General features: G+C 35.5%; 1 protein-coding gene across 1 annotated transcript; it reads left to right on the top strand.

The window, feature by feature from the left end:
• Positions 1-17,314: 17,314 nt before the first annotated feature.
• LOC148829336 (thyrotropin-releasing hormone-degrading ectoenzyme-like) lies at positions 17,315-237,231 on the top strand. Its single transcript, XM_088923246.1, has 19 exons — positions 17,315-18,508; positions 26,031-26,304; positions 30,878-31,004; positions 76,064-76,218; positions 93,160-93,273; positions 138,579-138,716; positions 141,410-141,475; positions 163,027-163,092; positions 170,663-170,850; positions 180,508-180,596; positions 183,394-183,527; positions 186,385-186,440; positions 203,322-203,469; positions 213,175-213,272; positions 213,420-213,527; positions 222,894-223,061; positions 229,007-229,147; positions 229,460-229,541; positions 235,583-237,231. The coding sequence occupies exons 1-19, from the start codon at positions 17,781-17,783 to the stop codon at positions 235,724-235,726; spliced, it is 3,024 nt and encodes a 1,007-aa protein (XP_088779372.1). The 5' UTR covers positions 17,315-17,780; the 3' UTR covers positions 235,727-237,231.
• The last annotated feature ends 8,438 nt before the right edge of the window (positions 237,232-245,669 follow it).

Genomic DNA, 245,669 nt, shown 5'->3' with positions numbered 1-245,669 from the left:
ATCTTTAGGTGATACATTATATTCTCACAATTGAAGTGAAATGAAAATCAGTCCAGGTTTTCCTATAAGGGAGATCATACCGCAGCATGTGTTTAACTTTACCTGTTAGTAATAAATCTTTTATACCGATATACAATACAATCTCTTTAGATGATAATGTGGCAATTAAGATCTCTTGTTAAAGTGTTTTTTTTTAAACATTTCTTATGTCTCAGTTAAACAGTGATATTCTGTACTCTATGATTGTTTGGGCATTTCCTTAAATGAGATTATTATATTTAATTGAGAAGGTGACTTAATGAATTAAAGTGACACAGGTTTAGGCTCCCTAATTGTTTTTTTTTGCCTGCATTATCAATAAAAAACTGAATTCAAGAAAGCAAAACATATTAGAACTATTGAGTTAACTGACTTCAAACATACCCTGAAAGTAAGATGTTGCCGTTACCATTAAGAAAGATCAGTATTGCCGTAGTATAATACCAATTAGGTAGAAATATCCCGTGGTGTCTAAATCCCAGATTCTTTCAGCAGTCACATGGGAGCTCGTTTTCAATTATTTCTACACGTTGAATGATGGATAAAGCATTCATTCTTCTATTCCTAACAAACACTATTTATTGCCTTACATACTGTAGCTCTGCCATGCTGCTAGACAAGATGCTTTTCCAGGCTGTCGTGATTACCTGAGCAGTAACATGAAATGGGTGAAAATTATCCTTTCATTTCTCAGGGAATCAATGAAACTGATCAGCTGTCATACAAAGGCAAAAAGATGAAAAGCAGCTACCTCTGTATCTTGTGCTTGTTCCCTTTCTTGTGGAGTTAACAATATCCTTGGTTATATTTATTATAAGATATGAAATCTTAACATGAAAGTAGTGAACAATCCGTACTCAAAGAACAATCACTAACAACACCATAAAATATTAACTGTTTTAATTACTTCAGAGATGTTCAGTAACAGGTTCTGTCCATGGTGCTGATATATTGGATTTCTGGATGCCTTAATACATTGCAATTAAATTAACCCAAAAATGCATTTAAAATGCACTGTAAACTGAGCATTATTGCAGTGATGCTGGACCGACCTGGTACTTACATTAATATTAACATGAAACACATTACTAGGACTTTATTTTATATCCATAGTATATATAATCTTCAGAAACAAATCAACACTTTTGTATAAGAGTTCCTTCATTAAAGAGTGTGAATCCTTCAAACATTTAGGGGTTTATTCATAAAATAGATTGAATGTCCGTTATCTACCATAATAACTTTCTTTTGCTCATTCCTAAATCCACTGTCAGGATAAATAATGCGATGTGCATGTAGTAGTGACAAGTTTAAAGTGATGGAAAATTACCGGGAAGTATCAAACAAGCAATAGAAGTCAGTATGCAAATCAAAGTGTCTACATCTAATGATGGAGTTGACTGTAAAAAGTGCTGTGGTAACATCTTGTGGAAATCAAATTAATGTGACAAAAAGGCAAAGAGAGCCAAAACGATCCACTCAAGAACTGATTATTTTGAGAGAGGAGCTTGTGGAAACGACAGATGAATTATCTGGAGCATGTGAAAAAGAGAGCGAGCACATTTGGCAATATCAATGCTGAGACAGTCACAGCTGGGCATCTTGACATGGCTTGCAAAATGTGAGGGAAATCTGAAGATATCAAAATCAAAGTATTATAATCCATAGCTATCTTCCATTTTTATGGCTTACACATGTAATGTGTGCAAATATTTAGCAGCACATTACAGTAATGCAGTAGCTCACTCTGATCATGATTGGGGAGTATTTTTCCCCAATAATACAGAAGAAAGGATCTTTTAAATTACACTCTTGTGTTACACAGCAAAAAATGCAGGGTTAGTCAAAATGTTGTCGAAAGTATAAATGGCAATTATTTTAGTAAAGTTTTGTTTTCTCCTCCACAGATAACAAAGGATTGTAAGGTAACTGTTAGAAACTTTGATATTTATGCTTTTGTTTGAAACCTTTTTTGTCACAGTAACCCATGTAATTAATTTGTAATAAACTGTCAAAGTTGTCGACAGCATTTTGACTAACCCTGTATTCCTGCTCAATATATTTTTAACCATAGTCTCAAATTGATGTTGTTTTATGAATATGACATTTCTCCAATGTCATGTCATGTATATACCAGATTTCTCCAACATTTATGTCATGACTTTTCTCCAATCTGATATTTTCAAAGCACAGAATAAACATTACAAACAAGAAGAGGTCATGTGGACCACCTGTTTTGTTTGATTGCTATTATGTAATCTGAGTATCTCATTCAGCCCTTTCTTGAAAGAAACCAGGATATAAACTTTAGTAACAGCTGGGAAGTTTTAAGCAGCCAGAAATAGTCAAAAGTTTGTTATAACAGATATACTGCACCCACACTTAATTTTAATTTCCTGAAAAATAATAATAAATGTTATGATTAATACAAACATAAGGCTGCCCTTTATCAAGAGGCCTTCCAACACCATAAATAGTGCCTCATCTGGAAACAAGAGACACTTTGTAAATTGGAATACCCTGCACTTGTCTGCATTTAATTGGCAGGTGTTTCAAGTACTGTACATCAGCTATTTCCCTTTCATCATTTAAATGTTTCCCTTCTTAATTCTGAGATACTTTACTGTTCTGTTATTGTTTTCCATCCATCAGTTTTCTAACCATTTAATCCTTTTCGGGATCAAAGGGGAACTGAAGCAACAGGCGCGGGCCAGGATACACCCTGGATGGGATGCCAGTGAATCACACATCACAAACAAAGGCCAGTTTTCCCTGAAGCCAGTGAACCTACATGTACTGTATGTTTTTGGACTGTGGAAGAAAACCCATGTGAACATACAGTAAGGAGAACATAAAAACCTCAAGTACTGTAGGTAGCACCCCTGGTCTGAATATTAAACCCAGGGCCCTACTGTTGCAAGGTAGCAATGCTAATCACTGCACCACCATGCTACTCATGTTACCATTTTAATGAAAAAAGTATTTTTTCTGCCTTCATTGCAATATTCTCTTTTGTCTCTATCTTGGCCTTTGTAATCTAATTGTTAACCCATACTTTCTGCTTATTATTCTCCTTTTTCTTAACTGGATCTTATTCTTTTGTGATTGTTTTGTACCGTATAATGCTTTCTTTCCCTACACAGTATATTCCCCTTAATTTATTGAACAGGTTGGGCCACTGTTTTCCTAACTTTAATTTACTTATTTGTGGGATAGATTGTTCTGTGCTTCAAACAGAATATCATGAAGTTGAAATCATCCATTTTCTCCTGGTTTCTAATCTGTCCCATTTTATATCTCTGTCTCATTCTTTTAGAATTTTCTGGCCAGAAAATGTAAACAGTTTTGAAGCATACCATGAAGTGATTGCGGTTTCCTCTTTTTTTACCCTATATTTATTGTTTAGAAAAGTCTAAGGCCCTAAGCCCAGTTGTCACCCTAAATCCTTCCTCCAAGTCTGTGACGTAGCGCAGTATGGACTTCAAGTGCGCGAATGTTCGAGGGGACACCCTCACGTGACGTCTCTTGCTCAGGGTCAAAATGCTTTCTGTTGTTGATATTGCTTTTTTGCTGGCTATGTGCATGTCGGCAGATAATTTAAAAAATAATCATTTTTCATTCTCCGCTGGCAGTTTGATGAAATTGTCATCCCGTTTATCCTTACACAAAAGTAGTGGCACATTGTGTTCATTCATGTTGAGCAGGCTTGACTCAGAACGGGCGAAGTAAACTTAAGGAAAACTTGGCAATACCAATGTTTATTCGAAGGTTAACAGACTTATGAAAACCGAGATTCTGACTCTCTGTGGACATATACTGTACAGTAAAATTCCAGGACGTTTCTCAAAAAGAGTTTGGGTGTTACCCTGGTGTCCCTGTTACATTTCCCATTGGCCTTTACCAATACCCATCTATGAATTGGCTTCATCACTCTGTTGTCCTCCCCAATGATAGCTGATGTGTGGTGAGCATACTGTCGCACTATGGCCACCATTACATCATCCAGGTGGATGCTGATAACCATGATAACCCCTTCTTTTTTTACACGTACTTCCCTCATTTCAGTATGTAAGACTGTATTCAATTTCATATCTGCTTTTGGTTGTCTGTAGCATACTCCTAACACTGTGGCCCTTGGATGTTTTTTTCTATGTTTGACCCATATAGAATCCAAGGTCCTTGACTTATCTAGGTTAAGTTCTTGTGTCACAATACTATTTTTAATGTATGGTGCTACTCCTACCCCTCTTTCATTTTTCCTGTCACTACAGAATAATGTATTCATCACCACAACTCTATGTGAGCTTTTTTCAGTGATTCCAATTATAATGTTTCATAATTGCATACTAATGCAGTAGCTTTTATTTCTGGCATTTTTCTCCTAACACACCTACCATTAAGGCATAAGTATTTAACTACATTGTCCTTTTACAATTTATTTTTCCTTTGGGTTCTCTTTTTGCATATATTTCCTATGGTATCTCAGTTTCAGATTTTCTTTAGATTCAACTCCCTTCCTTTCAACCTTAACTATTTCTTTGTGGATTTCCATCACCAGTCCATCATGTCGGTACAGATAGCCTTTCTACCTTTGAAGGGTTTCCAAATGCCTGAAACAGCTGAAGCTTTCTTCTGCACACTGCGTCCCCTGCATCTATTGCTTTTGCATGGTTCAGGCAGGATTGCTGAGGGGACCACCTAATCTTTAATTTGTGTATAAGAGCTTGGAATTTTTGAAGGCGAAGTGTGCTGTTTGTGCTGATGTAATTTATCCTACCATAAAACACAACAATTCGATCTTCACCTTTCTTTACCAAAAAGGTTGTGGGAGTGACAACAAATTACTCAGTCCTATTGTTAAAGCCGATACCCTGGTTTCTTTCAAGAAACAGCTGGATGTGATCCTTGGATCAATTAACTACTAAATATTAAACGGGCTAGATAGGCTGAATGGCCTATTGTTTGTAATCATTTTTATGTTCTCTACTAGCAGTCTTTCTGTTATTTGGATAATATATGCCACTTTAGCTGCAGGGAGACAGAATACTGTTATTTATGCAGGTGCACGGATGCATATTACAGTTGCACAGTTTCCCACAACCGCTACTATGAAAAACATAACATGAAAGTTATGAAAGGTAATGGAAGGTGCTATTCTCAAGTTATAGGCAATATTTCCAAACCTGTCAATAACATGGTAAAGGGGCAAACATAGCTAACTGAAAATTCATAATAGATTGATAGACTGTGGTGGAAAATCAGTGAAAGGAATGAAGACATACAGTAACATCTATTCAAACATTGAATGGAATAGGCTTATTCCATTCTTCAGTCATTACTCTGATGGTTCAGTAGGAAGGAAATATAGGGCAAATTTGCAAGTGCATGAACTACTACAACGTCTTTCCTCTTTGTTTCTCTGTTCAGGTCCTGACAAAGATTGTTTCATGTATTGAGCTGAAGCTTTTGTCTTGTGTCATGGTCAGAAACAGGAAAAAAAAAAGCAATCATCTTGTAGTTTGTAGCTAGGAATGACAGATCATATGGAGAGATGTGATAAATCTGTTTTCTCCCATCAACAACCTTAACTATTTTAGAAAACTTAATTTGTAAAATTGCTCACAGATTTCATTACAATACTTTGCTGACCATAAACCCCTATATACATTAAATCAGCAATGATGAAAATATTATGTCAAACACCAACACATCATTCATAGCAAAATGAAAAAAAAATAGAAGTCTATATTATTATCACCAGCATTTGAGTACATGGTATTTTCCATGCTCATAAAAGCCATTTACCATCATTAAATATTTTAATGAATCACTTTTGGTGTATGTGAATGAGGAAAAAAGGGAATTTTAATAGTATTACCTTTCCATTAATGTAATGCAACTATCATGACAGTAAACCCTATTAATGAATTGAAAAAGCAGAACAAGATGGTATCAGCTTTTACCAGCATGATAAAACAGATGGTAGATTTTATGAATAACGCTCTCTAGGTGCTTAAATCCCCATTGCTTCCTATGGTTATTTAAATGCCTAAGTATTTTAAATATAGGGTCCTACAGGACATTTCTAAATAAGAAATAACTCCACTATTCTCTGAGGGTTAGAAAAATTATTGAGAAGAGCCATGTCAGATATTATTAACATCATAATAGGAAGGACATCTGTTAGAATAACCTCAAAACAGGACCTGCTGTTGCTTGCAAGAGTAAATACCCAAATAACACGTGTTCCAATTAGCATACAGTTTACTGGGCCTTCTATTCAAATTAAATTCTAGTTTCTTACTGGACATTGCAGCGTTGTTGATGCTGTAGGTGAGTTCAGTGAGTTCAATTACTGTATGTGTTCATCTGCGGCATTAACAAAAAGTATGGGATGAAAGGTTAGGATATAATAGCATTTGTATTGATGAGTTTATTACACTTTGATTGTTGTAGTCACATGGCACAGATATAATGAATCTCATGGTTTAAATGTACCAAATACAATTCAGGATTTCAAATCTTATTAACCTTTTTGACCTTTCACTTGTCTTAAATTGCATTTCTATTTGCAATTTTAGGTACCCTTGAATAATGAAGATAAATCCTGAAATTCATATATTTAAAATTCCGGCATGTTGTGTGGCCATAATGCAATGAAAAATTAAAACAAAAAACAGGGCTGAACTGATACTTCATGTTTCTGAACAACTCAAGAAAATCCCTCTGAATTAAGTAAAAAATACAATCGGCTTATTCCCCAGCCTCATCACACAAATAAATTTGATACAGATTAACACATCATTAGACAGGAGATAAGATGGATGAGCTCAGGAACTGTTGCCTCATCTGTTATTCAAACAGAGCAGTAGTGCCTCTCGTGACTGTGGGTCTGTGATGTATCTGCTCTGTGTCAGTCCAGACTTCAAAAGAACAAGCAATGAAAGAAATCTGTCACACAAAATGGTGACAAAAAGCATGGTGTGTTTTCCTTATAACAAAGTTTAGGACTAGCTCCATGAATATTTAAAATTTCTTGACAGTAATTTCTACAGTAAACAAAAGGTAAAATAGAAAGTGTAAGGCTACAGTAAGTATAAAACATTTTCTTTAAAGCAAAGAGAGAGAGGGAGATTATGACTACTTCTGCCACATGGAAAGGTTTTGTGAATCACAGACATTTTTATGGACACGTTCACTAATTACTAATGAAAATTTAGGATAAAGTTGGTCCTGTACTTTGGAAGACAGAAAGGACGAAAAGTATAACAAGCATGACAAGATAGCCGCCTCAGAACGCATAGGCTGAAAAGGAACAGGTAAAGGTTTATTCCATGATGAAAGGAAAAGAAAAGAGATGCACCTGAAAAAGGCTAAAACGTTGAGTCTCTTTTGTTTTCTTTTCAGCATGGAATAAACCTTTACCTGTTCCTATTAACAAACATCAGCACTTCAGCCAATAAACATTTTTTGTTACTTTATACAGTATATAGCTAGAAGTGTATTCATTAACTCAAGGGATGGCGTGTTAACATTTTATAATGCACTAGTAACACAAGTGATTGATTATGAGTGAGGCTGCAAAGTGGCACAGCGGTTAGCATTGCTGCTTTGCAGAGCTTGGGCGCTGGTTTCAATTCTGTACCTGGGGTGCTCTCTGTGTGGAGTCTGCATGTTCTCCCCGTGTTTGCATGGGTTTCCTCCTGGTGCTCCGGGTGCTGCCATAGTCCAAAGAATGTGCAGGTAGGTTAACTGGTGTGTTGAGTGTGTGCATGTCTGTGTCTGCAAGGGACTGGTGACCTATCCAGGGTGTAACGCGTCTTGTGCCCACTGCTTGCTGGGAGGTTCCGGCTCTCCTGTGACTGTGTATTGGAGAAAGCAATTAGAAAATACTGTAGATGAGTGGATGGAAAAGTGACTAGATACGCTGCTGGTATCAGAAGAATATCCAACACTAACAGGCTAAAAGAACTGCGCCTTTTTAGTGTTGAATAGTAAAGACCACAAGGGGATGTATTTCAAGCGATGTGCATTTAGAATTGAGAACAGGAGGCACTTTTTTATACAAAGGGTTATGCGGCTTGGAAGAAGTTATCCTCTATTTTTCAAGCTAATATCCTGACTTTTTCGAGGAATTAGCTGGATGAGATCCTCAGATCAGTTAGCTACTTTAAACCAAAAGAGCTAGACAGGCCAAAAGGTCTCCTCTTGTGTGAAGGCTTTCTTATGCTTCCTAAATATTATTCATGTAGCTGTACTCCAATATATTGTAATTGTGGTTAAAAGGATTTTTCTCACTTTGAGGGACAGTGATTTTACTTAGACACAGCCCTGAGCAAATTTAAAATAGAGCTTCTGAAATGTTATTCTTGTTACTACAGTGTGATAGGTTACAGAGCTGGCTGCCTTTCACTAGCAAGGATTTAATCTCCCTAAGGCCTTTCCCATGTCAAAACATAATTCCACCAGTAAATCTGCAGCAAACTAATTACAACAACAATAACAAAAATCAATATTTTACCAGAAAACCAGCTGTCTGGTACCTGTGTAAGGGGCATAAGCATGGCAGTAAGAGGTTTTGCTGCGACAGTCGTCTAATTTTTGGGATGCTGCCAGCACAGTATGTGTATGACATTTTACTGCTGTTCACTTAAGATGAGAGATTAAACTTTTGCTTCTGATTTAAGGGGTTCTTTTCTCAGTGAGGTTTTATTTACTCTATGTTCTAGAGGTCCAAATCGGATAACATCTTTGTTTTGGTATGAATTGCATTAAAACTGATGTTGGCAAAGTGAAATGTACCATTATCTGTGAAATGTTTTCTACATAACAAATAGCAATTTGCAAAAATGTTTAAACATGAGATAATACTTTTCTTCCAATATTGTACTGTATGTGTTTAATATCAAAATGTGTGATGACGTCTTTTCCAGTTTTGCTCACATATGAATAAGAACTGTAAACAATTTAAAAATTAGCAACCCAATGATAGAAGGTTTTTTCTCTGCTTCATGTATGTGCTTTACAATTGGCTTAATTTGCACTATATGCACCTTTTTTTTTAAAAAATCATTACATTCAGACTAAATATTGCAAACTGAGATAAGAATCATCTTTATTACATTTGTTCACACATTCCCAGAAGCAGATTCAAGATACCTTTAATCAAATAATTCTTATTTTTAATTAAGCCTGCAAGTTGGAGCATTAAATAACACTATAAATTAAATTCATGTCTTTGCTGTAGCACACTTCATTCAACATGGTTCAATAACCAAGCAGGCAAAGAACTCTCTGAATGCTGGACCACACAGCACAAGAATACTTGAGAATATTCACTTCTACTTACATTTTTCTTCACATCATCTGTGGAGGTCCTATTACACATTCAGTAATTTATAAACAACTAAATCCCATGAACAGTCTGGAAAATGTATTGAAAATTTACCTCTGGCAATTACTCTTGCGTACATTTAAATTAGTCTCCTCCATCTCAGCCTCCTCCAGGCATTTTTGATAATGCTGATGGGGGAGTGACAGCAGACTGCACCCAGGTGTTGCTTCTAGTCAGGGAAGCTGAACATTAATGTGTTACTTATAGGACAGAGATATCGCAAATAAAAACGACAAAGACCAATACTGCATACTCTTATGTTTAATAAATATTCACAAGAGTTCTCCTGATTGAATTACTTTTCTTTGACATGGTTTTACGGCAAATGTTTCTTCCGTTAATATTAACTTAGGGCACAAATGTATTCAGGGTGTTCTCCAGTGTAGTTAACAGTAAAATAAATAATCCTTTTTTATGTGATTCAAAACTTAAAACTTCTCCAGTTTTTACCACGACCTGCAGCTCAGCACACTACTAATTCAATTAATTCAATTCTCTTCAGAAGTAATCTTTTATAGTAGCAATGTGACCTAATAAAGTCATGTCTTCACCCAATAAAATTTCTACTTGCTTTTTAACAGAAATCTTCTACTAGTTTATGAAATATTATAACACCATTTAATGACTATAATGCATTCCCTATTTCAATTCGATTGAATCATAAGGACAGTGAATCATTGATGACAGTTTTTCTAGCATATTTCTAGTTCTCTGCTGTAGAGCACAGCAGGGCTCAAGGATCAACAAAAGATGGTGAGTTTGGAAAGAACTGTAAGTCCTTAATTTTAGGTACATGTTTGGCCTCAGGTCTAATGTACTGGTTGACCAAATGCAAATGAATGAGGTCTTTTAACAGCACGATTACACCTTTATTCTGCACTAAGCTCCATGTCACGAGTACAGACTGCTTGTAAATGTTTCTAACTGGTAAGTGGTTCTTAAATCACTGACAGCAAGGTTGAAATAATCAAACATCCTTTTACTGACAGCATGGGGAAAAGGCAGACACTCCAAACATTAAAGTGGTTTCAGAGTGGTGAATTATAAGTCTAAATTATAAATTACTATAGGTCAGGATTCATTGTATTCCATTAACCGAGTAATCTCAATTGTAGAAGAACAAAGAACTTCAGTGAAGAAAAAGTTGTGTAAAATCACACCTCTGTCTGCAAAAACAGACTCTGCCAAATTGTTCCTAAATTTATCAAATTTCATAAATGAATTACACAACAAGTGAATAATCCCACTTTAGCCTATAGGACCCTACAGCATTGACACTGTATATAAACCAATTTAGAGTGGATTCTGCATACCTGTACTTACTGATGTTTAATAATTCTATGGTCTATGGAAAAAAAAGAATTCTTGTATACAAATTTATTTGGTCTTGTCTCAGATTATCAGTTAATTGTAATTTCCCTTAAAGACTTAACTCTTGTGTGTTTTTACATATATCCATGATTTTTGTATATATATTATTCTCCCTTCAGATGTATTCATGAAATGTTTATGTGATGTAGGCTGGCTGCTTCTCTTAGCTTCAGAACCAGTCGAATTTCTACCATTATACTGTACCTGCAATAACAGGTGTCAATCTCTTCCTAACAACAGGACCCTCCTGTTAATCCACCATTGCTTTTCATAACTGTTAATTTAAGAATTCCTTTATTAGTTCATTAAACATTTAACCAGTCATATTTTTGGTAAAAATGGGTCACTGCCTATGAAACCCCACTATGACAACATGACATTTTTAAATGTATGGAGATGGAGTTCACCAAAAACAGGCACTATGGTAAGTAGAAGCTGAACTGAATGCCTAACAAAATCATGCATATCACAGAATATTTAGTTTCTGTAATATGTACAGTAAATTGTTTTGTCCTTGGTCAAGGAAACAGTTAAGGTATTTCAGAGGGCAGAAGTGGAAACCATGAGGAAATTTTAGAACATAGAACAGAAATAACATCTTCACCCAAAGGGTTATGGGACTCTGGAACAAACTACCAAGCTACTACCAAGTTGTTAAATCTGATACCCTGGCTTCTTTCACGAAATGGCTGGATGGGATCCTTAGATCAATTAAGGGGCTAAATAGACAAAATGACCTCCTGTAACTTTTCTTTATGTTCTATGTCACGAACAACATACTGTTAATAAAATGTCATTCCTTTCAAAAGTGAGAACATGATTCTTGAACAGTGAGCAGAAATGCTGGGCTAACTCACCATTACAAACACTCTGGGTCCCCACTAACATCAGTAGACAGAAACTGTGGTGATTCCGCTGATGCTCGGCATGTTAACATTTTCTCTTTTAAAACCACTTTCACAAATGAAACAAGAAGGAAGCTGATGCTGTGCCCTAGGTAAAGTTCCTAAATGTAACATCATAAACTTCGTAACATGAGGTCAATTAGGTAATAATAATAATAATAATAATAATAATAATAAAAAGGTATCCTATGCCTATTGACTGCCGGGTCACAAACTGATTTAATAACTTCATCTTTTTGTGTGACATTAGAAAAATACAGGTATTAATGATTTTCCAAATGGTGAATAATATCAGGCTGTATTCATAAAATATACATCCATATTTTACTCATTTTTCAGAAACAGATCACTTTCTTTTCCTTTTCTCGAAAAATAAGTCTGGGATCAAGCCAAGTGGTTCTTTTTTACTTCTGTTCCAGAGTTCCTCTGTCTACCAATGCACCTCAGTGTCACATATTGTGATATTGAACTATGTTATTAAAAGTAATGAAATCCTGTAATACCAGAACTTTTGTATTTTTGAACAAAATCAATATCAACATTTCATTACAAAGCAATAAAAATTCAAGTTTAGCTAATTGCATATTGATTGATTTTTATATGTTCTTTAGCTTGTAGTAGCCTACCCACATTTGAAGTGGATATTTTACTATTCTCTATTAAAAATTATATTCTATTCTAACACAGAAAAAAAGAAATATATTTCTATATCTACCCACCCATTCATTCTGCTTCACTTTTCTAGGCAATGGTCACTGCTAGCAATGTATATAATTTAAAATATATATCTTTCAAGTAGCACCCCTAGGGTTCTGGTGGCTTTTTAAAAGCAAGCAGTCCCTATGAATCATGGGTATACATATTAATTAGCTCTTGTCGTGTCACAACCCTTGGGACATGGTTACCTCTCCCAAGTGTTGTGATACGACAAGAGCTAATTAATATTCATACCCATCATTAAAATAAGGCTCCAATATGAACATGTAATATATTTAGTCTTTCACAACAAAAGGTCTTCTGGCTGTTGCGTTAACCCAGCTCTCATGAAATAATCTATTTGCATCTACTGTAATCTTAAATGTTGCCAAAGGTTTGTCTTGGACATATATTACTAGGCAGTAATAGTTTTACAAAGTTTCAAGACTGGGCTAATGCCATTAGTCATATGAAATGACTATGCTATTCCTTAATCAATATTATCCTTGAAAATTAGAGTTAACCCTTAAACAGTTAACTGATGTTATGACGGAAACAAAACAAAGCTATAAAAAACAGTGTATGTTCTTCTTGGCTCCTACTATACCTCAACTGCTGTTATTAAATAAAACAATCTGGACGTAATTATAATACTCTTGCTTTTGAAAATAAACTTACAGTATTTATAGGTTGTGTGATGTTCATAGAAAAAACACAACAGGTTTCCAAAAATACTGTGAAAGGATTAAGGTTTTACTGGCGTTTTCATTCCAAAACAAGCCTCCTTAACCATTTCTCAGGGCACAGATTCATATTTAAATAAAATGCTCCTCTAACTTGATCAGGTCCAGATAATTACAGAATACTTTGCTATTTAAACCTGAAGCAAGACGAGGTCTGTAATGTTAACCAAGAAAATATTAACAAAATTCACAGACAACAAAGCATGGCATTTCTAAATATAATATTTAATACAATACAATGCACTGATACTATATTAACAGTTATTTAGCTCGGGAATAAGTGCTCATTTAAAGTGCATGTACTGTACTGTATGTACTGTATGTCAGGTTTGATGTGCTTAGTGATAGTTACTGTATGTCCCTTCTCCTTTATCCATATACTGTAACTGGTCAGCTTGTGATGTATAATGTAATGATGATGTGGGTTTAAGGTTTCAGGTGTGTATGCTATGTGCATGTCTGTTTTGTTTGTAATGGCTCATAGATTCTGGTATCACATATGCAATTTTCTTGATTCTCGTAAATGCTTAGAATTAATGAAATCTTCAGCTTCACTTAGAGAGCTTGTGTCTCAACAGAGGGACCATGACCCGATTACAATCAAGAGCTTCGTTGCTAAATTGTATGTGATAGCCTCCTAACATCTGGTCAATTAACTGTTCAATTTAAAATATGAAGAACAAAATTGACACTATTTTTAGTACAAACTATTGTGAGAATACAATGTTTATTTCCTATTGTGGAAAGTGATAGTTATGAAAAAGGTAGGAAGAAGCATACCATTTTTATTCTGGCATCAAGCAAAACAATAGGTTCATTTGTGTCTCATCTTATGCTTAAACCTTTATGTGATTTTATTTACACTTATCCCTAATATTTTATCAGAAGTACAATTATTACCTGTAAATTATTATTTTTTCATTATTGTTAAAAGGTGTATAGAAATTAATTTAAATCTTGTGTAATGTGCATAATATTTTTGGTATTAATCATGTATGATGATGATGGTATTTCATGCGATCTACAGACTGATTGCAGATATATGTTTTGCTTTACTCGGACTATACAATAAGTGAAAAGCAACTTTATTTAAAATATTTAAGATATTTAAAATGTAAAATTTAGTTTTTAGCAGGAACCTCAACTGCATGTAACAACCCCTCTGTTGCAAGCCAAAGATGATATAAAATTAAAATCACAGCGCAACATTCATAAAACATCACATCAGCTAATTATCTTGATAGTCTTTTACGAGGTGATGAGGTGTATCTTAAATAAAATGTGATGGAGCTGGCAGGTAAGAAACTAGTGTAATCCTACTATTTCTAAAGTAAGATACACAGATTGAAGCCAGTGGTAGAATCAATCGGTGGTAGAGTCATCATGAATATATTTCCTGGTCTATTAAACAATAAACTGAGCACATTGAGTTAACTTAGATTCTTGTACTTGTTATCATTATGCCAATATTAAATTTGCTTCTGTTAATACAAAATCACACATTATACAAAGGTCATCACTTCTAAACAACCACATTTCTAAAACAAATTCTTCAGCCCATCTGCCACTTTGCCAAATTGCCTGCATTAGATCTTTCTAACGACATAATTGTCTTTAGTTGTGTTTGTCAAAGTCAGGAAAAGCCCATCCTCTTGTCCAAAAATCTATAAAGTGGAAAAGCAACAAAGCAGAGCAATGCAGAAGATTACAGAGTCTAGAGCAGGGGTCTCATCTTGTAGAACTCCACTTGTAGAAGGCCTAACAGCTTCTGTTTTTAACATAATATTTTTAACCTATGCTTTTAGCTAATTAAATGATTGGACCTGATACGTAACTCATAGCTGGAGTGGTACTAAAACCAGAAAACACTAAGCCCTCTAGGAGTGAATGAGTCTGATATTCCTGATGTGAAGTTGTAGCCTGAACAAATTAGTTTGATTGGATAGAAGACAGGGGTATTTACACAGGGGTGACAGTGGGTATTTAGGTCCATCAGAGGTGGACAGGGCAGGAGAATTAGCAGTCACACGGGGGTTAAGAGCGTGTGGAAGACAGGCTTGGTTAGCTAGTGGAGAGGAGCTCAAAGGAACACATAAGAAATAGGAGGAGACTGGAGGCAGAAAGGATAACAGCAGTTACAGTAAATACAGACACATTTGTTTAATTAATACAGTAAAGGGTAAATCAAATTTATCTGAATGTTTATTGTTTTTTTGGAAAACGTTACCAATAAACATTTACTGTATATTGACATAGCACACAGGATATTCATTCATCCTTCCATCTGTTTTCTGACTGCTTCTTTTCAAACAGGGTCAAGGGGCAGCTGGAGCTCTATTCCAGCAAGGCAGGGCACACCCTGGACAGGACACCAGTCCACCAAAGGGCAGACAGACACAAACACAGCCATGCACACACTCACACCACGGCCAATTTTCCTAGAAGCAAATTAACCTACTGGTACAGTATGTTTTTGGACTGGGAGCAGAAACCCGAGCACACAGAGAACACCCACAGGAACACAGGGAGAACACACAAACAACACACAGATTAGCCTGTTCTTATCTTAATAATGGCTAACAGTAATTTCTTCAAAAGGAACAATGGCAACATAACCTATACCCAAGTTATTAACATGTCCAGTGCAGTGTGTAGCTTGTGTGTCCTAGTGTATCTTCTAGACAGTCAACAGTATCTTACTATGGATGATTTTTCAACTGCAACACAAAAGTGGAAATTACAGCAGCATGCTGTAGATATTTATGACCAGTGAAGTATATACTTTTTGTGCATCCGATCTTATGTGTTCCATTCTTTGACATTAATTAAATCATCCATTTAATTACTAATAATAATCTCAAAGTTAAATATTTCTGAATGTTCAGGAACTACATCTAACCAGATTATTAGAACAGATATGATTATATTTTTTTCAGATCCCACTTTCTGATTGACTTCTATGCTTTTTATTAAGGTTAACTGCTGTTTTTTAAAATTATTTTAAAGGTATTCATAAGAATTCAGCTTGAATATTTGGTAGTTCACCCTTTGAATTTTTAACGTATTCCTGGCTGAGAGTTAAACTCATGAAACTCAATCTCAATAATTCAATGCAAAACCGATATTCGAACAGCAGTGTTGAAACAAACTATCCAGCCATATTGTTAATCCTAATGGATTGGCCTTTTTACAGAAGTGAACCCTCAAATCAGTTAACACTAGCAAGCTGCCGAGCAAGACCAGACGAATATGGTATCTCAACAATTTTAGAATTGTTTCGTTAAAAATATCGCGCGTTATCTACAAATAGGCATGTCCTGATAATATTCCTTTTTGAAAATGCAAGATCAAGCCTCAGAAAAAATCCACAAGGTGGAGCAGTTGAAGAGGCTAACACTTTAGACAGCGATTTGTGCGTCTCAGATTAATGCACTCATTCTGACAGAAGATTTTAAATGTCTGTACACTTTATCAGTCGCAAAACATTGAAAGCACGATGTTCTACAAAATTCGGTATTCGCATTGAAATTTTTTGCTGTTATTAAAATCTAAATCTACTTTTAATCCTATCCTAAAGGGTTGGTTATGAAATACAGCCTTTTCCTGATTTTAGCATAAGTAATGTAGAAAGTGTCTGATGTCTCTGCAGGTTAAAACACTCAGGAGATTTTTCCATTTGAAAGGGATATACTGTTACTACTTTACACCGACGGATACATTAGATTCTCAACAAGTTTTCGAATTTTACATATATTGTAGTGAACGAAAGGGGGACTCTTTTATTAATCAAAGCGATCATTGGCTGTTGGCTCACAAATGTGTCTATCAATATACCAGCTCCAGCACACTCGGTGAGGCTTAAAACCAGAACCGCACCCGTTAGAGCATATTTTTTTACGTTCATCAGAAAGTGATATGTGCACGAAGGGAGTAAGAATTGAACCACAGAGTATAAAAAAGAAGGTCTTGAGGGATATGGCACTTTTTACCTCATCTCATAAGGTAAAGTAGCATTTCTGGTGGAGGTGGGTTAATTTAGTCTGGATCACCCGATCACGCTCCAATTGATTTTTTTTTTCACCAGATGCAGAGACGCAAGAGGGGTAGAGGAGGAGGTGGGGGCTGTTTCTTTGGTGATTCACACTTCTGCTTATTCCACTGCCTGAGAGCTGTCGTGAGCCCTTTGGAGTAGGCTGGGATTTGCAGACCGAGGTCTAGTTGCACAGCTCAGGCTGTGCGAGTGAGGTCCTCTAAACATGAGAGCAGAGCGCAAAGAGAGCGAAGAACAGTCAGCAGCATCAGCCTCGGGAATGGCTTGCTTTCTGTGCAGCGCCTTCTCTTTTCCGAGGACTGGACCGTAAAGAGCAAAGGAAAACAAATATGATATTGGATAATTCGAACAATCTTTGCGCGTGTTGTGACTGACAGCATCATAAGAAGTGAGCATCCCGCTGCTGCTCTATTAAGGAGGTTCAATATCTCTATGAATTTGTGAAGTCATATTACCAATGAAGTATACGAGTGTCATAATGACTGCTAAGAAGTGTTTTAATACCGGAGCTGAGTTACTCCGGTAACAAATTTACTTTTTTTGCCTGTTGCCTTCAAACTAAACGTCATATTCCAAGGAGTATGGCTTTGGACGACAAACGTGGCAAAAGCTTATCGTTCACACCAATGGGAATAGAAGACGACTCAATGAGGAACGGTAGAGGCCTTTCCGATCAATGGGCCGACACTGTTGTGGTCCGACCCAGGACAACCGAACGGCACATCACTGTTCACAAGAGACTGGTCCTGGGTTTTGCCATCTCTATACTTACACTCATCATTGTGACCATCATCGCTGTATTGCTCAGTGTGAGGTTTGAGGAATGCACGGGGGACAGCAGCTCACGAGCTGCCAATGGGACTGTCACCAAGTTGAACCATTCTAGAGATATTCTTTTCAATCATAAAGAAGATGATGTGGCGATCCAGCCTTGGCGACAGCTGAGGTTACCGACCTCCTTGAGACCACTACATTATGAATTGAAGATTGCTGTGTTTCTCGATAACTTTACTTTCTCCGGTGAAGTTACCATTGAAGTGGAGTGCATGAACTCCACAAAGTACATCGTACTTCACGCTGACAGACTGGAGGTTCGGAAGGCAGTGGTTTATTCGGACAGCAAAAAGCCGGGAGTCCTTAAAATTCACCGTCAGTTCAAATATCCGGAAAACCAAGTTTTTATTATCGCTTTGCACAGGGAGTTAAAGCCTCAGAGAACCTATAAAGTAAACATAACTTTTGAAGCTCAGATAGAAAATGAGCTACTCGGATTTTTCCGCAGTTCCTATATATTGCGCGGAGAGAGAAGGTAATTCACAAATCCTAATATGATTCTGAACCACTGAGTTGCTGGACATTAGTCATATACGTATACAGGTATCTTCATAAGGATAGTTTCTATGTCAGGATGCACTGTAGGGTCGCTTTTTGCAACTGTTAGCATTTTTTCATCTGGGGGACAAACCTTAGAACTTTTGCAATGCATGCAAACGTATAAATCATTAAATAAGAATTGTATCGAATTGTACTTTCAGTTTTCACGGTATTAATCTATCAACCCTTTTGTACGAAATGAACTAAATAGAATTTATTGCTTAGCTCAAAATAATGCAGACCCCTCTAAGCTTCAGTAGAAGAGTGGATACCTGTCGAGGCACTGCTTGCACCAGCAATGTTATGCAGTTTACTAATATTTGCTGCCGTGGGCATTAGGCCAGCATGACACGAATAAAACCGAGCTATAAAACTAATTTGCTGATTATCAAGATCCACTGCGTAACAATAATTATTATTTTTAAATAGGTTCATTCCGTTCCACCGTTAATTTTACTTCCTTTTCTCTACAACTATGACCCTATCTTTTGTTATTTTGCTATAAATAAGGTGTCAGGCTTATGTAGAAAGTTTTATGTGCTGACGCCTTCATTCAGAGCACAGTAACGATTGGGCGTCTGTGTCATAAAATATTACGCACTCGAGTCTGCTAACGAGCTTAAGTGCAGCGACACCGGGACTCAATCAGTAATAGAGAAAAAAAGATGCTCTGGAAACGTTTTCTCTAGATACTCTCAACTGCCTCGCCTCCCCCCTTCCACGCGTCCCTCGGCGCTAATACACCTCTACTCACTCTAATCGTACTAGTAGTACCTTAACATAGTTCGCACATTTCCACACATCAAATCTAAACGTTTACTAGAATTATTGCACAGATTTGTACCAATTTTTTTTTCTTTGGATACTGCATCTGGGTCTAAAAGTGAGATTGTCTTTTTACTGACATACTACAGTATACTAAAGTCATAAAGTCAAAATAAAAGTCAAACTACATTATTCATACGCAGGAGCAGTTAAAAGGAATTGGCAATATTTATTTTTATTAACAAATACACTTACAGTATGGGCTAAATGAATGTGAAATATCTTACCTTCTTAATTTGTGATATACGTATTTGAATTCTGTCTATTGAGGAAAAGAACGTTGCTACAAGTTAAATTTATACATATATTTGCAATATTCCAATTCAATGACAGTTCCACTTCTCCCTTTTTTATTTGGATACAGTCCAGTAATTAGATTATTCGTAATGCTCTTAAATCGTGTACAGTTTTCACACATCTGTGTTTGTTTATGAGGTGAAAATAGCGTCTACTCACAAAACTCATTAAGGGTTTTGAAGGAAAGATCAGTTAAAATATCAGGTCACATACTGTACTGTACATATCTGTTCCTGCTTTAATGGTTACAACAGAAAAGTTAAAAGTTAAGTAGATTTAGTGCTGAATTTGATTAATGTTTGTAAATTACAGTTACAGTTACATTACAGTTATAGGTATGTAGAATTTGCCAGGTGTTAATGCAGTGATACTTTAGTTTTATAAAGTATTAATTAACTTAAATGACTGGAGAATGAATTCTGTGCCTTGGATTTGATAACATATTCAAACCTAAGAGATTTGATTTGATATCAGCAATATACCAAATTATAAAGTGAGTTTTTGGAAAAGATGTAGCATTTGAAATGAGCTATTTTATTTAGGAGTTCAAAGAGAAGGTTTGACAACATCCTAAAATCAATCAGCCTTTCAGCCTATGTGGTGCAACTGTTCCCTCTGCCCTAAGCTGTCTCTAGTGTTCTCCTTACAAAGCACTGTTGGAGGCTGCCAGATCTTACTTCAGATACTTCAGCTATAGAGCCTTCTGCCTTAACGCTTCTTGGTTAAGAGCACCCCTTCTGAAAGCAATGAAAATGCAGACATAGTGCATTCTTTTTGCTGTGTGACAAAACTTGAATGCTTAATGTGTGTTTCATTCTGAGCAGAACTGTGTAATATCTAAACATTTTTGCTTCTGTAAAAAAACGATGCAGTCCTGTTTTGAATACCTATTGTTTTTTAAATATTATGAGCAACAGTCCCTTTTAAAAACTTATCACAACACTACTGATAATTCTGGACATAAACGATCCCTCGCTGATTATTTCAGTTCAATGGGAGTTTACTGGCTAAACAATTACTAAATGGGAGTATATTATTTTAGAAAATGTAATGTTATATTCATACTGTAATTTCAGAAAATTGTTAGTTTTTGTAAAGTGCAACAAAGTTTGTCAAAGAAGCATTTAGAAACTTATAATGAATTTTTGGATTCCCCACAGTTCTAGAACTTTTGAAGCCTGTCATGCATTTTATATGCACTTAGTACAAAATGAGGCAGGAACGTTTTTTATTTTTGTCAGTTTAGGTGTGCTGTATGCTGGTAGCTTTGCCTTCAGACTTAGTTCCTTAGTAAATGTGCTGTCACAGGTTGGTTTTCTGTTCTAGTATTTCTCACTGTACCAATCGATCCATACTTTCCTTGCTCACCTCCATGATAATCCTATGACTATCTTTCTGATCTATGATATCCCTTTTTGTAAGCTGTCATTCCACTGGCTTGATTTTTTTTTCTTGCGATTCCTAACCTAAGAGCTTTAGTAGACTCGTGTACAGTAGCCTCAAGCTTCTCTGTCTGACATAATCTCTGTCAGAGATTTGCTATATCCTCTGGAATATGAACTACTGTAGGTAACTAGCACTGTGATGCTTTTTGTACAAAGAGGGAAACAAGAATGCACACCCAGAGTTAACGAGGTACTGTCCACTGAGAATCAAAAACAAAAAATGCAGAATACTGTTAACTCCATACTGTAATAATTTATTTAAACACTGTGACAAAAAATGCCTAAATCAGGAGGTACCTTTAGCTGACCCAAATTAATTAACTCTTTTGAAACACAGGAGCTGGTTTTCTGTTAAAAATGTGTTTTTTTTAATAGTTATATTGTTCATTGTTTACAGCCGTTACAGGTGTTCTTTGATCTACTTTTCCTAAATTTATATTACAGCTGTTGTGAAATTCTAACATTATGGTGAAAGTAGAAGCTTTGGTGTGTACTCAGGATGAATTAGCCTACCATAGCTGATAGTAAAAGATGACATGAAGGTTATCTTTTGGTGGAAACGGATGCTAATCCCTCTGCAGCCCCAGTACTTCAGTGTCTCAGTCCCTGACAGCTACCATATCAAACTTCTAATCCAGAAAAAAATAAATCGCTTATTAATTCTTTGGTCAGAAAACTCATAAGTCTAAATATTTAAGAAGTGCTTTCTTGAATCAGTTACAATGTATGCTTATTTTAATGGCAACATTTAATATTTAAAGCACAGTGATGGTAATATTTACTTTGATGGACAAAATATGAAGCATTTTATAGATCTCTGAGAAAAATATAGGAGATAATTTAATAAATATTAGTGGTTTGCATAGGTTGGTTAATGATGGATGTGGGTCAGTTCACATCCTCTAAAAACTATTTAGTAGATCTGTTTCTGTGCTTGGCTCTTATAAACCCCTCTTGATGTATTTAGAGCAGTTCTCAAGTTCATAGTACAGCACTCTTAAACATGCCATTGAACAGCACAATAGCACAATATGCACAGTAAAATCAAACTCATAAGTATTAAATTGAAAATTATTAGAGACTATAACAGGCAGCATGGTGGTGCAGTGGTTAGCATTGCTGCCTCATAGCACTATGGCTCTGGGTTCAATTCTAAACTGAGGGTGGTGTGTGTGTGTGTGTGTGTGTTTTCCCTGTGTTCGCATGGGTTTCTTCCCACTGTTCACTGGCTTCTGGAACTCCAGTGTGAGTGTGTGTGCCCTGCAATAGACTAGCATGCTGACCAGGGTGTGTTCCACCTTGTGCCTGTTGCTTGTCAGGATAGGCTCTGGCTTCCCCATGACCCTGAATTGGATGAAGTGGTTAAAAAATGAATTGATAAATTTAATACATATATATATATTGAGCTTGTGCTGCATCTGTAGGGACAGAGTCTGAGAGATTATATTGTTGATGGGAGCATAGCAGCTAAAATCCCTTGCCAAGTTATTTATGGTAAAACCTGAGTCAACAGTTATCATTTTGCAACATATAGAAACAAAGTTATGTTTTTTTATAAAGTTAGTTGGCTTATTATTACAGAAGTGTATTATGAATAAATGTGCGACCTGGACAAAACAATTAAGGGGCACTTACACTTTGGTGGTGCACTTTGACCACTGGAAGGCTGATATCATGAACCATTACAGCATACACAAGAGAACACTAACAGCACAGGTGTCCACCAAAGTCTGTGCATTCCTTTAACGTAAGAGTGACAACATGCATTTCAAATGTTTTCCTTTACTATGTAGTGTCGTTATCAATTGTAATGTGTTCCGTATGGTCCCCACGTTAGGCATGCATGACAAATATTACTGAATGTTTATCACAATATAGCTAGTTGAATAGGTCAGCTAACTTTATAGACACTTTTTGTATCTATAATCACACATATATTTTGCCTATAAATGAAAAGGCTAAAGAGTAAAATTAAAAGATACAGTATTCAAAAGATCGAATTTTTCAATTCCTGGCAAAAGTTCAACAGACAAAATAATATAGAGAATGTATTTATTTTTCATGTTCTTATTAGGATGATTTGTGGAAAATATACAAATTCTACAGTGCAGTAAGTACAAAGCTGTGAATTACTGTACAGTATGTAATTATTGCTGGAGTGTTTACTTTCAGTTATTTTAATGACCGACATATTTCCATTCAAAGATTGGTACGTTCTGCATGGTTAGGTTCTGATTTGTCTATGTATTTTGTCTACTGACCTATTTTAATTCAAATCAAGTTAAATTGTCAAACAAACAATTATCAGGTGTGTTTCACCCTGATCTGATTTCACCAAAAGCTTTGAAATCCTCTTACAAATACTGCAAATAGGTTACAAAAGCTGTCCTGGGGAGGGACTCATAACTAATTAAATCTTTTTTGATGTTGCTGCTCAACATGGTCATATTTACTGTAGTTTCTCTTACAATACGAAAAATGAAACATGAACATACAGTATACCACACAGGGTTTTGAATGTTGTAATACCAATAAGAAAGGCAGCAGGCTTTTCTAATACTGTATCTACAGGGTCTAGGATGATTAGAAGTTAAATGGGGCAAATCTGTCTGCTTCTGCCATTAAGGTGTAAATTCATTAGGCTGCTCTTCTTTACAAATAAAATACAAATAAGTTGTCACGGCAACAGAATGTTATCTCAGTTTTCCTACTGAATAGATTTTTTTAAATGCCTCTGAAAGTATAGTATTGTTATTTATCCATTTAGGATTTGTTATTTTGTTTGTGTGTGTTTTGTGTAAATGTATGGTAACTGCAGGGCTGAAAACCAGTATTTTGTACTTGCAATATTCTATATCCATTTGGGTATTCACATCTAAGGAACGTAAACACTTACCATAGTTTTACAACACAGAAATTGTTTGGAAGTCAAGTCAGCAAGAAATAGGAAGACATTTTTTTCAAGTTATATGAAGAGTTGTACGTATTAAATATAAGTTTTGGAATTGTTTCAGCTATCATCCTTTTTGAAAGTCTGTTTATTATATATTTTAGAAGAAAATGCAAGTAAAAGCTTACAAACTTGTTTCAAATACATTCAGATTAAATACTTTCACTGAAAAATAAACTATGTTGCCCATGACGTCTATAAAGTAATAGGGATGCAGGAGACCTGTATCTACTGTATATGAAAAAAATAACATGAGTCAGTAAATATGTGTCCTTTCTGTACTTTATGAGCTATAGTTAAGTGGACCTTGATCCCTTAAAAAAGTATTTTGGTGTTTTTTTTTGCTTCACTGCAGATATCCTCCACTTAGTTAACACCATCTGTATTTTTATTTCATGTCTTACTTATTAAAGTGCTTTTTTCTGTTACTTTATGATTATGAAAGTCTTTAAGGGAAAAGTATACAGTAAGTAGTGCTAAACACTGCAGTGTATCACTTAAAAGCTACCCAGGGCCCCTCAGTTGACCTTAACAAATGGATACAGTGGATGTTCAGTGTATAACAGCTATCATGGTAATTATGCAAAAGTCAGATGGCATAGAACATCCTACAGCTAAAGGGACATGCTATGACAGAGAAATTAAACAATGACATCAAAGTAAAAAATGATAAGACATGGTCATTTTAAAGTAAAGATAAAAGGTAAGGCTTTAAATTGCCATTAGCAGTCTGGACCATGGTGGTCATGAAGAAGACCTTATAGTGCAAGAGCACTTGATTATGCTTGGGAATATTGATATAAGTGGTGTTCTGGAAAAACTATCAATTCCATTTAGCACTGCTAATTCCACTTCTGACATATAAAAACTCTGAAGTAGTGAAACACTACTGTGTTTTTCACACAAATAAAATACCTTTCACAGTTGCCCTAACATGCACAATAAATTGCAGGGAAAGCAGTAAAACCAAACATCATTAAGAGACTCAGGGGAACACTTGACCAGGTGTTTTTCTTTGACTCATACACCAGAAATATTCAAAAGGCCGTATCATATAGATTCTTGGTTATTAGACTGCCCTTAGCACCTATTGCTTCTCTTGCATATTCATATTATGTACATTGAACAAATGTACTTTCAAAAGTCTCTCTTTACTTACACTTCAGTGGACATTGCCCTTTGTTTTTCAAATCAGAATTTGATTTCCTCATCAATATTGTTATTAACCTTTTATCACTCCCATAGGGGAACAATCAAGAGCTGTTTGATGTCTGAATACCTGTCTCTGCATAAATAGCTGGAATGCTCAATCAAAAGTCATGATGAAATGTGTAAGACTATTCTGATATGCTGAATAGGCATCTTCATGTCAGTGCTGTTGGACACTGGAATGTAATGTTCATGGTAAACAAGCTGAGCCTAGCAGCATAAATGCCCTGAGTCATAAGTGTTGTGATTGAAGGTTGTTAGAGGGGAAATAAGCTTGTTCATAAAACTTGTCAAAGTTCACCTGACTTCTTTTTACTGTTTAACTCCATGTTGGCCTTTTAATTCATTTTTTTCTAAAATCACAGATGATATTCAAAGAACAGGCTAACTACTGTATACAGATGTGCCTCATTGAGCACAAGCACCAGTTAAACAACATCCTTGCTGGCTTGCTCTTACCCCATGAGAAAAAAAAATGGACAAATGCAAACATCAAGTCTTTCAAGGATCATTTAGTGTACTGTGCAGTAATGCATTTCTTATCCTAAGTCAAATGTTATTTACAAAATTGTGTTGTAACATTAAAAACTAAGATTTTCGTCTGTATTGTTTTAGATATGCAGTATTTAGTAACTAATTATAATTATATATTTCACAAAGACTTCTTCCTGAAAATAAAACGTTTGCTTTTATTGTTTCAGCTCCTATATTGTTTTTCTTTTTTATTCCAGGTATCTAGCAGTTACACAGTTCTCTCCAACTCATGCCAGAAAGGCTTTCCCCTGTTTTGATGAGCCCATCTATAAAGCAACATTCAAAATCAGCCTGAAGCATGAAAGCACATATTTGTCTCTCTCCAATATGCCAGTAGAGGGATCTATCCTGGAAGAAGATGGATGGGTGACCAACCGTTTTTCTAGGACGCCTCGGATGTCTACCTACTATCTTGCTTGGGCAGTGTGTAATTTCACATTCAAGGAAACCTTTACTGATAGTGGTGTCAGAGTAAGTAGATTATTTGCTTTATTTAAAATATATTGATTGGGCTGCAGTCAGGCTGATAACATGCCAAGCAGAGCAGTATTGAAGTCTAATCCCCTTGCACCACAGAAGACTTAAAGTATTTTTAATTGTAACTTTAAAGAATAGAAATGCATTAAATTAAATTTGAAAAGAACTTCAAACGTCTTTTACCATAAGACTGCCCCCCCTGTAGTAAGATTTACTACAATTGACTCATTATAAAATTATAAACAATGAGTCTGCTACAACGGTATTAATAAATAATGAACAGGTATAATAAATTTGGACAATGTTCATGTATTGTCTTTTGAGTTTGTTTAGAGTACTTCCTTTTTCTAAATTATGAGCAAGCAACACATTTTTAATTGAAGGAATACAAATCCCATTTGGAAATGACCAAGTGTTGAACTTAATAATATCTCGGCAATAAAGCTCAACTGGGAGTAGTTTTGTTCTTAGTCAATTGGGAGTACAGTTTTTGTTCTTAATGTGTACATGTACAATATTCAGCAGAATCATTTGGGTATATGTTTTGACCAGTGATCCATATTTATCGGATAAGGATTCATCTAGTGAGAGTCATTTAAACACAACAATTGCAGAACCATTGGTTCAAATACTTATTTGTTGTATTTTCAATGCCTCTCAGTATAGTTTCCCTTTGTTACTCTAGCCCCGATCACCAAACAGCACATTTAAAAAGAAACATTCATACATATTATTATTTTTAAATGACTAAAAACTGTCTTTTTATATCTGCATTTATTTAACAACACTTCCCATATGCTAGGAAAAAAACGTTCTTATCGGTATTCTTCTCCTTTATATGTGAATATACAGTATGACATATAGTATACAAGTACAGTAAGTATGTGGTTCTTGTAATGCAATGTGGCAAACTCAAAACCTACCTTGAGTTTTTTGAGCTACTGTATAACATTACATGTCACAGTATGTTTTGAAGTAGGTCAATTTGATTGGAAAGTTAAATGTGTATGATAGATACAGTATGAATGCCAGTTGCCTTACAGAATCCACTTTGTACTTTGTGATATCCACTGCTCTAACATTCAATCATTTCTTATGAGGTAACTGGTTGCATTCTGCTCTTTGAAGTAATATTTAAACTTGAAGTCCAAGTCATTTGCATGAATTTACTCTAAATTTGTGAGAGTTTTATAAAGGTTAAACTTGCTTAGATAAGTACACCCTGGCAAAAATATTAAATGTACAGTATATTGTTTTATTACACAAATATTTATGCATGTTTTCTGAAGCGTAATGTACATTGGGGGTACACAATACAGTATGATTAAGGTATTTGGAAATCCTAAATCACCCAGGCAGGGTTTAATGTCTTATTGATTAACACAAATTAATGGCTAGAGCAATGTTCTCTCAGAGCCATGTGCTCTTATTCTGATGATACTCATCTGGGCCCTAGGCTTGCAGCTTGATTGTCTCCCTATCACGCAAATGCCTTCCTCTCTACTTGCTGAATTCACGGCTGTCACAGTACTTTCAAGAATTTACATCCTGTGGAACGTACAGTGCATTCCACAGTCATAGAAGAGATGAACACTTGCGTACAACAGGAAGCCTAATTTGAATTCCTCAGCCCATATTCTCAGTAAGATATTTATAGTCAGTGAAGAAATATCAATGATTGAATTCCAGATCATTTACATGATGTTATTCTAGAAATGTGAGAAATGAATTTTAATAATAATAGAAATAGATGAAAATCAGAATTTCAATGGTGAAAAGGATATATAAAGCCTTTAATAAGAGTATAAAAGCGCTCCTCTGACTACATTAAACTTTCTCTGATAGAAATATTACATTTCACTACGTTTTCTTACATTCATTGTGTCTTGTTCAAAATAGTATTAACAAACAACAGTATGAATTCTGGTATATACCAGGGTAATAAATGTGTTGATAATTAATTTAGAGAAGAATGTCATACATATTCTGTACATCTCTGCGAAAAATATAGGCATTTTAGAATCCAAATGTTATGCATGTAATAGTCATCAAGAGTTTACTCAGTGTTTTCTACTGTTATAATAACTTTATTTATAGAGCTTTCTTTGGTTAAGAAGAAACCAAGCTGGCTATTTCTAAATCTTTCATCCATATTGACCCATGTCATAAAAAACATTACCACAACCAATCAGGATAAACCATATCTGAGCAGCCAATATGAAGTGCTCTCATTCTCAAGTGTTTCTCATCATTAAAATAATTTGTTTCTCTCTACATATCCTATGACACTAAATAACATGTTTTTTATATGACAAAATACAGTATCTATTAGTATCAACCATATGGTGAAAGCAGAATTTCAGTAGAGTAACAACATTGTGTTTCTTTGTAAAGGGGGAAATAATAAGTGAAAAGAGTTGAACAGTGTCTAAAACTTTTCTATAGTAGTATATATTCATTTCTGTTATAGATTTAAACATGATATGTTTTTGCATTGTTTTACCGAGAGACTTTCAAAACTTTCCTTGGAAAAAATCAGATACAAAACAGACCTAAACCCCTACAAACTGCATGTTCAGAGGTAAATGAAAATAGTGAAGTCAAGGTGAGAAGTGCCTCATGAAAAAAGTGTGGGAGCAATGCAAAAGTATTTGGGAGTACAGTATTTGCAAAAATACAGTACAGTATATACAGTTGCATTACAACTGAGCATGAAGTCTTAAAACTAGAAAATATACAGTCTGCTGTGCCTAAGCACTAAGTTATTTATTTTTACAAAAGAGTACTATTACATGTATTGAATTTTCTGCATACTTTATAAAATTAAACTGTCAAATGAATCACTTTCACCATAACTTGTGTCTTTGCACTACTTTGTATCTTTTAGTCAGGTTAAAGCCCACAGTGAGAAATCTGGAGTTTACACTGACTGTAGCTGGACTGGAATTTTAATGCTTACCATCATGTTGTTGTAGTCTGACACAGCATGTTTGAAAAGAACTGAAATGTCATGGTATATAGTGCTGTTAACAGTTTTACCACACTGCCAGAACGCGTCACATTATTTACAGATCTGACATGATTGTTGTACTTCATCTCCATATTAGGAGAACATAAGGATTTTTATTTAAAAGCTAGTACAGAAAAGCAGACTGGAGACCTCATGTCATCCCTCACTGGTGCCATCCTGAATGCCTGTTTAAAATGAAAAACGTTGTCTAGGTCAATTGGCGTCTCTAAATTGTCTGCCGTATGTGTGTGCCTGAAATGGACTGGCATTCTGTCCAGGGTGAATCCTGTTTTGTGCTAGCTGTCTGCTCCAGTTCACATTGACCCTGTACTGGACTAAGTGCTTGTTGATAATGGATGACTAATTAATATTCCTTGCTATTAGATTCTGGGAACTACATGTATTCTGTACATGGCCAGTACAGTATGTCCTCCTTGGCCTTTTTTTCTTACCCAGGATTCCAGAGGAGATTTACAGTAGGGTCAGCGTTGGTTTAAGTAATTAGTTGATAATACAATGAACATATTTTAATGAATATATTAATTAAATTCTCTTTTCACTAATAAATAAATGGTTATAATACTATATGGTCCTGTGCTCTGAAATAATATAAACAGGTACATGTCCGGTACATTCTTTTAGGATATGATATTGGTATAATTATTATGTAAACAAGTGTGCAACATGAACATGCAAATTTTGTTGCTATAAATCAATGAACTTTACTGAAGAGCTGTGATGTTTGATGTGATGTTTGCAAACAAACGTGTTGAAATGTCTTACAACATTTTAACAAAGATTCAAAGTAATCCAATAAAACTGTTTGAAATGAATCTCTAACGTACTGTATACAGGAGTTTTACATGAGGTTAAGGCTATTCTCCAAAACAGATTAAGCATCATTTGCTTGTACTTGTACCTTCAAGTTTATTGAGGCATTTCACAGTTTATTGAATAAAATGGAGAGAGATAAATGGGAGAGCAGTATCCGTCCTGTTAAATTAATATCTTTAAACAAAATGACACACTGTAAAGAGGTATATAAAACAAATCCCATTTATGTAAAATATCAGCTTATTAATTTACATTTTATTTCAAGATAATTCCGAGAATTATTATCCGTAATTCCAGGAAGATCCACTGTAACTCAACACTTAAAATGAGTAACTGAAAAAATAAAATCAAAATGAACACATTGTTCAAGTGAAAGACATGAATACTTTACTTTAATACTTTCTTTAGCTTTTTTTATTGGAGCCTGTTATTATGATGAACATTTTGAAATTTTAGTGGCTTATTTCAGTAAAATGTATTTTTTAACTTAATTCTTGAAACACTTGTCTCACTTTTTAGAACAAAGCAGTGGAACACAAAGATGCAGGGGAGGAAAAGAAGAATGTAGAGACAAAGCGTTACATTTTTTTCAAGCAACAAAGCTATAAATAGAAAAGCTTAATAAAACAGCAAGCCCTGCAGAAAATATAAAAATAAATAAAGCATGATAACACTTCTTTGTTGTTCAGTTCTTCCCTGCTCTTCTTTTTTTCATTTCTAAAGATACGACTGTACGCCAGACCCAATGCTATCCAGAGAGGTTCTGGAGACTACGCTTTGCATATCACAAAGAGGCTCCTCCAGTTTTATGAAGATTACTTCAAAGTGAAATACTCCCTCCCCAAATTAGGTGAGTACAGTGGGAATATTGAACTCCACTGTTTATTTTTCAAGGTTTGAATTAATTGCATGTAGATTTTATATCTGTGCAGATGCGTACTGTACATCTTAATAGAAGATATGTTCTTTAACCTGTCTGCCAAGCCATTTTCTGTTTTTTTTTGCCTACCATTATTTACTGTCAAGATTATCAAGATTAAGATTATGTAATGTGTACTACATAGTTACTTAGATTTATTTGATGGGATTAAGTGATTCTTGCCAGAATTTTTTCTTTTGCTTGTTTTTTGCAAGAGGTGCTACAGTGTAGGTATATGTGTGGACTACACTTTGTTGTCCTTTATTATGAAGGAACTCTTTCTTTTGTCCATCATTCAGTGTTTGTATGGAACAGCTGTTGGAAAATGTTTCTGTAAGAGTTTTAACAGGCATCAAATAAGATGAACACGCTGTATCTCCCCTAGTCTCATCCTGCTTTATTGACTTCCTGTCACTGTACGTATTCATTTTAATATTTTATTGATCTCCTCTGAAGCCCTTCAATACTGTAGCTTGCTCTGTAATTTCAGAAATAACATTCTGAAGTTCTCTGGCCTTTAGATATTTGGTGTTGACAGCAAAGTGGGATACTATGGACTATCACTTGAGCTCATTTTAATCACACTCTGAAATTCTTTGTATAAAGACAGGCGAAACTTGTAAAACTGTTCTGAAAAACATTGTGATTGTGTAGTGTTGAGAAAATCCCTTTACATGTTTTTACTGGACCCTTTTAAGCCAGGGATGCACAACTCCTTTACTGAAGAACCAAAAGGTTTTTGGTTTTATAACAGCCATTATTCACCTAACTGAAGTACTGACTTAATTGGACAAATTGATACCTTCTCTTGTTCTTAAGAAGCTGTAGATTTAATGAGATATTTAAACCTTGCTGGACAGCAGCCCTTGAGGATTGGAATTGGGGACCCCGGATTAAAGCTTTTCAGGTGTTTATAAAAATGGCAAACAAACTTGCAGTTGGATCATATGTGGATTAATTCGATGTAGCTCTAGAGATAATCCTTAAGCAAATAGCTTTTTGTTCCATATTCATTTTAACTGCACTATTTAAACAAGAGTCTATAAGGTTGCACACCTTTCATCTTCTAACTTAAGATCCTCTATGGTTTTACCAAACTCTTTGTTTTCCCCAAAGCATCTCTTACTTTCAAAACATTTTCCTGTATTGCTAAAAGTCTCTAGCCTAATATTTTTTGGTTAAGCATGCAAGTTGTCCATGTCCTATGTTTTCACATTGTTTCACTGAGAATGAAACAAAGTACAGAAAGATGGGAATTATGGGAATTCATCTTTTTAATTACCTCACTATTTCATTATCACTTTATTTCTTGATATCTAAACACACTGTAACCCTGAATGTTGTTCCCAGATGCATATTCATTCTAAGTATGGATATTAGTGAGATCTTTGTCCAATCACAATGCTACAGTACAGGAGATGTCTTACGACTTCTCATTCCTCCGGTTTGCACATACTGTATAAAGTCGTGTAAGTCCATTCTCTTGGAGAATTGTGATTGGACAAAGAGCTAATTAATATTCACACATAATTCAAGACTTTGTTGACTCTGCAAGTGTACTGTATGTGCTGGAAACTACAATAATTCTATTTTTCTGAAAATCGTCAAAGAACTGGTTTGAATATTAATATTTCTGATTATATAAAGGTGCCATCTGGGTAGAGAGTGCAAGCAGCAGTTGCTTGCCCTGAGGAATGTTAAGGGCTGCACTTCTGTCACTGTAATAATCTAAAGATGTGCTGCCGATAGCATACAACAGTGTCTTCATAACATGGCTTAGTCCTTGAAACCGAAAAGGTTAATGTTCCCATTCCATCACTGAAAAAAATAGTTTACATCACACTTGACCTTTTATGGCTTATCAAGTGTGCTATTGTGTTAGGTTTAGATTTATAGGACTGCAAACAGGCAGTTTAAAGAAACCAGCTAATTTACATATACAGTAGTAGAGGGTCCTGTTTGTTTTACAAAATGCAATTTACACTGTATAATTTATAGTTTATGATACTCTATACAGTATATCTGATATGAGTGTCCGATATCGATGAAACAACTACTGTACATATGAGTAAAGCAGATATTTACTGTATCAAGTAGAAGTATTCAATAATAACACTGACTTTGTCACAGATTATTATATATATTTAAACAGCAATGAATGTATTTACAAACTAAAATAACTGTTTCTTTGTTTTGCTTCTTTTTTGACATTGTTTCACAAGCTGAATAGTGATCTTTATGCTTAAAAATTGTAACATTTTGTAAAGTTTCTCATAGTAATGGTTTCAAATACTAAAATACCAATTCTTTATTGTCTTGTATGTTCTCAGGTTAGTTTGTCTTAACCACAGGCTGTAAGGAATCTATCATGTTATTTAAAGTTATCTATCAGTTACTGTACAATTTTATTTTAGACAAGTGCTCAGCTATAATGCTCTGTAGTCTTTTTTTAATTCAATTTAAACTGTTTAAAAACTGTATTTGTTTCCATTACACATTTGTTCATCTGGTCGACAAGACTGGAGGAACATAGTGCCCTTTTTCTCACACTTGAACCTTAGCTTTCAACGTAACACCTCTTTGTTCTTTTCCCAATTTACTCTGCTTAGAAGACACGTGCCGATACAGAGTTTCTGGATTTATTCTTTTTATGGGAGTGACTCACAATCAATTGTGCAAAAAAAAGTGTTGAAAAAATATTTTTTTGTGCTTGGTCTCTTGTCTATTTTTAGATGTTTTGAGCAACTGGTTCAATTTTTGTTGAGCAATTACTGTACTCCTTCATTTAGCACCTTGACCGCGTGCCTTCCATGAGGCTCAACACGGCTGTGATTTCTTTCATTGTAGCAGTAATCAATGGATGAAAAATAAGCCAACCCTTAGCATACTAAAGGAAATTAAGATAGCTTTCTCACACTTGGCTAAGTGTTGGGACGTCACAGCCTTTTTGTGGATTACTTTTAAGTATCGTGGCTGCAACAAAGAACTCCAGGAACTTATTCATTATTTACCACAATTTTCAGTGATTACTTTTCAGAAAGAACATCAAACATTTGTCAATATCAAAGTAAAACAACTATGGCTTACGGGATCAAGAGGTAATTCTTTTAGGGTATCAAATAAGCAGTTTTGCTCTGATAGAGAACAGGCCTGTACATACATATATAGATACATATATAGATAAGATATAAGAATAAGAAAGCTTATGATAAAATGTACTGTAGAACGTTTTTGTCTTATAAAAAGAGGAGGATATTTAGTTAAGAATAGGTAAGAAAGAATTGCTCATTTGGAAGACTGACATTGTATCCTCACACTTTTAAGAAACCTTTATTTATCAACAAGACCGTTTCTTGTTTATATATAAACTATTTTATTTTAGAAAGTGTTGGCTTTCTGAGATATACAGTACAGTATGTGGAATAATAGCCCCACATCTTTTATTATTCATATCATCATTACTGCTCTTTTGTGTGTGCTTTACAAATGTTCTTATCCTGAGTGACTTACAGTGTTTACTCATTTTCACACTTAGTGTAGGTTCAAAAAGGAAACAAATAGGATTATCACCAAGAACAATAAAATTGTTTAAATAAGATTACAATAAAAACAAGCTGGGCAAGACGTGTTACAGAAGTCACAAAAATGAAACAAACAGAAAGTATAATGAAGTATTGCTTTAAACAAGAGCAGGCATATACAGTATAGGCAACAGAGACAGAAGGTAGTAATTGAATGTTAGTACATGTATGTGTGACCGTCGCAGTTCCGCACGGGCTCGTGCCCTCCACCACCTGTTTCATCCCGCAACACCTGGGCCGCGAACCCGGGTCTCCAGCGTAACACAACAGGGAACCAGCCGCATGAGCTAAAGGAGACCTCCCTCAACCCAGGCAGCTGAGGTCCCTGCTACGCGCAGGGAGGGCGATGACGTCACCGTATCCGAAATAGCTCCACTACATACAGTATGTCTCCAGTGAATAAGTGAATTTCATTACTAAAATGAAAATTAAAAATGGTTAGTGTAATACACTGTAGGACTTACTAAAAGAAATAGTTAAGAACTGAGTGATCACAGGTACTTTATAAAAAAGACTTTCTTTGAAGAAGCACAGAGGGCTTTTCAGGAACTGAACAGTCCATTGTTGTAAGAATTCCTTTTTTCACTGTTAAAAGTTCATATTTTTATATGCTTTTGCTCTGCTGTATCATAGAGATACTTGCAATATGTGAATAGCTGGCAGTTGAACTCTATGTGCATTGCTAAATACAGGCCTACACTCAGGGATCCGAATACTTACATTTAATTCACAATCCGACCTTGTCAATCCACTAAATATTTTTCCACAAAACCCAGTCTCTGGATATTCGGACCCAGCCTGCTCCTGCAAACATAATTTAATTTTGATGTCCTAAAGGGGATCTTCATCAGGTCTTCACCATTTATACGTGCACAACATTCACTCTAATTTTCATCTTCACTCTTGCAGTGGTATTTCATGAATTCTTCCATTCTTCCTTTATCCTCTTTTCACCTTAGTCCTGACAACCTCTTTGCATGTTCTCTTACACTTTAGGGGTAAAACGGATAACTAGCCTTATGGCTTGGAGCTGGTGCTTCCCCATTAATATAATGTGTCTGAGACAGTGACAGACAAGTGCAGATAGCGTGTCACGTGAAAATAAGCAAATGAGGATTGAGTAAAAAAGAGTAAAGGGAAAAAAATGCAGATGAAGGGCAAGATGTAGACCTTGGTAAAAAGGAAAGTTTTAAGTTTGGATTTGAAGAGAGTCAAAGAAATTGTCTATCGCAGACTCACAGGAAGGTCATTTCATAACACTGGAGCAGCAACAGAAAAGGCAGTCACCAAAAGTCTGTGATTTAGCCCTGGGTGTAGTGAGCACAGGACCAGCCTCAGGTGAATGGTGCCTATGGGCAGGGACATGGAGCAGTTCAGAGATGTACTGTACAGTATGATGTTGAACCAGGTGGTTTAGAGTCTTGAAAGTCAGTAACAAGATCTTATATTGAATATGTGTCTTTATAGACAACCCATGTTGAGAAAAGTGTAGGAGTGAAATGCTGCCAGGTTCTGGTGTGAGTTACTGGCCTACTGTAGCTGCAGAGTTTTTAAATATTCCAACTTGTTAAGAAGAGATTCAGGAGCCCATAGAGTAAAGAGTTGGAGAAATTAAGCCTTAATGTTATAAATGGATGAATCAGGCACTCAGTACATTAATAGAAGTTGCCTAATGCAGGCAAAAAAGATCTCTTAATCAACATTTTCAAATAAGGCTAAAAAGACAGGAGAGGATCAAGTGTGACTCCCAGATTCCTTATTATGGCTGACCAGTGAGTTTTTCCAGCAGAGATTTGCTGCCCACCATTATAATTTCTGTTTGGTCATGATTTAGCTTCAGGGAATTTGATGTCAACCAGAGTTTTATGTCACGCAAACAAGAGATAAGTGTAGAGGGGGGAGACCACAGGGGGAAGAAGTTTTAACATAAATCTGAGTATTATCTGCATAACAGTGAAACTGAAGACCATGTTTGTGTATAATTTGACTGAGAGGTAGCATATAAATAATAAAAAGCAAAAGACCCAAGATTGAACCTTGCGGCACACTGTGATTGACTGGGGCCATGAAGGATTTATGGGGATTGAGGGAGACAAACTGCTGCCTGTCAGACAGATAGGAGCAGAACCAGTACCAAGACAGTATGATTGATAGAGAAAAAAAGTTTACAAGTGGTTTAGCAACATAGTATGATTTGCTGTATCAAAAGCACCACTAAGATCAAGGAGCATAAGGATTTTTATAGCCCCTGAGTCAGATGCAATGAGTAAATCATTTACAGCCCTGACAGGGGCAGTCTTAGTGCTATGATTGGAGCAAAAGCCAGACTGAAATAGCTCAAAAAAGTCATTAGCTATCATATGAGCCTGCAATTGATCTTCCACCACACATTCTAAAAGCTTAGATAGAAATGGTGAATTAGAAATTGGTCTGAAGTTCATCAGACCAATGATTCTTCAGTATATGTTTGATGCAGTAGGGACCACATCCATGGAAAGATAACTGTTGATGATGTTGACAATTAACAGGCAGATGTGTGGCAAGCAAGCTTTCGACAGAGTTAGAAATTAGATTTAGGCAACAAGAAGTTTCTTTGTAGCTCTTAATAGTTTTTGTAAGTTGATCTGAATGAACTAGGCTAAATTCAATACTCTGGTACAGAAAGAATGTCATTGGAAAAGTTCTCAAATACTTGTCTGAATCAGGAATGATATTAAGGTTTGATTCAGACAATTGTAAATTTATAGCATCAATCTTGGATTCAAAGAATTGCAAAAATGTAAGACAATGGTCAGGGGTGGAAGAAAGAGTAGAGTTGTCAGGGGGGTTTAAGTGAGCTTGTTAATATCAGACAAGAGCAATTAAAAGTAATTGCTTTTTGGTAATTGACCAGGTTTAGATCACGGAATTAAGTTGGATCTAAACCAACAAGGCTACAAATTTTCAACACATTATATGTCAAATAATATAGAATTAGTCAGAAAAGCCACCTATTTGCCATTGACATGGGCAGGGGAGTCATGCAAATCCTTTCATGTCGAAGTCTGTGACAATTTATATTTTTGGCTGTATGTGGATTGGATTTAGATAGCTAGAATCAGGCTGTACTTAAAATCCTGTAACTGAAAAAAATACAAGTACAAGTGATGAGATGTTTGTTTTCAGCATATGTTTTTCAGAAGAGTTAGCTTCGCATTATTGAATTCAATTTACAGAAGACTTTATAGAATTATTTAAGGCTAAAAGCTTTCCAGAAAACAAGCCAACAAGGCTACATATTTTCTTTTTGTGTACCACACAATTTCACACAACAGCAAATGGCAAATGGATCATAAATTATTCTTTTGAGGAACACAATGTACTCTTTTTAAATGCTCAGATACAAATCCAAGAAAAGCTGATATATTTCTGTAAAGAAACTGCCCACTTTGTTAAAATCTGAGCAAAGGTTACTTGTTAGAGTTCGCAGAGTGAGAGCAGATGAATTCCAGACGTTTACAAGGGTCAATTATGTGTTAAGTGAGGGTGAAAGACAGAGTAATTGAAATCCATCTGGATTCATTGCCACCGTTGGGACTTGACAGACAGGAGAACAAAAGAAAATAAACTGATCCCATGAGAATTTGGCATCCATATTAACAAGGTGTGGGTTTTTTGAGGATCTATGCACATGAACTCCCTGTTATGGGGTACCTGCACCCTATTTGTTATAACCTGAACTATAAACCAAGGGAACTGTGAAACCGAGGAGGAGGCTGGACCAACTCTGGTGTAATTCCTTCTTACCCTCACTTGGTCCATAACCTGCGTTGCCCTATCGGATTCCTACAGTATACAGTATAAACCTAGTTTTGAAGTAAGGAGAAGCTGTGTAGTTCTTCTGCATTCTAACCTAAATCTTCATGGAAGTCTAACCACTTTCATCTTTAAAACACCACAGGGAAAACCTAACCTGATTTTCACATCAATGTTATCAATGCACCAATAACCTTTTTCCCTGTCCTAACCATTAGCCCAAATCTACAGGTAGTTTAAATCCAGGAATGGTCAACTAGATGCATAGACACTGTGTCCTGTGAACACAATGCCTGACCTTTTTCAGTCAGTGGTTTCTTAGCCACTCACCTGCAGTGTAAACTGTCACAGTCAGCTGAGAGACAAAGCTGCTTCATTACACTAGGATGGGTTCTGCTTTAAAGCTCAGGAAGCCTTGTCTGAGGTATAGTCTCCAGGCCAGAAGCCCGAGTAATTAGAGTATGATAACTTCCTGAAATGGGTGACATGGTGGCTCTGTAATAAATAAGAATGATTTAGGTCTGAAATCTAGGGGAAGCTGGATTTCCTGGAGAGAAGTTTGTATGGAGACGTTCAGTATGTAGGAGAGCATACACACTGTAATTGTTTATCATTAATCTAAAATTAATAAATAAAGTAACAGCATGTAAGCTTTTTTGTACCTTGTATGTACAGTACCTTTATATTTAGCACAACAGTTGCCAAAAAAGTGCCATTCATGATGAAATATAAGCTTCTTGTTGAGCTCAAGATGGATTGTGAGAGCAGAGGAATTTCAGAAGAATATTCAGAACAGAGAATAATAAAACAGAGAATTTTACAACATTAAACAACTCCTGACAACATTAAAACAACATTAAAAAAACATCCGACTGGCCTGATCTAGTCACATCTCACAAGCTAAGAAAGGCTGGGCCTGGTTATTATTACAATAATAATAAAAAAGGCAACTCTAAATCAAGCAAGGCTGCTGCAGGAAGTGCTCTTGGTGAAATATACAATATGTCCCAGTACGGTGATAGGGGTCGCAGTACTATAGGAGGTGCTATCCTACAGATGAAACTTTGTCTTTCAGATCTTGACTACTCGGTCATTAAAAATTCCAGTGTCATGGCTAAATTCCACTTTTGACTTGCACTTTCTGGAGTACCTAGAGACCTCCTTTAGTGATTTTTCTCCTCATCATCTGTGCAGTATGATTTGCTGTATATTGGGGTAAAATGAAGCATAATGGTTACTGCAAGCTACCCAGGTGATGCTATATCTCATATATGGATGAGGGGGATCCCGTTTTTAAATAAAGCACTTTGGGATGAAAAATTCTACATACTCTGAGTACAATGATGATGATAATTATTATAATGGCTTGTACATGTAATTCTGGACTCGAGAGGAGTCATCAGATTTGAATATAATTGAGCACTTTTCTTAGAATTGTGATGATAATTGATATTATAAGGAATTAAACAAGTAATAGGTTTATTCCATGCTGAAAAGAGAAGAAAGAAAACAGAACATTTCGGCCATGGAACCTTCTTGAGCCTTCTTCACACCTGAAAAAGGCTCCACGGCCGAAACGCTGTGTTTTCTTTCTTCTCTTTTCAGCATTGAATAAACCTATTACTGTTCCTTTGCAGCCTATGCATACTGATGCAGCTACCCACCTGAACTACTTATAAGTAATTAGTTGATTGTAACACTACTAGACATTACTATCATACCTTTTTGACCTATTTGACAAGACAGTGAGTCTGGAAATACAAACTAATACATTTCTATAAAGAATCCTTAACTGAAATTGAAAAGGAAACTTATTTAGATCTTGATTCATAATTAGAATAAAGCAGGAATTTAAAATGACAAAATCGCCAGTGTTGCTCGGCACTTTGGCAAAGTGAATCTTCACAACATTGTTCTTGCTTAAATTAATTCCCTGCAAATATTAATCAGTGTGAAGCTGAATTAAATTAGATTAGGGCTACAAAAAAGGTAATTATCTTTCTAATTTGTATGAACATGTTTAAAGAAGCCCACTGCTGTCTTGCTGAGGCTCAAAGTGTAGTGCTTACAGCATGGAGTTAATTAGTGATTATTTTTTTAAACATTTCTACTGTATTTTTCAACCAACAGCTTTATTTAGAAAACAAAGCCATCAGTAAGGCTTACAGTGATAATAAACGAGCTTTTCTTCTAATTGTGGTATAGCACACTGTGTAGGGCTTACACAGGCTTTATCCTGATTGTCTCCTCTTTTCTTTGTGTTTTTGCCTTTTATGCAAGGGTTTCAGCCAAGAATGCTAAGACAAAACAGAGCTAGCAGAGGATTTTCTTCCTAATGAATAAATATTATATGACATTGATGAACAGAAAGTCAGGCTTTCTCTAATGTAATCATAGACAGAATTTGGTTTACACGCATCCCCATAAATATTTACCACTGACTTTTACATTATGACTTAATTAGTCAGCTTATTCATATTGCCAATACATTTGTGTGTATTACATGTATTAGTCTTTGACATCTTTCTTTAACATTTTTTTAAAGGATGGATATCTTTTTCTGTTTTCCATTTTATTATCTGTAATTATACTTTGCTTTCCACAAAAATATGATTAAATGTTTAAAAATGTAGTTATTCCATTGTTGTGGATCATAAATTGCAAGGAATAGCAGGAATTTTAACTTGCAATACGACGTAATATTTGGAAAATTAGCATTCCTAAAAAAGATCAACACGATCTGGTAAGACAACTGCTCTATTGAGTCAATTGAGAAACAAATCTGAGAAATCAGAAAAACTAAAATTGAGAATTGTGAGACAAGTGATTCAGCAAGAGATCATCAATCCAAAAGCAGGTGTTCAAGATCTCCAACAGATCCTCAGAATATAAACTGCCACTCAGTCTCATCTGCATATTTGTTGCATTCAACACTGAGAGTGTTTGAGAGTAAACCACAAACAGGGGTGGCTGCAATTTGCCTAGAATTATGTCTTATAGACAGTCAACAGTCAATGTAAAAATAATAATAATCCTTACACTTATATAGCACTTTTCTGGACTCTCCACTCAAAGTGCTTTACGGATGCTCCCCACCACCACCAATGTTAAGCCCCAACCTGGATGATACGATGGCAGCCATAGTGCACCAGTACTCTCACCACAGCTATCAGCTATCAGTGGGGAGGAGAACAGAGTGATGAAAGCCAATTCATAGATGGGGATTATTAGGAGACCATGATTGGTAAAGGTCAATGGAAATTTGGCCAGGATGCTGGGGTAACACCCCTACTCTTTTAAAGATACACCCTGGGATTTTTAATTACCACAGAGAATCAGGACTTTGGTTAAATGTCTCATCTGAAGGACAGAGCCTTCTTATAGAATAGTGCCCCCGCCACTATACTAGGACATTAGGACCCACACAAACTGCAGGGTGAGCGCCCCCTACTGGTCCCACTAATGGCTCTTCCAGAAGCAACTTTAGCTTTCCCAGGAGGTCTCCCATCCAGGTACAGGCCAGACTCATACCTGCTGACCTTCAGTGGGTTGACAGTTGTATGTTGCAGGGTGATGTAGCTGCTGGCAAATTTATCCAGCACTTAAAACTATAGAGTAATTTGAGCCATGTTTTAGGAAAAGAATGACACTATGGGGGAGGGGAAAATCCCTCTTTTATTCATATTTGTATTCCACAATGTCTAACAAATCAGTAAGCCACTTACTCCTGGTAAGGTGTGCAACCACCAGAGCAGGTGCACTCCATGGTGCTGGAGAGCACCAGGCCAGCAGGTTTTATAGCTACACTTTAAATTATTAATTTCTAAAGGACATGGGACTGCTTATCATTTCTAAGGGTTGTTTGTTCATTTAAGTAATTTAGTGAACATTTGGAACAGAAATCAGAATATCCTTAACCTTCAAAGCCTAGTATTCCTAGATTGAGGTAATGGGTTGCTTAACCAGTTGTTCCTAATCTTCAAATAGATTTAAATGTATCTGCTGTATATAATATAGTTATACAGATATAGGTTATATATATATGTGTATATTTTATGATGACCTATAAGAACAACAAGATTGGGTGTTTCCAGGACCAGTGTTGCAGACCACAGACCAAACCTATCTTGTAATTATAGGGCACAACGTGTCTGCTAATGAGACAGTCCATTGAAAATACTGCAGAATGTAAAGCTCTCCCACAGTTGTCAAAACTTTACAATAAAGCACAAACAAAACTGAATGGGACCAGCCAATGAGTTACTGTATTTTCTTCACTTCCTCTGTTTATGACAGTTGCCAACCTAGGACCTTCTGTAGCTGCAGCTAGAAATATTCTAGAAATGCTATCCTAGACACTTACCAGACTTGAATTTTTCATATTTCAAATATCCTCTTTATTCACATGTACTGTACAGTCAAGAGATGCACGTTGTACATTGTATACATTGTCAAGGATATAGTATATAACACTTAGCACTGTTCTTCCTGAAAGACCTTTATCACATAGCTCAGGTTCTGATACATGCTAAAGGCATTTATAGTGTACTGTAGGTATCAGAGAAGTCAGTTGTCTCCCTGAGATCCAGAGTTGAGGTCATTATTCCCAGTATTTATTGAGTGCAGCATCAATAATCTCTTAACTAGCTCATAGAACTACTGTACAATACCACTATGCATGGCGCTGTTCTTACTTCCTTTTGTTATCTATAATTTTAACACTGTTTTTTTACTGGTATTACAAGTTATTGTATAGAACCTTTTGGGAATGCATGGTATAATATTCCACCTTTTAAAAGATTTTTACAAAGCAATTGAAAGGCTTTGCTGTTCAAGAAAATCATATTCTAGATGACTCTTTAAGGACCCCTGAGGAATTATGTTATTGTTACTGTACATGGTGCTAAAGAATAGATTAGATTGATTAGTTAAATCCTTAATGACATATATACTGTAATATATGCATTGCACATTCATGCCATTCTTCTGACTCTTATTCCTTCTTAATTATTTATTGTAGTTTTGTGTACATTCGATATTTATCTGAGGTATCTGTTCAAAAAGCCGGAAATAGTAGACAAGGTGTTGTATCTTTTATAATGAAGTTTCTGAGTACTTTTCCACACTGTCGATCACAAAACATATTCTGGTCTACAATAGTTTAACTGCAAGTTTAACAAATGAATCTTTTTCATGTGAACATAAGGATTCAAGTTGGGAATCTAGCCATTATTGTTATGTTTTTTTAGCCAATGGATGTTTTGTATTTTGATCTACTTTTGCCTTCAAGAGAAAAAAAATGGCATTGAGATTTTTACCTGAAGTCAAATATTTCCCCAAGGAATGCCAGCGTCTGCAGGAAATTGTGATCAAAGTTTAGTAAGCATCATTTCTAGCTCTTAAAGCTAAACCATTGCTTCTTCTCAAAGGCAAGGAGTTGTTTCTGAGTTAATCAGCTCCAGGACAAAATAATTTAAATACTGTATTGAGTAGATTTGTAGGTGTCTTTCAAAATCTTTTTGCATAGACAAGAGTTCTTTAACATTTTTCTAACATTCTAGTTCACTAATTTGGAAGAGTTTGGAACGCTCTGAGGAAGATAAATGATTCAAATCCCATGTTACAGACTTTTTTGGGAATATTATTGCAAGGACTGTTGAATTTAAAGACATTAACAACTTGTTTTAGATATGGGCTTCTTATTGTTAGGAGTTTTTATGTTTCTCCTGTCTTTGGCCTGTCCTTTAGCTGATAAAGAAAGTCATTCCATCCATCCATTTTCTAACCACTTTATACAATACAGGGTCCCGCTGGACTTTGGAAACTCATTTAATATTATTATATACAGTATTATTGTACAGTACAGTATTATTATTATGTACTGTATTATTTTCATATACCATATTGCCTTTGCAAAGCATGTTTGAGGAATAATGATAAGTGATGTGTGAATATATAGATGTATAATATTTCTAAATGTATAATATATAAATGTCTTGAGAATTATTGTAATCATAATTGCTACTGTGAGATTTCCGTCATTGTTTGCATTTCTTCAGTAAGTAGAGCTTAACAGATAATATGAGGTATAGGGGCTTGCTTTCTAACTGTCAGGTCTATGAACAATTACCCAATCTACTAGTAATGTTATTTCCAAATGTCTTTTGCTTAGCTGGTTGTCACTTCTTTTTCATACAAAGAGAATTATATTAATTTTCAGACAGGTTGATCCAGGATTTGGTAGTTCATTCTGTACTGTGATGTGATCCTTTCTTGTACAGATTTGAAAATCAAGCAGGAAGAAAAGCAGTAGAGTTAAATAACGATCTTAAGTTTGTATTTATAACTGGTTTCATTTCAACAGAAGAATATGGAAGCATCGACTGCCTCTTGAAACCTTACTGCCTTATTCTTTTCATATCTCATCGTGGTTTAACTTCTTGACTTAATTTACACAATGAGAAAGATTAATTTGATGTTTATCTAAAAGATGAATTGATCAATTTGTTTTATGTAAAGCAAATCAGCACAGTGAATATCAGATTGTAAGATTGTCTTTTTTTCTTCTTCAAATGAACTTAATCTTGGCTACTGCAATTCAAGTAGTTTAGAATTAATTGTATTTGCTCTGTACCCTGGAAGGAAACAAAGCATGCTTCAGAGAGTGTGAATAATGAATATGTGTTGCAAAAATACTAGCAATTCTCAAATCTGCTGTTGTTTTGGATTGAGAACTCCTTTGTTATCTTTGGGATTTCAGTGGTGAATGGATGTCTTTTCAAGGCATAAGTAATCACAATTATTTAATGTGCTCTGTCACAGAGTTTGTAAACGCTAATTGGGGATAAGAATGAACATTTTGCACTGAATACCAACGACTAATTTACCTACTGATTTTGTCTTAAACCATTGCTATTTTTCTTTAAGTCTAATGCTGTTGGGTTACTTTGTCAGACTGGTTCTAGAGCCAAATATATCACTTAGAAGACTTGCAGGAGGTACAGCAAATTGGAGCTCAGTTCACAGGGAGCACCTTAAGCAGTGAAACAAAGGAGCTTGATTCTGGATTGAAATGTATACCTTTCAGTAACAATTGTCAGAAAAAACTTATTTTTGAAACATAGACTGCATATTTGCCCACCTTTCTATTCTTTTTGGCAGGTTGTATTCAATGTGTGATAATCAAGTTTACTCAGCTGAAAACTAGAATAGAAAAATTCTCACTGTGTCTTTGCCATGTTGGGAGGGTTTGTCTTTAATTGCTTTGGAAGCTGAACTCTGGAGACCCACTGATACATGCACAGTGATAGGGATTTAGTACTAAAATGGTATTACAGTTTAAGTAAACACTGTAGGATGTGAAGAGCGGGCTACAGTTAGTTTAATTTACAGGGGATTTATAATAGGGATTTAATCTGAACAAAATGGACTCCTGAGAATCCATAATGTAATCCTGTAATTGGATTGATTATCACCAAAGAAGAAAGCAGTGTTAAAATGCAGAGTGAACCAATAAGATTATAATATAAAATTCGACTCCACTACATGACTGATCATTGTCAAAATTACAAATATTCTTTTCTTTTCCATCTACCAAAGATACACTTGGGCGGGTGGGTACAACCTAGCAACATTTCCATCATTTGTGTAGGAGACTGAGATGAAATATTTATTTTATTTCTGTATAGTCACTGGCACCATGGTAACTTGCTTTAGCAGAGCCTAAAACATTCTCCTATGGGAATTTTACTGCCAAGTTCATAGGGCAGTTATGACACATATTTAAAAAATCACAGCTGTTCCTGCAAATGCTGTCCTAGGCAGAATTTCTGTCCTTCTACTGCCATTCAGTACAGACTGACTTTTGTTTTCCTGCTGAGATTTGCAACAGCCTTTTATTTGTTTTTGGTCAGTATAGAGTGCTTTCCAATTACTAAGCTGGTTTGTTGGTATAGGAACATTCACAATCAATAAGCTACTAACACCAGAAAAATCTTAATGGAGTAGACTTCCTTCTTTTGTTCTTTACTTTATTTTTTCATTCATTCTTAATTGGAATTACTTTAATGCTGTGAAAAAAAAAAAAGATTTCCAATGCTTTTCAGACGTCCTTCAGTAGCAAGTGAAAAGTAATGATTATTAAGCATTTTTCTTCTGTGTACTTTAGAATTAAGGGATATTTTAAACATTCTCCTTAAGTGGGAGGATGAACTATACTTAGTCTTCCAGAACAAGACGTCATTAGTGTCAGGTGCTGATTCAGAGCTGTGCTCAACTCATGTGCATATCAAATTGTTATTGCAAGTGCAATCTCTGAATTAAATGGGAAGCTCTCATAAAATTACAATATAATTATATACACCGCTGCAGTAAAAATAGGGTATAAATAGAAATAACACATTTAAAGTGCCTTGTTCTGTAAAATCTGTAAAATAAAATCAGAGACCTTAGAAAACAACTGGAAACTGTTTCAATCCAAAATACTAGTTAATTCTGAACAGATGGAATCAAAAGATGAAACCATTTTTTTTTCAAATGGACAAACATGAACATAGTCCCCATCTAAGATTTTCTGTTAAGACTTCTGCCTCACAATTCCTTGCAAAGTAATGATCAGGTAGCCTTTGTCCATTGAGAAAACTAATTTAACTTTGAAGACTTGTTCTGCTAAGATCTGCTTACTGCGTCACAATTTTACCCTGCAGTTTCTTTCTCTGAATTATTACTAGTCTTGCCTTATGTATAATATCCACTTACTTTTCATTGGTTTCCACAGAAACAGACAAATCAGTCACTTCAATTTATTGTCCAAGTCCAATGTCTTTTATTTTTAGTACCAAGAGTAGTTTGAATTTCAAACATAATTCTGCAATTAGAGTTTGAGAAAGATCTGCTTCAACATCTTACATTCAGTAAGCCATAGAAAATGGTTAGAGTTAAATTTCATACCTTATACTTTTTTGCAGATGTTATGTGGAATGCTGCACAACTTTTATCAACCTGGTCCTCAAAGCCTGATCAGACAAAAATGTTTTATGACTTTGATACTGCATATGTGTGTCTAGGTTTAAGAAGCATTATTAAATAGATGCAAAGCTTAAAGAAACTGAAAAGCATTCTGACGAATGGGACCATGAATCGGATACGTGGTTATTAAATGTGATGTAATGTGATGTAATCGTGAATTTGGTCACTGATGAGATCAACTTAAATAGTGCCATCCACAGTTTCACATTTTATTAAACTGACCTCATATTATTGGTTCATTGGCATATAAAATGATACAAAACCACCAATGACTGGCATGTACAGTATGATACAGGAGCTACTTCACCTTTACCTTCACCTGTGAAAATCATTCAATCAAATTCGGCTCATATATTCATTTTCATCACCTTTTACCTTAGAAACAAATGTATAGCCATAACCTAACATACTACCATGACTTATCATCTGTCATGACTTAGTACTACTCAAATCTGTGTTTGAGGAACATTTAACCTGCTCAAACTATTTTTATCAACAGAATATCTGTCCCGATTTGTTGTGCGAAGTCTCATGATGCACAGCTGTTGTTACTGTATATGGTGTATAATTACAGTATTTGACAGATGGTACCACACCTGATAATTTTTAGATTACCTTAAAACAGATGACTTTAAAACCAACATATGAATTTTATCACAGCAACAAAGAATTTATAATGTTAAGAGTGTTTTACCCATAGGCTTGTGGGTGTATAGAACAATTGTTGGAGTTGAAACCCTGATTTTGTTCAATAAATGGCTGGATAAGTTCTTTGGATCTATTAGCTGCTTACACTTACACCAAACAGGATAGATGGGCTGAACGGCCTCCTCTTTTTGTAGCCTTTGTGCTGTAGACGGAGGACGAGTCAGCAGTAATTCAGAGGAGTATGTCTGAACTTGGAGTACAAGTACAATTGATTCCTTTTTTCCCATCTTGTCACCACTGGTTCCTTTGTGAATAAAGGATAATACGTGATAATACATTTTACAAATACTGTACCAAATCTCACCATTTATTTTAACAGCTCGTACTGTAGATACAAAGATATACTCTTCTGGTTGCTTTAAACACTGTGAGGCCATATACCTGCCATACTACCTAGAATGTACAGACAGCAGAGCTCTGTTTGTATCATAAGGTTAACTTAATTTACTGCCTTATATTATCCCTGCTTCATAGTTAATTAACCAGTTCATATGCACAAGTGGGCTTTAATAGCCCTTGCTATGGGCAGAATCTTTATTTGCATAATTTCTTTCTTTTCTCTGACACTAATCAATTTGTACAGTATATGAATGTTCAGCAGATTGCATGAGCTTATGTTGACCCTTGTCCTCTTGCTTCCACTTCCTTAAACCCAGAGAGAGTGGTAGCCAATTGGAGTAAAGCTTTTTTGCAAAAAGGTTAAATAAAATTTCCCCAAAACACTTGGTAACTTTGGGAAAACAATCTATTGATAAAAACCTGGGAAACAACTAACAAACTTTTAAGTGTCTTAAAAGTTTGTTTTAGCTTATACAGTACCTTCTCTGTTTTTAGAAATGTTGACACTGAACATGTTTTGGAAGAGAATTATAGTACATGGCTAAAAGTATAAATATATATTTTCTTTCATTTTCTGTCAAAATAATCACATCTGTTTATAACTTTAGATTCAAGGGAAGGAAAGCAGTCAGGAAATTAGGTTTGAAGTATCTAACTCAATGAAATTCTGTGGGAGACAAGTTGATAAACAACACATAATCTATTTTGGAAGCATAACTGAGGAAGTGATGTGGAAATATGTATAACCAATCACCCATGCACTAGTAAATGTAGTGCTAGAATTGTAGGTGAAATGTATTACTAAACTGTAAGCACCATGTACAGTATGTTTAATTTTGCAGCATTTTACCATCATGATGTTTCTACTCTCTATTTTGAGGATGGCACCTTTTCTTTCTGGATGCTGTAATATTATACAGTACATCTAAAAATAATCTCTAAAGTCATTTTCCCCAGCTTTAATTCCTGAACATAACTGGAGCTTGCCATGTTCTGTTTTGTCCTTTAAAGTAAACACTGTTAGTGGCCCTCTCCATAGTGCTGGAAAAATAGAAGTGGTCAAACGTCTAGGGTTAAACTAAAGAAGCATGTTTAGAAAAGCAATTCACTCTGGTGCTTCATTTTCTAACAGGGCACTCTGTCAGAGGCCAGAACAGGGTCACAAACAGGCTGTCACAGCCATCAGCCTTTAACAGCTACCAGTGCATTAATATTGTCTTCCACTAATGGTAGTGCTGTTTGGAGCTTTTTGTGCTAGCTAGCAGAGCCGAGTTTTGTGTGTTTTATTGGTCCTTCTCTTTGTACAGTTTCCTTTCAAAGATCCCATTTACAAAAAATGATATATGTGTTTTCTGCACATAATTTTGTTTCCTTTCTAGTGTTTCAAGTGGTTTCCAGCAAATCCTTAGAAATAATGAAAAAGGTCAAACTTGCCCTCTGTGTGTCCTGGTTTGTAAAGACCACACAACCACCTTATATTGAGACGTTGAATAGCACGGGCCATTACTATTCACAGGATTTTTTTCATTTTATTGTTATTGTTCTTTGTCCTTTTCAATGAATACAAAAAGCTTTAGTCTCAGATGGTCTTTACGGCACATTCTGAACTATCTAAATAATATCAGTTCAGGCGAATATATTTTCACTGACAGATATTGACTTAATAGCTGTCATTGAAATTAAACATGACAAGCACCCTTTTGTTAACAGGGTGGCATAAGCAGGAAAATAAAAAATAATTCATGTTCAAATACAGATATAACAATTATCCTATATAAACCACCTTTGTGAAAAAATGTGTACTACTGTACCATAATTAAACTTTGCATCATAATTGACATTAATATAATTTAATAAACTGATATATAATTATAGGACATTTCTATTTCTGACTTTTTGTTTTATTGCTCCTGTTGGTTTTGTTTGTTGTTTCTGCTTTGGCTATTATTAACAATATTGATTTTTTTTTTATTTTTTAACACAGGTTATGGAAAGATTGGTTAGAAACAGAAATCAAATCCACATTACAAGCCTATATTCTGCTTAACACTTACATGCTTCCTTAGAGCATTTTTGATTTTTCAGTTCATTCCAAAACTGTTGTTTGGTTTGAATTGGTAATCAGAAGCAAGAGCAGATAATCATGTACGATACACAGTGGTAAATAAAGCAGGTATGAAATTAAAATGTACTCTTCTCTTTCAACAGCATAATGTTATATTCATGCCATTTTTATTTTCACTTGTTTAAACCTTGCAGCATCTTAAAGCACTGGTAATAAACCCCTTAAAATTAAGAATGAGGAAACATATGGGTATGGATCTGATTATTTTGTTATGATATGGTAGTCAGTGTTTTAGACTAGTGAAAGTATTTTCATTGAAACCTTCCAGAAAATTTGTAGTTGTAGATGGATTAAACAGTATGCAAGGTAAAGTAACTTTGTTTTTTCATGCCAAAATTATAGATCAGTCCTCACTTTAATGTTTTTTATTAGCCCTATACAATTTCTTGCATTAGGAATTCATCTTTTCGCATACCCCAGCTTTTTTCTCCATGAGACACAGACAGGGAGAGAAGCTTGGGGTCAGAGCACAGGGTCAGCCATTGTACAGCACCCCTGGAGCAGTTGGGGTTAAGGGCCTTACTCAGGGGCCCAACAGAGTAGGATTCCCCTGCCAGCCATGGGATTTGAACCAGCAACCTTCCAGTCACAGGCACAGATCCTTAGCCACAGAGCCACCGCTCCATGGTCATTTGTATCACACAGTGATACAAATAATGATATACTTTTCTTTATCTTTACGGCTGTACAGCTCCTGGCAGAAAGCTGCTGGTGAGCAGGATTTCCACAGATCTACTCTGTTTCATATATCCTCCTGCACTCTAAACATTTTGTCAGTGTGTGGTCATAACATTGTAAACACTCTGTTTCCCAAGGTCTCTATATAGCTTCAGTTTAATGACATTTCATCTCTGGAAACAGCTCAGGTGGCTGGTGACATAATAATCCAGTTGACAGTTCTTGCCCAACCAGCATCAAGTGAATTTAATGGAATTTTGGATGAGCATTGCAGAGCTCATGAAATTCATAAAACATGAAATCTATCCTACTCCAGTTTCTCCTTTTTGAGTGTGACTTTTAAGGACCCATTACCTTGTTATTATATTTTGTAGAAGAGTACATAAGATATCTCTATTTTATTTGTCTTCAATTTACATTATGTCATTATTGTTTTGCTTTTAAAAAGTAATTTAGTTTTACTTTTCAGCATTTGTTGAGCGATTTAATCATAGCACATCTAATATTGGCATCTTGCAACATCAAGAGGAAACTGTTACAGCTGTAGTGGAAATGTGTACAGTACGGTCAGTGCCATGTAATGTGTCCTATTACTGTCCCAGTGCTGGCAAATTTTGAAAAGAGCCTCCATTTTCTTACTTTTTTGATATATTTTCCCTTTTTCTAAGATTCCACTGTGTACATATAAAGGATGACTCCAAGCAGAAGCAGCAAGGTCTCATAAATTAGCTTCCCACAGCATAGAAATGAAACAGAAATCCATTTTGGAATGTGTTAAATGTGTTACTCAGGGTTCTTTTTCAGACAAACTGTATAGTAATGGTCTTGCTTTTTTCTTCTGCATCTTATACTTACTTATCCCAGCTTCGCTTTCAAATGGAAGCTTTCCGGAGCATACGGTGACAGGAGAGCAGAAAGTATAAAGAACAAAAACATCAACAACATAAATAACTGCTAGAAATACAAAAAATATAATGGTTTTGGGAATAGCTATTTAGTCAGAATGCCGTTTAGTGCTCTTAAAAGCAGTCATTAGCAGAATGTGTTGTCACATGTCAAATAAGAATAAAATACATTTAGCTGACACATGTAAATGTTTGTGAAACAGGGGGTTGAATGATGCCGCCAATAAGTACAGTCATTTGGCCTCCATCTAAAAGCCAAGCTTATTCTGTAATTATCTGTGCACACTGGGTTTAACACACTGGAGAATTGAAGTCCAGCTTGCAAGTGCCATTCTCTACCTCCATTAGTCCCTTGATTGTTGAATTTGCAGGTAAGCCACCAAGCTCAGTTACTGTTTCTCCTAGGGATTTGCATCTAGTTTACATCATTTGTCTTTAATATGGTTGAACCATGAATAGAATACACTTGCAGTACAGAGAAAACCTTTCTTTCATGGCATACAGATAACGCAAGCTCTACCTGTCATAATCAGCTCCTTGGCTGTGTTACAGTATTGCAATCTTCTATTTACTACTGTTTTTCTCAATCAGCTAATCACTTTTTATTGAATGAGAGATTATTTGCAGTGAATGCCAAGTCAAAGCACTTTCATTTGTGCAATCAGATCCCTACCTCTGTAGTAAGATTGTTTTATATGAGGTGTATACAACATATGCATAAATAATATATCCAGCATTGATAAAGATATCAAAACGTAAATAACAGATATTTCTGCGCTGCGATACGCAATAGTGGAAGATCTGAGTTGTAAATCTAGATCACTCTCTGCTCTCAAGTATGCTGCCAAGCCTTCAAGAAACAGCTGAGTCAATACTCAGCTAGTAAGTATATATGTTTGATAGCTTGAATAGTCTCTTCTCATTTGCAATCTTCTTGTTCTAACAAACTATGGTTAGGGATGCTATTTTGCAGATATTTGGTCACTTTGTTTCTGGGCATCCCACGGATTCCCATTATCTTGAGCCACAGGTGACAAATTGTTTAGATTGATTGTGATGTCTTTGGTTTTTTATGACCTATTTATACCTCTGGGAGGAAACATTTTAAGAGCCAATCCTTAGACATTTTTGTTGACACGTGCATTAATGGTAACAGTTAATGTGTGTACAGTATGCCAGTCTGCAACCATTGCTACTCTTACAGTACAGTATATCCCTTCATGATGTAAAAAAGTCTGATTCACCTGGCATTTCCAGCTTGCAAGAACATGTTTGAAATGTGGGATGTTATTGTAATGGTGGTGTGATGCTACTGTAAGTCTCTTTAGAATATAAAAAGGATGAAGATGAGAGGTGGCCTTTTAGTCCATCTTGCTGGTTTGGCTGCAAGTAAATGAAAGACTCAAGAATTTAGTCGAGATGTTTTCTAAAAGATGCCATACTGTCAGCTTGAACAAGAAGAGTGACAAGTTTATATACTGCCATGACTCTATCTCAATGTAAAGAAGTGCCTTTTGTTTCCTTAACAGAATACCCCTAAACATAATATTACCATTTCCCATGTTTTTGTACGTTGTATCATTGTTAATCTTGATGAGGGCCTTTGGGATTGACTTGGCCAGTTTCTTTCTGGATGTGAATGCTTGATCCAAATCACCATGTAGCCTTTTCTGTTACAGGTTAGAAAGATTCCTTTACTCTGTCTGACTATGACATTTCTGCGTTCTAAGAGTTTTCTCGTTGCTGTCCTTCATACTGCTTATGAAGCACCATTATCCTTCTTGTAGCACCATGACCAAAGGTGAATAAGTAACAATCTATACAGCACTCTGTTGAGTATTACATGTTTAACTTTTACCATATTGTGATTCAGTGTTGGCATGTAACCTCTGAACAAGTTACTCAAGCAAAAAAGCGGTCTTCACTAATCATACTGATGGACTATCTTGAAAGCCAGTGTTTACTAAGACATTAAAAGTCAAGCTTACATTTGATGACCTTTAACACTGAACTTTTTAACTACAAACCAAATGATACAAGTGGAATCTAATGCGAAGTGCATTTAAACCTGAGAACAGCAAGAACTGCTGTACACAAAAAGGTTTTGGGAATATCGAACAAGCTGCCCAGCCATGTTGTTGATATTTATACCCTGGCATTTTTCAATAAATAGTTGAATGAGATCCCTGAATTATATACAGTAGGTACAGAAAACCCCTTTTTTTGTAGTCATTTTCATGATTTCCTTTCAAATAGCCAAGCAGTAATGTTACATTCAAAGAACAAAAGCAAGTTTAACAAAATAAATAGGAAAGCTTCTAAATGGTGCTCCCCAGGAAAACTTTTAAAGACATTATTATAGAATCTTTTTGTTTTCTCAAAATTAAAGGTCAGCCAAAATAATTTAATAGGATCTCTTCATTGTATCGAGCCACAAAATAAAAAAAAACTGCAAACAGGCAAAACAGAAGGATATTGATCAGCATTTTTTTTTTCTTTCAATGGAAACCAATTGCTTAACAAGCAGGAAAAAGGTACAATTAACCTAGGACCTTGCCAATAGTTTCCATATTTACTTCTGCATACAAAGTCCCAAAGCTTATTTTTCTTTTTTCAAAAGATTTGAGACTGCTCAAGTGACTAAATTATTTGAAAACATTGTCTGAGCGCAATACAAGCAGGTTGGAGAAATGAATTTCTTAGAAAAAACTCATACAGATATTTTGTTGATGCTGTAAAGCTGAATGTGAAAATATTATTCTATTTTGCTCATGGCTTCATTCAACATGATTTACAGTCAAGACAACTGATGATCAATAAACTTAACAGTGCAAAAATGCAATGCAGAACAGTATAAACAAAACCAGTAACTGCAATGGAATATCACATAACACATCAACACATAACCAGATAAGACACAAAACGTTCAGTAGTTTAGGATGGTCTGATCTGACAAATCTTGAGATGGGTCCACTGTGATGCTTCTAGATATCTTGCTGCAGCTCAGGTGTGCAAGAGTAAAGAAGAGAGAGAAGAGACAAAGCAACTACAGTATGCAATCAGGAAAGGATGAGCAGAGAGGAAGATTGGGGATATTACAAAAGATAAGGAAGGGGAGGTAGGAGGAAGATAAATTATGAAGGGAGCAGCGATAAAGGACAGGTAGCTTAAATCTGATGAGAGTGTCTAGAGGTAGCCATTGAAAAGAGTGCAGGAGAGATTGCACAGAAGGCATGCGAAGGAAGAATACTATGTGAGCTGCAGAGATTTGGAAAAGTTGAATATGGTACATTTCTGATGAAGGAAGGCTGCAACAGTTAATTTTAAAGAGCGCGAAAGCTTGAATCACAAGCTTAGTGGAGCAGGATATTAAGGATATTAAGAAAGGACAGATCCTATACAAGTGTAGAAAAAAGGATAACAGGCGCTTGCCAGTGAAGAAATATGCTGAGAGAGAGAAATGGAGGGGTGAATATTAGGAAACAACCTGATTTGTTTAAGTATTATGAAACACTATAGAACCTACAGTTTCTGGCAATCTCTGATGCAAGAAAAACATTAAACTGATTAAAGTTATATAAGTTAGAAGTTCTATATCGTAAATACATTTATAGATTGTTAAAAATCAGGTGTGATATTTGCAATGCAGTGTATTTAGGTAAAACAAAGTGATCAATACCTGGTATAAAAAGTGACTGAGATTGCCACAGATGTTGGACATAGACAACGCAGATGTTGACACCTGCTGGCAGGCCAGTGGTGAATCGGTTCTACAGTTGTCTGTTGGAAGCATTGCTGAAGTCTAGTGAGTGTGGTTGAATGAATTGTGATCACCAACAATTCAGAGCATTGTTGCTATTTACCTCTTTCCTTCACTGATTTGTGGTATCAATGCAGTGTCATTAAAACGGTGAACCTGTGTGTATTTCTGTGCATAAAAACATTAGTTTTCAATGTGCAAAGTCACAACAAGCATTTACTTTCTTTTGTACACATTACCACATTATTTTTATTTAATGCTCAGAAAGTACTAAGGGAACCTAGAAGAGAACAAAGGTTTTTGACAAAATGTAAAATGGTCTGTACACCTTGCACCTTGCACCTTGCACCTTGTCAACTTGAGAAAATTGCAGTCGAGAAAAAAGTTAATTGTAATGAAACTTTTCTTTCATGCTGTCTCCCTACAGGAAGTCAGCCAGACAGGTTGCCATCAGAACAGAATAAAAGGAAAAGATTATCTTCCTCCTCCTTTCAGCTTTCCAACCTGCAAGGGTTGGGAGATCCCAAAATAACAGTCTCTTATAATGGAACAAAAAGAAACACACAGGTTCTCTCATTTTGTGGCCACAGCATGTGATCTTGTAAACCACTGGAGAGAAAGGATACAGCTTATATATGGCAGTGTGAAGCTCTGATAGTCCGGGCAGATGAACTCTTTAATGTGATTAAAGGCACAGTCATACTGTACATTACCATACTGACACCTTGTTTCTTCTCCAAACAGGGAAAGTTTGCATGCCCCTGACACAGAGTAACATTTCTTTTATGTATATCACCACATTTGATAATATTAAAGATGATCAGTATATTCAATTAATGTTGCATTATTTATGATTTGGAAAAAGAAACCAGCATTCAAGTGTTTCAATATATTTATAATGACAATTAAGGAAATTCCTTTTCTTCTTGGGCAAAAGCAATTACATAGGTATTGTCCCACAAGTTGCTGCAAGTGTTACTGTCATTGGTTAACATCCAAAGAGAAAATTATTTTAGGCTGTCATGTCAAATTGCATAACAGAAGGGCCGTGTGGTCTCTGTTGTACTAATAATAGGCTTTGAAAAAAGATTGCAGTCTGAGGGAGGCAAATTTAATTTTTTTTTTACTTTGAAAAGATCACCAGGATGTTAACTGTAAAAAGAAAAAAAAACCAAGTATGTCCCTTAAAGCAACCAGCAAAATTCATTAGGACCAAGGTATGGATCCTGCTTACTTTGTTTTTAATGTTGACAGCACTACGATTCATCACAGCTTTGAATAAAAGACAATGGAACAATATACAGTACTGTACCATAAGTTACTACAAAAAAATAAACATCCGACTGAAAGAATATATTTTTCTTCCAGTCCTGGAACCATAGATAACACTGACAAAATATAAGGGGAACGTATACACCAGCTCCCTCTCTCTGTTGTCACTTTTTTGACCTTTCACAGAGCAGGGAATTGCTTATATATGAGATACAATCAGCAGTTCAAGACTGTGAAATTAGAGCCCATTCTGAGTATGTAATGCATATTAGGTGGTTAAATCATCCTGTTACATCCTATGCTGGCCGTGTATTGTTGAAATTTGAATTGGTAAGTTAGTTATAAATAGTATGTTAGTTATTAAATGTAAAGTGTGTGTTGCAAGAATACATTAGCCTAAGTGTTAGTTTTAAAAATCAGACATTGCTAAATGTTTTCCATGGCTGAAAAAGCAGTTTGCCAATTGCTTCACAAACCATGTTCAAAATGTGCCAGAAAGCTTCCTGTAAAATGAATGCACCGAATAAAGGAAAAAAAAAGGTTTTTTTTTGCTTTCCCTTTCCTGTAGCAGTATTAAACTGAGTGCCAGCAAAACCTTTCTGCCTGCAAGGCCATTCTGTATCCCCGAGAGTGCAAATACTGCCAAAGCTTAAGCCTCAGATGGTCGAGATGTTAGTTTGATCAAAACAAGAGATAAGACAATTGCATCATCAGTCGCTGACCTATTTATTCTTTACCAATTCTAGCAATAGTCTAATGTTTCAATGCTGCCCTGAGAAGGAACAAAAGGGAGGTACCTCCCAATTAGAAATCAGGTTGTAGGCACACATGAAAAATGGAGATCATCATCTCAGAGGGGGAGGATATTGAACATTTGCATGTCTTATTTCTGTGGAATGAAAATGTGGCCTTCTGTAAGGCGGGGGTCTCTTTATTTTCATTATGTCCTCATTAGACTCAGTGCTTAACTTTTGAGCAGCTACTACAGGGGTACAAGGGTTTGGTATGAAAATGAAAAAAAAATCAACTTGCAGTTTAACAAAATATAGAAATAGCTCTGAATAACCTTAAGGAACAAACTCTGATCTGCTTTAACTTATGGCTTGATACAATGCATTAAAAACATAATTAGAATTGAAGGTTATAAAGTGGACATATTGTTTTCCCCAGGAATTAGGATAGAGCAAAAATTGTTGCTTTAGGATGATGAGTGATATGGCATTTTTAGATCAAAAACAAAATAGCTGTAAGAATGAAGAAACTGAACCGGTACAGCCTTTCCAGTTCACAGTGAATATATGAGGCTAAATTCAAGACTGAAACTGATCTCTGGAATGAGCAATACTATTAAAACACAGAATACATATTAGAATGTGCATTAGAATACAGTATTAATTCCCCTTCCTTCATCTACTGTATAATATTGCATTTTAAAGAAAGAGGTTTAAACAGGAACTAAAAACCTATAATGGAATGAGTTACAGATTGTACGTAATATCTTGCTTAAAACAGTTCTGACAAATGCTGTACTATAATTGTACTGTCATTGCAAAGAGTAAACTCGTATTCGTCATAAATGATTTAATTAAAGAAAACACAGCGATCTCATTTATTCACTCCTCTAAGTATTTCCTTAAACAAAAAGAAATGTACAATAACATTCTAGTTCTGGAAGTGCAATAGAAGCCTCCAGAACTGTATAGGGGTTTCCAGGTTTATAAAGGTTTCATGTTCCCTGCAATATAAAAGGAGGTAATATGCAGAAGATATTACTGAAATAACAGTACACTAGTCATCATGGTTAAAGTCCGGGAGCTCTCCCAAAGCACTGTAAGTGAATCGACATTGACTTCTATGGTTATAAAAGAATCCACAAAAAATGAATCCACTGTGTATTACTATAATGTTCATTATTAAGAAATTCAAGGCTTCGCATATGTGGCAAACAGTCAGACTAGTGATTCAGTAGGTGATCATCAATCCAAAAGCAACTGTTTGAGATCTCCAACACTAACTAGTGTCTTCAGAATATAAACTGCCATCTGCATATACTGTATGTTGCATTCAACACTGAGTTGGACATAAGAAGCTTCTTTTCAGAGTAAACCAAAACAGGGGTGTCTCCAATTTGCCTAGAATCATGTATTATAGCCAATCAATGGTCAATGTAATAATAATTAATTATTCCTTACAGTTATATAGCGCTTTTCTGGACACTTCACTCAAAACGCTTTACAGGAAATGGGGACTCCCCTCTACTACTACCACCTGGATGATGCGACATCAGCCAAACTGCGCCAGAACGCTCACCACACATCAGCTTTCAGTGGGGAGGAGAACAGATTAATGAAGCCAATTCATAGATGGGGATTATTAGGAGGCTATGATTGGTAAAGGCCAATGGGAAATTTGGCCAGGACACTGGGGTGAAACCCCTATTCTTTTCGAGAAACGCCCTGGGATTTTTAATGACCGCTGAGAATCAGGACCTTGGTTTTACATCTCATCTGAAAGAAAGTGCCTTATTTCAGTATAATGTCCCCGTCACTATACTGGGGCATTAGAACCCACACAGACCGCAGTGTGGGGGTGAGCGCCCCCTGCTGGCCCCACTAACATCTCTTCCAGCAGCAACCTTAGTTTTTCCCAGGAAAACATCCAAGTACTAACCAGGCTCACACCTGCTTAGATTCAGTGGGTTGCCAGTTGTGAGGTGCAGGGTGATATGACTGCTGGCTATGTAAATCAAACTTTTGGGATGTGCTCAGAATTGTTTTTGGCATAACAAAGTAAAGCTCCTGTTGAAAAAACACTTATACCACTGTAAAATATGGTAGGGGTCTAATATAATATTAATATATTCAGCTATGTGCATCTTCAGGTCTTGGACACCTTGTAAAGATAGGAGGAACCATGAACTCCAGTAAATAACAGGATACCAAACACCTGGTTCATTCTGCCAGTGAACGTACATTTCGCAGAATATGAATTTTCTAGTGTGACTATGATTCAAAGCATGTATCCAGATTGCATGTATAGCGCCATGGTTAACTGCACACAAATAAATGTTTGTGAATGACCAAATCAATCAACGGACCTCAATGTAATTGAACATTTTTTATTCAAACTCAGAGAGGCAGTTCACACAGAAAAGGGTCTGAAAGAACTAACAATAGCCATTGTGCCTGGAGTAAATGCGCCAAATCCCCCCTCGGAAGAGGCACAGGAAGATTATACTTATTGGTATAATCCATGCCAAAGGAGGATTAAATGAATACTGCTATAAAGATAACAGTGTGACATTTTTAAAATTTCTTCTCCAGAAATGTTATCCCAACCATAAATCTTTGTTTTATGACGTTTGTTTGTTCCCATTTCATTGGCAGCATCTGTGCATCTGAAGAGCACCGCATGTACTGTACTGTATAAAGCAGTAATAGAAGGTCATCTAAATATGATGATTATCAAACTACTCTAGACTAACTGCATTTCAGTAGCTAATCCTAACCTTGATCATTACCTGATCCAAGCCTCTTACCCTGGGATATTTAACAAATTTAAGTGTTCAACATCATTAATAAAACTGTTATAGAATACTTAAAGTGTTACTGTTTTGTTCTGGTGTGAACAGAAGGTTTTCAATATAGATTAGAGACGATTTGGTCTCATTATACTACTATCTTGAAATGGACTTAATTTCTTTGTAAAAAAAGAGATGGTATTGACTTAACAGTATTTCAGACTATTAAGAGGGTTAATAATGTCTTGCTTATTCAGTTAATTAATGGTGCTCTGTAATTTGTGCACTTGGAAAGTTATAAGCCTCAAGTGTCTTGTCGTTGGAGATAAGCATATCAGAGTATGACATACCATATTGCCATATTGATTTGTCTTATTATTGCCAAGATCATAGTTCCCATTCTGCACAAATCATAACATTTCCTATGACCTCCACAAGAAAGAAGAGTAACAGAATCTAAACGAATTCATTCTGTTCTCGAATGTTCATGAGGGTGATTAAGAGAACTGTCATTATTAATTATTGTATTACAGTTCTCAGGAGGCCGGATTTAAGGATGTGACTTCTCATACTACCAGCAAACTAGAATACTTTTGGATAAACATTCTCAAATGCTTATTTTAATTTGATACAGTGAATGTGACACATTTACTGGCCACATACGGCCATGCTGTTTTTTTACCTAAATATTTCATATTTATAAGCATTTCCAGTTGTCTGCTTTGATATTTTACCATAGGAAAGGCTTGTGAAACTGGGAAATGAAGAGAGTTTCCCTATTTATATGTCTTATTTTAAATGATAAAAGGAAATACACATGGACTGAATAACTTTCATATTATTACATTTCAATTACACTTCTATTAGATAATTGATAATATTAACTATTATTAGCACTTTTAGTTTTTCGTTTTGAGATTTGTAATTGTTAAAGTCAAATCAGAAAAATAAGTTGGCAGGATGTTTTTGTTGTTGTTGTTTTTTATTGTATAGGCCAGTAAATTGCTTTTGCTATTTTTAGGAAGCACTCCTCATACCTCTTAGGATTAATTAACCACACGTAGTTATTACTTTCATCATGTGTTCACGTTATTTTCTTGATTCATATGACAATTTTCTTGATTTAAAGAAAATAATTTAAAACAAAAAATAACGTTTAATTTGCCAACTCCAGACAGGTTATTTATTGTGCTTCTTATGCAGTTTCAGAGAACCTTCATCTTCTTGAATTCGAAGCTGCATCTTTTGAGGGGAGATTGTTCATAAGGCTGTGCTGGTGGTAGTTGAATCTACTACACTGTATCTTCACTGAAGACAACAGCAAGAAACAGATGTGTTTTCATTTACCTGGGATCATTTATTTTAATTAGGGACAGGGAATGCACAATTTAAAACTATCCAAGTAACACATGACTTTCATGTGACTTTGCTAGAGGAGAATTTATAGGAATATTAAACTGCAACTCGGTGGAGAAAATTCAATTTAAGTTCCACAGTCCAGCAGAAAAGCATTTTCCTGAAACTTAACCGTGTCCAAGGGTGATAGATTTATAGCTAAAAATATATGCTTTTATGATTTATCTAAAAACAGGTAACAGAAAACAAAAATTCAAAACAGAAAACAAACAGCTCTGAAAAATGTACTTCAAAATCGAAGGGTTGGGATCAGTGATGCTCCACACGCAATGCATACAGTATATCCTATGTAAAATTCCTTCTTTTTCTCCTTTAAGATGTTATTAAATACTGTTTGCTCTATTTACAGTACTTAAAGTACTTACAGTACAGTACAGTACTACCATTTAAAAATACAGCCCTCAGGTGAAGTGGTGTTTGACTTTGACCATGCAGGTGAACACATAATATGGGTAATATGGAAGAACTGTTTCATGGAACACGAGGAAAGACACCAAATTGAATTTATTAAAGGAAAAAAATGTGAGAAGAAAACTTAGAAGTAGCTCTTTCAGCACTGTATCAGAACAGTAGGTTGAATATTGTCAAGTCAATGTCCTAAGGAATTTCTTTTGAATGAGGAAGCAGTTGTACCAAGACAGTGATGGAACTTTTTTGTGTGCTCTGAAGGAGCAGTACAGATGTTTTTTGACACAAAAGGTTACGAGGTTTCTTCTTATATCTTTTTTTTTAATTGACCATTTATATACTTTATGTAGTATTATGTATTCACAAACTTGGTACAGTATATTGAATTTTTGTTTTAAGACCAAAATGTGATTTTGAATTTTTAAGGTACAGTATAACGTGTCTAAATAAGAAGTGTGCATGTGGTAGTGATCACACAGAGCTTAACCCAAGGGATGTGACCTGGTGTCCATCTTTTCTATTAGTCTGTACCCTCACTGGCTGCGCTTGCCTTGAATCTCCTAGTCCTCGCGTTTCAGAATACCCCATCATGAGTTAACATTTGTAATAGCTCATACACATGTTGTGAAAAAATACATCTTTCATTTTGAGTTAATGGGCATCTCTGTGTTAATAGAGGCTTAATATTAAACCTTAATATTTTATGGTTTAATATATTAAGACATGTTTGACTTTCTCCCACAAAGTCCTAATGGTAGATAAAACTTACCTCATTTGAGAAAGAACACATAGAAATTCTACTTTGTCATTATTTGATTTAAAAGCATTCAATATCTTTGTATATAAAAGTAAGTGGACCTTTACTAAACTACCATCTTAATTAAGAGGGTATGTAGAATCAGGTGCACTAAAATATTATTTGATCATATACAGGAAGTGGTTCCACCTGTACATAAAATCAGAAACTTTGTCAGTTTGGTCTTAAGGATTAATGTTTGTGGCAAGACATCATGACCAGATCAAATTAAATCTGTGACATTTTTAGAGAAATAATTTTTGCTGCTGACTAGGTGAAAGTCAAATACGTCTAAATATTTTAAATCATAAGACCTTAAGGGGGTGTCCTTACATTTTCACCACACTTCATGTAATTAAACATTGTACTGTCATTGATTTTTAGATGCCATTTAACATGTCAATATGCAAATTTTCTTTCAGTACAGTGATCTAAAGAGGATGGTTATTTGTTTACATTTTATTAAGCATTTTTAGCCAGCATTGTTATACAGTAAGTCTACAAAAGAACAGAGCAAGCTAAAATATTGTATATAGTTAGACCTTTTTCTTCCAAACCCTTTTTATATGTTTTCCTTCATTTAGTTCAGTTTGCAGTGGGAACAAACTAGGACACTGGAAACATTTTTAATGAAATCATCTTAATGTCTTTTCCAAAAAGGATATGACATCCTACAGCATAATGTGCCCTGACAGGTTTGTGTGGCAGCCGTGCCTTTTTAATTCAGAAGCATCTCTGCTTCCTATTGAACTGCTCACAAAATCACATACAGAGGCGGATATTCCTGGGATTTCCCCCACACAGTTCCTGTTCAAACTTAACCACGGTTAGTTCCTGGCACCTTGTAAGATCAGGAATTAAACGGCCATTGTTTTGGTTTAATTGCAAGATGCGTCGATAACACCTCAATTGATTCAACTTTATCAAAGGACGTTCTTCAGTCTCCCGTGCTGAGTATCAAAAAATTGCTTCCATTAAAAAAAAATAGATTGTCCAAACAATATTCTTGAAATATTGAATACTCCAATCGTCACAGTGACAAGCGTACGTCCCCAAACCTCTGCAGCACAATATTTCCTGGATATTTAAACATATGGGATTTGGAGGGTTTGAGTAAGAGTACTTCTATTATGCTTTCCCAGCATCTCCAGGCAGATGGAAACCAGTGAGATGGAAAGGGGAAGCCAGTTGGGAAAAGCACAGCAGACAGTCCAGGGCTCCTGTGTGACATGAGGGAGAGTGGCATCACAGAACATGTACTGCTACACTGCCCCGGGCACAACACAGACGGACAGGGTGCCAATGCACCAAGACAACTGGAGTGATGTGGGAGGCGACTGCACAGGTTTCTGAGTGGGAATTATTGAGAAAAACGTGTACACGAGTGAAAGAAAGACATGGAGCGTTATGTCCATAGAAAGGAAAAAAAATCTTTTAATACATCTTAAATACTGTATAAATACTGTAATAATAAATACTGTAAATAAAAGCATAGTTTAGGCTGATCCAAAAATCGATGCACTTTGTCATAAAGAGCAGACCCAGACCCAGAAATAAAAGTGCCAGTTGAAAGCTTCAGCCTTTTCTGGATAATTTCCTTTCCCACAAGTACAGTAAGTAGAGTATCTTGTCACAGTTGATGTGAAAGTAACTTGGATATAAAGGGAGTGCGATCTGCATTTTCTTTTGTGTTCTGTAAAATGACAGACATCCTGTGCTCATTATAGCAAAATCTAAGCGTTTGAGCAGAGAAAAAAAGCACAAAGTCATAAAACCAGAACCCGCGTGAACTGGAAACCCTGAGCATTGTTGTTCCAATTGTTATTTTTATTTGCTGCATTGCACATTGGGAAGGTGGTTAGCCTGGCAGTCTTGCAACTCTATTACATTCTAGACTGGAGCACTTTCTGTGTTTTTCCTGTGTCCATATTGTGTACTTACTTTCTAGGTTAATTGCCATCTTTTAATTGCCAACCCTATTGTACAGTATGTGTGTATGAGCAAATGCATGCACATGTACAGTACTGTATGTTCTGGGTTTGAAAGGTGAACTGTCCAGGGTGCTGTTCCACCTTTCCACTTTTACTGCTCCTGCTGGCGATGAAAATGAATGGACGGATTTATTTATCAGCTTAGCAGATGCCCTTGTCCATGTCTTACAATATATAAAGTTTACATCAAAAATCATGCCGGTACAATAAGTTATAGAAATCAAATAAACAGTTATTAATATAATGACAAGGCTAACACAAACTGGAAAGCCACGCAGTTGCTGTGCAAACAAAATTAAATAGCACTTAAACAAACAGAGTGAGTAAAAAAGCAGCAACAGCAGCAGGGTCTGTAGTTGGGACTTGAAAACACAAGCCACCAGTCATGGTTCCAGTGACTTTACCCACTCTGCATGCTGCCATCAAAAGCTGTAAGTAGGAATATATTCTCAGCATGTTTGGCTTTTAGTTTATCTCCTTTAGATACTACCCACATGGTGGTGACATACTTGTACAGTGACAAATCATGACCAGGGAAGCAACATACAGTAGCTGCCCTGTCAGCCAGAATTAAGGATTAGTTGTACAATACGTCTAAAGAGGCAAACTTGGGATGCAACTTCTGGATGAAATGTTTGCTGATCTTTAAAAGATAATACACATAAGATAAGAAAGCACATAACCAGATTAAAATAAATTACTTAATTAAAAAAACCCATTAGGTTCTGAAACCGATGTACTGGCCTCACCAATCTTTTAACCTTTAAAAGGTTCTAACTAAAATGTTAGAAACCAGCTTGGTAGGCTAGTGAAGCACAAATAAAAATGCAACCAGATGAAATATTCTGTGGGTGATAATGAGGACTGGATTCACAAATAAACAAAAGCATATATAAATATCAATGATAGTAGATGGCTAAAATAAATTCATTGTTTCTATGGTCGACATTTTTAAAAATGAAGATTATTTTACTTGTCATTATGTATAACATATTATATGCATACCATGAAACTATTTCTCTTACTATATTTAAACATATTCTGTACACTACTTTTTTAAACATTTGTTTTTCTGTTATTGACACTTGAAACTTGTTCATAGTAACATTCTTCATTAGCAGTCATTTTTAAGGATGGCATTGTGTTTAACGTAACTTGTAATCATAACTGCCTATAAATAAGATTTTCAAATTACTAAATGTAAAAAAATGAAAGTGCAATTGGCATTCATTCAAAACAACAAACATACTGTATTTGCTGATTTGGTCACCAATACATCATTTATGATATTGCCAAAGACACTGACACATTCTGACACATTCGAAAATGGTCAAAAGCCACTTTCCCGAAAGTTAATAGAGCATGAGATACAGGGAATATTATAACAAAACATATCGCTCAAGTGTATGCATAGCAAGAAATCATTTGGTTTCTTTTCTGAAAGTTATACATATTCAGATTACAAGCCTGCATGCAATATCATATTACTCTTAGTAACTTGAGAAAAGCAAACATTGAGGGTGTTTGTACTAGAAACACTTCACTCTTTTCCCTATTACAGATAAAAATGAAAATTAAATGAGAACCTTGTTAGAATGATTTCTTGCTATGCATACACTTGAGCGATATGTTTTGTTATAATATTCCCTGTATCTCATGCTCTATTAACTTTCGGGAAAGTGGCTTTTGACCATTTTCGAATGTGTCAGACTACAAAGAAAAAACACTGGGAAGGATGTTTTTCAGATCTATTGCTCTTGAAGGTTTGGTGCTTCTTAAAGGAAACAATTTTTAACTAAAAAAAGTATTGTCCTGCTGCAGTAGCAATACCTCATTAAACAAACAGACCAAGTGCAGAAATTGTTGCTGGCATAGCTAGTTTTAAGAATGCATTGTTAGGTTAACTTAATGAATTCAACGTTGGGTATGTGTGCACAATCTAACAAGAGTGCTGCAGAGAATAAATGCATTAAAATTGGTCTTGAAAGAAGGCTTAATATAAAATACAAAATGTTACAGTATGCAACATAAAAACAGTATGTAAATATAAGCTCACCTTAAAATGAATGGACATGCAGATTGTAACAGAAGGTATAATAATAACTATTTTTATCATTAGTCAGGGTCATTTTAGCAGTTGTGTTTCGTACAGTAGCACTGCACTGAATATATTATACAATGAATGTCCATTGCTCCATGACTAGAATCAATAAAAGAATAAACTGTTCTCCATCTTCATTAGTCATATTTTGTTGTTTATTACCGTTACTGATCTTACTCAGTCCTAGAGGTGTGTAAGGCTGTACTGACTCTGAACACTGAAAAGCCTCGATGCAATGATGTGAAAAATAAAATACTGGTCTGCGATGTTGTGCTCCTACCAGATATGAATCTTCTACTGTTTTTGTAAAGTTTTTTTTATTGTAAACATGATTCTACTATTCCGTTTTACCAAAGTAAGTGACTTGTCAAGTGTTCTATTGACCGGAGCATGTTCACATCCTCCTTCACTGTGAGTTCGTCACATGACAAAGAGGGCAGAGGAGCATTGGATTACTACAAGGTCACTGTATCTTTTTCTACTGATCAAATTGAGCAACACAGCTGTATTTTCGCTGTGTATTTTTGTAGGATATGTTTTTTCTCAATATGTGCGTGTAAGCTGTTTATTGTCTGTCGTCAAGTGTAATGACTTCTGTGTTCTGAAGAATGATTTTGACCACAATCTTATTATTATTATAATCCTGAAACCGTTAGGAGAATTTCAAAAGCAAGTGTTTCTTAATCTGATTTTTTTTTGTTAGACATTCAATCATGCAGTGTCTTCATTGTAATACTGCCTAACATAGTATTATCACAAGGAGTGAAGTGTGAAAAATCAAAGTTGGAGGCAGAAGTTCAGTAAAATATGTGTTATTTTATTCAACAATAAGTACAAAATGCTTCTGTTTCTTTACAGTTAAAACACAAGCGACCTCATGTTCCATTTACTATTAAACATGCTATGTGAATGACAGTTATCTCAGTGTCTTCTCCACTGTTTTGCAGTTTTGTTCAAATGCTTTTCCTACACTGTACATGAATACAAATTACAGTAAGTACACTGAACATTTGGAAAGCCTACAAACGAGGAGTTCATTTAGCCCATGGAGCCCCTTTCGTAGTTAGTAGCTAATTGCTCCACGGATCTCATCCAGCTCTTTCTTGAAATAAGCCAGGGTATCAACTTCAACAGCCTGGCTGGATAGCTTGCTCCATTCTCCTTCCATCTCTTTGTGTAAAGAAGCGATGTTCTTTGTTTTTAAATACACTTCCATGTAGTTTCCACTTCTGTCCCCTGGTTTGTGTTTCACTGGTTCTTCTCATTTCTGTTTCTGTCCTTTTTTTATCCAATATTCTCTATTGAAAGGAGAACAATCCTTTCCAGTGGGCACCCTCTCTGCCTTAAGTGACAAAATAACATAAGAGAACAGCTACTCTCTTAAAGCTGCCCATTGCTTTACCTTGGGATGCTTTCAGTGGGAGTTTTACATTTTTGAACACGTCCAAGATAGCAACATTGTTTATTTATTAATGCATTCATTTTCTTGGTAATTGAAGGATGTCGATGACTCAGCAGCTTCATCATGACAAAACTGTTTAGCAAGACCTGTTTAATTTGACACCAGCAAAATTATGCGTTTTCATTAGCATCTGTTCAGTTCAGAGTGGAGTGTCTGACATTCGTATGGATGGATCTTAATTGGTGATTCTCAGATTTTGTTACTGTTACACCTGTGCTGTTACCTCATTGTTGTTTAGGCATACAGTACACCTAATCAAGTGATCCTGGAATCAGGAGCATTTGAAATTACTTTTTTAATCTGAGTGAATCAGAAAATATTTCCTTTGAAGTCTGTGACCAAGTGATCTATCCACCCCTTTATTTGCATTTTGTTGTTCTTGAAAGTGAAATCTACTTTTAAGAGACTGTTCTGATGCTTTACAAGAGCTGTTTTTTTTTTCGCCCCTGAAAAATATCTGACTGGTGGTGGAAAATGTGTGAGACACATTGCCCTGTTGTACTGTGGAACTGGCACATGAGCTTCGTTCATTTTTACACGATTAGCCGAAGGTTCTGTGAATTTACTAAAGATGTGACAGGCAGGTTCAGTTCAATTACTAAACACATACATAACCATACACACAATTAGATAAAATTAATAAAACAGAAAATCAATAAAAGAGACAGTGACGCTGTTCTAGCGTTGCCAGCAATGTCACTTGTATTTAATTAATAGACATAATAGATGATGGAAGGCCTATGACACTGAAAAGCTAATTTTTCTTTTCCTGGGGGTCATGCACAGTGGATATGAATTTGATGTAATTACCAACTTCTCGTAATAACGTCAGACTTGTGCTTGGCTTTATTAAGCTTTTATTAATGAATATGGCATTTCCCATAACCACACCAAATTTAAATTTAACGTCACAGAGATTTAAGAAATAACCATCATCTTTTACTTACAGCAAGTGTAAGCAGAACTGTCTTATTGAATACATTGATGATTGGTACATTCCCCTCATGCATCTAGAGTCAATCTTGTGCAGTTTGCGATACTAGGATATTTAAAGTTTAATTGCCCGGTTGTTAATCATCTGTATTTGAATTGCCTTCTGTATTGTTCCAGAATAAATAATTTAATGTTATAGGGATTTTAATATCCAAAATAATAGATCAATAAAATATACAACTTAAGGGAGCTCTAGTCTCCCTCTTCTGGCCACTGTCAGCAAATATTTTTACTTTTCTTTTTTAAATAAGTAGCACAGCTGAAGATAGGGACTTTTAAGTTATACACACATGCAATAGAAATGTATGATTCTTTTTCATGTAATATATTAATAAGCTTGCTGTAATACATTGTAAATTAATCATGACATGTATGCATTTAACTAACACTGGCACAATTAAATGTTTTTGACAATATTTACCTTGTGTTCTCAAACCATTAGTGAGGACTCTGATGGGAGTTTAACATGCAGAGACCTACAGTACCTGCAAAAGGCAAAGCATACCTAATGATGAGAGTGATGTAGAATATTGACTGATTTCCCCACTTAATGTGGGACATGCAAAGCTGCTTTTTACTGTATATTAGACTTTTCCAGCCATACTTTATGTAATATTAAAAGTGCACATTCTCTTCAACAAAAAGCAATACATTTCTATGAATATTGACTGTGTGTTGGTGAATAACTCTCATTTCATTAGGGTTCCAGGGATTTTACATATTTTTTACAAGGCTTTTTGAAATTTTAAAAAACTAATGGATGTAAAGTACTTTTTTATTTCTTTGCTCCTGAAAACTGGATGATCAAATAAGAGCTTCCTATTTGCTCTTATGATATTTAACATATTCTGTGCACTATTTTTTCAACATTTTATTCTGTTGTTGAGGACTGTGACAACTCACCAAAACATTCTTCACTAACAGTCATTTATAAGTAGTTTAAACGTAATCATTAATTTAGTATGAGATTTGCTGGTGTTCTATGATACATTTGGGAGAACAATTTGACATTTAATCTCTATGGAAATCAAATTATGATCTTTTTAAAATGTTTCTATATATCATGGCCAGTGAAAGCAAATTGTTCATCATATGATATTACATAACTCAATGGGTTAGTTTTTTTATTATAAATTGACAACATTATTGAAAGGATCATCTGCATTCATACCATAGGGACTCACAGCACATTGAGCTCTGAGGCTCTCTGTGGTTTATGATAGCAGTGCAAATAATGTGCAGTGACTATTGATTTGACAATGTACCAGTAAACAAATCTGCAAAGCAAAAGAATTTTGTTTTGCAGAAGCAAACTTTAAAAACAATCCATTTGATCTTCAGATATAACACTGTATTGGTCTGAATTGAAATGTTCATAGTAATCTGCTTTAGTTTCTTCACATCTGGGCAATCCTATATTTTCCTATAGAAAGTAATGTTTCAGGGCCAAGGTTACACAGAAGACTTGTTTGTGCATCTGAGGGTTGTGCTAAACCTCTGTTCAGAAGGTTGCCACCCCCACTTACCCTACAGATAGTTGTAAAGAGAATGGCCTGTTTTGAGAACTTAAAAATTACCTCTCATTTTCTGTTGCAATAGCTTCAATGCTGGATGCCAGCCTAGGTAACAGCAGGAGAAGTAGATAAAATTAATTCTGTTTCTTTCAAAAAAATTGCACAACATATTTTGCATAAGTACATAGAATTCCCAGTTATTTTAGGATCTTTTTTTGTCATCTCACTACGGGAGCACAGATATGCAGGGTGGTTTAAACCTCTTTTCATCCAGGAAATGTTATCTTTGACATCTGAATCACAGGGTTTATCTCCATCTTGGAAATGGGTAGGAGGAGTAGCCATTGGTTTAAACTAAATAATGAACATAACCAGATTTTGTTCCATTTTGCGATTAAGATGGCTTTTTTTCCAAAATCATTTGATCCATCTCCTCTCAAAAAGTAGAAAACCAAGCCATTGTTACAAATTTACATATAATTGCAATCAGGGAATACAGTTTTTGAGACAGGATATTTTAATAGAACCCTTTTTCTAAATATATTATATATGATATAACCATACGATATATGTTTATTATATTTGATATGAGTAGGAAACCCACGGTTGAGGGAATTTAAATTATTTTAAATTAAAATCATTAACACTGCTACTGACCATCTGTGGGTATGCGATGTAATTTTAATCTGCACTGATATGCCAAGAGCACTATTACTCTGTGTACCAGTCAATGAACTTTAGTATTTTAGCTTCAAACTGCCTGATCCAAATATGTATTCACCTCATGATGCACATTAGGAATACTACAAATTCTGCTTTTGGACTGGAATTGAGAAATCCTACTAAAGAACAATTTTAGGATTTTTAGTTCTTTCCTCTATAAATTGTTCTTCTGTGATCTTTGAAGTCGAAGACTGAGGTGCCCGCTTTTTCATCTGCTCCATAATGTGCATATGCACAGCAAAATTCTCTCCACTTCAGTTGTACAGGTTATTTTCAAAAGTGTGGTCACTACTGTGAACACTGAGTTGACATTTTCTAATTTTCTGTTTCTCCTAGTAGTATGCTTTTTCCATGAAGTATTGACCTTGTTTCAACTCTATTCTACACTTAAATGTTAGGTATTCTTAAAAGTGCACTTATTTACCCAGATATTTAGACCCTCCCACCCTTCCCAAATCATGCTTGCAAGTAGCCATAGCACTTTTAGCAGTAGGTATCATATTCTACCAGGTTCTGAAATATTTTCAATCTAGTCCCATTCCATTCTTCTAGCATAATTTCAGTATGTTCTGTGGAAGTTGTGTTGATGGTAATGCTGTGTGGGATAGAATTATGAGTTCCTTCAGTGACTTTTGCTTTGAGAAATGAAGAAATGAAGACTGTTCTGATCAGGAAAATTAATGGAAGTTTGTAATCCTTAAACCAAGCATGCATTACAGCACCTGCTGCTGACAGAAGCTATTCAGTATACTAAGGGTTGCTAATATTTTATCAGCAAGAATATAACAGTTAATAAGCATAAAGGATGGAATTACTATTTTCTCAATGATAGGCAAAACAGGTGAAGTATCTAAACAAATCAATGCTGATGGTTAATTACCAACGGATATCTCAGCCCACAAAGAACTCATGCAAGGATAATGTTTTCTCCTTCAGAGCAAATTCAATTTTTAATTTTTAAAGACTATATAGACTCACCAAGAAAAAGATAAATGAAAAATGTCAAAAACTTTACAACCATTTACATAAAATGGTCTGCACACACATTCCAAAAAACATAAAGATACATCCAAAACTATATATATTTAAATGTGTTAAAAGTTGACACTTGTTCTTATCAATAGATACTGTTTCATTTTTTTTTCTTTTATCACAAATATGCTTGCAAACGCTCTTCCACTCTCTGTTTTCCACAGCTGTTCTGCTTTCTCTCAAACAGAAATAATTCTTCTATAATGGACACAGCCAAACTTCCCATCTGAAACCTGACCCCCCCACATCCTGTCAAAAACATCTGTAGGAAATTCAACAGGAGAAATGCCAAACATAATAAATCTGGGGGTCAATATAAAGTTAGGTGCAAAGGCTTGTAATCAATCATTGTACAGTGCCCAGAAGGCATTGGTGAAATGACAAAACTTCAAAAGAAGTGAAGTCTCCTTCTCAAAACATCCTGTTCTAACACAGCAAGGGCTGGAAGTTAATCCCTAACTACAATTAAGTTATTATTGTCAGATACTGGTGTATTTGTGATTTTTTTGGCAAAAACACAGAGGATGTGTATTTCCAGGCCTTTATGGTTTTACTTCTGTTAAGTAAGTCACCAGCAGGGGCTAACCTATCTGGAGTCATGACAAACGTTTCTAGTTATAAAATTAATAATTAGAAATTATTCTAATTTCTAGTTATTGATAATTTCTATTTATTTGTAAAATATTACAAATTATATTACTCACACAGTATGGTGAATTCTTAATTCATCTCTTTAAGCACCATAAAAATTACAATGGAACATCCAGATTGGGTCTGATGTCCCACACCATGAACAGCTCCCTCCCTACCAGGCAAAACTGGTCTATAATACTGTATATTTTGGTCTATACTGTCTATACTGTCAAAATAGGCTTTGCAAACTAGGAATTGCTGCACAACCCCTCAGTGCAGAAGAAAAGGAACATGCACAGTAATTTGTTGCCAGTATATACAGTATGTCTGGAACAGACTTCCCACAAAGGGCAGTGATCTATACATTATATCCCTCCTCAGTTTTTTCTACTTCTTCTTGTTACAGGGAAATGGAAACATTAATTTTCTAAAAATCATCGCACAATGATTTAGAATTAGGAAAGTGTGGAAAGCAGAAAATTCAGTGTTGACAAAAGCTGTACTTTAATATCTGGCACATCCCCATCATTCCTTTGCATAAGTCTCTTAGTGATAGCTAGCAAATGTTTTATCCCAATTTGCTACAACTATCCCTTTCTCAAAGTATAGCTCTGAGATCTTAAAATATCTTGCTGTATAAAACTGTACTTGCTGTATAATTACGTCTCCCTCTAATTTTGATAAAATTGTTCATCTTCAAACTACTAATTTTTCCATAAAACACTTTCTGTGCAGCCCCAGAAGAACAGAGCAGTCAAAACAGAACATGCATAGACAGCACATTCATAGGAAAGGCAAGTGAGTCAGGGTGGCAAACAAGGAAAGATTTCAGACAGGCAGATGCTTCATGGGCAAACAAAAAGGACATAAGTAGGGCACCTAAAATGAAATATAAGACAATGTAGCAAGACAAAAAAACTATCTAGTGCTAGATAAAACCTTTCCAAACAGTGCCCATCATACTGTACCTCAGTTTGTATAGCCCCAGTAATCTTAGTAACCAAAAAGTCTTCGGCAACTGAGTCAGCAGCATCTAGAGCTCCACAATTTCTTAATTGATTACCTTAAAGGGCCATAAAAATCTATAGTACAAAATATTGACTAAATAATAAATAAATTCCCAGGAATTTTACTTTACTTTAAGCTGCTAATTATTGACTAATTGATTGCTTAAGCAAGGAAAGTCCTTCAGTAGGTGACATACTCAGTGAAGTGGGTGAAGATGTAAAGATAATATATCGGAAAGTATACACGATGCCAAAAGGTGCACAGATCTGATTTATGAGTTAATTGAGAAATATCTGTAGTATGATGAGAGCTGTTTTCAATGCAGGGACCATGTAGGGAAATGAATAAAGAGGCCTATAAACTTCATTGAACACACTGTCAGCATAGTGACTTTGAGGTTTGATTGAAGCATGTTTTTAGAGCATGATGGTTTGATTTTTATTTCAGAGTGAAACTCATTTCGAGATGGTAATTAAATGAAAGCCTGGTTAGGTTTTTTATTAACATGACTTTTTAAAGGTTTCTTATAAAGTGAAATCCTTTTCTTTTCACTTAGCGAAGAAGCAAAAATGAATGTGACAGTGCTTAAATCTGTTTAACCATGAACATTTTTTATAATCAAGGCTTTCTGTCATCTTAAGAGCAAGCCAGATACCGTTTAAATCTGGCTGACAAATTCCGAAATGTTTTTCCCTCCCATGTCACGGATGGTATAATTTTGAGGCTGATAGCAAAATATCCTGTTGTCTATGACTTGGAATATAATATCTGAACCACCAAATTAAAAAAAAAATACCTCAAGTTGCAAATAAGAGCCCTGTAGAATATATAAAAATAATTAAACCTAAAAATCACCCTACATGATTTTTACAGTTGAATCTTTCTTTCAGAAGAGAAAAAACAAAAGAGTATTCTGTAATTTTACAGTTATAAAACCTTTGCAAAGTATCTAAACCATACATTGGAAAATTAATTCTAAGATGCTGACAGATTTAATAAGCTCTAAACCTAACAAAGTGATTTTATGCTTTTAAAATGTATTTATTCTATGTATTTTTATTGTTTTCAAATGCTGATTGATTAAATACAAAAATGGTCGATTGAATGTATGGACTTTGATACTGTGACAATCTTTCCTGTGAATTTTAGATAGGGATTAAGTTTTTTATCAATTTAACTTTTTTATTTTTTTCATTTTTACAGATCTTCTAGCTGTGCCTAAACACCCTTATGCTGCAATGGAGAACTGGGGGCTTAGTGTCTTTGTGGAACAGAAACTCCTTTTGGATCCTGAAGTGTCGTCAATCTCCTATTTGATGGAACTCACAATGGTTGTTGTACATGAAATATGCCATCAGGTAAGAATGAAAAATTCTACGTTCATTTTCTAAGGCACTGAAGTAAGGACTCCTGCTGTTTCTCAATAACTGATGAGTAAAAATGTCTTATCTAACCTATTTTTAAAACATAATTACCTAATCTAACTAAAGACCATCAATCACTTAACCAATAAATAATACTATTAGTACAGTACGTGCTTTGCATTTAACAGAAAGTTTCATTCATACACTTCAATCCAGATTGGTCGCTAATTTCTTGTGTTTTACCCCAGCTATAGACAGATAATATATGCATGTTGCTCCTTGCATGAACCTCATTTACACAAAAAAAAATGATCCAGCAGAATCAAGGTTTTCTGTTTTTAAAAGGCAGCTGCTACCCAATTAAAAGAAATATTCAACAGTGCTCAACGGGCGTCTCCCTACTTGTCAGCTTTGATATATGTTTATTTGTCCTCCTTAATTACTTTTTTGCAACTTTTGTCTTTTGAATGAGAATATTGTACGTTCTGTAATTGGGAAAACTTTAGCAGAGAACTGAAGAACAGCATTATTAAAGATAACTTTAATAAAATGCAAAGGAGTGACTTCATTTTCCCATGCCATGTACAGTACAAAGAGTTATATCTATAGTTATCAGTCACCTTTTTGTTGTTTTAAAATGAAAAGATTTAAATGCCATTTCCCACAGAAGTGCTGCAGATTCCACTTTAGTACAAAGCCCTTGAAATATTTATTGCTTAACCTTGCTGTGATAGACGACTAGGAGAGAGGAAACAGATTATCACTGCTATAAATTGCTTATTTTATTCCCTCCATTCCTTTGTTTATTGTAGAAGCTAAATCCTTTACACACAGAATTAGCACTCCTCCTTAAAGGAAAAAAAAACCTAATGTATCCATGTATCCAAGATACAGGCACTGTGTACTATTCATAAAAGATGTACTGTAAAACATGAGTCTTTGACAGTTTAAGCTGACAGATGTATATTCTGCTAGCAGTTGCTTCATAAATGAGTGGGTTTGATCTCTTGTATTGAGTGTAGGAAACAGGAAGAAAGTTGAGTAGAAAATACAGTAAAAAAACTCAGTCTTGCTTTAGGAGTAATTGGACATCTAGTGATGCCTGAAATTCCTTCACCAGAACAGGATTAAAATGTGCACCCCTGTAGCTGGCAGATACTTCAATGGAACACAGATGATTGGAAGATGCAAAGCTTAACCGCTATTTGATGTTTCTGTTGTTTGAGTTAATCTTCATGCTGATATTTTTCACCACTTAAATAAAAATCTGCAATTGGCATGTGGTTTTCATAAAAATAATAGAAATAGCAAAACAAGCAAATTTCTTTTTAATTGTATTACTTTTATGGACATGCACACACACAAGCTTGTAAATATGTAATGCATAACATAATGCAATATTATTCCCAATGTCTGCAGTTCCGCCTGCCTTGTTATGTTATTTTTACTACAAAGTGTCTCTCTAGCACACTGTGTGGAACTTGCATATACTGTACATTGCTAAATATTTAGCTAGGATAACAAAACATTGTCAAGTTAATTAATATATTAAAATACTGTGAGGCTTTTGATTTTTGCGTTCATAGATAACTGAAGAAAAGATATTTATCTTTCTTTGCACAACCATGTTAATGCTCAAAATGATCAGACTGACATGGCTGAAAATGTAGAATTTTCTTTGATTTTTAGCATTTTCTTATAGGCTCAATAAGAAAAATGTAATACTTTTATACTAATTAGGCAAATAAAATTACATCTGTTTTAGCGGATTCCAATGTCTTCCCAATACTTTAGATGTTAAATTCCAGATAGAACTGGTGTTGGATTTATGCGTTACTACAATAGAAGGATACTCAGCATGAGGCCCCCAGGGCTGGTAATTACAGCCCCTCAGAGACTGCTCATAATCTAAACCATTAAACGTACTTAATTCCCTATCCTTTTTGCGAGTGATTGGTATAGCAATGATGTGAAGTAATCTACAGTATTGGAACTAATTATAGAAACAAAGGGAAAAGTGGCTTTATAATAATTAATTATACACTATGGATTAATAGATTTTTTGTAAAAATGAAATGTTGTCTATCACCATATTATAATACCATTGATTGTCTGGCAGCCCATCAGAAATTACCACACTACTTCAAAGCCTACGTAAGCAGAGCCAGGAATACCACTGCATAGAGATTTGAATATGGGGTAAACCACTGCAAGAGGCAAGATGACCGACAGGTGAACAGAGGCTTAGAGTCAATGAAGTTAACAAAAATTCACTATTTTCTATTTCAAGGGGTTAATCTTTGGATTTGTGTCTTTCTTGTGGGAAGGTTAACAGTCTTTGAAAAGGTACGAAATGAAAAGGACATTTAGTTTAACATGAAGTGATTGTATCTGAAGATTCTAAGATTCCCAACAAAAAAGAACAAAACCTTTCAAAATGTAACAAAAGAGGTAAAAGTCTTGAGAAACACAAGATATCTCAGGGACGCTGCAGTTATGTATTTTGCCTTTCTGCCTCTGTTAGCCACCAGTAAAAGTATAACTAAAGGCATTATGTCAAAAATCAAACACAATTAAATATATATCCACACAACTGTGTCTAGTTACTCAAATCAGCTTTCACCTCTCAAAATTATGCTAGCCAAAATCTCCAAACAATGTAATAAATATCTTTAGTACTCATAATGTTAAGCAAATAAAGAAGGTTCATAAGTAATATTTAAAACATACATCAAAATTTATACTGTAATACAAAAAATGTATACTATAAAAAGCAGAACAGTTTCATGGGTAAATATGCTCCAAGACTAATATGTACTGTAAGTACATATGAATAGGAATATTTCATAAATTTAAAACAGCAACAGAAAAAATAGAAAATATTTCATATAAAGTGGTGTAGTATTTAATTGAAACTGAGAATCGAAATTGTGTTTCTTGCAACATTCAACTCCTGATGAACAAAAGCCAGAGGCTGAGTTGGCCAACAATGCAAGAGCCAGAAGGCTTACCTTGGATGATAGACCTCTTTGAAAAAGACTTGTTACTTTCATATTGCAAAGTTATCACTGGCTCAATTCTGTCACCTGAATTCCATGAAATCAAATAAGCTGCTGGTTTTTGAATGTAATGTTCCCAGCGGCTCAGGAATTAATACCAGCTAGAATTGATCAACTGTCTCGTGCCACAGTAATCTCTTGTGAGCTGACACTGTATGACCAGTCAGGGACTGGCCTGAAGGCTCAGTTGCTTGGAAACACCCAGAGATTAATTTCATCAAGTCAAATGGGATGAGAGGACATTGATTGATCTTCAGTACTGTTCCCATTCATTTAGCTTGCAGCAGTAAGGTGACATTTGAGCAGGACATTCTACATGAAGAGGAACAGAGTATTTAAAACTATAATCAGATTGTGAAAAACTGGAGGCAAAACACCTTTAATTTGGTGATGACCAATATATTGTCAACCCACCATTTGTTAAAAAAGATAAATGTGAAACAGGTTAAAACAAGTCACCGTGTGTTTTACATAAGAACATCAGAAAGATGTTCAAAAACAAGAGGACCTGCCTATCCTGTTGGTTTATGAGTAACTAAAAGCCTCATCCAGCCATTTCTTTAAAGAAACTAGGGTTTTAACCTCAACATCTTGTGTGGTTTACCTGTTTCTTAGTCCCACAACCCCTTGTGTTGCTAGAAGATAATTGATCCAAGGATCACATTCTTGAAAGAAGCCAGGGTATCAGCTTTCACAACGTGGTAGGGTAGCTTGTTCCGGATGCCCAGAAAACTTTTGAGTAATAAAGTGCCTCCTACTATCAGCTTTAAGTGCACCTCCTTATAATTTCCATTTGTCTGAATAAGTTCAGTGCCTTTGTCAATTCATTTGAAGATTTTAATACTTGAATTAGCCCCCCTTTTATTCTTCTGTGTTCAGCACTAAAAAGGTTTTGTTATTTTAATGTAGGCAATTTCTTTGTATCTGGATATTTCCTGAAAGAAATATTCATTTATAACATCAGCCATTTTCCTTTCATTGTCTAGGAGTTTGCAATTATTATCCTGGGTTATTGTGCTTCACTCCTTACTAAAAAAATATACATTTCCATAATTATTTAAATTACACTTGCAAAACGAGACTGATTCAATGCAGCAAAGGATATATTAATGAAAGCTGAAAAACGTGAACCTTGCAATGACAGTTTGAATTATGAATAAAGTAGAATAAAGTAAAAAAGTTAAGGTAAGGTTCCAGGGAGTTTGTGCAGCAATGTTCTTTTAGTGGGTACAATCTGAACAAGCTAGATATGTTTGCTATCTGCTTTAAATAGAAAACTTTCTTTGGTTATGATTACTGTTTAATGTTCAATATTGATGTATTAGTTCTGTATAATTAGTAAGGTATCAGTACTGAAAAACAACTTATTCATGGTAGCTTGTGAGTTTGTAAAATAGTCTTCTTAACTATATACAGTCAAGGCATTTATTACTGACAAAAAGAAATAAAGTGCCTTTGCTTTATATGCTCAGTAATGCACTGAATTGATATTTTTTTTTAGTGTGTGCTGAGATTGATGCCATTTATATGTAGCTATTTGAATCTGAAAGCCAGAATAAAAGTGAATGTAAATGCCAGAGCAATGTATTAAGATAAAAAAAATATCTTACTAGCTCATTTATTTCCATTCATATTGAGGATCATTTCAGATTTAAAAAAATATGTGGATATTGGTAGAAACTAAATGCTTTTTTAAAATGATTCAAATATAATTATATTACACCAGTACAAAACACAGAATTATTTCACCATTGCTGGTGCATTGGCATTGAACTATAGTTTAGTAATAAAGTGAAAGTAAGGAGTAATAAACTATTTAGTAATTTAGTAATATGATTTTTTTCAAAATGAAATCTATTTAGTCTGAAGCTCTTACTGTTGTCACTGATGTACATTACAGTGCTGTGATTGTGCACTGATGGTTGTGTTCAGTCAAATTTTCACTCTTAGTTAAATTGATAGCCAATACACTGATAGCTCTCCAGATGTTCCAGGGCATTGATGAAGTTTCACACAGATGCCTCCATAATTAATTGTTTTGACTGCCTTTGCCAGACACAAATATTGATAAAATGCCTTTTGATAGATGCATTTTGTGAAAGGAAAACCATTGCTTCTAGATGTATTTAAAAACATAAAACATAAATTTCCTGTGTTACTGTATGTCTTACAAAGTTAGAATTGTATAAAGGACCTGTGTCCCTCTCTACTCAAATACACTAAAACATACAAAAAGGTATTCAAGAAAACTATATATGTATAACATAAGACTAGTTGCCAGAGGTCTAAATCTTTTTATGAAACAGTGACACAGTTGAATATGCAGTGACATTTTCTTATCAACTTGTGAAAAGCTGTGCAATACTGTGTGCTTCGAGTCTATTAGACGATTCCAACTTTAATTTGAATTTTTTTTCTGGAACAAATTTTGAAAGGAACTGCTGTTAGTCTGTACAAATGTCATATAATCACATTGAATTCCAATAGATCTAGAAAATGGTTTTAATTGGATTTGTCACACGGTTCACTTCTGAGATCTCTATGAATTAAAATTCAATTATAGATGAATAACAGCTTCAGTTTCATAAGGATTTAGCTAAATGAATCATTATGTTGGCTGGAAAACCACTTGGTAAAATTAATATTTCCATTTTTCAAAATGCAGACACCATCCAGTATTAATATCCACCATTTATGTGCTAATTTTCGAACAGAAAGCAAGGGGTTTGAATGATTTAATTGATTTAATTGTCTTTTTTAAGTATTTGAAAGATTCCAGTGAAACACTGTCATGCAAATTGTTCCTAGGTTCTTTAATTACACAAACTGCACAAAACAAAATATTTGCTTGAGTGTGTGAGTGAAGAAGTAATGTGAGCACTAATACTGTGACAGTATTACATGTTAGCGACCTGAAATTTAACCGTAAGTCCAGGGCAACAAGCAGGTGTGATAACATACAGTAAAAACATAGAAAAGGCTACAAATGAGAAGAATTCATTTTGTCCACCTAGTTTGTTTGGTTGTCAGAAGTAAAGTGATCTTAGGATCTCATTCTTGGAAAAAGAAAGGCATCACCTTTGACAACATGGCTGGACAGCTTGTTTCAGTCTCCCATAACCCTTTGAATAAAAAAGTACTTCCTATATTCAGCTTTAAATACAGTTCCTTATGGTTTCCATTTATGTCTTCTAGTTTGCTTTTCAGTATTGTTTCTGAAGTAGTCCAATGCCTGTGTCAATGGCTTTGAGAATTTTGAGAACTTGCATCTGGTGCCCTCATAGTCTGTCCAAAAACATTTTTTACATCCATTTCAATATTCTTTTCCATATGTCTCTTGGTGTTTCTACTAAGGACAAATTATAATAATGATAACTTGAGCTGACCAATATAAAGGGATAGCATACCTAATATTTGAATGTTACGTCACCTGGCTGAGGAAATAACAGAGCTGGCCAAAGATCAGCACTGTCACAAACTTTCTTACTTGTAAGCACTGAACAGGGATATTGCTGCAATGGTGAAGTTCGGCTGAAGGGAATGGTGTTAGAAAAGATGTGCTCAGAGCTGTGGGTAGGCAGGGAATATTTATAGGTAGGGGAGCACAAGTGGGGCATTTGACCTTTGACCTCCTCCACAACCTCTGTTAAATACAGTAGGTTTGTGCTTGCAATTTATTGTGCTCCTTTATCTGGATCCTGTTGTTTTTTTTAGTCATTTTATGAAATGCTTTCTTTACCCTTATATGTTTTACAAATACATTTGTTAAATCATTTGGGATATTTATTTTTAGGTTTTAAAGTTCTCACTCTTGCAATAAATCTGTGTCGTGCAGAATTATTTCAAACTGTTGCCATTCCTAGTTCTATTTCATCCCATTCTGCTTCTCTTAAGACCTTCTCATTCATTCAGATTCTGTTTTACTGAAATTGTAAGCATCTGATTTTGAAGTCAACCTGCAAAGTTTCAAATTATACTATAAATCACACTATGGTATGATCACAATTCCCTAATAGTTCTCTCATCTATGCTTTGGCCAGCAGATGTCTTGATTGTCTGAAAAGGTGAGATAAGTACTAGCATTTGCTCTTTTAGTAACACCAATGAATAAGAAAACAACTGTTAACCATGCATACCATTTTGTCTGAGAAAAATCCATGAGAAAACTGTTGTTTGGTTGCTTTTTTCATTTTATTTTAAAGATCTCTATATTTATTGTGTTTGGGAATTGCATTTCTTTTGTCACAACATGCACAACAACAACAACAACAACAACAACAACTGGGTCTTCATCTGCCTTTGCTAGGAGCATGTCTACACTTTGGGAAATGTTGACTCCCTCAGTTCTAATGAGACAAAATACTGTTGTTGACACATAGATCTCACTTAGCAGTGTTGTTGAGAACAGAATTTCCAAAAAATAACCCTTCTCTCTTTCTTATGGTTTGGCGTCACAGAACTGATTGAAGATGCTGTGACTGTTATCTGGACTTCTGTATCTGTAAATATGGTGTTCCTCCAGTTTCTGGAGAAAGACAAACCTCTTTGGTGATGTGGAGTTGTCAGGGTAGTATTTTACTTATTTTGACAAGTTGGAACCAGGTTCTCCAGGTTGTTACTTTTACGTTTTGGGCTACATATCTTCATTACTGAAGGATTTGCCTGTTTCTCCATCTCATAGTGCTCCACCTCCAGTGTGTCAAGGAATAATTGGGTTTTTTATGGCAGTTTTCACAGAAGAAAGCTTGGCTGTTGGGATTGTTCCAGGAAGCTCCACATGTTACACAACCTACACAACACAGGCTTAGTAAGTATTTTTAAGGTGGATCCAGATAAGTCAGTTTTTTGGAGATGAGAAACAGTGCAGCTCCTTCTCTCCAGTTGTTTAAATGGTGTCAGTCTATAACTGGCACCTTATCGGTCACTGATCTTTCTATCCCTTTATTATGATCTTGGATTACTTTGTGGGATGTGTAACAGAAGTGGAATGAACACTTGTTCCCTTGGAACTGGTTTATGTATTATATATTGTTTATATATATATTGTTTATATGTTTTTACATACTTTTTACATGTTGCAGCTGAAGTCTTTATAAAAAGTTGTAAGTTTACTCATATTGTATGGTGATGGCTAACCCATGTTCCACAAAATGTGGCTCTGGGTCAGTGTATCACCTCTTATGCATTTGAGTGTGGTCTGTCATCGTGTTTTGTGGATGGAACCCCTCTGGGCTCCAAGAGGAACCAGTGATCTGCTTTCAGAGAAGCCTACACACTCCACTGTTCAGTTGCTCATCCTTCAGAGCTTTCAAGCTTTACAGTCACATTAATTCTTCTTCCACTCTTTAGATCAACTCTTATTCTTCAGTCAGTCTTTGGAAAGTCAAAATGGGCAAATGTCTCTCCATTACATAAAACACAAACTTGTCCCTTTTTCTACTCAAAGACACACTGGTGTACTCAACCCTTTACGCCAAGTTATCTATCTTTAATCAGTACTAATCACCTTCCATAATGAGATACTGGAGCCTAACCAAAATACTGGGATTGTTGTCCCAAATGAATGAGCTACAAATCACCCTGGATCTTTCTTTTAATAATGATCTTGAACCCTTAATCTCAATCCTTGCAAGTGCAAGTTCTTCATTCACTCTCTCACTTCTATTAGACCCTCTCTGACACAGAGACTGCAAGCCTGGCTGCTGCTGCTGGTAATGCATAGGAGCCAAAAGACCACATCTGTGCTACCTAGACTTGCAACATTAATTTCTGTCTCTGTATTGTATTCTCTTCCACTCTGGCAGGAGCCTAGATGTAGCCCCTTAACCCTTGTCCTCTTGGCTACTAATATACAGTACACCAGGAGTGGCCCATTATCCACAAAGCCAAACATGCATGCTCCTTTTCACCTATGCCAATTAATCTGTTAAACCAGGTATGTCTAATTTTTAATCCAATAGGTGGCTTTAAATAAAACCCTCTACATTCACACCATCAAATATTGCTAATATAAATATCTAAAAAATATATTAACTAGGTATATTCCAGGAGAAAGGTTCTCTTATACAAATGAGACTGGCTGGCCAGGTTAGTGTGCAGGCAGCTGTTGCTAACTTCACTGAAGCCAGTTATGAAATATGGAGCTCATAACAGAAGTTTAGGAGGAAAATTGGATCCTAACCTCTCACACATCCACTCACCTATGTATAAAAGTCGCACCCTGGAGTTCCCTTCTTCTATCTCTCTTGCATCCCCCAGCCACCCCATCTACACCCTTGCAGTCACTCCCTGCTCACTTCTTGCAATAGTGAGGGAGATTAGGGCAGCTAATCCTCACAGATAGTTTGCAATTCCCTCAGATTGGCGAGTCACACTAGATACTCTGTACTTACCTGTATTTCATCCCTCTATTGCATTCATTAGGGTATAACTGAACTATTGAATTACAATTTAACACAAAAGAAAAAAAAAGATTAAGAATTATAGAGTCAATGCAAAGCAATGTAATGAAATATTAAACATCTACAAACCTATTATCAGAAAACCCCTTATTCATTATGGAAGGTCACATCAACCCGTAGCCTATACCAGAAGCATAGGACAGGACTGAACCTCTGGATGGGACATCAGTCCCCTGCTGTGTAGAAAAACAAAAACTGATTTTGAAATAGTGATTTACAAGGCTCATTATACTCATTTCATAAGCCGTTCTAGCTACTTTGGCTGCTTCTTTATTTAAAATTCTGTTAGAGTAAAAACAGTTATATTATGTTTTCCCCTCATCTCAGATACACCAGATTTAATGAAGACTGTTGAGCTGCCTAGTTCTTTAATTATCTTCTCAGGCATTGTAGATCTGGGGGCGGATAATGGGGTATCAGCTGCATCCAAGATCACTGTATGAAGATCAGTGACTTCAAAGGTACTCTCACAGTCACCTTTAATGTACGTTTGCAGAGTGCTTGAGGAGTAATTAAGTCAGAGCATTCACAGGGAACTATATAACTGGTGTTTGAAGAGTTACTTTACACCCATTTCAAAAATAGCAGAGGAATTGAATCTGACCTGGTGTTCAAACTATTTATCAGTGTTAACCTCTCTTTCTTGGTTCCTCTGTAGCATGTAGGCAGTTTAATTGCAGGACTGTAGGGTTTATTTTAATTATTTAAATACTTTGCCCCATAAACTTGCAAATCCACTGTGAGAGTTTGGTCTCACGCTGCATTTTTCTTGCATTTAGCGCAGTTTACAAATGGCAGCTAATTCTATATGGACTACTAAAACTCAAACCTTTTGTGGCTCTAATTTGCTTCACATGCACACTTCCTCTAAATGAGCTTACTGTGGTCCTTTCTTAATGTTATTGTAGAAAAACTAGGCAATTAATTAGATAGCATGAGCAACACCTATCAAGGGAAAAACAGCTCCATAGAATTGTGTACAGCACTACTAAATAATATGAAAAAGTATTAAATCTAACTCCATAGAAATGCAAATTTCATAAGATACCTCTAGTTTCTTGTTTGATTGAAAAAAGGGTAGAGTTCCTTTATTAGAAAATAATATTCCTGTATTAGAAAATATATGTAGGTCAGACCTCTATAGTTTCAGTGTAATAGTGTTTTGAGGTCTTGATGTATTTTGAAGGATTTTTCTTTGGAAGTCATAGCCTAGAAACAGAGTAAGAAACACAAAATACACAATGCATATGGTAAGCACATGTATACAGTATATACATATGAAATCCAACTGCTTCAAAAGTAAAAAATGAAAGAGGTAAAAAATGATCTCTTGTAAACAATACTTATATTAACGTAGACCACACTTGAACAGTAATGCAGATAAACATTACAATTTTAGGTAACAATAAATATTATTACACATATATGGTTTGCAATATTATTTGTATTAATTAGAGATTTGTATTAATCTAATTTTATTTCATGTTACATCCCAAGCAATCCTGTAAGAAAATGTTGTGTAAAAGCAGTTTTGCTTTTCATGTTTTATCATTTAAAAGCACACCCTGACTGACATTATTACTATTTAGTACAGCTACTGTATGGAATACCCCTTTACTAGTACTGCTGCTGGAGAGATGGCATAAAAATAGAACTACTGTACATCATGTTTACTGGCATAAATCTATAAATATTAAAGAGTTTCTAAATCTGGAATGAGATCAACAGGAAATGGTAATAAGAGACTGATCAAAGGTTTACAGTCTCTGTTGAGTCTTATTCAAAATGACCTGATTGCTGACTGCATGGCAACCTGAAAGACTGTAAACATCAACGTCAGGCGCCTCAATATCCAGTTTCTATTTACTAATAGATGGAATTTAGTCCAGATGCACCGTGTCCACATCTAAAGATGAATGTGTTTTCTATTCATGCCTAAATCCGATTAAATTTTATACTCACTCTTCAGGTTGAACATAGGAGAGCAGCTGAAATTGAACATAGGAGAGCAGCTGAAATGACTTTGAAAAATAAAAAAGGCCAAAGGAATGAGTGATTTGGCTTTCTAGGTAACTGTGACAGTTTCCCATTGGAGGAAGACATGTCTACTTAGCAGCACATCTCCCGGTTTGTGTGAAAGAAAATACAAAAGGAAGTAATGATTTTTATTTGTGATCACTAGAAAGAAAACACAATTGCAGTAGAGGTTACAGCAGAAAATCTATCTATGTTCTAACTGCTTTATCCAATACAGGGCCATGGGGGAGAGGAATACACCCTGGACAGGAAGACAGTCTATCTCAGGGCATACACAGACACACACACTCACACCTGAGCCAATTTTCCCAGAAGCCATTTATCTTGCCACTATATGTATGGACTGTGGAAGGAAACTGGAGCACCCAGAGGAAAATGAGGAAGACATACAAACACCACACAGATCGGACTCAAGAAATTGATCCCAGGGTCCCCGTGCATACACATATTGTCACCCCCACACTCTCCCTCGCAAACGGCATTGCATTCCCAGAACTACTGTTTCACATTCTCATTCCTGATTGAACCCATCACATTCTCACATGCACTAGATTCCACAAATTCTCACTCCCTAACCAATTATCCAACCACATCCCTTTCCTTTCAGTATTTAAACTCCCCTCACACACCTTCCCATGCTCACTATTGAGAAGCCTCTTGTAGTATTCTCCTGTGTGCGTTTCTTAGCCTTTTGACTGATCTCCCGTTACTAATCTTTGCTCCCGCCTTTTGACCTTGCCTTCTGGATTTTGTCTTTTGGATTGTTTTTGGATATCTCTCGTTACTGGACCCTTTGCCTCCCTAATCGACCAAGCCTTTGGATTTCGTCTTTTGGATTGTCCCTTTGCTACTCTGCGCTCTGTAGGATTTACGGTCACGCATAAGGATCCTCCAATTCTACCAATAGGTTTCCTGACACATATTGTAGCATATTGGCATTCATTATGCATAAAAATATTGAATTAAAAATGTGAAACCTAAATCTACATCTGTCTAAAAGTTCTGTTCAAAAATATTTCTTGTGTGGAATAACCTGGGATGAAAGATGCCTGAAGTCTTAACAGCCTTCATGAAAAACAGTATATCTAGAAAAAGGGAAACAGACACATGGTACACAGATGGAGGAAATGCCAGTGGTAAATTCAGCAGTGATCTGTGAAAGCTCTTAATAATACTGAAATAGCTTCTTCAACAAATTTGATCATGTAATTAGGACAGATCAAGGTAACCTATTTCGAAAGCATAGTGCTAAAGACTGAATGGTGGCATTTTGGATATCAATGTTAATGTCCACTCACTAACTTTACATTAAGTTGGGTCTTTAAACTTTAAAACTATATTTGCATAATACAATACATGGTGTAGTACAAGGCTTGCTAAAAAGGTTTGAAGGATTGAGCACTATGAGGGATCTTAATTGTGCCACTCTATGTTATCTAATGGAACCAATCACTTCTGGTGTTCACATTCCAGTTCTAAACTCATGTAAACCATACAATATAAAATAAGTTACATGCTTATTCTGTACATTATTTGGACTTAATCATACACGTTGAACCCCTTTTAAAATACTGTAAGAGATGTGACTCTTATTGCACATAAACTTTTCACCATAGCAAATTGATTTGTTTTTCAAACAGAAGTATCTAACTGGGACAGTAGTTCTCTGCCTGTCATGACATCATTACACCTAACCCAAACTAGTATTGTCCAATGACCTTTTTGTGGTTTAAAGTGGCCTGACCTGTGACCATAGGCTGACCTCCTCTGGCAGTTCATCAAGATTGCGGGGAACACTTTTAGAGGAAATCTGAGTGGATCCCTTCCTTCTTCAGATTTTCTTTTTTCTCTTGCAGCTCTTCCACTGTCTCTATAGATACTGTATCTTATTCCCAAGAAATATCTGATATTAGGAACGGAGTATTCATGATGATTTACTCTGTGATGCCTAGACTCAAGTCTGTCTGTCTCACAATATACCTCAGTTCTATCTGCAGCTATTGTAGCATGGAGTATTCTTCATAGCTTCTTCTGAGATACATGTTGAGCAGATACATTGATAGCTGCCATCCAGCTCCTGTTTCTCACCAATGCACATCTTCACTCTGGACATAAAAAACAAACTACTGTGCAAACCCCCTATCCAGTCCGTGTGGTATCCCTCAAAAGGCATCCTTCACTTTGTCTTCTCTAGTCCAGTCCTGCTCTGGAATTCCAGCTCCTCTGTACTCAGCCTTTACTCTCCTTCAAGTGGATTCAGTTTGGTCAAGGACACTCTTCTAAACAATCCTTAGTATCACTGAAACAGCAGCATCACACAACTTGCCTTGCCGTGTAGGCACAGATTCTTTCGTGAGACTTACTGTAATTAGTACAGTAGGCAATTACAGTACGTTGTCAAGACTAATGTGGCATCGCAAAGAATCATCTGCAGAAAGAGGATATATTGTAGTGAAAATGCAAATATTAATTCTAAATGTAATAAAAAACATTTAGTCATACGTTGTTAGAGTATAAATATTTTTAGGTGGTAATAGTAGATACAGAATACAAAAGTGTTAATCATATATATATATGGAGTGAATTGAACTGTAGGTACTTTACCTTCTTGTTTATCAAAGTTATTAAAAAGAGAGGGAACTCTTACTCAACAAATGTTGATTTTTTGAGAAGCTACAAAAGCATGATATATGTTTGGCTTTTAATCTGTGTACTTGGATTCACAGACAGGCTTTGGCATGAGTTATTAAACCTTCAAATGAATGTTGTACGAGTTCAGAATGCCTGAAGATGTCTTAACAGCAATAAAAGAATGCAATAATTTTTTTAGATCATGTAAAAAGTGGACTACCACAGAACTACTGTAAGTAAAGCATGACGGTTTCTAGTGCACTTTTAGACAAATTCAGTAATACCATTAATTTGATTGGAATCTATTCTATAATTCTTAATTTGATTATTTGATCATTTTTAAGTTAACTATACTTATTTCCAGTATATGAACTCTTTGCATTCAATGAAGTGTAGTACTCACCTGGGTGATGTGCAGTTGCCATTACAGTAGGAAGCAATAGCAAATCTGGTGGAAAAGTGAGAAATTATTCCTTCATTTGGAATAAATAGGATGTTTATGTAGATCAGATTGTGTAAGCCAAAAGTGGAATCTAGTCAGGACCCCAGGGTTAACACCCATATTCTTACAATGGTGTTGTGGGATCTTAAATGACCAAAATGTCAGGACGTTGGTTTCACATCTGATCTGAAGGACAACACATTCTATAGTAGCGTCCCCTGTCACCATACTGGTGGTAAGTTTAGAATGTCTGGTCCAGAGGAAATAGTTCTACTTATTGGTCCATGCACACCACAATCAATTATATATCTTTTTGAAGTACAAGCCTGAGGTGTTTTATGGCTGTAAAAATAATTTTATAAAGGATATCATTCACAAATATATAGTTCAATAAATGGGATTTATTCAAATAAATGCAATGGCAAACACCTTTATATCAACAGAAAGCTGCCTTTGTTGAATTCTATTAATGTAATTGTCATAAAAACATAGATCTGTGTATACTGTAAATAGCGAGTCTAGCCTTTGGTAATAAGAGACATGCCATTCATAATGCAATTTTTATTTTAAGTTTCAAAATATTGCAGATTATCTGGAAATTTAGGTAGATATTTTTCTATATAGCCACCATACACTTAGAGCACAATGCGGAAAAAAGATTTTGGTGATGCAATGGACTTATTGTAGTCAGCATTTAGGCGAGACAAAGAAGCAACAAGAAGTGTGAATAGGAGAAAATTATTTAAAACGCAACTGCCTGTCCCCTAAATCAGGATAGCTCTTGATTTTTACATACATTTCTGTTCTATTATAAAAAGATAAAGATGCCATGGTAAAAGTTTACAGTCATTTGAAGTTTCCAAAAAAAACTTTAAAAGTTTAAAGTTTCAAATTTAAAATAGTTAAAAACCATCAGCCTCTAAACATCCACTGCAGCTACTGTATATACAATACTGTACATATCAGTGCCTCTTCCCACAATAATGTAACTGTTATTGGTAATCTAGGTTCATGGTCTCATGTGTACTGTATGTCCTATATCCATACACTCACATATTTCTAAATTCTGCCTCTTAATAACATCTGTTCTGCTACAGTATGTGCATTCACTTGCCTTTTTAGAAACTTTTATTTTTATTTGGCTCTATTCCAAGAATATACAACTAATTTTAAAGGAGTGTCAAAACTAATATTCTTTTCATAGCCAATGTCATTACCACTGTGGTTTGTAAAAAAACCTTCATTTGTTCCGAGCTCTTCTAAGGTCACTCATCCTAGCTGGTTGAAGGTGCATCTGGCATACATTGGAACAAAAGAGACAGAAGAAACAACACGTTCTGAAGAAGAAACAGTCAGAACATCTGTTTTCCTTCTCATATTCGTAACTCTTGTTTTTCAATTTCTGAATCATCTCTGCTTCTTTCTCTGAGGTGAATTTAAGTTTTGGTAGCAGATTTCTGTAGCTTTCTAACCAGTGCCTTTGAAACTTCAACACACGTAACTAAATCTGATTTTCTTACAGGTACACTGCACATGTTTTGTCATTGATCTATAACATTTTCCAGACCATAAATTAATCTAGATGTCCTTCTTTTGTCTTCTAAAATTCCACATTTTCTCGGTGAAAGGTTACAAACTGATTGCAGCATTCCAGATATGCTCTTGCTGGGAAATTGAATAACTGACTTAAGATTTCCTTGTGAATGCTTGGCTCATTGCTAGCCAAAGGTTTAAAAAAATGCCACTGGTTTAATATGTGAGGAAGTGATCCAGGTGCAGTTGGACACTTTCACTGTACTACAAAAGAAAGATCTGCAGCACTCTAGAGAAGGAAAGCTTATTGAACAGAAGCTAAAACTGTTTTGCTGAGGCAGATAAAAAACATTTCAGCATTTTATCAGGGTTAGAAAATTCCTGTTTTGATCTTTAGAATGGTTTTGTGGTTAAATTCTGAAATGGTAGGCAATTAGGCAATATGCCGATGTAATCATCTAAGATTCAATGTTTACCTGCTTTTTAATCATTTCACACTTGAAAACCTGACTTTTCAGTTGCAATCAGCATCTGATAATCTTATTTCAAATTTTGAAAAGTGTATGACACATCAAATGTTTATAATCTCTTCTCGCAAAAGATCACAGGAAATTACATTGCGTTTGGCACCTTCACCTTCATACCCTTATAACAAAAAGCTGCGGTGACATGATACTGTACACAGTACATTTTTTTGTGAGCAACAGTAAAATTTACAGTACGTGTTCTTTTAAACAGATGATGAATTGTAAACCTTACCTTACTTTTCTAGTGGTTTGGTGATCTGGTGACTCCAGTGTGGTGGGAGGATGTGTGGCTGAAGGAGGGATTTGCTCATTTTTTTGAATATGTGGGAGCAGACTTCCTCTTTCCAAAGTGGAACATGGTAAGTCATTTTAAGGCTTTTCTTGTATGTCCTTAAATCCCAAAATACTTACAAATGGCTGCTGGTTTACCCCTTTGTTGAAACATTTTGTCAATGACATTTTGAATGCTTGAATCACATCTACTCCTGCTCCTCTCTGTTTAAGACTAAAAACAATTAGTTTTTTTTTTTAGCTTGAAAGTACAACATTCCTTTCACCTGGGAATGGAATGTATCTGGTTGCTTTTTTCAGTACTGTTTCCAGAGCAACAACAAGGCATTTTTGTATCTTGTTGTCATGGACCACAACTGTACTGTATATAGGTTTAGACATACTTATTAGTAGTGCTTTGTACAAAACTAACTAATCAGAAATGGCTGATGGGTAACCCTTCTGTTTAGCTCTTGTTTGCGTTTTATATCTGCAGTTGCCAAAAAGTACCAGCTGGTGAGATTGTAATCTTCGGATGCTCAGCAAACCATAATTGTAGAATGAGTTTAAAAATATACTGCCAAAAAGTACAGAAAGATATGCCAAATAAGCAATTTTCCATTTTGTTTCTATTCTTGTTACATATCTTCAGAAACAAAACAACTTCATACAGGTTCAAATCTAAATTATTTTAAGTATTCCAAAAGTTAAAAATGCAGTATCCAGAACAGTTTGCACTAATGGTATTCTGTTTTCGTTTGTCTTTTATTTTTACAAGCTGTATTAGACATACTTATTTGTCTACCAGTGTTCAGTGAAAGTCATTAACACGGCATTTGTCACTAAATTAATTTGGGCTGCTTCCAAGCTTATGACAGAGATTTATTTAAGCTGATGTTGAAATTCAGAACTTGATTCCTTCCATATTCTTTTATCAGTGGTGAACACGCAGCAGTTAAATGGTGACAAAAATAATAAATCTTAAACGTTCTGTTACAACATTTTCTGCTGAGTACATGTGGAACCATAGCATTAGAATGATTAAAGATGCAAAGCTGTCGTATTGAAAAACAAAACCTATGCTTTTCCAAGTAAATTTAACTAAATGTACTGAGAGGTGCTAAAAATGCATCAGTTGAGAGCAGGAACCAATAACATTTGTTGTGTTTTTAATACCTATCAGTAAATATGGACTTGCCCTTCTCAGTGGGTAAAATCATTTTTATTTCAATTGACAGCTTTCAATAATTTTGGTTTAGATTCCACAAGGCACACAAGACATTTCTGACGGATTTGTATGGTTTTGTGAGCAGTATACTTATTCTATTCAGATAGGAGGTTAGCCAAGCATCGGGTTGTATGTGTTGTTCCAGTCAACCAAATAATCAGGTGTGTAAAACTCCAGCCATTCACTGTTTTCTAGTTGTCATTACACCTCAAGCTCCCTTCATTGAACTAATTGCTTGGTAAACTGAATGTGTTCAATATTTTTTAATGTTCATTTAAGCTGATAATTGAATAGATGCACTTTATACAACATAGATTACATTTAAAGTCCTATTATAGACATTAGTCTATAAATAATGTTAAGCTATTCAGATTTACCACATACGACTAAAAGGATTGAGCTCTTTTAATATGACAATCCTTTAACACTGGGAAAACACATGGTCGTTCGGCTCTGGACTGCAATACCTTTTTGTGTTACAGCCACAGTTGTACACAATATTCTAAATGTTTTTTCTTGCTATTGTATTGAACATATAGTGCATAGTACATGTTGACATAACATTCCTTGATTCCACATATATATACTAAGTATGTCTTAACATTCTGTTTTGCCTGTTCTGTTTTTATTACTTCCCTAAATTGGCTAGAGGTGGAAAATTACAGTATACATGTAAGTTATCATCTAACACTGTCACATGTTAAATGTTAACTTACAGGAGCAGCCACTCAGAACACATGTCAATTTCTAGTAACTCATTGGCTGTACAGTAGAGCGGTTAGTTGTGTGATTCACTGTCCTTATTGTAAAAAAAGTTGTAGTACTTTTTAAAATCAACTTAATAGGAAATAATAATATGGAATTGTGTAACTAAAGAATATTGGTTGAAAATAAAAATAGTTTCTGAATGATATTAATTTATAATTTCTAAATATGCCTAAATATATTTATGTAGATGGTCATGTGGTTATATTGGAAACATTTTGACTTTCATTTTAACTATGTTTTGCTGTCGTTGCTGTTGCAATTTACGATGAAATGCTCACAGAGCACTGCACTGAAGCATCATGTTTCTGATAATTTTATATATCACAGTATATCAAATATTAAAATAAGATTAATAATGAAGTAATATTATGAATGAACCTCCAGACCAGCCATCTCCATAATATTTCGCAAGACAAGGACATTTAAAGATGCGCTTAAACATGCCTTTTTTACGTGTATACAACATTTATTTTTAAATACAAATTTGAATGATGCTAAGTATATTGTTACAGCTAGGGGTGACTAGGAAGTATCGCTAAGAGTTTAGATAAAGTGTGTGACACTTGGCAGTGTAAAAGCTTCCAGCTTCAAAGCAGAGGGGATGTTTGCTGAGATGTTGGGGCCTGATCAAGAATTATTATAAAGTTCATCTTGGTTTATCCACTTTAAATAAATGAATATCAATGAACAGGACAGAAATACACCATATAAGATCACATTAAGACCCCAGAGAAGGAAAAAGAGCAGGAAAGGAGTAGAAGCACAGGAAAAAGAGACGAGAGAGGCCAAGAAGAAAAGTAGAGAGAAAGAGGAAAGAAAGAAGGTCAGATCACAAGAGAGGAGTCAGGAGGATTGGGAACCTGAAGCTTGTGCCAGGCGAGAGCCCCTACTTCATAACCATCCAAGCAAAACCTGATTGGATCTAATATTTGAACCTTGATAGATAGAGCTTGTCATTCTGTGTTTTTAGGGAACCTGGGTTAAAGATACCTCAGTTAGAGATGTATTTCCCGATTTTGGGTGCATTTTTAGAATAGGGAGACAGGCTCCCATTTATTTTGTGGCATCCAGGTTTGCAGAGAGAGAGATTTAACTGCAGGTTGTATTGCATTTATTAAGAAGACAGCTTATCTCTATTATTGTGGCCTCTGTGGGCATTTTTAAGTGTCCAATACTTAGTAGCAGTCTAAGGTTTTCCTGATTAGGATGTTAGGCCTCTGAAACCCTTGTCTGTAAATACTGTACACATAGAGTAACTTGTGTGTATGTTTTGTTGTCTGCAGAATAGTGTTTATCTTGTCATTGTTAAAATAAACATTTGTTTAACTATGTGTGCCTGGATTATTACTCTTTTCATTAAATCTGTGCCAGACAATAAAGAATTAATGTGGCTCTAATAATACCAACCACTTAGGCATAGTTGGGAGTTATGAATAATTATTTTACTTATTGAGTAAACTGCTTGGTCAATTCCTGATTTTCACCAATTTCATAATGTCACGGATGTCGGAAGGGACAAACTGTGGAGAGGCAGGAGAGCAGAAAAAGACCCATATGCGTAGCGGTGGAACGGAGGATTAGCCTGGGTTCGGCAGTTCAGGAGTCGAATAGAAACCAGTGCCCTCAGGCAGCGGACGTGGGGTGACCTGGTGCTAGGCGGGTCTCAGGACATCCGAATGTAAATGCTGAGCAAAGGTGAATCAGTGACCCAGAAATATATAGCCCCAGAGAGAGAGACACCGGAAGGACAGCAAAGCACAGGAAACTAGGGACAGGACAGAGTAGGAGTGCCCTCTGTCTGCAGAGGGTGTGACACATAACCCCCCAGTTGTACCAATATTTTTAAATGATAAAATTTAAAACCTAAATTATGATTTGTTTAGACATGTTTTTATGCTGTCCTACTAATTATATCATATTAGTCGTTTTTAAAATTATTTGGCTTCATCAGAATTGTTAGAAAAAGTTGTTGGAAATCTGAGAGAACAAAGTTGCACTTGTTGTGCATAGGTAGCACTGAAAGGAGTGTTTCATGCCTAGCCAGTGCTAGTGCATTCTATCCTCGAAGAAGGTGGGAGGGAAACTGTGTGGGCTTTTATTTTCACCCTCCGTCAATACACATTCTCAGTAGTCACTGATGCAGCTTTTTTTAGGAACTCCAATTCCCATGAACCCCACAGGATTACTTCCTTGCAGCGTTTTTTTGTCTCCTGGTTACTTATGCGCCTTAACACAAGGCAAACTTTACTTTACATTCATGATCTCTTAAGCCTATAACAGTACTGGGAACATACTGTATCACCCCCAACCTCCAGACAGTCTGAGACAGGTGTTATGTTCAGTCAAAAGGGTGCAGTGTTGTGGAGTTCAGCAACAACATTTGATAGTTAATGAGAGGCTATGTAGCAGCCACAAGTCTTGCTCCTGTGTCGATGTTAGTTTTTTTAATAAATTGAATTCCAGTGAGATTGCCTACAGAACATTTTTTTCTGTTTCAGCTAATTGAGAAATAGAAAGTCAAATCAGTCAGGATCTCGTTTAATAAGCATGCACATGGGTCTAAAACATTTGCATAATAAGACAGTCAAAGAAACAGACCTTAGTTTTAGATTGGATGTCACAGTAGGTGTCAGAACTGTTGAGTTTTTATAATTTTCTTGAGAAGAGGGTCAAACAAAAGTAGTAAACACAGACTTACTGTATGTGTTAACACAAACTCATCTGCTGACACATTTGCCTGAAAGAGCAAGGTAACTTTCTGCTCAATGAAATAAGTTACAATCTGGTTAGGCACAGATTTTAAATTCTTCAGACAAAATTAGCTGTTTACGTTTGTCAAAATCAGTTACTTTGCAGGCAGTACAGGACATCTCTTGCAAACTCAACAAAGGTTTGATTTTTTTATAATTCCAAAACCTACGACGGTATGCCTCAGGGACTAATTCATAATATATTCAAAACAAAACACCCACTGGACACATCATGATCTCACATGCAGGGAAATATATACTGTAGTCCCAAACAAAGACAAACCGGAAGGACAAGCAAAGCACAGGGAAACAAGGAACGGGACAGAGTAGGAGCACCCTCTGGCTGTAGAGGGCGTGACAGTATGCCTGACATTTAGCAAAAAATAACTAAGTTTCCAGATTTGGAGTAGGTGCAATAGGAACCAGGGTGTTGAGGAGCCTGACAGCCTGTGGAAAAAAAGCGGTTGCGGAGTCTGGTGGAGCTGGCCCGTATACTGCGATACCTTTTATCAGATGGTAGGAGGGCAAAGAGGTTGCAGGAGGGGTGGGAGGGATCGTCTACAGTACTGGAGGCTTTGTGTGTGCAGCGTTTGTGGTATATGTCCTGAATGGACGGAAGGGAGGCTCCAATGATGTTTCCTGAAAAAATTGTGCATGTGCTGTGTTGTTGTTAAGTTTTACAATAAATCAAATTGCACTTTTATTTGATCGTGGAAAGTTGGGGTAGTTTGTCTTAAATACTTAGTCACACCTGTAGAATATATATTGCACTGAGGAAAAAAAAGTCATACACAGGACTTTTTTCTCCCTGTCAGGATTTTTTAAGTCGGTAAAGTGCTTTCTCACAACTCACAGTTGAGGTGTAATGTAGCAGCTTGTAATGTAGTTTTAACACGTCTTCCACATGAATCGAATACAAGAACAAAGACTACAATTCCCGAAGTGACACACATGCTAATCACATGAAATCATATCCACAGATATACTGAAACAGTAGCATGCACATCAATGAACCATGAATTTATGGTGATTGGTATACCATAAAATATACTGTATATACAGCATGATACTGTATAGTTTCATAGCCACTACTGTACAGTATATATGGAATATATTTTTATAATCAAAATTTTTTTTTCCTGATTACTTATTGCTGAAATTTGCATTAAGAAAAAATATAGATTATTTTAATGCTGATGTAAACCTGAAAGAAGCACATCATGTTCACAGCAAGCTGTAATAATAAACCATTTTTACATATACAACTGAGTAATTTTGCTTTTGAAAAAAGTCCTACTTAAAAAAATGTATTTAACTTACTAAATACTTAACATATAAAAAGTATTAAATTAATAAAAGTCTAAATATAAAATCTTAAATTTTATAATTGGAAAAGTTTGTCTCTACAGGGCTCAGCATTGAACAGGATTCAATCCCTGTCATTTTTGGGTGATAGCCCAAATGCTTCCAAACACCATGTTTTGCCCAAAAGCATTCCCTTCACCACATGGGAATTTTTAGTAGTAGTGCAATCCTGCAACAGAATATTTTTAAAAAAGCATGGTGCGGTGTGCTATGTACACCACATTCTTCTGCATTATTCACTGAGCATTCTGAATGGCTGGATCTATACAAGTATACCGGAATTTAGTGTTAACATCTAACACTAACAGTGTTTTTCATAAATAGTTTCTTTAATGAAGTCATTCAAATGCAAATGCAAACACAGAAAGTGATTGGTCTTAAACAAACTAAAAACTCAGATTTCAGACACAGTACAGTATATAATACAATTTGTAGGATGTGTCAGTTATATATATTTCAGACCATCTGTGTTACCAGAGAAAATAAGATATGAGAAGTAAAAGAATTAGAAGAAACAAGTTTTATAAAAAACATTTTTAGATCTAAAAACATTTTAAATATTAAAAATATTTAATATACCCCAAGATTCAAACTACTTTTGTGCTTTCAGAAGAAAGTCCTGGACTAATGCTTCTCTCTGTTCTGAGTATGAGTTTATGAGTATGATATCTGGACTCTGATTGCAAGAATGAATCAGAAATCATCAGCAAGAAAATGTTTATGTTGACAATAATGAAGTATGACAGAAAAAATAAATTAAGTATTAGAGTTTACAACATGATTTTAAAGAGTGCCAAAACTAAAATGGCAAGTACAGTCGTCCTGAACTGAATGTCTCAGAAGACCAGAGAAGTTAAGGAATTTGTGGTTGAACCATGGGAATTCCTCTTCTACTACTATTATTGCTACTACTACAAATAATTAATTAATAATACAGTATACAGTAGCTCTTATGATCCCAAAGGATAATCAACAATATATTCTATAATAAAAATAAAAAAATAAAAAGGAAAAGCAACACATTTAACAAAGACTAAGAGCATTTAGGATGCTTCTTGCTTCAACTGTTGAGGCTAACAAGCTTGTCTTAACCTGACTCATCCGCTCTCACAACCAAGAGACAGCTGTAAACCACCAAACTAGGATCTCTAAGAAGAGATTGAAGTTACTGGGATTTTTCCTCTCTGTCAGTCACTACTTCTCTCTACAGATGCATCTGTCTCTCTCTTTTTAAAGAGACTGGTAATCAAGTTCAAGTTCAAGTTCAAGTTTATTGTCATTACACTCATATACATGGTATATGGTATAACGAAATGCTATTTAGCTAGCTCTCGGACATAAGTAGTACAAAGAGAAAAAAACAACAACAACAACAATACAATTGTGTAGCAAAAGAAAGACAGAGACAACAGGCAATGTGCAAAAAACAACAACAGGCAATGTGCAAAACAACAAAAAGGTAATAGGTTATGTGCAAAAATATGCATCAACAGAATAAAATAAAGGGATAGAAATTATGGGGAGTGAGCTTTTGACATGTATGGTAGAGGTAGATTTTCAATGTGTGTTTGGGTTTTTGGTAAGAAAGAAAGAAAGAAAGAAGGCACTGTGAGGTTCATATCATAGGTGAGAGGTGAGGTGAGAGTGAGAGTGAGAGTGAGAGAGGCTGGGAATTTAACAGTTTGATAGTGCGGGGGTAAAAACTGTCTCTGAGTCTGGTAGTCCAGGCCCGAATGCTCCGGTACCGTTTTCCAGATGGTAGCAGATCATAAAGTCTGTAGTTGGGGTGTGTGGGGTCTTTGATTATGCTTAGAGCTTTCCTCAAGCACCGTCTGTCATAAATGTCCTGTATAGATGGGAGGGTAACCCCAGTGATGGACTGGGCAGTTTTCACCACCTGCTGTAGGGCTTTGCGGTCAGCACCACTGCAGTTGCCATACCACACTGTGATGCAGCCTGTCAGTGTGCTTTCTGTAGTGCATCTGTAAAAGTTAGTGAGGATCTGGGGACATATCTTAGCCTTCTTCAACCGTCTTAGGAAGTACAGGCGCTGTTGCGCTTTCTTGATCAGACAGGTGGTGTTGAGAGACCATGTGAGGTCCTCGGTGATATGGACACCAAGGAATTTAAAGTTACTGACCCTTTCCACTTCAGTCCCGTTGATGTGGATAGGGGCATGTCCGGTTTGCAGTTTCCTGAAATCAACGATCAGCTCCTTGGTTTTGCTGACGTTGAGGGTGAGGTTGTTGTCATCACACCATGTTGTAAGGAGATTGACCTCCTCCCTGTAGGCCCTCTCATCATTGTCTGTGATCAGACCTACAACTGTGGTGTCATCGGCAAACTTGATGATGGAGTTGGTGTTGTGTTTGGCCTTACAGTCGTGGGTATAGAGGGAGTAGAGCAATGGACTAAGCACACACCCCTGGAGGACCCCAGTGTTCAGAGTTAGTGTGCCGGAGGTGTGGTTTCCAAGCCTGACAGCCTGAGGTCTGCCTGTCAGAAAGTCCCGAATCCAGTTGCAGAGGGTGGTGTTGAGACCCAGTGCACTGAGTTTCTTGACTAGTTTCTCTGGGATGATAGTGTTAAAAGCTGAGCTGAAGTCAATGAATAGTAGTCTTGTGTATGTGTTCTTTTTGTCCAGATGGGATAGGGCCGTGTGTGTGGCAATGGAGATTGCGTCATCTGTGGATCTGTTGGACCGGTAGGCAAACTGGTACGGGTCCACTGTGTTTGAGATGGTGTCCTTAATGTGCTTCATGACCAGCCTCTCGAAGCACTTCATGATGACAGGTGTTAGTGCCACTGGTCGGTAGTCATTAAGACATGTCACTGTGGTTTTCTTTGGTATTGGGATGATCGTGGTTGTCTTGAAGCAGGTGGGGACTACGGCTTGGGCCAGAGACATGTTGAAAATGTCTGTGAATACACCCGCCAGTTGATTGGCGCAGGCTCTGAGGACGCGACTGGGTATGCCGTCGGGTCCTGCAGCCTTGCGTGTGTTCACTTTTAGCAGAGATCTCCTCACCTCGTCTGCAGACAGTGAGAGCAGCTGGTCAGCTGCGGAGGGTGCAGTTCTGATGACTGGTTCTGTGTTGTTGGCTTCAAACCGAGCATAGAAGGTGTTGAGCTCGTTAGGCATGGAGGCATCATGGGCAGGTGCACAGATGTTCTTCCTCTTGTAGTCTGTGAGGGCCTGTATACCTTGCCACATGCGCCTTGGGTCATTAGTGGTGAAGTGTTCCTCTAATTCCTGTTTGAGCGTGTTTTTTGCATGTTTAATACCATTGTTAAGATTGATCCTGGCTGACCTTAGTTCTGATTTATTGCCCGATTTGAATGCTGCATCCCTTGCTTTGATTAGGGTGCGAACCTCACTGTTCATCCATGGTTTCTGGTTAGGAAAGGTTCTTATTTCTTTTGTGAGTGTGACATCGTCAGCACATTTCCTGATGTAGCTAGTGACTGATGATGCATATTCCTGTATGTCGGTGTATGATCCCTGTGTGGCTGCCTCTTTAAACACATTCCAGTCAGTGCATTCAAAACAGTCCTGCAGGTGTAAACATGGTCCAGAGTGTTTTCTCCTCTCGTTGGGAAGGAGACATGCTGATGGTATTTTGGGAGAACGGATTTGAGATTTGTTTGATTGAAGTCACCCGCGATGATAAAGGTTGCGTTGGGATGTGCAGATTCCTGTTTGTTTATTGCAGTGTGCAGTACCTCTAGCGCTTCTTTGCCATTAGCGTCAGGGGGGATGTAGACGGCGGTGATAATAACAGTTGTAAATTCCCTCGGCAGATAGAAGGGGCGGCACTTGATCATTAAAAATTCCAGAGCAGGTGAGCAGTGTTTCGTGATGGTAGATACATTGTTGCACCACGCGTTGTTAATAAAAATGCACACTCCCCCACCCCTGGTTTTACCGGATTCTGTAGTTCTGTCCACGCGGAAGGCAGAAAATCCATCTAGGTGTATTGCCGAGTCCGTAATACTGTCTGTTAGCCATGTTTCAGTAAAAATAAAAAGCGCAGCATTCTTTAATTTTTCGTTGTGTGGAGAGTCTCAGTCTGAGATCATCGAGTTTGTTGTCGAGGGATCGGACATTGGCGAGTAAAATGGTTGGTAAACGATGTTTGTTCTGTTCGGTCTTTAGTCTTGTTTGTAGCCCAGCTCGCTTACCGCGTTTCCGTTTTCGTTCACATCGTTTGCGACGCTTCCTGGCTTGGTTACCTTGTTCAGGTGATATCGTGGTTTCCAGGCCTTGTTGGAGAAGTCCGTGCGAGCTGATGCAGTCCAGATCTTCCAGACTAAGTGATAGTCCTGTGGATCTTGTTCCGATGTCTAAAAGTGTTTGTCAACAGCTGAAGCAGAGAGCTCTGATGCTTTCACATGCAGATGTGTTTTACTTAGTCCATGTTCTCATTTGCACTGTCTCTTTAACACAATCATTTGGACTGTATATACTATATAATATAATACTGTTCATCTGATGCTCCAACTAGCCATACTTCCCCACAGCGCTGGCTGACCAGTTACACTGACCTTATACACTTGAGTGATTTTGACTGTTACATCAAAATACTAAGTGTAAATGCTGAATCACCTAAATAGTAAGAGAGTCGCTCTAACACAGAGCATGAGGTCACTTAAATTGTTAAATGTCAAGAAAATAATACTGAAAGGAACCGATCTGCTTCATTTATCAAGTCAAAAACACCCTGTTTGAGGCCAGACTAAGTGAACTGCACCGTCACTCCCATCCCGAAGTCTGGGTTGTTGCTATGTTGTTATGTATTCTAATTTGCCATGATGTTAACAAATAATAGTGCCATGATAGTCTCCCGTATGGAACACTTCTAGTCATGATGGATAAGTCATCTACCTATAGTATCTAATAGATGAAGAAATCTGCATGTGATATTTTTGGCAGGAGTCTCGACTGAATTCTACTTATAATGATTGATGGCAGAATGACTATAGAGTTCTACATTGATCAGGTCCTGAGACCTCACATGCTGTGGGCTCATGCTATTATGACAACTTTCATGCATCCTCATGCTCCTCATTTACAGTAAGTGGCTTTCTTGTGAGATCACATTGTGACAGTTGTGCCTTGGAGACCTTATTCACCAGACTTGAGTTCCATGTAACATTTGTGGATGAGCAGGCTCTATGAGTGAAAACAATAAAATCCCACAAGACTGCATACTGCCTGTATGTACAACAGGTGTACAGTTTATATTGCTTCTAATGATGGATATAAAAACTACTAGCCTGCGACTCTGTGAATGTGTTACACTTATGACCTTCTTTTAAAGCTCAGTATACTGTACATTGAGAATAGCTGTATCTATTTAGTTGACTTTGAAAACACCATGAAGATCAAAAGAGTTGACACTGACCAGACTACTTTTGCATCTTATAAATGAAGAGAGCCTGACAATCAAATGCTCTAAGTGAACAAAAAAATATTCTCTATATTCTGAAGAAGTAGAGACAAACTATAAAATCAGATTTCCAACAAAATAAAATGGATATTGCAAAAATGTTAATAGGTAGCTTTAGTATTTGATACACTGCAAAAGTCTAGCTTAAAGTGGTTTTAAACATTCATTTTCATTTTCTTTTGTTTACTGAAACAATGCTTAATTTAATATTAATCTATTTTCAAGTACACAAGGAAACAAAGAATTAATAAACAATGGCAGAAACTTAAGTCCCTTTGGAGAATGGAAAAGAAATAATGTATACTTGCTGCGAGGTAGAATGGTGAAAAAAATTCTGATTTTCTGTTGGTATTGTGAAGGTTACTGACTTTTTGATACTAGCTCCTGTCTTTCTGTTTATTTTTTTATTATTTGATCAATGGTAAACAATTTCCAATTTCCAATTTTTTATGAAACTGGGTTGATTTTTCTTGTCTTTTATCACATATGTGACAGATATTTTAAGAATATTTTTGTGTAATCCATATGATAAACTGTTGGAATTAAGCAATGAATATCATGTTTTAGAAGTGGCTAGCCTGAGGTTCTGTATTTACAGTATATGAGTGGACCCAATGCTATGATTGACAGTTGTCAATTAGAAATCTTGTTGCCCAAATAATTACATAGTTTAATAATTGCATGATTTTCACAGCCTTTCTGAAAATCAGAAAGGAACAGAATGGTGCTGCAAACATGTCTGAAATGTATGCACTAATGCACGTTATCAAGGGTATAATGTAGACAAGCTCTTGCAGATGCTCTGTATTGCAAAGTAATCAGTCATATACTGTACCACAAAGATCTTAAATCAGAGAGTTTTTAAATATGCTTGTTATGCTGCTTGGTATAAAGCAACAGGATCTCTATCTTCATATTTCAGCAAATCGGAAGAAATTATCTCACAACTTATGAGAAGAAACAAAGGTTAACACCAAGCTGAATATTTACCACTTATAGTATAGTTTATTGAGATAAAATATGTAAAACAACCACTTCAACAAGTGCCATGAAAATAATCAAAAACAACTTTGCAATATTTAAATAAATTATTGCAGTTTTAAATTATTATTGCAGCTGCATTGCAATCTACACTTCCCCTTTTTGACTAATTTCTTTTATATAATTAATTGGCTTGTGTCTTTGTAATTGTTCATTTAAAACATATTATTCACATTTAGTATGCTCTTAAGAATTTAGGATGTGACTCACATTTTTCTCAGTTCTCCAAAAAATAAAGTACAGTAATCATTTCTCTCATTGTGCTGTGTTTTCTTCAGCCAGTGGTCCCAGCAAAATCCACAGATGGTTGGTTATTAAAATGTTTATAGAACTGCTTAAATAGCAGTCTCTGACCTCCAGAAATGCCTTGCTTTTCATTTATGGTGGTGCTCCAAAGTAATAAAAGCTATTTTAAAATTACGTGAAGAACAGTGTAAAGTCAACTCTGTGCATATCACATTTATCATCTTTCATTCAGATGAGCTTTAAAATTGTGTTGGTTTGGACATGCACTATTATCATTGCTCTTTATTTCTAATTTGTGTAATATTTTATTAATACAGGGAGGGATTAGAACTGGAAATGCCAAATGTTCAATTTCCTATGTTTATGTGTCATAAGGATTAATGGCACACAGAATTACACACCTGCTGGTGCTTGCACCTCTCCCACACAGCTGTGGAAGTTTTTTCTTACTACATATATAATATATCATTCCTTTTCAATGGTACATGATAAATAGCACTGTAAAATAGTTTTATTCTTTGTTTTTTACATTGTTGCTAAAGGCTTATCAATATCTTCACTGCTTTTACATTGTGGGGTAATGCCCTACTTTGGCTGAGATAAAATACTGTAAGGTCATTTATTGGCCTGTCTTTATGATACATATCCAACATCAATGAATATTCTACCGAAAGCCTTTGCAAGTGTTTTTGTGTTTGTTTCTTTGTTGTGACGTTGTCTCCAATAATATGGTTATATATTATTTCAATCTGTCAATGAAGGTTGGTGGATTAATATCCTGTTTTGTAATCAGATCTAAAGAACTTGTATCTTTGCCACACTTTGCCAAAACAAACTTTAAAATACGTGATTATATTTAATAGTTGTTAATACTTTCAAACTGTAAAAACAACCATTAAGGCTTTTTATTTTGTGTCACATATACAGTAACTTGCAAAGATATTCAGACCCTTCTTATGGTCAAAAGACCCTTTTTGTGATGCATTTACATTTTTTTTCAAAGCCTGAATGCTCAAACTAAAGACTTCTAAGGGTAACAATAAATGTCAGTGATAACTGTAATGAAAAAAAAAGAAATATGGTAAGTGCATTGATATTCAGACCCATGAACTCAGTATTTGTTGGAAGCACCTTTGGCAACAGTTATAGTCACAGATCTTTTTTTTTTGCCCATTCTTCATGGCATTTTTACTCAAGCTCTCTCAAATTGCTTTGGAATCACTCATGGACAGCAATTTTCATGTTTTTCAGCAGGTTCTACAGTATATACAGTAGGATTCAAGTCAGGACTTTGACTGGACTACTCAAGGACATTCACTTTCTTATTCTTAAGCCACAGCATTATAGCTTTGATCTTGTACTTCACAGCTGTGAAGAGTTTAAAATTAAATTAGAAATTATAAAACAAATATTAATTTGTGCCTTGTATGTTGCAAAGATTTGAAAATACTACTAATTTAATGCCAATCCACTTTAAAGAGGGACAAAATTGGAAAGCAATTATAATTTAAATATTTAAGTAGAACTGATGAACATCTAAGGAAAAATACACAACGTAGTACTAAAGTAAAAGGAAAATACAGTATACTGCTTACTATATCTGTAGTCTGTAATGTAACTGCATGTTTGTGGCATTTGGTTTTCAAGGCAGTGACTATAAAGTAATTCACAAACTGTTTTATCTATTATAGATTCTTTAAATTGACATGCTCTGCTACAACAATCAGCAAACTACTCCAGAGAATTCAGATTAAACCAACTCTGTGAGTGTCAAACTATATACTGGATGGTAGAGGGTCACCAAACCAGCTTAAAACTGTTACATCCATGTGCAGAATGGCATGGGAAATTCCAGAAAGAAATAACATGGACATCAGCAGAATGACTGGAGGTTTCTTCTGTATGAACATGATCTGCATGCTTGGAGACTGTTCAGGGGTAACGTTGACAGTTAAGAAAGAAAAAAAGCCACATTCTGTGGACTAGTAAATACCTAAGCTGGTGGCAGAAAGAATGGAGAAGTATTTTATTCATCTAGAAATGCCACCTGTCCTTGAAAAACCTGACAAAAGTTAAGGTATGTGAAGATTTTGTTGAAAAAAAAATGAGCCCCTTTGTATTCTTCCTTTGACATGATAATGTGTTTGAACATTGCTATTTCATAAATACACTAGCATTTAACATTATATACAGTCCATTATTTCTGCCTTAAAATTGGTATTTTGTTCTCTCTGGATATTTGAAAAAATTCATTCAGCCTAAAAGTTGCATTTCTTTTGTGCATCAGTATGTACTCATTTTTAAATAATGGAATGATTAAGAATAAATTAATCATGTATTTATTTAAATAAACCAGAAAGCATCATGGGGAACATTCTGTTTTCTCTCCCATTCTTTAAGATTGCAAAGAGAAATGCCAGACACCTTTACAAATAAACAGCAAAATGAATAATAAATTCAACGAGTATATAAGCTACAATTAAAACAAATTAATATATGGATGAGTGTTCTAATTTTTTATATTGATTGCCAAATGTTTAAGAAGGCACTATTTTTATCAATGATAAAGAGATCTTAAGAAAAATGACATTTCTCACATCCCCTTAATGAAGCAGAGTTTCATATTAAATCAGGATCACATATTAACATATTAAGATGAACTTGTCAGAATTCTTAATTTATATATGTAAAATGTAATATGAATGTCCCAAATGGATTGTTAGACTACATCAAATATAATGGTAAAGGAAAGATATCAAAGTACATTCCTGTTTTCTGTAGCATGAAGTAACAATTTTGATTAAAAACTAAATTCCTCCCTATGTAATGCATTTTTCATAATGCTGTCAGCTGCAGTATAATGTATTTGTAATCTTTGACTGGTGGAATTAGAGATTTGCCCATCTAAAGATGTCACTTTGAATTTATGCAGTTTTACATGCAGATCACTCCAAGCTCTAGCCATTTATATGGATTAAAATCATCTGACAACACTACTGTGATGTAATATTATCATTTTACACAATCCAAAGAACAAGCTCATATTATTTCAAACGTTAGCTATGTTTTTCATCTTACACCATAAACCTGAGAGTGATATTCTCTATTACTGCTTTCTCTGGTTGTTCCCTTATCATACTTTGTAGGACAGCATATCTGTGCAAGATCATTGATCCTCCTTTATCGTGTTCTGGCACTTGCGTTTACAAACATCTCAAATCTTTACTTTAAAGTGACATTGAAAGCTGCTGCTCAAGACATAGTCCTGTGCATTTTCCTGAGTTTTAAAAATCTCATGACAGCAAAGTGATATTACATTTGTTTACTTGTATGGTTAAAGAGTATGAGGCTGTCCTTTATAAATTTTGCAAGACAAGCGATCATTGTCAAACTTTTTTAATATACTGTAATGCAGATACATAAGAAGAGCTTAGAACTAATAGCTATCATTTTAGTCAGTTTATCTTGCATTTACAGTCATTTCAATCTCATAAGACTTTACAGCTACTGATGAGTTTAAGAAGACTAAACTGAGACTAGGATGGATCTGGCATTTATGCATAACAGTAGATATACAAAATCTTCATTGCAGAACAAATGTCTCCATTTAAATTTAATATTTGCTTTGTTTGTCTAATGTACAATATATTCCAGTACAGTAGATTTTATATATCTTACCTATTTAAAGAGATAATAAATAATGTTTTCCAGTATGAAGTCAGGATCTAGAGTAAAGAGTTAAAGCAGTGCTAGGAATCTATTGAAGATTAACCTTTTTCTGGTTGGTTACTTTAGCTTTCTTCTGAGAACAGGACTAGACTATTGTCACAACAGGTGGTCAAATGGGAGTAGCTGCTATTGCTCATGAAATGAATGTATAATCAATTTTATTTTTGATAAAAACTCAGCATGTCCAGGGCCAGTTCTCACAGGGTTCCAGGAATGCTGACACATGCTTAGAATGAAAATATAAAATGAAAAACTGTGAGCGTCTGTCAACAAGATGGATTTTTTTCCCTCAAGGATGTTTACTGGTGATTGAACTCTACAAAAACAGCAGTATATGTTGGAGAAACATGGGTGGTCTCAAAGGCCAAACACCATGGTGTTCAGGTATCATTTCAGAATGTTATGTTGGAACAATGTAGGCATTCTGCTTTTGGAATATGTGCCACAAGAAGCACTCATCACTGGAGGAAATGACAGAGTCCTTAATATTTTTATGCAGTTCAAATAAAGACAAACTATTGCAAAATAACTACAGCATGTGCCCTGCATGTCAACATAGCCATAGTATTTATAATCTGGCATGAAGAAAGGCAAAAAACGATTATTTTCATTTTTAAATTGATGTTTAAGAGACAAAAAAATATCAGAATAATGCCTTTTTTCAACTTTCAAAATTACAAAGGAGCCTTACTTAAAAATTGTATTTTCTTCCGTGCATTGATATATTAACATTGTTAAAGCACTTGTCTAGATTTTATAATGAATTGAATTTATCTCAGATTGGAGATTTATCTCACATATTGTACAGTATACTAGATAAAGATGTCAAGAAAATACTCAGTTTATTTCCTCCTATGAGCTGTCACAGCTAATGAAGGTGAATTAAAGATCTTGTAAAAACTTTATTAATAGACATCCTTACATATCTTCATCTATCAATTTTCTAACTGCTTTATCAATTACAGGATTGCAGGGGAGCTAGAGCTTATCCTGGTAAGCAAAGGGCACAAGACAGGATACACCCTGGGTGGGACGCCAGTCTATTGTAGGGCACACATAAACACAAACACATATTCTAACACCAGGGCTAGTTTTTGCTAGAAGTCAATTTGCCAGTGTGTCTTTTGACTGTGGGAGGAAACCCATGTCAACACGCAAGGCAGCAATGGTGACCACTGTGCAACCGTGCCACCCCATTAGTAGACAGATGCTAGATATAGTGGTATTCAAATTATAGTCGTTTTGAGCTACAAATTAAGTATTTGAAGAGGTTTTGAAGAGTCTTCACCTACTGAGTCACAAAAATGGTTAAATCTTAAACCCAATAATAATATGTAAGAAGGTGTAAGTAAAAATTCTGTGCTTTCTGCGAACTTACTACAAACACTAGTTAATTGTAGACCTAATGTTTTCCAATGTATATTCATAACTTGCCTTCTGTTGAGGCATTTTGGTATTTTGAGCCAAAGTTTCAAGCCAAATTTTCAAGCTGTGTCATTTATTGAATAGATGGCAGTGTTTATTCACAACTCTGTAAAATATTCATGAAAAATATTTTGTGCAATTTCTGAAACCAATAGAATGTGTGCCATGTTGTTGACACATGATGTCCAGGAACATCTGCTGATCCTGAAAATCCCTTGGATATATTCAGATTTTTTAAACTCCCTGTATTGCTGTTAGCCTCAGAACAGGAAGCTAGTAACATATGCTGTACGTGTGATGAGTGCAATTCTCCCTGCCTCCTGTGATTCAATCCTAAGTGCTCACAGCATGCACAACGCCACTTTCTAGACAGCAGATAACTTTGTCACACCAAAATACCAGATCCTCAGCTGTGGCAGAGTTTTACATTGTCTTTCAGAGAGGGCCGGCGTCACTTCAATAATTAGTGCAGTACATGAGCCCTGTTACACGATTAGGGTATTTAGAGGGAGTAATGTCATGGGTTAGCCATACTAAGAAGCATATGTGGAACAGAGAATCAGCAGTGGCAGATATTCCCAGAGACTTGTAAAAATGGGGAAATGCCATACCCCTGGACACCTAAATTGTACAGTATGTCTGCCAGAAGACAAAACGACTGACAACACATATTTTATCCCACAAGTGGTACACAGAATGTATTGTTTTGTGGAACAAGGCCCATTTTCGGGAGAGTACATTTTTGGGGTCCCAAAAAATAAAGATTCAGCCATATAGAATGATAGAAAGATATCTGTAGGTGTTCTACAGTAAGCACAGCATTGTACAGAGGTGATGTGCGGCACCTCGTTCTTATTTTTCCCATTTAGTTTTTCAAATGCAGGACTGCTTTACTTTGTAACACTGCCTGGTGGTGCAGTGAAGACTTTCCAGCTGTTCGTAGAGGTCAAGTGTCTGTGTAAAAAGACTTGAAAAATTAAAAATTATTTGTCCTGTCAGCAACATGGAAGTAAGGAGAAGCAAGAGATCCCTAAACTCAAAGAAATCACCTGAGCAAAAGGAGAAATGGAGACAAATAATGGCTTCTGAAAACTCAAGTGAAAACTGTCAAGTACAGTGATAGCAGTTTTCTAAACTGAAAAGTGTAAATAGCAGTATTTAGTGTAAGATTAAAAAAATATTATTTTAACATATAAAAAATAAAAAATAACCGATAATGTAAGAAACCTTTTCTTCTCACATACATTACACATTATTACTGTGGTGCATCACTCTGATTGGATGGCTGAATGGGTGAGACAGTGGGAAATGTAGTTTCTTAGTTCATGTATTTACTGCGATGAGCTAAATGAAAAACTACAAGCTGTGCTTAGTGACGGGTTCAAGTCATAGGAAGTTTCATTTTTGAATAAACAGCAAAAACAATTATAATATATAAGCATTATACATAAACAACAAATAATTATGATTAAAAATGTTATAATTGCTTGCAGAGGACGTGAAACCAAAAGTAAAAGGACTATGCAACTGGCACACAGTGGCAGTGACTTGTATTACAGCATGGCTCTTTTTAGTGATAATTCATTATAAAAGCACACAACATAAAAAAATGAAACTATAGTGAAGATGTTTTACTCTAGGTTGATGTATGCCATAATAATGGTAGTTTGTGGACTTAAATCAAGGCAATACAGTGCCCAAATATTATGAAGTGCAGACACCTGTGGGACATACAGTATGATGAATGCCATTATCACGTACATTAAAATAATGATTAGCACATTCAGAGGGAATTAATTCAAAATGTATAGATGTTGCCAGACAAGAAGAATGAGTGATTGATTACTAGGTGTTTACTAGTATGTAATGCCAACAGCCATGTCACCCTTCAACTCACAACTGGCAAGCCACTGAAGCTAAACTGTGTGAATCTGGTCAGTACCTGGATGGGAGACCTCCTGGGAAAAACTAAGGTTGCTGCTGGAAGAGGTAATAATAATAATAATAATAACATCACTTTATTAACCCTTTACAATTTCTTGCATTAGGAATTATCTTTTCGCATAACCCAGCTTGCTCTCCATGAGACACAAAGACAGGGAGAGAGCCTGGGGTCAGACCGCAGGGTCTGCCATTGTACGGCACCCCTGGAGCAGTTGGGGTTAAGGGCCTTGCTCAGGAGCCCAACGGAGTAGGATTCCTCTGCCGACTGCGGGATTTGAACCAGTGCAGGCAGGAGGGCACTCACCCTGTGGTCTGTGTGGGTCCTAATGCCCCAGTATAGTGACAGGGACACTATACTGTAAAAAGGCGCCGTCCATCGGATGAGATGTAAAACCAAGGTCCTGACTCTCTGTAGTCATTAAAAATCCCAGGGCATTTTTTCGAAAAAAGAGGAGGGGTGTAACCCCGGCATCCTGGCAAAACTTCCCTTTGAGTTTACCAATGATCCCCATTTATAAATTGGCTTCATCACTCTGTTCTCCTCCCCATTAATAGCTGATGTGTGGTGAGCGTTCTGGTCTATGGCTGCCGTCGCATCATCCAGGTGGTGCTGAGCATTGGTGGTGTTGGCGGGGAGTCCCCATTGCCTGTAAAGGGCTTTGAGTGGAGTGTCCAGAAAAGCGCTATATAAGTGTGACGAATTATCTTATATTATTCTTATTCTTATAAGAATATGTAATATAATAAATATACACTTATTACGAATATACTGTATTTATATATTCTGATAAGAATTCTTATTCTTATGTACACAGTAAACAAGCAGGCAGGCATGAGTTAACCTGTTTATACTACCTCTTTTAGTGTATACTTCTCTGTATCTCTAGACTCATCTTCAACTGACTCGTTAGGAAACATTTAATACCAAACTGTGATGTAACATTACTAACTTAGGAGCAATGTACAAATGCTATTAATAGTAAATTTGGAATTTGCTAACACAGGTGTCCACAAACCAGGGGGCCGATGAGAAGTGTTTCAAAAATAAAATAAGATGAATAATAAATACTCAATGAAATCTTTCACTAATTTACAGAGAAACACACCAAAAACAGTATATTAAAAATAAAAATGGGCCGTTGGAATATTCATCCGTTTGCTGACCAGTCTGTCAGCTGTTCTCTTAAGAAGTGTCCTGTCCTTACTCCATCAGGAGCCCCCTTGCCAACACTCAAAAATTTTCCTGCAGTCACCTTTCTTAAGGGATCCAGAAATATGATTTTATTTTACTTAAAATTCATTTAACTTAAAAAGTTATTTTTTTGTTTTGGTAATATGGTTATGGATTGCAAAATAAAACATGAAATAAAAATCTGCTGTTGAGCAGCAAACTAAGCACGTCTAGAGCTACATGTATAATCAACACTCAGTACTTACATTCGCCATATGATGTTCCTGAAAAGGCTGAAAAAGTAGGATCAGCAAACAGGAGTTATCCTAACTTATTTATCTGCTTGATTGCTGTTTTCATCCATTTCAGTAGATACTGAATAAAATTACTGTATGTGTGTCCTGGGCCTGTACTGGATAAGCTTTTCCTGATCTTGCATGTAAATAATCAGCTGTATAGAAAATGAAACTGAACACATATGCACTTTTTCATGTAAAATATTCTGTTCAAGAAAATGTAAAATGTAAACTGCACCCATTCTATGCATTACTAAAACATATTCTAGCAGATGTAAGTCCATTGCCATTTTTATTATAGGAAAATTTGAGTAATAATACTTGCAAAAGAGCAATTATCCTAGCATAGCAATATGCAATTATGTTAAAAAGTTTTTTTCTTAAAAAAATACTTGTCATAAAACAAAATATACATTTTTGTCAGATGTAGGGAATTATTCTGATGTCACTTAGCTATATACTGTAATATACAACTACTGTATAATATGTATACAGTATGTATGTAACTATAAAGAATGAGCAATGCAATTATACAGTACATATACTGTACAGTCGACTCATAACTTACGCTAGGATGAGGGAGTTCTAGTAGTGCGTAAAGTCAATTTACCCTATAACTTTTATTTTAAAAATCCTACTAACCTCTTACAGTAATTGAAGATATTAAATATAAGTATAAAAACAGAAAATAAAAGCAAATAAGATGACGGCATAGACTCACTAACGTAACTCTCATAGAATAAAGCATTTTTGTCAGTATTTTCCGGATAATACTGTATAAAACTGCGACTGTAAGTTACGAGTTCATTGTATTCACTTTCCCTTGATCATATGGTGATTACAGCTGTGTCCAATACATTCGATCCAGGGACACAGCTGTGTTGCTTTTATACTCTTGGTCTCTATTGCTTTCCTATATGCTGCTAAGTTCTTACATTTAAATAAGTGTACATTTAAAAAAAAAGCAAAACACCGTGCATTTCACCATTTATTATTAACTAATTATAACTGGAGAATTTGTTCATTAATGTAGCTAATAATAAAAGTTTGGAAGAGATGAGAACAGCAAAACTTCAGTAATTACTGTAGATATCAGTAATTTGCGATCATTTCATGACATAATTTCCTCACATAAAAAATTATACATACTATATATTGTCGCAAATGGGGTTTAACGAAAATGGTGAAAATTACTGTAGGAAAAGTGGTTTAATATAAAGCCTTTTCAATATACTTAGTTCTTGGGTGTTGTTATCTCTAGTGAATTAAAGGTTATACTATGCCTGTAGAAAATATTAGAACTGAAATCTACAAGTCATAAAGTATCCATGTCCAAACAGTAGGCCTGGATGCTGACAAAATGGTCTAAAAACCTGAGACAGAAAACAGATTTTTAGGTGTAGACTAAAACAGACCAACAAACAGTAGACATATTTAGTGAGAAAAAATATACCAAGGTAGAAGAGTGCTCGATCTCCCCAGAATCCTTAAAAAGCCTTCTTTGAACTTGATCCATTCAAATAAGCAGAAACATCTGCTCCTCTTGATTTCCAAAAATGAAGTGATTCTTACAGGCGTCATGCCAACGTTTTAAATTGTAAGCTTCTACCCTGCCTTGGATATCAATGAATTCACAAAAATTACAAAATACATATGTTTAGTACAGCACAAAACAAATACATTAACATTACCAAACAGAAACCACTGGTTGACTGGTTAACAACAAATGTATGTTCACAATATACATTTACATGTTGTTTAAACATATATTACTTGAGGACCTCTTTCTTTAAAATATTGTTTTGAGCTCATGGGTGCTTAGAAGGGAGACCAGTTTACTTAAGTAAAATGGAAGGTTGCAGATCCAGCAGCAATCTAGGAGAACTGCTCCATTGTCATGGTGTGAGAGCTGTGAAACTAGGTCTACAATATAATCTTTTAAATTGCTGACAATGGATTAAGGGTAATCTAGTTTTTGTAGAGTTTGAAGAGTCAGTGTTTTAATCTACACAAGAAACATAAGCAAGATGTCAGCTATGCAGCATATTCGAAGACAACGTAAAACATATAGCTGTAGTACAATAAATCTCTACCACTCCAGCATTCCTTCATACAATGGCATAACAAAAATTATATGGTCTGGAATACCACCAGTGCCAACTTGAGTTGTGTACTTTGATGTAACAAAAATATCTCCATCCATATTTCAAACCCTTTATCCAATAGAGTCGAGGGGAAACATGAGCCTATCCTAGCAAGCAATGAGTGCAAGGCAACACTGGATGGGACGTCAGTCCATCACAGGACACACAGACACAAACACACACCCTCACACCAGGGTCAATTTTCCCAAAAGCCAGTATGGGAATCTACAGGTACCAGTATATCTTTGGACTGTGGAAGAAAATGGGAGAAAACACAAGGAGAACATACAAACTCCACATAGTACCCCAGGTCTGGAATTGAACCCTGGGCCAAGCACTTTGAAGCAGCAATGCTAACCACTGTGCCACCATGTCAAAAATGTAATGGAATTGAAATACAATTTAATTAATTACAGTAAGTGGTGTAATCTGTATACTGTAGGTACTGTTATTGAATAAACTGTAGTATCATATCATTTTGTCAGTATCTATGCTATAGTCTTAACAACAAAGAAATGACAAAGAAGCTGAGGATCTCATATCTGTGACAAATGCTGGTTCACATGTTACCACAAACCTGACATTGCCAGAATGTCACCTTGGTTTCTCATGTTTTAAATGATCTTTTGAGGTCTTTTGGACCCACTCTGAGATCATTGCTCTTTTGCTTTGTTCCCCTTTCAAGGAACACTGCATGATCTTTTTCCTTCTAGTTTCCTCTTCACTTGGCTGTACTTGCAACTCGCTAGATTTTCTACCTAGATCTTCTCATGGGTCTATATTAATCATCAGGTATGGGAGCAGTCAACTAGGTGTTGCCCCATTCTCAAGCATCACTTCACTAATGCGTTGAACACAACCAGCCACTGGAATATTTAATTTGATCACCTTACTTCACTTCACTTCACTTCTCTCTCACTCTTCAATACAGGGTCATGTGGGATCCAGAGCTTATCCAGGCAAGCAGTTGGCACAAGTAAAAATACACCCTCAATGGGATGCCAGTACATCACAGAGCAAACAAACGCCAAAACACACACACCCACACCAATCCCAATTAGCCAATTAGCCTACCAGTATGTATTTGGACTGTGGAAAGAAACTGGAGCACCTGAAGTAAACCCACACGAACACAGGGCAAACATACAAACTCCATACAGATAGAAACCCAGGCATTGAACCCAAGTCCCAGCACTTCAAGGCAGCGATGCTAACCATTGCACAGCTGTGCCGTCCGCCAAGTGTGTTTGTGCAAAGGATATGTTAACAAACCTAAAAGGCATACAGGTTCGCCTATTTTAGTCACAGTGAAGCTATGCCAAGGCTCTGTCAAGTGATAAGAGAGAACAGGCCATGGAAATGTTTCTTACAAACTGAAATCCGTAGGGGATCTAGGGTCAACCTATATGCCATTAATATGCTCTTGTGATGCTAATCAAATGACAATAAGCACTTGTGGCAGACTCAGACCTGAGCTGAACAATAGCAATGTCTGTGCATCAACATGAATGTACTACACCCACTGAGTTTTGTCAAACTGTACTGTTTTATGTGGGGCTTTTACTGTAAGTCTTATTTGTTGATGACAGTGCATGTGTCTACATGAGAAACAACTAAGTTTCCACCTACAGGTACCTGTAGATCTATGTAGGGGAATAAGATGGAGGGTCAATAAAGCCAGCTTTAGGAGATACAGTAACTTGTTTTAATCTGTAGACGTTATCTGCAGAAGATAAGCAGACACACAATATATTCATTTTTCAGGTGACCCATTGTACACTTGAAATTTAAACTGCCCACTAAAAGTTTTTCAAATACTAAAATTATGTCACAGGAAAAATGTAAAAACTTCAAATCCACTTTTACTGTTTCACAATGTTTATTCACCATCAAATGAACCTTGTCACTTTACACTAACTGCATTTAGTTACAGTAACCCTCTGATAATGGATGATTGGGGGGAATGGGTGTCCATTATTGCTGATTGTCCATTAAATCACAATTGATTATCCTTTTTTATCATAAATACACAAGCTCTTCATTTCATGTGGTATAAACACACCGTATAAAATTCATTAGAGTATATAAAACACAAACAGTGCCCATCATAAGTAACTGGCCTACTATAGGGCCCCTTTAATGCACCGTTGATATTCCTGAATTTTAAAACTATGTAATATTTATTTTTACTTTGTAAAAAGACTAAATTTCCCTTTTAGCACATTTTGTCTGTTTAAGCAATGTGTGTTAAACCGAGGGTTAATTTATTAACAGAAAATGACAAATGTTTATTGCAGCAGGAACAATTACATTCTATTGAACCAACATATCATACAGTAGGTTAATTCTGCCAGTTAACATTTGTCACAAGCAGTGTTGCTCACCAGTGTGTCTGCTGTAAAAGTCAAAGGTTATTATTGTGCATGGTCATTGCTGAAATCACTACAAGCTGTGACACATGCTTTTAACCAGTTTGCTGATGCTGTTTTGTGGGATTCTGTCCCATTCCTCTCATAGAGCCTGGGCAAGCATTTCCCTGTTCATTGGTCTCTAGATGCCACATGTCATTCTGATGGTACAGAGATGTTTTGCTATTGATAAGCAGAAAATCCTGTGGTTTACTTACTTGATTTACACCATAATTGACATTAAAAAGGTTAAATAACTTCATCACCCAGTCTCAGTGCCCAGTCCGCTCCATCACTAATGATGTGATTTAATGTTTATGCAGCAGTCACTTGAGTGTATGATGATCAGTCTTGAATGATCAATAGATGAAAATTAAAGAAAAATAATCAATATTCAAAAGGTTTATATTGAGTTTATATTTTTGTTCGAAAACCATACAATACATGCATGAATAGATTAAGCTTTTTGGAGCTCAATACAATATTATTTTAGCCTTTTCCAATACGAGACTTTGTGAAAGAAACAAGTATTGATCATAAGATCACCATGGACTGCTCATGGATGATTCACTACCTTAGTTCAGAAATCTCCAGCAGGGCATCCATGAATAATACATGCCATAGACATAAACATAAAATAGAAATGCCAACATTAACCTGAGTAATCTCTTTACAAAATATTCAAGAAATGTCCAGGAATACTGAGCAAGTCAAGATACTTTGTGACTACATATGCGTGACTTTCCCAAGAATATTTCACAGTATGCTGAAAATCCAAGAAAAGAGAACATGTAACATACTGTATACACTGAACCTGTAAAGCACTTTTATCTTAACATATAAAATGTGTTAAGTGTTTGTATAAATGTTTTAATCACTTTTATAGCTTGCATCATATCTTTTCTAGTTTTCTTTAGACAAACTTGTTGCAGATAAAAATGCACTTTCTTTCTGTGGATGTATCAAGCATATAAATTAAACTATAGATTAATCTGATGTAAACTGTTTAGGTGCTTGTTTTATTTCTTCAAATATATTAAAATTTCATAGTTGCAAAACAAATATTTGTGTGAACCTTTTTATTTTTATATTCCTCTTCCTGGCAAAGATCACACAAAGTTATTTTTATTTTATTTTAACAATAAGTACAGTGTTTGATAGAACTCCTCTAACATTGTTTCCTATTTTATCAGTCATACAAGACTCCTGCTGTTGTGGATTTAAAACAGTTTGATTCACTCTAATTTGTGTGCTTGATAATGTAGACCACTCCCATATGTATTTGCTAAATTAACCTGGGACGGTGCAAGATGCTATTTTTCCTGTCTATACATTATTAACAATAAGAACAGACCAAAAGACGGTTTTAATGTAAAATGCATGTTGTAAGCTTGGATGAAGAAGGAAAATGCTTCACTGCAATTAAATGAAATATATTTCTAAACAAAAAGTAAAGCCTAATGTGCATTTACATATAGCAGTTTTACCAGACAAAGCTGCAAAACATTTTTTTAATAATGCAGCAGCAAAGAGCAATAGTAAATCCGACATTCAGTGAGGTATGAACCCTGAATCATCAGTGAAACATTACAGTGAAACTGAGAGAAGCTAATAAAATCCAACATTTTATCCTAACAGCCCCATATACAGATGCAGCCATTCAAAGTGCGCGGTACAGACACGTACCGGAGGTAATTGGCTACGGTGTTGCGCATTGTGACGCACGATGACGCGCGGTACCGCGGTACGTGATTGGTTGACCGACAGGGGCACTCGTGGTCCGTTGGTCTGTCGTAGAAAGATTTACAGTAAACGTCTTTACTGTGCCCGTTGTAGTATTGAATATTTATATGGAATTTTACCACTGAAGGGAAGTCTTAGTAGCTGAGCATAAAAAGAATAGGAGCATACTGTAACGCGTGTGAAGGCCATAAACGATTTTTAATTTTGGAACATAAACATACAGTATATGGCTGGTCTCGGTACTTTAAAGAAAAAATACACACCAGTATTCCATTTCTCCCTAAACATTTTAAACATCGAAGTCTTTAACTAACGAGATACCGGAGTCAACAAGCATACTTTTAGAATTTGATTAAAAGGGAATATAATATGGAATCGCGTATCTAAAGAAATTAATAACAATATAATTATATTCATGTACCGCAACACAAGAATAGTACACGCTGTACATTGTACTTTTTTTTTAACAAACATTTCTTTGAAAAAATGAAACGTTTCCCTTGGTCAGAGATTAAATAAAACCTCACTCGCACCAAACAAATTTATATTTCTGAGTATCACAACATGATCGGATTTAAGTCATTTTAATAACAATGAATAGTCACCTAGGCGTTACAATATAAACATTTATATTGATTTCAATTGCGTTTTGATTTAAATCGCAAACGCGTGTTTAAATATATGTGTTTTTTGATTCACAATCAGACAAATGCAACATAAATTGATATCTTTGTCTTCTAAGTATCTTAATAAACTTTCAGCATAGCTTTCTCCCCGTTTAGATTTATTTTTCTTGGGATCTTGGGATCAAACGTGGAAAGATTAGATTGTAATTGTTTTTATTTTTTAAATACATTGCGGAGTTAAAGCAAGTTAAAGCCTTGATTTTATATATCACCTTTAAAAGTGGAATCTCAAAGCAAAGTAAATACCCAACACCGATTGTACCCATCTGTCATGCTAATAAAGCACCTTGAATTGAATTGAATTGAGGGAGAGAGGGGGAGAGGGCGAGCGAGAGAGCCAGGACAGACAGGCAAATAAGATACACTCCACAGACATTCACAACAGCGACATATCATAAAACGTTTGCACATATAGTTAAGTTATTACTTGGTTTTCAAAGTGCAATGAAATACAATATTGTTGTTGTTGCTGTTATTGTTGTTTTTATCCTGTAAAGCGTTTTGAGAAGCCACCTTTAAAGGCGATATATAAAAGCGCTGAATCTTATGGAATGTGTTCCGCCGGGGATTCAAAAAATTTATTTTTTTTAATCACGTATCTAAGGAAATAGCAGTATAACTTTGTTCATGCACAAACAGTGGCATGTTACATTATTAATTTGGGTGTCTCCTCTTGCCAGAAAGCTCTAAATTGCATTTTGAGTGCGGTTTTTGACTTTTTCTAAATTGCAACCCATAAATAAAGCTGAAACAGTTTAGACTTATTTTAAACTGTATTACAGCAGCACAATGGACAATGCAACGTAAATTGCAAAAATGCACTTGGAATCTGTCCAAGCCCTACTTTGTCAGGCATTTTCTTTTACTGCAACGGACATAAAAACTCCCTTGCTTTTAACAGAGCGTTTCATAATTTCTAACTACGAAAATTATTTAAACTGCGACACTTATCATTCATTCCATTCCATTCCATTATCAGTCTTCCATTTCTCCCTAAACATTTTAAGCATGAAAGTTTTATGAAATGGTACCCAAATATGCGATTGCTGTATGGAATGAATTTTAATTTTAAAAAATTATTTAACACGAAAATTAAGCTGTTTACATCTTCCGCCTGAGAACAGTCACCCGTTGCTACCCAACGCAGAAACACAGCCACTAACTAGCAAAGAGAGGACATTAGCTAGCCAATATGATAAAGAAATAAATTATTATTTTATTTCTTTTGAACATTTATTTGAACATTTCCATCGATTGTACAAGCACTTGGAAACTGTCCAATCCCTAGTTCATCAGGCATTTTCTTTTACGCTGCGGGCATTCTCCTTGTCTGGCGCCGATCTGTGTCTTCTAGGATATAATGCCAGCGAACTCTTGTTTTTATGTCCACTATAACAGACAATCTCCTTTCCTTTTAACCGAGCGTCTAACCCTCTGATTGGAGAAAAAAGACGTGCTGGTTTGCAATACATACAGTACTGTACCAGGAAGATGATTTCTTTCTATTCGAAACGTGTATTTTAAAAGTTTAAGAAGTAAAAACCTTACAGCGTACACAGATTTCTAAACTGATAAGGATCGTTATCTTTGTCTTATCCATAATAATGTTCACCGCTCTGTCCAGCAAATTAATAATAAACTTTATTTTATATAGCGTTTTAAACGAATAAGTAATTAGATTGCTCATAAACCTAATCGCTTTTTCTACATAAACACAGCGTGATTGCTCTCTGAAAATGCTTTTTCTTTTTATTTAGGCTCAGATTTCAACTATAGATCGTATTATTATAAACTTTCTTGGAAAAATGTCTTTTATGTAAACCATGTTTGCTATTAATTCATTTAGGGCTAGAATATGTTCATTGTCTTCCAATCGAATCGAGTTGAGATTAGAAGCTTGCCACGCCCGGACTGTTACACCAACGCATTAGCATGTTAAAGCGATTTCATTGAGGAGCCTAGCTTTCTTAACTAGTAAGTACTGAACTTCCTTGGCTTTGGAGGGGGAGGTGTCTTTCACTGGAAATCTCGCCCCCTTCTACTTTGAAAATACCTGTGAAACCGGTTTAATTCGTCACAGCCAGCACTCCCGCAGAGACGGGGGTTGTACTCGTTAATGTCTTAGCCGGAACGCATCATTATATCTCATTTTGTATTTCTATAAAAAAATCGTTTGCCCAGCTTAACACTATTGCTGTTGTTTTTATCCTGTAAAGCGCTTTGAGGAGCACAGCTTTCTCACCACTTAGATTACTTTTTGATACCATCCTTACACAAAGCAGAAACTTCTTGTATTTTCCGATGACATACAAGTGGAAAGATTACAGATTTTAATTGTTTTTTTCTGAACCAGGGAATATCTGATCATGTTTCTCTATAACAATAATAAAAAACTTTATTTTACATATCACCTTTAAAAGTGGCATCTCAAAGCAATACAGTAGATGTAAACCACAGATTACAAAGTAAATACCCAGACAAATGCAAACACGTTTTTAATAAAATGTTTTTATTCATTCAGCAGAGAGAGAGCGTAAAACCTGGGCGTAACAGCTGTTCCTTTTTCTGATCACTTGCTCTCTGGATAAACGTCTCACCTGTCCTGTTCTTTGTTTTCCTAATTTGCTGATTATGCCTTCTGCGATCCACTCCTGCCCTCACACCTAAAGAAGACTATTTTAAATTTCTTTGCGCGGTCCATTGTGCAATTAACCCTTGTATGTGCTGTCCTTAAGGTGATATCACATAAAGGTGATATGTAAAATAATGTTTTTATTATTGTTATAGAGAAACATGATCAGATTTTCCCTGGTTCAGAAAAAAATATCTAAAGTATACTAGTTTGTCACTAGTATACTTTTAATACAGTCTTTGCTGTGCTCTAGAGGATCCTTATGATATTTCAAGCTCTGGTTGAATGATAAGTGTCGCAGTTTAAATAAATTTCGTAGTTGGAAATTATGAAACGCTCTGTTAAAAGCAAGGGAGTTTTTATGTCTGTTGCAGTTTTTTTGAAACTGAATCAGCACTGAACTTGTTTGAATTGACTAAGCTCCGTTCTGTACCACACAATGATCCCCCCAGAGTCTCTGCCCCGGGTGATTTGGGTTTTTTTGTCAGAGGGTAAAAAACTCTCCCTCTCGCTTGCCCTCCCCCCCGTGTATTGTCTGTTTTTTTTGTGCTGTTCTTTGACAAAACAAGGCTCACCAGATAATGTGAATCGAAACCTGTTTTTCTAGCTTTTAAAGTCGTGCGATGTGTAAGCGGGAACACATCATTATATCTTACATATGAAAAATACATAATATAGCTCCCAAACAAACGCAAACGTGTTTTTAATAAGATGCTTTTATTCATTCATAATCCGACAATTTCAGGAAGACTAATGGAGGTCTGGCTTTTTTTCTGGAAAACCATTACTCTGGTCTTGTCCAGATTGACTGTCAGCGCTCAGGTCTGACAGTGCTGCTCCAGCAGTGCCAGGTTCTGCTGCAGCCTCTGTTCTGTGGGCGACAGCAGGACCAGGTCGTCTGCAAAGAGCAGGAACTCGATTTCTGTAATTAATGCAGATCAGTAAATCAAGGGACAAAACAGTTATTGCGCCCGGCTCCTCAATGGGCTTTGACGTGCTAATGCGTTGGTTTAACAGTCCGGGTGTGGCAATGTTTTTTATTATTGTTATAGAGAAACATGATCAGATTTTCCCCGGTTCAGAAAAAAAGATCTAAAGTACTGTATACTAGTTTGTCACTCTTCTCATCCCCTCTTTGCTAAATGGCTTTTGAATAGAGTCACATGAAGAGAGAGGTGAAACAGCCCTACACAGCCCTGTCGCAGTACACAAATATAATTATATCTTATTAATTTCTTTAGATACGCGATTCTTTTAATACAGTCTTTGCTGTGCTCTAGAGGATCCTTGTGATATTTCGAGCTCTGGTTGAATGATAAGTGTCGCAGTTTAAATAATTTTCGTAGTTAGAAATTATGGAACGCTCTGTTAAAAGCAAGGGAGTTTTTATGTCCGTTGCAGTTTTTTGCAACATGAATATAATTATATCGTTATTAATTTCTTTAGATACGCGATTCCATATTATATTCCCTTTTAATCAAATTCTAAAAGTATGCTTGTTGACTCCGGTATCACATTAGTTAAAGACTTCGATGCTTAAAATGTTTAGGGAGAAATGGAATACTCTAGTGTATGTTTTCTTTAAAGTACCGAGACCAGCCATATACTGTATGTTTAAGTTCCAAAATTAATATCGTTTATGGCCTTCACACGCGTTACAGTATGCTCCTATTCTTTTTATGCTCAGCTACTAAGATTTCCCTTCAGTGGTAAAATTCCATATAAATATTCAATACTTAAACGGGCACAGTTAAGACATTAAATATACATATACATACTGTATACAGTACAGTTTGCATACGGTAATATGTTTATGTTCCTAAATCAATCTCTTTTATGAGCATGTGAAAGGCATGGTGAATCACTGTACTTTGCATGATTGGAAACAAATGCGTGATTGCGAAATGCTGTGGTGTTACTTTTACAAAGACGGTCAATGAAAAAAAGAATGTGGACCAGGGCAATACTTTGAGTTTACAGCTTGTTCAAGGTCATTCATTATTAATACTATTAGTAATATCTTCGTTAAAGACTTTGATGGCGACAGCTCAAACATGAGAGGTTGAGCTTTATTAGCTCCACCTTGCGGAAATTCCGGATACTATTATTTTGCTTGCGGTATTATAGGAGAATTTACGGTAACTAGCGGTATTTACCGGTAACTCACGGTAGACTGCGTAAAGCGCACCGGAAAATAATGCGGTATCGCCCGCGCATTTTGAATGGCTGCATCTGTAGCATCACTTCCACAAGCTAAATCTGAGCCAATTCAGGACATGGAAACATAATCAAAGCATTGAGGCTTAAGGCAGGAGCTCCCAGGATTACATTATTATAGATCTTGAGATGCAAACACTAGTCTCCATTTCAGATAGTAGCAGTGTTGCCAAAAATGAAGAAAAAAAAGTTGTGGTTGTTGGATTTAACTGCATCTAAGTTCACTGTAACTAGGATATGTGTCAAGCATATGTGTCATCAACAATACCTGTATGTTTTCTCCCTGAAGTTCAGGGGACAGGTATTGTTCAAAGAGCCTTTGACAGGTCCTTAACAAAGGCAGATGACAACCAGGTTGTTGTTCACTTTGGTGGGACAAATGACTGTAACATAAACAGCACACTTTCTGTCTAGAACAAATTCACACACCTTAGAAACAAACTAAAGAACAAAGATCTTTTCAAGAATCCTACCTGCACCATGTAAAGGCCAAACACTGCAGTATGAGTCTGTCAGCACAACAGAAAATAAGGCTTTGGCCATTGGAAACAAGACAGAAGACATCTAAATGAAGAGGGCATCAGTTTTCTTGTCAAAAGAGAATATCCACAGACAAAGTCAAAACCATTTAATGGGTAAAGAATCCAAAGGTAATCTATATGATATATAAGATATAGAGTGAGTATTCAAAAAGAGAACCTAAAGAAAAAAAACTTTAAGGTCATAAGTGACATAAGTGCTAACATGCATGGAAAGAAGCTACTGTCACAGAGTGAAAAGAATGGGTGTGAGAGCATCACGTATCAAGAGCTGTATTGATGTTAAGTTGCACTGATGAGCCAGTGTCACTCTAGTGTTGATGTAGTTTCGTGCATTATTCTCTGTGCTTCCTGCCCTGATCAAAGACACGTTTAGCACTGGTAATTACTACACCATTTACATGTGATGTGTGGTTGCAAAACAAGTTTGACTGTGACTGTGATTGAGAGGTGTACCTTAAGAAAAGGGTACGAATGAGCAATGCATCATTACACCTGGCCATTTGTACTGTATACAGCCATTTTCTGAACGAACCCTGGGCAGTTAGCTCTTTCCATGCCCAATACATGACACTTTCACCCCCTAGGGAAACTTCCACCAATTAGGGAGTGAGTCAGGAGCCCTTGTTAAAAGCGCTTCAGAAACCCCCAATCAGCACAAAACAGAGGACTTTTGGAAAAGGAAAGACTGGGTGAGATTACAGCAGTTGGACACAGAAGAGGACTCAACTCAAGAGACCAGGGAAAGTGAAGGACGAAAGCCACAGCAATGTCTTTCTCTCCCCTCTAGCAAAACTGGACTAGGAGACAAACAGTGTTAAGGGGGGGACACCAGGGGCAGATTGTTCAGGATGGTGGGAATTGAGTGGAATGCCTGGTACTTCAGTGTTTCTTTGCTGTGGAGGAAAACAGCAGGTTAGGAGGCATAGCAGGTTACCATCTGGGGCTGATTCAGGAGAATGGGAATGCCGTACTGTTCATGTGGGACATTTGCTGGTAACTAGGGTTCTTGGACTGCTCTATGATTAAGTTGTTTCATGTGTTCTCTGCATTTGGTGAGCAGTCATATAAATGATGTATTGTGGAGATACCTTTATGTGAAGGGAATACTGAATACACTAAAAAAATACATGAAAAAAATGGGATATAATGTATAATAACTATATGGATGCACTGGTAGTTCATGGTTCTAGGAGATGAAAAGAGCCTGTGGTGGGAAGGGGGGGTGTAGTCCTAGCACCCTTCATAATTACTATGTGGTATAATCATGCACAAAACAAAAATTATCGCTGCTTGTAGGGGTCACCCAACTGTGACACTACTATATTAGAATATGATTATGATGTAATTGACATTGTCATTTTCAATTGACAGAAGCATAACTAATGAAGAATGAGGGTTCATTCATGGAACATGGGACATGGAACAATGGGAGGTGTACTTCTTTGGTGTATACGCCAAATTCAGTTGTTGATGAATTGATGAATTTACATCATTTTAAAGCACCAGTAGTGAGCAGTGTACTGTAAACTTTCATTTCTTTGTTCCAGAAATAAAAATATTGTGAAGAGCAGAATCCAACATAAAAAAAATTATTGTAGAGAATGCTGGTCCACACTAAATTATGAACCGTTATACTACAATGTGAAAGTTGAGTTCTTACTATCACACAATACATCACTGATCCAACCAGTGGATCAAGGTGTTTTGCTAACTTAAAATGCGCAATAAAAACCTTCTGAAGCAGAGAATGACTTTTTGTGAATGACAATTTAAAAGAGTTGGTCACAGTATTTCTGCTTGTTGTTTTTTATAGGTTATACTGTAGGTACATTCAATTTATATACCTGTGTCTGAACTGATTGTTGGGAATGTGTCTCAAGCTAATTGCATTATTTCTTATGGACATCAATTACTCTTAGTTATTTATCTTTAAGTTGGATTATTTAGGGTTGTTACCTAGACTTTTATTGGGACACTTTGCTACTTTAGCTGCAAGTGACACACACACTCTGACTAATTTATGGTCCCTAGCCTGACTCTGTTCCTTTAAATCTTATGGAAAAAGCCTCCTGCTTTAAGTCACATGGGCAAAGTTTACACTCTTATGGTCCTAAACTGTGCGCAGTTACATTGTTCTTATTGAGAAAAAAAATATTTTGATGATTTTCTGGTCTCGAGCCCTGAAAAATATTAGGGGCATCCTGTATAAGAAAATTGTGTGTAGAAATAGTTCAGGTGGGTAGCTGCGTCAGCATGCGTAGGCTGCAAAGGAACAAGTAATTGGTTTATTCCATGCTGAAAAGAGAAGAAAGAAAACAGAACATTTCAGCTGTGGAGCCTTCACACCCGAAGAAGGCTCCATATCTGAAACGTTGTGTTTTCTTTGTGTAGAAATATGTGTAAAGGATGAAGTTATATTTATGGGAGATTTCAACTTTCCTCATATAGACTGAGAAAAACCAATAGTACAGTCAGCAACAGAAAAGGTATTCATTATAACAACTGCTTCCTTACTCAGAGTTTACTCAGTGTAAGATCACCTATTAAAGGGAATTTAGGTATTGATCTATGGTAGTGTATTTTAAACTGCCAACATAGTTGAGCGAACCATTAAGAAACTGTGTTTGAAGAAATGAAACAAAAAAAATTGAAGAATTGAACAAATCAGTATGGAATTAGTACAGAATGGATTGAAGCAGTTTAAAGATATTCTGCTTGAAGCGCAAAATAGATTTATCTCATGTTAATAAATCAAAGCCTATAAAGCAATGGAACAAATGCTTTAATAAATCAATTAGAAAAATATAAAGAGAAGAAAAGCACATTGTGATGATTAAGAAACTAATGGAATCGGGTGTCACACATCAACTCCTCCATCACAGAGTCCCTGGACCCCTTGCAGTTCGCCTACCAGAACAACAGATCAGTGGATGATGCTGTTTCCCTGGCTCTGCATACAGCCTTGGAACACCTGGACACTAAGAACTCGTATGTGAGAATGCTGTTTGTGGACTACAGTTCAGCATTCAATTCCATCATACCCAGTCAACTGGTGACAAAGCTCAGGGGATTAGGTCTGTGCAACTCTGTCTGCAACTGGCTGCTGGACTTTCTTATCGAGAGACCACAGGTGGTGCGGATAGGCAATAAAACATCAACACCACTCACCCTGAGCACTGGAACCCCACAAGGCTGGTGTCTGAGTCCAAGGTTGTACTCCCTGTTCACTCACGACTGCACAGCAAGACACAGCAAAAACCGCATCATTAAGTTTGCAGATGACACCAGTATAATAGGACTGATCAGTGATGATGACGAGTCCACTTACAGGGATGGTCGTACAGCTGCTTAGGTGGTGTCATAGCAATAACCTGGACTTGAACGTAAAGAAAACGAAAGAGCTAATAGTGGACTTTCGGAGACACAGGTCACACACTCACAGCCCACTCAGTATTGATGGAACGGAAGTGGAAACAGTCACCAGCTTTAGGTTTTTGGGAATTCACATCTCTAAAGATCTAACCTGGACTGTGAACACTAACTCTATCATGAAGAAGGCTCAGCAGCGCCTTTATTTCTTGAAGTGCCTCAAGCGATGGGGGATGCCAATACATGTGTTGGTGAACTTCTACCGCTGCACCATCGAGAGCATCCTCACCAACGGGATCACTGTGTGGTATGGCAACACCTCTTCGCGAGAAAGAAAGGCACTGCAGAGAATGGTCAATATGGCCCAGAAGATCATCGGCTGCGGTCTCACCGAGATTAAACAGCTCTATGAGGACCGCTGCCGTGGTAGAATTCTGGCCGTCACAGAGGACAGTCACCACCCCGGGCATGAGCTCTTCACCCCACTGCCCTCAGGCAAGAGATATTAGAGCATATGGACACTTACCACTAGATTCTTCAATAGCTTCTATCCACAAGCAGTGAGATTGGCAAACACATTTAGCCATCCCCCTCGAACCACACCTACACCATCACCATCTACCTCATTATGATTTCTTATTTATTGCACATCTCCAGTCATTGTTTAAACGTCTGTATTGTTTACATTCAAACTGTCTACATGTTTACTTGTGCATTGTCTACTGTTTGTATATTGTCTTGATGCACTGTTTGCACTTTGTTTTGTTTTTTACACTTGTTTTACAATCGAGAGACTTTCTGTAAGTAAGAATTCCATTGTACCAGTACCGGTTACATATGGCAATAAAGTTCAAGTTCAAGTGAAGGAATATAATGAACTGCAAGAATAGGGAAAAAGGGTATTAGAAATGCAAAGAGATGTAGAAATATAGAATAAATAAAGAAATCCTAAAATTATTTTTATCAGTATTACAACTGCAAAAAAAACATTAAAAGATAAAGTGAAATGTATCCAGGATAATACAGGTTGAACGTCTCTAGTCTGGCTTTTGTCTGGCTTTTGCTGAGCCAGAGAATTTGTGGAACTATAGTAGGTCAATATTGTAAATGACGGTTATCTTTTTATTATTATTTTGCTGAGGAGAATAAACAGAACAATGCTTGCAACACTGCTTAATAATAATATATGACTATACCCATACACACTACTTAAGTATGCTTAACCAGCACTTCCCCGTTCTATTCATAACAAAGTGTTGGTGTTACATTGTTTTAGGAAGTGTTACACTATTTTATTATTACTCAAAGAAATTAGTAGAATTTATTTTGTCATTATCATCTCACCTCAAATACCAACACCTCTGACAAGATTTGTGTCATTGTGTAAGTGCAGTAAAACCAAATCTCTTTTTCCCTCTATCAATGTCTTACCAACATGAATACTTTTGTAGATATTTCTTTTGATAAAACAGAACAACTAAAGGATCTGATTCTATTGCTTATCCAAGTCATTCATTGTGGATGACATTGTAAGCCTGACACAAGACACATACTAATGTGTCCTTTTTTTCTGCAAAAATTCCACCTTTGCAATATTGACACATGCTTATTCTTAACCGATTACCAACACTTCCACTGCTTGATGGTTTTGTTAAAATGTAAGATAATAGGACGGGTTACTTTGTTTGACCACAAGAAACCTGGCACCAACCATAATAAGCATACATCCAGTTAACTAAAATCATATTATATGATAAATGCTGCTTTCAGTGCCAGACTAGATATACTCAACCACCAGGAAATGTCTTAATGATTGAAGGGAAGATGGTTAATGTATTAAATGAATATTTCATTTAGCTGTCTATTGAAGAAGAAATTAATAACATAACAATAATTAAGAATGGTTTAAGTATAGAACTGACAAAGAGCTACAAGTACTAAAGATATGTACTGTAATATAATGAAATTTCCAGGGGTTTCACCAATTTGTCTTGTAGAGCAATGGAAACACAGTCCACGATCATATATGTGTTATACTTGGTAAATTTCAATTTTCAGAAGGCTTTTTATAAATGTCCTCATAAAGGATTAATTCTCATATTGCAAGCAATAGTCATTCAAGGTAATGCATGTACAGTAATTGGACTGAGAAGTGTTTAGTGTACAGAAAACTGTATAAATAACAAGTGAATGTTTCAACTGGTATGGTGTAATTAGTGGAGAACCACAGGGTTCTGTATTATGACCACTGGTCTTCCTAGGTTATGTTAATCATTTAAGTTTCAGTATAGGTAGTACACTAGTGAAGTGTGCAAATTAAACTAAAATAGGAGGTTTCACAAATACTGTAGATGCTGCAAACTAGGTTTCAAACTATTTAAAATTTACCTTAAGACTTAGCCAATGATTATGTTTCAATCATTGGCTGGTGATGTTTCAATGATGTTTCAACAGAATGCTTTTATGAGTGAAAGAAGTTAAACATCTAGAACTGGAATGAGAAGTATTAACTCCCTCCTCTACGGCAAATCTAAATTAGTTCAGATATACAAAATTAATAATTATCACACAATTAGTTGAATGGGCTATGTGTGCAATAACAATGTTCCACGTTTTCAGTATAAATGCACCTGTGTCTGTAAGGTTGCTCAGTTAGGTAGCAAATTTGAAACAAAAATTCAACTTAATTCAACATTATTGGAAGATAATGAATCCTTTTACAAGGCAATTAAAATAAAAGGAGAAAAAATAAATTACAGTATTACTGAAAAGAATGGCATTCATAGAATGGCATTCATTCACAGAAGAGAAGTACAAAGAATTATAAGCACAGATCAAACATATATTCGAAAGGCCAAGAAAGATAGATAACATAGGTGGTCAGAATAAATAAGTTTTTTTTTCATTAGTACAACAACAAGAAATGAGTAAAGTATGAAACAGTGTCTCAACCATAATCATAGGAAACTCTAAGAATATAAAGAGGGAATTACTTATGTATGAAATTAATATTTCATTCAGGTGTTTACTGAGGTAGAAAGCAACAACAACAAATTTACCCTGAATTGAAGAAAGATAAGAACCTCTGTTAAATAATATTACCATAGAAGTGTAACAGTTACTAGGAGTACTTAAGATACATCTCCTTGGTCTTATGGTATTCTATCAATTTAACTAAAGGGCATGAGAGATTCTATTTGTAAGTCATTAAAATTCAAGTAATTATAAGCTACTAGGTCTCATATCTATTACATGTAAAGTTAAGGAAAAGAGAATTAGATTTATACTAGAGGGTCATCTATATGAAAATTGAATACTAGGCAATCTTCTACATGGATTTAGAAAAGTTAGGTCTGGTTTACTAATGTCGTTGATGATCTCTGAGTAATCAACAGCTGTAATGGATATAAACACCAATTTGTGTTTTTAGATTTTCAAAACACTCAAGAAATTTCTCCATTAAAGGTTAAATATTAATTTGCAAGGTTAAGCCATCCAAGATAATGCATGCATAATTAGTGGAGTGTCAAAGGTATCTGTATTAGGATCAGTGCTTCCTTGTTTTTATCAATGAACTAGATTTTAATATAGTCAGTAAATTTGACAATTTGACGAAATTCACAGATGATACCAAAAAAAAGAGCATTAGCAAAAACAGTACAAGTACAGTAGGAAAGAAAATGGAAAAAGACTAAAGCAGTAAACAAGAAAGGTGAAACATCTGACTGCTGATGTTTATTGTAGACAATTGCTAAATGTTACATGCAAGTAACTGCGGTGACATGCAGAAAAAAAATATAATTTATAAAAACTGAAATATAATACAGGAAAAACAGAAGTTGAAGAATATGAAAAATACTTAGTTGTTTATGCTGACACATAATTTTCCTCTTTTAAACAATGGTTATAAGCAATAAAAAGACAAATATAATGTTAGGATATACTCTATAGCTGAATGTGTAGAATACTAGCACTATCTCATTTTGAATATTTTGGTCAATATTATTGTAAAAATTATATCACTGTATTGGGATTTGCTTCTCTGGGATTCAGCCCAAGGAAGAGTTAACTGGTGCATTCCCAGGCTTAAAATAAGGACTTGTATAACTGAAACCTATAAGTCTCGAAGAGACTCATTTAATCAAACCAAGGGTCTGCTTCAGAATCAACAGTAAAACCTGAGCCAGAGGACACAGGTAGATACTACAGGGCTACCTGTGTCAAAACTAATTCAGCACTAAAGGCTGTGGGCATCAAGAAAAACCTACCCATTTACCCAGTGACCAAAAACAATATCCTGACTTCTTCTTAGAAATGGATGGTCCTTGAGTCAATTAACTATTTGTAACCAAACAACATAGGTGGGTCTTAACGGCCACTTCTTGTTTTTTAACCTTTTTATAGTTTTATGTTGAAATAACTAAAAATGAGCAGCGCAGTGGTGTATTGAACTGCACTGCTGCTCTCTGTGTGGAGTGTGTGGGTTTTTGCTGGGGATGTTCTCCCACAGTCCAAACACATAGTGGTAGGTTAATTGGCCCTCTCTGTCTGTATGTGGCTTGTGATGGACTGGTGTACTGTCCTGGTTGTATTATGCCTTGTGCCTGTTGGTTGATAGGCTGTAGCTCTCCAGTAACCCTGTACTGGGTAAGAAAATGGATGGATAACTAAAGATGATGTGCACTTTCACCATCCATTATGTTTTAAAATATCATATGAGACAAATCTGTCATTCAAAAAAGACCAAACCGCTTTAATATACAATAGCAAGAGAACATAATATACAACTTAAAATTATTTTACACTTAAAGCAATGTTATTAAATCCTTATTTGTCTGATTTACAATAACGTAATACATGAAAACAAGATGTAGACATCCTTTATGTGACATGTTAACTTAGAGAAATATATTAGCAATAATTGATTCTGCCACCGACACTCCAGATTTTCTGCAAAGTACATTACATAGGTACATCACACTTTATTTTTGTTTTGATTCTAAATTGCTTTGATGTCATACACAATAAGTATACCAAATGGAAATTTGTTTTAATTTTTTAAATGGAAATTTTAAACAAAGCTCATTAAAATCATTGTTGGGACTTCTTTATCCTGATTATTGAAGTTAAGCAGGTGTTTCAGTCTTCTGGGACAGGCACTGGCAAAACGTGTTCAAAGCTCTGTCTAGAAAACAACCACGTTAATAATTCTTTGTGATTTACATTGCAGAATTCCAGTAGCCCTAAAAATATAATACTGTACATGGGCTACGAAAAGTAAGCAGTCATGCTGTAATTCTTAACCTAGTTCATCAAAACTAAAAAAAAAGAGGCTAATCTTTTTAAACATCAAAGTGAAGGCTCCTATATGGGTAGTTTATCATTCTTGGATGGAGTGACATGAAGGAGATTCGGTTAAAGCCATTCTGTGTTTGTTGTGCTGTTGAAATCTGGCATACAGGGTCTCTGTGGAAAGAAGTTTCACGCTTCCACTAACATTGAGAACTCGAAATCAAGCCACATTATGCACACATTGTGGCTGTCTTTACTTTCCTAATTTTCCCCAGAAGGTACAAAATGGGAGTTGTTTTATTTTTGACACGTTTGAAAAATCAATTTTCACAACAAATGGGCTGTTAATAAAGAGCCCTTAAGGATGAATCAGCTGACTTTCACTCTAGTCTGACTTAAGCAGTGCAGAGAGGCAAGTTGAGACTAAAGGGTGTTTTGTCTCAGTGAAGCCAGCTTTTATTTTTAACTCTTCCCTCTGAGTGAGTGCAATTTAAAACAAAAATGCAAATGTTTAAAGCACTTAAGACTACTGAGTCAAAAATATTCTTTGGTTCTGGTTATTATCTCTCACCAAAGTTGGTAAATGTGTGATACAGAGTCAAATAAATGTCTTTGCTGCCATTTGGCTTCAGGTTTTGTTGCGTCCAGGGTGTGTCCTGACTTGAGCCCTTTGATTACTGAATAGGCTCTGTCATACTCAAACACCCTAAATTGGATGAAGGGGTTTGAAAATGGATGGATGCCATATCTTTATTTGATATTGTTTTAGCCTATATTTCAAAATTACATTAATTTTGTATACCTATTTATGCCTTATTCTCATTTCTTATTTTCATTTCCCAGAGGAACCGGTAAATTTTAAAATCCCCATTGTTGTCATGCATCTTAGTTCTGGAATGGACAGCCATTAATTCAACTATTTTTCAACAATTCAACTAAAGTCAACCGTTTTGCAACATTTGCCCATGCCTCATGACAGTAATTGGTGAATACCCAGACAGAGGTGACCAAAAAATAATTAAATTGTGAATAAAAGTGGATGAACTGGAACTATGTTGGCTGGTTTACTGCAACAGCAAATCTTGCTGTGCCCTACCATCGTTACTTCTGCATGCAGGATGATTTTGTCAGTATTCAGACTACATAAATAAAGGTTATTAATTCACTACCATAATTAATAAGACCTAATTAATTAAATCTACCATGGATTCTATAAGTCCCCATCCCAGTGCATACTAGTGTTACTCAAAGCAACTGAGTCAATTCACTAGAAGATAAATGAACATGGGACTGATTTAGAGGAAGGTGTACTGTATAGTGGAAGCACCTCTGGCAGCATTATAGTCTTTTTGGGTTAATCTGTTGCAACTTTGCATACCAGCTTGGTGCAATTTTTGGCCATTCAACACTGTTGTACAGGACTCACAATTTTTCTGTTGTAATGATAGTAATGTCATGGTTGTGAACAGATTATGTGTGTGCAGTTGTAACACTCTAAATATGTCAGTAAATGTGAAGAGCCTTTAACAAAATATAATTTAAGCTACATAAGCATTTTATATCAGGCACTTTATTCCTCTTATCTCCATGACAATTTCTCACGAAATCAAAATGACCAAACCAAAGCTGCTCAGTGGGGTGGGGCGATTTGCTTAAGCTCTCTCAAGTTGCTTGGCGTTTGCATATGGAGAAGAGTTTTCAAGTCTTCTACAGATTCTCAATAGGATTTAATTGAAGACATTGATTGAGCCATTCAAGGATATTCACTTTCTTATTCCTAAACCAATCCAGTATAATATAACTTTGGCCTTGTCCTTTGAATTATTGTCCTGTTGAAAGGTGATTTTCACTCCATTTTAAGTATTTAGATTTCAGAAGTTTTCTTCCAGGATTTGCCTGTGATTTTGCACCTTTGATTTTTCCTTCAGCCCTAACAATCTTCCCACTCCCTATTGAAGAGAAGCATCCCCATACATTCATGTTGCCACCATTGTGCTTGACTGAGGATGATTTTGTCTTGTATGACCACAGAACCTTTTGCCACATGTTTGCATTATCACTTAAATGCTTTGTTGCAGAGTAGACATTGGATTTTTCACTCTGTCATACAAGCAAGCTTTGGTGTAGAGATCCGGATATTATTAACTGGCAGATATTTTCTCATCTCAGCTATTTATCTCGGAAACTATTTCAAAGTTGTTTTTGGCTTCACAGTGACATTCCTCACAAGATTACTCCTTGCCCATCTGCTCAAAGGGAAATCGTGATCTAGGCAGTGTCTAGGTACTGTAGCATGATGCACTTTTCATTTGATGGTAATTAAGTAGAAATAAAGTACTCACAGGGATATTCAGAGACTTTGAGACGTATTTTGGTACTCTTCTCCTGATCTGAGCTTTTAAACAACATTATCCCTGATTTGCTTTCAAAGCTCCTCAGTCTTAATAGAGTCTATGCTGGAAATTCACCACAAGACCCAAGAACCTCACAGAGACAGGTGTTTTTATTCTGAAATCATTAGAGCCACAATTATTCCTCTCAAACAAGAGCCACTCAGCATTAATGTGTGGCTTGTTAAGGTAATTCTGTACACCTAAATTAATTTAGGATTACCATGGCAAAGGGTTTGAATACTTTTGCAGTCATGACTTCCATTTGTCTTTCCTATTAATTGTTTAAAATTCTGTTTTTTCTTTGATTGTATGCTAACAATATATTGTATATAAACTGTGCAAGGGGCATTCTTATTCAAACAAAACACATGATAAACTCCTTAAATAAAAGCAATAGCTCTTACTTTTCAGTGTAAAAAGGTGTACTCAGCCTAGGCAGAGATGAAATTATTAACTTGCTTTGTTCATACATGTATCAACTTGATCCAGATGATGTTTATTTGCCTGTGAGATTTACAAAGTTTGAAGTCATATTTTTTCCTGTGACTTTTCCAGGAGAAGCAAAGGTTCCTGACAGATGTTCTGCATGAGGTAATGCTCCTTGATGGCCTAGCCAGCTCGCATCCTATTTCGCAAGAGGTGCGCCAGGCAACAGACATTGACAGAGTATTTGATTGGATTGCTTATAAAAAGGTAAGGCTTGTGAGAGTTATGCAAACACTTTTTAAGTGTGCTTTAAAAGATGCAGATGTTTTTTACTTTAGATGGAAGAGTTGCATAAACCTTCAAGTAATTTGCAGCACATAACAGAATATTAATCAAAAATAATTCTGTGTCTTTACAGGTATATGAAAGGTTTAGTTGTACTCTTTAGAGTCAGCAGGGTGCAGTCACGTAACAAGTATCAGGTCTGAATTCTTTATTACTGTGTCAGATTTTTTAAAACAAATTCACTGGTGTTAACCTCATTTCAAATGATATATTTAATTAATTTTAAAGTTCAACTTTGTCCATGTTCATTAATGAATAAAATATTATGTTCAGTCTTTTAAATGAAAGTTTATGAAGTTATGTTAAAAAACAGATCTGTCTGTAACAGGGAAATAGTATTCATGGTGACAGAGCACTTTTGAGACAAATTCTTCATTGAATTTTATAACATACTTCAATTAAACAAGAAAAATTCAAAAAAAGATAACTACTGATACATCTTCAAGCAGATGTATATTTCTTCTCTGGAATACATTATATCATTGTAAAATAATCAATTTCTAAGATTTTGTTTTCATACCATTTTAATTTTAAGAGGAGATTATTATGGATCAGAAGATCCTGAGAGTTATAATGGATGAATGACAAAAGAATATTTAAATATAATTCAGCAATAGTAATTATATACTATTTTAAAAAATCCATAATGGGATTTATATGCATACCCTACTTTAATATTTTTATTTTAATTAGCTATCTAGTCGTCCAAATACTGGACTTTTATCTGAGTACCAGGATTTCCTGCTTTGCTTTAATAGAGCTGCATTTTAAATTACATTTTTCATATGTTAATTATGGTTTTAGATATTAACATATCAAAAACACTAACTTCTACATCCCTACAATATGTAGTGGCAGCACTGTAAACACATAACTGGCAGGGTGTGGGTTCAGATGCTAAGTTCAGCAATGCTTTTGTGCTCTTGAACAAGATACTGTGCCTAGTTTCTGCAACACCCGGCTGTAAAAATGGGTACAAGTGTGTTTCCTTGGCTAAATGTGTCAGCCAAATAAATAAGTAAAAAATGACTAAAAATGAAGTATGAAAATATTTCAAATTCAGAATTCCTACTACTATTAACTTAATATGGAAGTCAGTAAACCTAAAGATCTATCCTCTGAGACATTCTGCCAGGCTGATCACTCCTTTTCTTTTGATCACAGTGCATCTTCTAAATGAGACATATCGGCTTCCTCACTATAGTACATGAGCGACACAGCTTGGAGGTGAACTTGAGATCCATAGGCTGAAATGATTATTCCCTCAGCCAAGTAGAGGATTTTAATAGATGAGCTGTTTTGTCAAAATACACGTCCTGCCATTTTGGTTAGTTACTAGTGTCATACCCAATGTTTATTTAAATGAATTACTATTACAGAATGTCAGAATGTGGTACAACACATTATGTGGGATAATTGCTGCAAAATAAAACAATTGCTGTGATGTGCTGCTGTAGTGTGCTCTGTATATTGTGAGTGGGCTTGACTGGACTTTGCAACTCCTCCAACTTTTATTCACTTTTGCTGTCTTAAAACAAGAAAGTTCATTTCACCCACCATTGAATCATAAACACAGACAACTGACATCAGGGACAATGAAGTACAAGACAAGCACCATGAAATGCCAGTGAAGTCTCCCAAAGTCAATGTGTGAAGTGATTCCACAGCATCATTCTGAATTGATATACCCTTCCTTGAAGTGTTACTTGCAGTGTCACCTGTAAACAATATCATAAGTGTCTATTTATCCCAAAAAGCATATTATTCTTTGTGACATCAAGATAATCACCATAATGGTGGCACTGCTGCACCTTCCCTGATTGCCACTTCAGTGAAATGTTCATACCCTTTTGTCACAGAGCACATGGTCATTTGTGGATTTCGCACTTAGTAACTTGAAAGCTTACTGTACCTGACCTCACCCCAGCAGACTTCTGTACACAGGGATAAAGGTAGGATCAGGTGTGTGTCAACTGAGTGGAATCTCTGCCCACATTCAGAAATGCTTTTTAAACAGCTCTCATTTCCAGGGATGTGTTTATGCTGGCAGTGTGCAACATCATAATGCATCTTGGCTCTGTTCTTGATCAGGGCACATATTGAATAGCTACAGTAATTTCACGCCTCTTGCTGGCAAATGTTTTTTCCACTGCCGTTCCGTGCCCATGACCCCATATGTGTACCCTGTGATTTCAAGTAAATTGGATGTGCAGTTTTAGAGGTATTCTTCTCAGAGGTGATTGCGTGACTTTATAAGCCCCTGCATATTAGAAACTGTCAAAATGTGAATTTATGCTTTGACTCTGACACACTGAGTAGCCGTGGCCCTGTCAGTGATATGAAAAGTTAACAACCTTATGGATCCTGTCCTGCAGAAAGCTTTTGAAATATGATCTTAATGTGGAAATACTCTGTTTTAAACAAAATTAAGTGCTAAAAAAGACCAACGTGAACTGCCCATCATGAACCATTAACGTCATATTTTTTTCATTTACAGTAATTTATTTAAAATGAAATGTTTGGGATATTTATTCTGATAAAAATAATATATCATTCTATTCATAATTTCCCTTAACAGCATTTTTGCTTATATGTAATGTATTTTTTTCTCATAGGGCGCCGCTTTGATCCGAATGCTTGCAAATGTCATGGGGCAGCCAGTGTTCCAGATGGGCTTGAACGTAGGTGGAGTCCTTTACAATTTCTAAACTCTTGTTATGCCACTCTTGTAAAATAATATATTGTTTGTCACAATCCCCAGGTTGTTTTTGTTTGCTTACAGCCACATGATGTGCAGAGCTCAGCACTGAAAGGCTCAAGTGCTCTTTTCAATCTATGGGCAGGTGTGCATATTAAGTCTCTGTAGGATTATCCAGCTGCTATTTCCCATCTCTCTCCGGTAGGAGACCTACGTTCTGATTGACTAGCTAAGGTCCTCATGGGATTGTTTATAATCCTTGTTGAAATTTTGCATCTCTCGGTACAATGTAGCTCTGAATACATTAAAGTATTCTATGGTGTCTTCAGATGCAAAATTATTCACGCAGAAGCAGCAGTGAAGCTGTAAATCATTTATTTACAGACTTATTTACTGGAATGGCACTCTTAATGCTGCCTGTGGGTGTGTGTGTGTGCTGTAGTCAGTGTAGTCCTGATGCCTCAGGCCTGTACTTTTTATACATCATGCTAGTTCTTTAACACACTTCACTATATCTGCTAACTCTCTGATGCCTTTTGCTTCCACTGACTTGGAAATTATTGTCTGATTTGTCCAAAGCTTTACATGATATGTAACAGCTTAACTATTACGCTGATATACAGTATAACCTCCTCACCCATCTTGTCACGTTTACAAACACAGCTTAGATCTTTGTTGTGTTGTGCAGATGCTTGAAATGCTACAGATTTTATAAGCTAGATCTATGTGGGTAATTTATTAAGCTCACCAGTAGGGTGTTTCAGAACACACACACACAAATTCAAAATTGAAAGAGTCATTAGAATATAAAAACATAAGAAAGGTTACACACAAGAGGTCATTTCACACATCTAACCTGTATGGCAGATATTAGTTGATTGATCCAACGCTCTCATCCAGCTGTTTCATGAATGAAGCCAAGTACTGGCTTTAATCAAACTGCTAGGTAGCTGGTTCCATACTCCTACAACCCTTTGAGTAAAGACGTACATCCTATTCTTGCTTTTAAATTAAGTTTGACATTGTCCACTTTTGACCTCTGGTTTATATTTCACTGTTCACTTTGAACAAGTCCCCTTCGGTGACTTTGTTGGCGACTTTCATTCTTGTGAAAGTGGAAAGTGTGGAGAGGCCACGTATTGTGCTCATTGCATACTAATGCCCCTCATCCTCTACTTCAATGTAACTTCTCATTGCCATGAGAGAAATTCTAGAATCACCCACTTTGTTCCCTACAATGTGGCATGGGACAATGCTGTGCTTGAGAGTTTGAGTGATTGTTAAAGAATTAACTGAACAAGCAAGAATATGTATTGAACAAGTTGTATTGGACAAGCAAGAATATGCAAGCAATGCAATTCCTCAAAATGGCCACCTGTAACTTAATATATAAAGTCTTTACATATTTACTTACACATTTACATATTTGACTGACAATGCCTTTCTATGGTTCTCAAAAATGATTTCTTCAAATTGCACACTCATTCCTGAAAAACAGTAATTCCCAAGTCTGGTCTTTACAAACCACTATATTTGCTGTTTTTTACACCATCTGAGCTGAAAATCAACAATGCTAATTGAGGCCCTTAATTGATATGCTTGCTTGTTTAGACTTTTGGTTTACTTGTTTCTGCACTCAGTTATGAGTTTTAAAAAAACACCATGCTTCAAGCATATTGTTTAAAAAAATGTCAGCATACAAAACCTAAATAAGTCTCCCCTCATACTTATTTGTGATTGAATTGCTTTTATGGGGATTAATTTAGATGATAAACAGATACAGTGACACTACATCGGGTACAGTGATTCATGACAATGTATCAAATCTTTCCGTTTTCCTTCAGCAGAGATCAAGTTAGTTACACTTCAGGCAATATGTAGCACTTGATTGAGGGGAGTTCTGAAACTCAGAAATTGGTATACACTGTAGATATTGATATTGTACAAATATATTATATTATTGATATTCTTTACACATCTGTTTGATGTTTTAAGGATTAAAGCAAGTTTTAAAATGTGCCCCATAACAGAGAATGTAGAATCAATTAACCTGCAAATGAACTTGTTAAGAGGCAAGAAACTCAAAACATTCTATTCAGGAACAGAGCAGTTAACCATTACTTTAAATACATGTACTGTATAATGTCATTTACCTTGAAAAAGCCAAATATATTGAAAATGTACATATAAAAAGTTGCAATAGGTAAGATTTGATGTCAAGTGATTTCACTGTGCTCGCCAGGTTAAGTTCATGACCCTGTACTGGTTTAAAATGAGTATAGAAAAAGGGTGTATGGATGTATGGATTATTTGTCTGCACACAAATTGAAGTTCACGTTTATTTGTCATTCCAGCTATGTACAAGTATACAGTGGAATGAAATATCGTTCCTCCTGGTCCACAGAGCAAATACAGACAGGACAGACAGGACACTGACATAGACATCGTAGACAGGATACACATAGTGCAAAGTGCAGATAGTGCAAATTACAAGGCAAATACATAATACAATATACACAACACACTGAGGGGATTTAAACCCTGTTTCTGGAATTGAAGTGGGTGCAAGTAGATTCCAGGGTGTTGAGGAGCCTGACAGCCTGTGGGAAGAAGCTGTTACAGGCTGGTGGAGCTGGCCCGTATACTGCGATATCTTCTCCCAGATGGTAGGATGGCAAAGAGTTTATGGGAGGGGTCATCTACTACAGTATACTGGAGGCCCAGTATAAGCAGAGTTTGTGATAGGTGACAGAAATGGAAGGGAGGGAGGCTCCAATGATCTTTTCAGCAGTTTCCACAATTCGTTGCAGGGTCTTGCGGTCTGAAACGTTGCAATTCCCAAACCAAACAGTGATCCAGCTGGTCAGGGTGCTCTCAATGGTGCTTCTGTAGAAAGTGGTAAGAATGAGCGGGGGAAGGTTTGCCCTCCTCAGTTGCCGCAGGAAATAGAGACACTGCTGTGCTTACTTTGCTAGGGAGGTGGTATTCAGGGCCATGAGTAATGTGTACACCAAGACACATGGTGCTTCTAATTGTCTCCACAGGGGAGCCGTTGATGTACAGTGGAGAATGATCAGCGTGGGCCTTCCTGAAGTCAATGATTATCTCTTTTGTTTTGTTTACATTAAAAGATAGGTTGTTGTTTGGCACCAGTTCACTAGCTGCTCCACCTCCTCTCAGTATGGTGACTCATCGTTGTTGCTAATGAGGCCCACCACTGTCGTGTCATCAGCAAACTTGAGGATGCAGTTTGAACTGTGTACTTGGCAGTATAGTCATGAGTCATCAGTGTGAAGAGCAATGGGCTGAGCACACAGTCCTGGGGGATTCTGGTGCTCATTGTGATGGTGCTGGAGATGTTATTACCAATCAGGACTTTCTGAGGTCTCTCGGTCAGAAAGTCCAGAATCCAGTTACAGAGGGAAGTGTTAAAGTTCGGCAAGATCAATTATTCTGTCAGCTTCTGGGGGATTATTGTATTAAATGCTGAGCTGAAGTCAATGAAAAGCATGCTTACATAATTGTCTTTCTTATCCAAGTGGGACAGGGCCAGGTGAAAGGCAAGAGATACAGTATCATCAGTAGACCGGTTGAGGTAGTATGCAAATTGAAGGGGGTCCAGAAGGGTATGGAGTCTGGACTTTATGTGGCTCATGGCTAGCCTCTCGAAGCACTTCATGATAATTGGTATGAGTGCCACAGGGCGATAGTCATTGAGGCAGGACACGGCTGACTTCTTCGGCACTGGTATAATAGTGGTGGATTTGAAGCATACAGTATAGGATGACCACCTGGCACAAGGAAATATTAAAAATATCTGTGTAGAGTATAATAGAGTAAATAGAGTAAAGGAATGAACCCAAAGTTATGCATGAAAGAATGTTTGAAAAATACAGTTTGATTCTTTCATACTAGAAGATCATCAAGTAAATGTTAAGTAAGTTTCTATTTCTTATTCATTGAACAGGTTTCAATGCATGCACTTGGATTTTTGCTTGGATTCCTATAGCTTTTAGAGTGAGAATTTATATTTTATGAGGGATTTCATGAAAATCTAAATATACATTAAAATCTTTTCATGCGATAGAGATGTCAACTGTCCTTATTGCTTGTACAAAGTAAGGTAAAACATCTTGTTTTTCTTAAATTATGTTGGTGGTCCCTTAAAATATTCTTCTAATTTAGCACTCTCATTTACATGGTTTTATAAATAACACTAGTAAAACTGATTGGTCTTTTTTCTCATTTAATGTTGACTCCTTTTTATGAATTGGTGTAAATTTGCAATTATCCATTATGTATGAAAAGCTAAAGGTCCCTAAACAACATCCCTCATTTCCTTAAGCACAAATTGGAAAATGCCTCAGTGATTTAATCATTTTAACCCATCCTAGAGCCTGTAAAACTTAAGTATTAGTTGGTCTAAGGTGTACTAAGCTGTTATCACTGCAAAATTGATTTCCATCTCTTACTGGGGACTTTTATTATATTTTTTGTATTTGTCCCTGTGATTGCTTTTGATTTTTGAGCATTTTAATGCAATTTTAGATTATTCTCTTCCTTCTAAATGTTTTCTTAATTTCTCCTTTAAACCATAAGGGCATGTTTTCCTACTCTTGGATTTACTGGTTTTAAGGATGAATTTTTTTGGAACATTCCCATTATGTTTTTGTAGAATAAGTGTCCTTTCCTTTATTGACTCTGTAATCTGTATTCCCAATTCACCCCTTCATTTTCCTGTTTCATTCATTCATAGTCTGCTTTTCTAAAATTGTAAACTCTCATTTTAAACTGAACCTTTGGAGATATAAAATATACATTATAAGATGTTCGTTTACAGTATGTTCACAATTCCATTGTGGTCTATCACATCTAATCATTTTATTCTGTCCTGGTTATTTGAAAATAAGAGCATTGTCCCTTGTCAGTACCTTTACAAACTTCACCAAATAAAAATCAGTTATTACTTTTTCAGCTATGTTTGTATGTTTGCTTTGTTTTTGTATATATAGTATGTATACAGAAATTTCTATATGCTGTACATTTTTATGTGTTCATAGTTGGAATCCCTGATTAATACTATACCACCTTTGCTACAGTATGTACAGTACCTTCCTGATCTCTTTATACAGAAAGCTGTTTGCTACCATTGCTGAATTAAGTGGTTTACACCTTATACACATGAAAAAGATTATACTTGACCTGCAAGACAACTATGAAAAGTTGTTCTAGTTTTGATCAAAAGTGAGGGAAATATAGAGATTAAGTGCCATTTGGGCCATGTTTATGACATTCAGTGAACTGCATTTGAAAGCATAAGTAATGATGTACGTATGTATGAAATCCAAAGCCAGTTTATAATGGTAAATGTGATGAAAGCAAAGGTCTAAACTCTCTATATAATGAGTTATAGTTATGTCAAAGGAGCATTTTTCCACTTAATACATGGTTCTTGTAGGGAAGCAAGGAGTGCAGTTTAGTGAAGTTTTGAAATGAGTTTTGATTTGTGATGAAAAAGGCCATTTCCAGAGAATATATGGTACTTGATTACATTATTTTGCATAATGCCTAGATAGTACACATATTTAATCACCTAATCAATTCTACCATTGTTTTCCCCCTTTGTGTGTTTTTTTCATTTTTAAACACTCTGGGCTCACTTACAGATCTGAGCGTATACAATTAAACACTAGTATCCACCCATCTCTTGGAGTCTGGCTGTAATATATTTTCAATACATATGCCTCTGTCCAGTATGTAGGTCTTATAACACCTTATTATTTTTCTCCTAAAACTGTCACAAGTTCTATGACTTGATTTCAGCTTGCCCTTTCAGTTTTCCTCCATTCTGCCGCACGATTGAATTCATTCTATGTCTTTTTCCATGGCTTTATAATTTTTCTCTTACAAATACAGTATGTTGTTATTTACTGGTATTTCTGATTTTATTTATGCTTTAATATTTAACATTTTTCTTTTGCATGTGCCTTTTCATATGGTACTGTATTTCAATAGTATATTATATTAGTTCATTATTATGACTATTTTTCTGTTTGTTTTTAAATAAGTCTTACCCTATATCCTTTTAATAATAAAGTTTTTTTCATACTTCATACAATATGATTTACTATATGATAGTACTGTGTCCTCAGCCTTCCATTTCCATACCAGAAAGGTATTATGCAGTTTTCCTTTCTTTCGGGGGACTTTTTCACTCCAGTGCCACAACTCTTTCAAGGCTGTTTTTCAACGGACAGACTTTTACTTCTTCAAGCTTTATTTGTCCCACCTTCTTACCGAAGGCTCTTTTTATTGTTATGCTGCCTCCTTTCCAAGGATGATCTTACAATATACTGCCTCTTTTTCTAAAAAAAGAGGCAGCAGACTGTTCTTTTACGAAGGATGGTCTTATAGCTCTTAAAGCCTATTGCTGCCACAGTACACCTCTTCTAAAGATGGTCTTACCACCTCATTTCTCCTCAACGAAATATGCTGTAACGTAATCCCTGTAGTTTTTATATACTCCATACCAGTTCCAAGAATTAATTCCCACCTCCATTAGGCCTATGAGAGGGTAGTATTTTACCTTTGACAAAAATGTCTACTCATCCTCCATTGGAGATAGGAATCAAGACAAAAGAACAGCATCAGATGGATGTACCCTGCTTGCCACAATAAAATATAGGGATGCAAGGAGTCACAGTGCAGTTTTGTGAAGGTTTGAGCTGAGTTTATTTGTGATAAAAAAAACCATTTCCGTAGAACACTGGGAGAAAACATACACAAGGTGCATACCCCACAGTGTCCCAAATTAAACAGAGTTTTATATTCTGGGACATCCATGGTCACTCTATGTTATTACTGTGAATGGGTGTTAATGAGTGACCATCACCTACGTATTGGAATCTTAGAAAAAACGTATGGCACAGTGGTTATTACTGATAATGCTATCCCATTCAGTTATTTCTGAGATGTCACCTACAACAATAATTTCTGACATGTCTCATACAGCAAGTCTTTCTTCATAAGGCACCCCATGGCCAGAATCATATTTCTACACTTCTGACAGCAAAAGAAAAATAGTTGCTGTCCTATACAGTAGTTAGTGATACTGAAGAACAACTGGCTCACTGTAGCCAAATTACATAAATAGCACTGGGATCCTTTGTTGCATATGGAATGTCTATATTTTTATGTGTTGTTTAAAGAGGCAGGTTCTCAGGAAATTCACATTTTCTTTTCGTATTAGTCTGGTAGAGTAAATATGTACCTGGACAATTTGTCAAACTTCTTAAAGTCTTGCAAAGGAGACATCATATACTGCTTGTGGACTGTCTCCATACATCAGTAGATACTGTAGCAACATAAATGAGTGAAATACAGTAAATAAAGTTATGCTTTAATATATATGTAAAGTACAGAAGCTTTGAGATTAATTGAAAACTGAAAATATTACAGATTATTAAAGCTTTCTAAATATTCTCAAAGATTACTCATTTTCATGAAGAAAATGTATGGCAACAGCACATAATTCATAGAGCAAGTGAAGAAAATACATTTTCCCTGAATTTCACGTTTAAAGACTAACATGTCTCAAGAGACACAGTGTTATGGCCGTCAAAAACTAACAACAACAATGAAGAAAGCTTGGTAACTCCGTTTTCTCACTTGCTTAGATGTTCTGAGCATAAGAATTGACTGTGAAGTGATGACTGAGAAAAAACATATCAAACCCTCATGTGACTGTGACTTACTGTAAACATTTTGATGTATGTAAGGTGTTAATTTATTTTTACAGTATGTACATTAAAAAAACTCATTCCCCAGTTATTTGTATGCTTTATGTAGTTCATTTAGGCCTTTCTTGCTCATTTGGTCTCACAGCAAAACAAAATTCCATCATAAAGTAGATTTGCCACAATTCATTTTGAATTTTGTTATGGATGCTTATAAAAATTGCACAAATTATATGCCACATATTGAATAGACCAGTAAATGAAATCAGAAAAAAGAGCAACAGTGAATGCTTTGGACATTACCATCAAATTTTAGATTACAATATATCAGAGACTGGAGCAATATCATCTGTCACAGATATGAACGCCATTACCAGAACTCCTCATTAAAATATTTTGATTTGTAAGATACCATTACTGTAGTGCTCTTTCTTCTCAGAAAAAGTAACTTACACATAATAATTTGTTCCATTGTGTCCCTTTGATAGTATCATATTGAAAATTACATTGTGATTGCTTATGTGCTAGAAATATTTGATTAACCCTGAGCTAGAGTGCAATATCATACAATGAAGTCCGATGTATTTGCAGCAAATTAGACCAAGGCAGAGTGTAAATGTTATTGACCCAACTCCAACCTTGAGTTAATAACTCTTGAAGAAGGATCTTTGTTTGCTAAGATTTTCTTTACCCAATGGAATCTATCAAATTGTGGGTTTATAATTTGCAGTTGGTCCAAAATGCAATCTGCAGTGTCTAAGGGGAATACTAGGTTAAATTAAATTTTGAATTCGACAAAGAGAGACCAGACATTCCTTATGTGGATACCAGGATTTACTGTAGGAGCATCAGGATTTTACCAAAGTAGAATGAAACTGAAAGTTCGGCAACTTAGGACACCTGCAGATCTTTCAGGCTTAATGTGAAATCATAGACCTACTGTAAGAATACAGTGTTTGGGCAAGGAAGCAAAATAATTTTTATTATGGAGACACACGCTGGAATAAAAGTAGTTTTGTCCAGCTCTTCACATTTGCATCTACAGTACATATTTAAAATAAGTAAAAGACATCTAAGGATATTTAACCAGGGGCACCAGAGAAGGCAAGTTGGTTTATCCATTGGAAAATTTAAATACAGTAATTTTGACTTGAATTGATTCATTACCTAGAATTAAATATAGTTAATAGATGAAGTAGAAATTGGGAGACTGTCTATTTAGAGTAAGAGACTGTCAGCATAGAGAACTATGTAATGTTGACAGCTGTTAACAAAAATAGGGGTAGAAACAATTGAACTAATGAGGATGTGCATCTCAGGCACGTATACACACAGATTGGAAAAACTGGATAAAATCATTGCTGAAGGATTTTAACCTTGTGTGACGGATACCCCTTATTTGGTAGCGTAGCAGGGCAACCTGCACATAAAACCATCCCCTACTGAAGGAGTTTGATTGCAAATAGACCAGCCCAATGTCATGCCTTCTGAACCTGATGTTAGTTCAAATGAAGTCATGCATTGTTCCCCCTTTAATCAGGTAGTAACAGTGGAAATCTGTTCATGCAATCGAATCAATTTGGCTAGTTCACCAAATACCGTCTACTTTTAAACCGGCGGCTGACACGGCTATGATTGACGATGCTACTCAGAATAAGTAGAGGTCATTTTTTTAACCTATAACTTTTAAATCCTTTCCACAGTGTTGAAACTGATTTCTGTCAGTAAGACTTGTGGGGGTCTCAGCAGACCCCTTCTGCTCTGGCTGTCTTTTGTAGTAAGTGGTGTCCACAGGTGCAGCCAATTCCATATTTAACTCATGAGAATGCTGGATTTGAAATGTGTCATCGCTGCCCTCTGGTGGCTCCACCCTCTTTTCACATACCAAATTTGGCTGCCCTATTACATCATTTTTAAAGAAACTTGATCCAAAATCCATATTATCTAGAACCAGACATAGACATTGTTTCTCAAGTTGGTCAAGAGCCTTCTCAGCATTCAATGAAAGTACAGAGTGATGTAACGTCTGTAGCTGCATGTATTGTGATAAGGAGGTGACTCTCTAAAGAGTAGATATCTAACATGTGCATTTTTCCTCTTGCCTCTGTTATCTTGAATCTTCAAGGATTTCAGTAGCACTTTGAAAACCAGTTGTTAGTTTTTACACTTAAGTTCATAAAAAGTTGTGGTGAGATCCATTTAGCAGGGAGACTACATCAAAGGAAAAACTTTAAAGGAAAATTACAACTTTTTTATTAAAAGCTCATTAAACACAAAACAATAGCCAAATTGTGTCTTTGAATCAAAAGATCCCTACTGATTCCTAGTTGTTATGCTGTGCAATCCCATCCTGGTTGTGCGGTCATACTCATACACAAAGTCCACTTCTCTTAGTTATAGATAGTGAACCCACAAATATGCTTTAAAAAGGTAAAAAAAAAATGGTAGGAGTTGTCTCAGCCTATCATCTCAATAACAGACCCAGAGTAGTAGCTGTTAGAAAGGTTACCCCTATTAGCATGCATGCACTGCTACAGATGCAGCCATTTAAAGTTTGCGGTACAAATCCATACCACACGCATCTACCCACAAACCACCGCGGCGTACCGCGTACATGATAGACTGACCAAAATGACCGACAGGGGCACTCGTGGTGCATTGGTTGGTAGTGAAAAGATTTAATCATTTAATCTCTTTACTGTGCACATTTTAATCCGCTTAGTATTGAATATTTATATGGAATTTTACCACTAAAGGGAAATTTTAGTAGCTGAGCATAAAAAGAATAGGAGCATAACGCATCTGAAGGTCATAAATGATATTAATTTAGGATATCGTTATACCTTTATTAATTTATTTAGATACGCGAATCCATATTATATTTCCTATTAATCAAATTCTAAAAGTATGCTTTTGTTTACTCCGATAACGAGCATATTCGCAGAAAAGGTTAAAACGATCACTTTTCACAAAGTATATAAACATACAATAATATGGTCAGAAGGAGCACGTAAAAACGTTTCCGAAATAACCACATGTAAGACTTTGATGCTTAAAATGTTTAGGGAGAAATGGAATACTGGTGTGTATGTTTTCTTTAAACTACCAAGACCAGCCATGTACAGTACAGTTTACATACAATAATATGTTTATGTTCCTAAATCAATATCTTTTATGAGCATGTGAAAGGCATGGTGAATCGGAGATTCTCAAGACTTACTTTGTATGATTGGAAACGAATGTGTGATCGGATCAACAAAATGATGTGGTGTTACTTTTTGTCAATGAAAAGGTTACAAAGAATGTGGACCAGGGTAATACTTTGAGTTTACAGCTTGTCCAAGGTCATTTATTATTAATACTATTAGTAATATCTTCGGTAAAGACTTTGATGCATAAAATATTTCTGCATAATTAAAATATTTATGATAAAGGTAGTAGGTTGTGTACTTATATCCAACTGAGCAATCTTGCTTTCATAAAATATACCATCTTTTTAATGTATAATGATTAACATGCTGTAATATACAGTTTAAATTTAAAAGTCTAAAGAGTATACATCTTAAATTCTTAATTGATTAAAGATTGTCCCTTAGCAGTGATCGGGATTCGAAATTGAGTGTTTTCTGGTGACAGCTCAAATGCTGTACATGAGAGGTTAAACCTTATTAGCTCCACCTGGCAGTTTTACAAGGTGATTCTGGATACTATTAACATAATCTAATTTGCATACGGTACAGCGCGGTATGACGCGTTTCATTGTGACACGCCCACCGTGTTGTACTGCAGCATACCCTGCTCGTTTTGAATGGCTGCATCTGTATGTGTTTTACTTCCTACCTGTTCTTAAAGTTAACAGTACTGGTATGATTCATCAAGGAGTCAACTGCATCAGATCCCTCTGTTACACCTGCTTGCAAATACTTGTATTTTTTAGCACTGATTTGTTCTTAAACCACTTTCCAATGCCTTAAACTGAAAAGGACTGCTCAGACAGACAGCTACTCCATTATACACACTAAAGCCTGACCGGGGCTTCTCCAACCTGGTTAGGGTCTGTTGGTGTACTGGAGCCATTCAGTCTACCTGAGCTGTGGCTTGGAACTGTGCTCTCATCAATTGACCTAAGTTACCTAAACAGGACAATTTGTTCAGCTGTTAAATCATAATTCACATCGCTATAACTAGAATATTGATAAAAATAAAATGTTAAGTCTTTCTCACAAGTCTATTACAAGAACATTCCAGGAACAATTATTACAAATGCTATATACAGTTACTGTAACATTAAAACATTAAATTCAATAATTGTTTTTTTAAATACATTTTTACTTGGTTATGCTTTAAAAGGCATTCTACCTTATGTTTGTAATCTACACTGCAAAGGAAGAGCTTAACGTTTTGTTCTAAAAAAATTAATGAAAGAACATTAGGTTTGTTTAACTTTGCATTTAATCATAATAGTGCACATCTGTTAAAAATAAACTAACTTGAAAGTAACAAATGTGCACAACCAGCTGCATAAAGAAGAGGGAATAAAGAAACAAAAAGGTCAATTACGTCTTAGGAACCCAGCTGCTAGGAACAAATAATACATCAGCTGTGATTACTGTACCACATTTCTTCTGAACTATTTAACACAACCAGGACCTTAAAAAACATTCAGTTTCTTAATATTGCTAATTAATAGGAGTGGTCTTTTGCAAAGACCAGAAGAAATACCTCAGCAAAAGAAGTTCAAGCAAATGGAACAATAACAAGAATAGGCTGATTTTATGTCCTCATTATTTTTCTGTGGAATGATATTTGTGATGAATCAGTATCATACATGAAATTATCAAATTACAGAAGTTAAAATCACTCTCTTTACCTAAGGCCTATTTCAGAGACAAGATCTCATTATGTAGGTGGATTTAAATTAAGCTTAAATGCTTAATTCAGGTTAGGCTACAATGTAGTAGAAGAATAAATGACCTGGCAATGACTTCTTATTACCTTCACTTAGCTTTATGGATGTGTCAAAGGAAAAGTATTGTAAGACTGAGAAATGTTGATACACTTAAAAATGCTACATTGACATTGGTATTGACTGCAGTTATACGGATGAAGTTTTGAAGTAAAACATGATCTAAGACACCGAAAATATTGTTCTCTGCAATTATGAAGACCAATGGCTAATACTTTAAAAGCACTTTTCTACACTTTTGTTTTTCTCCTGCTAATGTTTGTCAAGTTGGTCTGCCAAAAGAATATGTATTTCAATGGTGATTATTGTACAAAAGAATATTGCCAGTGGTGTGCACTTAACTTAATGCCGCTCATCCAGAGAGATTTATGGTCAAATGAAATTGTAATTCCTTGTGTTCGACATTCATTCTGCACCACGGTTTTGATGTCTACAATGTGTAGCAGTGAACTGTATAAATTCTTTTTTACTGGCCTTTTTTAACTAAAAGTAAGTAAGACAGACCCCTGACAATCTGTTTCTCTTCCTAGTAAATGGCATTCGTGAACAGTTTTTGCAGGATAAAGTTTAGATTATTCTGTTTACATCAGTTTGGAGTGTGCTGTGTTATGATGAACGGTGGAGAATTATGAATTATTTATGTAGCATTCTGGCATTCAGAAAAAGTTCCCTGAAGTAAATTGATGTTCACCTACAGTACAATTACACCAAGAGAGAAGAGAGCAATCAATCTTATCAGTTCTTAGTGAACAATTTGAATAAGCTGTGTCTGGGGATCAGGTCAAATCCTGGTGTAATAACTCTGACTAATCAAAATGCATTTAAAAAGCCCTTAAAACTCTTACTAATAAAATAAGAAACTCCATTCAGATAACACTATGATAGCTGGGAAATTAAACCATATGTGGATATCTTATTTCAATTTCAAAATATTTCCCCTCCAAAGATAATATCTTAGTTTTGTTTGATTCTGAAGCTAAATCTGTTAAATGATTCTGATCTTTGTAAATCCATACAAAGTACAAGATATAATACAACCCTGAGTAGCATCCAGAATCCAGAATTCTGTCTTACTCCAAATTGATTCCATGCACTCAAGTCAAAGTCTGTTCTTAATCCGCTCTTAAAGTATAGTATAAATAGGTCATGTTTTCTGTAATCCTTACGGAATGAAACGGGTTGAAGTAAATCCTTCATTGAATTGGGGATATTTAATGTTTCTCTTTTCAGTCTTTGAATAACAGAATTTTATTTTTTTCCTAAAATGGGGCAAATGTACATAATTGCACTGTTGCCCACAACAAATCCGAAAAAATCATTGAAGATTATAATATATTACATTCTTGCTTTCAAACTTCCTAATGTATATAAATTGTTTTAAACTAAAACCATTAGCAATATATAAGAAGAAAAAAAGAAGAAACAGAAAGAAATAGGTTGAATATTACAAGGGACTTTAAGGATAGAATGTTATTGTATTTGATGTTATATGCAGCACAAATCGCAGTACCCGTCACAATGACATATTTTTCTCCTATTTTAACTGTGTGCTATCTTTAGGGCAATTGAGTGTTATAATATCTGATAACAAAGCCTTTCTCAAAGTCGTGTTTCAGCTGGGAATAAGGTCTGTGGTGTTCACTATCCCATGAGATGGTACACTTTTTATAGTCACTGCGAATCAGAAAGAAGCAAGTGACCATAAAATATATAGATAATTATTTTTTGAGGTGACTAAAAATGACTCTTCCAAGGTTACATAACTGTAGAAGTTCCCTTACTAAACTTTCAACCTCTCCTACACTGCTGCTAAAATTCTTTATGGTTGTGTCACTATCATTTTGAGAAGAAGAAGTACTTATTATCAATTCAAGGCAGATCCCAGATAAATATTACAGAGAAAAAGAAAAACAAATGTATCAACAACATAGGCAAGGTATTTTTAGGTTTTCCTTGAATTTGTCAGTTCTCAAGGAGATTCTGAACTCCTAAAAGTTCCCTTTAATTCAACTGGCAATGAAGTTCCTCAATCCCCACCACGTTTTGCTGTGTTGTGGGGATGTTGACTCATAATGGTTGCCACATGAGTCAAAAGTGGGCCAGAATTTTTCCTCACAATCCGAAAGATTGATCAAATCTTCAAGGGAAACATTTAATTGAAGTTATTGCTGCTAAAGTTACTGAATCAAGGCGTGTACTTACTTTTTACATAATGGTATTGAATGCTGGTTGCCTTTTTAAAGTTAGTTTGATCTTCTGTTAGGACTTGATAAGAGTACTACAGTAGCTGACGGTCACAAATGTTAAAATATGTTAAACCATGAAACCATAAAGGGGTATACTTACTTTTTCAACACATGATAAATTGTGAAACAAATTCAATTAGTTACATTAATTAGAGTATAATAAAATTAAGAAAATGGATAGCTTTTCTAGGAGAGATCTGAAAACTCTGTATGATAGCTAAGGGTAACTGGTGAAGTATTCAAAATGCAAAGAGAACAAGGGCATTTGGCTCCATTCAAATGTCTGGCTGGGGTTATAGCCAGAACTCCTTTCATGACTTCACTGATATACAAAATAAAGTACACAAGCATCACTTCTGGCTTAAAACCCTGGGGTCCTAGAGCTGTAATAGGCTGATACTCCTCCTTAAGAGCAGATGCCACAAGACCTCATACTGAAATCTCAATATCTCCATAATGGCTGAAGGATTTTGATTAAATACATCTAACATTTGAGTAGCCTGATACAATAATACAAACCAAGAAATAGATTTTATGAATGATTTTCTATAAGAAAATGTCATGCTATATCTCGCATAGTTAAACAGTGCATAAACTGACTTATTTTGTAATACATGGGTTTTATTCATCCCACTTAATAATGTTTCCAGTACTAAGTTCTTGGCACAATAGGCGGTATAAAGTGGTTCATGGGTATCTGAATATTAAAAGGGAATGAGAGAATTAAATGATTTGGATATTATCTCAAACTGCATTACCTCTGTAAGTAGTGCTGTTCCAATATCATTACATATCTAGCAATCAGCTACTGATTTGCACTACAGCTTTGAGATTTTACAGTTCATTTCACCTTTCCTAAATAAAACTGTTGCAAGGAATTGAAAGGTAAGTGTAAAAGCATCATTCCTATAATTTCATACCAATCCCACTTTTTGAAATTGAGCTTCACTTTATCAGGGTACTAAAATACCCGAAAATAACTACTTGTTTCTTGAAAGCAGAATGACTTGAAAAGATTACATTCAGTTTTTTGAAAATATAACTTATTATTTAAGACTAACGGGCAAGAGAAATTAGAACAGATTGCTACATTTCTTAATTATTGAAATGTACGTATTACCGTATGGTTTATATCATCATCTATGATTTAAAGTAACAATTTCTGTTTTCTGGAGGATTAAAATCATTTTTTTCTGACTAAGAAGCTCTTAATATATTATCAATTCATGATGATCAGACATGTGAAAAGCACTCTATGTCAGACAACTTCCATAGTGAGTGTTTTTTCCTTCTGCTTAAGTCCAATTGGTTATTTTCAGCTTGCACACCTGAGTAATGACTGTCCTGGAATTCACCAGTTAGCATGGGGTTCATAGAAAATCTAAATCTCATTAAGCTTTTTAACTTCTGGCAACAGCATTTAGTAACATGACATTATGCGCACCAGATTAACGGAGTTTAGGGGCAAGTAATCTCATTATTAATTGTGTTGTAACTAAAATTTGTTAAAAATTAAGAACTTTTGCTGATCCACCAATGTATAGAACTGGTAATACACACAATTTTAACATTTAAATCTGTTTTATATTAACCTTGTATTAAACTCTTCAACTGTCTGAGTCAACTGCCCGTGGTAATTATTGATTTTTGTCCCTGCAGTGCTGTGGATATTATTGACACTTGTCAATATAATTATTAAAACAACATTTAATAAAAATATCAAAATATTTTACAATTAATTAGAATGTATTTAGGAGGCACGCTGATGTGTAGGTAAGTTTGATGTCCTCATAGTTCGTGGGTGCTGATGTTTTTTTGGAATTGGAATGTTTTTGTATTTATGTTGGTTTTATCCTGGTCCCCCAGCTTAGTTTCCCTTCACCTACCAAAACAATATACCTAAATTGTCTCTAATTTGTCACTTGGATCTTGTGTAGGAGCAGCCTGTGATAGTCTGGCCTGCATATAGTCTTGTTATGCCCACTGTGTTTCTGGAATAGGCCCTGGATTGACGCTGCTCTTATCATGAAGAAGTGGAAGAATCCATTCAGTGTGGAGATCATAAAAACATTACTGTAGGACTGTAAGTGTATTGTAAATGTTAATGAGGAAGACAGCATCTTGGTTTGAATGTGTAATTGGTACACATAAAGAAAAGGACCTTAAAGTAGCTGATAGGTTCTGTGTGGAATTAGCCACTTTTCGGGGTTAATTAAGAAGCTAATAAGAACAGCTAGGAGGAAAGGGGGTTTCTGTGTTCATCTAGATTCCAGCCTGGAAGGAGGGAAAGTGAGAGATCTAGAGGGGAGTTCTCATTAGTATTGGATTGGACTGATTTACAGGCTTGAAAAACCCTGTGGCAAAACTGTAAATATATTTAAGAAAGTGTTGAAAGCATGTGCTTATTCTGCTAAGACAAATCTGCCTGGTTGGATGAAGAGATGAATAGAGTACAAGGGAGGTGCATGAGATCAAAAAGGGTCATGAGTTGGTGGAGAAGCTGTGCTTTTTTACAAGTTTCCACTGACATAACCATGTGGATATGAGCAAGGATTTCCTGCAGTTGGGAGAACTGAAACTCAAAATAGAAACTGTGTATAAGCAAACTCTGCCATTGACATAGTCGCAGATGGAGATGGAATCCTGCATTTAAATGCGGTCACGGAGGTCTGGCTCACATCGGTTGGTGACCTACCAGTAGGTCTGCTGAAGACCATCGATGATTCTCCTTGCCCTTCAATGCCCTAAGGGCTTCACATTGATAATTTCCTTTCAGCAACATTCTCAGAGTACAGTATGTTCCCTTTCTCTGGCACTGTGCCTTGAATCAATGCAGTTTTATTAAAGCCTTGTGTAACATTCCTGCATACATCACCATTGCACATGTTAACACACAGGTGTACCTTTTTTATCATTTCTCTGTCATGATCATTTTTGTCAATTTACAGACAGTAGGTGACAAAGTGTAAAAAAAGGGGATGTGAACAATTACTTCGTAATGGTTAAATGGTTCATTTTAACTAATTAAAAATAAAATACACATTCTTAAGTATTTCAGTATATTTTGCTATACCTACTGCAGCTAGTGAGAAGTTTTGTTTTGTTGTGTTAAACAATATAATTTTCATTACAATGTGTAATTGTGTGTAAATGTAAATGTGTAAATGTGTAATTGTCATGACCAAAGGTACTAACCGTGGAGAGCAGGAGAGTGGAATAAGACCCATATGCGTGGCTGCAGAACGGGAAAAAGGCCCGGGCTCAGCAGTTCAGGAGTCAGGTAGAAACCAATGCCCTCAGGCAGCGAACGTGAGGCGACCTGGGTGGTTAGGCGGGTTTCAGGACTTCCGAACGTCAATGCTGAGCGAGGGCAGAGTGCAATACCCGGAAATATATAGCCCAAGGGAAAGAGAGAGACTGTAAGGACAGCCAGGCAGGAAACTAGGGACAGGACAGAGTAGGAGTGCCCTCTGGCTGCAGAGGGCGTGACAGTAATAATGTGTACATCTAGCTTTTCAAATTTATTAAAAGGACTAGAAATATTTTTATGTTTTTAAAACTTTACTTTGGTCAGTGCAGCATATTCCAAGCAATCTTAAAGCCAAATGTTAGAGAAGTCAATTGCAATCAAATAAATTTTGTTTAACAGTTTGTAATCGCTCTGCTTATGCAAGAAATGACATTTATTTTTTAAAGTTTTTTTATTGACACTGAGATACTATGATCACATGGGAAATAAATTAAATGCTACCTTTTGATATTAGGAAAAAACACGACAAAATTCAATTTCTTTAAAATATTTTCTGTATTTAGTGTATATTCCCCAAACCGGAATAAATGATCCTTTTCAAATGAATGTCTAATCCAATATCACTGTTTTCTCTGGATGAAAGGAAAACAAGGTACAGTATATGCTCACCCAAGACATTGCCTTTAATGCCAGCCATAAGACATATGTGTATGTGTTCATATTGACAATGCTCGGGTCTCATTGTTTTTGACTGGTGAGGACATAAACTAAGGATCTCACAAATAATTATAATCCACTTCAGCACTGCAACTAATAGTCAGCTACACAGAGGAACACAGAAAGACTGTACTACAGTAGGTTGCAGTTGCCATAACCTGTATGCAAATCAGTAGTCCCCAGGTTATAAGGTTCAACATACTCTTATCTGATTAGTGCTTTGATAGCCACCAAGCCTCAGCTTCAGTGAGCTTCTTATAACCCCACAGCAAGTCTTTGTTTACCTTTAAAATGAATCAGTATTCTTCTCACAAATCTTACCTGCACTATTCAAAGGTGAACAACAGCATATGTTAATGTTGATAGAACATATCACTGAGCACATTGTGTGCAGCAGAATACTTCTTAGTCAATGAGAGCCATTCTATGGCAAAGACCATCTGTACTGATGTCATGGATTACATTTAAATGAAAGGAGTAGGACATGAACATAAGAAAATGAGACAGTTATGGCACATTTAGCTTGTTTGGTAGTTAATTTTCAGTATTTAAGTATCTAATTGAACTGTTTCTTCAAAGAATGGGTAATAGCCAGGGTATAGACTTTGGCAACATACGTGGATACCTTGTTTACTCCCAAGACTTTTAACGTAGTGAAGTGTCTCCTGTTCTTGGTCTTAAATTCACCTTGACATACCTTCCACTTGATCAGAGCCCCTCACAGTCTTCACTGTTTAAGACTGAAATGGTTCAAAAGGTGTAGGACATTCCTTTAAGCCTGAGAATGTATCTGGTTGCTCTTTTGTGGATTGATTTCAGAACAGTAATACCTTTCTTGAGGCGTGGTTACCAAAAGTGACAATATTCGAAAAGATTTTTAATAGCGCAGTGAACAATTTTAACAAAATATTCCTTGATTTAAATGTTGTACTTTAAACTATATACTGTATATTAACATTGTTTGTCTTTTTTTATTGTGGTCATCTCAAAATGTGGTTTTGTTCTGTACCCCTATACAAATCCTTTATTAAAGTGATGAATGAACCTGTTCCTTGGAGCATAAGTACTGTACATGAAGCTGGAAGAGATAGGTGGGAGTAAGCAAGCTGTTTTCAGAACACAGATGGGGATGATAATTTGATATCATCAGTGAGTAATGAAAATCCACTTTCACAAAGGTACCTTTTAGTTCAAACAGCATTTGTATCCAAATCTCTGAGTTTTTGTGAAATTACGTTTTCAGGACACTGTTAGTTGCTGTGTCAATGAGGTTCTCTTTCTTCACTTATTAGATCATGGCAAAAGCAGAAAAAATGTAGTGCATCCATCTGTTTTGTCCATGTGGGAAAAATAATTATAATTGTTGTGCCAAGTCTTTCAGACTTTATGTTGTCCTGCAATTGAATCCTGGAAAAAGTTTTTTTCTCAATACAAGCAGCTCAGAAACCCAGCTTTTAAATCATGGCCTCAGTGATTATTCCTGCACATTGAGAATTCTTGCACTCAACCTTTGTATCCCAAAAAGAGAAATGTCAGACATTTAACCCAAATACAGTATAAGAGCCAGGACTCGTCAAGCAGACATTCAGAGAATGGGAAGGAGTGATCATCGAAGGGCAGCTTGAATACAGAATGCAGTTAAAAAAACCTGGTCATGGCTTTGCTTGAACCGTGCCAACAAACATCTCTGTGGAGCAGTAGATTTACATGCCCGCTTCCCATTTTGTTTCACAGCTCAGAAAAGAAGCAGTAATTTAGGGGACATGTGTGACAGGCCTACCAGATGGCTTGTGTCAGAATGGGAAAACCACAATGGCAACAAAATACTGTGCAATATTTTATTATACCAAAATTCTTCAAGCTAAATAACAAAAAACCTACAGCAATCTACCCAAACCAACAAGAAATATCACCATAAATCCCTTTTACAGTATACAGTATACTGTACCAAAGCTAATCTAAATTAAAACCGTGTGAAAATGTGACTCTCAGCTCCTCACCAATGATCTAATTAACTATCTAATTAATTTATCACATATAAAACTATTAACATGGAAAAGAGGCCTGAATGACCTCTAGTAGTGGTCCACTATGTCCCTTAAGTTGGTAGGCAGGTTTCTTATTATGAATGCTTCCCTGTGTATGCTACAGTGCACTCACATGAGATTTGGAGCACTGGCTCCATGCTCGATTTAATAGAACATTCAATACAATCCACCATTACGGAGTTGCATTGCATGTTGACAGTTCACATATTCCTGGTTACCAAAGTTTTCATAAGTCAACTTTTCAACTTTAGTACTTTTTCTATCTCTAATTTATGGATCTCCTAAATTAAGACTCGTAGCTGGAGGAATGATTTACACAAAGGGTTGTGATCATTTGGAACCAAAGAAACTAATACCTTGGCTTCTTTCAAGAAATGGCTGGATGGGACCAAATGGGCCAGATGGGCTGAATTGCTTCTGTATGTGCAATCTTTCTTATTTTATTTTTTAATAATTTTCCTAATATTTCATACAATTTTTCTCATAATGTTTTCTCCATTTTTTACCTTCTCAAAATGTACTGCTTGATAGCAATTTTCAAATGAAAATGAACTTTTTTTTTTTGCTGTAGGATTACTTGATAACGCACATGTATGGCAATGCAGCAAGAGATGACTTGTGGAACAAGTTTTCAGAGGTAAGTTGTTTTTCTTCTAATTCCTTTACAGTTGAATGATATAAGCAACACCACCTATAGAAAGTCCACAGCCTTTTCCTAGATAACACATTTTGTGGCCTAACAGCCTGAAAATAAGATGCATTAAATCAGAATTCATTTTACCTTTCTTTACAAATTGCGAAAAACAAATGCTCAAACATTCTGAAAAGTAATTACAAATGAAAACCAAGAAAAATGTGTTGGATAGGTATACTTTAGAAAGCGTGTGTAGTCTGTAGTCACAGTAGGTGTTCTTGAATGTACACAAGGTCAAGTTTAAAAATATCTACTGTGTTGCTGAACAACTTTTGTATTGAGACACTACAGTACATTAGGTAATGAGGGGTGGAATGAAAATCAGACTGGCAATCTGAATGTTTTTAAAGGTTATTAGCTCAAGGGTTTCTCTGCTATTATCTGGGATGAATAAAGAAGGCCTATAGTTTGTTATAAGCTGATTGATTGGCTGGCAGGGATAGCACACATGGCGTTTCCAGGACTGATTTAATTTAAATTGGAGTTTGGCTTCCGAACAAGATTGATGAGTAGGTGATCAAATAGGTACTCTAAGGAAGAACAGCATAGACTGGATACTCTGCAAGAGTAGAACAATACTGTATGGAGAAAAGGAAAACATAGAAAATTGTTGAAAATGTAATATATTTCCTGTCTTTCTTTTGAAAATCAGTTTGTTTCTCATCATTAGAAGAACTTTGACAAAACCACAAGTTTTTTACCACAAGTAAATTACAATCTGCATGTTTATATTAAAATGAAAATAAAAATGTAATTGTCTAATGAAAGTCCTTTTCCTCCTGCTTTCTTGGTTTACATTACATTACACACTGCCAGTATGTCATCTTTTGATGTCTATGTGTCAGCCTTTGCTCTACTATTGTGTTTGGACCATGGTTTCTTATGTTGGTCCCCTTCCTGGCATAAATGGCTCCTTCCACTTTCATATCTTTCCTGGTCTCTTCTCACATACAGTATCAAGCTTCTGCATCACCACGACTATACACTAGCCAAGTTTTCCTTCCGACTCACTCCACAGCAACCAGCTCCCTTTCTCTTTGCTATCCATTAGCATTTTCAGATTACCCTTTGGTGCACAGATCTATTTCTGTCCTGTTTGTCACAAGGAGTAGACTTACTCTGTTGTGTCCAGTTCCCTCTCACTTCACTAACCACCTCTTTTTTAATCTCCCCTCTCACTCCTAACCTTTTCCAATTTGTTTTTCTACTTCTAACTTTCCCCTACTCTTTTTCATGCTGATCATGTTTTACAAGTACAAGCCCTGTTGTCCCTGACACCACAGCAGCCAGTCTCACTCCTCAGCTCTTATGACACAATGTATACGTGTGACATACAGTGTATGTTGTCTTGATTCCTACTCTTTTGTCTGTTGGGGAAGATAAGTTGCTACCTTGCCAGGCAATGCACCACTCCTCCAGGTGCTAATGTCCGCTGTCAATCCTTGTGCAACAAGCCAACCCCATAACCCTGGCAAATGGACTATCACGCATTCATCCTGTCCAGGACATGTGACACACCCTCAGTATAGGAGATTCAATACATTTCCGTATCTTCTTCAAGCCAACTCAGGCTAATGAGTCACAAAGACCTGGTGACCAGCCCATTCCATTTCTGAGATGAACACCAATGGAACCTTCATTTTTTCTTTCTCCTTCTCTGCTCAATCCCAGCCTGACTGGACTGACTGAATCTCTTTCTTCCGAACTAGTTTTTAACACTCCTGAATGTTCAGAGGTGTGGCTAAATCTTGAGTTTCTTATCTTGATAGCTCTTCCCCTCCCATGGCAAAATTCTTCTTGATCTTATTTGCAGTGACTGTGACAGAATAAATGCATATCTCAGGTCATAAAAACCTTATTAATTAAGTTTATTTATGATACTTTACATTATAATGTTGTGAAGTCTAAACATTTCTACAAAAACACATGAATACCTTTACCACTGTATTGGCTATGTTGTGAGTTAAACCTTAATAGTTCAGCATAATGTCATGTCATTTGTCAAACCGCTTTATACCATACGGTGTCGGGGGAAAACGGAGCCTACCCGACAAGCAACGAGTGGAAGGCAGGGTACAGTATAGTGTCCCCGTCACCATACTAGTGCATTACGACCCACATAGACTGAAGGGTGAGACCCTGCTGGCCCCACTAACACCTCTTCCAGCAGCAACCTTAGTTTTTCCTAGGAATTGTCATTGTGGTCCTGTATGGATGACAATGTTTTAGAAGGGGGAAAAGTTTCTGTTTTGTATTTATATTTATAATTAGAATTTCCCAGTGATAAATCCAGCAACATCAGTCATCCATCGCAACAGATCCTTTTGTGAATACTAAATATTCAAGGCATTCATTAGCTATTCATGAAATCCAATTTACTGGGACAATCTGTAAGCACTTTTTCATTAATATAGCTCTTTATCATACTTCAAAATTCTTCTTTATTCTGGCATACACTTTCTGTAATGATTTAAGGAAGATTAAGAATACTTTGGTTAAACCCAAACTATTATCTCTCTGTAATGATTTATTAGATAACCCGGATCGAATGGTAATTTATCAAAGAGCAGTGTGTTGTTTGCATCCCGTCTAACAAAAGTGTTAAACACAAATATAACTGGCATTTTGGGATTTCTTTTAAAACACCATGACAGCATTTTTGTATGAGGTACTGTACAGTATAAAACTTCCATCAGGATAAATAGGGTGTTTTGCAGGCTTGTTTTTTTAGATGGCAACCAACCGGCACATTTGCAAAGACAATTGATACTGATAACATCTTCTATGTAAACTAAATTCTGTTATTCTTAAAACATCAGCAATTTATTCAGTGACAATATTGATTACATACAGTAAATTAAACCATTCAGAAAGAAATTAGCTTAGAAACTTAGTAAACTTAAATAAGACATAGTAGCTAATGGCAGAAACCTTCAGAAAAAGCACATTGAAGAAACAGAGTAAAAATAGGCTGCAATAATGTCATAAATGGGTTTTATTTTGTAAAGAAAAGTATTATCCCTATAGAAGCCTTGGCATTGATGTTAGCTTTTGTACTTCTGTTATTCTTTAGTCTGGGTAAGACAGTTCCAACTGAGAGACATACTGGGAAAGCAGACAGGAAACATCTGCTATATAATGCATCTTTTTTATCATTTATAGAGGACTTGAAATGTTTAGAGAGTCAAGTATTGCATAGGTCAGCATGAAGGCATGGTGATGAGTGCTCATACCTCACTACTCAACGGTCTTGGATTCGTTTCAGGTATTACTGTCCATCCATGTGGAATTTCCATGATCGACAAACGTTTGTGTGGGTGTTTCTGTAATTATTTCAGGAAGATTAAGATAACTTTTATCCCTCTAATGTTCACTGAGTACTCCAGTTTCCTTTACCAAGACCTGGATTTAACAATTATTCACAGATACATAAGGCTCCATATACATGCTTGCTATGTTTATTTTATTGTTCTAATTTGTATCTTTGTCTGTGACTCTGCATTAGACGAGATTTCCATCCAGGGGTGAACCAGTCATATACAAAAAGCTCTTTGGAAATGATTAAAATGAACCCTGATGAAGTGAAATTTGTACTTGACATTTATAAATATTGAAATGCCATTTACTGTAGGTTTTTCTAAAAACATTTGTAATATTGTAGATTATGCAAAGATCAGATGATAATTGATCAATTAATGTGTATATATCTATTTTTCTCTGTTTTTTTTGCAGGTAGATTGCATTTTTGTGTCTACAGGTTTTCAGTTCAGCTGGGCTCTAACCAACCTACTGTAAATCAGATCATCTCATTATTAACTTTAGTGCAGAAATTTAACAAAACTTATGTTACTGGTGCTTTAAAGAGAACTAGGACATGTATAGACATGCTAGCCATCCAGGACAGGAATTGACATTTGAATTTAACAGCCATTGTGAAAAATGTTTTATAAAATATCCAGTTTTGATGTGCATCCATCCATCATTCAACTCATCTACTTTCTAACTCCTTTATCCAACACAGAATTGCAGGTGAAGTGGGGCCTAGTTTTGATGTTATGAAGAATATAAATAAGTAAAATATAAAGAATATATAAAAGTAAAAATCTTACTTCACATGTAAATTTGTCTTCACAAGATATTTTGACATTTCCTGTTAAGTGTTTCCACAACAGTTCATTCATTTCCACATAAAGTAGACAAACATTTATGCTAATTGAGGTATTTTTAATAGGGAGGTGTGTGCATTTTTTAGGATGCAATAGGCTCCATGATAGAAGATTTTTAGTTTTTCTGAAAAGCTAAAATTATGATAGCTTAGTCCCTATAATGTTAAAAAAAAGTTAGTTTCCTGAATCAACATTAAAAAGTCCTAGAAAGTAAAAACCTCTCCCACCACAGAAAACCAGACAACATGTTTTATAAATGATGTACAGTATTTCTCCTAAGTACAGTAAGCAATACAGCTTATGTTTACTGATACACTCTTAACAAAATTTTACCACAAGCAGTTTTACTAATTTTATTTGTTATAGAAGATAGTTGAAGAAACGTTGAAGAGACAGCTTTCAACCGAAGTTAAATCATCTTCAGTTTACAATTTTCCAAACACACTGGTTCGATATTTGTGCTTGAGTGGATGCTTCTTATGCACAGTACTGAGGCTCTTGAAGTTTCCTAGCTCTGATTCAGATTAGCTTATATACTATATATACTGTATAGTTCTAATAAAAATATAATACAGATACTGCCATCTAGAACACACATCAAAGTTTCAGTTGAAAGCGCACGTGTTATACTATAGTCCTGTCCAGCATACTGCTTTCAGCCATTCACAGCTCAACAGCTGTTACTGAAAAGGTAGCTTCATTTGATCTGTTTTTTTTCCCTAAGTCTAATAATAGTATTTCTCGAATATACAACATATTTTATATGCTATATAAACATATAAAGTATGTAGTCTATCTAGCATTTTAAAATGTAATGTGGCTTTAGAGTATTTTTCTGTAATTCTCAATTTTTTTTATGTGCCTGGTTTCATGGAATTTCTAAGAACACAAGAAATTTCATGGAGTGACCACAAACTAATCAAAACAACTGATTTTTTATATTGCAATTTGCTGTCATATTTTATATTTTAATATGATTAGAATGATTGCTTGCAAAACAGTGGTGTAAATAAGCTTCTTGAGTCATGCAACGTTAGGCAGGGATATGTTATTGTTTGTTATTTTGAATTTTGAAAGTTGTGCTTAATAAGTGTTTCATTTGCATGTTAATTAGTTTCTATTTAAGGGCATTTTACTCTATATGAACAATCTGGAGGTTTGTTGGTTTTGCGGTCTTTCAGCACCCACCTCCAGTACCCCATACTAAGAGGAAACAATGCAATAACTCCAGTGTTACATCTGAAAAGTTATACTGAAAGGTGCTGCATGACTTAAAAAGATAAAGAAAACTGTTTAAAATAGTTTAAGAACTTTTTATGCATGAAAAAGGGGTGCTTTTTCTTCCTCATGATGATCTGTGGTGATCTGTGACATTTCCCCTAACCACTAAGGCACACAAGCGTTTTCTCACATGGGTTTATTTTTCTTTCTTTCTGTCTCTCTCTCTCTTTGTAGCTGTGGTTCAAACATTCTGAAAGGTACAAAACTGTACAACTCAGATTTTTGTCCCACCTACTATAAAGCGCTTTGAGATATTACTTTTAAAGATGGTATACATAATATTATATATCAAATAAACCTTATCTAAAAGGTTATTTTTCCAAAGAAGTAGAAATTCTGGGAGGGTTTTCAGAACTTTTCACATGATGGCACAGGACAGAAGTACTGCAGCTGGTAGCAGAGAACTGACAGTCAGACGGCACAAGGACAGCTACTCCTGAGTCCTGGGCCACCACCGCATCACCTGGTTACATCAATACATAAACATGGAAGAGTACCAGGAATTTGGATTATAAGTTTTGTTTGGGGCACTATTTACTAAGTTATCTTTTATAGCACCTTTAAATGTAGCATCCCAGAGCACTTTACAGCAGGTGTAAAGAAATTCAAACAAAAGAAAACATTGAAAATGCTACTGTATCACAAATACCAACTTCAGTAACATTTGAAAAGATTTTTAGTGGTTAACTAAACACATTTTGAATATCTTTCAGATTGTATTTGAATTGGAATGTCTCACATTTCATACAGACATCTTAATCTGCCTCACAATCATTATGTCCTGCAGGTCCTGTCCAGGCATTATTTTATGTTTTGATTACTACAGTAGCTCTGACATGTGGGGACAAAGACAAAAGACAAATATTTATAATACTTTTGGATTTTGTGAGCGGCATTTAATAATTTTACATTTCTAAAATATTACTTTTTAAAGGGACCATTTAAAATGAAACAGGAAGTGTCTCCATTACCAAGTACTGCATGAACTCTAGTTTTAATTCGGCGTGTGAGCTGAATACATGGACAAAAATAAATTTCCCAATGTCCCACACAAGTTAAAGAATTCAGTGAATATCCCCAGATATCCATATCAACTACAACTATCAACTATAGTATTACTGTCATTCTTGTTCACTGCCTTCTATTGCACATACAATTATTTACACCACTTTTCTGAAAGCGACAATTAAAATATTCCTTTTTTTTGAGCAGTGCATACATCAACAATAGAACTGTAAATTGGAATTTTAACAAATTTAAATATACTGTATTGATCAAAGTATAGTGCAGACTTGTATCAGCAACAATGCAATTTAAAGTCCTCGTCAAAGTCATCACATCACTACTCAAAACGTCTTTTTTTAGTCTGGCGTCTTTTTTGTTTTTTATGCTGTATGTTTATTTGCTTTCAAATACAATATGTTTTTAAAGACTCTAATAAAAATATAAAATTATATTTTATAACTAGAATCTTAAAATAGTCTGTTTTCTAATTTCTACTTATACTGTACACAATTAATTAAAAAAGGATAGTTCTATTAGTATTATACAGTATTGTGACATATCTCATTTGGAGTTGTGGTAGCCATGTAGTAACAAAATCTTGCATTAACAATGTAATCATTGTATTTAATTAAATTTTTAGTCACTAGTATGCATATAGTATGATTTGTGCAGGAAAGGACTAATGGATTCAAAAACATTTAATACTGTACTGATTAGTCTGACAACTGCAAGCAACGGCAGTACTTTAAGGATTCACAGCATCACCTGGCAGTTTTACAAAGTAGTGCAGTCTTGCATCAGATTATTTGTGAAAAAAAAACAAAAACTAATGACAAGCTGCACTCTGCAGTGTACATACTGACACCTGTTGCATTCTATATGGCTGCATCTGTACTGCATAATCAATTATGATAAATGAGTTTAACTAGTAGTCAAAGGTTACATAAAGTTCTGTTAAAATGGTCTCCATTAACACATACTGCATGAAGAAACATATCATGCTGGTTATAATATCATCTGAGTGTTCATTAACCGCTCTGTTTGGTTGAATGTCCCACCAGGCCATGCGGAAGGAAGGGAAGGATATAAACATAAAAGAGGTGATGGATCGCTGGACTCTGCAGATGGGCTATCCAGTAGTTACTATCATTAAAAATGACAGCATGGACAACAGTATAACAATCACCCAAGAGCACTTCATCTATGACATTGATGCAAAAAACAAGGATCCTGAACAACTCAACATAAGGTATTGTATTTTATTTTTTTTGGTGCTATTTTTTCCTCTGGTCAGTACATTTAGAACACTGAAATATAATATGTCACAGATGAAAGGAGGGCCTTCAGCCCATGAAGCAACTGCTTTTCCAGTTGCTAAATTGACTAGAGCATTTCATCAAGCTACATTTCTTGTAGGATCTTTCAGTGGCTGTCTCTTTGACTAAAACTAAATGGAAGTAATGTAAGGGAGATGGAGTGAACCAACTCACCACTTAAAGTAGAATATAATCCAGATATAGGTACCAAACTCATATAAGGAAACATAAACAATTAGACTTGAAATAAATACTTTCCTTAAGTTGTGGAGTATTAAAGCACCTTGACAGTTTGAATTGATTGGAAAGCTGCATGCAGTTAGTAAAACAAAAAAAAAATTGTACTGTTACCATGCCTACTGTAGCATTTCCTGCATATTGCCTCGTGTTAGGTCATCCTTAACCAGTACTGTGACTCTGGAAAACATACAGTACATACACTTTGACTCCTTGATAAACAGTAGTTTTCTACACCCTATTTTACTATAACCTGACCTACAAACTGTGGATAGTAAACTTTGGAAAATGCAAAGGAGGGTTTAGGCCAGACTAGCCCTTGGCTAATAACCATGCTACCTACAGTAACCTCTGTATCTAATGTGGATTCCACTTTTGTCTAAACCTTAATGATGGGGGATGAAACCGTACTTTTATCTACACCCTTAACAGCATGAGAGAGTGAACCATGCTCACCACCAGTTTAACCTACAGTACACAAGTGTAAACTGTGCTTCACCCCCTCTTTAACCTATGGGAAATGCCCTCTTCCCCACTATTTGCCCTGAGACTGTTTTCAACATGACTCATGCTTTGATGGCTTTTCCTTTGTTTGTCACTTACTGTAAATAAAGTGAAGTCTAGTTAATAGCATCCACAGCATATTTTGCTCTGGAGACCTTGTTGCAAATACCTGCTCTTATTTTTTATCAGTTGTCTCTAAGCTTCATATCTGCAGCTCAAGATACAACCTCCTATTCTTTGTGCAGAGTTATTGCATGCATATCACTATGAAGCAGTGGAAGGAAGCTTAGGGATTTTGTAGAGTCTTCTAGTCTGTCTCATGCTTCATAGAGTCAAACAGATTTGTGATGTCAAAAATGCTAAATAGAGGTTGATGTTGCTTCTGACATTTTTCCGATAATTGTCTAGTTTAGAAAATCACGTTGGCCATGCCTCTTGAGGGTCTGAACCCACACAGGAATTGTTGTAAAAGTTTTTTGGAAAGAGGAATAACTTGGTTGAGGAAAATTCTTTTGAGCTTCTTGAATAGCACTCATAAATAAAATTAGTGTATTATTGTATGGTAACAGCAAAGAAGGAGTCATCAGGGTTTTTCTGAGTGAGGGTACTGTACCAGGCTGACAGATAATAATGGAATAATGGAAAGATAATGGAAATACTGTACAATATGGTAAGAACAGTATATAGTGGAAAAATATCCACTAACAGTGAGCACGGTTTTGAAAAGATAGATTAATTTATGCTCTACTGTCACAGAGCCCACTATTTTCAGACTGATATATGAGGAGGTGTGGATATCTATAGACAAGATAGCCGCCATTATAGGTGTGCCTGATGGTACAGTAATCCACACAAGTCTGCAATTTTCTGTGTTTGTTCTAGTGATAACTCAACAAACTGCTGCTTGTACAGAAAACTTGCTCTGTATTCTTCATAGAATAAGATCCACTAATGCTGTCAAACCAAAGTACCTTCATATCTGGCTTTCATTTCCATGCTGTTAGGAACATAATTGGTCACACGTATGGACCCCTTTGAAATCTGTGATTTATCTTGATTAGTTTGTACTTAATCCTAGTTGAATTGAAACATTCCCAAAAATGTGCTACTGTATGCAATAATGAGGAACATCTGGTAAAGCTTACTGGTAAATAACGGTCTTCTGTGATCCAAGCAGAGACTGGAAAGATTTTGGAATCTTTTAGACATTTCCCATTTAATTTTATATATAGTTCATACACCCTTAAGCAGAATGGAAATAACTATTAATTCTTTTATTATTTGCATGCACATCCTGTGTGTTTTCTTAATAATTTACACCATATATATATATAAAACAACTTTATTTGCACAAAATATATTTTATTTTTTTGTATGAAATATATTTTTTGGAAAAAGAAGATAATGAAAGCATACAAATAATTATAAAGACACACTTTCAAATAGCCAACAAACCACATTTTAACACAATCCCTGGCAATGTGTCAGGATAGGCAAGGATTACATTTATCCCAAGGATATACAGTATCTTATCCCTGGATGGGAACAGACAATGCTTTTTGCATCCTGCCAAAGACAACAGAGAACTGACAATGTCCAATGTGTGATAGAAAGGTCAGTTGAGTTTTATTTTTAAATTCTAGAATGAACCAATTGATGTATTGATTGAATACAGATTGTGCAATTGTGCAACCGACTTTATACATTTTCATTTTAACACAAAGCTTTTCCTATTCATATTTTATAACTAAAAGTAACTCAAAAACATTTAAAAACTTACTCTTTTTGAATATTCTTGTCTCGTTTCTATATTTACTCACTTTTTACATGCTTATTTTACACATAGTTTCTCCAAATGGGAAAGAAATTCCATTCCGTGAGCAAAGTCTGACAGTAAACCATAAAATATTTTATTTCCCATTCTGTACAAACTTATAATAATTAATAATAATTGCTTACACTTATATAGCGCTTTTCTGGACACTCCACTCAAAGCGCTTTACAGGTAATGGGGACTCCCCTCCACCAGCACCAATGTGCAGCATCCACCTGGATGATGCGACGGCAGCCATAGTGCGCCAGAACGCTCACCACACATCAGCTATCAGTGGGGAGGAGAGCAGAGTAATGTAGCCAATTCATAGAAGGTGATTATTAGGAGGCCATGATTGGTAAGGGCCAATGGGAAATTTGCCAGGACACCGGGGTTACACCCCTACTCTTTTCGAGAAACGCACTGGGATTTTTAATGACCACAGAAAGTCAGGACCTCGGTTTTACGTCTCATTCGAAGGACGGCGCCTGTTTACAGTAAAGTGTCAATTGAGTTTTGACAAGTGTCAATATGATTTTTTAATTTAATTGTTTACATTTCTCCAAGTTCTCAGGCATGTGATAGCCAATGTGTTCTTCATTGTGCTTGTCCTGTACATACTGTACATCTTTTGTTTTAATAAACACAAAACAAAAAACACTGCAATACACAAAGATTGCCTTGACAAACTTATTTACTGTACATCTTGCACGTGGATATAAAAAAATCAACATGCAAGAGATTTATTTTATTCCTGATTTATATTATCTAATATTTAATTATGAAATTAGTTGATTTCCACTTTACATGTATTTTAGCAACTACCATTGGACCTGTGTGAATCATGAGAAAAATGTATTTGTTTAGCAAATCATTACTTACTTCTGTTTTCTCAGGCGTATTCAAGCAAGTAAAAATACAGATACTAGACACTATATTTTAGAGACATGTAACATTAGCAACGTACTTCAAAGCAAATCAAATTGTAATAAAAAATAACTCCTTAGCTTTGTGTTCATGCTTTTAATTAAAGAAGGAAAAGAGAGATAACAGCATAAAAAGAGACATTTAGAAGAATTGTGAAGTAGTAGTCATGGCTCCATACCCTGGACTGGAGGGTCAGGGGTTCAGATTCTAGGCAGGATCCTGTTGTAACCTTGAGCATGGTCCTTTATCCACAGTGCTCCACTAAATGCTTTGTTGTATACATGGATTTCTAGGTTGTTGCTGTACAGTTAATGCAAAGTTGTACTTTGTTGATTTACCTTGTAAAATAAAGGGAAAAAAGATGCAGTTTTGTTCTGAGTTTTGATTCAAATAACGTAATTGTTAAAGCATAGAGCAAACTTGGACTGTACCCAATATATGCAGATAACGAATCCAATGCACCATAATTATTACATAATCCTCCTTTTCATGTGATAAGAAAACTGACAAATAGCAATAACCTTATTATGCTGCCAATCAAATCAAATTGTTCAATTGTTTGAACATTTTTTTACATTTGGTTTGAAATACAGTATGCTTATGGATCAGATATTTTTGGATAAACTTCTTTGCATCAGTATAAAAAGTTCATTATTATATTTTATTATATTTTGGCTTTCACAGTGGTAGTGGCCTTAATAGAATCTGTAGCTTTTAAAATACAGTGTCTGAACATGTCACATTGTGTTGGCAATACTGTCACTATACCAGCAAACTAGTCTCTTTGTGTGTTCCAAATGACAACCAGATAAATGCTGTGTAGACAGCTCACCCACATCTGTAATGTCCTGAAGCTGAATCCTGCCACCCACTCGGTTTTTTGTGTATTTTAAGCAGAGATGTAGCCACAGGTGGTTTATATCTTGATGTCACTTCTTAGAAGGCTGGGATTTATTTTAATATTCTCAGCAGGATTTTGGCAACATTCAAATATCTAAACTATAGAAAATTTTCTTTTTTGTGTGTATGTGGGGGGGGGGGGGGGGGGTGGGGATAGAATCAGATTTTAACTACATAAAAATTCAGTGTTTCTTATTAGACTATACAGTATCATATATTTGAATTATTTTCAGCAAAATATATACATTTCTGCATAGCATAAACAGGTAAGATGAACATGTCAGTGTGGGCAAAGGTAAATAGTTGCACCTGAAAACTGTTATATTATATTACTAATTATTAAAATATAACTATATATTATATTACGTATATATAAGTTAATACTTTGTAAGTCTGTTGTTGGCTTCATTGTGGGTCTAACCCTTCAAAACGCTTAAGTAAGACAGGTGGCATTGTTTCTAAATGTAAAAGTATCTTGAGGCCATTCATCTGCCTTACATCTCCCAGACATCGCATTTTATTATACACACCTTAGCAGTAAACCATGAGGAAATTACTCAGAGAGACCACCTTACGGGCCTTAACTGGAGCTACTGAATCAATGGTTCCATTTAGGAAGCTATGATAGGAATCAACTGGCCTGTCCAGTGGTAAAGATTGAACATTGATCTGAGGGGAAAGAACTTGGTTGGAAATAAAGATTTCAGTGTTGGGAATTTACAGGCACACATTAGTTTCCTTACTTGCAGTGGATGATCAATCTCAATTACAAAGTGCTTGGTGATGTGAGATTGTGAAGTTCAACATAGAAAGATAGAGACTTGGTGTCTTGTGAATACAAGCAATTCTAAATTTCTTTTTCATTTTTAATGGAAAATTATTCAGTGGAGCCTTTGAAACATACTTGTTTCACACCTGAAGAAGGCTCCACGGCCGAAACGTTGTGTTCTCTTTCTTCTTTTTTTCAGCATGGAATAAACCTATTACTTGTTCCTTTGCAGCCTACGCATGCTGACGCAGCTACCCACCTGAACTACTTGTATATGCATTTGTTAGTTATTTTTAAGTATCTTGAAACTGCAATTGTTTCTAAAAAACAATATGGTTTTCTGTACATGGGGTTTGCAGACTTTTTAATGGGGGCAATTAAACGAAAAAAACATCAATTTGTGTATAATCTTACAATTACAGTTGACTAATGTGCAACTAATGCAATAGATGCAATAGATTTTACATTTTGTACTGTATAATAGTGTAACCTTAATGGTGAAAATGGCATTTTGTCATATAAAAAATTTAAGCCTGATGTATCTTTCTGAAGTTCTCTTTTGCTGTTCAACCTGCTGTTCAAAATCTGTAGTGCATTATATCTCTAGAGACATTTATCCAAACATATACTGGTGTTTGTTAATATATACAATATTATCATCTTACATTGGACATTAAAGCTGCAAACTGATTGATTTTGTTCCATTCAGCATTGGTTTCTTTCATTTTTCATGAGGACAGAAATGCACAAAACATCCTGGATAATCCTGGATGATCTTTTGAGGGTACTTTCAAAGAGTCAATACAATATTCAATGTGTGGTTATTTATCTACACTCATTTTTTTCAGCATGCAAAACCTAAAATATGGTCATATATTATTTGTAATTACACAATATGCACTGTGCACTGTATATGAGTGTATTTTTTATACTGTATATAGTTTTGCAAATAAATATAGAAACAGTAAAGTATGAGTGTGTAAAGAAACATACAGTAAGCATGACAGATTACTAGCTTTTCTGTGAAAATTTAAGGAGGCCTAATACATTGTTATAGACTGTCAGGCAACTCATCAGAAACAGGAAATACACATGCAGCCATCTAGAATGTGTAGCAGAAAACATATTGCAGTATACGACAGTCCTGTCTAGCATACCATTTTCAGCCTTTCACAGCTCAAAATAGATTGGCACCTGACACTTGTGATGTGTTAGAACTAAATGGTAGTGTCATTTAATCTGTTTTTCCCTTAGTCTGATAATCATATTTCCTGAGAAATATGATATTTTACATAGCCTAAGTACTGTTTGGTAGCATTACTCTATAGTATTTGTTTTGAGAAAATGAGATTACATGCCATAAACAGAGCATGGATTGGACCTCAAATTTTTAATGTAGCTGGTTTCACAGAAACAAGGAAACAAGAACTAAGCAAAACAACTGAAATTGCTTATATTGCAATTTGCCATCATATTATTGAGGTATGCTCTGCTCAAAACATTTGAATATCATTGTAATTAATGCTTGCAACACAGTGGTGTAAATAATTGCTTCTAGATGAAGGCAGTGTACATGAACGGCGGTAATACTATACAGTAGCTGATGAACAGAACAGATATCTGTGGATATTAATATAATTTTTTAACTTGTGTGGGTTGTTGGGAAACGTAGTTTTATTATTTGTTTTCTAGTCTTTCACATGCAGCATGTTTCACCATAATATTTCTGATGTAACAGGGAATGTCTTGCACCTTGATGGCTGCATTGTCTCCTTGTAGTAGGGATATTGGGGGTTGATAATTAGAAAATTATAATTTTAAAAAGTGTTATACAGTATTGTAATATATCTGGGCTTATGGTAGCAATGTAGTAACAACATCCTGACTCAACAATGTAATTATTGTATTTAATGAAACTGTTTGTCACTAGTATGTCTACAATATGATTAGTGCAGGAAATCATTAATGGGTTAATAAACATTTAATACCATAATCATTTGACAACCACCCACAGCTGAGGTACTTTGAGGATTCACTGTACCACCTGGCAGTTTTACATAGTGCAGACCTGCATCAGATTATTCAAAAAATAAAAAAGTGATGAAGTGCTACACTCTGTGATAACGTGGTGCCTACCGTAGTATTCCTACTGACACCTTGCACATTTTAGATGGCTGCATGTTTACCTCTCAATGTCTTGGAATTCAAAATATGGAATGAACACTATTAGTACTGGGAATTAAATCACATGGCAATGGTAATGAAACCATTGTTTGACCTTTTAAAGCTTAAAGCCTAACTCTATCAAGAGGGTGCAGTCTAGCTTGTCTTTTTACCTAGTGCTGTACAGAATGTAAGACTATGAGAAAGTGGGGTTGTTCATCTGGTGCTGTGAATTTTAGAAGTAATTGAAGCAATAAACCTGAACTATTAAAAATGGAAATTTCTCACAGTAAATTCTCTGTGTAATATATCATGATCAAGTAGAAATCCTGTTGCAAGGACAGGTACATGGATGTATATCTCCTTAGAAACCTGTGCTGGTAATAGAAAACAAAAAAGATGGAAAAAAGGTTTCAAAACACCTGCAGACTCATTAAGAACATAAAACATAAAATGTTTAGTAAAAGAAACATTTATCCCCATAAAAGAAACATTTATCCCCCACAGTCTTACATGCAGCACTGGGTGAAGTGTGAAGTGAAGTTGCCACTTTTTGAAAGATGTACTGTAACCTTCATTAGAAATAATACAGTAGGGTCTAGAAATCTGCAAATTTAACATTAGCAAATTTGCGTATGTGCTATTTGGACTGGCTGATGGTGTCTTGGATGAAAGAAGAGCAGATCAGTATGAAACCGAACTTCAGGCTGTTAGCTGCAATTTTCAAATTAGCAGTGCAACAAACCAGGATCACAAGATAAATCTAAGTAGTGAGTGAGCATCTTCCTGCCCCCTGCCCAAGTACCCACTACCCGGCATCAGCATCTCAACTTGGTCTTGTTTTATATTGTAACAAACATTCCAAGTACTGTGTCGGCAGTGTACTGAACGACAAGCTAGAGACAATTTTACAGGCTCACTGACTGTTTTAATTGCCCATTTCTTTACATTGTGGCATAATAATTATGGAGCCAGAGAGAGAAAGTGCAGGCTGGGTACAGAGGAGGGTTTCATGTTTATTTCAGTGGATTACTGTACGTTTGTCTTTTATGTTGTTTCTATTATTTGATCAATGTTAATTAAGTTAGCCAATACATTAGTACATTAATTATCATATAAGGGAAGGTTACTTACTGTATGTGTTTTAACCTTACATATTATTGACTGTAGTACATCATGTGGTGGTATAGGGGTAGACTTAGTTATTTGCAAATCTGGCCATTTGTGATGGTTCTCTGAACTATTCTTTGCAAAGGTCAAGACCCAACTGTACTTTGATTTCTGTGTACTTTTCATATAGTGTGTCCTGTACAGTAGCATCTGTATTTACAGCATATTTAAAACAGTGGTTTGACACTTTCTAATTGGTAGTCTGACAACCACTGAGATTTTGACATGTCAATACAATGATATATTGTGCAAAATTGTATTTTCACACAAAAGCACAAATGCCATTAATCTGTAATGTCTAATTTGCATGACAAACTCACTTTTTCTTGTTTCTATTTTTGTACTACTGTATATGGTACATCACAGACCACCATATGTCTATATATACACCTGTATAACTGTATACATGCAGCTGTTTTTTTAAATACAATGTAGTACCTGAACTACTCTGGGTGTTGACCTTGTTTTTTTAGATAGCACTCAGGCATTGAATAAACAGAGATGAACACACAAAAGAAAAACATACTCTAGTTTGTCAGTGTGCCTCAGTTTTCACTTCAAATAGCATTTCCTTCCCTTAATTTGAGTGTACGGAGAACCTTTTCAGAGAATACCTATAAGGAAATAAAATCAGCACCTCAGGTAGGCAATGACAGTTCTGAACAAGTAGATATTCCTCAAGTTAAGTAGCAGTCTATCACAAATTCTATTCTAGGTAACCATTATTTGGCAGGCACTGAGTCTTTTTTTGTTTGTGAATCCTAGAACAATATTCACATCCATCTGAAGAAGTACATGGCTGGGCTCCTGTTGATTATTCTATACTTGACTAAGATATGTGTCAATATTTTTAAGATTTTTCAAAGGTATTGGAAAATTAAAAACATTTCCAACAAATGCCCCAAGGACACATTGAAGGACAAGGTTTTATATTGCATTTAAGTTTAGTCTGTACTGTTCCTCCATTTGCCTGTTTCTGAAACCACTCAGATGCTCCTGATTTCTTAATTGTAAACGTTTCAGATTTGTTGCTCGTTCTACTTATCCCCAGTCTTATCTGTCTGGGTCCTGATTTGTTTTCTTTCTTTTTTCTTTTTTTTCTTGCAGCTTCCAGTGGCAAATTCCATTAACAATTTCTGTTGGAAATTCAAGTCACATATCCTCAGAATCAATCATTTGGGTTTCTAATAGAACAGGTACATGTATGTGTACTCAGAAAATATATCTGCTTTGCTTTTTTTGCTTCCTTTAAATCACATAAAAATGCGTTTTGACTTTTAAGTGTTCTTCAAGGAGAAAGTGACTCTTGTGAGAATGCCGTTATTTACTGTTTATTTTTCCAAAGTGTCTAGAGGCAGCATTGAATGGATAATGACCAGGCTTTTGAGCTGCTCATGCACCATGATAAGTGAAATCAATTCCTCTTGTCTCCCTTTGATTTTCTTCTAACTTGGCCTGAGAATTTACACTTACCTCCAAAGTATAAATCTGGGGCTCAAATGCAATTCAATTAGATATTAAACTCATGTCAAAGAAAAGCCTGTGTTTTAAATTTAGTGACAATGATACATTTCTTCAGTACAGATACAACGTCAAGCATTTTTGATTATACGTTTTGATTACAATGTAATCTTCAATTAAATGCTAGAAAACCAATTGATTACTTTTAGATTTACTGCTTCTTGTTTTTTTGTGATAATGTAATTCTAAGCCAATTCTAGGATTCCATTTAGAAAGGATTTAGGAAAATAATTGAATATATTTGACTTCTCACAAGAGAACTATCTGGATATTTTCTCAGATTGTCATAACATTTTTCATTGCTGCTTTGTTGTATCCCATTTTTCATTACAACCATTTCATCGCTTCTTGATATATTTTATATTCATTGTATTCCTACTAGCAGGCTTTAGGAGTTGATATACAAAATGAATTATTGGAATTGGAACAAAGAAAACATGTAAGAGAACAATATAAACCAAACAATCAGTGAAGAATATTAAATTACAGTAATTCCGACTCTTTTGTATGTATACTGGTATATTGGTTTTGTGGTTTTAAAGACAATTTTAAAATGAGAGCTGTGCTATTAGTCTTGACTACAAATAGAACTGCACATGAACTATGAAAAAATAACCTCACAACTGACGTACTTCAGCAAAGGTCCTAGCAAAATAATGTTTGTCTGCAAAGCTCTAAGGACAGCTTATGATGCTCTTTGTTGCATTGCCTACTTAGAACTGCCATTTTCCAGCAACTCCTACCTACTCCTACCACATTTCTATGAACTAGATTTCCATATAGTGCCAGCATGAGATAGAAATGCATACAGTAGTGATAGAAGTGTGCCAGTATATCCCCATGGATAACAGAAAGAGTGGTGCTGGGATGCAGTGGTTAGCATTGCTGCCACACAGCGCTAGGGCCCTTGGTTCAATTCCTGACCTGAAGTGCCATCTGCATGGAGTTTGGATGTTTTCTCCGTGTTTGTATAGGTTTCATCCGGGTGTTCTAGTTTCCTCCCAAAGGCATACTGGTAGGTTAATTGGCTTCTGGGAAAACTGGCCCTGGTACAAGAGTGTGCGTCCGTGTTTCTGTGTGCCTTGTGATGCTGACATTCTGCTGAGGATGTGTCCTGCCTTGTGCCCGTTGCGTGCTCCCTGTATTGGATAAAGCAGTTATAAAATGGATAAATAACAGAAATATCACAATACTTTTTTGCTGTAATCAGTAAACAATATCATGACAAAAACGGCAAGATGAGGATGGACATTACCCATTTTATTATTTCTTTATTTTACCAGGCAAGCAAATTGAAAACAAATTCTCAGTAACAATAACAGCCTGGAGACCCATTTCTACAAAAGGGTTTTTTTCTGGAGTAATTTCAGCAGAGGACCTTGCTCAAGGGAGCAACAACATAATCCCCTTTTTGGGAGTTCGAGCCCACAGCCATCTAGTCCAGAATCTCTTAACTCTACTCCTTTCAGCTCTTGCATTAGTTTATTTCTTAGCAATAATTTTCAGTTTCATTTCACGGACAAAATGTGCAGAAACTACAGAGACAACAGAAACCCCACACCAGAAAGTGTGTCTTTTGTCTATCTTTTTAAACTGCAGTAGAAGGTGTTTTTGTTTTATTCTCTAATTCCCAATATTCTAATATCTGAGATAGGTGCTGATATTTTTGAGTTCCTAAACGTAGAGAGTGTATAGTCTGTTAAACATAATTTATCCCTGTTAAAACACTGTTAATAAACATTTATTTCATGGTATGCTGATAAGCTCATTTATAGTACCATTGAGGGCAACATTGCAATGAAATAAAATAAAAAAATAATTTGATTTTTTTAGTTTAATTAGTCTAGGGCAGGAATTTCTGGGTGGAGTTTTCATGTTCTTGTGGTTTTTACATGGTTTTGCTCCAGGTATTCCAATTTCCTCTCATCTTCCACAGACATGCTAGCTTGGTTAATTGATTTCACTAATTTGTGCCCTGTGATGGACTAGCATCTTGTCCCAGGCATGTGCTCTGTGCTTCCAGGACAGGTTCTGGGATGCTATGACTCTTACAAGGAAGAAGCACCTTTTTTATTCTTATTGTTTCTTAGTAAAAAATTTAAAAAAAATGGAAAAAGACTACAGTATTTAAAAAAGCTTCTGAATTGATCAATATTTTATTTAAAGAATAATTTGGCTGATTTTTTTAAATGGAATATCACCATAATATCACCATCCTGAATAAATGGTTATTGGGATTTATTAAGAATATTACGCATGAGAGTTTAATTAAACCAATGTCATTAAGTATTCTGTATCTCAAGTAATGGAACATTTTATTGTAGTATACATTTTTTAGCCAAAGACTGGTCTCATTTGTGTTTTTTGTGACTTGCTTTTGCATGAAAGATATGCAGTTAAAGATATATGAAATTATGAATTACAAAAAATCTTTCTGTGGTCTTACTGCATTTAATCTCCTTTTATTTTTAGAATCCCATAAAATCAGTTTAATGGATGAAGGAACTTGGTTGCTTGGAAACATAAATCAGACTGGCTACTTCAGAGTAAACTATGATCTCCAAAACTGGAGACTATTAATTGAACAGCTGATGAGGAACCCTGAGGTAAAAGACTTTCATCTTGAGTTTGGTACTGTATATGAATATTCCATCACTAATACCAAACACTATAAATGGGGAGGGGGGTACAGATTCTATTTTTAATAAATATAACAAATAATTAATTTTAATTAAACATACTCTACACCGAGTGGTGATTCCAGATGTGGTCACTTACTTTATTTTATTTCATGGGGCCTAGTAAACAGGAGACAAACCTAGAAGATTTTAGTGTTAGGTTTATTTACAATAATTAAAAACCAAACACAAAATACAAGACACATAAATATTAATATTATTTTTTAAGTGTGCAAGATTCTGAGTTCAGGCCTTCCAAAACTAACCTCAGTTATGTCTCCAGCATGGGTCACCCTTAGTGCAAATTAATGGAGACATGTACTGTATGTTTATGGTTATGGTTGTTTCTGTATCTCTTTGAGGAAGATTACCTTGGAGTCTGATAGAAGGATTTAGAATTCTGATGAATATTAAAAGAAACCTAAAGTCACATCTTATCTCTTTAGTTCTCCAAAATACATACTAAGTTTCAATCCTTAAAGGAACTGCGGTCCCAATTTCTCAAACCGGTTATTGAATCAATTCATTGATGGTATGGCAAAATTTGACTAATTCTGAATTAAGCCAAAAACAGTGAACTATGAGAAAGTACTGGATAGTTGCCATGTTGTTGGAAACCCCAGGTCTCGCCCCTGGCGAGTGAGAGATAGGAAGAACTGCAATGTGAAGTGGCTCCTCATGCTCACTAGTCACTGTAATGACTGATGTATTGCGATGTACAGGTAAGAGCGAATAAGTACAGGTTGTGCAGCACTTAATTTACCGAAGAAATGTTCCAGTGTGATCTGCATGCATAGATATCAAGTAAGTAGTATTTGTCGGCAAAAACTCGGCAAAGTTGGGAGTGGTATTTCTATTGGATTAAAAGAGATGTGTTCGCTATCCTGTTTGGTTACAGTGTCACATATGGTGCTGCGCATACAGTACCTGGAAATTTAATCTATTTTGTGATGCAAATTGTAGGGTTTACACAGTACTGTGTACATTTTACTTTCATTGTGTTTTGAAATGCACTCATCAATGTCAATTCTCTCTAGCTTAGAAATATAAAAATAGCATTGCAGTTCCAAAAATAGTAGAACTTGGATCTGTGGGAAGGTGCAGCTATTTTACTGAACTCTTACTTTTTAAGTTCTATTGATATTGGAGTTGTTACCTGTTTGTATCTCTCGCCCAAAGGGAAAAAGTTCAGTATAGGTGACTAAACTGGGCTATCAATTGTTTTCCAAGGACTTATTTCTAATTGAAATGAGTGATGAATACAATTTCCACTGACTATGCAAATCATACTATAACTAGTATACACCTAACACCTATACTGTACACCTATACTGTTTAGATGTGTGGTGTCTCCGGGGGAAAAGTTTACATAAATGAGATAAAATCACTCACACCACACTTTTCTTTATCTTCACGGATAAAGAAGTTTCTTCTGTCCGAATATCTTCTCTCTCTCTCTCTTCCGAATCACATTCACCTTATCGGCTTCCGAACCGGTTCACTGCTTCCGGGGCATTTATATTTTGGTTCCTGATGAGGCTCAGCTGTGTCTTGTCGTTTCTCTGAATAGACCCTTTCCATATATGGACCAGCTGGTTCTTCTTGCCAGCCATTTTGCTCATGTCAAGTATATTAAGTAGGTCATTCCGAAAATACCGGTTATGGATGACTCTTCCCATGGACTTCTTACAGATGGTAGTTTGCTAGTATTATGAAATGCATAGAGCAAATTAAAATTAATTTTCCTATAATTCATAGCAATAGCTTGCCCTTAAAACATACTTTAACCCTGAGAAGTGTTACTTGTAGCATACTGTACATACGAACACTTCTTTCACTAGTCAAGGATAGCTATGTGGAGCTTATGAGTCCTAACAAGGATGAACACACCTAATTAATTCTTGTTAGCTTTGACTATATGCTAGTGAAATTTGAACTTGGTTCTGCTTTTTCAAATATTTTACATTCCTTTAAAGGCACCAGTGACAGGTCTCAATAAATAAGTAAGGTGGCTCATGAGGCCTGATCACATTTAAACCCATGATGGCTGGAAGACATGAGGATAAAAAGTCTTTAATGGTGACCGCACTCAAAGTGCTTCTCGTGAAAAACCCAGCCACCAACTACCACTGTGAAGCCCTTTATATACCTAAAAATAATAAACCCCAAGGGAAAATGTGTAATCACTACCCTTATTTCCATAACTATACCACCTATTACCTACAGTAATTCACTATGTACAGTACAAGTATTAAGAATAGAGTGAATGTCCTTGATTGGCCTAGTCAAAATGTTGACTTTATTCCAACTGCAAATTTCTTGCCAGGCTTGATAACTGCAGTCCATCAACGAACTTGTCAGAACTGGAGCGATTTTCACAGAATGAATAGATAAAATTACACAATCCCACTGTGCAAAGCTGGTAGAGATCTAGCCAAAAAGCAGAAAGCAGTCACTGCTGCCAGTTTCTTCCAGCAACTGCTGATTTATGAGGCTGAACACTTACGCAATCAGGAAATTTCTCTTTGTTTATCTTATTTGTAGATTTTGCTGAGATCCAACCTCCTTCACATATGTTCAGGGTTCAGTTTGTTCATAATGGTTTTGAATAAATGTCATTTGCAATTCTTCTTGAAATTCATGCAATTCATCAAAATGTGTTACCATTGGCAAGGGTGAATACTTCTGCAAGACAATATATATATATACTGTATACAGGTACATTACTTTTCAGAACACTGGTGTTCTTTGTTTACACTAAAATGGTTCTTATTGATTCCTCCAGGTCATTTCTGTAGGCAACCGAGCAGGCCTCATTGACGACGTTTTCAATCTTGCCAGGTAGGGTCTGGTCTCGTTACATTCTTGTTTCTTGGTGACTTAATGGTTGTTGTGTAAAACCTTCTCAGGAAGCTTCATTTATAAAAATGACATAGTTTAATGTTTCATGTACTGTACCATCCATTCATTTCTAAAGCAATTAGCGTAAGTTTCAAAGTTTTATTACACAACTGCACTACAACTCTTGTCTTAATGTTTAAAACACTTCAGCTGTGTTTTATCCGCTTGTAAGTGAAATGTTATGTTTCATAAAATATAAATAATGTAATGTATTTACAAAAGGTATGAGTTGTGTATTGAGGTATGGAAAGACAACAACTAACTTTAAGAATGTTTAATAAGTAACAGTACAGACTTAAAACCACAATCTATGCCGTACACACTACAGCACTTTTCCATACTGTTTTTCTGCACAGCAGTAATACTTGTAACGCTGTCCAGTGACACAGAATAACAATGCTGCAATATGACATACTAAGCTGAGTGTCAGGTTTCTGAATATAAAACTGCAAACCATATTAATGAATATATTACAGAAATTATGGTGAAACTGGAGTACCTTTACTTGATATTATGCTTTTTATTATATTTTTAGATTTACAGTATATATAATATAATATTCATTATGATCACTATAAAAGGCTTTTGCAAGGCAGCAGTAAAAAAGACAAAATGTAAAAAAATTGAGAGAATACATCAATCAAATTAATATATATATATCTTTCATAATGCACTATTAACACATATTACTTGATGATATAATGATGTCAAATTATAATAAAATGTAAAGAATAATGTCTGATCTGAACAGTATATGATGTAGACAGATTAAAGGAATTACATCTGTTTAGACTTGTACAAAGAGGGTTAACTTGGAGTTTGATTGAAAAATTCAGAATTCTGTAAGATACTGACAAAGTTAACAAAGAAAAGTACTTGAACAAAACTACTACTAGAGTAAAATATGGGCCACGTGCATACTGAAATATTCATGTTATTATATAGGATCATTAAAAAATGCATAGTGCAGCATATAAAATATAGAATGAAGTGATTGAGATCTTATTGATGAACTTTGAGATTCATCGTTGCAATAAAATATGGTACATAAGCAAATGTATCAAAATATGAGTAGCTATAATCTGTAAAAATTATTAATTTGAAAACAGTTTAAACTGTCAAAAACTGCACATTAAGTTTTTTAAGTTGCTTTCATAGAACTAAATAAGCACAAAAGATAAGCACATAAAGAGTCTATTGTATGCAGTTCACCAAAGGAGGAGCTGCTTTCAAGTACTGCTGCCAGATGAACAAGATTAACAAGGTGTAACAGAAACTGCAGAAGATATTCCCCAGATGAATGCTAGGTTATAGTTGTAATCTTCTAAAGAAAGGTTAGGAAAGACAGGGCATCCAGTTGTGTCAGAACAACTGTTTTAATAGGTTGTGACAGGTTTGTTACAGTTTATTTACCAAAGTGATACACCAAATTTAACATTTCTATTTCAGATAGCAGACTAAATATTGTAAAAGATGGCGCACACATAATATACTGTACTTAGAATTCTGGATTAATTTTCAAGGGGAATATTTCTTTAATATCTGAGTGTACTGTACATTGTTTAACATTTTCAAGGACAACAAAAAATGCTTTGTTGACATACTGTACGCTGTCTACAGTGACACAAATTTGCCAAGAATTAAATTGAAAACACTTTTGATCATCTTAATGATTGTTATTGTCTCCACCACTCTACTTTGAAAGCATGGACAGCATTCAGGATAAAATAATAATCATAATATTAGTTGATTGTAACTCACAAAAGTGGGGCAGTGATGTACAGTATGTGACCATTTTATGAGCAAGTTACAGTTGAAAAACTGCATATCCATTTTTCACTTCATAGAGCTGAGTTGCATAAACAGGATATATAGAATGTATATAGAATATACAGGTAGCTACTGAATGCATTTTTTGGATGTTATATGTTCATGCTATGTTAATTTTAAAGATCCAAATAAGATATTCTAATTATTTAATTTAACAATTTAATTAGTAAAATATAGTCAATTTAATTAGTCACAAATATATTAATTGTAATATAATTACATGACATTGGAAAATCCAGCCACATAAACTGGGGAGTTATCTTCATGACTTTTATTTCTTCCTTTACTCTGTAAGGTTTTTAATCGAAGAAAGAGAGATATTTTTTCAACAATGCATAGGTCTTCTGAGGGAGGAAATTCCAAAGTATTTGTGATTCTTAATGTGGTAGTCATGAGACCATACCACATTTCAAGAAGAAATAAATTGTTATTGGATTTTTTAAAAGAAATAGATAACACTTACATAATAAATAGAAACACATAAATAGTAAATAACGTATAAACATTTTAACCTTGCAAATGGCTTAACCCTTTCAAATAGCTTTTCAAATGATCCATGTATCATGGAGAGTTCTTTTCCTCAAATTTTTAAAATTGTTTAGATGCTGTACAAGTTCTGTGCTGGCAGTCTTTTCTAACCTTTTAATTATTTCAAGACTCACTGAACATATCAATTTGGTTGATAACCTAAAAATGGGGCATAACCTATTATGCTACCATATTATTTTTCATCTAAATTAATTGCATCATCATTATATATTTTGAAATAAATGTGAGTCAAGATGTATAATCGTATCCTCTTCTTAGATACAAATTGCCAGAGCAGTGTGCTCACAAAAAGAGCAATATCTATATGTAATTATAGAAATCTGAGTAAAGGGATCTCATACATAAGCAATGATAATGATTACATTTTGAAAATCCAATTACAAGTATTGCAATTTACTGTGCTGTGGAATTTGGGTATGATTGTTTTATTGACTGCTAAATATTCACCATTAACATTCATGTTCTCAAGTGAAATATTTTAAATGCAAGTTTCCAGTACTTAGAGTATATCTTACTTTTATTGTCCCAAATGGAAAATTAAAATACATTACACAAATACACAATACATTTAACACAATATGAACCTATTAACAAATAATAGACATACACATATGATGAGAGAGAAAGGAAATAAACATATAATTACAGTAAAATACACAATCAACTGTCCAAATTAATCAGGTTAATAACAGTGGAAATAAAACATAATTTAGCTCTATTACATTTGAATCTAAGTAATTTACATAGACATCTACTGTAGATGGATGGAGTTCAGATTCACCATGCAGGGGTTGGTCATGACAGTCAGTGATTATACTGGCTTTCCACACTATTTATGTGATGGAGATGTCTGAAAGCTGTAACTGGTCTGCACCAATAATTTAGCTGGCTGCCTTGACAATCCTCCTCAGTCTGTTCTTATTGTGTATATTTAAGTTACCAAACCAGGCTACCACAGTGAATGTTAGACAGATTCAATGAATGTTCTATAGATTAAAGTCATTTTCTTAGTATACATGTTAAAAGAGCAGAGTTTTCTTAGGACGAACAATTGCTGTTGTCTCTTGTCACATATGGCATCAGTGTTTGTAACCAACAGAAGTGCCAAGATATTTTTGACAATTTCAATTTCCTGTTCCTCAGTGAGTGTTGGTTACAAAGCTGGTGGTTTTGTTTAATCAGTGTCTATGTCTTGGAGAAGACTGACAATGACAGAGTCATCAGAAAACTGTATCACAAAAGTATGATGTGTCTGTCCTCACAAGGACCATTACATCTAATGTATAATGTCTAAGCTTTAGATTTAACTTAAAAGCAATGCAAATCATATCAATCTCTGACAAAGGTATACTGTATACAGATCCTGCCATTCAAAATTAGTGAGGTATGCTGCATTAAAACACGGTGGACATACCACAATATACCACGTGTTTTTTTAAAATAGGATAATAGTATCCAGAAGTACCTTGTAAAACTGCCAGGTGGAGCTAACAAAGCTTAACGTCTCATGTGCAGCATTTGAGCTGTCGCCAGAAAACGCGCGGATTCAAATCCCGGTCACTGCTGAGGGACAATCTTTTTCCAATTAAGAATTTAAGTTGCATTACTTGTTGCATACTGTTTAGACTTTTAATAATTTTGAACTGTGTACTACAGTTTGTCAAACATTAAACATTAAAAAATTGGTGTGTTTTATAAAAGCAAGATTGCTCAGTTGGACAAAAGTACACAACCTTCCACCTTCTTCATAAATAATTTAATTATGCATAAATATTTTATGCATCAAAGTCTTTAACTTACAGTAACAGTAACACAGTAACTTAAAGTGAGTTCTGGTTTTAACGTGCTTATTCTAACATTATTAAGTTTATATACTGTACTTCATAAAAAGTCATAACATTTTATCCTTTTCTAAGAAAACCACTTTCTGTTATTGTAAAAAGATAAATGTTGTAGTGATGTAACACTACTTGATAGTTATATTAATATGGAATCGTGTAACTAAGCAGCTAAAGTATAACAAGTGGTTGTTTTGGAAACATTTTGACATTTGTTTCTTTAAAAAAAAAACTTCTATTGTCCTTGTAGTGGTAATGAGCGCTGTAATGTAGCGAGTTGCACCCAGGCGGTTCAAAGCACAATTACAGCATTACTTTTGGTTTGTTTCTCATATAGCCGAACACATAAACATAGTCTACTATTATAGCTAATTGTGAACATGATGTGTCTCTTTCATGCTTATATCTGAAATGAGAAAATCTATATTTTGTCTTAATCCAAATGTCAGCAGCCAGTAATCAGCCAACAATTTAACTTGGAATTAAAAAAAAAAGTTTAAACTGTACTATATAGTACACCGCCTGGAATTAAACCTGGTCCGTTAACGTCATTAAACAGGGAACCAGCTGGATGATGGTTTTGTGTTTAAGGATTTATTCATGGAAATCTTTAAATTAAACGAGGGAGGGGGGAGGGTTAATTTTTACAATTGCCAGTAATCGGAGAACAGTTTATCAACACGATAGGCAAAATATTTCTTCTCTTCCTGTTGTGTAGGACAGATCAGCAGGTCTTTTTTTCCCAATCAGAGGCTGTGAAAATAGCGCACTGGGGAGGTGGCACCGAGAGAGGGAGCATGAGCTTCCTGTAGCGCGGAGTGTAAATGGCACCAATCGCGTCTGCATTTATCACTTCGTTTTTAAAATTAAACAACGTAAATGGTTATCTTTGTCTTCTAAGTCCCTTAATTAACTTTAAGCATAGCGTTCCCACCATTTAGATTTATTTTTCATACCATCGTTAAACAAAGCTGGAACTTATTGTAGTTCCTAATGGCATCAGACATGGGAAGATTAGATTGTAATCGTTTTTATTATTCTGTAAGATATGTTGTGTGTCGCCTCTTACACTTGTAAAAACTTTCATATTTTAATGCAATATGGAAGATATTATTAATAATAAATTACCTTGAAGATCAAGATGAAGATTTATAGAGGAGACACGTTGAGTCTTTTCTTTTCAGCTTGGAATTAACTTTTACCTACTACAGTATATTCCATTGCAGCCACTTTATGTAACACAGCTCCATACTTCTCACAAAGGCTAGGAGTGTAACAACCCACTGTGTTTATGTAGAATACACAATTTTGCTTGGGGGATGGGAGTGAATTTTCAGTAGCATGCCCTCTGTTGTCATTGTTTGTTGCTCTTTAACATAAGGCAATCAGCAATCAAAAGTCCTGTTTTTTCTTAACACTAATTTTTCCTCACTGTAGTTTAAAAACTTGAACAAAGACATGCTACATGCATACAGTGCGATGTTGTATACTGTAGATACCGTCACACTCTACAGCAGCAAAAGTTACCTGCTCGAAAATGAATGTGTTCCCAAAAGCATATACAGTACTGTACAATTATTGCCACATTTGCAAACATTCCCGATACATAACCACGTTATGTACTCTACATTGTTCTATTTTGTACAGTGACAGGAGAATACACACTGTATTTATTATTGTTGTCTCTGCTGCACTCAATAAAAAGGTCAATATAGAACATGTTATTTATTACTGTGTGGTTATTTGGGGGCTTTATATGTATGTTTATAATGGAGAGTCCCCATTACCCCCAGGGGGCAAGAAGGTGAGAAGACATTTTCAGACTATTTTTATTTATTTTTTATTAAAATGGAAAACATATGTTTAATTAAATGCTTTTATTGATTCACAATCTGACAGTACAAGACAGAACCAAAGCATTTGTGAAATCACATTCCCTCACTGCGTTCAATAATCTTAGGAAGAACACGAAACAGCCTGTTAATAAAATTGTTGCAAGTTTGTTCTGTCAGCTCTTCCTCCCAGAACCTGTTAATCGCTCTGATGAGTTCTTGGCTTGTGCTAGTTAAATCCACCTGTTTATCTACTGTATTTTCTAACCGCTTTATCCAGGACAGTTTCACCTACAATATTTGGTTACATTTTTTACGATTTTGACAGACTTCAGAATGCTTCGACTGAGGCTTAAAATGTAACATAATGCGTACTGTGATAAAAGAGCTATTGAGCACAGAACATCGTTTTGCCTTTAAAAAGATTGGCAAATGTAGTTTATTCTTATCTATGTGAAAACAGGAAATACAGAGGGTGTTTCAGAAATTAAACAGAGGTCTGGAACACGCTGTCTCAAAAATAGACGTTTAATAAATTGAAGGTTGTGAAATCAGTGACAAATCACCCCGAACAAAGTACAATTTTAAAATACAAGCAGTTTAAAATTATTAGTTGTTATTAATAAATCACTTAACTTTGAACATGTTGTGATATTTACCAAAAATATCAGATATACCAGTGTAGCATCTTCTCACGAGGCACCAGTAAATGTAGGGGTTTTGTGCTTAACTGGGACAATTATTAATTGTAGCAGTAAGTCACAAAACGATTCTTTTGATGGTATTAGAATCCAACCTTGCGGGATAATTCAAACAAATCACACACACACACACACACACACAGGTACTAATACACGAAAATACATTTATTAATACATAAAATGTGAATATAAACATAACAGATCTTATCGTGAGTGTTAGCAGAATACAACAGGTATATATTCAATCACGAAGAGTTACAAATACCAAGAGGGACATACATTCAGTATATCATTCATTTAGACCGTTTCGTAAATGAACTTGGTTACAACTTCTACACTAGATACTCAAAACAAGTACATCACTCATAGGAATTAAATTGATATCAACTGGTTGAGATAACAATTGAATTCTCAAGCTGCAGTGCAGAAAGTTGAATACTCATCCAATCTGTGGGGAGTCAGATCTCCTGCAGGCACAAAGAAGCAGTGGCAGGCTTGTTGCTGTGTCTAATCAGCGCTCTCTGGCTCTGTACCAGGCAGTGCTCGGTTCGGCTTTAGAGAAATTCCTGTGATGCCCTGCTGATGCTCTCTGAAGACCAGCTAGTTAGTGTTGGCTGAAACTAGCAAGAGTTTGTGCACAGGAGAAAAGTGACTGCGGTTCCCAGCAGGTCAAGAAGAAGACCGGTTTGTTCCTGATGAAGCGCTAGTCCTGAATCCTTAGATTAAGATTGGGTTCACGAGGCTTGCTTCTGGCTAACCTTGGGTGGATCCTTTGGTTACGCGCTGGCAACCTCCGTTCTCGACTCTTAGAACAAAGGAAAGTTCTGGCACTTGGACACACTGGCCGTTACGTGGTGGTCCGGGCTGAGTCGGAGGATGCTCAGGAGGTGCTCTCAAGCTGAGAATGTCCTGCCCTTGGGAATTGTTCTGCCCTTGGGAACTGTGTTGCTTGTTTTTCCTGGAGGACATGCAGGTCGTTCATTGGTTGAAAGTTTCATGGGCATCAGAGACCCACGTGGGGTTAACCTGCCCCACCAGTTCCTGATTGGCTGATGATGAGTAACCATGCACTCTGACCTTAGGGTTGTAAACCAACTTTGAATAACACTTTCCCTTGGAATCTCCCAGACTTTGAGGCGCCAGAGACCATTTGTTAGGGTGGTTGATGTCTCAGCTTTTGGAGAGTTGTTCCTTATTAGGACACTCTATCAGCTAGAAAAACACCTTAGATGTGAGCTAAATGGAATGGCCTCTCTGTATCAAGCACCACTGAGATGAAGGAGAGAGGGACTGGCAAGGGAGCAGAAAACTTAATTCCTGTACTTTAATAAGCCTTGACCCTACACCAGAAATACCAAAAAATCAATATAGTGTCCATAATATTTACTATTTTCGTTTTTCAAAGAAATGTTTATTTGTTAAAGGAAAACTCATACCATGAGCTGGATTCGAACCCCGACCTCCAGCATGGGTGCCACATGCCAAAGCCATTATACCAATGCACCTTTCGCAGCTTAGGCTATAGTTGATAAGGCAAGCAAAATGTTTCCAAGTAATCATGGGTTAAGCTTTAGGATAAAATGTACTAATTTTGTCTCCACCAAATGTATACTCTATATACTGTATAAATAGTATGTAATGTATAACTATAAAAGTGTTTTTATACTGTGCTGAGAAAACATCTCTGAACCCCAAAGTGTGGTTCATTTTCTCATTTGTATTATATCTCAAAAGTATCTATATCTCCATGAAAATAACAAATGAAGAATACCTGATTAAACCTGTGAGACAAAAGACATAATTAGAATATTTAAATTTAAAAAAATTATCCAACAATAAATATTCTCAAACAATGTACAGTACTGTACATAAACGCTCAGATTTAGAACTGGTGGCACATCCTTGAACAGCAATGTTTTCAACTTGTCATTTCCTTGCAGATCTGCTTCACTTTAGTGATATTTGGGGGATTCTTTGCATGAACAGCTTGCTTCAGGTCCTACCATACCATTTCATTGGAGTTTAGGCCTGGACTTTGACTTGGCCAAAATGCAAAACGTCTTCTTCAGCTGTTCCATTGCAGGTCTGTTGTATGTTTAGAATCATTGTCTTGCTGCAGGACCCACTTTCAGTTGCAGCTCATGAAAGGATGTACTCATATTCTCCTCCAGAATGTTTGACACAGTTTAACACATCTGTCCAGAGTACATTCTTCCAGTAATCTTGTGGATCCTCTGGTTGGTGAACTTGAGATGGGCGGCGATATTCTTTTCAGAAAGCAGTAGTTTCTTCCCGGTTATCCTCCTGTTCAGTTTTTTTGGTTGTTGAGGCATGAACGTTGCTTTAAGCTCAGAGAAAGAGGACTACAGATACTTAAATGTTATTCTGAGACTCTTTGCAACTTCCTGGATCATACTTAGAGTGGTAGAGTCACCACAGTCTTGAATATTTTCTCTATTGATTGTATGACAGCAGATGGATCAATCAAATGCTCAGAAATCTTTTTAGAACCCTGTTATGTCCCAGTGTGTGGTCTATGTGTTTTTGTTGTTATGTTCCACACTTCTGACTTTGATTGTTCTCCCTTCCCCTTTGGCCCATTATTTCACTATTGTTTTTGTGTGACATCATCTTTAATTAGCTTCTCGACCAATCACAACTCATCTTATTCAGTATAAAACATGGAGGCTTTCAGAAGGAAGAGGCCTTTCGTTTGACTTCGGTCCCGCTCGGCTTTGGTTTTCACTTCGCTTTTGGTTTTGCTTTGGCTTTGTTGGTTTGCTGTTTTGCTTTGTGTGTATGTGTTTTCGTATAGATTCGGCTTTGTTGTTTTGTTGGTTTCTGTTTGTCTCTTTGTACTTTCGTTTGTTTGTGTTATCCTTATTTTGCCATTACCTTGCCCAAACTTGTTATTGTGTCAACCTCTGTGTTCTTTTGTACCCCGTTACTTGTCTACTCTCGTTTGTATTCATAGTTCTCTTGTGTATTTATGCGAACTTTTGTGTATAGAGTTAGTTCAGGTTGTTGGGTATATTTTGCACACACGTAGTTGATTCTTGTATTAGTCACACTAGTTTAGTACGGGTGAGTGCCGTTTGTCTTGTATGGTTTTGGGCAGTCAGTGGAGGTTAGCTAGGTTGTTGAAGACGCTGAAGACTGTGTGTTTCGGGTTTTCTTTTGTAGTCAGGTTAGCTTTCTCTCACTTTCTTAGCCAGCTCCATTTTGTTTGTTATTTTCTTTTCTTTGGCACCACTCTAGTTCACTTACCCTGTGTGTTATTGTGTCCAATTACAAACCAGTCACTTATTCAACTTAAAATCATCACTTTTGCACCGACCCTTGATATCACACTTCCTAGTCCCTCACCAGAACCCACCTGCTTCCAAAAACTATCCTAAATGTTCAAATTAAATTGAAATTAAATTAAATTTTAAATTAAATTAAATATAAAAATATGAAATCAGTTAAATGCCAATGTAGAAATGCAATAAGTCACAGTGAAATTCAGTGAAGTTATGAAATGAGTTAACAGACAGAGTCCCTTCCTGGACAGCAAAAAAAAAGAAAAAAGTGATGCATTATTTTATCTTCTACTGCTATTCTCTGAATGACATTTGCAAGCATTTCCACACAGTTTTTATACTTCAGAACATCCTTCTGAGTTACCATAAATGTCTCATTCAGGAGAGAATCACTTCTGCATATAGGCCTAACATAATGATTACCATACATAGAACAACAGTATTTTTTGATGCAGTGTATCTTCCAAAATACTGAAATGTCACATACTCTCTCTGCTAACATTCCACACAAAAAATGTCTTTCTCTTTTTTTTGCATGCATAGGCCTTAAACAAATTTAGAATGAACCCTTTCAGGTGCATAGATCAAACTCTTCACCATAAAATTCAACAGAGCTCATGCACTGGAGCATTTTTTAACATGGCAGCAGCTCAAGAAAATGATTGGTGGAGGAACAAAGTCTAATGGGCCCAGAACACTCACTGGTGATTGTAAAGCAAACAGATCTGAGATATGTATTGATCTGTTAAATTGCTTTTAAAATTACAGTAATTTTTAGGCCTGCATGGTGATGGGTGATGGCACTTAGATCTATCTCTTTTGAACTGGAAAGCACATGTCAAACTATGGAAGCTTCCAAAATCACCACTGACAAAAGTTTAAAATCTAAACATTATATGGAAAAGCAATGATGACAGTCCTTTAGATTTTATGTAAACTAAGCTGTAAAAAAAATCTATACTCTCATAGCTCTGAAATGAAACATATTTTGTACAGGAAGATCATGGTAGAAAACAGGCTTAATATCATGACCCTAGAATTAAAAGTAGTTTCAAGCTGCTGGTTCTTTAATTGCTGAATCAATCTCTGACATGCATGGATTTATCAGATGAACTCTTCAGTGTTGCAGGAGTGATAACAGTTGTTTGCTGTTGTTGTTCATAATACATTCTGGCTCAAATATATTATTTCAAAGTTAATTAATCCCATAGGTTGTATAATAGAAACCGGTGTGATTTTCATCTTTGCTGATTCTCAGTTAGATTGATCATCCCAAGGGGATTTATAAGCATGAGAGTAGTCTTGCAGTCTTAAATGTATGTTTGTATTTTTTACACATGGTACATTAATTTAATGGACAAACGTAAATTAAACTTCACAAACCATCATATGCACAGCATGCCTGCAGTATATTCTTGAACATATTGCGCTATATGTCCATTCTGACAGCTTTTCAGGTCCCTGTGTGGAGCAGATTTAGAATCTGACAGATGCTGTCTCTTAACTATGTCATGTGAAACACTGCTCTGTCAATGCTCAGTGGTAGTGCTCCATTTTGGAATTCTAGAAAGTGTAAGGGCTTATTGCAATTGTGATATGCTTTTGCTCATGTAATGAGCAAATGAAAAAGAATTCAAGCATTCAGACTGTTAATCTATTTTCTGGAGTCTTTTAAGACCACATTAGGCAGGTTAATGTCTTCTAGCAGACCTTCAGAAACAAGTGAAATGAAAAGCCACAGCGTACCTAACCTATTAAAATAAATCATTATATAAATTCTTTATTATGCTGTTATGTAAACAAATAATTAAAGTGAATACTTTCACTCCATATTTTTGTTGAACCTAAAAATATTTTATAAAGAAATTTTACTGACAAAAAACTTTAATGCGTTTCAACAGCACATCAGCTGCATCAGCATCAGCAACTGTTTTTTTCATGATTGCCCAATAACTTCAAATTTACAGTTTTCATGAAAATTAAAACTGCTCCTGTATAGCACAACAGTTATAGAACTGGGATGGTATATGGAGTGCATTATAAGGGACCATTGTAAAGTACATTCCTTTACATGAAACAAAAGGAATTGTCCATATATCCATCTGTTTTGGAAATGCTTCTTCTGATTTAGGATCACGGGGGAGCTGGAGCCTATTCTGGCAAGCGACAGGCACAAGGCGGGGTACACCCTGGACAAGACAACAGTCCATCACAAGGCAGACAGACACGAACACAGACAGGCATACATACTGTACACACCTAGCGCTAATTTTCCGTGAGACAATTAACATACCAGCATGTCATTAGACTGTGGGGGGAAATCAGAGCACCCAGACGAAACCCAGCAAACAGGGGAAGAACATATAAACTCCACAGAGCTAGTACTCCAGATGTGGAATTGATCACATGGCCCTGGAGCTTTGAGACATTAATGCTAACCACTGAAACAGAATTGTCTCAAATTAAAAAAAAAAGAACTATGAACCAAAGAAAATAATGTGATACTTTTCACATTTTGGCATTATTTAGCAAAAACAAAAAAGAAAAATGTTTCACTGCTGTTTTTGTACATTCTATAATATGTATTGGTAGTGACATTCAACTGAAAGAGTACATGCCATGAGTACAAAAAGTATTAACTTACAATAACTACTTAAAATGAATAAGTGATAAGGGCCAAATTCCATTAACATTGACACTACTAAGTAGTCTACATGAGACATGAAATACACTATTTAATACTAATTAATCACTACTAATTAAATAATACTCTGATGTTCTATCAAGTACAGTAAGACATCCCCAAGTACATACTGTATATTGTAAGCTAACTATCTTATGAAAAAAGATGAGAATTCTGGTACTGTTAAATGGGGCATATATATATGTTAAAAAAGTGCATATATTATTTTAAAAGTGTATTAGATTTACCACTTGCAGTTTAAAGAGAGGCAATCATAGACTAAGGTTAGCAAAACAGTACTAAAATTAATTTAGATGATCATATTCATATTAAATTTAAAAATATTCACTGAATATTCCCCCACTGATTGTCACAATTGTAATCCTTCCTCTTAAGGGCGCTCTTTCACATTTTAGTTGATCATTTTAGCCACAACAAGGACCCCGATGGTAGTCCGGAAGTACAGGAGTCCATTCATTTTTTTTCCCTTAGACTTTTTTGTTTAGGGCTTCGGAGCCACCCTGGAAAGAAGGGGGGGTACTGTCACGATTGTAATCCCTCCTCTTAAGGGTGCTCCGGCTCTTTCACATTTTACTTGATCATGTGCACCTGCTGACAATTCTGCCCCTCCTTATTTAAGGCAGGCGCTCTCACTACTCCTGCATTGGAAGATGAACGCCCAGAGGCCCGCCTGCCACCAAGTCGCCCTACATCTGTGGCTTGAGAGCATAGGCCTCCTATTGGTGTCCTGACCCAGCTGAGTCCAGTGCTCAGAGTGCCTGGCCTCATCATACCATTTTTATTCCCTCTCCCTACACCGGATCCTGTTCCGGTTTTTATCCTTGTGTAGTTTTTGTTTCGGATGGATCTCCCGGCTATGGACTTGTGGACTGCTTCCTGGTTTCCTCTTCTGGATAGTTTTAGAGTTGTTCACCTGTGCCATGCCCCAAAAGCACCGGAACACTGCTGTCACGCCCCCCTTTCAGTCATTCCATCCTGATCCTGTCGTGTTTACCTGTTGCCCTTCTCCAGTCTTTTCCAGATTTTACCGTCTGCATAGGGTCCTGACCTACGCATTGTTACACAGATTTATTGTAAATACAATTTGATTTATAGAAATGTGACTAAATGTTTTAAAATGTGCTTTAGATATATAGTAATTTCACATACTGTACGTTGTTTGGTCTATATGAAAAACACAGTCTTAAAAATCGCACAACTGAGAATACAATTACCTCTAGGACACGTGATATGTTTTTTTTCCTTGGGTATGTATTTTACAGAAATTTATACGGTAAAAGGTGTAACTTTTGGATTGTGTTGTATTTCCTTCAGTGTAGCATGTCTTCACATAAGTTACAAAGTCTCACAGTCTTAATGAACTCATTCAGTGCCAGTGAACACTTTAATGACCATGAAACCAATATGGTAATTTTTTTCTTTCAGTGATCTCTTCCTCATCAAAAGCTGAATAATTTAAAGAGAAAATGTCAGGAAAGGGAGAAAAAACACCATCTAGTACAAATGCTTCAGGCACAGTAAATGCAAAAAATACTATTGGTAGAATGCTGAAAATGCATTGAACACTTGCCAGGTTTAAGAATGCAGCTGCAGCATTAAAGACATCTGGTTTAAAAAATCTTTAGCTTTAACTCTGTGCTCAGCTGGGTAGTTGAGATGCTTTACACATATGCTCCATTTTAGAGGATTTCTAATTATTATTATTGTAATTAATTGGGGATGTTAAATATTACAAAATAATAAGAATCAAATATCAGGTCCTGACCCTAAATTGCTATGCAAGAAAATTTAGGAAAATTAACGATTATACACCCCTTATCGTCAAAACTAAGCATAACATGGCACATGTTTGTTTTTCCAGTACATCTTGGTAACAAAATAATAACAAGGAAGCAAACATTAAAGGTACAAATATTTATTTTCAGATGTTTACTTATATCTATAGTGATAGAAAACTGATATCTATTTACAGTTAGAGACACACACAACATTTACAGCTAAATTATGTACAGTACAGATATTTACAGACCTGTGAGTTCCAAAGTCCTGTCTGGCAGGCACAGAAAACACAGAAGACTCCCTGCGAGTGAATGACATGTAGGGAAAAAACAGGGAAGGAATCTATGTCCTATCAAAACGATCCTACTTGGGACCTTGAAATATTTGACAAACGAATAGGAACTTATTTCTCTGATCAAAACAAAGAATCCATATACAGTGAGGGATTTAATTTAGCCTTAAGGCTAACATAAAATAGGAAATCAGTAATTCCTCAAATTATAATTTTATCAGATAAGTTATAGAAATCAAGTTCCATTCTTAAATGCTGGAGTCCAGTCTCGTAAGTGCTCAAAGTAATTGTTCAGATTCTGGTCTTACTTGTTTCCTGTTGTCCCAGAAGGAAAAATCTTCTTTGCCAGGCAGGTAAAAAGACATACACAATACATAATACATTTAACCCAACATGAATCCATTAACAAATAAAAACATACATGCATAAAATTTGAAAAAAGAAACAAGTCAGTAGATCCTCCATGTTTACACTCACTGTACCAGAAACGAAATTCTGGACTTTTGGTGACTGTGCCTTTTTTATAGCTGATCTAGTGTCATGGAATGACCCTCCTCAGATTCTACAAGAGACAAATTATTGACACTCTTCAGATCCAAACTAAAAACCAGGGTCTGTGTTTGGTTGCCTTACATTCTATCTGTATAAACCTGTCTGCTCTGTTTATTTTTTTATTTTGCTTCTTTGAACTTCTTTGTCCTTTTTATCACTATGTGTGGCATCTGTGGGTTTGAAAAGGTGCTTTATAAATAAAATATATTATTAGTATCAGTGTTAGTATTAGACTTAAATAATCCTAAGAGTCCTAAAAAATGGGTCATCAGTGAGTGAGATAGACTTCTAAGATACAGTACATACATGATGAAAATAGCATTTAATTGATTACTTGTGCAAAAAGAGAAGGTTAATAAAAGTTTACACAGATATTCTCCAAAGTTGCATTTTTATCTTTAGAAATGGGGTGCTTTTGACAGGAAATTTAAATATTTGAATACCCCTGAGTCGTATAACATTATGATCATCATCATCATAGTTTTAGTAATCTATAACATATTGAATATGACCAAATGACACATACAGCTTTTGTGTTCCTCAGCCATCTACCTCTGTAAGTGAAAGTTTATGGGTTAATGATAAGGTAATTTCTCATTACTACTCATGTTTTTGGGTGATGTGAAGCTAAAAGGTGAAAATACTAGTAAATGAGAAGTTCCTTAAGGCACAGTATCAACAAGATATGGCTACATGTAAATATATATCTATTATATTCTGGTGGGTAGCTGCGTCAACATGCGTAGGCTGCAAAGGAACAAGTAATAGGTTCATTCCATGCTGAAAAGAGAAGAAAGATGCAACATTTCGGCTGTGGAGCCTTCTTCGGGTGTAAGAAAGGGCAGTCAGCCCACTGGCTTGAATTATGACTGTTTTCACCAAAGATGTCCCAGAGAACAAAAAATTAATATGCCTCTAATCATATCATCTGCTCAAGTATATTCTTGTCAAAATCTTTTACAAGTTGGGGGTTATGATTATGTATTTTACTAATTGATTTATCTGCTTGGTCAGTTCTTCATTTTCTCCATTTTTTTAACCACCCAAACAATATACAGTATATCATTTACTTATACAAAGTGTTTTGCATTTTTTTATCCAATCAATGCTTATTTTCAATCCCAGTTTTGAATTAAGTAAAAATAGCAATTCACCCACTAAACTACTTTGAAAGTATACAATAGTAATGTCCGTTTAAAAAGCGTTTGGGTCTTAACATATATGAAATATGTGGTGTGAAAAAGAAGTCATAAAAGCCCTTTAAAATCCTTTAAGAAACGATGTTCCTTTTCAGGCCTCACATTTTGAAACAGCTCTTGGCTGTAAAGGTTTATCTGGTATTACTGTATATGCAAGCCAGCATTTTGTGTTCTGGGAGAGAATATTTTTTTGCATTGTTTTAGTAATGTGTTGAATAATCTTGTTCTTATGTGTCCTTTCAGAGCTGGTTACCTACCCCAGAACATCCCTCTTGAGATTATATGCTACCTTCCTCAAGAGAAAGAGTTTCTACCTTGGCACGCTGCCAGCCGTTCACTCTATCATCTAGACAAATTGTTGGACCGCACAGAGGAATACAGCATCTTTAGTGTAGGTGAATTACACACAGTTAATACTGAAAGGATATACTGTATCTGGATATTACAAGAATGACTGTTTGCAAGTATCAGAGATCTTAATCTTTTCCGCTAATGTTTAGTCTTTCTTTCAAGGCATAGTTTAGTCTTTCTTTCAAGTTTTTAATGTTATTCCTCGAACTTGCATTTCAATCACTCTTTCAGAGAATTAACTAAGATATTGTCAGATAGTGATTATGAAGAAATGATAATTTATCTTAGAAGAAGCAAACACAGATGTGTTTCATTGAGAAAGGTGATTGCTAGGGTGACAAATCATTTAATTGGAGGTGGCTATATTAAAGCATAATTCTTTACTCTCATCAGGACAAACAATTTTTCTTTAATTTGTTACCCTATTCATAGATTAAACAATAATCAATGTCTGTCACTGAGGTACAATAAGATATCCCTTGGATCTATGTTTATTTAGTTTTAGCTTCAAAAAGAAAATCAACACATCTGAAGACCTCTTCAGGGATATCCATTTCAATAAAAATGAAAACATAAATATGTGGTTAATGTTTACAACAGTGCTGCACATTTCCCAGTTATTACAGTGCATCTGTCTCCTTGTCTTATTCATAACATACACATGATGTTTGCTGAGATTCTGTTACTGACCAGAACATCAGGCAGCCTATTCTTACTTGTGAATGCATGGCAATAAATAACTTTTAATTGTAACAGCTTACAAGTGCTGCTAAACAACTTACCAATTTTGGAACAGCTAATCTCAAATGCATATCCAGTCCCCTTGTGATATTCCTGAGATATTTAACCTGTAGTAATACAAGATTATTATATTTGTAGTTTTTAATAACCTGGTCCTGTAATGAATGTAGTGATCTACCTGCCTGTCAGGTACACAGGACTATTGCTGTTGTCAACACAGGTTCAGTATATTAGAACATGAAATCAGTGATTGCTTGGGAATAGCTATTCCCTTCATATGAGGTTTATGTGATAGTTTACCCTGGACATCATGTCATATTCTGTAGCTGTAGTAATATACCACAGAGAGAACTGCAGTGCCTTCAGGAAATATTCTCTCCTCCTGAAGACTGTAAATATTGTTGTGTTATTACCAGAAATTCCAATACCCTTGCTTCATACAACATATGCAACAATTTAAAGGAGAAAATATTAATAATATGTAAAAAATTAGGAAAAACGAAAAAAAAAAATCTTGTTTACAAAGTCACCCCCCTACGTCAATACTTTGTAAAAACACCTTTTGTGACAGTTACAGTGGTTGTTTTCTTAGATACTGTTTGTACAGTTTGTATCAGCTCTGCACATCTGGATTTGGAGATTCTCCCATTTTTCCTTGCAGATTTGCTCAAGCTTTGTTAAGTTGGAAGTGGAGCATCAATGAATCTCATCTTTGTGTCGCTTTGGCTGTATGCTTGGGACATTGTCCTTTTGGAATGTGAATCTTTTGGCCACAGTCTAAGGTTTTTTGCTCTCTTCAAAGATCCACCTCTGTTTGGCTCGGTCCTGAAAAGTGTCACAGCCCCTCCCCTATAAGATGATGCTGCTAACGTCATGCTTTTTGGTAGGGATGATGTTAAACAGTTTATGAGCTGTGTTCAGTTTGTGTAGGTATAGATCTTTGCATTCAGACCAGAGAGCTCCATTTTTGTTTCATCAGAACAGGTAATCTTTTGCCACATGGTCTCATGGTCAGCCAGAAGTCTTTTTCCAAACTCCAGTCCACCCTCCTACAGAGGCTAAATCTGTGTAGTGTTGCAGAGAATGTTGTCCTCTAGACCAGTTCTCCTATCTCAGCCATGCAACTCTGTAATATTGTGGGGTGGCCACTGGATTCTTGGTCTCTTCGCTGACCAGTATTCTTCTTGTTCTAATGCTTGGTTTGGGCAGATTGTCTATTTATGGTTCTGTATTCTTCCCACTTCCTAATGACTGAAGCTAAATGTTTCCTGTAACCACTGAGGAATTTTAGCCCATTCCTCCTTATAGAACTCCTTCAGTTCTGTGACATTTAAGAAATGCCTAGCATGGACAGCTCTCTTTGGGTCCTGCCACTTCATTTAGATGGGATTTAGGTCTAGACCTTCACTAGGTCATTGTAAAATGCGCAATTTCTTCTTTTGTAGATATTCTTTGTTAGATCTGCCTGTCTGGTTAGGATCACTGTCTTACTGCAAGACTCACTTTCAGTTTAGCTTCAGGCCACAGTCAGATGGCATGCCAATCTCCTTTACAATCTTCTGATATAATGTGAAATTCATGGTTGTGTCAATGATGGCCAGCCATGCAGGTCCTGGGGATGCAAAGCAGCCCGTAACCATCACACTTCCACCACCATACCTGAGGGATGGGATGAGGTTCATTGTTTGAAAGGAAAGCATGTTTTTTGCCACAAAAACATTTCTCACCAAGTCCAAAGAATCCTGCCTTTGACTCGCCTGCACAGTGAACATTTTTCCACAAGCCTTGTGGATACCCTTTGTGCTCTTTGGAGAATTCATATGGGCAGAAATAGCAGCAATATTCTTTTTGTAGAGCCGCGGCTTTCTGCAGGGTGGCACAGTGGTTTGCACTGTTGCCTTGCAGTGCTGGGGCCCTTGGTCCAGTTCCGGAACCTGGGGAGCTACGTATATACCTGGGGTTTGTACAGTATGTTCTCCCCATGTTTACATGAGTTTCTGCTGGAAAGTCTGGTTTCCTCCCACAGTCCAAAGGCATACTGGTACTGAAGGTTAATTGTTTTTTGGGAAAATTGGTGGAACTGTCAAATCCTTCTTTCAAATCCTTAGAAGTGGTTTTATAACCCTTCCTAGATTGATGAACATCAATAATTTATTTTCGTAGGTCCTCCTAGATTTCCTTAAATCACTATATAATTTGTATAATTAAAAAAAAACACTGAAACATAAAATACAAAAAATAAACAACATAGTAACACCTATTGTATACCAATTGCCCTACGCTATCAGACATTATTGATATTCATGCTTTTTCGACCTAATGTACCTAAAGGTATGTTGAACAAAATACTGTATGTAATTTATTGTTTTATTATTTTTCCCTTTTACTGTGTCAGTTATTGCACATAAAATTCTCCTTTAGCAGAAAAGAACTCTGTTAAACTGAGGGTTTATTTATCTTTGGGCTTCACAAACTCTGTCTCAGCAGAGTATGTACAAAAAAGCTGTTTAGTTCATTATATATACTGTAGACTAAAACATGTTTTCTATACAAGCTTTAAATGAAATGAAACATTATGAAATAATTTAAATCTAATGATTTTTTCCTTTTTCATTCATTCATTTTGTACAGGTACATGACTTTTCAGTCTCTTTTGAAACTTTATTCTGTGTAAAAAACACCATAAACCATAACATGTTCCATTAACATACATATGTACAGTATGGTAAAATTACTATAATTTTACTATAATTACTATAAAATTACTATAATTTTACCATACTGTAAAATTATCTATACCCGTAAATTACTCTGTAATGTAGAAATCTAACAAAAGTTCTCAACATTTTTTACTTGTACTTTTTAAAGAGAACAGTGAAATGTTAATTCCCATAATACATGGCAACTGAATGTCTTAAAACAGCATAACCTTGAATGGTATTTTTTGTAACATTATTTATACTCCATACATTTAGCATGTTTAGTATATTTAATATATTATGTATTGCACATAGAGAAAACCCTTCCATTACTAAATGCTACATAATTTAATATAATGTAATATCATCATAATATTTTATTATGATATATACTATATATATTACAGGTGGGTAGCTGCGTCAGCATGCATAGGCTGCAAAGGAACAAGTAAAGGTTTATTCTATGCTGAAAAGACAAGAAAGAAAACACAATGTTTCAGCTGTGGAGCTTCTTCACACCCGAGGAAGGCTCCACAGCCGAAACGTCGTGTTTACTTTCTTCTCTTTTCAGCATGGAATGAACCTATTACTTGTTCCTATATATATATATTACAATGCATTTTAAATATATAATAAATACAAATACATATATATTTATTATATATTTTAGTCATTTAATCAATGTACTGTACCCCTTTAATAAAACACTTAAATGTTCCCATTTTTGGTACAGATGCAGCCATTCAAAGTGCGCGTTACAGACACGTACCGCAGGTGGCGTCGTGCATTGTGACGCAAGATGACGCGCGGCACCGCAGTACGTGATTGGTTGACCGACAGGGGCACTCGTGGTCCGTTGGTCTGTCGTAGAAAGACTTACAGTAAACGTTTTTGCTGTGCCCGTTGTAGATATTGAATTTTACCACTGAAGGGAAATCTTAGTAGCTGAGCATAAAAAGAAGGCGTGTGAAGGCCATAAACGATATTAATTTTGGAACATAAACATACAGTACTGTATATGGCTGGTCTTGGTACTTTAAAGAAAAAATACACACCAGTATTCCATTTCTCCCTAAACATTTTAAGCATCGAAGTCTTTAAGTAAAGAGATACCGGAGTCAACAAGCATACTTTTAGAATTTGATTAATAGGGAATATAATATGGAATCGCGTATCTAAAGAATTTAATAACGATATGATTATATTCGTGTACCGCGACAGGGCTGTGTAGGGCTGTTTCGCCTCCCTCTTCATGTGACTTCCCCTGTAGCCTACTGGTCTACGTGCCCGCTTACCAACTCATGGGTTGTGTGTTCGAATCCAGCTGGTGCCAGACTTTTCTTTTAACAAACATTTCTTCGAAAAAATAGAATAGCGATATTATGGACAATCAATTGACTTTTATATTTCAAAATATCACAACATGATCGATTCTAAGTCATTTTTGATAACAATGAATAGTCACCTTCTTCCCTTCTGACAACGGTCCCTGCTTCTGCTTCCTGCTTCTATTGTGTGTGTGTGTGTGTGTAATAGAGTAAATTTTTATAGAGAAATGGAGGCTGGACAGTATGCGATACAATATAAACATTTATATTGATTTAAATCGTGTTTTGATTTAAATCGCAAACGCGTGTTTAATTATATGTGTTTTTTTAATCATAATCAGGCTAATGCAACATAAATTGATACACTATCTCTGTCTTATTTTTAGTAAATAAAGTGCATTTTTGCACACTATATGTGCAAACGTTTTATGATATATCGCTGTTGTGAATGTCTGTGGACATGTGCTGGCTGGACAGGAGGCTCTACTGTACACAGAGAGCTTAGAAGACAAAGATATCAATTTATTTTAGTCAAAAATATATATATCACCTTTAAAAGTGGAATCTCAAAGCAAAGTAAATACCCAACACTGATTGAACCCATCTGCCATGCTAATAAAACACCTTGAATTGAATTGAATTGAGGGAAAGAGGGGGGGAGGGCGCGCGGCAAATAAGATACACTCCACAGGCATCCACAACAGCAACATATGAAACGTTTGCACATATAGTTAAGTTATTACTTGGTTTTCAAAGTCGGGAGACATTAGAGGCTTGCCACACCCGGACTGTTAAACCAACCCATTAGCACGTCAAAGCCCATTGAGGACCCGGGCGCAATAATTGTTTTGTCCCTTGATTTACTGATCTGCATTATTTATGGAAATCGAGTTCCTGCTCTGTGCAGATGACCTGGTCCCGCTGTCGCCCACAGAACAGAGGCTGCGCCAGAACCTGGCACTGCTGGAGCAGCACTGTCAGACCTGGGCGCCGACAGTCAATCTGGACAAGACCAGAGTTATGGTTTTCCAGAAAAAAAGCCAGACCTCAGGGAAACAGGTACAAATTCACACTTAACAACACATCAACACCTAACAACGGGAGCAGGGACGAATTAGGCCAGTACCCACTATTGTTAAACATACAGAAAAGGATATTAAAGTATTGAATATTAGTATTGGCTTTAGTATTAGCCATACAGAACATTAAAGTGCCCCTTTTCCATTCAGCGGGTGCCTGAGCCGCTGTGTCCTATCTTCTGACAGTCGCTGTTGTGAACAAACATTTCTTTGAAAAAATGAGACGTTTCCCTTGGTCAGAGATATAAATATAAAATATATAAATAAATTAAATTTAACTAACATGTGAAATAGCGTGTGAAAAAGTGGTAGTTTAAGCTTTTCTGTTAATATAATATGGAATCGCGTATCTAAAGAATTTAATAACGATATGATTATATTCGTGTACTGCGACAGGGCTGTGTAGGGCTGTTTCGCCTCTCTCTTCATGGGACTGTACCAGGAAGAGGATTTCTTTCTATTCGAAACGTGTATTTTAAAAGTTTAAGAAGTAAAAACCTTACAGCGTACACAGATTTCTAAACTGATCAGGATAGTTATCCTTGTCTTATGCATAATAATGTTCACCGCTCTGTCCAGCAAATTAATAATAAACTTTATTTTATATAGCGTTTTAAACGAATAAGTAATTAGATTGCTCATAAACCTAATCACTTGCTTTTTCTTTTTATTTAGGCTCAGATTTCAACTATAGATCGTATTATTAATAACCATAATAACAACCAACCAACAAAAACAACCATATAAACATAATACCAACCAAAAACATAGATATCGACCACAATACAAAATCAAATATATCAAACCATTATACTCTCGCAAATTTCTCCAATTATCATAATCCCGCCCCTTATGCAAAACCAAACCCTCCTCCCATCCCAGTTTATCCTCTTTATCATAAACAAAATCCACCTCAATTTTCAACATAAAGCATTACTGCTTACTGGGTTTTTTTTTTGGGGGGGGAGGTGTCTTTCGCTGGAAATCTCGCCTGCTTCTACTTTACGAGTACAACCCCCTCTCTGCAGGAGTGCTGGCTGTGACGAATTAAACCGGTTTCACAGGTATTTTCAAAGTAGGAAGTACAGTGTTAACTGGTAGCTGGGCTCCTCAATGAAATCGCTTTAACATGCTAATGCGTTGGTGTAACAGTCCGGGAGTGGCAAGCTTCTAATGTCAACTCGACTCGATTGGAAGACAATGAACGTATTTTAGCCCTAAATGAATTAATAGCAAACATGGTTTACATAAAATACATTTTTCCAAGAAAGTTTATAATAATGCGATCTATAGTTGAAATCTGAGCCTAAATATAAAGGAAAAGCATTTTCAGAGAGCAATCACGCTGTGTTTATGTAGAAAAAGCGATTAGGTTTATGAGCAATCTAATTACCTATTCGCCTAAAACGCTATATAAAATAAAGTTTATTTAGAGATGAATGATCAGTGTCGCAGTTTAAATAATTTTCGTAGGAGGGCTTGGACAGATTCCAAGTGCATTTTTGCAATTTACGTTGTAATACAGTTTAGAATACAGTTAGTCTAAGCTTTATCAGCTTTATTTATGGGTTGCAATTTAGAAAAAGTCAAAAACCGCACTCAAAATGCAATTTAGAGCTTTCTGGCAAGGGGAGACACCCAAATTATAATGTAACATGCCACTGTTTGTGCATGAACAAAGTTATACTGCAATTTTCCTTAGATACGCGATTAAAAAAAATAAATTTTTTGAATCCCCGGCAGAACACACTCCATAAGAATCAGCGCTTTTATACAGTATATCGCCTTTAAACACATATATTTAAACACGCGTTTACGGTTTAAATCAAAACGCGATTCAAATCAATATAAATGTTTATTTTGTAACGCATAGGTGATTGTTCATTGTTATTAAAAAGACTTAAATTCGATCATGTTGTGATATTTAGAAATATAAATTTGTTTGGTGCGAGTGAGGTTTTATTTAATCTCTGACCAAGGGAAACGTTTCATTTTTTCAAAGAAATGTTTGTTAAAAAATAAAGTCATAGTTCCATGGGATTCAATCACAGACCATGTGACATGGGAGTCAGGAAACTAACACACAGCACCACCAGATTTGATAACGCTATAAAAACGCTATAAAATAATGTGACTAGGCACAGAACAAGTTTACAGCACAGTACAATAATAAATGCTGACCATGACTTTAGAAGCATAAATTACCTTACACTCAATTTAAACACAAGCTGTCTTTAGCCCTCTAAGCTGAAGGCATTCATACAGAATTTCATACAGAAATGTAGAGATCCAGGCTCAGAACACACAGCTTCATTAGCGAATACATATGCAGGACAACTAGAGAAGACGTTTTACAGAGGATGGATTTTTAGAAACATCCCATCAGTGACATCACTGAAGTCAACTCCTACTGTAGGTAACTGTCGTGTGGACAGTTTCACAAGAATCAGACAAAGGTTTAAGCATCGCTTGTTCTAGATAAAACTGCAAAAAAAAACAACAACCCATAATGTACTTCTTTGCGGCTCTGTTTGCCCAAATCATATATTCACAATGTGAAATTAGAAAATAATATTACGTAACCAAAATCCGCAATATGGAAACAGAACCTGTGTAATTGTTGACAGATGATGTTCTTGTAACATTTTTACAAGACAAACTACAACATTTAAAAAATGACTTGTATGTACTTGATATCTCTAATCAATCCACGGCGATATAGTTAAAGCAGTCCCCGCACAAAACAAGACTAAAACGCCCTGGGCATACCGTTTCGCGCTTCTTATCAGTTGCTCAAAAGTAATTTGACCGTATGAAATGCATAATATAAACCTAGAAACATATACAGTACATGAGCAGTATTTACGTAGTATCGGTGTCAAGACAAACCTCTCAAATACTGTAAATCAAGTTAAAAATATCTCAAGACTGATTCTGGTCATAATGAAACCATGTTTCGTGTATGTTTTCTTTAAAGTACCGAGACCAGCCATATACTGTATGTTTATGTTCCAAAATTAATATCGTTTATGGCCTTCACACGCGTTGCAGTATGCTCCTATTCTTTTTATGCTCAGGCACTAAGATTTCCCTTCAGTGGTAAAATTCCATATAAATATTCAATACTTAAACGGGCACAGTTAAGACATTAAATATACATATACATACTGTATACAGTACAGTTTGCATACGGTAATATGTTTATGTTCCTAAATCAATCTCTTTTATGAGCATGTGTAAGGCATGGTGAATCGATTCTCAAAAATTACTGTACTTTGCATGATTGGAAAAAAATGCGTGATTGCGAAATGCTGTGGTGTTACTTTTACAAAGACGGTCAATGAAAAAAAGAATGTGGACCAGGGCAATACTTTGAGTTTACAGCTTGTCCAAGGTCATTTATTATTAATACTATTAGTAATATCTTTGTTAAAGACTTTGATGGCTACAGCTCAAACATGAGAGGTTGAGCTTTATTAGCTCCACCTTGCGGAAATTCCGGATACTATTATTTTGCTAGCGGTATTTACCGGTAACTTGCGGTATTTACCGGTAACTCGCGGTAGAGTGCGTACAGCGTACCGGAAAATAATGCGGTATCGCCTGCGCATTTTGAATGGCTGCATCTGTACTTCTATTTCTTTTATCCAGAAAAAATATTCTTCATGTCAAAATTTTAAAATGGAAAACGGAAAAAATCTGCAAGTGTATAATAGTTTAGGTTTCCACATGTTATTGACCAGCTGTTATCAAATGTCAAATGCATGTTAAATATTTTTTTCAAAAGTCCAACACCACCTAATGTGTTTAACCACGTAAATATTGTATTGTTTATATTTTGGTTGGATTAAAAATAGTTTTACTTTATTGATTTTTTGTTTTGTTTACTTATTAACAGGACTACGTTTTGAAACAAGTGGCCTCAGTGTATCATAGGCTTGGGTGGCCCATAAATTCTCCAAATGCCTCCATTGTTCCTGCCGCCTACCAGACTGAGTATTGTTCATTTTCCTTTATCTGTGTTCTTTCTATATGCTTTTGTACAGTTGCTTTTGAGTTACATAGCATAAAGCTCTTTTATTATAATTTTTATTATTATTATTAAAGAACAACAATAACCTCTCTCCTATTATTCTACCACAGGGAGTTACGGCGAGAAATTATTATGTTAGCCTGCAGCTTTGGTAACAAACATTGTCATCGGCAGGCTGCCACTCTTATTTCAGAATGGATATCAAGCAATAAAAACAGGTGAGAGGATCACATTGTGAGAAGATGCATAGTGCCAAATTAAAACCACACATGCCAGCAGAACTGCCTAACCCATGGGTATTCTTTATGTGAAGGAGCCAAAAGACATGTTTTGCATGAATATTTACAGTATGAGTTTTCAGTGGATAACCATATACCATACGGTCAGAGAGAACCTCTCATGTTTGTGATGTTTGGTCTTGGAAAACAGAAGCATTTAAGTTTTTTTTCTCATTAAAGAGCAAAGAAACTTATCCATTTCAGTTAAACACTGTAAATACAGTTCACACCAATTTCAACATTTGCAGTGATGGTGATGAATTCAAGATAAAACATGATGGAAATCAGTATTATTTTAGATTATTTTTAGATTGCATTTTTAATATTAAATATCATTATGGAAAATGTATTTATGTTTCATTTATCACACAACCTATTATGTAGCTAAAGAAAGGTACAGTAAATGCATTGTGTAATTTTCTTAAGTCTTTCCCTGATTTTTACCAGAATTGGTTACAGTAATTGGTAACAACTCAATCAGTATATTGTATTTTAACATGCAAATCAACATGTTTTACATAGATAATATGGCATTGTTTCTTGATAGAATAAGCTGGACTTGATATGTGTGTTTTCAGTAATCAGGTGATAAAAAGCATGATTTTTCAAGAGTCCCTGATTCACTTATGGGCACAATTAAAGAACATAGAACCAGACCTCTAAGAATTCCCCTAGGAGACTTGTCCTAGATGAAATGAGTGCATGCTTAGATCAGGGGTTCACAGCCTTGTCCTGGGAACACACTCACCTGCTGGTGATCACTGCAAAAAAGCTCTAACCTTGATCTAATCTTTGACTGAACTAACAAAAATAGCCAAACTTTACACATTTTTTTGGACTTGAAAATTAGAGATTGTAAGTTACCTACAATATAAAATGTAAGGCAATCTCTGACATTTTAGGAACAGAAAACAACTTCAGTTAATGTTACTGTAGTTAAACCAAGGGTCCAATAATGAAACAGAGACCACGGCTGGGACAAAGCAGGCATGTACAGTAGGTCCCACTGGCAAGATCTGGGAACCCCTGATGTTGACTACATTTGGGGTGTCCACAGCTGCCTTTACCCTCTCTTAGTCACAGACTGTTGTTACCCAACTTACCAACTGCTGTGGAAATTTGACAACTAACAAATGAATCAACTGGATGCTCACTCTTGTAGGAGTCATCTTGCTCAACCAATGGAAGATTTTACTCAATGAGCTTCATATCACTTTTACACAGCTTCTGTCTTTTTATCTCATATTGCTTGTTTGATAACTTGACACCTGGATACAAAATTATCTGTATAGAAAAATAGAACTTCAAATACGTTCAAACCACAGGAGAGGGGAATTTTTATTTTGGAGAAAAACAGCAGATAGCTCCATCAGTCTGGCACTCTGATGAATTAGCTTCTATTGTAGAATCAGCTACAAACAGCTTACCCTGATCATATATCTTTGAATTGCAAACTACTGGATGACCGTAGGCAATGATGAGAGTAGAATATCTAATATATTTCGTGTAGGAGAAAAAACAAATCTGATTATTTTCAATACTATTTTTACCTTCTTCACATGGAACTTTCTAACATATATTTGAAATGCTGATTACATATTGCTCATTAAAATTGACATCCATTTCTCATTGGTGTGATTTTATGTTGTTGCCTTGGATACAAAGTCTCTTGCCATTTTTGCATTAAGCCTCTTGGAGAGAAGGTCCACTGTTTGGATTATCACACATATGAGCTCCTGCTTATTCCATTTTTGCATTCTTCCCTTAATCTAGACAACACGGTGAAGTAATGTAGGAAGCAAAACAATTTTATTTGTGCTGATTTTCACTCTGTGTTTCCCATGTCAAAGTGTCTGTGACACTTTCTGCAAAACAGAAATTAATTTCTTAAATTCACAGTTTGTATCTCACTGAAATGGTTGAAATGGATGTCTTGATATGCCTAGTGTAATGACATAAAATCTGAAATGCAGGTACTGTAAAAGCACAACAGATTAACTTGTACATCAAAAAGAATGCCTAAAGTCTCTATAGATTTTTGATATTGTTGCAATATAATGTGTAAAGACCTGCTCTTTCAAAGGTATTAAGCCAAGTTCATTTTGTGCAGATTGCAATTTTATTTTAATTCCCTCATACACATAGTGTCAATTAGGATCAGATGAAGGGGAAGTTAAATAAGGTAGGACTGGCAGTCCTTACTTTATTCTTTATTGCCTCAGATCTAATTTTTTCTCTTTTCATGTCCCGTTTGTTCATGAGCATTATTGCTATTGTACTAATGTTGCTAGGTCTGATTTCTCCTGTGGTCCATAGCAAAATGTCTCATCTTGAAGCTTCTTGGTAGAACTTCTAATCTGAAGTGGGGTGACACAAATTGGAAAATTACAACCACATTTCAAAATATATCCACAGTATCTAATATACAACCACATTTTAGTCAGTTTTCTGATAAACAGTAAATACAAATGTGCTTCTTCTGATAAAAAGTATAAAAATTGATGGGATGCAGTCAGTCATGTGCATCTTGGTAGTAAGAAAACAGTACAGTAAAAAAAAGAATTAGTCTTATTTGGATAAGACCAGTGTTTAAGGTTCTTTAATCCCTAAGGCTAATCTCCATGTTAATATTTAAGCATTATTAAAAACTTTATTAGAAATAATTTAATAAGTTGATAATATGAGACCAGACTTTTATAGACATTTACTGTATGTCTTAAATCTATTTCCACTTTAATATTTTATTATGAGGAGGTATATTAAGAAATAACTTGTCATCATTGGCATAAATTGATTATTTTACAAGTATTGACATTTGCAAGGAATAATATATTACTTACCACATAGTAAGATATACATTGACTATATTGTAGTGCAGAGCATTGTCTACACAGCTACAAACAAGCTGTAGAGTTTATTTGGACTATTCAGTAGCAATGCATTTTGATCTGGGAATTTCTAACTGAAATCATGTAATTGCTTTTGAATAGAAACATATAGTTTACATCATTTTAATCAAACGATTCAGTGACCACTTATGGACCCCTGTGGATGGGGGCATTGACATTCTGGAAAATTCCTCTCCCATCAGGCTTTGAACTTATTGGCATTTACCTCGGTCTCGCAATCCAACCATAGTTTCCCTCCATGAAGCTCTCAACAGACTTTACTTGATGAAACTGCCTGCTCATACCTTAGATTGACATTTCTGATACAGAGTCGCTTGGATGTCTTGCTGTGTATCTTGAACCAGTGCAAGGACATCATGGTCGAGGAGAATGTGCTTCTGTCGGCAGTAGCCACTAGTTGATAATGTCTTTTCCTCAGATTCTCCTGCCAACATCACCTTAGTCACTGTTCCATGTGAAACATCAGCAAGTTGAGCGGACTTCATCACTGAAGCTCCTGCCAAATGTGCCCCAACAATCACCCCTTTCTTCCTCTCTCAAAAACTGACATCTCTTCTTCTAGCCATGGAAGACAACATAATGGGCAAATGGCCTGCTCAGCATTTTTATACATGACCCCAAGCATGATGGGATGTTAGTTGCTTCATTAACTCAAGAACCACACCTGTTTGGAAGCAACTGCTTTCAATATACTGTACTTTGTATCCTGCATGTACTCAAGTGTTTCCTTAAATTTGGTAGTTACCTGTAGATGTAAAATCTACAGTTTTGCCCTGTAAAACACTGCCAAAAGTGTCTTGTTTTATTGTTTTTATTTTAACTATAAATCTTTAAAGCATTTTCTATTTTTACTTTAACATTAGGGTCATCTTTCTCAGCACTTTGAATGTGAGATTCTATACTCACACTTTTAACATCCCTTCCCATCCTCTTTGATCAGCTTGGATATGTTTAAATGACAAATCTAAAGATAATCAACCAATGAAAGCGTAATTGCCTTTTACTCTAGTTCCAAATTAAAGGCTCTGAAATGTGTCAGGTAGCCCATGGATTAATGTGACTTGAGTCTCCACCAGAGAATAAGGTAATCAGCAGCATGTAAAATTCTCTATTGAATGAGCACTTATTTGAAAAGACATGGTTATTTTAAAAAAAAGGATGGTTCTGACTAAAATATTACTACAAATTCAACATTAAATAGTTAAACAACAACTGAACCGAACTGCTTAGGGTCAAATTGATCTCTTTAACCTGGACACAGTCTATAAAATTTAATTCCTAATACATTTGATGTTTTTCTCAAGAATGGCAAACACAGTTCCAAATTTCCTTTAACATTCACATTCACATTTACATTCACACTGAAATACATTCACTCCTGTCTTCAATATAATGTCATCATGATACATTTCACCAACTGGGGTAGAACAAGTTCACAGAATTACAAAAAAAAATCTTCAAAAATAGGTGGTACCCATAAACGTCCATGTGGTCACTTCATTAATTCAATTACCAATAATAACCCAATTTGTACATATCAAATACATAGAGCTAGAAGAAAAAAAAGCATGAAGTTGATAAACCATTTTTATATAGAAGTATTAGAAGTATACTGCAAAGAAAAAGTCCGCCAATCCCCTAGACTTTTAGTATTCTTTTTTATATTTTAGACCTAAAATGTTATTAAAGTTTCATGAAAGCCTTAATGTAATAGATTAATAATCTAAGATAATATAATAAAACATTCTACACAAAGACATAAGGTATATTTGGATGAATTAATTAACAAAATATCCACTGGTATATATTCACATGTGAATACGTTTGTGAGCCTTTAGATTCAGTAACTGGTGGCATCTCCTTGATCAGTAATGAGTTCAAAAAGATGTTTCCTGTAATTGTTTATCAGTATCTCATCATTACTACATAGTTTGTGGTCCATTCTTCCTCATATCTTCTTCCTCAAAGAACTGCTTGAAAGTGGTGACATTTGAGGGTTTTCTGCACGAACAGCTGGCTTTAGTTACTGCCATAACATCTTAATGGGGTTTAAGTTCAGACTTTGACTTGGCCATTGCAAAATGCAAAATTTCTTACTTGATTAATTTCAAGGGTCCTTTATGGAATCTATGACAATCTACCCTTACGTTTATTTTTAAACTTATGTCTATTTGAAAGATCTGGAAAATATAGTTTCTATACCAAGACACTGTAAAACTTTATATGCAAATGGAATTTAATGCAGTATAATTGTACTTTGAAAGTGAACTTTCAATGTAGAGCTTGGTCTTTGTTGTCTGACCTTAATTTGTTCTCTTCATGTTAAAAAGAGAGGGCAGACAACTTGTGGTATAGAATTCTTATTTAGCAGACTAGAAAGAATGACATTAAATGACATCCTTGAGAAACTGGACATCAGAATTTACATTCTGTGTTAGTGTTTAAAATACCTTTATACCATGCCCGCCCTTTTTATTGTGTGTTAAAATATACAGTATGCAGTGCCCTTGTCCTAATGTAACATATTACTTTGTTATCATAACAAAGAGGTTGTTTGGAATATGTGCTGTCCCTGCTTTACAAAATGTTTTCCAAAGTGCTTGAAAGTCGAGTTGGTGGAAAAACACTGTTGTCTGTCTTTCCTCAGCTGTCCAGGGCTGTTCTTAATAAACTGCGCTGAATTACACTGTGATTTCTTGTATTCCAACTTCCAGAAACATTGCTGCCCATTACTTTTATTTGGTCCATTGTACAGTTTATATCTACTGTACTTTTTGCTTACTGTTGATATTTTTATCAATATTTTATACAGTACATGAAAATTTTGGTACAAGAAAAATACTTTAGTCATAGTCAGTATATGGTCAGTATAAAAATACTTTAGTATTGTAGTCAGGCAAAAGTGAATCCTTATAATTCAATAATGTTAGCTTCACAGACCTTTCTCAGAGTTATACCCAGTCTATGCTATATTTTAACTGTGGTATGTACTCTTTGTGCAGTGATGCTGTCATTGAAACATTTTAATTTAGTTTGCAAAATTTCATCATGTCATTTTAGCTAAGAAATTGAGATACATTTGAGATACATTTTAGGTGAATGATGCCTGGGAAAAGACTTGCACACTGCAATTAAAATTCCTGCAGAGAATAACAAGAAGCCCAAGGCACAATTAGAAAACTTTGAAAAGCATTTTCAAGTCAGACATTAAAAGGTAGTTGTACTGTATGCGTGATTGCTGAAGAGATTAATTTTACTTAAGACAGATAACATGTAATTACAATGGATAGCTCTTATATACAGTATTTGATATTTGGATAAAAACTGAGGTGACTGCTTCAAATAAAATGTGTGTTTATGCTAATCAGACCATAGTCTATTAACCTTGACATTTGTGATCCTGTAGTTCTTCAGGGATTGCTGTGTGGTTTTTAGGACACCTGAGTCACTCTACTTGCTCCTTAAAATGTATAATTTTCCATAAAATACAAGACTTAAAATGGTAATACCCCCATATTAAGGAAGCACACTGCACCTCCTTAACATTCACTTGAAAGTAAAACATTTAGCTTATTATTGAAATCAGTGGTACATTCTGTAGGTGTAATTGCTCTGTTTGCATTTAATAAAAGTCAGTTAAGTCCATGTTAAAATATAAATTATTGTTATTTTGTGAAAGTATTTTTCTCAATTATTCTTGATGAAAAACTTCAAACACTTTTTACATCTTTTATAGTCTCTACAACAGAGCTAAATTTAATTACTATACATGTACAGACTTGATATTTGGATTTGGAGATCACAGGAGAATCTCATACATAGTCCTGGGTAAATATTAACATTCCAGTAGAGCTTTATACTGTAAGTAATATTCCTAAAATGAATAAACTATCTTTCGACTTGATTATGTTTTACCCACCATGTTGTGAATATAAGGTACATGCACACTGCCTCTGCTATACAGTCCTGGATTAAGCAAAGACCAGATCCATTAAAAATAGCTGCTAGACTATGAATCACTTTATGAATGATTTTGAGGCTGTATTTTGAATCAGAATTCATACAGTAGTTAAAACACAGATGTCTGGTTTTTGGTAACATATGTACATAGAGTACAATAGATCTGGGGCAAAAATGTTAAACACACAATTGACTACATGGCAATGCAACCTATTTAAATGTTTGACAAGATACTCTTCTCAATCAAAGAGTTCATTAGGAGAAAACAAGAAGAAAATCTTACACTGACCAAGTCAGTCTCCAGATTTTAATTGGCAATGCAACTGGCAATGCAATTTACATTGTAAAGTAAGTCAGAACACTCCACAAATAGGAAATAACTCAAAAGTGGCTGTAGCAAAGTATCTCAATTATATAGTCTGATGAGCTCAATGAATTGCAGAATTCTTGCAGTTATTGCAATCAAAAACTGACTTGTACACTCTATATTAATTTAAGTAAATGTGTCCTAATATTTATGGTCACTTGAAATCATTGAACACAAAGTATGTTTTTGTTCTTATATGATCAAAGTATGCATACAGTATATACAATAATGAAAACATACTCTGTAATACTGTATATATTAAATATATAATATATTATAATTAATATTAATCTCATGAACAGAAATGCAATTTGCTTGAATGTAAAGCAAAAATATGTTTTAAATTTTGCTATTACTATTGGAAGCCACTGTATGTACCTTACATATGGTAGCTACAGAGCATGTCTAACAAAACATTTTGAAATACGAAAGTGTTGTCGTCTTTCTTCATGGAAAATATATATTTTTTGGAATTGACAATTTCCTGCTGTGCATCCCTTCGCTTCCTAACATCATTACCCACGCATGTCATATATGGGCATTATCCTTCTAATTCACTTTGAGCTTCAGCTTCAAGGTCTTTGCCGGGACAGATATCTTACATTAACTGTCTCAAAGTACCTGTAAGCTGACCTTTTCTAACATTGGTCTTGAGATGTGTTCAAAGTCATGGTTTGAGACAGGTATTCATGATAATTAATATGCAAGTTACCACTATATATTAAGTAATTCTACCTCAGTATTATACTGTACTAATTTAAAATCATCGCTAAAATAAGTATGCAGTTTAAACAGTATTTGAAAATGTTTTTGAGCACACGTTTGATCTTACAGATTCTCTTGCCGATTCCTTTATGCTAGAAACAGAAAACCTGGCTTTGCGGGGGGTGAAACAGGACAAGACTGGAACATAACTGGCTTTATTGATGTGAATCCCAACTAGTCTATTTCATTTGAACATAATATATGATTATGGCTCAGTGGAGACCAGTTTTGCTTAAGGGAGAATGAAATACATAAATTGAATGTTACTGGTAGATTCAAAAGTGCAAAATCCTTTGGGTCCTAGCTTTATTTTATTATGTTTGTGATCTTAGATTATAGAGTGACTTTAGATGCACACTAAAACAAAGGTATTACCAATATATTACTGAGGATAGAGAAGAAATTACATATACATGTATCACTTGTCCCTTGTATTTGAAATGAAATAAGTTTATTATGCTATTTATAACTGTACGCTAACCTTGAGACTGAGTGAATCACTAGAGATTTTGAATAATGTTGTGACTGGTGTTTTACCACACAGGCGGTGGCAGATGTGAAAATGTCATGCTACTATATTAAAGCATGTGTTTTTTGCTTTGGGTTTTATTCTGTAGAACCCCACCTTAATACCAAGTGCTTTCACTGGAAGTCTATGCTGATATATCTTTCTTTACAGTTAAGTTGGAAATTAAATCAAATACCAGGCATAGTGTACAGTACTCACCTCTCTCAGTAAGAATGATCTTGATACAGTCATCTTCAATGGAGCTGATACATTTTCAATTATGGTTATTTAACACTGTCAGGTTAATCATGTGTCTTTTAATGTCGATTTAAAATTAATTTTAATGCTCTTCCGAAGGTGTAAATTAAATATAATATTTTAAAGAAAACATAAGTACTCCATTTTCATAAAGAACCATAGGCTTTTACTTAGATGAGATAACAACTAATCACTTGCTGTGAAACTTTTTTTAAATTACAAGGACAACATTATCAAAAAAGGCATAAAATGTCATGAATTGGAATCAAGAAAAAAATCTTGCTTATTCTAAATAAGGATACTGCTTGGTTTCTCTCAGGGAAAAAAAAAGCTAGTTTCCAGGAATGTCCGATGTTTTATTAATGGTTTCTTTATTACTATTTTTCTTCTCTCAGTTGGATCAAATGCTGATTAAGAGCAAGTAACACAACACTTTCAAGATGTGACCCAGGTTTCAATTTTAAAGCCTTTACTATTTCCCCTATGTTCATTGTCATGCATTGATCTTTAAAATATTAATGCTATTGATATTCTTACAGAATCCCACCAAATGTCAGAGACATTGTTTACTGCACTGGAGTGTCTCTAATGGATGAGGATGTCTGGGAGTTCATTTGGATGAAATTTCACTCCACAGCTGCCATCTCTGAAAAAAAGGTACTGCTAGAGGCCCTGACTTGCAGTGATAACACATTTTTGCTGAATAGGTAAGTAAACGAGCAGGTCAAATCTGTTTAGACTCTTTGAACTTAAAACCAATTGATTCAGATGTAGTACAATATTCAGACAGGAAATTGAACATAAAATCATTTTATGATTCCTGTTTGTAAGGATAGTTTTCACAATTGTGGCACATGCCAAAACCATTTTAACAACACAGTCCTGTATATTTCTGTTTATCTTTTTTATTTTTAATTCACATGACTGCAGAGGGCAATTAATGTAATTTATAATAACAGTGATTGGTAGATAGTGAATATTAATGTTTTGATAATTACCTTTAAAGATAAGGTTGATTTTACACAGTTAATATCAATATACTACTCTATTAAGTGTAGTCAGCTCATATTATCATACTGTAGCAAATGCAATGGAAACTACATGTCAAATAATCAGGTTTATTGAACACACTGTCAGAAACAAATTTGTCTTGGATTTCCAACTGAATAACAAGGAAACCTATTAAATTATCAAATTTAATAACCACTAAGAAAAAATAAAACTCAACATTGATTTAATCTTTGCTACGGAATTAATTCCTATTAGAATTTAACATGCTGTGAATAAGCTTGTTAAAAATGTTTATTTCTGTGTTGGAAATGGCAGTCTATTAAATTTTGAAAGGAAAAAAAGTTCCTTGGATAAATTCAATTTAAAACTTAACTCACCAGTAGGGGAAAGCTACTTTAATGAGGGACTGTTGGCTCTCACTTCTCTAATACGAATGCTTACAGCGTACTGCTATATCCCTGAACAGTCATTCCAGACTAAACCACATAGAAGCGCTCAAACATATTACTAGTGCTTTAATGTAGGAACAGCACTAGAACAGAACATCCTTGAAACTGAATGACTCTGTTGAGGCTGTGTACAATGAACACATCATGTGTCTCAGCTTTAATTTGCCCTTTATTTCCTTTTTGGGTTTCGTATCATGATTCACTAGGGACGAGGGTATTAAACCTTGACTTTCTCTCTCTGATATACCTGGCTACTGCACATTTTTATAAAAAGCACACATCCCCATGGTAAAAACAGGCCTCCTATTTGAGATGACATCCTTTTTGTGTTATTTAATCAGTCACACCTTTTAGGCAGATGAGCAAGAAAGAGGATGAACCTTGAAGAAATCATCAATTTCAAGTTAAATATTTGTGAAGAGCCAGCAGGCACGACCTTTTGGAGGTCGTTACTCTGCATGGTTTTAATACACTAGCAGTATTCATATGCTAGAGGGAATTTTTTTAGGAGCTACTCTTCTTTTCACTCTACAAGGAATGTTTCTTCAGTATGTAACTGATGAGTTAGCTGTTAGTTACTCTCTTCCACACAACCTTTGATGATTTGTACTGGCTTATTAAATGTTCCCACTTTTTCTCCACACTCGGCAGTTGACAATTCCTTTTGCTGCTCACCTAAAGCTCTAGTCTAGAACAATATCCCAAAAGAGCCTCAGACTCATAGGATGTTTTTAAACCCAATATGAATTATTTTTTCATAAGGTTATTTTTGTGATAGTTTCATCACCTGTTGGTGATGTATATTGGTTTTGGTTTCTTGGTTTTGTAAGTTTGATTTTCTGTAATTATGAAATGTGCCTCAGTGGTTATTTTCAAGACTTTTAAAGACTTCATACATTTCTAAGCACTTTTTTTTGTAATCCCGATGTAATAATATCGCTCAAATTTAACTATAGTCTAATCCAGTGTTTTTCAACCTGTGGGCCGTGGCCCTCAAGTGATTGTTGCAATCAGGGTCGGTGCTGCGGGAGGTGCAATGGGTGCAACTGCACCCGAGCCCAGATCTAAGGGGGGCCCGTTGCTAAAGTCATTAAAATGACAACTTTGTTTTTTAAAAAGACCAACCGTAAAAGAAATGATTGAGAGTTCGTAGTCTGGCATATTTTAAAATAAAACACAATGATTTATTTGAAAACACGGCTGTGCGGATGGTTTGCAATTGTTCATTGGCACGTTCATTCCAGAATATGTAGAACTGGATAACGCGACCTGTTCCTCTGCAAGACTGAGCAACAGACAAGCTTACAGGTGGAGCTGCACATTGGTCGTGGTGGACGGGAGTCCCCATAACCTGTAAAACGCTTTGAGTGGAGTGTCTAGAAAATATGTATTAAATATTATTAATATTGTTATTATTACATTTAGCTGAACTATGTTAGTTAGTGTGCAACATGAAAGCGATCCAGAAATGTAAGTCGGGTAGCGAGAAATGCAAAGAACAGAAAAGACAATAAGAAAAATTTAAACTGAACTTTTTCAATTGCTTACTGGACACTGTTATCAGTGAGACAGAGGAACGTTTTTATTTCTTGAGCAAATTCAGATGTCTTTTTGGCATTTTGTTAGACATAAAAAATACCGGAGATAATTCAATTGAAGCCTGCAACAAACTTGCCTTGTTTTTAGTAGACATGGCGGAGATTTGGCAACTGAATTAAAGGTTGTGTCTCATCTGCTCTCCAATGAAGTCAACACTCCATCTGACGTACTGCCGTATTTGGTCAAAAAAGTGAAATTTGCGTTTCCGAACACAGTGATAGCATGTCAAGTGTTTTTAACAATTCCAGTTGCTGTCGCTGGTGCTGAATGCTTGTTTAGCAAACTGAATTTGATCAAAACTTATCTAAGGTCCACCATGTCACAGGAAAGACTCTCAGCTCTGGCTTTGCTGTCTATAGAGAACAGCGCCGCAAGGCAGGTGGATTTCAGTGATATCATCGCTAAGTTTGCTGCAACGACAGCGTGACGAGCTAAGTTGTAAACTTTTAAATTAATAGTTACTAAGTATCAAGTTCAATATGTTAGCCTGTTTTAATTCTGCTCTCTTGGTCTGTGTGCACTGGCGGAGGGAGAAGGAAGCCGGGGGAGTGGAGCTTTGTATTTACTTGCACCCAGGCCCAAGTATGGGTTGCACCGGTCCTGGTTGTAATTGTAAAAGAGTCGTAAATCTATAACATTATATATAATATAAATTACATAATATAAACATTTCATATATACAGGTATTATGACTTAGCATGCTGCGTGACCGACGTGACCGCCATTTAGCGCCATTGTATGTGACGTCACAAGAAAGCTAATGCAAAATGTAGTCTAACTGCCTAATTACCCTTCACATCATGGATAAGTGGCTTGCGTTTGGTTCTCTTACGAGGAAAAACATAGAGGAAGGCCTATCTACAAGCAAAGAAACTGCTTCAATGTCTTATACCGATAACTCAAAATCCAAACCTAAGAAGAGAAAATACATGTATAGCAGTGAGTACTGGACTCTGGGCTTTACATGCATGGGAACTGAGAACGAGTCGCTGCCACTGTGTGTTGTGTGTCCCGAAGTGTAATCAAACGAGGCTTTAAAGCCAAACAAACTGGTGTCAAACAGCACCAGTCCTTTCGCTAAGTGAGCCAGAAAGAAGGTGTGCGTGTTTACTGCCAGGCTAGTTGTAGGCGAATGAGTGACTGTGCATTCATGCGTCCATTGGAAAATCTATGTGTTGAAGATAATGTAATGGATGGGGAGTTAACATCTACATCTGTTTTATTATTGTTCTGATAGTTATTGTGCAATTTTTTGTTTCTCAACATCTTCATAAGTTCATTGGCACAGAAGGCTACCCGGCACCTCTGTAAAAAAATTCAGTTGGTTTTGATTCCGCCCGTTCAGTTTTGTTTTTGACAAGGCTTGCGTTAAGTGCATTAGATATAATAAAGAAAGGGCATTTTTCTTATATTTATTTTAATTAATTAATTTTTTTGTGAGGTGCTGACTGGACTCCTTCTGTAATCAATAGCAGGTCTTTGTAAAGCCGTTTGTAGCTTGTATGTGTGTATTTTCTCTGATTACCGGTGTTGATTAGGCTACTGCTGAGGTATAGCGCTAGCCCATTTCAAATGGTGAGGACGGCCTGGCCCTTCTATGGGCCATGGAACACTCCTTTATATTTGGAATGACACCTTGAAAGCCAGGGTTTATTTTCATGTACACTTTTCTGTCTTTGCTGTTAAAGGCTACTGTCATATAAACTAAATAATATTAGCTACAACTATCATTTGACCTTGTGCTTGTCCAAGTACGTAATTGTAATTTTTCAGTGGCTGGCTTGTCTTCTGTATTTTAAATTACAGCCTGCACCTTCTCCAGCAGCTGACCAACTTGAAAATCTGAAAGCATTCACATGCATGATGCAAACTCAGTGATGTTGATGATGCATTTTCGTCATTGCTTTCTAGATATGATACAACAAACCGGTGGTCTTATACATCTGATCCATATATAGGTGTATTCTGGCATTTATTGATTCATATTAGTAAAGTGGATTTCATACAGCATGTCTATATATAAACAAAAATTAACCCACACCCGATGAAATCAAACAATGTGAGAAACACTAACACACTCAATAGGTATATGTTGTAGAGCCATCAAATTAGAGATAGCAGAGACAAAATATCACAGCTGGTGTTAGTGGCTTGAAATATCTTCTTCTCTATTAAGTATTGATTGCTGTCTTCTCAGCATCCACCACTTTGTTATTATTCATGCAGACCACGTATAACACACTGAGGTTTAACATCTACACATAGCATGTGGCTCGTAGATAGTAATAGTGACATAATTGGCAGGAAAGCTTGGGAATCTGGTTTCTTCTTCTGTGCCCTGAAGGGGTCATTTTCCTCTTTGCATGAATTTTTAAGGGATCTCTACCTCAATGCAGATGCATATGGAGAAAATGAGGAACATTGTTGTGGTCCGTGGTTACTTTTCTTATTGTGCCCTCATTTCCGTCGTATCATTTAAATTTGCTCACATTTTATTGTGGTTGGAAAACTTTGTTTCAATTCAACAAAACTGTAATTGTATGCCTTTACCTTCCCATTTGTTGTACAGAGAGTTTAAAATGAAGATCTGCAAGAATTCATGCAAGAAGGGGCACTTAACTAGATATACAGTATACCAGGGGGCTACTAACCATTTCTGTGGGAATACACATAAAATACCAAAAAATTAGAAAAAAGAGTGAAGAAGTGCTGACATAGTACTATTAGAAAATTAGAAAAAGTTTGAAACCCCAGATATAATTACATTTTTTTTCAGAGAGCCATTTTTACTCATGGAGCACCAGATATTGAAACATAGAGTTAATATACTTATTCACACAAGAATACTGTATTTACCATTGGATCACTTTATTAATTCATTAATCCAATATTTTGTCATTATTGAGACTTTCATGAAGATATAATTCCATTTTAGGTCTTAAATCTATAAGAAAACGGTCCAACCTAGGAGGTTCACATAAATTAAACACACTCAACAAGTGCAGTACATTATCTTTATACTATATTATTGTGTTGTAAAACAAGATTTTAGGTTTTATTGGTGCAGCAATCCATTCAATCGGACTTTGGAAAATTACAAAAGGCTATTTAATGTTGGCAAAGAACAAAAATCTTCACATAGAAGACTGAGAATTATTATAGAAACCTCTACCTATGAGACCTCAAGACCAGATTTCTTAATATTTGGTATCTTTGAAACATTATTGTAAAAAGCCACAGTAAGAGTACAGCTGAATCATGGGGAAGCTTAGAAATATATTATAAACTACTATACAAATAAAAGGCAAGGAATAGCACAAAGTACAAAAAACTACAGAAAGGTATGAAATACCATATAGTATTTCTGCAATTAACTTTCATTAGTGGATAGTAAATCACTCAAATAAGGACCAAAACTGAACTGTATAGTTCTATATAGTGAACTACTGTAATTCTAAGAGCTCCCTCTAAGTTAGCCTGCTGTTTTAAAACTAGTGCTGGTACTAAACATATTCATGCACTGCTTTATTAATCACGTTTTATTACTACAGATTATATAATTATCTGTTATATTACTTTCTTGTCTTTTTAAGGCTCCTGAATCTATCTTTGAGCTCTGATCTAGTTCCTGATCAGGATGTCATAGATGTCATTATACATGTAGGTCGAAATCCACATGGAAGGCATTTAGCCTGGAAGTTCTTCCGGGAAAAGTGGAACATTTTAAATTCCAGGTATGATTTTTATTTTTTCTTATACTGTATGTAAATGTATTTTATTATAGCTAATTTGGAGGAATATATGTTTACAGCAAATAGCTCAATAGAGATACATTTAGGTATTATACTGATTATAAAGATTAATTTTTATACAATAATCTGTATTAAACCAACTGTAGGTACAGTATAGGCAAAACAGCTATGGGTCTAGTTCTTAACTAACCTAAATCATACATGTTATGCACAGCAACAGCCACAAAACAATAACTGTTTATAGGTTCATCTGTCTTATATGTCATTTACTGTTAAACTGTATTGTCTTCACAGATATGGTGAGGCCTTGTTTATGAACTCCAAATTAATCAATGGAGTGACTGAGTTTCTAAATACAGAGGCTGAACTTATTGAGGTAAGTTTATTTGGAGAGCTGGCATTTCTAGTCTTCAACTGTCAGTCCCATCTGTCTGAGACCTCAAGAAGAGAGTCATCCTGATGATACAGGAATATTTTTAGCTAAGTGAAAAAATAACTTGGTGGTTGATGCAGGATTTTCCATGTCCAGATGTCTGTGGCTTTTTGCTTCAAGTGAACTGTTGATAACCTAGCTACCTTTTAAATTAAGATTAATATTTGCATAAGCAGACAGTTTCTACTATTTCTACATTTTTTAAAATGGAGATTTTAATTTAGATAAGGGCTGTCCCATCCTGGTTCTGGAGGTCAGTTATATCAGGAAGTTTTGTAGGCCTCCTTAAAGCAACAGCCTCTGGAGAGCTAGGAGAAGTGGTTAAACTAGTTCAAGTAGGTACAGTAGCTGCGGCAGCATGTGTAGGCTACAAAGGAATAAGTAAAGGTTTATTCCACGCTGAAAAGAGAAGAAAAGAAACATAACGTTTTGGCCTTGGAGCCTTCTCCGGGTGGTTAAACTGAAGTGATTAATTGGTTATTGTCCAATTCAGCCAATAACAATTTGAAACTGTATGTTTGTCAAGAGTTGAGTTGAAAGGCAAGATCCAAGACCAGGACTGAACATGCTTGAAATAGATGCAAATCCTATAAAATAATTGTAAATTGTAAAAAATAAATTAAGTAAATACAGAATCATTCAATTTAAATTACTCATGATGGCTTTTACCACAAGAGAATAATGTTGCAAAACAATATACAATATTACATACAATACTGTGTAATAATATTTAATACTTAGGTAGCTGTTCAATTCAAAATTCTGATTATATTAGCAGTAAATAATTAAGAACATTAAATAAATGATTTTGTATGTGACAGTTTCTAAAACTATGATTTGGCATAAAAAAGTTGTTGATCAATCTAAGACCAAAATGTACTCAGGATGGCAATGGTGGCCCACATTGTATCTAAGATGTGTTAAAAATATAATATACTGTAAATACACATACTTCTCATACACAAAAAGTCAGTCACTGATAACCTTTATGGACTGAATGGCTTTCCATCCTTTGTAATCTTTCTAATGGTCTTCTTTCTCTTCCTAGAAACAGTGCTCCTTTAGTCTATACTGTATATCTACAAAAGGGTCCTGCCTTAAGTTCTTAATTTGCTTAAAAAAAACAGGTACAGGTATTCGTACAACGATCTGTCAATTAGCCAGTGCCAGGGAGATACTGCTTTAATGATTATGCTATCATTGTACAACTATTGTATAACTAGTACAACTTGATGGCACATAAGATAGTGTTTAAATTGCAATTTAGAGCAAACAAATATAAAGAGCTAAAAGACTTGCTTTTGACCCAGTTTGTAATGCCTTTCAGGCTCCAGAGGGTTACATGACCGTAACAGGCTCACACTGAATAATCCCTTTTACACTAGCTTGAAAAGATTTCTGGCAGTTAACTGCCAAATGTTAAATCACCCTTAGGTGCAATCAGGCTGATGTGTGTTTGTGGCTGGCCATCCTATTTCAACTGGACAATATACTAAAGCATTACAGTAACAGAAGCCATGACTTAAACAAAACATTAGATAGATAGGTTGTAAATCTTTTCTTACAAGAGTCCAAAAGACATTTGGTATGTATCAGCAAGTGCATTTAAATCAGGTAGTCCAGCGTAAACGATTTACAGTTTGTGTTTTATCAAGTCATAAGCATAAGAATCATGTAATATAACAAATGATTGAGATAATCAATCTCAATATTTATTTAGTTATTTGGTGGTGGTCACTGTAAACTGAAATGTCTGCTTGGCTTCTGCCAGAGGTTTGTACTTGAATTAGTGTATACAAGCATAGACTGACCTGTTCCTGTGTTCATGAGTTACACTTGCCCTTTGTGAATAGTATTGCAATGTGTGGAAGCACAAATCTGAAATATACTCTGACATGACATTGAGTATACTATCAACACCTTCAAGCTAATTTCTGAAGATAACATCTACTGTATAGGCTCTTCCTCCATTATCATACTGCTGCTAACGTTATTGTAGGACACATTTATAGAGGTATCAGTGAACCTTTTGTGGATTCTGCTACATATTCACATGTTATACCATCACTAAATCATATGCTATATCATGATTTGTCAGAAATCAATAACCTTTGTCAATACCTAAGGTCATGTCAATCAGATTCATGTACAAATTGCAGGTATGCATCTCATTGATTCTGAGATATGACTTTTTAGGAGCACCATTTAAGGAGCACCTTAATGATTGTAATTATAGTTACAGTATAGGTCTTTTTGCTGATTTACTAGAGAGGACGTCATCTCTCAGATGGTTCCTCTCCATTATTGATTGTGTTACTAGGTGACTGTACAGTATATGGTTAACAAAGTCTTGGTTGCTCACAGATTTTTCCTGTCAGCTTATTAAACAGTTGGTGTTACATTTTGGACACTGGATGGCCCTTAAATGAACTAGCTGCTTCTTGTTGTCATGGTCCAGTCAGTTGTGCTCCCAAACTGCTTGACCTCTCTCATTCACTGAGGAAAGGCATTGTTGCAGTATGACTACTACCCCACGTCCTTTTTATACCTACAAGATTGTACAAATTCGGAATAATTCCTAACATTTGCAAAGTGCATTTCACACATCTCATGATATGCTCAAACAACTTAAATGGCATTAGCATGACAGAATAATTATTTGGCTACAAAGTACATGCTTCATTTTTAAAGTGTTGCTATTTTTTTTCTATAGCTGTAATTCTAAAAAGCACAGTAGTCCTGTTCAAGTTATAAGGGTAAATTATAATTTGTCATTTTATTCCTGTTTCTGCACTCTTATCCCTCTTTCTTTAAATGATCCAAAGTTAATAGAAGTTATGTAGTGCCGCAAATGTATATCCTGAGGGGTACCAGTGAGTAAGAATGAGACATGACGACTTGTGCTGTAGGCACCCTGAGGCTGTTTTGCTGTACCATAAAAATGCCATGCCATGCCATCCCACTTATTTACAAATAAACTGTACTGTTTAAAATGGCAAATAGTGATTTGAAAGGAAAATGTCTGAAATGAAAAGGCTATGAAGGGTATGAAGTTACTGCATATTCAATCAGAGCATGACCAAGGTACTGTATGAAAGGAGTTTCTCCTGGTTTTACGCCTTGACACAGCAGCTTTTTATGTGAATAGTATTCCAAATGCCCACTACTGTACACACATATACAACCACCAAAACCATGTCTAGAAAATGCATTTATTCCTTTAGCTCTAAATCTTTGTACACATAAAAGCTATGGCTCTGAAATGTTCAATACACGACTGAAATTGTAATTAATATTACACACTCAGTGTCACAAAAACATATTTTCTTCCAAGGTTCAGATATGATTGATGCGGACAACAAAGGATGCTCTTGGTTAAAATCACTGTGAAATGTATAACTCAGGAAATGCTTTTACAGTTGTCATAGAAAGGTCTACTTACATCATCTGAGAAACAGTGATTGCTGTGCATTATACAAATATTAAGTTGCTCATTAGCCTTTTTAAAGCCTTTAAGTTTATTTTTCTTGTGTATAAAATAACCATACTCTTGTCATATTACCTGTGTTTCCAATATAACTTTTCCTTTAATAATGGCATATTTCATTCAATAACTTTCAATGAATACATTAAGGTGTACTTTAGTTTGGAAAGTACTTAGTTTACATTATCTGTATCATACATCAATTTATGCTGCAATAATAGAGAACATTTTTAAGATATCCTTTTGGAGACATTCTGGCAAAAATTCAACTCTCTCAAAGAAAGGCTTGCTTTATCGCATAAATAATTTAATTGAACCATCTAAATGAATTAAATTAAAAGTTAAAACGCTTCTCTTTTAACTGTATTCTAATTCCCACTTTTATCTTTTATCTGATGAATTTCTGTATGGAAGTTTGTGTTTTAAAAGCATGTCCTGCTGCTGAACAGGATAAATCTGTGGCAGTGCTGTCATTGATTATCCCAAAAAAGTATACAGTATATGAACCTTGGCAAGAAGATATAAGGAAATGTGCACACACCTTTATATTGCATCTATTACGTATTTATTTCGCTACATAGTTTCCTTTCAAGTGTATGTAAGCATGCATAAATGCTTATAAAGTCAATGTTCTGTTGATTTAAAATTTAAGTTATTGAAGTTACTTTAGCAGATAATTTCTCAGGTAAAGCCCAAAGGGTAACAGATTCTAATTTGTGTTTTTATGAGGAAAAAAAACGAATCTTTTAATGACATACTGTAACGCTGCCAGGGATTGGCTGTCGTAGCAGTTACTGTATGTTTTAATAGGCAGCTTTCAGGTAACAGACACATCATACCTAGCTGTAAGGTTAAAAAAAGGTGCTCTTTTTTAGATTGTGTAATTAAACTCAAAACACAAATAAAACCTTTGCTCCTTTCTGAGCTTTAAATATTTCGCTGTATGCTTTCCATAAATACTGTATATTGGCAGCTAAGCTTCTTACTGTCATCAAAATAAAAAAAACCCAAACGCTCAAAACCAAGAACTCCAATGGAAACCTTCACTTCCTGGTTTTTAAATGTCTCCCAACCAATTATCTTATTATCTTCTTAAAATTGGACATGAGTGAGGGTGGCATGCCATTCCCCACAGCTTTATGATGAGATCTACCATGATGTCTGGACCTACTGTTCTAACAGCAAAGCTGATGATAACAGTGGTGATATTATTAGGCCCATGGTGGTTAATTTTCTATAATCATTTTAATACCACAATACGTGTATAGGTGTCAAGCTGCAATAAAATTACCTCGATAATCATGTTTCCTATAAGATAAAACACGCCCAGATTTGTATAGTGTTTTTAATCCTAAAGAGTTTAACATAAACAGTAGATAGGGAAACACTTCATCCAGCACTGAAGTGTGGCACCCACCTGGGTGATGTGTGGCAGATATTTTGTGCTAGTAGCACTTCAAGTGGAGAGGAAACTTAGAGATTATTTCACTAATCAAATAAAGCCGCTCCGTAGGCCCAGAGTAGATTTGACTACTTTGTAAAATCTTGCTGGGGTAGCAACATACTCTTGAATAATCTGAATAGTGCCATAGGATCTTTAGCAGTCAGAACCTCAGTTTAAAATCTCTCTGGTCCAGAGAGGAGAGTATCACTTATTGTTCCGCCAATACCACTTACAAAGCAAACTATTTTTCCTTTGAAGTCGCCCTCCCAGCAATGATGAGCATCAGTTTGCTACAGCCTACTGTAACAAGGTGAAGTAAGAAGATGGTAACACTGCTGTGAAGTACTGTATGAAGAATATGAAGAATCCCCTCCACCAAAGATATTTTTTTCCCTTACACTCAATGTTTTAATATTGAGCTTATAAACACACACATATATATATATACTGTATATAAAGTACACTTTTATTAAACAACCTCTTCTATGCTTTTTGTGGGATTTAGGGTGTTTTTCTCTGATGTATAACAACTAGTATTGAAGCAAACATTTTGTATTTTTCTTTAAACTTGAGTACAAGTCTTTACAAAGATCAATACAAATCATGAATTGCATGTTGTTCCCTTTTCTGACATTTTACTTAGCTGGGCCTTAGGGGAAAAAAAAGATGATATTTAGAATTATCTAAATTATATTGACGTAAACCTTTAAAAATGTGCACAGAGAATTCTCGTGTAGAATTCTTAATGTCTTCTTCCTGATGGCAGCAAGGGAGAGTGGTTTTCTCCATAGATGTAAACATTTCCTTCATGATCTAATTAAGTGTAAATTACAGTTGGACTGTATTTGCAAATTACAATCTTGCATGTAAGTAATGATTTTACATTTATGTTAATGATAATTTATATAAAACTAACCTTTTTGACATTTAAATAGGCAGGATCTGTAGGGTTTTCTTTGTGATCTCACATCTGCTTTATAGAATACTATTTTATTGTTGAATCATTATAATGTGTTTATTTTATTGTTGAATCATTATAATGTGTTTTTTTTTCAGCTGAAGAACTTTATACAGAACAATGGAGGAGGAGCAGCTGCTGCATTCGCACGTGCTGTAGAGATTGTGGAAGCTAATGTGAGATGGCACAGCCTCTTTGAAGAACAGTTTTTCCAATGGCTTAGGAAATCCCCCACCACTTAATCTGTGACAATTATAAATATTTATAGCATGGTATCTCTCTTTGAAACATTTATACTCTAAAAAAAACAAAAAAATGAAGACAGAGAATAATTTGATTTGAATTGCAAATTGTGAACTGTTTATTTTCCTGCAACATGAAAAGACATTTTTCTGTGGGGAAAAAAAAAAGAAAAGAGGGCAGTGCATTTTCACTGCCTTCACCAGTCATATACATGCAGGGCAAAAGAATGTGATTCCAAGTATTGCATGATCTTATCTACCATCTGTTGAAACACTTTTGAGTATTTTTTTGTGCATGATTGTCCAGAACCCCACAGAAATCCCAGCATGCTCACCGATAACGTTTCCCAGTCCTGTGTATCCCAATCACTACTGTGTAAGATAGGAAAAAGAAAGAAAAGAACAGCAGAAAGGACAATAATATGCAATTGTTATACACACACAACAACTGTCATGACAATCAGTGTTCCAATACAGGAAAATACTAATCAATAATGAAAAAGATTCCAGATTCAACTGAATGAGTATAAACACATGCTCATACTGGTAAGATATTCTTAGACAAGCCATGTAGAATAATAGAATAGTCAATAAACACTGTGGCAGCACCACCTGAATTACATCAGCTTCAGAAACCGTGTTCAATGTTGTGTGATGTGTATAAAAATGGCTACCATGCCATCCTGACTGGCAGACAGTACTAATAACATGTACTAAACGTAATAGAAGAATAGGTCATAATTTTAAAGGCCTATCGATTTTGGTGTCCAAGCGGCAAGCAGAAAACATTATAAAAATCAAAGGATACTACACCTTAGAATAGGAACAAGGTGACTTCTAATGGAAAATGTGTCATTTTCACTCTGTATCCTGACATTATCAGACTACAGATTTATCTCATGTTTGTTCGGGGTTATCCTGGGGTGTGGATAAAAAAATATACTCTATATATCATAGTGCTGAGGCCACTGTGCAGAATAGCTCATATCTGTTAATCCACTAGGATTCATAGCAGCCCAACATGAACCAGTCAGCATGGCATAGAACAACACTTAATGATTTTTGTACTGCTGAAGGGCATGATCAAATAAGCTGTATCTTGTGAAGATCAATTGTGATTTGCCCTCTTGAAGCTACTATAAGGCTAGATTTGAATGTGATATCCCAGCAATTGAACCCATTTTGGCTACAAGTGTTCTGAAATAGAAAAACAGTATCAGTCGATATGTGTACTTTAACTGTGTTTGGCTGAAATATTTGAGTGTGTTAATGAAGAAAAAGGGTATCCTTTATTTATATTTTAACATTAATCTGTGTTTTTATACCCTGGAATAGTCCATAATAGTCTAGACATCACAAATCCTTTCTATCCTTTTTTCTCCCATTTATTAAAACTAAGTGTTGACATAGCAGCTTTTTCTAAATAAAGAGATTACTATATCTTCTGTATTTTAAGCAGAAAATATATGGAATTTTAACTCTGATAATAAATTTTTGTACAGTAATGCATCACTGTCTGGCTTTTTGACGTGTAGATGTGGGTATATGAAAACAATACTAGCTCTGTGATTAAATTTCCATTTTGTCTTGATAGGCATCTTTTTAATAATATTTAAGTGGATTCAAGTCTAGGAAAAGGGAGAATAGAAGAATAGACAGACAGATAAAACAATGGTGATTATTTTACTCTCTGACATGTCATTTTTTTAAAATCTACCTAAAGATTATGATTTCTAAACTAAATGCATTTAAATACACTCATGATATATTGTCAAAAGTAAAAAATGTCTATGCTGTGAGAGTTTAAAAATGCATTGTTTATCCTACCATAGTTGAATTCTGTTTTTAACTCACGACAGATGGGCGATTTACAGAGCATACCCCTGACATGATCTATAACACTATTTTTTGTAAATATGCAAGTATTTAGAGTTCTTGGACTTCATTTTATTATACCCTCTGCTACACGTAGGAGGATTCCTACTTATTTAAATATTTTTTAATAAGGTTTAATATAGGTCGCTGCAGAGAGATGCGGAAGTCCCGGGTTCGAGCCCCGGACGGTGTGGGGCCGACCTGATGCGGCAAGGGCGCCCGCCAGAGCCCCCGTTGCGTTACATTGGTGTCAGAAGCGGGGTGGGATAGCCCTTCGCCGGGGACGGCGATTTAAGCGGGGGAGAGTGTAACGCTTACGGCCGACAGGTACTGTGTAAGAGCCGGCGTACCAGAGCAGGTGACGTCACCGCCCTTCCCTGTGATAGCAGGACTACAGCTAGTGGGCTGTAGGGAGATCTCTCTTTAGCTCACGGGACTAGGTCGCTGCAGAGAGACGCGGAAGTCCCGGGTTCGAGCCCCGGACGGTGTGGGGCCGACCTGATGCGGCAAGGGCGCCCGCCTGAGCCCCCGTTGCGTTACACATATGAAACTAGAACATTCTGAGATAAATTAATGAAAAATCAACTAGGAAAGTCTTAAAGGCAATTCAAAAATTTCCTTCTATTATGAATACTGAAAAACCCAAAGGTTCAAGTTTATGAGTCAAGGTAAGTATTCTTGTATTTTCAAGATACAAATACTGTATACAATATTATTGTTAATTATTATATTATTGTTAGTGGCAACAATGGTGAATGTACAGTATATGGACTCATACAGTATATCATTCCTCTCCTTCCAAGATGTCTCCAAGGCTACAGGTGCCTTAAAGTATAATCCTCCTGGATGCCTTAGAAAGCCTCAAAATAAGAAAATCACTGAAATCTATCACAAAACTGTGAAAACAAAAATTTCAGAGCAGATATGTTTTTTAAAACATTCCATAGCAGACTATGTAAAATGTTTTTTAAGTGAACAGTAGCTTAGCTTGCCAGCAGCCATATCACCCTGCAACTCACAACTGGCAACCCACTGAAGCTCAGCTCATACTGTAGGTTAATTATAAATATTATACTTATTGTGTTTTAAATGGGGGGGCTGCATCAGCAAGACTGCAATTTTTTGGGATTATTTTCCACTCCAAAAAGAAAAAAACTTTTCAGCTGTTAGATCTTTTAAAATATGTTTAGTACATTTAGGAAGAAAGGAGTATTAAAGTTCATTCCACTCCAAACACAATACAAATCCTCTTTCTTCCTCACAGTTTGGAAGAAACACAAACTTTAGCTGGTATGCAGTGATGAGACCAAGTTGCAAAATGAAATCTTTAGCTTTTTTCAGTGACACCGCCATCAGGACAAAAACATCCCTGAACTTTTGCTTCCACCCAATGTCCTTTCTTTTACAAAAGTCACCAAAGAAAATTTTGTTTGGAGGGATTACTCCATGACTTGAAACTTTTCGAGACCCACCCATCATTTCATCCTCCCAACCACCCAACCAATGCAGCCTTCTTATACACCAAATAGGTTGGGTAGCACCAGAAGCTGATGCATTTCCTGCAAATATACTGCATCTCCCATCAGAACACATATAGTATAGATGCTCTCTCTGTGTAGTGATTAGATAGTTCATCATATCTGTCTACAATCCCATGTATTACATCTCTTGAAGAAAGTGCTCTGAGATGTATATTAGCAAAACAGAAATAATGATCAACCATTGCAGTGAACAGAACACAGTGTCGGAGCACAGTGGATCAAAGATCATACCTAACTCCCCATTTTATTTCCATTCATGATGAAATTAATGCTTGTGTGTGCATCCTTTTAGAGGGTTTCCAGGACTCTTTTCTACGCTGTGCAAAGAGTTATGGAAAGAATCTGCAGTCTAAATTCATGGTCAAAGTCATTTTGCCAGAGCATTTAATGGTTCTGTAACATAGCAGGATGAGGTAACAGGATCTTTAAAATAGACATATCTAGGTAAAACACACAAATGCAGCCAGAAGGCAAAATAAACCAGTGCTTTTTGTTTTGAAAAATGAAAAACATACTCTCCCTCTGAGCTTTAACTGCACTTCTTCATTCCCACTCTGGGCAATCTCTTTCTGAGACTCTTAAAAAAATAACTTTGTTGGCTTGAAATTTGGTCCATTCCTTCTCCTCCTGATGCAGCCTAAAGAGTCATTTGCTTTTCTCCTCAACAGCAGAGACTAACAGCCAATCTGGATGTGTTAGCTTCCTGATTTAAAGGTCACCCAACCAATTATCTTCCTCCAATTGGTCATGTGATTGACAACAGCAGGTCATTTACCAAACTGCAATTTGACCAATAGTCTTCCAGAAACTGGTCAGTTGACTGGGAGCAGCAGCTCATTGCCTTGAAACTTCCTGGGGAATGTACTCTTAGAGGAGTTATAACTATTTTTGCATTTAACTAGATGGAGAGTTTTAAGGTTTTTGTCAGGTATGCCTGACAAATAATGTGACTTAATCATATTTATTCAGTTGTGGAGTTTATTTTAAGGCAACAATTCCTCTGTTATACAGTATTTCACATGCTAAAAATATTCCACAGTAGGTATACAGTACTGCATGTCATTTGCACTGTACACACTGAAAAGAAAATATTTAACATATCAAATCAACAGAGTGGAGTCACTAGAAAACAAGCACAGAAAGCACAAAAGGAGACAATTATTAAACAATACATTAATAGTTCTAGTAATCAAATTAAATAATGGAAAAGCAAATCAAATTCCATTTATTTAGTATCCCAAAACATTAAACACTCAAAGTTCAGTAGCAGTACAACTATCAAAATTAAAACACAAATGTTTTTGCATATCTTCTGACATGATTCCAGTAGTTTTGCTGATTGTAAACTATGATTACAAATAAAAAACATTTATTGTGTAGAAAATGCAAAGAAAAGAAACACAATGCTGTCAGACACCCGAAGAAGGCTCCACAGCCAAAATGTGTTTCTTTTCTTCTCTTTCCAACATGGAATTAACCTTTACTTGTTCCAATATCTCTAATATACAGTAACACTTTATCAAAACATCCTGTAAATGACTGTATTCCTGTATTACAATTATCTAACTGTTACCATTATTCAAGATATCCTGAGATAAAGGGAACAAAGAGTAGTTAATTCCATGCTGAAAAGGAAAAAGGGAAAATAGCAGAATCTCAAAATTTCCTTAAGTGTGGAAAGAAGTTAGGGGTATGGCAGAAATCAGAAAGAGACAGGTGGAGTGGGAAAAGCCACAAAAGTGGTTGAAATTTAGTTTCAGGGAAGCAGTCTGTAGCAAATGGAGGAAAGGTATCCATTTGTGAATTAAACGGATTTCATAAGAGATTAGTCAATTGCTGAGTGCTGGAGGAATGTGTGTGTCACAGATGTCGGAAGGGCATTCTGTGGAACGACAAGGAGAGCAGTAGAGACCCTATGAGAAGCAGCAAAAGGGGCAACACAGAGGTTAGTCCAGGCTCAGGGGGTAGACGATGTCGGTAAAGAAACCTATGCCCTCAGGCAGCAGACGAGGCAACCTGGTACTAGGCGGGTCTCATGACATCCGTACCCTCAATGCTGAGCCAGGAGCAGAGCAGACACAGGAAGTAAATAGGCTACACAACAATAATAATCACAGGAAAGACACGAATAATCACAGGGAACTAGGAACAGGACAGATGTAGAGCGCCCTCTAGGTGTACAGGGTGTGACAGTGTGAGCACATTCTAAGGGGTTTGGACCCTGATATCTTTTTTGCACAAGGGGTTTTTGAATTGCTCTCAAACAGAGAGGTCAGTGTGATCATGATTGGGGGAGGCAACATATTGGACAATCCCTCTCTACCTCTTCATCCTGCCCTCTTATTGACAAACACACCCAAAAAAGGCTCCATACCCCAAAATTGAACTTTTTATTAGTCTTCCTGGGTTGTACACTGACACAGCTCCTACAATCAATAACATACAAAACAATTAAAGTATGAGCTGTTTAATCTAGAGTGGGATAAACAAAATAAATCTGTTAATTGAACAATAGCTTCATGTAATGCAATGACAAAAGCAAGGAGAAAGTGGCAGAATGATGAGAGTAGAATAGCATAGGACAAGAGTATTATTCTCAGATATTCAGAGATATTCTCGGTTACCAAATCCGAGCATAATCAGTGAATAGAATATTACAAGGAGGTTTAGAAAGATGTGTGAAACATAGAATCTAAGCAAATAGAACTTATAGGAAAATATATGCACTGTTCCTAATAATATGTAAAAGAAAATTATATAAAATAATAATGCATACAATAACATTCTCAATTTAAACAATGATAGATGTTAAACAAAAAGGTTTTCCTCATTTCCTCATTAATATATACAGTACTTTGGCCATTCATATGAACTGCATACATATTTGTCAGTTTATCTAAAGATTGACCAATGAGCAGGTAAATCTAACTCAGAATTTAAATTTAATCTTTAGAATTTCATAATCATTTGAATTAAAAATGTATTGACTTTACAAACCAATGCTTTTTGTCTAAATTATAACTCAGCCCTGAAAATACCGATGAATATTACAGTAGATTTTTGCCAAGACTGTATATTTTCAGCAAAATAGAAATAGGTCACCAACAATACTTCTCACTTCACTAGAATATTTCCCTCTTGTACAGCACAGAGAAGAGACAGACTCCCTCTTTGCCACATCCCACAGCAAATCAATCAAGTGATGGCCATGAAATTACCTCAGCTAACAGAAGTGACTTCTGATCCTTTAACTGATGTTGCAGACCTCTAAAATGGCATTGCAAATTAATTAGTTATAGACCATATGTTTGAAGGAGACACTGTGGATGCAGGTGGCTCACAGATGTATCATTGGCATTTTCATTCTTTCCCTTTAATAGTGACGGACTGGGATACACACAAATTGATTCGTATCTGACCATTTTTTTTTATTCTAATGATTTCATTCTTGAAGTTTTTGTTTGATTTTCTGCAAGCTGGAGAAAACTGTGCCAGGCAGTGGTCAATCATTTTTATTTATGTGTTTTTAAAGGGCACATGACATGTGAAATGAATCAAAGCAAATTACATAGCCAGAGGTAGATCATTGCATTCTGTCTGCAGCCCTCCTTTTTGCAATCAGAACAACCCTCTAGATTTACCAATATTAAGCAATGTAATAAGTCATTCTATCACGCCATTTTCAGTTCAAATCACCTCCTGAGAAGAGGAATGTATTGTAAGCAATTCAGTCTTGCACAGCAGGTTCCTGGTGCTACAGTTATTTCCAGAAGAGAGCAGTAGATGGCAGCACAAATAAGTAATTAAATGGTTTTATAGATCTATTTTACTGCTTCCAACATTAGCATGTTATTCATCCAGTGTGTACATACATTACTGTGATTACTGCATATTACATTTTTATTCAAATCATGGATCTTTAACTGACGTCTTTATTGACCGAAAGATTAATGATCTTTAAAACAAAACCTAATTATTTAATAGTATCAAAAATAAGTGTTTAAATTGCAAAATTAATTAGTAATGTATTACATCTGACACTGATGCATTTTTAAAATTGTAAGAACATTGTAAGAAGGTAGTAGTTGCAGTACGAATGTGGGCACATTTGAAGACGAAAACATTATAGACAAAGTCCACCAAATAGATTATGCGTGGTGGAGAAAAAACAAAACAAGAGCATAACTGACAGTTACTGCAAATGTGTTTAAGAGCGAAAGCAGAGGGCACTTTTTAAGACAAATGTGCTGGGTATAAGGAACAAGCTGCCAAACCATGATAACAAAGTCAATGTCTTGGGAACCTTCAAGAACTTACTGTACATTCTCAGATCAATAAATTATTAGAAGTAAAATGAACTCCATGGGTCAAATGTCATCTTGTTTTTGATATTGTGTATATTTAACGCTCTAAATAGCATGATATTTTATTTCACCTTCTTAGCAGTAAACCCAAGTCCAATAAGGGTAGAAATCTTGTACAAAAAGCACAGTCGGATAGTGCATAGTCTTGGTAACAGGTAAGCACAAATGTTTTCTATATCTGCATATTTTTGTATTCGTATATGTGCATAAGATTACAATCTACAGTATATGACCAAAATAGAAAAATCAAATTTGCCTAAAAATCAAAATATCTGTCTAGTGAGTTGTAGGGGACATTCGAAATTACTATACAGCTAGATTCTGTTGACAAAGAAACTAAAAATTAAAAGAAAGAAGATTCAAAGAAAGATAAGGTTACTAGTCTAATTATCTCTGTTGCATGTTTGTAGCAGAGTATCGGCCACTTTGAATAACAGCAAAATCCTGCAGCCACTGTCACTTACACTAATTCACTAAGGAGTTTAAGAATTCTGAGATAAATAGAAAAGGTCTTCTGGAAATACAGTTGACTGTTGCTAGTGGTTTTATGCTCATGTTTTCTTGTTACCTCTGACATTTCTCTAGAGATTCAAAAACACAATGATTATCCCACTTCCTGCTTCAATTTTTAATTTTTTTAATTTTATGGTGCTAACTATATCATTGACAAAAAAACATATGAAAGTGGTATTGTTTTGAAAAACTGCTTACAGTATAATCTCATTTCAGTATAATCTCAGACAGTAAGGACAATGCTGGCAGATCCCCCTCCAACTCCCCCTATTCATTTTAGAATTGATGAGCCAGGAAGGCACTCCTGATAAGCCTGATAAGTGATATGTGCAAGTGTGTGCACTAGAATCAGGATATTTATACACAGGTGAATAGAAATGTCATTGGTTAAAAACTTTAGACAGGAAGTACATTAATTTTAGCTGTTAGGCAGTTTGTCTTGAAGTGAATTATTTACTTGTTTCAAAACAAATTCACAGTTCCTAATGGAAATATCCTAACTCTTTTCATGTTGTGCTTAAATTATTCTTCTTGACTAATTGGACAGAGAGCAGAGTATAGCCTTGATTCAAAAACAATATTTATTCTACAGCAAGTTTTCATTACTGTGTTTGTAATAAAGCAAGTAAGCATCCTAACAAGGCTCATAAAATTATTATCACTTTCAACCATTTTGAAATGACACACTTGGCTCCAGTAATGGAGATTAGGGATTGCTAACATATTATTCTGAATTATTAAGGAAAATTAAGTAGGTGAACCATTTGATTCCACAAAGTATAACTTTTACCTTGTTTATGAGTAACATACTCTCAACTAAACAGCCAGAAATTATTGTGACAGAAGTCTGTTACAGAGTTCATTATTAAAGTAAAAAGGGAAATGAGCACTAATGCATATAAAATTAAAAGCATTCAGTCTGGTTCTTGCCTTGTACTGCATTAAGACTGAAAACTAGAATTTTACATGTGAAAAAGGGTTTAATAGGGTAAAAAGTGTAATCTGATTATGCATTTGTAATTGAATAACTGTGAAACATAATCAGTCACCTCCAGTCTTACTCTGCTCATAGAACAGAACCATCTTTAATTAATGCTCTGCTTCAGAGATAATTCCATTATCAATGAGCTGTGGTGTTTTTTTATAGCTTTTTTCTATAAACTCCAACGTGATCTCTTAGTTAAAAGAAATACTGTAAGTAAACTATCACAAAGTTTAATTAAATCTCCTGTTAAATGGTTTGAAATAATTTTGAGGGTTTAACTGCAAGATGTGAAAGTGTCGCAATTAGAAACATGACATAATATATATATATACAATATATTTATTGATTATAATATTAATGACAGTGTTACAACTAGGTGCCACCCTCCAGGGAATGGGGGCAGCTGTGAAGGAGGAGTTATAGACCCAAGAGCTAGGGCACCACAGTCCACAAGGAATGGCCAGCTCGCTGCTCTCGAGTTAGGGAAACCAGGCTGGCACAATGCAGCACAGCCTGAGACGAAACCATCCGGATTCCTTGTGGCCAGGGTCTGGAAGCAGGGGCTGCAAGGGGAGTTGGACTAATCAGGTTCATTCCAGACCTGTATGGCTGGGATCCTGGAGAAAGGGCTGCTGGAATCACCTGGGATGCAGGCAGATGGGCTG

Source organism: Atractosteus spatula, chromosome 8 (assembly GCF_055471065.1).
Source record: "Atractosteus spatula isolate fAtrSpa1 chromosome 8, fAtrSpa1.hap1, whole genome shotgun sequence".
NCBI classification, from domain to species: Eukaryota; Metazoa; Chordata; class Actinopteri; order Semionotiformes; family Lepisosteidae; genus Atractosteus; species Atractosteus spatula.
The sequence above is the reverse complement of the archived record's forward strand: the minus strand, read 5'-3'. Positions and strand labels throughout refer to the sequence as shown.

Bases quoted from the DNA above. Each gene is read 5' to 3' on its own strand.
- LOC148829336 (XM_088923246.1), top strand. From the start codon at position 17,781: ATGGCTTTGGACGACAAACGTGGCAAAAGCTTATCGTTCACACCAATG. The intron at 203,470-213,174 runs GTAGGTGAATTA...ACTTATTAACAG, and splicing joins AGGAATACAGCATCTTTAGT to GACTACGTTTTGAAACAAGT. The intron at 213,528-222,893 runs GTGAGAGGATCA...ATATTCTTACAG, and splicing joins ATATCAAGCAATAAAAACAG to AATCCCACCAAATGTCAGAG.